This window comes from Argentina anserina, chromosome 4, assembly GCF_933775445.1.
Source record: "Argentina anserina chromosome 4, drPotAnse1.1, whole genome shotgun sequence".
NCBI lineage: Eukaryota > Viridiplantae > Streptophyta > Magnoliopsida > Rosales > Rosaceae > Argentina > Argentina anserina.
The window spans coordinates 18,388,149-18,615,829 of NC_065875.1; the positions used below are offsets into that span (position 1 = coordinate 18,388,149).

At 37.8% G+C, this 227,681-nt stretch overlaps 23 protein-coding genes, 2 long non-coding RNA genes and 2 other non-coding genes across 51 annotated transcripts; 16 read left to right on the plus strand and 11 right to left on the minus strand.

The window, feature by feature from the left end:
• Positions 1-3,281: 3,281 nt before the first annotated feature.
• Positions 3,282-30,819, minus strand: LOC126792594 (uncharacterized). Its single transcript, XM_050519001.1, has 47 exons — positions 30,540-30,819; positions 28,430-28,511; positions 28,095-28,198; positions 27,891-27,986; positions 27,706-27,750; positions 27,083-27,133; positions 25,659-25,762; positions 25,404-25,521; positions 25,091-25,192; positions 24,743-24,943; positions 24,486-24,643; positions 24,109-24,267; positions 23,509-23,601; positions 23,041-23,380; positions 22,598-22,711; positions 22,297-22,392; positions 22,136-22,203; positions 21,890-22,010; positions 21,579-21,794; positions 21,242-21,469; positions 21,042-21,151; positions 20,524-20,620; positions 19,888-19,986; positions 19,669-19,809; positions 19,447-19,515; positions 18,623-19,123; positions 18,216-18,533; positions 17,994-18,125; positions 17,736-17,849; positions 17,385-17,569; positions 17,039-17,147; positions 16,820-16,963; positions 16,024-16,299; positions 15,180-15,854; positions 14,446-14,661; positions 14,001-14,101; positions 12,986-13,281; positions 12,792-12,876; positions 11,366-12,067; positions 10,955-11,273; positions 10,265-10,423; positions 10,001-10,164; positions 9,726-9,906; positions 9,344-9,613; positions 9,052-9,258; positions 8,514-8,568; positions 3,282-3,375 (listed from the first exon to the last, which is right to left on the minus strand). Exons 1-47 carry the CDS (start codon positions 30,552-30,554, stop codon positions 3,365-3,367), a joined length of 8,247 nt encoding a protein of 2,748 aa, XP_050374958.1. The 5' UTR covers positions 30,555-30,819; the 3' UTR covers positions 3,282-3,364.
• Positions 30,820-38,690: 7,871 nt separating this feature from the next.
• Positions 38,691-42,121, plus strand: LOC126790968 (polygalacturonase At1g48100). Its single transcript, XM_050517357.1, has 6 exons — positions 38,691-39,229; positions 40,144-40,311; positions 40,424-40,468; positions 40,572-40,779; positions 40,853-40,934; positions 41,366-42,121. Exons 1-6 carry the CDS (start codon positions 38,765-38,767, stop codon positions 41,865-41,867), a joined length of 1,470 nt encoding a protein of 489 aa, XP_050373314.1. The 5' UTR covers positions 38,691-38,764; the 3' UTR covers positions 41,868-42,121.
• A 589-nt stretch (positions 42,122-42,710) lies between these two features.
• Positions 42,711-44,293, plus strand: LOC126791489 (uncharacterized). Its single transcript, XM_050517946.1, has 5 exons — positions 42,711-42,799; positions 42,947-43,018; positions 43,105-43,149; positions 43,730-43,827; positions 44,097-44,293. Exons 2-5 carry the CDS (start codon positions 42,965-42,967, stop codon positions 44,170-44,172), a joined length of 273 nt encoding a protein of 90 aa, XP_050373903.1. The 5' UTR covers positions 42,711-42,799; positions 42,947-42,964; the 3' UTR covers positions 44,173-44,293.
• A 2,586-nt stretch (positions 44,294-46,879) lies between these two features.
• Positions 46,880-51,457, minus strand: LOC126789821 (boron transporter 1-like). Its single transcript, XM_050515879.1, has 13 exons — positions 51,169-51,457; positions 50,818-50,967; positions 50,620-50,702; positions 50,271-50,463; positions 50,003-50,141; positions 49,681-49,846; positions 49,400-49,572; positions 49,143-49,316; positions 48,915-49,010; positions 48,499-48,636; positions 48,093-48,412; positions 47,735-48,002; positions 46,880-47,427 (listed from the first exon to the last, which is right to left on the minus strand). The coding sequence occupies exons 2-13, from the start codon at positions 50,919-50,921 to the stop codon at positions 47,134-47,136; spliced, it is 2,148 nt and encodes a 715-aa protein (XP_050371836.1). The 5' UTR covers positions 50,922-50,967; positions 51,169-51,457; the 3' UTR covers positions 46,880-47,133.
• A 5,091-nt stretch (positions 51,458-56,548) lies between these two features.
• Positions 56,549-60,608, minus strand: LOC126789978 (YTH domain-containing protein ECT3-like). Of its 2 annotated transcripts, none has more exons than XM_050516091.1 (8): positions 60,426-60,608; positions 59,896-59,959; positions 59,629-59,770; positions 59,464-59,537; positions 58,921-59,364; positions 58,231-58,773; positions 57,890-58,102; positions 56,549-57,599 (listed from the first exon to the last, which is right to left on the minus strand). In XM_050516091.1, the coding sequence occupies exons 2-8, from the start codon at positions 59,935-59,937 to the stop codon at positions 57,000-57,002; spliced, it is 2,058 nt and encodes a 685-aa protein (XP_050372048.1). In that variant the 5' UTR covers positions 59,938-59,959; positions 60,426-60,608; the 3' UTR covers positions 56,549-56,999. The 2 variants fall into 2 exon arrangements, with proteins under 2 accessions (XP_050372048.1, XP_050372049.1); XM_050516092.1 differs by having other exon boundaries at positions 60,365-60,608.
• A 13,411-nt stretch (positions 60,609-74,019) lies between these two features.
• Positions 74,020-79,847, plus strand: LOC126790111 (DEAD-box ATP-dependent RNA helicase 46). The gene is made up of 8 exons (XM_050516250.1): positions 74,020-74,182; positions 74,319-75,357; positions 75,455-75,649; positions 76,060-76,128; positions 76,663-76,932; positions 77,042-77,392; positions 77,933-78,210; positions 78,332-79,847. The coding sequence occupies exons 2-8, from the start codon at positions 74,332-74,334 to the stop codon at positions 79,422-79,424; spliced, it is 3,282 nt and encodes a 1,093-aa protein (XP_050372207.1). The 5' UTR covers positions 74,020-74,182; positions 74,319-74,331; the 3' UTR covers positions 79,425-79,847.
• Positions 79,848-81,720: 1,873 nt separating this feature from the next.
• Positions 81,721-117,151, plus strand: LOC126791869 (uncharacterized). Of its 15 annotated transcripts, XR_007671871.1 has the most exons (5): positions 81,721-83,107; positions 111,244-112,585; positions 112,933-112,998; positions 113,611-113,667; positions 113,761-116,214. It is a non-coding gene; the product is annotated as an uncharacterized LOC126791869 (long non-coding RNA). The 15 variants fall into 15 exon arrangements; XR_007671875.1 differs by adding an exon at positions 117,114-117,151 and having other exon boundaries at positions 111,244-115,370; positions 115,489-115,571; XR_007671874.1 differs by having other exon boundaries at positions 111,244-115,370; positions 115,489-115,571; positions 115,774-116,214.
• Positions 84,131-123,614, minus strand: LOC126791868 (uncharacterized). Of its 5 annotated transcripts, none has more exons than XM_050518365.1 (23): positions 123,441-123,614; positions 123,104-123,282; positions 122,849-123,016; positions 122,229-122,339; positions 122,057-122,134; positions 121,685-121,881; positions 121,536-121,596; positions 121,333-121,407; positions 121,158-121,235; positions 120,993-121,055; positions 120,830-120,913; positions 120,564-120,742; positions 120,320-120,359; positions 120,086-120,226; positions 119,784-119,903; positions 119,488-119,703; positions 118,940-119,116; positions 118,133-118,808; positions 117,752-117,942; positions 117,388-117,529; positions 117,140-117,299; positions 116,979-117,033; positions 114,270-116,870 (listed from the first exon to the last, which is right to left on the minus strand). In XM_050518365.1, the coding sequence occupies exons 1-22, from the start codon at positions 123,580-123,582 to the stop codon at positions 116,994-116,996; spliced, it is 3,318 nt and encodes a 1,105-aa protein (XP_050374322.1). In that variant the 5' UTR covers positions 123,583-123,614; the 3' UTR covers positions 114,270-116,870; positions 116,979-116,993. The 5 variants fall into 5 exon arrangements, 4 of the variants coding, with proteins under 4 accessions (XP_050374322.1, XP_050374321.1, XP_050374323.1 ...); XM_050518364.1 differs by having other exon boundaries at positions 114,270-116,880; XR_007671860.1 differs by lacking the exons at positions 114,270-116,870; positions 116,979-117,033 and adding an exon at positions 84,131-86,530 and having other exon boundaries at positions 117,064-117,299.
• Positions 123,615-123,734: 120 nt separating this feature from the next.
• TRNAA-UGC (transfer RNA alanine (anticodon UGC)) lies at positions 123,735-123,807 on the minus strand. Its single transcript has one exon. It is a non-coding gene; the product is annotated as a tRNA-Ala (tRNA).
• A 291-nt stretch (positions 123,808-124,098) lies between these two features.
• On the plus strand, positions 124,099-125,054 carry LOC126791137 (1-Cys peroxiredoxin). Its single transcript, XM_050517543.1, has 4 exons — positions 124,099-124,221; positions 124,307-124,455; positions 124,563-124,706; positions 124,800-125,054. Exons 1-4 carry the CDS (start codon positions 124,104-124,106, stop codon positions 125,043-125,045), a joined length of 657 nt encoding a protein of 218 aa, XP_050373500.1. The 5' UTR covers positions 124,099-124,103; the 3' UTR covers positions 125,046-125,054.
• A 475-nt stretch (positions 125,055-125,529) lies between these two features.
• TRNAF-GAA (transfer RNA phenylalanine (anticodon GAA)) lies at positions 125,530-125,602 on the plus strand. Its single transcript has one exon. It is a non-coding gene; the product is annotated as a tRNA-Phe (tRNA).
• A 3,990-nt stretch (positions 125,603-129,592) lies between these two features.
• On the plus strand, positions 129,593-131,332 carry LOC126792316 (uncharacterized). Its single transcript, XM_050518769.1, has 7 exons — positions 129,593-129,620; positions 129,779-129,828; positions 130,017-130,112; positions 130,157-130,184; positions 130,327-130,462; positions 130,791-130,957; positions 131,172-131,332. Exons 1-7 carry the CDS (start codon positions 129,593-129,595, stop codon positions 131,330-131,332), a joined length of 666 nt encoding a protein of 221 aa, XP_050374726.1.
• Positions 131,333-134,171: 2,839 nt separating this feature from the next.
• Positions 134,172-145,970, plus strand: LOC126790105 (kinesin-like protein KIN-12C). The gene is made up of 35 exons (XM_050516241.1): positions 134,172-134,812; positions 134,900-135,055; positions 135,268-135,351; positions 135,457-135,576; positions 135,699-135,812; positions 135,903-135,995; positions 136,073-136,233; positions 136,310-136,384; positions 136,873-136,960; positions 137,069-137,127; positions 137,218-137,281; positions 137,387-137,452; positions 137,540-137,707; positions 137,792-137,896; positions 138,032-138,267; positions 138,355-138,424; positions 138,505-138,558; positions 138,674-138,732; positions 139,110-139,176; positions 139,261-139,320; positions 139,694-140,936; positions 141,020-141,093; positions 141,239-142,552; positions 142,640-142,747; positions 142,918-143,081; positions 143,159-143,246; positions 143,378-143,452; positions 143,707-143,931; positions 144,182-144,280; positions 144,364-144,438; positions 144,538-144,596; positions 144,912-145,023; positions 145,131-145,417; positions 145,504-145,618; positions 145,707-145,970. Exons 1-34 carry the CDS (start codon positions 134,297-134,299, stop codon positions 145,535-145,537), a joined length of 6,372 nt encoding a protein of 2,123 aa, XP_050372198.1. The 5' UTR covers positions 134,172-134,296; the 3' UTR covers positions 145,538-145,618; positions 145,707-145,970.
• A 23-nt stretch (positions 145,971-145,993) lies between these two features.
• Positions 145,994-148,746, minus strand: LOC126790106 (uncharacterized). Its single transcript, XM_050516242.1, has 9 exons — positions 148,437-148,746; positions 148,227-148,340; positions 148,077-148,145; positions 147,622-147,641; positions 147,473-147,525; positions 147,334-147,364; positions 147,124-147,202; positions 146,447-146,586; positions 145,994-146,275 (listed from the first exon to the last, which is right to left on the minus strand). Exons 1-9 carry the CDS (start codon positions 148,630-148,632, stop codon positions 146,228-146,230), a joined length of 750 nt encoding a protein of 249 aa, XP_050372199.1. The 5' UTR covers positions 148,633-148,746; the 3' UTR covers positions 145,994-146,227.
• Positions 148,747-150,429: 1,683 nt separating this feature from the next.
• Positions 150,430-168,486, minus strand: LOC126790836 (uncharacterized). 3 transcript variants are annotated; one of them, XM_050517186.1, is made up of 7 exons: positions 168,454-168,486; positions 160,892-160,999; positions 160,554-160,692; positions 151,625-151,794; positions 151,245-151,431; positions 150,797-150,966; positions 150,430-150,697 (listed from the first exon to the last, which is right to left on the minus strand). In XM_050517186.1, the coding sequence occupies exons 2-7, from the start codon at positions 160,917-160,919 to the stop codon at positions 150,630-150,632; spliced, it is 762 nt and encodes a 253-aa protein (XP_050373143.1). In that variant the 5' UTR covers positions 160,920-160,999; positions 168,454-168,486; the 3' UTR covers positions 150,430-150,629. The 3 variants fall into 3 exon arrangements, with proteins under 3 accessions (XP_050373143.1, XP_050373144.1, XP_050373142.1); XM_050517187.1 differs by lacking the exon at positions 168,454-168,486 and adding an exon at positions 161,367-161,509 and having other exon boundaries at positions 150,430-150,692; XM_050517185.1 differs by lacking the exon at positions 168,454-168,486 and adding an exon at positions 161,367-161,509.
• LOC126790837 (uncharacterized) lies at positions 151,983-154,102 on the minus strand. Its single transcript, XR_007671768.1, has 5 exons — positions 153,979-154,102; positions 153,704-153,887; positions 152,548-153,243; positions 152,249-152,308; positions 151,983-152,115 (listed from the first exon to the last, which is right to left on the minus strand). It is a non-coding gene; the product is annotated as an uncharacterized LOC126790837 (long non-coding RNA).
• A 400-nt stretch (positions 168,487-168,886) lies between the features above and the next one.
• LOC126791627 (mediator of RNA polymerase II transcription subunit 21-like) lies at positions 168,887-169,933 on the plus strand. Its single transcript, XM_050518103.1, has 3 exons — positions 168,887-169,154; positions 169,237-169,366; positions 169,686-169,933. Exons 1-3 carry the CDS (start codon positions 168,912-168,914, stop codon positions 169,760-169,762), a joined length of 450 nt encoding a protein of 149 aa, XP_050374060.1. The 5' UTR covers positions 168,887-168,911; the 3' UTR covers positions 169,763-169,933.
• A 314-nt stretch (positions 169,934-170,247) lies between these two features.
• Positions 170,248-171,565, minus strand: LOC126791548 (signal recognition particle 19 kDa protein). The gene is made up of 4 exons (XM_050518009.1): positions 171,509-171,565; positions 170,970-171,169; positions 170,762-170,861; positions 170,248-170,599 (listed from the first exon to the last, which is right to left on the minus strand). The coding sequence occupies exons 2-4, from the start codon at positions 171,144-171,146 to the stop codon at positions 170,472-170,474; spliced, it is 405 nt and encodes a 134-aa protein (XP_050373966.1). The 5' UTR covers positions 171,147-171,169; positions 171,509-171,565; the 3' UTR covers positions 170,248-170,471.
• A 335-nt stretch (positions 171,566-171,900) lies between these two features.
• LOC126792841 (ATP-citrate synthase alpha chain protein 3) lies at positions 171,901-174,831 on the plus strand. The gene is made up of 11 exons (XM_050519319.1): positions 171,901-172,231; positions 172,338-172,499; positions 172,619-172,699; positions 172,921-172,972; positions 173,090-173,204; positions 173,294-173,375; positions 173,494-173,589; positions 173,732-173,833; positions 173,934-174,050; positions 174,147-174,263; positions 174,414-174,831. The coding sequence occupies exons 1-11, from the start codon at positions 171,956-171,958 to the stop codon at positions 174,483-174,485; spliced, it is 1,272 nt and encodes a 423-aa protein (XP_050375276.1). The 5' UTR covers positions 171,901-171,955; the 3' UTR covers positions 174,486-174,831.
• Positions 174,832-175,561: 730 nt separating this feature from the next.
• LOC126790535 (protein GFS12) lies at positions 175,562-182,896 on the plus strand. Of its 4 annotated transcripts, none has more exons than XM_050516812.1 (16): positions 175,562-175,794; positions 175,884-175,975; positions 176,172-178,238; positions 178,337-178,664; positions 178,744-178,959; positions 179,095-179,167; positions 179,253-179,458; positions 179,548-179,610; positions 179,734-179,936; positions 180,047-180,158; positions 180,642-181,148; positions 181,370-181,680; positions 181,782-182,022; positions 182,097-182,170; positions 182,289-182,364; positions 182,504-182,896. In XM_050516812.1, the coding sequence occupies exons 1-16, from the start codon at positions 175,669-175,671 to the stop codon at positions 182,651-182,653; spliced, it is 4,845 nt and encodes a 1,614-aa protein (XP_050372769.1). In that variant the 5' UTR covers positions 175,562-175,668; the 3' UTR covers positions 182,654-182,896. The 4 variants fall into 4 exon arrangements, with proteins under 4 accessions (XP_050372769.1, XP_050372767.1, XP_050372768.1 ...); XM_050516810.1 differs by having other exon boundaries at positions 175,564-175,794; positions 182,289-182,424; positions 182,513-182,896; XM_050516811.1 differs by having other exon boundaries at positions 175,564-175,794; positions 182,289-182,424; positions 182,516-182,896.
• Positions 182,897-184,850: 1,954 nt separating this feature from the next.
• On the plus strand, positions 184,851-186,084 carry LOC126791026 (uncharacterized). Its single transcript, XM_050517416.1, has 5 exons — positions 184,851-185,114; positions 185,266-185,334; positions 185,442-185,514; positions 185,617-185,681; positions 185,827-186,084. The coding sequence occupies exons 1-5, from the start codon at positions 184,923-184,925 to the stop codon at positions 185,899-185,901; spliced, it is 474 nt and encodes a 157-aa protein (XP_050373373.1). The 5' UTR covers positions 184,851-184,922; the 3' UTR covers positions 185,902-186,084.
• An 8,024-nt stretch (positions 186,085-194,108) lies between these two features.
• Positions 194,109-195,242, plus strand: LOC126791025 (ubiquitin C-terminal hydrolase 12-like). The gene is made up of 3 exons (XM_050517415.1): positions 194,109-194,398; positions 194,642-194,812; positions 194,933-195,242. Exons 1-3 carry the CDS (start codon positions 194,140-194,142, stop codon positions 195,091-195,093), a joined length of 591 nt encoding a protein of 196 aa, XP_050373372.1. The 5' UTR covers positions 194,109-194,139; the 3' UTR covers positions 195,094-195,242.
• A 2,793-nt stretch (positions 195,243-198,035) lies between these two features.
• On the plus strand, positions 198,036-199,816 carry LOC126792317 (uncharacterized). Its single transcript, XM_050518770.1, has 7 exons — positions 198,036-198,096; positions 198,313-198,442; positions 198,590-198,661; positions 198,744-198,816; positions 198,931-199,226; positions 199,405-199,498; positions 199,667-199,816. Exons 1-7 carry the CDS (start codon positions 198,036-198,038, stop codon positions 199,814-199,816), a joined length of 876 nt encoding a protein of 291 aa, XP_050374727.1.
• Positions 199,817-202,980: 3,164 nt separating this feature from the next.
• LOC126791661 (uncharacterized) lies at positions 202,981-204,433 on the plus strand. Its single transcript, XM_050518136.1, has 6 exons — positions 202,981-203,031; positions 203,103-203,232; positions 203,316-203,485; positions 203,585-203,870; positions 203,967-204,133; positions 204,236-204,433. Exons 1-6 carry the CDS (start codon positions 203,001-203,003, stop codon positions 204,388-204,390), a joined length of 939 nt encoding a protein of 312 aa, XP_050374093.1. The 5' UTR covers positions 202,981-203,000; the 3' UTR covers positions 204,391-204,433.
• A 499-nt stretch (positions 204,434-204,932) lies between these two features.
• LOC126790630 (autophagy-related protein 8i-like) lies at positions 204,933-206,925 on the minus strand. The gene is made up of 5 exons (XM_050516951.1): positions 206,778-206,925; positions 206,609-206,664; positions 205,934-205,986; positions 205,353-205,471; positions 204,933-205,265 (listed from the first exon to the last, which is right to left on the minus strand). Exons 1-5 carry the CDS (start codon positions 206,815-206,817, stop codon positions 205,177-205,179), a joined length of 357 nt encoding a protein of 118 aa, XP_050372908.1. The 5' UTR covers positions 206,818-206,925; the 3' UTR covers positions 204,933-205,176.
• A 3,963-nt stretch (positions 206,926-210,888) lies between these two features.
• On the plus strand, positions 210,889-212,740 carry LOC126790644 (S-adenosylmethionine synthase 2). The gene is made up of 2 exons (XM_050516968.1): positions 210,889-211,047; positions 211,321-212,740. Exon 2 carries the CDS (start codon positions 211,323-211,325, stop codon positions 212,505-212,507), a length of 1,185 nt encoding a protein of 394 aa, XP_050372925.1. The 5' UTR covers positions 210,889-211,047; positions 211,321-211,322; the 3' UTR covers positions 212,508-212,740.
• A 3,787-nt stretch (positions 212,741-216,527) lies between these two features.
• LOC126792318 (glutaredoxin-C5-like) lies at positions 216,528-216,974 on the minus strand. Its single transcript, XM_050518771.1, has one exon. The coding sequence runs from the start codon at positions 216,972-216,974 to the stop codon at positions 216,528-216,530; it is 447 nt and encodes a 148-aa protein (XP_050374728.1).
• Between the last annotated feature and the right edge of the window lie 10,707 nt (positions 216,975-227,681).

Genomic DNA, 227,681 nt, shown 5'->3' on the forward strand with positions numbered 1-227,681 from the left:
TTTTCCTTAACACCGAAGAGCAACATTTCTGATTATTTAACAAGCTAAACGAATGTGAAGTCTTCAATCAGCAATTAATGCAGAACGTGAAGTCTTCATCAACAATTAATGCTGAAATTAATGCCAAAGACCACTGAGCAATAACCACAACTCAACAATTAAATGTAGCTTGAATAATACGTTTCGTATTATTCACACTTTGCTCTCACACATTGCCTTGCATCATTGCAGCTCTACCTGCACAGCCATGTCTGCAACTTGCAACTCTGCCCAATGCTCCAATATGCTCATATGCTCCAATAAACTTGAGAGAAAGTTGGAAGCTTCCGATCACAAATCCAGGAATACCAGAATCAGATGAAAGCTAGCTAGGAAGACAAGAGAATAATGTTGTAGGTTGATATATGCATTATGTGGTTCAAAACTTTTGATGTTGTATTGTCACAGTCCCGAAATTTCGAATTATAAAAATTCGAATTCGAATTCATGAAAACTTTAAAATAATCTTAAATATATTGAAATCATCTTATAATCACAGTGTATCGAAACTGAGTTCAAAGTAAGACTCAATCGATTTGATTATTACAAACGAGTTTATAATTCAAGTATTATAACAAATGGAAATTGCAAATCCGCTCAATCCTTACCAATATAGAATAAATAACTTTGATGATCTTCAGAGAAACCCTCCAATTCTGCTAATCCCCACCTGTAGAACTATCCTCTACACCATCGAATAGGTGCACCAGAATTGTAAACACAAACCCAGTAAGCTTCACAGCTCGTATGAGTAAACCAACAGTATAATACACATCATATACAAAAGAAAATACATATGACATTTAAATATAAATGTACTCATAAGACACAGGACGACCCATCTGGATGTCCAATAATATCTGAAAATATGTGTACTCATGAGACATTGGACAATCCATCTGTTTACCCAAATTACATTTACAATACGGGTACTCATGAGACCATGGTACTCATCTCTTACCCCTCATACAGTACGCCATCAGATACTGGGAAACCCATCTGTTACCCAATATCACAAAAATATGGGTACTCATGAGACCCAGGCGACCCATCTGTTACCCCTCAAGCAGTACACCGGCAGACAGACTAGAGCTCTAACTGAATCGTAACTGTCACCTGGCCAAGGCTTGGTTCCGATTACTGCCAACATGTTCGAAGACAGAAAAAACGTCTTAACAAGACTCAAAGTTAAAACCACGTACAATAACAATCCACACATGTTATTGTACAACAACCAAGCGACTCTTGCTCAAATAAAATAAATATAGTTGTCACAGTAAAACTCATTTGGAAATAAGAACGTGACAGTATATAATATAACAACCCATATAATGTATCGTATTTACCATTTTATACACATACACAACCCACTATATCATATATATGTCAAAGTTCGATCTTTTAATAAAACGTAAATATGAGTCACCGCCAAGGGTAGACTCGTCATAGTTAGATTTACTCACCTTATTTTTCTGTGTGTAATTTCCACGACACCGAAAATAATTCCTTCACTCGTTTTGTCGGTCACCTATATTAGACCCTAGAACCTCCGGGAAGTCGCCGGAGAAGCTCGAGATGCCGACAACGGTCGAATTCGCGAAGGATGAGGTGGCGGCGCGATTTGAGCTCCAAATCGCTTGCAGGTCTAACCGAAGGTGAAGATCGGTGAAGGTAAGCTGGCCCGTGCTTTGGTGTAGCCGGAGATGGAGCTTGGACGGCGGCGGAATCTGCAAAATCTTTGAATCGCCGGTCGAACTTTGATGTGGCGAGCGGCGGTGTGTAGCGTCCAATGGTGGGAGTTGCAGACCGTGTGGTGCCTTTGGGACCGGCGGTGAGGGCTACGATGGCCGGAGACGGGAGATCGGCGGAGGCGATTTTGAGAGGGGAGGGTCGGGGTCGAGAGGGAAGGGAGAGAGGGCTACGGGGTGAGAGAGAGAGAGAGAGAGAGAGAGAGAGAGAGAGAGAGAGTTTCCTGTTTTGGAAACTAGAGTTTCCCAAAACCTCTTTTTATACATTTTCCAAATTCGGAAACCAACTTCCGTCGACAATAACTTCCACATACCGCATCCAATCAATGTGCGTGACATGTCCACGAACTCGTATCGACGAGCTCTACAACTTTCGTGAAGGAAGTTTTCAGATACGAGCGACGGAATAAATGTTGACCCTCGAGTCAAAGAAAACGTTACGTTTTCCAATTTAAATTTTCGAAGACGGTTTCGTTTCGTTTGACATCGTCGAGAAAGCGAAAATTCGGGGTATTACATGTATGCTCTGAAACATTAATACAAATTGCATTTGTTATGATGAAATTTAATTATTTTTGTACATATGAGGGATTCAAAACCTTAGTTTGACAAGAGTAGTATTGAACTCATGCAGTTAAACTTAAATCAAGCTATAGCTATTGGTAGCTCTTATTACTCTTGGATTTGAAATATTTTTCCCTTTTAACTTGTCAAGCTTTCAACTTTACCCTTCGACACCTCATCTATCCACACTAGCTCGCTAATGGGTGCAACGAGTGTAGCCTAACATAGTTGAAACTTATTGAAGGGACTTGGGAAAGCAAAAATACAACAATACGATCAAAACCCTTTACATTTGTTGCTAGCCATCACTCAATTGTGGTATTCACAGTGCATCTAAACTGAAACTTGCCAGCTTAGAGAAATATCACGCATTTGCTTCAAAATCAAATGTACGTCATGCTGTATGAATTCCTTTTTATTGGAAGTCAATATTAAACGTACGTCATTAGGTTCACAAAAGTAGGTCTATGCATTACACAAACTAGCTTGTATATTGGCAATTATTTTTTAATTATTTCCCACTGATTGGATTGGAGTGTTGCCGTTGCCATCATGTTATATTCTAAGTGATTAAACCACTAGCTAGGTCCGTCTATGAGGAAAGCAAAACTATAGGGATGTTTGGTACACAGGCTATGACTGCATAAGACATCCTTCAGTAGTCCAAAGTAATATAACCCATGTTTGACACCATTAGGGACTATCGTTGTCACGACCCCAAAATTTCAAGTATGAAATTCAAATTTTGAGTATGAAATTCAAATTTCAAAATCATGAAAAACTCTAAAACAATCTCAATAAATCGAAATCATTTTAATGTCTCAACGGATCATTTCTGAATTCAAAATACAACTCAGTCAAACCGATTATTACAAACCAAATTTATAATTCGACATTATAACAAATGGAAATATATAAATCCTTACACAATCCTCACAAAAATCCACACAAAATCCTCACCACAAGATGAAAATAAATAACTTCAAGTCCTCTGAGTGGTCCGTCAAGTTTCGCTAATCCTCACCTGCGGAATTATCCCATACACCATCGAATAGGTGCATCGGGATTGTAAACACAAACCTGGTAAGTTTTACAGCTCGTATGAGTAAAAACAACAAATACAACTCGTATAAAACATATACGAAAATCCACAAAACATCAATTATAAATGCACTCATGTCTCATTAGACGGTCCATCTAGTTGTCTAATAATGTGAAAATATACATGCTCAAGAGAAGTTGAGTAACCTCTCTGTTTACCCAAATGCATTTATAATACGGGTACTGATGAGCGATGGTACACCTCTGTTACCCCTCATGTATTACGCCGCCAACATTGGACAACCACATGTTATCCAATATCAAAAATATGGGTACTCATAAGCCGATAACCCATCTGTTACCTCTTATGCAATACCCCGGCAGACAGACTAGAGCTCTAACTGTATCGTAACTTTCGCCCGGCCAAAGGCTAGGTTCTGACATGCCAACACGTCTGAAGACTGGTCCGAAGACATAAACACGTCCGAAGACAAAAACAGGTTTTAACAAAACTCAATGTTAAAACCACGTACAATACTCATCACATTATATTGTACAATCAAATCAACAAGCTCAATATATTTATCTCATCATCAAAATGATCTTATTCGCAACGAAAACATGACAGTATATAATATAGCAAACTATATATATGTACCTATTTACCATATATACAAATACACATTCCACTATATTATATACATGTCATATTTCAATCTTTAAAATTCCGCATAATCTTGAATCTCCGCAAGGGTAGATTCGTAAATGTGAGATTTTACTCACTTTATAATCTCGAGCGTAATTTCCACGATTCCAAAAGTAAATCCTTTACTTAAAGTGTCAATCACCTTGAAAAGATAAGAAGTGGATTTAGAATCGTTACGTAAAACCATAAATGCCGAAACAGTAATAATATTTTACTGTCCGCGAAATTTCTGGTTTTTATGAAATTATTGTTCACGTAATTACTATTCACATATTTACTGTATAAATACATATTAATTACGTATTTCTGTACGAGTACATATTGTTTACGTATTTATGTACGTATGCATACTATTCAAATATAAATACTGTCTCAGTAAATAATAATTACTGATTTATCCTTCTGAAATTACTTTTACATTTATTGAATGTAATTTACATTTACATTTACCGCACGTAAAAATAAATTTTACAAATTTACTGTATCGAAAACACTATTCACGTGCTGCCGCACGTGGCGGCGCGTAGGGTACACGCGCCACCTCTGGCGACCACGCGTGGCGCTCACGCGCCACTCACTGTGGCAGCGCGTGGGGCCCACGCGCCGACCCTAAGCCCGGGGCGTAGCGCGCCACTGCCGCCCCAAAACTCCTCCATTTTCTCCTCTCTTCCTTCCTATGGCCTCACGCCGCCTCTAGGCCACCCACGCCCCCACACGTGCCGCCTAAGGCGGCGGTAACCTCGCCAACTCCCTCCTCCGCCGATCTCCTCCAATCCTCCACAAAATCATCCAGAAACATACCAATCAACATCACAACAACCAAAATAGGCTAACCTCACCTCGATTCGACCTTGGAGAAATCGGATTACCTCGGGTCGGAGTGCGAGGGCTCACGGCGGCGCGAGAAGGTACGTCGACCTCGGGGTCGACTGCGGAGGGCCGTGCGATGCTTCCTGGGCCAGCGGTGTGTGACACGGACGACCGGTGAAGGAGATCGCCGACGAGGACAGTGAGGGAGAGAGAGAGCTCGGGAGGAAGAGAGAGAAGAGAGAAAGGAGAAAGGGAGGCCCAGAAATGGAAACCCTAGCTCCATTAATTATCTTTTTATACCCGTTTCTAAAATCGGAAACTACCTCTATCGTTAATAATTTTTACGTACGACGTCCCATTAGAACGCGTGACATGTCTTCGAACTCCTATCGACGAGCTCTACAACTTTCCCGAAGGAAGTTTTCACAAATGAGCGACGGAGCAAAAGTCGATTCTCACGTCGCGGAAACGTAACGCTTTTCTAAATAAAAGTTCCGATAACGTTTCCGTTTTCATTTCACGACGTCACAAAGCAACCAAATGTCGTTTAATGAATTTCACAAACTTTATCAACTTAGAAACAATTCAATACATCGTTCCGAAAAGTCTGGTTATTACAATCGTAGCTGGGTGTGAGGAATCCAAAAAAACCCCAAAACACATTCTTCCACAAAAACACCAAATTTCATGGGACTATCGTAGCCTTGTTCTCACACTACCCCCAATTCGTTGACTTCAACCAGTCTTCGTCGTCGACTCATTGCCTTCAACCTTCTTTGCTGCCCTCAAACCCGTCGGCACCTTCAACCAATCATCATCATCACCACCACCTTCAACCTGTCCATGTCACCACTGCCCGCCATCCTCAAGCTTCTCGTTGTCGGAATACAACAACACCCTGTCCATCCATTGCATCCAACCTAATCCTTAAATCGAGCTTGTATAAATGTCAAGTTATGGGTTTTGGAATCTATTTGGTGATTGGATATTGATTTTTTGGAATTAGATAATGTTAATGATGACTCAGTTGATCGTGGTGTGTCATCCAATTGAACTTTCAGATTTTGAATCACTTGGTTCAAAATCTGGGTTTTAACATATAGTTCAAAAGCAAGGTTTAAAGGAGTGATTGAGTAGTGTTTTTAGGTTCAATTATGGCTAGTATTTGGTTCAAGGTGTTTGCTCCAATTGATTTTTCTTTTGATTCAATTATGTGTTTTCATCTTCATCAATCTTTTCTATCATATGAAGGAATGGAGATGAACATGGTGTTGGCATGAGTTTCCTGACAATCTTCTGCTTAATTTGGTTTGATCTATTTGAAAAACATGAAGTTGGGTTTGATGGGAGGAAGGTAAAGCTGCACAATTGATGCTTTTGGCGGCCAAATTTAGATGTTGAGAATGGGAAAAATCATGCTTGATTGGGTTCAATACATAATGTTAGCATGATTAGCAGAGGAAATCACGAGCGTGATTTCCTCCGTGATTTGTGGAGAGTAATCTAAGTTGTGTATATATAGAGATCGAATCAAGTGTAATAAATATCAAACAATCAATACAAATTTTCATTTCTCCTTTTCACTTGGCATTAGAGCCAATTTTTTTCCTTTTTTTTTTTCTGGGTTTGGGTTCGTGTTCTTACCTCTTGCAGGAGCTCACCGCCGCTTTCCTCGCATCCCCGTCAAGAGGAGTCGCTCGCCGCCGCCTTCCTTGAATCCCCGTCAGGAGAAGTCTTCCTCTTTATCACCCAGCGCCTCTCTCTGCCTCCGCCTCTAAGCGCCGCTTCGACCACCGCCAGCGCGCCGCATCGAGCTCTCCACCGCACCAAGGTCCGGCTCCACCGAGCCACCCGAGCTCTCCTATTTTAGCTTTTTTTTCAATCGGGAGAAGAAGAGACCGAGGAAAGAGGGGGTTTCAGCCCTAAATACCCAGTTAGATTTGACTCAGACCCAACCCGGCAGATCCGATCCGACCCGGCCCAAATTTGATAGGTTCATATCAGTTTTTTGGTGTTTCCGCTGCATAATCCCTTATCTTTGATTTGCTTTTTCAAATGGTTTTCGGAGACGAAGTTGAGAGTTTTAGGAACAATAATGTTATGAAATTTGAAGTATCTGTCAAAAGTTCTGACAATGGTTCATTTGGAGGAACTAAACTCAATGGACCAATTTCCGTAAATGGAAGAGAATTATGGTAGCTCATCTTCGAGGAATGCACAAGATGGGACATGTAACCGGAGTAACTAAAGCTCCTAGTGGAGATGATATTGTTGCCTACACTAAGTGGGACAACGATGATGGTCTTGTCATGTCAGTCTTGTGGAAAGCTATGAATGAAGAGATAGTTGATCTGGTGGAGTCATGTGACACTGCGCATGCAATATAGAGGACATTGGAAAGCTTATATACTAATGACTCAGATTTTATACAGGTTCATGAGTTAATGTGCACTGCTTTGGCGATGCAACAAGATAGGCAACCGGTGGCGCGATATTTACCAAACAAAAAAATATTTGGGTTGAGATTGATGTGAAACGTCCTTGCATGATCAAGAATCTAGAGGATATTATCTGGTACCAAAATCCAGACATTTCTTGAAAGGTCTTGATGCAAAGCATAACAGTGCGAAAAGGGAATTGCTCAGAAAGACCAAACCCCCTAGCCTGATTGCAGCTTTCACATATATCCGAAAGGATGAGTCTCAACAGGAGAATCTTCATCAGACACAAGTTGAAATTTCCAGCCTTATTGTTCGTGCTTGATCTCCAGCACCACACTTTCAGCAGGCAACTTCAGCTCCACTTCATCGGCAAGGACCACCACTCGGCTTCGAGAATCAGCTCCGCCCTCCTTGCTCTTATTGTCATGATACTAACCATGCTTGTGCGACCTGTTGGAAGTTGTATCCACACCTTAAGCCTAAGAAGCTCAATTCTCGTCCCACGGCGAAAGCATGTATTCAATTCATCCAGGAACCAGATATCTATGGTATGGTTGGACATGATCATCATACAACAGGAGGAGTAGTGCCTACCGCATCCATCGCTGGTCGTGGTAAAATTGGTATGGCTTTAAATATTTCTAACTTTGTTGGTTTTGATACATGGATTATTGATTCTGGTGCGTCTGATCATATGACTTATGACAAATCGTATTTTTCTATATTATCTCATCCACCAGTACCCTATGTTACTAATTCTAATGGTGAAGCCTTTCCCGTAATCGGAAAAGGATCAGTTCGTCTTACTCCCACAATAGAGCTTCATAATGTGCTATATGTCCCTGCTTTATCTCATCATTTGATATCTGTTCCCCAATTGACTAGTGTATATCCTTTTGCAATGTTTATTAGGTACGCACAATCAATAAAATTGACAAAAAATATAAGTCAGCAACCACAAAATAGATATAATTCTGCAACATGTTACAAGTTGAAAGAGGATTGGGAATATATATTCAGGAATCAGGATCATGGACTAGTATGGGGGAATCTAAGGATTACTTATTTCAGATAAGTATGTGAATCAACTATCCAGAGGTATGAATCAGCACGTGAACAGAAGCTCTCAATCCAAAACAAGAGAAGGATGCCAACAGCACTAACCTTTTCCCGCTTTTGCTGCAAGGTTTGTCACCTCCACTTCCAGTTTAGCTGGGCCCTGCAACACTTGCACACTCAACACTTCGAAGAAGAAACAGAAAATACGGCAGATTTCTTACATCTTAGTCAACAACAGTATTAACCACATGTAGCATATTACATTAAAATTCTTTTTCGCGCGTAATTACTAACCCCCTAATATATTAGAAACTTGTTTCAAATCTTTAAGTAAATGCATACTGATCTATTAACCAGGAATGTTCAGTAGGTAAATAACATGGTCACATAAGGCCAGAATCACCACATGGATCAAGGTTATAGAAGCTTAAAAGTCATCCAAATATTGACAAAAAAAAACAATTAAGTTGTGGCCACTTCTATGCTTGTATAGTGTGTTGGAAACTACAACTTTATGTATCTGCCAACATAACTATAGATACTGCCTTTATCTGCCTACACATTGGCTCTTAAAGAGATGTATCAGTGTGAAAAACTGATGGGATGAAAGAGTAAATTCCAATCGAATTGTTTAAAAAAGTACCTTCCGAGGAACTTCAAATATGAAAAGTTCATTCCACACAGCAGAGCCTTCATTCAGGGTACTATGTCTTGACACTGAAGGCTTAACACATTTTGTCCTTGCACTTTGAGGAAAAAGTTTTTGCTGATCTGCTGCCTGGCTATCAACAGCAAGTCTCAAAGCACATAAGAAGTTATGGCTATTGCCATCATCTATAATGGGTAAACACTGAAAGAAACAAAAACACCATAAATTTATTTCAATGTGGGAGTGAAAAGAATAGATTCTTGATTGTTTTAGACATATATACAACCTTAGCTTCATGAATTTGTATAGCAACATATAATCGAGCTTCCTTGGATTCATCTGCAACGTTTAACCTGTCTGAAAACCGTGGAGGTGGAACCCATACGGAGACACAATCACCATGATGTAACTGGTTCACCATATCTGAATTTTGTTCAACTTTTTTCAGATAGATATCGCAACCAAGTTTATTCTCTACCATCACAGTCTGAAAGTCATCATCATCCAAGGCAGACAAAGTCTGGTTCTCTTCTTGTTCATTTAGACCACAAGCTTCCTGCAGAAAGAGTAACAAATGGTAAATGAAAAATCATTTAATTCTACTAGAAGGAACAAACTATATATACATATATATATAGAGGACAGTTATGACCGCAACATTGTATTACCTCAGTTATCTTCTTTGCTTTCCGTTCAAGGTCTAATTGTCTTCTCCATGACAGAATGGTCCCTATACAAGTTTCAAGATTTGCAGCGCTGACATTTAAATTAACAATACTTGTGGCAGCAATACGCACTGTCTTCCCAAATTCCGATGGCGAGTGTAGATTAGTATCATATGTTTCAAGCCTTACAAAAAGTCCAATGATAAAAATGAAAAGAAAATTCAATTATTTTACGAAAAATAGAACAAAAAATTAGAAAGAATCAATATGTATAATACTTGAATATTCCATCGAAAGGTTCCACAAGTGGCTCCCATGCTTCTAACTGAGTGTTGAAGGTTGATGCAGCAATAGAGGAAATTAGCACTGCATTCATAGCTTCCATTCGACCATGTGTTGCAAGTTTGATATTGGTGATTGTCATGTCAAATAGTGGAGTCATCTGGAGGAGCCCATATTAACCATAAATAACAAGAAAAAAAAACAAAAAAAAAACTATCCTTAGATTGGAATCAGGGTAATTAATTGTTTACAGAGCATACCATTCCACACAAGCTGTCTAGTACCGTTACGGACAAGCATCTTAGCTTCACCTCAGCAGTTATGTTCTCCCTAGTCTTGGGCTTCATGGAGTCACCAATAGCATACGCCAATCTGCTAGACGGTTTTTTCAGATCGCCACGTGCAAGAAAAGTGCAGGCCTACAAAATTATAAACCAGTGCAAATTATGATGATTGTAGCGTGATAAAAAGCTAACAATTCTAACAACAGTAGGAAAATAAAACTTTGACATGGAAGTAATAAAAGTATAGTGTCCCATACAATTAAACCAAAAAGGTATATGCAACTAAACATTAACTTATATCTGTCTTCAACTGATTTTATATTTCAGGCTTGCTTGAATTTGAAAGAAGTAAGAAGATATTGAAGAAAAGGCAATACATATAGGATTTCTACTGAAAGAATCTGTTACATAGCTTCTTTATTAACATAATTGTCAGAGCAATCAGGGTAATTTTCTGTCATTCAACATGCTCTCAAAGGGTTTGTGGTAGTAAGGTTTTACATTAGGAAGGGCTTACTCTTTTACTATAGTAAGTCAGATGGCCTGTTATGTTTAGATATTGATCATGTCCATCTTTTCTTGTATTCTTTCTTTCTCCTTTTTGCAGATATATTAATCTACCCCCCCCCCCAAAAAAAATAAATAAAGAAATAAATAAATGCTGACCTGATTTTCAACTCTCCAGATGCTCCAGCACTGTGAACCCTTTGAAGCTGAAGATCTTGAAATGGGCACCTCAAGAATATTAGCTTGGCTAACAAGATCCATCCTAGGGCAACAAAATGAATTTATAGGTGGTGGTTCATCTATTCTGGAAACTATGCATCCTATAGAAGCATAACCTGGTGGAGCAATTGGGTACCAGAAGAAAGCTTCATCAAAACCTTTCCCTACCACATGGGCAACTTTAGTAAATTGCACAGGTTTTGCAGATATTTCAGGATCATCAGCTTTAAATATTATGCCAACAGCTGGTGGTTCTAAGCTGAAAGAAACAGAAAACAAAGCTGATTAATAAAATTGGCTCATGAAAAAATTTAAATAAAATGATTAAATGGTAGTACATAGAATTCTAACCCTTCAATAATGGAATCACCCAAGATGGCATAGCCTCGACGAGGAATCGGTCTCCATATTGAGACTGGTCGGCGAATGTCACTACCCTTGTCCCACCAGATTCTCTCAAAGTTAGGGGTAGAAATATAACATTTAGTTGCCTTTGAAATTGATCTGACAACATCCCATCCAGAAGTATGTGCGCTCTGGTTTTTACTTTCCTGACTTTCCCGGTTTTCAACAACAGCTAGATCTGAGGATCTTTCTTTAGCAGAAGATTGATGCCGACTTGTGTTCCAAAGAAGAAGATGATTAAGGTTACAACAATTGTCTTTGGAAGGGCATTCAGTAGAAGAATGGGCATAAAATGATCCAAGCGCATTCTCTACACGCCAGATACTAAATCCAGACGCAAATTGTGGATTTGATGGAGAGCAGAATAAGCATTCTATAAAGGTTGTTGATGTTACAAGATCTGAACGAATGCAATAAACAATATGGGTAGGTGGGGGTTCCTTCCCAATATTTGCCACAGAACCCATTGCAGTGTATCCTGGTGGTGCTATAGGCATCCAAAGAGAACAATCTGTAGTAATAGCAGAATCACCCTCCAAAAATCCTTGAATTGCAGAAAACAATCCTATGAGATTGAAACCGGTTGGTTTACACACACGCCCATATGTATTACTCACTGCCATCACTGCCTGTGAGGGAGGAATTGGCCTGTAGGCATATAAACAACACGAGAAAAACTTAATAGAGCAATTAAACATGCTATGATACAAATATGAACTGCAAAAGCCAAGAAAAAAATCTTCATATAAAGCAACCCCCATGAACATGAACTGAACACAACGAGCTCAATCCCAAATATCACTTCTCTATTAGTTGGGTCATATGATTCTTTTTTTCTTTTTTTTCAAATAGCTATATAATAGATAATATGCATAGTGCCTGTAGCTCAAATAACTGCTACTCCTCTATAGACAACAGTACTGGCAAGATTGCTTTATCAAATAGGCAGTTATAAGATAGGATTTGACTCTTGAGGCCTCTTCTAAGATTTCAAGATTTTAGGATTGGAGCATTTTGTGCCTTACACGATGGTACACTACTGTTTGAAATAGTATTTGGACTGTTCAGCGGCCTACTTATCTACAGTAATGTAATCACATATTCACTTGAATCAAAATTTGTTTAGAAGAAAAGAAATAAAGGAATTAAAACAAAACTGATGATAATGTAGCATCAACATATACGTTATATGATTCACCATAAAACTTTGGTCATATACAGCGCCTTCCTTCTTAACTTTACTAACTGAAGAACTTTGCATAATTGTACCATTAAAGGAGCAACGTTTGACTATAAAAGCTTATCTTTGTTTTAACCAAATATGGCCAAATCTTCTGACAGATAAATTGAATAAATTCCACAGAAGTCTTACTTTGATGTCACACAATCTCCCAAAATAACATAATTTGAAGGTGCTCGAGGCCTCCAAAATGTAAGACCGAAACACGACCCATTTTCTGCACATGTATATGAAACATACAACTCTATCATGTGTAACAAAAATGTACGAAACTAATACACAAAAATATCATCATTTTGAAATGTTCCTTGTAAGTGAAGAAAAACCTTTCGGGGATACCCAAATGCGATCGAAGTTGGTACAAGGAGCCAGGGGTGTTGAATTTCCATATTGCAATGCAGCTGTTGCCTGGCTTTGTAAATTACTTATAAGAGATATTGCACTTAGTGATAAATGGAAGCAGATATCAGTTGATAACAAGGACATGCTTGTTTTGTCCTTAACTGAAGTGTATCCCCCAGATATATCCACCGGATCGAGCACAACAAGCCCAGACCCAGCCTCAACAGTGAGATCCTTCACCAGAGCTCGAATCCAGGTGTCATTTTCTTTAGATGCATACCTACGAAAATTCCAAGGTTATGTACAGTCAACTACATGACAAAACATTTCTAACTCTGACATGATGCCTTATAAGGTAATTTCTCTGAATATTATAAATTGCAGGAATCCATCTATAGCTGAGATCTTGGTATATCACCCAATTCCAGGAAAATGCCAAACCAATCAATTAAGTATGCAATGGTAAAGACATATCAGCTTTCACGATTCAACAACATAGGAGAGAGAAAATATATGAAGCCATTGATCAAATGGATACACTGTTTAACAAGCCAAGTAAAGAATCAAAAGTATGAGATGGAAAAAAGGACTGTTTGGGTCATAACCTGTGTATGTTTTGAAACATTGATCAACATCAATTAATAACATATAAACAAGGATGATCGCACGTGACACTCAGGATCAAGTCAAGGATTTGGCTACTGTAGACGGTGATGACTTCAGATGTGGATAAAAGTTTACTGATTATACTAATAGTGATTGATAACATTTATCCAGAGTAAGAAATTTTTATGTGATTAATTATGCATCATTTCTATGCATTTTACAGATCTTGATAGCAATACTGTCCAAAACCTGCTCACCATATTTCAACTGGTATAGCTATCTACCTATATGTAGTAAACAAATCAGACTCACGCAATTAGATTCTTTGTATCGAGGAATTTTCAGGAGAAACAATGAAATAACACTATGAACAAATAATGTGAGAACTCTTACATGAAGCTAAAATCCAGCTTTGCACGGAGAAGCTTTTCACCATAGGAATCATCCAGAGACGACTTTGAACCATCATAAAAAGTGAACTCGGGAGAAACAACCTAAACATCAGAATATTAGTCCATAGAAAAGTTATCACTCTGAGAGTAAGCTTTACAAGAAAATAATGAAATGAAACAAACAAAAGCACATACAGTACAGTATCATAATTTGAAAGAACTCTGTCTTGATACAAATCTTGAATATACTAAGAAAGCATACAAAAGAATTGACGCATATCCTACCAAACCCATTCAATTTTCTGGACCATAAAAATTTTATTGTGTTGATCACTTCATCAGTTTCAGTTCAGCATTATACTTTCTAGAACTGTAGCCTGCCTTGTACATTTAATCCTTGGTAACTATGTGGTAACTTACATGCAGATTTATTATTACAGACTTGCCTGTGTTTCAAAACTGAAACTTTGGATCTTATTTGGATCACTTTCAGAATTTGAAAGATTTGAGGAGTCTGGTGATTCATGCAAGTATTCCAGACTCTTCTTATCACCATCGCATGAGGAACTTTCCAGCAACTCGATGTCCACACCATCCTCAAAAGATACCGAGTAGCTGCTATCATTATTTAAGTACGTGTACTTCCTCAAAAGGGACCCATTCTGTATGTATGTATATAAGAATGTATCAATCAATAGTTGCAAAATGCAGAGAGCTTACAAACATTATTTCCTGTAAGAAATGTGTGCAAGACAAAAGATAAACCACCAAAATTAACTAAATAAAATTCTAGATAAACAAGAAAGTTGTTAACAATTAATGTTCGTTTTGCCCAGCTGCTCTTTGTACCAGTATAGGCGTGTCCCCAGTTTCTGTTTCACTTTGTACTACTGTAGGAAGACATTCTCCCACATTGCGACCTTCTAAATGATAATAAGTCTAGGGGGTAGTTGATTCTGCCAATATACTACAAAACTGGAAACCTTAGTATGCACATGCTAAGGACAGTTATGGTAAAGAGAGACATGTGAGAAAGGTTAACTTACTTTCTTATTAATACTTGTTTTGGTTGTCTGACGTGGTTAATGTCTTAGGGTCATATGTTCATATCCAGTTTTAGGTAACAAAACATTCTTCTCTTATATATAGTACAAGCATAGATAAATGGAAGGCTAAGTACCTCAACTTTGACATTCATAAACCGCAACCTTTTTCCACGTCCAATAATAATTATTGGTCGAGGTCTAGTTGACTGGAGTTCTTTAGCATCCATTTCCTCACTCAAATGGATGGTCTTTCCGCAGCCATCATATGTATATTCATCAATGCTTAAAAGATCTGCTACTAACTGTCTAGTTGGAGACAAATGCACCACATCTTCTGTCTGCTTGTATGTCGGCTCTGTGAATACTATGCTACTGTATTTACCAATTGGATCATTATTGTGATCCATCACTTCCTCCCTACCAGTTATTGTCCCCAGTGCAGGAACAAAAAACTCGCCCACAGCCAAAAGGAAATCTGCTACGACTAGAACTCGAGGTTGCTGAATCCTAATTACAAACAACTGGGTTGACGTGCGGCATCTGTAGTCCATTAAGAGCATAGTTGATATTGGTGAATCCCCATAAAATCCAGCATCAGAGTCAGTTCTCCTAAAGCTTCCCCTATTTAAGAAGAAAGGCAGACTTCCAGAAGAAACTTGTTTGAAAGCATCAGTGGATGATCCCAGCATAAGGCGCATTTCAGGTTTTGTATCAGGACGAATGTCAACAACAGAAAATTTTGAGATTGTTATGTAAAGATCTGTTTCAGACAATGAGGTCATCCGATAAGACACCCAAAGACCTTCAAGCTGCAAATAAGAGAAACAGAGAATCATAAACTAATGTCAGTAACCAACAACGTACTTCGGCTATAATCACACCAAAATGATATACGAGTACACAGAACAGAAAATGAACGCACGCAGACCGAATGTTCAAGCAGAATGCTGGTGGGAAATAAACGATGTAAACACTCACAGCAATTTGAGCAAAAGGAGACTCCGCATGTATACAATTGTAGAGTTCCAACAGTGCATGATCAACCACAACTGCCACTATAGTAACAGTCCGTGATAGTAGGATTTGACTATTCATGTTGACCTTATCAACCAGCAGCCTAATTTTATCCTTTGAATCAGATTTTCCCCCACGGAAACTAGGGGGAAGCTTTGGTTCTTCACATAAATTTGTGTATGCGCAATCCAGAATAACTTTATATTCTTTGTCAGACATGACAGCATGCAATAAGCCAACCTGACAATAGGATCCAATTAGAGAATTATGACACTCTTCATGCATGACATGATAAAAAAAATCCAATCAACTAAATAAATACAAAGAATTAATTCTAAACCCAAATCAGTGCAAAAATTCAATTTTAAACCCAAATATGAGATCAGCAAGTCAAACTCATTCAACTAAACCGCAAAGTGAAAAAAGGATAATAAACAAAAGAAAACAACATAATAAGTGCATAGCATATGCTGTGGCACCAAGAATTCAAGTAAAGCGGACTAAGCAAATGCATAAAGTGTTTATATACAAAGTGGTGTGCGCACCCATGATACCTTAATATGTGCAGAATGAAATATTTAAATACAGGAAAATACTTGATATCAAAAGTCTATAAAAACTATCAGCCACCACATGAGATTCATCCCCCCTTCCTGCTATTAAACACAATTAAATAGACCCCATCATAATACCTAGTTAGAATGCATACAACCTGAGTGGTTGAGTGATTGCATGCTACAACTGAACATACAAACTTTACCTTCACTTCAAGAGAAAAGGTCGGGACTTTTTTGAAAACATCCCTCAAACTTCTCCGGACATAAACATCAAATCCTTTGCCTTCTCGTATCATTGATCTACCCATGTGACCCTCAATTCCTACAGACATGTTGATACCCAGAATCTGCAGATTTATATAAGTCAATAAACAGTGAGGACATTTGAATCATAATGTCCAAGGAAAATAATATATACATACCTCAGCATGAAGTACATCAATGTGGACTGCAGAAGGATCTTTCTCTGGAGAACCATGCCAGCTAAATTCATTTGTGACCTGTAGCTGGCCCAGATCAAGCTGAATGAAACTGCAATTATGAAACATTGTAAAAACAATGTCAACATGAATACTAAAATATCAAAACACTTTATTTACATCCATCATACAGAAATAGCATCATGAAGCTATGATTCTTTAACAAATTTATCCACTTTCACCACTCACCACCCAAAACTTGGTATCCAAACAAAAGTCCAACTTCAATAATAATATCAGATGAGCATCATATAGTATAAAGTTAGAACCAGCATTTAAATATACGCACTCATTGCTTGTTGAATTCTTGGGAACAATAATTATTGGAGTATCAAGCGATAGATCCAGCTTAAGTGCAGTAGCTCCATCAATTTCATACTTCTCAATTAGCCACTCAAAACCACCAACTTTATCAACAAGCTTAATTGCTTCTTCAGTATGAGGCGTAGCAAGTTCCATAAAGTATGCAGTTATCTGCATTAGCATTTCCACAAAATTATAAGAAGTTCAAAACAAGGTGACAAAAGTAATCTACAAGGATAGACCCCAACAAAGTATAAACTAAATATTGTGAAGATTCATAATAGCACATTGATACTGCATTAATGCTATGACCAAAGTGTTATTTTGCCAAACATACCTCCTGAATAAACCTATAAAGGAAGACGATACGAACAGCAGCAAAACGACCACACAAACTATAATCATATCCTTCATAGTCATCGTCTTCAGCACTGTAAGACTTAAAGTTGAACTGAGAAGCAGTTAAAAAGATGATATTAGCTCACAAACTGAGAAATATAAGAGAACGCGAGAGAGAGAGAGAGAGAGAGAGAGAGAGAGTGTGTGTGTGTGTGTGTGTTTGTGTGTCTGTGTGCAGCGACTCAGTCATCTCCACCTTGATAAGGGATTCCACATCTGGATTGCGAATATCACATAGCCAGGCCCAACAGTTATCTTCTCCAAGAGACATATCACGAAGTCTAAAATTTCCTAGGGTGCCTTCGATGGAAAGAGAACTCGGGTGGACCTTTATATGCAAACAACTCAAGTCAGTAATCACGTCACATAGATCAACCCTGAAACTAAACATCATCAATTATCAAATTATTCTCATCACCTTGAGATCAAGCACAAAACTTTCTTGTACAAACGTCGCAAGCAGAGAAGCATCCTCCTTGTTCAGAAACACAGTTACACTGTCCACATTCATGTTCAGATAAAATACTACACGACCTTTTCCATAACCCAGCAACCCTTTGACACGTCCAATTTCTTCGGTCTTTTCTTTGTTCGTCAAAGACTTATCGTCTGAGCCTTCAGTAATGTCAGTACTTTCCGCACTGTACACAGAGCTCAAGTCCAGGCCAAAATCAATTAAAGCAACCAAAGTAGGTCTGTTGCAGAAAAATTCCAGTTTTGACATACAGAGGCTCATCTGAAATCAGTTGATAGAGGTAGCAATGGAAGTTAGAATAACATGGAAAAAAAAGTAACTAACGAAAAGTTGACTGCCAGTGTCAGTACCTGTGTGTCAGTACCATCATAATCAGGTGAACTAGAACTCAGAGTTGAGAAGGTGACAGATACAAAATTGGAATAGTCACTACCCTCCGCCTCGTAAAATTCCTCAGCAGAAATGCATTTTGCCTTTAAAAGATTCTTTTCAAGAACTAAGCCTTCAGCAGATGCAGATGCAGACACAGATCCAGCAGCATCATGGATATCCTCAATTGATACACGTGAAACCGTATCTGAAACTGGTGAACCAAAGCCTACATCTGATACAGACATAAAATCTGGCAAAGCATCTGTATAAGTATCATCCTCCTCATGAAGTAAAACAGACATTTCTTTCCAATGTGGATCAACTATGCCAGGGGACGAAACTAGATTGTCACTCTTCAGCACAGAACAAGCCAAATACTGTGGGGTTGTAGACAGACGACCTTGAAGCTCATCTTTAATTTTTAAAGAGTGAAGCTTTGTATTAAGTGTCATGTCACCTTCCCAACGAATCATATGAACCTGTTACACAAAATGACCTAGTCCTTATTAGTCCTATCACTCGAACTTGGGTAAAGTTAGAAAGTGATAATAAAATTAACTTATAAATTAAATCAAAGTCATAAATTGTAAGGGATTTCACCTATGTCCATGCCCAGAAAATCTCTTCAACCACTACTTTAACTATGATAGGGTAATTTCATTAACTCAGAAACATAAAAACTTATACAAAGAGAAACAAATTCAACACTAACATTCTATATCTTTTCACACTATATATCCCATGTCGGTATGAGAAGGCATGCTGTCATAAATCATAATGGAGTAAATAAAGCGAGACAAACCTGCCCCCCACTGGCAAGAACCTCAAGCATCAGAGTCTCATCAAATTCTTCAGCATTTTTGTCACCCATCTACACAATATAGTAGAACAAGCCATGTGATAGCTAGTAAGCAAATTATAACAATGATGATTTAACAAAACGATGGCAGAAACTTTGACAAAATGATGGAACCTGTGGATATTTTGACAAACGGACCGAATGTATAAAAAAATCAGCACCAACCTTTCCATAAATAGATATCTTTGTCTCCACAAGTGCCCCATTAATGACGAGGTCAGCTGTTTTAGATTTGCTGGTCTGAGGCTCACCAAACTCAGCAGCATGATCACTTGTTTTCCCCAAGATATCAACTGAAGGGGGAGCCTATAAGCAGAATAATTAATAATTATTAGTAATAGTATCAGAAGAGAAATTTAACTGGGAAAGAGTTCTGTATCATACAGAAGCTTGATATGTTGCTTGTACAAGTCCCTTCAACCAAACGACCTTCTCCTCCTCCCCACGGAACTCAATAATCAAGCTACTAGAAGACTCCAGAGCCTGGAACAGATGGTCTAAATATTTTATATCGATGAAAAAGGATAATATCCCCAGCTCAACCACAAGGCTAGAATAAACCCAACTAGTATTTCAAAGTTCAAACCATACATGTCAGGTCTGAAGCACAGATATATACCAACCAATACTCATCAAAACCACTGATGCAAGAAGAGTGAAATGTTAAAGAGATGTTTGACATGTATTTCATAGAAAATTAAAGGCACAAGCAAAGACTCGAGGCATTTTCTCTGTTGTAAATCAAACCATAGTGAGATTCAGAAAGGGAAATGTCAATTAGATGGTCAGATATCAATTTATACAATTTTGGAAGTGAACAAGCACAAAAGATTATCTTATAGAAGTAATAATTACTGAAAGTAGATAACTCATCCTCACACTAACAGAAATATATCCAAGACTAGCAAGGAAACCTCTTAAAGACGTGAAAAAACAAGCCTCACCTCAACAGTAGTTCACATGGCATAACAAGATAAAAATGACAGCTAGAGGAATTGGTGAACCACCATTCTGACATACCTTTTGAGTATCCATCCCCCTGTGAATGACAGCAAGACAAAATGGTGAACCACCAATACTTGTTCGAGGAACCTCACATACTTGTCTACCAGCCATGCTGCAGCATCCAGACAATTGAAATTAGGAAACACGAAAAACCAAATTACAAGAGACAAAAGCAGATAACATCATAGTTCCCCACGAAAGAAACCCGACCAGACTATACAGGAAGGAAAAGGCGAGTTATATAAGCTAGTGTTACTTGTGTAGCTTACTGGGAAGCAAGCGGAGAAATGGCATCATATGGAATCGAAGTTTGAAGGAATTTAAGACGCGGTATTTATTTTACTTTTATCGTTTACGAGAAAATACATTTTAAACAGAAAAGGATGATAAAAAAGTGGATAAGATCTTCATGAAAAAATATAGGAAAAAATAAGACACCTCCAATGTTAATGCAGTAATGTCCATGATAGACATAGTTTTACTTTTGGCATACAAAATGGTCCAGACTAATGGATCTAGAACCAGATAGATACCTGGAGTACCGCTGATAACTCTGAGACTTCTCAGACTCCAAAACAAAAATATTGGTCCCCGACAACACAAGAAAACAAGGTTGCCATGTAGCCACAGAATTGCCAATTCCCTGGATTATGAAAAATATAGGTGTAATTAACACCAGATGCTTACAACAAGTAAACCAACTTGTTTTGCTTAGCGTAAGCACATCACATACCTTCCACACTAAAATTCTAGCATCTGTGTAAAGATCTGCAGGATTCCAAGGGGCGTTTTCTGCTTGAAAATCATCGACAGCTGGCTGACCAATATTTTCCAAATTACCATACAATATGTTTGATAATTTCATCAGTCTCTGAAATCTCAATGGGGAAAAGTGCACCCCTAGGTTTGGCACTTGAATTGATACACACATTGACGGGTAACTTGGGTGAGGTACTTTGATCTTCAGGGAAGGCATGAAACAGTTAGTATCAACTCCGATGACTAAAAAGAGCAAGACTAAAGCTATCCCTTCAAATCATTAAATGAGAAGGTTAGATATAAGCAATTACCTGATCAACAAGTAGAGCCATTCCACACCTATCTATGAGAGGATAGAAATTGTCAGCATTTTCGGGGCTAACCGGTGGGTGGTTATCAGAATCAGGTGATTCCAAAGTGCAAATTTGACGATCGACACCACAATCAGTAAAAAAGGCAGCAATATCTCTTCCAGTAATAAAAAAGCGAGAATACAGGTTCTTCTTCTGTTCATCATGCTGAGTATCCTGCACCGATTATTGATCATTCAGGCCATGACAATGCAGCAAGATGAATTTGAAAGAGCATAAGAGTGGAGAATAATTTAAATTGAAGAACATACTTTTGTCTGCAGCGTAAAATGGCCAAGATCCAACAGAAAATGGCTATCACATTTGGAAGACCCGTTGGTTCTGATAGGAACTCTTACTTTTGGAGCATCTAAATCAATATCAAGGGCAAATCTGAAACCAGAAGAAACAGAATAGGGCAATGTTAGAAAATTAAGTGCATTTCTGCCCAGAAAACATAGCAAAATATAGATAGGAAACGTATGTACAGGTTTCAACCAAGTACAACATGTCCTAACCTGCTTTGTTCTTCTAACACCATTTGAAATTGCTCTTGTGCTCTACGAGTCACTTTCTCAATTTGCATCTGCTCTTAGAAATAAATGATAGCCCATAAACATATGTTTAATGTCATGTCAAACAAGTATGACGAAAGCTAACAAAATTAAGAGACAATTACCTGCAAAGCTGTTGCTGTTTCCAATGTAACAGTAGGACTAACAGCATTACTCCTCTTCACAAAATCTAAAAAGCGATCACAGCTTTCCATCAAGACCTGCAAGTAAGGTAGGCTTCAGGAGGCTCCATCTATAGATGGACGAAACAGAGGGGTTGAAATTTAAAAAAAAAAACAAAACCAAAAAATTGATGAGGACCCTTAGGGATCCACACAAAATGTAAATGGAAAGCAATCACTTCCAAGACAAGAGTTCTTCGAAGAATATCCCATCCCTTCTGTACAATTCAAAATAGGAACATACCGTGACATGACACGGTGAAATGGTAGCTGAAAGCCTCCAGTCAACATTCTCTCCAACTGGAGAGTATACAAAGCTAGCAGTCAGAGCATTTGCCTTCCGCTTACTAGACACGCTCTGCCAGCAAACAAAAGCAATGAAAGAATCAAGTACTGGGCAACACAAAAGGCAATCTGGAAAGACAGTTATTTCTGAGCAATTTAAGTTGAGCAACATTGTGATAGTAAAACAAATCCACTAATATTTGATCAGATGGGGGATTATCATTTCGTATGGACTTTATAAAGTGAAAAAGAAAAAAACACCTATATAGCACCACTGCTGAAATGCTATGTTAGTTTAAGTTCACCAACTGGCTAATTGTCATGAAACCTATAAAATATACATTGAAAATTTTTACAGCACAAAAATTCCAAAAATGAAATATTCTCTCAGTAGAGAAATACCTGAGCAAGTGAGCCTTCAGGCGCATACAGACCATAGAATCTCAATGACACATCACAGTATGTACTTTGATGTTTAAACTTCGTTGACACTTGAAGTTGCTCAAATTTACAACACAGAATCTCAGTCTGATTTATATCAACAATCCTAGCAGCAGCCCGATTAACAGACACAGTTACCATAAACCGGATCATGTTCTGCATATCCAATTGAGATGCCAATGTTTCATCAGGCTGGTAACTCAGTAACTTATTAATTGCTTGCCACTCCTCTTTAGTCAGTCTTTCTTCTGGGGACTGTGATCCATCAGATATATCTTCAGCAGATTCATCAGGTGTACGCCTGAAGAAAAAGAAACATTAGCTACAATGATTGGGAGGTAACACAGTTTTACAAAATGAATATAGCATTATTTAGCACAGCATCCTCACCAAAAACAATCAGAGAATATTAAGAATTATGATGCTAACCATTTAAACGAAAACCAACTTTTTTTCTGGAGCATCCTCTGTTCAGCCGCTTCCTTCGATTTTACAGATTCCACCTTTGCATGAGCAAGTAACCTAACCGAAACATGCACCATACATTACTACAGCATCATATGTTTATTATTAAAACTATTAGAGAGGCTACAAGAAAAGGAAAAGCAGTCCTGCAGCAAAGTAGACCAAAAAGTTATCTAAACCCATTAAAAATTATCTTTATGAGCCACTTTGGTATGCCTGTAGAATTTGGTTGTTTAGATTTAAAAAGACTTACTTATTGTCATTAAATTTCAGTATCAAGTAATTCAGATACTACCTTCGATAAAAAAAGGTGGGCTTGATAAAATTCCTGAATACTTAAAGATGCCTGAACCAACATAACCTAGCCTGGGATTCCAGAAATAACTAAGGATTCAAAGACTTGCCCACTAATGAATTTGAATAAAAACTAACATCTAAATGTCAAGTGAACCATAATTAATAGTCTCGATACTTCCACATAATAAGCAAACTAATGTAGGGAAGGTAAGCTACTTGCATAGGCATGCAAATACCAATATACAGAACAGAAGCTATATTATTTACCTCCACAGAAGAATTACTTTAGAATCCAAATCTTTCTCGATTTCTCTAATTTCAGCATTATCAACATTTGTTGGGTGTTGTAAGAAACCAGCATATAACTGAATGTAACGGCGACGGAGCTGGCAAAGAACCCGAATGCGGTCCCAAGAAAACCGGTAGCTGATTCAGAAGATGGGCATGAAGTTAAAAATAGTTTTTGCAAACCCGCACCGAGAATGTCATTATAGATTTGCCCATTTTACCAAAAATTAAGCGGTATTGACTCAATTATAATATTTTTAGTTTATGATTGACAGATATATGTATGCAAAATCTTCATCAAGTATACAGTAACCCTTTCAATATAGAAACAAAGAACTTGGTAACATATATAATACCACATTTTCTTCTGCTGAAGTCCTGCTTGAGCAGCATAATGCCACCACATAGATGGACCCGCTGATACTGCTAGAGCTGGCCTTAGATGAGAAAATTCAACATATCTCTTGTATCTTGAAACAACTTCGAATAGTTTTATCCAATCACGATATTGAGCCTAACAAAACCAAGGGTCAACTGTAGCACTGAATAGTTCTAGTTACTAAAGCGAAAAATAAATCGCATCAAAACTTTCATAATGGAATATATATTACACCTCTGTTATTGTCAAGGAAACGTCACTTAAGACAAGAGAAGCATTCTCAAATGGAACATCTGGATCATTTCTTTCTTGGTTTCCTACACGATGATACTTTAAAACTCCATTTATAGGTGACACCAAATACTTGCGATTCATAGCCCACTTAGACACCATTACATGGTCATCAGCAGGTTCACGTATACCATCTTCAAAAATCTAGTAATATGTCAATGCCAAGAAATGTTAAAGCAGGATTCAGACAGTACAATACTTGCAATATTTGCATTGACTAGACACACTGAAAGTTAATGCATAAAATAGAAAGGTTACACTAGCTAGTACAATTAAAGCATTATAACAGACCTCAACCCATTCCTTTGGAGCGAGATCGCCCCAGTTTTTGTCTATCTTCCATGGTACACTATCAGAGTCATGATACATTGCAAGTCTCTCTAGTTGCAATGACTGAAATAAAAAAGGCACAGTTATATTCAGGTTAAAAGCACATGTATAAGCATAAAAATGAACGAGTACAACAACTAAAAAACAAGTTCCTCATAGGATAAGTACCAGATCTTAACAAAAAGAGATTTTTCCATCACAAAAGAGAGTTCCTTATAGGACTATAGCATTGTCAAACAAACGGAAAGCAGCAGGAAAAAGTAGCATGGCAAACCTTTCGCAACTTATCAAGGGCACCACTGGTATCAAATGTTTCCTTCCCTTCCTCATCCATTGTAACAGCAGCAAGCTTGGCTAAAGTGGCACCCGAACAAAAAGGATGTCCTGGATTACTAACAAAAATAAAATAAAATAAAAATTAAGAACTAGGTAGAGCAGAAGCAAACACAGTAAACTATAACTGATGTCCATTCATCTTGAGAAAAAGAGACTGGAAATAAACTTGATACAACAAACACACTTTACTAACCTGACCAAATCCTCATATCTTATATGTACATTGCTAATTGATATCTTCAGGTTCCCAATAATGGTAGCGATAAGGGAACCTAGCCATGAATTTCCACTAGATTGCTGCAAAAGATTCTTTTGTTAGACAAACTTCTATGTTTCCCCGAGCAGAATGTAAAAATCAAATGCCAATATGTATAAATGTATGTATATATAAATATATTACTAATATGAACGATTACGCATTAAAAAAACAGAGTTATGGTGACTATTTGACCTGCAATAAATGTCAATAAGACATGTAGTAACCTTACCACAAGGAGAATGCAAAAAATGTACTCAATTCTACAGCACTACCTCACCATTTGTGATGTTTTTATAACAACAATTTTACATAAGATAATTTTGAAGTAACACAGTAGATTATGTTATATTGTGTCTGACAGATCCCAACATATATACTAATAGAAAAGAAGGATCATGGATCCTTCATAACAACCTGAAACGATACCCACATACATTATCCAAATACAGTTGGAACAAGATATCCAAAAAAGTTGCAAATATCTTATGCATCACTCGACCTAAGTCTTGTAGTGAATCGGTCAACAAGTTAGTCAGAGAAACAGAACAAGCACAGCAAACCAAGAGAAACAACCACAAAGAAAAGAACACATGAACACAGATTTAAGGTGGTTCAGCAAATAGCTTTGCCTACATCCACCGGACAGGAACACACACTTCCACTATATTAATAATGGGTACACAAGAAAGACTAAGAAAACAAGAACTCTTCTCTTCCTATCTTTCTCCTCTCTGCCCTCTCTCACCCTCTAACCGAGAATGGAACACACTATGCTCTTTGTCTCTGTGATGCCTAAACCTAGAGCATAACCCCTCCTTATATAGCCATAAGGACAAACATGTTTCCTCACCAAATAGGAATCCTATTCCTAATAGTGGTAGGCTATAAAGCCTCCTCCTTCTACAAATAAACCATCATCAATAAGGATTCCATATCCTTACTGGAACACCATACTCTAAGAAACCATCTTAGGAAAAACACATGGGCTGGAAACCCAACACTAAGAACTTGAGCTTTTCAGGTGAGTACTTGTCTCTTACATACACATATGTAACCACGAAAGACTCACGGTAAAACCCTAATACGACCAGAAAATGATCATTAACAAAACAGATAATAAGACAAAAGAGCGGGAAATTCAGAATTTAGCATATAGAACCAACTGATTTTAGTCCTGGAGCATAATATATAGATAAAACACTTGGAAAAAAAAAAGTCTATCTGATAACATGTCAAGATAACCTGCAAAACAATTACTAATGTATGAACAGAGCTCCTGCAACTATGGTTTAGATGAATGAAAAATTTGACTAACAATAAACGCCAAAGTAAGATAGTACAAAAGTCAAGAACCATACACTTCCCATCTTTGACTTTGATATTGCTTCAAGAGTTGCCGACTCGGCTTCCTGCACACAACATGGAGGAACTCTTTATAAGTCTCCAGAGGCAATGAGAGTTGATAAAAGTTAATATTTAAAAAACACCCATGAGTAGCTTTACAAGCTCCACCTAAGAAAGAGACAAGACACAATCTTACAGTATTCCCTGGCTTGTACAGAAAACCAAGGCCAAAGTCTGAGTACAGATTTTTTTTTTTTTTTGTATAGAATGATGGGCCTGAAAGAGCGTGTTAGCTTGATAAAGTTTGTTAGCTAACTCCCTAACAGCATAAGCCTTTAGAGTACTTCGACAGTAAAAGCCTATGACTGCACACCTCAAAAGATAACTACCTTAATAAAACACTTTTGTGGACAAGCACAAGTTGACACTAGCCCATACCCACCCCGGAACTTTAACCCCTTTTATTCTTTGTACAAGTGTAGGGCCATTTCTTCCATCAGGTATACCTCCATTGCAGTGAAAAGGATGTTTTACAGTTTTAGTATGAAAGTAGAGTAGCAGATCATTAACAGATAACTTGAACCCTTTGATGTATAAATATAAGGTAAATGGAGAAGAGTGTATATGTAAACTTCACCTCAATCTCTTGAAGTTTAGCTTCAAATAGTTTGTCCCTGTCCTCCTACAAATCAAAATCAATAGAAAGTAATTAATGCTGATTTTAAGCAATGTCTCAGGAAATAAGAAGTCTCAGGAGATAAGAAAAGAGATATAACAAAATGCAGAAACACAAGTTCTTCACAAGAGAGAGGAGCATCCTGCCTTGAGAGTGCTGCCATCAGTAACAGGATGAGCAAGGATGAATACACGGTCAACGAGAACAATCACAGGTTCTTTGCCCAAACTTTTCCATGGAACCTATGATTAGTAAAGGAAAGAAAATTTGAGACCAGAAATCATATGAATGTAGGATAAGCAATAACAAAATATCAAAACCATTAAGTAACTTGAAATGAAAGCAGCTACCTTTAATGTAATGGTACCAATAAACCCAGCTTTTACAGTGACCGGAAGTTTTAGTGAGTTTAGGGCCTCTGCCTTTAATTTCAGATCTTTGAGAACAACATCGCCTGTTAAATTGAAAAACACATTAATATTTATTCATATGGGAAAACATCAACATATTATTGATACAAAGAGCCGTATCAGTAATTAATCTAAAGCGTTGTATGTTTCTGTATGTTCCATATGTGGAAAGCAAAGTGCTTATGAGTTCCACAAGCAATATTCCAACATGTACTAAACTTATAAGTTAGGTAGTATGGATAAAAAAATGGTATAACTGAAGTAATAATACAGACCTTGCCAGACACTGATTCTTAAAGCTTCAACCGAAAGTCCTTCGACATATTCCCCCAAATACCTTCTAAGCAGATGCAGGACCTGCCATAGAAAGGTATAAGAAACCATTTTGTCGAATGTATAATAGATATGATCAAATACGATAATTAGTGTTTAAACATAAATGTTATTGCATATTTACTATATTTTTTGCATATATATAGAACCGTTGTGAGCGTCAACGATCAATCCATTTAATTTTAAAAAAAAAAAATTAAGGTCAAATGCAATATATAATAGATTAAACAAAGAGAGTTATCTTAAAAATCCACTAATAAAGATATATATATACAGAAGCTAGCTAAAAGGATCTAATTTTGTCTCAAACAATGGCCATGCCATCCACTTAACCTAAAAAATATTTATATATTCCAGCTAAAAGTACACTGAGAAGTCAACTTCACACTACGCCAAGGGGTTATTGTCATTTGTTCACCCCAAACAAGATTGTTGATGACATATTAATTGTAGCTCGAATGAAGTGGATAAGTTTGGTAATATGGTCAAAATTACAATATACAATTAGCCTGGATTTTTCCTTTTTCCTCAAAAAAAAAAACTTTCCATTGACGAACAAAAGGTATAGTAGATTGGAGCAGACAAGATACTCACAGACAACACTAAGAAAGACAGCTAGAGTACTGACTTCAGAACAGCAAAAGCTAAAAATAAAAACCTAAACCATTACAGCTTGCCTATTTTGTGGACTGTTTAACCATTGAATTCCCTCGATATAGAGGCCTACAAAGAGGATGAGAACTTCACTCCCTCCCACATATTTTCCATCTCAGCTCCACCATGAGCTTCATAAATCCATTTATTTCTTTCCCTTTAAACCCCGCTGACCCAAATAACTTTGGCCTTTTCTCCTCTGCCAAAAGGATATGCTCTTTTCACTTAACAAATAAAACTCTCGAAGAACTTGTCCGATACACTGCTTGTTAAATCAATATAAACTGTTCGGTGCAAATCACTGTTTTGGAAAGAAAAATAGTGTCTTCTTATAAATGTGTGGGGTGATAGATAAGTGAGCAATGTTGCAAAGAGACCTCTTGGCTCGATCTTTTATAAACCTCTAGTCAGATATTCTGATAATCATTTTAATGCGCTATCGTCCTTACTTCTCAAATATTCGAGGAGAAAAACTGTGTCCAACACACTTCAGAAACAATACCCTCATCAAGCAATGTTGCAAAGAGACCTCTTGCCTCTATCTTTTATAAACCTCTACTCAGGTATTCTGATAACCATCTTGCTGCACAATCGTCCTTACTTCTCAAATATTCGAGGAAAAAAACTGTGTCCAACACCCTTCAGAAACAATACCCTCATCAACCCAGCACTCACAAGAACCTACTAGAAACATCATAAATATAAAGCAAGGCACAGTTCATAACTCACCACTCTAATATACTGATAATTCCTGCCCTGAATCTAAAACAGCATCAAACCAAAATAGTTCTAACAAAACGATTTCAAAATCTAAACCATAGGCGTTTCCAACCTCAACATTGCAGACCACTAACCAAATTTCCACTTGGGTTGTATAATAATTGATGTCTAGAAACCAAGCCGCAACAAAATCCCTAGAACCTGCACTCAGATTGGCTAACTCCTCCATCATCCAAAACTTGTTCCTGCATTCTAACCATACAGTTACTCCTACTCAAACTAATTACTCCATAACCAAATATCGGTAACCGAAACTGCTTAGCTGCTAGGGATCATAAGTTTACCGTACCGGATTAAACATCATTAATAGCTTCTAAAATACACATACTAATTCAACCAGCACCAATAAGTCAAGCTCTAAACATATGTAAAGCGATTATTCACTGTCACACTAAGCCTGCCTCTGATTCAGGTCAATCAAATACACAATTTCACAGTGCATACTCTAAATCCAATGATCCTAATTCTTCATATAATCACTAACACATGAAATAACAACAATCAAATCAACCTAAGGACCAGCGCCGAATAAATGTTCGTCAAATTTCAACAATCAAAGCACGAGAGATGGTCAAATTGATTAGAAATTGAGGGAGAAGAAATCAGAAAGCGGCTTACGTGTGCTTCGAACATGGCTGCGAATCGAACCGGCGACGATCGGGCCGGATTATAACCTCGGCAACGCGGAAAGGGAGGGTGATCGGCGGCGGATTGCCATTGACAAGAGGAACCTCCGGCGGGCGGCGAGAGAGAGTGTGGCGGAATGTGAAGTCGGTGGGATTTGGGATTTGCCGAAGCTAGAAACCCTTATGTGGCGCAGAGGGAGAGAGAGAGAGAAGGGGAGGACGGTTTAGAAATGAAAGACGAGTGTGGGGGTGTGTGTGTAACGTAGAAGAGAGAAGAGGGAGGGGCCGAATGGGGAAAATTTGTGGGTCTAGGAAAACCCAGCAGCGGTGACTGAGGCGTACGTGTGGGAAAGGCTTTTTTTTTATAGGCGCGACCCCCGTACATTGTGGTATTGTACTCTCTCCTTCAGGTGTCCTTGGATTTATTTTTGTTGTTTTTCTTCTTCTTTTTCCTTTATTTTCTTTCTGAGATTATAGTCTCTATTTCTTTCATTTATTGAAGTTTTTTCTTCTGATTTTCAATTAATATTACATAATTTGCTCCAATCTATAGTTTTTTTATGTTTAGTCTGCATTTAATAAATTATTGTAAACATTGAGTCACGAACAAACGGTTTAAGCATACATTTAGGTTGAATTATCACGCGTACATCTAAACTATCGGGTACTTGCATTAGATATTTATTTGGATATTCCCCTAATCTGTGTTATTTGGTTAGTTTTACTAAAATGATAAAATTGATGTTGAGCGGCATCATTAAGATTAAGATGAGTTGGCATTGTTTTAATCAGTCATTTGTGTCTCAGCCACTCAATTAATGAGACGATGTTGAAATTGATGTGAATTGTTGAATTGTTCTGTTTCAAATGGTCGACCTATTTTGCAATGGCGTAAGTTTCATTAGGGGACCCTTTCATTAAATAAACTAACAGAGGGAAACAAAGTCACAAATAAAATAGGAGCTTCTTGCTCTTCGGTTGGGGTATTCATCACATGGCTTCTTCCAACCATTTTGCCCCTTTGTTGTTTTAAGACTGATTGTTTGGACCTTGTGCGTGCTGTTCGATCAGGATGGTTTATTGGAAGCTCGCATTTGGGTTTTCTTACCATGGGTCTGAGATAACAAATGAAAATGGTCAGTGGCGGATTCAGGATTTACAATTCGATGGGACTTTAATTATTTTTCTCAATGACTGAAGTGATAGAAATTTATAACGCATAAAATATTTTAACTATAATGTATTAGATATATATCTTATTGATGTGAAATAACAATCCATTCATAATTACCATAAGTTTAGTCGATTGCAAAGAGAAATTTTTCTAATTGATTAAAGAGCGTAATCAAAATTAATGCCCAATGAAAATAAAATGGATTAATTATATACAAGTTAAAGAAGTCAAGGAAGTTGGAAGTAAATTGAAAAATAGACACAAAAATTTACATTTGTTAGGATTTGATCTTGAGTGGGCTTGATATTAACAAAATTTAAAAACCAAACATACAAAACTATACCATATAAATATATGTCATATACTTAGTTAGTTATTTCTTAAATTCTTGGAGGGACTTGAGTCCCCCCACAAAACCCCTAAATCCGCGCCTGGAAATGGTTCCATCTTTTTACAACATCTAATGCTGACGGGTAGCTGATGAGGACCATGAGGTTGAGCATATTCTTGCACAAAATGCTTGATTAGATTTATTTTCTATACAATTTGATGTTGTTCCTCCCTACTACACCTAGGGTTGATAACGAAAGAGTATAATAATGGCCCTTAAGTCAATGAAATTAATTCATTTTCTAAAAAAAAAACACACTTAGCTCACGACACGAAAATTCAACCTACAGTATGCAGAGATTAATGGTGGAAAATGAAAAAAATTCATAATTCTAAAATCTTGTAAATATGATAAGGCGGTAACCAAAAAAAAAAAATTAAGGCCTTCATGAAGATACAAGGTTTTCTCGAGGAATTATTCCATATGGCTAATATACTAATTCTTATCATTTTCAACGAGAGTTTCAAGATAAATCACTCCTAACACCTTGAATAAATACTCTTCCAAACGTCATTCTTTAAAACCAGCTTATACAAACCCTCTTATCAGTCTTATGATTGTAAGTTTGGGTGTCTTCACTCAACCGACTCCAAATGAAAGTTGTGTCGTTTTGTCTTCATATTCATTTGTGTGGATTACAGTTTTGATTTGTAGGTAGAACTCTTTCTTCAGTTTAGATATTGGATTTTTATACAAACAAGATTTACGAGGCCGCCGCCGTTTAAGTTTTTTTTTTTTAAACGGGTCTACAATAGGTTTACGAGGAGGAGTGAAAATCTCTTACTAATTCTTCCATTTTTGTTGGTTATAATTACCGTATGTATTTCGTGAAAAACATAGCTAATTAGTGGCATCTCAAATCCTTAAATCTCCGAGCCGGCATTAGCGGCTAAAATTGTTTAAGGACCATCGAAACTAAAAGGCAGGCCGTGCACGCACACCAACAACATTACAACAACTGCAGCCCAAAATGAACGTATGTTGTGGCATCTTGTCCTATTAATTGGCTTTGATCAATGTGGCATCTTGTCCTGAAATTGACCTGCAATTCAAGCTTCGAAAAGGATGCTAGAGGATGAAGAAGAACATCGATCATCTTGCTTCAAGAGACTGGAAACTAGAACTGATTGAGACTAAACTAAACGTACAGTTTCCTATAACCTTATCCTAAGGTAAATGGAACAGGCGAACATGGAATAAGCCAAGAACAACTTTTGACTCTTTGTTCACAATTCCCTAACATCCCTCGCACCAATTAAGTGCGCCCTCACAATCATTTTTAGAAAAAAAATTGTTTAAAATCTTGTTTTAGATAAAACACAAGGAGGCAAAAATCGATCGAGTGAACAAAAAAATTATCATATGAAGAGCAAGTCAAAAGTGAATATTCGCAAAAAAGTCGATCGATCGCAACCTCGGGTTTTGACTTACATTTTGAACATAGTTACTCTCATTTTAGTTTAAAGGGATCTCAAGATACTTTGAACTGAGATAATCTCTCAAATGAAGTCCTCCAAATCGATACCATCTCCTTCGTCGACTATCGCAACTCCTAGAAGATGTAACGTGGATTTGCCCTATATATTAGGGTTTCTTACGGTTTGACCGAGACTCTCTCAGCTTAAGTGAGAATGTGAGATGGCTAGGAGCATACATAATATCAGAAATAAACTTAATTAATTAGGGTTCAATTAATATGCAAATCGAATAGCTAGGGGAAAGTGAGACAACATGCATATATCCCACATTTCCATGAGTGCGGCAATTCAACATAAGGGTCATCATTTGCCCCGCTGACCTAAAATCCCGAGGGTGACCCAACCCGCCCTGGTGAAAATTTCATTGAAGCCCGGTCTTATGGGCATAAGGCTGGATAAAGGCCGAGGGTATAAAGACTAGGCCCGGCCCGATGGAGCCCATAAAATTAAAACCCGACCTGACCCTAATAAGCCATACTAAAAGCTCGCCAAAACTCATTCAGTTTTTAAATCAATAATTTTATAACTATATATTTTGTTAAATATGTCAATTAATTTAAATTATTAAGTTATATTTCTTATATGTTATACTATATTTAATTCAATAATTACCACATTTTTTAATAAATATATATTATAAATAAATATAATATATCTGGCCTGAGCCCAGCCCGAAAAAAACTCGTAAGGCCCGAGTACATGAGTAGTCAGTGAATCTTGATATTATTAGAAAACCCGGTCCATTGCTAGCCCTTAATTCAACATCGACGATAGCCAGGTAGTCTAACGCACATTGAAAACAATTAAGAACTTAATTAGTTACTGTATTGAGCTATACATGCACGAGCTAGCTTACAGTAAAGCGCTGATGGTATCATACTATGATTTGTCACTTTAATTTGTTGGCATGCATCTCGAGTTAATAATGAATTGCTCAACAACAACACTAAGAACGTACTGTACTGAACAATAGACGCGGATCATATTAGCATCAAACATTCTCAAATCTCAATTGCCAAAATGGCAAAAATTATAGCTAGCATCACAGGACAATCAATTTTTCAAGTCATCGTTTGTTCATTACATGCCATGTTGGTGTAGATTACTAGATTTGCCTCGATCCAAACTCGTGTACATCGTGAATGTTTTTCTTCAAAACTAATTAAGTGATCGAAATATGTCGAATGCCTTCAATTAATCAAACAATTGGGTCATCACCAACAACCATATAGTCTATAGACAACAATAGGTGTGAGATTGAATCAAATTAAGCTAAGCTGTGTACATTTGATGAACTAATTAGCTAGTACATATAGGTACGTACTGAGTCTCTTGACATGATTATCAATTATTTAACAAGTGTTGGTCTAGTGATATCAAACGTACATAAATTAATACGATCCATCCATTTTTTTTATTTTCAGTTCTAAGACATTTCATATGTGGGATCCGAAGGCAAATCGAACGGAGGACAACCTCTAATGCTCCACGGTACGTGGTACACCGTTGCATACCCAAACGGAGGGACCAGTCTAGAAACCGGGTGTCAGGGTATTCTCACGGCCGAAAATAAAACCTCCACTATGAGACTAATCTTTGACGGACCCATGTGAAATGACCATCAACTTTATAATTTGTAATAATTGCATGCAACATTATTGATGTGTTAATAGTTACCATCATTCTTAATTGCAAACACCAAGCTAGATCTCTGCTAAGATCGACCAACTATTTTGATACACGAAAGTCACACATTTGATCGCATATGATTAATAAAGCTTAATGACCTGGTAAACTAATCCAAATGAAGAAACACAAATCTATCTAGGTGATTAAGACAAAATACACCCAACTCCTGTCCTTTGCTCTTGATTCAACATCGTGGATTGGTGGGCAAAACAGCTCAACATATGTTTTATGCTTTGGATCCACCTTAAAACCAAAGCTAACCATTATACAAACCACAACTAAACTCTAAATTAACCTAACCACAAACCCTAACCCTTCACTCTCACCCGTGACTCGCAATAAACTCCACCCCGTGAATTCCTGCCCGCCACGTGGCTCTTTTCTTCTCGATCCTTCCTTCCATTCCCGCTGAAATAGCGTCGGCATGTGAAGGAACCCCTTCACAGACTCGACACGTGGCCGCGCGGTCATGTGCTCGTTAGCCCTAGCAACTAGCGCGTAAGGCGTTTGCGGGAACGTTGCTGCTACGTGTCGTTTCTTGGAACCACAAGATGACAGCAATCGCGCTTTTGTGTCAGGTTTTTCAATATTTGCGGCCCAGATTAACATGTTCGCGTCACGCATTCTGGGTCTTCTGTGTTGGAACGTCCGACCCGTGAGGAGGAGTCCCGCACGTGAAAGGCTCAGACAAACACATGCACTTGTTAATGCACGTACTCATATTTTTCCCATTTCTTCACCACGTACTTCATCCCCTCTATAAAAGCTTCTTCGTAACTTGCATTTTACCAAAAGCAAGTGATCGATCGATCACAACTGCATTTGCAAGCTTAGTTACTCCACATCAAGTTACGATCAAACTCGTTTTGTACGTGTTACATTGGTTGATTGGTATCGAAGATTATCCGAACGACAGAACACAGAAGTTGGTGCAACCGCGCGCAATTGATTCAGGTGAATTCTTATGCCGATAGTTTAAGAGTACTCATAGTTGAATGCTTGTAATTCGAACATGGTTTGTTACAACACACGCATATTTTGCTATAATACTGCATCTTATAGATTATCGCATTATGTGATAGAATTAGAAACAAATTTGTCGCTCACCCTTATCATGCACACCACCCTAAATAAATGCTAAGTATCTTTTATAATAATATAATACAAATTTCTTGAGAAAAATGACATTTGACATTTACTTAAGGTGGTGGGTATGTAATTGGCATAAATGAGGTATGCGACAAATTTACTTCCAATCGAGCTTGACGATGAAATTTAATTAAAGACAACATGTACAATAAGAACATTCCCCTAGCTTCTACAAAGGTGAGAGCTCATTGCCTCATTCATACCGGAACTGAACTCTTTGTATCTACATTAGTCATTACTAGTTGTACCTGTATTATTGCACATAATTAATAGAGTGATATTTGGTCGTATATATATAGTAATGGTTATCGTAGCACGTACTGCTATAGCTAACCGATTTGCAATGTAGATCGACGTCGATCGATAATTCGGATATAACTCATATTCTTGTGATGATTGATCACTAATTAATCATTGCATGCATAATGTAGTTTGATATTATTTAAGATATAGAAATACTGGTTTGGTCGACATTGAAGACATTCAATACCAATCAAGATTGTGCATGATAAAGAGTGAGGGCATAATTTTTTATGAATGCGTCGATGGACCAGAGAGAGCTGCCATATGAATAGGTAGGGTTTTTAACCGAACCCGTGATATTGATTAAATTTTGTTGTCGTCCACCTACTAGTATATGCTTCCTATTTTTATGGCCACAAAGAGCAACTCCTAGCAAAACAACAATCAAGAGTCACGAGAATATTTGCTTTTACATCCATCACCACATTCACCCTTTCTTATTTCTCTCTTCTCGTCCCTACATTCCAAAGCCCTAAAAGGATCTCTCTCTCGTAGAGTTCTGATATGACAGTATCACATGTATAATGTACTAAGAGATTTAAGTATGATTATGCGTATGTGGCTTAGTTTGTTCTATCTATTTCCCCAGTATTAGTTTACACAAAGTAGAATATACTTTGCCAGAGGGAATTAAATAGCACCCAAATTGGCATTTGATTCTATACCATCATGATCGAGGTTTAATATAACCAATTAAGTAGAGTAATTAGTGTATTAGTATGCATCTGTGACATGTCTGGACCTAACAGATTATATATGTACTACATATGTGTTTGAGCTAGGCAATGATTTATTTTCAATTACCCTCCTCTCGGGCAATGAAGGATGATATATAATGAAGCCCTAAATAAACGAATCCAATATCTGTAGGTCTTTTTCCATGTGTATTTTCCCAGACATAGAAAGTAAAGAGTACGTACGTCCCATGTTGAGTGGACATATATATACCACGTATGTATATTGATCTATCTTGGAGTTACATAGTTTGTCAAAAAGAATAGCTTTGATTGGAATGCAGTGAGCATTCATTATTCATATGCATCAATAATCTCTTGTAGGATAAGTTCCTTAGGGTGTCCAGGAAATCGTTACTAATCGACTAATCATTTCTTACCTGCTTACCGGCCAATTTCTTCTCATAGAGTGTGCTGAAATATAATAGTGTGCTGAAAATGCTTTAACATACCAACTCTCAAAAATCTATTTATCCTCAATTCCTGTACGTTTGACGTCAACTTTTTTCCGGCCGAGAGTAGGCTGGGGACTAACTCAGAATAAAGTGTGGTTTATATTGAATTAACCAAAGTACTAAACCCTAAACCTTCACCCAAGTTATCGGACTCAAGAAATCCAAGTAACTTTACTGCAAATAACAATAGCTCTTTTTTTTTTTCCGACAACAGAATTGCTAGTTTTTGGTATCACAGTCTTTAACACATATCTGATTTCAGCAGCACTCTGTTCTAGAATACTCCAGCCTCAAACTAGTTCACAAGCATTAACCAAAAAAAAAAAAAACTAGTTCACAAGCTCAGAACCACACCCTAGAGACTCAGATAATATTCGTCCCATGCAGTATTCACCTCAGAAATTAAAAACCAAGGAGGATGCACTAACTAATTAATCTCTCTATATTCACTACGATCAGCTGGACCACAACACAGCACTCCTAGAAAGAACACAAACCAAAATAGCTAGACATCATCACCAGAAAGAAACCCCTCCACTAAAGAACAACTGGTATTAACAGTCGACGGAAAAAATCGCCATAGAAAGCCAAACTCCACAATCGCCATAAAACCTCCCAAGCAGTCAGTTTCCCATACCCAATATGCTCTAGTATAATTCTATTATATTTTTGTCCTACAATAACCTGAAATCGACACGTGTACTTGTTTTCAGTATAAATGTGACTAGCTCTCTGCTAGCTTAGATTCAACTGGTCAGTGCTATCTGGTCCTCTCTCCCTTTTAGTTAACTCCTCCTTTCTTCTCTGTTTCAGAAACTTGGGAGTACCCCATTCATCTTCTTCCATGGAGCACCGTACTATATTAGTCTTCTGGATTACTGTCAGTCTTATTTTAGTCCAGAACCCAAGCAATGTACATGGTAGATATCACTACCATAAGAAGACCAGTAAAGGGTCACAAGTACCCCCTACTCCATCTCCGGAATCGCCTGAATCTTCAGAGCCAGTAGTATCTCCACCGCCAACTGAAGTTGCTCCTTCTACACCAAGCACTAGTCCCCCGAATGTTCCATCCGACCCTTACCCCGAGGATCCGGGAAATGACTCCAACGCCACGGATTGTACATTCAACGTCATGTCGTTCGGGGCCGTCGGAGACGGCGATGCTGATGACACCAAGGCGTTTAGAGATGCTTGGAAAGCGGCGTGTGCAGTTGAAGGCGCTGTCGTTTTGGCTCCTGCTGATTACTGCTTCAAGATCACTTCCACCATTTTTTCCGGTCCTTGCAAGCCTGGACTAGTATTCCAAGTAAGTTAGAAATTAAATTTTCCTGCTAATTTATTTCTTGTTCTTGATAGTGTTCATAAATAGACTGAATTATGGGAATTCAGCAAAGATGGGATGGAAATGCGACAAAATGTGTTTTGTATTTTTGAACAAGATTACAGTGGTAAATCTTTTATATAATCATCTTTAAAATGCACGTCTTTGAATTTTTGATACCATTTGTGGACATTTAGCTTCCCAAATAATGAGATGTATGATGATACTGTATATGGTTTGATTTCTACAATGAATAATGTTGGGATCAAAATAAATTATTATTTTAACGAAATTATTATATTATCAATAATTTATTCATTTATTGATAAGTTAATGAATTATTATTTTATAGAGAGTTTTATTGTTATTCTAACTGAATTGATGTTAATGGTTTAATATGACTACTATGTCTATTTTTAGCTAGGATTTATATTTACTTTATAAATTTAGTAAAATTTCATGTCTAAAAGTAACTTAAAATTATAAGTTTAAATTTACTTTCCTTAATTTGTATTATGAATTTTATTCACTATTTATTTTAAATATTTAATTAACTATTCATCATTTTAACTGTTTTTTTAATTTTATTAAATTAATTATTACTTTATATATTCGATGTGACCTAAAAGATTTCAAAAAATATATTATTTTATGTATTTAGCGAGGTTTCTAATAATATACATTAGTTCCGAATTGGGACTATAAAAAATTATTATTTAATCAAAGTTATTAATTTATCGAACACTCATTTATTGAGGTTCAATTGTATATCCAACACAATACCGTTTTGGATGTGGGATTACCCATCGACGCTTTTGTATAAATTTCGGTATATGTATTGATGTATATAAATAGTTTGATCTCGTACTAATTAAAATGCTTCAAATGTGTGATAACAGGTCGATGGGATTTTGATGGCACCCGACGGGCCAAAGGCTTGGCCTAAAGCAGACAGCAATAAACAATGGCTTGTGTTTTATCGACTAGACCAAATGACGTTCACTGGAAGTGGAACCATCGAAGGCAATGGCCAAAAATGGTGGGATCTGCCTTGCAAACCTCACAGGGTAATAGTTCTACATATTCATCATCTATACCAATTCAATAAGCTCTATTTTGTTTTGATGGGGGAAAAGCTCAGTCACTAAATGCCAAAATCAACTACTCTGTTCTTTTCAGGGTCCCGATGGATCCACAGCATCAGGACCATGTGATAGCCCTGCTGTAAGTACTCATATGTATTAGCAAATTCAAGCAGTAATTGATAATTGATTTATTGATGGAGTAGCTAGACTGCAAAATAACTGTGTTCGTTTGTCATTGACAGTTGATTCGATTCTTCATGAGCACCAACTTGATGGTGAAAGGGTTAAGAATCCAAAACAGTCCTATGTTCCACATGAAATTCGACGGCTGCGAAGGAGTTCAGATCGAAAAGCTGTCGATTTCTTCCCCGAAACTTAGCCCCAACACAGATGGAATCCACATAGAGAACACAAAATCTGTGGGAATTTATGACTCAATGATAAGCAACGGTAAGAGATCGATTTACATATTACTAGCTTATATTTATCTACATGCAGGATCTGATCAATTTGATCTGAACAGGGGATGACTGCATTTCCATAGGTCCAGGATGTGCCGACGTTGATATAATGGGAGTCACTTGCGGGCCAAGTCACGGAATTAGGTACAATAGAATTAATAGATTGTGTTCTTGGCTGCTAGACCTACCAATTGAGTCCAAAGCTTCATTTGCATTCAACTCGTTTTCTTTCCTCAACCTCCAAAAGGGTATATCCATCTTTAACAGTTGGTAGCTAGGGTATTAGTTCAGCTTTTCTTGTATCAAACGTGAACTACATGAGCACATCCCCATCGTTGAAATGGTACAAAAGCGCGATTTCAATGAATTGACCATATGACATTATTTATATTAGTTTACGAAATTGAAACAAAATAAATCTCAACTTATTCGAGGTATTTTATTGTGCATATTTTATTATAAGGAGAATTAAAATGAGCATGAGACAACGCTCTGGCCCTACACATTTCATTAATGAGTGAGAGAGATCGTTCATGACCTACACTAAGCAATGTCTGTTGATCTATTTCTTGCAGCATTGGGAGCCTTGGTGTCCACAACTCGCAGGCATGTGTTTCCAACATCACAGTCCGTGATGTTGTCATAAGAGAATCAGATAACGGGCTCCGTATCAAGACATGGCAAGGCGGAACGGGCTGCGTCTCAGGAATACTGTTCGAAAACATCAACATGGAGAATGTGCTGAACTGCTTGCTCGTCGATCAGTACTACTGCACCTCCAAGGGTTGCCTGAACCAAACCTCGGCCGTGCACGTCACCGACGTGGTGTATCGAACGATCAAGGGTACTTATGATGTGAGGAAGCCTCCAATTCACTTTGCTTGTAGTGACACTGTGGCTTGCACCAACATTACACTCTCAGAAGTTGAGCTTTACCCGTATGAAGGTCAGCTAATGGATGATCCATTTTGTTGGAATGCTTATGGGATTCAAGAGACTCCAACTATTCCCCCTATTGAGTGTTTACAAGATGGTCAGCCTGAGGCTTTGGCAGAGGTGCCTCAGTATACTTGCTAGGATATGAGTTAATTAGCTAGCTAGTAATAATATGATTTACTTTGGATTGGTTTGGTATAGTAGAAATATTATTACTGTATAGAGCCAATTAGCTAGAGCCATTGTGATCTGTTACATGGGTAATGGATCTTGATTATTACTTAGGCTCCATCCCTATTTGGGGCTTCCCCATATTGTGTGATGCGATTTACGAATTAAAAACAACCCTTTACAATATTGTAATGTTATGTAAGGAATAAAAGTCATATTCTCGTACAAAATAATTGATGGTGTCTCTGTTTATATCCAAGGGTGTCGCTATATGAACTGATATAGACCATGATCCAACAATGATAAAACAGACCAGTGATCAAAATTTACTTGTCTTTTGAATCTATTAGCTTCGATTCTAATCTCTATGCTTGATAATGAAATGCGCCTAATTCACTCGTTCTATCATTTTCCATTAGCTGACTGCTTCTTCATTTACATCTCTTCCATCCTCCAATATCTCCTCAAGTCGGATACAACAAAGTTCAATGTGCTCAATTGACACCAAAAATAAAAAAAACTACCAAACAAAACAAAGTTGGAAGGTGACTTTCAAGTACATATATGATACATCAATGCAAAGTTTTATGTAACATTCTACTGATTTTGTAACATCTTTATTGATAAATCAAATGGTGGCTTGAAGTAATATTAGTCACTAGTATCACACATTAGTGACATCACTCATTTATTACATGTGCACGATGTGTAAATACACGATCCACTATACGTCCCAAGAGTTTTTACAACAAAAAAGGAGAGGTGTATATCCTGACAGAACGACATGTCGTGTTGAGTTAGTTATGGCACAGTATTAAAGGCATTTCTGGAACCGAAAACATCAGACCGAACCAGATACCAAGTCACTCGCCAGCCGCCACCATTGACTTCGATTCGATTCGGTGACCTCACTTCCCTCTCACTCATTCAATTGTCTCTAAATTTCAATCCCCAATTCGTCTCCGTACCACTTCTTGTACCCTGAAGCTGTTCGACGAAATGCCTCTGTCAAAATCGCGCTAATTCTGATCGCCATTTTTGTGTTTCAGCAAACTACCCAAGCAAGTATGCCGTCTCTGCAAACCGCCCTGCCTCCTGAGCTTGCTAACAATGCCATCAGAGTCAGTTTTACTTCCCTCATCCTTCAAAGTAATATCAATCATTTGGAAGCTTCTGATTGAGTTTCATTGTCTTTGGTTGCTTGTAGCTTTACCGTGAGTGTATTCGAAGAGCCAAGTATGTCGGTCATCGGGTACCAATACTTTGTCCCCTCTCTCTTGAGCTCTTTTATTTGTTGTTGTGTTCGAATAGAGATTTAGCTGATTTAGAACTAGAAGAACATGATAGACTTGTTGCTGGTTTTTTGGTTAATCTTGGAACTGTATGACATATCTTCTATCATATGTTTGTGGGTAATTCGGCATTGTCGTGCTTCTACAGCAGTTCATGTTTTTATTACTCGAATAGTCGAATTACTAACCTAGATACTAGAACAAGAAATGTACTGCCTTATGTTGTGAGTTGTGAAAGTGTGAACCAAGACTAAAGCCCCAAAACACTATATCCTAGGCAACATTGTTATCCTTGAGTAGCTTGTTTATGAAGTAGGACTTGGTTGTTTGATAAGTATATTTGACAAGTAGGGAGAGATGGCACTGTCTACTTTCATTTGTTAGAGAGCTTTGTCTTGCTTGACTTTGTTTCGTGATGTCTCATGATAATAGGAAAACTGATCTAGTGAGTTTTGATGAAACAAATACGGAATAAGTTGACATATCATATGGTAACTTTTGGAGAAGGATATGATTTTGGGGTTTTGTTCTGTAATGCAGCAACACAATACAGAACTTGTTGTTGATATGGTGCGGCAGCAGTTCAAGAAAAATATGCATGAGACTGATCCCGATAAGATTCAAAAGTGCAAGGATGAGTAAGTATCTAGCGGTTCTGTGAGTTTAGTAGACAATGGTGTCATTGTGCTTTCTATTATGCCTCAATGCGTTAATATTTGATCGGTGTCTCTTGCCCTTTCTGCATTTCCTTAGGTCCAAACATCCTTCATGATTTATAACTTAACCTGAAAACTATTGGATGACTCTAGTTTATAAATACGCAAAATATTTGTATGCAGGCATACAGACCTCAATCTGCTTTCACGGAACCTGCATATTCTTTATACTAATATGCCTTGTTTTTCAGTGCTGCAAGGGGACTTATAAATCACATACTTTTCGAGTCAGAGAAGATGTCTGGCCGTAAATTCAGCAAGACCTAGAGCTGATTTCAATTCCTCTCTCTCTCTCTCTCTCTCTCTCTGAGATTTCAGTTTTGTTGTATTGGGATAAGACTGGCAGTAAAATAAATGATAAATTGATAACAATGTAAGCTTCAATGCTCTAAATCCCTCTAATCCTTCTTTATCATGAATGTTTAATTCCATGGAATTGTGAGGTTGTCAAATGAAGCAAACACCAAACCTTCGCATGTCGAACTTGAGGTGTTCTACATTGCTCTGGAGTACTGAAGCTCTGGAGTTGGAAGCTGTTTTTAGCTCGTTGTGTTGAACATAACTGCACATCAACAGCGACTAATGCAACAGCTCCCGCTATAGAACTTTCATTGAGGTTCCAAGCCAAATGCACCACTGCCATTTCCCTTCAATTTAAGACTTGGGACCCTTTACCTTTCTTGTTTCCAACTTCCAAGCATACCTATTCCCAACCACATTATCAAGCTCTAGGTCAGCAACAATCACCCTCCTATTGTGAGCTCCCAGTCTGCAGAAAATCCCATTAATGAGCTCCAGAACATTTTTTCTCCTCCCATCTCTCTTTGGTGCAGCTTCTGTTCTTTCTGTTACAGTGCGTGCAGAGACAATCTTCTGCTCCTTGGATTACATTGCGAAGAGTTGGTTTCTTGGGATGTTGCTGATCGACCCGTACTTTCACCAAATCATCAAATTGTTTACGTGTTGAGTCTCATACAACTTGCTTTCGGAAGGTGGCACCAAACTACGTGAATTGAAAGGCTCCTAGACTTCTATTATGAGGATGATTTTTGAACCACTTTCCCTATTTTGGCAATTTTTCAGATGAGCATTTCCACTCTCAATCTTGTTGTGAAATATTAAACTCGGCCAATGATTTGTTTGGATATCAATATGAGATTGAATAAGCCGTCGTTTGCTACTTTATATTTCACTGACGATACAATGCAGGGAAATAATGCAGGGATATATTCATATATATTGCTCAATCCATCATTAGTTAGGAAATCATTGGCATACTTGTAGGAAAAGAGGTACAGATTGATAAAAATAAAAGAATGCTGGTGAACGTTTCATTCATTGTCTCGATTACATAAGATATGCCAAAATTTGGATAATCTCATGGAAGTGATGGAACCATATATAGTGCTGATTAAAAGATCAATAATCTCATGATTCTACCCAGACTGACTGAATAAACATATATTCCATGGCTAGCGGCGCGTAGATATCATTGGCATAGAAAGTTCTCTAATAGTGATTTCGACCTCAATTATACAACTACCATCCTTTGAAAACCTTGCGATTTCTTCTCGTTTAATCATATTATCCTTGCCCCGATAAGACCGGAGATAGAGCCAGGCATCAGTATTACCATTAAAAGAACAATGGTTGCCATGGATTTGATCCACAATGCGTAGAGTATATTCCGCTCGTATTTTCGATCCAGGAGGAAGCTCATGTGGATTATCCAAACGAAGAAAAAGAAAATAATGACCATCTTTTCCAGCAGCGGGATATTTCTTGGAATAGAGCACCAGTCTCCACGCACAATATTTCTGATTGTCACAAGTGAATGGTGATGAAGTATAATGTTCAAACTTTGAAAACTTGGCAACCTTCCAAACATACTTGAACATAGCAGTACTGTTGAGATTCGTGAATAAACACTCTCCTTTGGTTTTTCTCGTCGTTTTAGCAGAAACCAAGACCTCTGCTCCAAACTCACAGGCGTCATCAAGGAGATAACCATTCGATGCATCACGAAAATCTTCAAGAGGGATGAATCGATCAAAACCAGCCAGACCACCAACAATGGTCCGATAAATACAGTAAGTTTTCTTCTTCTTATTGGAATGTTCTAGAACCATGTAGGTCTCTTTGCCCTTGAGCTGATTAAGAAGAAATAACTTGTAGTCAATTGTTACAATCTTGCGGGGTTTTATCGCTTTTTCTCCACCCATTTCCAAGTAGAGAGAGATGTGATCTTTCACATCACGGTTCTTGTTTCCGTTGGGGAAGAGCACTAGTTTCCACTTGTATCCCCCGGCCTCAAACTCGTTCGATTCATACTTTTCCTTTGATTTTAGACTTGAGAACGAGTTTATGCTCAGTTTGTAGTGTTTTTTCTTCCGAACTGATCTTTGGACTAAGCCATTGTGGTCAATGTCAAGAGCATCCATGACGTTAAGGTCGATTGATGATTGAATGAATGAATCAATGAAGTATGAAGAATGATGGATATATAGTGACCAACCTCAATATATTTCTACTATTCGGACTAGGAAACTAAAACTAAAGAGGAGTCAAATTGGTAACGGAGAGGTACGTACACTTTGCAAAAAAAAAAAATCCTAATCAAACAAAAAAACAGGATGCTAAGACTATCAAACAGTCGCAATATCACTCTAAATTTGTAGTGTACCTGCATTTCTATAAGCTCCTATAAGCTCCCATGTCCACAATAAGGACTCTTTTGCTGCAATTCTTGTCATCGAGCTCGTGACTGTTTCCTGAAAGAAGAGTCATGTAATCCTCTGGGTGCTGATTATCTAAGCTGCATCTAGATGTGTATCTCGTGATTCTGGGTGCATTTCAGTAGTGTGTGTCTGGATTAGACACCACTCTGGAACTTGACAATTGACATGCCAATTGCCAAACCCATGTACAAAACCATCAGTCGCAGATAGAATAAAAATAATGTGGGTAAAATTTCTTCATATTTGATATGTTATTGATAGAACTGAGGTTTATAGACTCGCAATTACAAACTCCTACCTTTAACATATATTACAAATGCAAATTAATTACGAAAAATAATGACCCACATCAAACTTAAGATATGTGAAGGCAGGGGAAAAGCCAATGCAGACTTCCTGCATGATCACAAAACTACCCCAACACTCCTTTAGTAATCTGACTATAAGTTGCAAACAACAGTTGCTATTTATATCTTCTGAGTTCTAAGGTTTACCCATGCTTCCCTAAATTAGATGGTTTTGTCTGTCCACTTCTTTGGCTAAACTCCACCTTTCCACCATTCCGAGGAATTTGCCCAACTCTCAGCTCACTTAGATTAGGACTGCATATCTTATCCGAGAACAATGGGCTCTGTATACATGTGAATTCCTTGGATGGTGTTGCAGTTGAGCTTGTAACTCTAGGACTACACACATGCCTGATCTCACCCCTACTTCTAGTCATTACCCCATCTAAGATTTCTCCATCGTCTTTGAATGATGCTGCCCTGCTCATCTCCCGTTCCTGAAGTGACAACGCAGTATACAAGATAACATGAGTTGCTAAGTAACCCTTTTATATGTTTATACCAAAAGCCACTGGCATTATGTTTTACACACAAAAAAATCTTTTGGTTGTTTTTAGAGAAAAGAAATGTAATCCAGAAATATCACAAGTCCTGGTTAAGTACATACTGTCTGAAAAGGCCTTTATTGATATTCTGATAAACCAAATTGTTTTCCTCAAAGCTAATATACAAACAGATTGCATTGCTAATATGTGAAGACCGGATAAGTAAGAGAAGTAAAAGCAAATCAGACTGGTAACTTACTGGTACAAGGTTGAATAGCACAGCAGGTGCCTCTTCATACTCTGAGGCATCTAAATCTTGAAGGAATGCCCCTTTGAAGAACTTTGGCAATATATACTGTCTAACAGGAACCAAGAGCATGATCATTAATGGGAAGAGAACCCCAGCAGTAGGAATCCAAGTAATTCCAAAGCACACAAGCAAGTACGCAGTTTGGAAAACTGTAAATGCTGCAATCGTCTTGAATGGTACTGTTTCCACAAAAGTGGCATGGTATTCCTCAAGGACTCTGAACAAGAATTGAATGTAATTTAGTTAAGTTTTGTTTATGAAGTAACAAAATGGAGAATATAATATCAATATAAAGTCAAAAGATTACTTGTATCTTCTACTTGGAGCCGTGAAGAGCAAAAGAATCCTCTCCCAAAACTGATTGCCCGGTAAGCTTTCAACCGCCATGAAGGCAAAATAACCCCAGAGTACTGAAGTTGGGATCTTTTTAAGAATAGGCATGGCTCCAACACATCCTCCTACAATTATAGCTTGAAGCAAGTTGCTGAGACGCTGCTCTTTCACCTCAACAGGTAATAAATCATCTATCTCTTTCTCGACATCAAATACTGTCTCATCAACTGGAGCATCCACGTTTCCCATGCTTGAAGCCATTTGAATAGTCGAATCCTTTAATTCCTTTAGCCCCTGTAGTCATTTAAGTAAAAGAAATGTTTGACAATGATACGAACAAATTATGAAGAAAGTAGTGATAGCATATCAAGTCATTATACCTGAGCTGAAGATTCCTGATTTATCAGTGGGGTTTGCATCTGTTGATATGCTTCTTGCATGCCTCCATATACTTGACCCAAGCTTGCATTATTTTTCATACATCTCTTTGCTGCTGCTACAAGTTGATTGCGAAGTAACTGCAGCAGAAGCAAATATTGCATTTAAAGTCAATATGAACGTCATAGCAAGAGCGAATGAGTTGGAATCTCTCAATATGTGCATCTCCATATTCTCAACACTTCTAAGATTTTAAACTGTTGTGATTGAAGAGAAACTGAGATGGTATTAAACTTATCATCTCTGATTACAACCCAGAGATCTGTTGGTTGACTCCTCAACCCATTTTAACAGAACTGATAGGAAAGCATAGGAAATTGAAGCAAAGAAGACTGTTAAATATATGTGATATACCTACCTGATGCTTCAATGTGGCCAAACTTCTAGTATGCATTGGAGATTGTGGTATGACACCATTTGCTGGAGGTACACCTATCAGACCACATATTATGACCTGTCATGTAGCGAAAACCTCTCAGTCTCAGACCAAATGGGATAACAAGTGCAATTTGTTTTGCGTCCAGAACTTCTAGAAAGGAGGAAAGAGTAACAGTTGGGAATGACATTGAGAAGGGGATTTGCTTACCATGAATCCCAAGAGAAGAAGATCATAATGGAAAGAAGGTGGCTTTCTCAAATTAAATTCTTTCTGCTGAGCCAGTTGAGAAGCTACACTGTGGTCAAAATAGTATAGCACCGCAATCATTGTTGCTGGAATGAACGCTCCAATTATATAAAGCACTGGCACATTTAGCATGTCCTGTAACGTTAATGAAAACCATTAGTACCTCATTTTTCAAGTTGAAACAACTAAAAGAAGACACAAAAGTCATGTAGCAATGCCTTGATGACAGTCCAATTCTCATAAGCTCCTGGTGACCATGGATTTGGACTGAAGAGACGCCTTGGAATTTCTCTTGGGACACTTCCACTTCCAGCTGGTATATAGGAAATGGCTGACCAGATCAATACCATGAGTGGCACACCATAATCTGCTATAAAACCTCGTAGTGACCCTGTGAGAAAGGAAAATTTAATTGGATTATGCCCTTGTAGCATATCGAAGCTGATACTTATACAATCATGTGGTATAAGTGTATAACTCTCAAGTTACACAGACTTACCAGAGCCATATAGCCAAGACCTTGCTTTTCTGCTTTTCAACGAAGTGAGTAGAAGACCAAAGGACAGGACCAAAGCAAACATCCCATTTGCAAATCTCCACGAAGGTTGAAACTGAATTGAATTTGGGTTTTCTCTTTTAGGTATGCGAAACTCCTCAACAAGTCCCTGTGAAACACAATGCAGAACTATAACCACAAGTCTAAAATAGATTTGGATATAAGCCATCAGTGATGGAACAACCAACTGTAAAGAACCGGCATACAAGCATGCAAATATCATTTATCCAGAAAATGCATGGATAGAAATCAAAGGATGCCTTACTTTGATAGCTTCCTGCATGAAGAGCATTGCAATAAGAAGGCCAAATAACTCTCCCGCAAGACGAGTGAATCTGTTTATAATGGAGCAAGCCCCTAATATAGCCAGCAGGAACAATAATATTGCCGTCCACATGCATACCCTGCACACATATAAATAGGCACAAGGTTGAAAAAGTTGACAAAAGAAGAATGATCATATAATCGAGAAATCTTAACAGCAGACATCACTGAATCAATCCATTTGTTAACATAAAGGGAGAAGATGATACCATGCAGTCCATGCTAAGAAGAGGTCTGATCCCAACTCCGGCCTATTCTTAGCAAAGTTAAACATGAATGTGTACATAATGACAGTTGGCTCTGCAACTCCAAGAATCAACAAAGGCTGACCCCCAAGTATTGAGTGTATAACTCCACATAAAGCCGTAGATGATAATGTTTGAACTGCTGTTAGAACCCCCTCTGTCAACAGAAGAAATATTGTTCAATCAAAAGTAGAAATGCTAATGCATAGTTTAAAACATAGACACTTGTCTTATAAGCCATTAAATAGCACCATATTCAAATCGAAATGATAGCCATAAGACTCTAAGCTATACTAAAGTACCAAAATATTACCCGTCTCTCTTTCTAATTGTTCTCCAAATGAAATAACTGGAATAGCAGAAGCGAAAAATATGTACGTAGTGGGAGCCAAAATCCTAAGACAATTAAAAGGAAGTTGCCAAGTTAGAGTAATGCTGAAACCAAAATCTAGCAACAGTCACAGTTATATACGATAAGCAGACTGTAATAAGCCACTAAGCAAACTATAACCTGAAGCCTGCCCGGAAACCACCAGTCCAGTCTTGCTTGTAACAGCTCAACCTCCCTTGAAGATCATTCCTGATTCCCCGGAATGGTACAAAAGTCTCTTCCATGCTTCAACTGCTTAAATACTCGGGAATCAATGCAGCAACATCTAATCTACATTTAAGTAGAAAACAATGCATCAATGCTGCAACACCAGAAATTGAACTAAAACCAAATAAATCTACTTATTCAAACAAGACTCAAACTTTAAAAATCGAAACTTTGGCTGTTTGAACACAACCCAGAATCAAAAAACTAAAAAGGCATTATACAATTATATATAAGAATCAAACAAAAGCTTAAAAGCGTGCTAACCTACAAAACCCAGAAAGAAACACTCAGAATGAGGCTGTCATTGGAAAGCTAAACTGCATAAAAGGAAAACCTTTAGGCTTGGTATTAGCTTCAAACTATGAAATAGCACGGAAAATGGAAGCAAGCAAAGGCCAAAATATATAAGCTTGAAAAGTGCAGAGAATGCAAATTGTATAGATTTGATGGTGATGGCTAGTAATGTGGGTCAAAAGGGATTGAAAACAACATCACTATCAGCGCACAACAGCAAATCTAAATGCCTCAAGTTAAAGAGGGTTCACATAAAGTTGAGAGAGCACAAGGTATAAGAAAATGTGAACAAATACATGGAAAGAAAGCAGATTCAAAGCAGATGCAATAGGAAATAAGACTGACCAAACTTGAAAAGTAGTGACAATGGAAATGTGGGCTCCTTGGAGTTTTACTGGGTTTTTAAAGGAGAGTGCTTTTTTCTAAGTGTTAATAGAGAAATGAGGATGAGGAGGAGGAGGAGGAGGAGCCAATCCAGGACAAGCTGGCCTGTTAAGAACAAGCCAAGCAGCTTCTCTCCAGTTCTTTGTTGTTGTACTGGCTACACTATTATATGTCGGAATTTAAATTTTTTAATATTTTTATATCTATTTATTTTTGATACAGAGAAGAATATGTCTGTATATTAGTAGTTTTGTACTGTATCATTATTGGGAGAATGGAGAACAAATGGGGATGTAGTGGTGCATTAATTCTCTCAGAACCAACATTTTGTTAGAGCCGTGAAGATCTCTCTTCCTCCTTATATTAATGGGTCTGTAATCACTGAGGATTATGTTGGGGCAAAGTTTTGATCTCTCAAAATATTACAAACAAAAATGATGATGAAAGTTTTATGACCGGTAAAATGACACGGGTGATTGATTTACTTCTTGCTATTTACTTCTCGTACATTTTCTTCAGACGCATATCAACTCTTATATAGACACTGATGAGTAAAGTTGAAGTTATTGTTACTACTGGACATTCGTCATTCAGAAAAAGTCTCATGCTCGAATGTGTTGAATCCTCGAGATTAATAACAGCTCAACTTAGATATTTTTATGTTATCGAAATTCAAAAGTGTCACTCGACCACTTCAGCTTGAAAATTAACAACTACTATTTTTGTCCTCTTTCGATTCATCCTTATAAGTTAGTAAGATTCGAATTCATCAAGTATGTGGTGTTGGCGGTGTATTAAGATGCACCGGCAACTATGATACACTAAGATGCAAGACTAAATAAATACATTTCGAATTCAATTTAGATATAGTTTGTGAATTTCATTGGACTGTAATTTTGACCATTCATAATGATGATTAATGAAAATACAAAGACATCGCACAAAAAGACTATGACTTCTTGTTTTTCATTTAGGTTGTATCTAACTATCTATATGACAATTGTTTCTTGCCAAAAGAATATGCATCCCCTAGTATTATTGGCTCGGCCATATAATGAGTTAATTTTGGCCAAAACAACAAAACAATATGTGATAAAGTGATATGGGGTTCACATTCAAAATCAATTCGCAATAGAGAGTGACTCAAACCCTTATAAACCCACATGTTATGTCATAATTCTCAATGTGAGATTTATATTCTCATCACGCCCCCACACGTGTGGCGAATTTTCAAGTCATACATATGGACAACATTTTGGGTGACGTGGAGTCCGTGTAGTCATTTGGGCTTCACATGTGGACGTGGGTAACCCGCTCTGATACCATGATAAAGTGATATGGGGTTCACATCTAAAACCAATTGGCAATAGATGAAGTGGCTCAAACTCTTATAAACTCACAGGCTAGGTCATAATTCTCAATGTGAGATTTATATTCTCAACAATATGATGAGTAAAGTTGACTCTGCGGGCCATCAGATTCACTTATGATCAAGCTGTAAAACCTTTTCTCAAGGAGTCAAGGGTCAAACAAAACAGTAAAACTTCAATCACACCAGTAAATATCAGCAGTGGCATTTTCCATTCATCTCAACTTACGAGCTGATTAAGCTTATTACTTATGTTGTTCATATCTCTGAAGATGGCGAAAATGTAACAAAAGAAAACAGATGTAAAAAATGTCTAACAGATTGTTCGAGCTGGGAAAACGGATCCTCCTCAGAGAACAATCAGCAAGCCCCGGTGTCGAACCCTAGATGGTTCGACCCTTCGTTCTCTGTTGTTGTTGGCGTGTCAGTACCTTTGAGTTAGGTACAACTGTTGCTTTGTTTGACAATGATCGCGCTCACGTACTGTTTTCTTCTCAAACGATTGCTCCGCAGTTGCTGATAAATCGCTGAAGTTCGAATGACCTATACACAACCGGAGTTGCTAGGTACCTTTCACTCCACCTCAAGTAGATGACCGATCTTACTTTTGACCGCTTGGGGAAAAGCAGAGCTTATATTGTGTCGTTAATAGCAAGACTCTCTCGCGAATAGGATTTGCTGACTAGTGCAGACTTCTGTGTTCGCTAGAAGCTAAGCTAGCGACTCGATGGATTTGACTCGAATTCCCGAAGTTAACCAGACTTATTGCTACATGCAGCGCGAGGCGTGCATCTGGGTAGCTCTGCTCCGATAGGAGACTTGGTTGCCGAAGCGAATCAGACTTTTACTCCGTGGGGAGATTTTGACTATGCGGTTGCGCGATAGTTTGTTTGACGTTGCGTGTGTTATTCTGTGTCAACCCCCTTATATAGAGAACACAACTTGTTCTTTCTTGCTAATCAAGTCTTGAGAACCTCCTAGTTGATTTAGATTTACCTTCCTTAATCAACTCAGATTCTATATGGCGATAGTCCCCTAAATCTATTCCAATACGGCAGGTAATCTTGCTTTGTAATATACTTTCCCCAAATAACAGGTCCACGAGCCTAAATAGTCCAGATAATACCAGAGTATTATTTTAGGCCCAAACACAGATGCAAAAGAGAGTTCAAAACTTTGATTGTATAGTTGATGGACTTGTGCATCAAATTTATGGACCCCCCCCATGGGACGTAATCTATACTCCTAAGTTTGTTTTCTTCCCAAAAATTATTCCCCATTGTTTCAAATCTGCATTAATGAAGATAAAATGCTTAGAAACAGCGAGGTTTTCTATTTGGATACTCTTTCACAAGTGAAGGTGATCATGACTTTATATATATATATATATAGGAGAATTTTCAGGTACGGATTCGCCGATTCCGGCGAATGCAGGCTGGAACGGCGGGGCGGACTACGACAGCCGCACTCCCCACCTCCCGGCGGTCCCGTCGGTGCCGGTCGGAGCTCCATCGGCGACCTACGGTGGCCGGAATCGCGAAATTGCCGGAATCTGCCCAGAAACTTGATTTTTGCAGTTTTCAGCCGCCGTGGGCCACCGATGGAGCTCCGGCCGGCACAGACGGGATCGTCGGGAGGTGGGTAGTGCGGCTGTGCTGGTCCGCCGCGCCGTTGCGGCCTGCCATCGCCGGAATCGGCGAATCCGCACGGTGCAGACACCTGAAGTGGCCTATATATATATATATATATATATATATATAAGGTTAAGATTTTGATCATCAATCTTTTCGTTTTTAAGAACAGAATAGTCATGATTGACAATCATTTTCTCTATGTGGCTACTAATTTTATGCACTGATCATAAAGCCACAGCAAGTAAATAAACGAGTAGGTCTTTATTGTCATTCCAGGACCCTCATTGGAAATGAGTACAGCAGAATTCTGGACCTATATAATTCCAATCTTCTGCACCATTCAACTGTCTGCAGGGAAGTTCAATTATTGCCTATAAATGTCGGTTCTTTGTTTATTCATTACATATTTATTTTAAAAGACAACTCATGGTCTCATGTCACTGTGAAGTCAACCGTTCATAATGCAAATGTGTTAATTAGATTGTAACTTCCATGTTATAGAGTACTGAAATTACGAAACTAGATGACTGTTGACACATTTGCTCATAACTTTACAGACGCAAACACAACTGGCTTTGTTCTAAATTAATGTGTTTAAGTGTGTTGCCAAATCTGTAGCGCCATTTGATACTGTTGTTTGCAAGTAAGATTCACCATTGGCATCCATTCTTGGCTTTTGATTTACCAGATGACTTCTTACTCTTCCAGTTGTAGCCCCAACAGAATGAGCTAGGCAGCTAGCCTAATTGTTCCTACAAGCACGAGATGTCTGAAGAAGACTTCAATTAGGCATTGCAATCTTAATGATTTTGTCTCTCGCACAAGAACTGTAGCCAAACTCTCTTTAGACCTGAGCCATAGACACTTGAGGCAAAAGACAAACTATACCCACCAGTATGCCACCAAAAGCAGTTCTGCTATTTTTTTCACAATGTTCATCATTGACTGATTCCATACCAGCTGCTAAATTCATAATGCATGTTTGGAGATTGAGTTCATGTGCTTTCATCCAGTCTAGTTTCTGTGGCTCGAACTGTGACTCGTGTCGATGTGACAAACAAAGTCAACTTCGCCCTTTAACAGATTACAGAAATCCCATGCCTACATTCATGTCATCACATACAAAGGAGAAGAGTTTAAAGAGCTGTTTTGAATTCCCTAAGCTAGGAGCATAGAAACAAGAGAGGTATAGAAGAAAACTCCGTCTCTAATGTCTTACATGTAGCACGCTTCCTGAAATATTAGAATCACATCATGATCTGCAAGTCATCACTAATCACCTCCTGTTTGTTCTCTGTGCTAAATTAATCTCAGATACAATGGCACAACATTTCTCAAGGGACACGAACTCATTCAAGAAACGATGTTGATAAAATCTTTTGCTTGTTTTACAGAAGCAGGGATGGGAAATTATATCAGCTCTTTCTATTTATCAACATAGCAAACACATAAAACAATAAGAACTCAGAACCTGGATCACTGCAATTGTGCAGGACTTTATCCGCGCTTAAGCCTTTGGGTCCCTAAAATTTGATAATATCCTTTCTAGCAAGGAAAAATCACATAGGCTTCAAAACAGAAGGATGATAGAAGGATGATAGGCCATTGGGTTGACACTAATGAGTTCTGAGTTTTAAATTTCCAGATTTGCAAATCTTAAAGTCTACTAGTTTTTCCTTCCATCCATGTAAAGGAACTCGTCAACAGATGACATATGTAATTCCTATGACAGGATCCCTTGATTCAGAAGCAGTATCTGATAAAATCCTCAGTTCCAACTTAGTGAACCCATATACTGTATGCTGTACCCAAAAGAATTTGGAAACACTGCTTGAATTATTCAAATATGATAAGGAGCAGTGTACCAAATATTTAGTTATGAGGATCTAAGTAGAGAATATGAAGGGTAAGCATGTTATGATCACAACCTAAAACTGAGGTTGAATATCTCTGCTTTAACAAGGACTATGACACAATCTGGTAAGAATATATGAGGCCATTGAATTCGGAAATTGATAAATTTTTGGTTGCAGATAGGAAACATATGTGCAGTTTGTGGCAACGAGATAGCCTAGCAAACTGCTCATATCTAGAAAACAAAAAGTGCAAACCAAAGAAGAGTTGGCTAGTAATAGCATTTTTCTTTCTCTATCTTGAATGTAAATCTGTATTTCTCTTTCCAGTAAGAACATAACCCCCAAACAGTAAAAGGGTGGACAAGAAACAACCACGGCAAAAGTGAACTAAAGGGGGGGAAAATAAAGACTACCAAAGCGAGTCCCCGCTATCATTAACTATAACCATGACCGAGTATATCAAAAACTCAGGATCCGATAAAAACTTTGACCACGCAAAACAGCACTAAGAAAATGAAACTGTGAATAGCTTCCGACTCATTCTCATAGCTCCTCAATTTAGTTAAGGAAACTGCCCTTCTCGAGTTTTAGTGCTCTAGGATCCAGAGGGATTGTTCCAACTGTTAAAGTACCCAAAGATTCAGCAAATCCATTAACTCTGACAGGAATCGAGCCTACAGTGACAACATCAGCGTTTTTTGAGTTATCAGTAGCAGCACCAGCTGAAGAATCAAGCTCTACCTGCTTCGGATCAATAGTGAGTGAACCAATTTTCAAGGTAGATACAGCATCACATTCTGCTTCAATTGCTCTTTTCTCTGAGTTTTCACTCCTGATACTTGAACCATTAGCTTTTAAGTCTGAGGAAATCTGGTCAGATGCAGAAACCGGAGACTTTGCTGAGTTGATTGCATCACTAAATTTGGTGTCTTTCTCCTCTTTGTTGCGAGGGAGCTCACGAACAGGGTTCACCCTGCGTGGGGGACCTAATGCTGTTGCTACAAACGGAGTCTCAAAATTTCTAACATGATATCTGCCTCTCTCATCCTGCATGATTTTCTGACGGTCTTCATAGTACATAAAGTCATCAAGCAAAGAGGTCTTCATTGTGTGATTCTTAAAAACTTTCAACATCTCCAAGCCTTTCTTATACATGATCTGCAGAACAAAATTAAATAGTTAGGAATTCAGAAATCCATTGAGGGGTATACAGACAACAATATAAGTCATACTTAAATGGTTCGGGCAAACCCTCTGTACTAAGTCCGTGGAACATATTCATAACAAACAGTAACAATATCACCAAAAAGCTTTTGACTTGTACATATCTAGGTTCTACCAAAAATCACACATCTCTGGCTAAATATGACTAAGAAACATTATCACACATGTGATAACAACAACAAAAGATAATCAAGGCAATGCATCCAGAAAGAATGTAAATATACCTCCTGAGTATCCCTGCTATTCGTCACAGGCTTGTTCTCATTGTTCTCCAAAACAATGTGCCTGGCACTGGTGTTTGGCACATCTTTGACGATGTGCCATTTAACAGGGAAGCTTCCACTCCATTTATCTTGCTGCCAAAAGTCCATATCCTTGTTGAAGTCAACCGGGCCAACCATCTCTGCAACGCCACAGAATTGACCACTTGCATTTACCTATAAAATATGAAATTCCAATTTAGCATAACCAAATATCATTAAAGTGACGCTTCAATATTACTTCACACAAACTTGCAAGAAAAGCTTGACATGAGATCTGACAAGTAAGACACTGTATAACTCACCGAAAAGAAGAGAAAGATGGGACAGCCTCCAGGGTTCCCTGCAGCTCTTCGTTGGGCATCTTCATAAGCACTGCTCAATTTCTTGTTGCCATGGGGTGTGGATGACCAGACATTGTATTTAACACTCTTATGCACGTCATCCTCGCTGTATGATTTTATTACAAAAAACTTTGCATGCACATAATCAACTGGGAGATTATCCTTGTTATACTGATCCATGCAAATAATGATATTTCCGTGTGCATTACAATCTCCAGCCTGCGTCGTATATGCTTTAACAGCTAACTGATTTTTTGGCCTACTGATTCTAGGACCACAATTCTGCTCACTCAACTGCTCAACATTTTGTATATCATTCCAGGCCCTGCCAACATGGAACTTTGGCCTAAGCTTAGCCACAGCATCTCGTCCTTGTGCACCAGATCCAAAGTCAGACAAGCCATTGCCTACTGGGATTGCTACCTTCAATTGATTATGATGAGGCAATACTTTCCCATTTGACAGGTTATCCATGGATGAAACTGAGCCAGATGCACTTTTACTCTGAACATATGGAAAGAAGTGAAATCACCATTAAAATCCTCCTCAATAATGTATTAGAAACTCCAAAGCTATGTGTCTATGGTGTGGTGTGTGGCATGTGGTGTGTGGTGTGTGGTGTGCCGACTTTAACAAGAAAAAGAGTATTACCTGGTAAGCAGGGTTTGGAAAACGTCCAGAAGAAATACTACCATGAGTTGCAGCTTGCTTGTTTGGTCCAACATTGTCTCTTGGCCTTTCTAGTAACCTAGTCAAGGGACTAATCTGATTTGAAGATGTCTTAGGAGTGTTAGGGAAGGCTCCCGAAGCGGAATTCAAATTATATTTAAGGCCTCTTCCACCAGTTCTATTAATAGATGTTCCAGTATCGTAAAAAGAGTCGGGTGAATTGTTGGGAATGACATCTGGCTGAACAAAAGGGACATAAGAAGGTGAAGAGACAGAATTCTGATAACTAGGGATGGTATAATACTGTTGGCCATCAACACCTATCATAGCACCAGGTATGTAAGGGTTGTAAGGGTTGTATGAAGTCTGTGCATATCCATAGCCAGGTGGATAATATACATAAGGAAAACTTTCATTTTGCACACCCTGAAACAGAGAAAAATTTGAGAATAACCAAGAAAATAAGCCGCAAAATAAATAATGTAATTCTACACATATTGAAGAGAGAAATCACAAGTCACATACCATGTACTGGAGATCCGGACCATCTGCACCAAAAATCCTACATTGGTCCTCCCATTCACCGGGTGATTCAAATCCTGACCGCATTAAATTTAAACAACATCAATGAGAGTACAACACACATTAGTCATCTTCGAATCTACCAGAATGAAAAGACGCTATATATACCTGTACAGTAGTACCCATAATTGTTGGCAGTAGGATAATACATGCCCTGATCAACTACATACTCGGGGGCTCCTTCGTTGTACATGGCATCAACTTGTTCATAGGGAGTCGTATAATGCATATTTGGTTCCATGCCTTGAATCTGCGCAAGACAAGTCCCGAACACTCAACAACCCAGCAATAGTGCAATATCCCCGATAACTAATCAAAGCAAACCGAAACTAACAATGCTCTAGTAAGACAGTCAAGATAATACCATATACATACCATGTAAACCTCGTTATCCACGTGTTCAGGGACATTATACATTTCGATAGAAGGACTGGCACCCCTACACAACACAACCATAAAAAAATTCAGCGACAAGTAATTATATAAACATGGGCAGATAAACCTTAAACCAAATTTAACAAGAAACCGAGCACGAATCAAACTAGGACAATCATATCGAACCATTCAAGTAATAGCAGACAGAAATTAGATCTGAACTGAAAAAAAAACTCAGCAAGTCATATAGACAACACCGACAACAATAATCCAACTCATTCAGCCCCTAAATCCCTAAACCTAACCTATGCAATCCCCAAATAACTCTATTAACAATATAGCTAAAACTATTTAACAATATATTAAAATTAAAATCATAGTTGCAGTTAGGGATTAAGTTCGGTGAGCTCATAAATCCAAAGTAATTAGGTTCTAATTACAGAGAGAGCGAGCGAGAGAGACGAGCTACCTGAATTGTAGAAGAGACGAAAGAGAAGAGGAAACAAGGTAGGGGAGTGAGGGCTAATTACCAAGAGAGACAGAGACGAATCAATCAATCCATGGTTGACCTAGAAAGCTTGAAGACGCGGGACTCGAGGAGGAGAGAATTAGGGTTTTGCCGCAACATTGCCTTTTGGAATAATCGAATCACGCGAACGCGACGCGCTTAAGAAACCCTAACCATTTTAGAGAGAGAGAGAGAGAGAGAGAGAGGGGGACCAAGGCGGTTCTGGTGTGGGTGGGAAGGTGTGGGACTGTATATAGAGAAGGCCAGAGGGGGGATTCGAGCAAAAACGGTGCGTTTTTGGGGAGGGAATTTTGGTGGATTGTGAAAAGTCGAGAGCGCCCCCGTTGGAGGACCACGAGAGCGCCATGGGGAAAGAGGAGTAGCGGGAAAGTGTGGAATTTGTCAACATTTACCAAACTACGTCATTTTTGTGGGATTAGTCGGTAACGCCAATAAACACAATATATCTGTCATATTGAAGGGTAGGGATCGAGTGTATTTAACGTACATACGATTTATGCCATGTCATATCTACAGTAATTTTCTATGTTCGTAATTAGAGTGAATTGATCGAGTACGTGTGAATCTATGTCGAATTTTAGTACAAGAGGAAGCTAGCTAGATTAGAGAAACGAAGAAGAACAATTGGACAAGTGAACCGTGTGTGCCAAAACTGAGTTTGTAACGTGAATATATCATAGCAATGCAAGGAGATATAAAAATCGCTTCCGAGTTTGAAGACTACCAAGAACTCGAAAAACTATGCTTATTGGCTTGAATAGGCTTTGAGCAATTGTTCGAAGTTTTTACTCTATATGTAGGATTCAAAACCCCTAGCTACTAGTTGTCATTTTAATCGGGGGTCTGATTTTTCTGAGGTCAAGTTTCCCAATTTCATATGAGCTAGGTCATACTGTATCTCTTAGATTTCGTTCCCCTTAAGGACTCCTTTTAAGTTACGTAACTAAAGAGTATGATTCCATTAAATTTCTTAGAAAACTCGTTTGGTCGATCAGTAGAAGACTCCATTGTTGTTTGTCTTGTTAAAATTTGTCAAACTTATGAGAGTAAATTTGGATGTACGAAACTTGCAAGAATAGGTAACTAATTACATTTTTAATTAGGTTTTGTGGCATGAAAAGGAATACTAGGCATGGTATGATACTATTTTTTGGAGAAATTATTATATATACCCGCTACATATTCCACGTGACGTACCCCTTAATGTTATTGGTCCATTTTTTACTGTGATTATTTCTGATTTGTTCTTATATGTAAATAATTTTTGTCATTTTTACCGCGTGTATTTTAATTATACCATAGCGTAATATGATTGACTTGGCACTCCGGGTACACATATTAATTACTCATATTTCTTGTTCGCACTACAACTCTACAATACCTAATTGATTTAGGTGTAATTACTTGCCTATTCTTATGATTTGGTTATAGTCTATTTAAACAGCAAGAGCAAGATAATTGGTAGCCACAAAATTCTTCTTTTGTCAATCTACACGCTCCAATTTATCTCTCTTCCAGATCGAATGGGTTTTTGGGGAAAATTAAATAAGTTCTTCAACGAAGACGAGAAAAACAAGTACAATGAACCGCAAGCAAGATTATGTATTGCGAAGTAGAAGTTGTATAGCCGAAGCAGATCGGTGTAGACATGGTAATCAAATGGGCCAGATTTGGACACGGCCCGGACACGCGGACACGTACCAACTCATAATAAAAGTGAGTGCTTATGGTGAGAATCGAACCTTGGTCACCAAGGCACTCAACAACTCCTCAACCATTCCAACAGATTCAGTTTTTGTTATATTTATGCACACTTTAATATATATATATATAAGGAGAGAAACTCATGATAAAAATAAGAATGCTTATGGTGGGATTCGAACCTTGGTTATCCAAGATACTTATCAAGTCCTTAGCCATTCTAACAAGTTATGTTTTCATCATTTTATTGCACACTTTGACATATATATACATCTAAAATTCTAAATACTTTCAAATTTATAAAATATTTTTTAAATAAATATATATATATATTAAAAATAATATTTAATTAACGTGTCCACCACGTGTCCGTGTCCAAAAAAATTTCTATATGTCGTGTCTACGTATCGAATCGTGTCCAATACAGACACTCGTGTCTGTGTCCGTGTCCGTGCTACTTAGGGAAGAAGGCTTGATCTCAAGTGCACTAATTGTGAGAAGATTGGGAGATAAGGTATTGGTCACCTTAAAGAGACTTGCTAGATTCTTCATCCTGAGCTAAAAAATAAGTTTCATGATGCAAGGAGACAGTCTAAACATGTCTTCACTCCAAAGGCAAATCAAGCTTGCCTCTTAACTACAGAAGGGATGCCTAACTATACTGCAAACTCAATTACTCTCATTAATGAGTTTGCAGTATTTGTTTAGCAGAGGCAGTGGAATGTATAAGGTGGAGACACCACTGCAATGTTAGGAAAGTTTGCAAGCTACCTTGTTGAGAGTGATCTGGTTCAACAAGAAGAAATTTCAGGTATCATTTGTGTTATCTCAACTACTTTGGATGTGTGCAAAGATAATGACTTTTGGATTGTAGATTTAGGTGCCTCTGATCACATAATTAATAATGCTACCAACTTGAGTGACTTTCATGTTTTTGAAACACCTTCTCATGTCTCTGTTGCAAATGGTAAAAAAGTTTCAATTTTGGAGAAAGGGAAGCTTAAGTTATTCTCGAGTCACATTCATTCTAATATTATGTTTGTTACATCTTTTCCATTCAAACTCCTCTTTGTTGAAACAATTACTCACTCATTAGATTGTCTTGCAATCTCCTCAACAACTAATATTGTCTTTCAGGATAGAGTATCAGGGAAGAAGATTGGTGAATGATTCTATCTTAATGGCCTTTACTACATTTCGTCTTCTTCGAGTCTTTCTCAAGGTCTTGTTGTAGAATTATTCTCTCAACATCTATGACATTTACGTCTAGCTCATCCTTCAAGCAATATTTTAAAAAACTCGCCTCAAGGCTCACGTGAGACTTAAAAAGCTTAAAGCTACTTACATAACGTAACTGTTTTTCGGTTTGGACACCGAGGCTCGCCTTTTACACCTTATGTTATGTTTTTTACGCATTTTACTAATTTACTACGCCTTAGAAAATAATCTTTTTAAGTATATTTTTATATTTATTTATATAATGTGTTTAATTTGATGAAAACTATCTAAAACGTTTGGATTATGAATTTCATTATATCTAAATGCAATAAATTAGTAAGTTCTTATGTATATTTGTTCTTTTTGTATGTGTATAATTATATATTTACACATTTAACTACTAATTTTTTATAACATAAGGCTTACGCGTTATGCGCCTCAAGTTCTAAGGCTCAAGGCTCTCAAGAAAACGTCTTAGGGTATGCTTTCGCTTTTTAAAACATTGCCTTCAAGTCATGTTATGTCTTTTCTTTTTCCGAGTTTAATAATCAATCTTATGAATGTGAAACATGTCATAAGTCTAAGTCTACAAGATTGCCATTTTCCAATTGTATGTCCAAGGCATCTTAGTTTTTTGAATTAATACACTCGTATGTTTGGGGTTCTACAAGAGTTGATTCCTTTGATTGTTATAGATTCTATATAACTTTCATTGATGATTTCACAAGAACAACTTTTGTTTATCTAATGAAGCATAAGAATGAAGTACAAAAATGTTTCCAAGATTTTCACAACCTTGTTAAAAATCACTTTGCTTCTTCTATTTGCATTTTAAGATCAGATAATGGCACTGATTATACATCCAAAGTTATGCAAAATTACTTAAGTGATCAAAGAATTTTGCATCAAACAAGTTGTGTGGGAACACCACAACAAAATGGTGTTTCCGAAAGGAAAACATAGATTTGTTGGAGAAGACAAAAGCTCTCATGTTGCAGGCAAATGTTCCAAAATGTTTTTGGTCTCAAGCAATCCAAATTGCTGCTTATATCATCAACAAATTACCTAGTAGGGTCTTGAAATTCAAGTCACCATTTGAGGTTCTTAAAGGAAGAAAACTCAACATTGATCATTTGAGAATTTTTGGTTGTGTTTGTTATGTTCATATACTAGCACACAATCGTGACAAACTAGATCCGAGAGCATCTAAATGTGTTTTTCTTGGTTACTCATCATCCCAAAAGGGGTATATGTGTTATGATCATTTATCTAGAAAGTTGATTGTTTCTCGAGATGTAAGATTTGATGAGTCTCACTCCTTTTTTCAGTCCAAGGAAAATGATCATAAGGGGGTGATTATGTTTGATATTGCTACACCAAGTTCTATTATCAGTGAAGAGCAGCACAATGTTGATCACCAGATGAGCAAAATGGAGAGGTTTATGATGAACAAAGTTGTCAGTCTCATCAAGTTCTTCTTCTAATCACAGAACTCCCTCTAATCCCTCTCTTAGCCATCATGATGTTGACAATACTGATCATAATGCAGACGAAAATACTGGTGAAAGTAACAATGTAAGAGATCAAGAGCAATCTCAAAGAAGGTATGCTAGTTGGACTAGGAAACCTAATGTTAGACTTGAGGGTTTGGAAACGTATACTCCAAAGCATCTACTTGGGAATATTACAACCTATGTTGCACGGATACGGACACGTGTGTCCGTATTCGACACGATACGATATGCGGACACGTCAAAATCTCAAGTGTCCGACTTGAACACGTGGTGGACACGTTAATTAAATTTTATATTAAAAATATAATTTCTAAAATTAAAACTTCGTCAATCCACATTCAAACAAAATTTCATAATCAAAACACATGATAAATAAAAAGAAGAGAACTAAATTTCACTCATCTCCATCAATACCATCTTCTTCAATGACTCCCACTTCAATATCATCATCATCACCAAACAAAACCGCCTCCAATTGTGGTTCATCAAGTGAAAGTTCGACAATCTCAAGTCTTCCAACATTAGTGTCCTCCAATGAATCAAACTCATCACCTCCAACATCCCACATTTTAGTGCTACCTTGATTGTGAAATAGCTGAACGATTAGCTCAACTTCACTAATGAATGGCCAAAAGTACTAAAGTCTGTTTACAGTGTTCACCAGAACTTTATGGCATTACAAAATACTCATATCTAGAAATAATGCATTCTATTTTGAACTTATATATCATGACAGTGAAGAGGAAACACGTACTCTATAATTTTCCGCTTCCCCCTGGCTGGCTTAAAAGATGATCCACTTGGGATGGGATAAGACTTGCTTGAAACAGAAAGGTCACTCGTAGAAGGTGCAGGTCATGATGGAAATTGCATAGGGGTAGTCCCTGACTTTGCAGGCTGTGGTGTTGGTATGTCACTTTGCAAACAAATTGATAAGACAACATCCACATCTGGGGTTGGACCTGAAAATTTCCAATCAAGAACATGATAAATGACTAAACAGGTTGATATAGCAATAAAAATCCATCACCATTGACTTTCCATGAAATTAAGAAAATAGATATTCAATGCAGAAGCAAACCAGTACTAGAAAATAAGATGTGTTGCCTAAGCACATCCCATTTTTGTCTAAAATTAGGGACTAGAAAAAAAAGTTCATAAATGCATATTCTCACTTTTATAAACCTGACACAGAAACACTTGAGGGAGAAAAGAACAAGAACCATCTCGGCTGCTGCACAAAGAAGATGCATATGACTGGGAAACTTAACATGCCATTACACCACCACTGCATTCCCATCCAATAAAAGGGAGGAAACAAAATGCTCCTTAGGGGGAAGGAAACACCAATAATATTTCATCAAGTAGACACTCAACTACCTCTCCCTTTACATCATCAAAGACCCTCATGTTTCTCAAATATTAAAAGATTGTTATCATAGCACATCACCCTAGCACCACCCTCGTATTATACACCCAAGATGCTCACCAGAACTAGACCTCTCAAGAATAACACCCCCTGCAACATTAGACAAAGATGCCTCTCTAAATGAACTAAGCTACGAAGTTTTTAAGATACATTACACTTGTATGCAGCAACTCATATTTATCCACCTCCAGACCCTCCAGTACTATAATCGGCATTAGCAGACCCGACATTAGCAGACCCGACATTAACAGACCCGGCGCTGGAACTAATAGGAGTTGATCTTCCACTCATGATCTTGAGGATCAAACAACACAATATGCTTAACAAACACCCAAAAGGAAACATAATAGAGAAGAAGAGAAAAGGAACATACCCAACAGAAGAAGAAGACTAGATGAAGATCGTGGAAAACGGGAAGTAATTCGGCGTATCCTTGATGAAGATCGTGGAAAATGGGGAAGCAACTCGGCTCAGAAAAGAGGTGAGCACCTCGGCGATGACGACCCCGCCCCCTTTCCTCTGCGTCTTTGATGAAGATCGAGGAAAACGAATGCGTCTGTGAAGGATGGATGACCTAATGTTTATGTTTTTTTTTCTGTTAAATCTCAATTATACCCTGTGTGTCCTTGTTATTTTCGTGTCCAACTCGGACACTCACGTGTCCACCGCGTGTCCAAAATCAGACACGCGTGTCCGAGCGTATTTGCGCATGTCCACGTGTCCAATACGCGTGTCCGTGTCTGACACGCGATACGCGATCATTTTCGCGTGTCCGTGCAACATAGATTACAACTCTTAACAAGGTAACTCACTCTCACTATGTGTTTCTAAATCAATTTTGTGCTTTTAGAGAACCTAAATCCTCTCAAGAAGCAAATCAGTCACAAGTATGGAGAGATGCTATGCAAGAAGAGTTGAAAGCTTTAAATGATAATCAAACTTGGAGTCTTATTCAACTTTCAATGGGTCACAAAGTTGTTGGAGCTCGATGGATATACAAGATCAAGTTTCACTCATATGGCACTATTGAACGCTACAAGGCCATATTGGTGGCGCGTGGATTCACTCAAACATTTGGAGTGGATTACAATTAGACTTTTGCACCTGTGACAAAGATGAATACTGTAAGAGTCTTACTTTCTGTAGCTATCAATAGTGGTTGGTCTCTTCATCAAATGGATGTCAAAAATGCTTTCTTACATGGAAATTTAGAGGAGGATGTTTACACGAGATTACCTCCAGGACATGATAAAGAGAATGAACCTGGTATTGTGTGCAAATTGCATAAAACTATTTATGGCTTGAAACAATCCCCAAGAGATTGGTATTCCAAGCTTAATTATGTTCTTCTCAAGTTTGGTTTTAAGAGAAGCCATGCTGACTCATCTATGTTCATAAGAAATAGAAGTGCTAGTAGGTTGATTGTTTTGGTGTATGTTAATGATTAGATCATTACTGGAGACAATCAGGATGAGATTGTGTCTCTTAAATCAACTATGGATTCCACATTTCCATTAAAGATCTTGGTTCTCTAAGGTATTTTCTTGGAATAGAGATGGATCATTCATCTTCTGGACTGTTTCTAAACTAAAGAAAGTATGTTGTGGATCTTTTGGAAGAAACTAATATGCAAGACAATAGCATTCCTCAGTCTCCACTTCCTAGAAACTAGAAACTTGATGATTTAGGAGAAGCTTTAATTGACATTTCTATGTATCAAAGCTTATTTATCTTACCATTACTCGTCTTGATATTTCTTATGATGTTAATTTGGTCAGCCAGTTCATGCATGCTCCCACATCCACTCACTTGCAGCTTGTTAAATGAATTTTGAGATATTTGAAAGGAAATGTCACTAACGGTATTTATATACAAAAGAATGGTCATTTCACTCTTGAGGGGGTTATTCAAATTCTGATTGGGCTGGAAATACATTGGATCGCAAGTCTACAACTGGTTATTGCACTTTTGTTGGTGGGAACTTAGTGACTTGGAAGAGTAAAAAGCAGTATGTGGTTGCAAGATCAAGTGTTGAAGCTGAATATAGAGCCATGACATCTGCAGCATGTGAGCTGATTTGGTTAAAAATCTTACTTCAAGATTTGAGGATTGTTTGTTCTTCTGCTATTACATTGCATTGTGATAACCAAGCAGTTATGCACATTGCTGCAAATCCAGTGTTACATGAACGTACCAAGCACATAGAGGTGGATTGTCATTTTATTCGACATCAAGTGCAGTCCAAGGTGTTTCAAACTACGTACATTCGATCTTGTGATCAATTGACAGATATTTTCACAAAATTTTTGTCTACAACCCAATTTAATCGTATGCTTGCCAAGCTTGGATCAAGAGACTCCCTCGATCCAGCTTGAGTAAGAGTATTAGAGGAGAACGTGCAGGGAGAACGTGCAACTTGGAGGAGAACATACAACAACATGCAGCTTGGATGAGAACATGTAACAACATGCAGTCATGTGAGGCACAACAATGATGAACATGACAGTAACATGTCTACACATAATCATCACAAAGAACATGGCCATGGCTGTGTGAGGCACAAAAATTTGATCGATCATCTGCTATATATATATGAGCCACTGGCTTAATTAGCTAAAGTGAACATAGACATTGTCCTAATTCTTTCTTCACGTCTATCTTAATGAAAAGATCAATGAAGTTTATATGCCAAAAACTTGTTGGTTGTTTATCTAGCAATCAAAAGATAGCTAATTACAACAAATTAAACCCTGCAAGTGTACAGATTCAAGCATAATATAGCAAATAAGCAGGGGTCGAATCCACAGAGACTTCGTATCAATTGTGCTAATCAATTTTAATAACTAACCAAGCGACTAACTTAACGCACTCACACACACACAATCTGGGGGTTTTGGTTTGAGTTCTTGAAAAAAAAATCAAATGAAAAAATAGATGAACGAATTCAACTGTGAGTCAAACTTGGCAAACAATGAAGTGAACTAGCTAGGACTCCTATCCACCACCAGACTTGTAATTAGTCACAATAAGAGTGAAAATCAGAACATATCTTTATGGTGAAAACATTCACAACCAAGTCATGACATCTAACTATAGTTGTTTTATTCTCTCTTGCTTCATACATTCCGTGTATGACATCTACAGCAGATTTTAGATCTTCAAATGCAACTTAGCATGGCATTTACTCAAGCTAGCAAATGAAAACTCATTAAGCTCTAAGAGAATCTGAATGTCACAAGAACCCCAATACATGGTATTTGTAATTGAATTTCAAGAATTGATTTCCCAATGAATGCTACAAACAATCCAATTGCTGCGGAATAAAGCATAATAACATGAATATTTAATTATACTCTTCGACATATTAATCTAATTAAAGCTTCTAAGATGCGTCCATACATAGAAACATAAACAAGATTGCAATTTAATCTAGAGAAATCAAAATCACCAACTAAATATAAAACTGAAATTCATCTTAATTATGAACTGAAAACATGTCTGGGGCTTCAAGTAAAGCCCTAACTACAAAAGAGTTTAGCTACTCATGACTAAATGGAATTCAAATTCATGAATCAAAAATGAAGAAATTGAAAGATGAGCAGAATATAAGAACCCGGAATCCTTGAAGCTTTTCTTTCTTCTTCCCGTCTGTTTTTCTCCTCCTCTTTGCCTCCCAAAACTCTGATTATATAGAAGTGATGCACACATGGAGTAAAGAAGTGGAGTAATTTGCAATTAAACTTCTGCCCATGCATTCACTATGAAAGTTTCAGTTTTCCTCTTTAATTTTCGTCAGTTTCAACTTCTTGTAACTCTTGTCTTCAATTCCTCATCAATTGTTTGAGTTGGAAACCCACTCAATTGCCCCACTCTCTCTAACTGATCAAACTTTAAGTGAAAAGACTGATTGGTGTGGCTGTTTCTGAGAAGAGAAGCATCAGTGGTATGGTTTGATGGTTGCAGAGGAGATGAACGGAAGAGAAGGGAAAATGTTTCTCTCCTCTTTTTGTTAAATAATTACCAATGAGTTGGCTGCACCACTTGGACTTAAAAGTTAAACTTAATAACCCAACTCCATCTTCAATCAGCCCATGATTATCTAATTTTGTAACTCTTTTCGCAGCTGACTTTCTAGTGATTAAAATACCATAACTTCCTCTACGAAGCTCTAAATCACGAACCGTAAAATGCTCTGGAAAGCTAACAGCCATATATTTCCAACGGTAAAAGGCTCATTCACTAATTCCATCTTGACTGCTCCCAGTAATTCGGCAAAGTTGACTGTTCAGAATGGGCAGATTCTCACAAATGCTTTGTTTTTGCTCTTTTTCATTCTATGACTACACAAACACTAAATAATATTAGACACAATAACTTGCTTAAGAACATGCACAAGCCCAAGAGTTAGAGCATCTAAATGTGTCAAATAATGAACACATCAGTTTTAGTTATTGAAATTTGTATTTCTCAAGTTCTTGTTCATTTCAGTTCCTTTGATTCCATATTTCTTCAGGGAATTTCGGTCTGATTATGTCTTTGGTTGTAAATCTATTAGGGTTTTGTCTCTGAACAAAATGTTTACGGTTATCAGACCACCCTCCATTGATTGTTCTTCGAATCTCGAAGTCTCGAAGTTGTATCATGTCGAAATACCGGACGATGGATTTTTCAAGTGGATTTCATCACATTAAGGAATGCATCAAAAAATTAAACCTTATTGAAGTTCATGGATTTCGGAATTGTTCCATCAAAAGCTCTTCGAATTCCTTGAAATCGTTGAGTATTTTTTGTGGTCCGATTATTTACCATCTTGATATCTCTTATGCGAAACTTGAATCCATCAATCTCAACTCAGGGTTAGGTTGTTCGTTGGGACCAAATAAATAGAGGGTAAGCATAACTGCTCCAAACCTGAAGTCACTGACGTGGTTGAGAACTCTGTGGCATTGCCAAAATCTGGGAGAGTTCTTGAGCTTAGAAAAAGCTACTATTATGTGGTTGTGGTCGAAACTTGATGAAGCGAATGCTCTTGAAATTGACCATGTTTGTAAGCTTCTCGGGAGTATGAGCAGGGTCAAGTTTCTGGACTTAAGTAAGGAGGTGATTATGTTTCTATTCAAGGTAGAGTTTACACCAGCACGATGGGCCTGTCATTTGAGAATTTCTCGTATGATTTTAAGGGATGACACAGTCCCAGCTATGGTCTCTCTTCTTAAAGCAATGCCACACTTGCGTGCTGTGCACATAGGGGCCGACAAGAGTGAACCATGCTCCGATTCTAATTCATCTGCATTTCACATGCAATATTGGATATTGCAGAAGCTGGAGTTTATAAACCACCTGAAGGAGGTAAGCATAGAGATCTCCGGCGGGTCAAACGGAATCACATTCGTAAGGTATATGCTCGAAAATGCTCGACATTTGGAGAAGATTGCCATACATCATTTGGTAGAGCATCCAATGCCGTAAGGGAATTGAAAAGTAGGATGGTTTCCGATGCTGAAGTCGTCTTTCATGAAAGGATGGACTACAATGAGCACAATGACAACATAGAGGACGTGCCTATTTCCAGACCCAAGAAGAAGCAGTCTAATGTTAGAAGGGAGATGACAAGAAGGAGGGTTAGGGTTTCAGATGATGAAGTTATCTTTCAAGAAAGGATGGACTACAATGAGTACAATGACAGCATAGAGGACGTGTCTAGCCATTTCCAGACCCAAGAAAAAGCAGTCTAATGTTAGAAGGGAGATGACAAGGAGGGTTAGGGTTTCCGATGATGAAGATGTCTTTCAAGAAAGGATGGACAACAATCACAAGATTCACTACACAGGGGAGAGGCCTATTTACATCCCCGAATTTGTTCCTGGGCAAAAGTGTGGATCAGACCCAGTTTTCAAGATTCACCCCCATGCCCACATTATCATTATTCACCCACATACCCAAATCTTCATCATAGGTATGGGTATCTACCGTATTTATAGATTTCGCCATGAAGAAAAATCACTTAGGCATACTCTATATGATCTTTAGTCTCTTAATTGTGGTTCACTTCTCTTGGCAATACCAATTGTAATTCTACCGAGTGATACACGATTCTTTTCTTAACAAATTCTGATATTGCTTTCCTAATGCATTTCAGACGGAAAAAGGGTTGGAATCACACTTGTGTGTTATTCAAGCCCCCTCCTTAATTTCTTCACTAATTTAATTACTTTAAGCCTATCCATGGTTAATATCCTAGAGACATGGATTTTTGTAGATATATCGTGCATGATATTGATGCCCTCATATTCATAGTACAAATGCTCGTGTACATACTTTGATCGATCTTATTATTGCCATTCGTCTTCAGCTCATGTTCTTACTAACATAAAGGGAAGTGGCGATCGGGTGGATGTTCATGTTTCTCTTAGAACCGAAAAACCACTATGTTGTCCGGTAATCGGAGACGATGAATTGAAGGACCAAGAACGTACAGTGAACTAAAACGTATGTGAAAACATGAATATAGGAATAGACTTCAGCGAAGTTCGTCGTCCTTTATATAAGCTTGACGAGTTTATCGATTCATCACTCCAAAATGTAGTGTCTTTCATTGTACGAAACATGGGCAACGAGTCTAAGCAAGCTGAAATTTTCAAAGGATGAAATGCTTTTCCATAATCAATACTTCAATAGTACAACGTAACTAACGTACCCGGCCTCTTTCAGAATTGACCAATTTATGGATATATACATGATTTTCCTTCAATTCCGGTGCAAAGATTACAAACTAATACCGATAAAGAGGGAGACCAACAAGACATTGCTACTTTCTCTGATAGTATTAGCATTTTGTATCTGTATCTATAGAATACTTGAAATCATCCCTAGCAAGCAAAAAGAGAAAATAACCAATTTTGACATACTCATGGATGTATGTACAAATTCATATATACTTCATCTGATAGATGTATGTCACACTTCGTTGAAAGCTCTCTCAGGGAAGTACTCAAGTACAAATGTACAATTATCAATTATGTACATTCGCCATATATGTAACCCTTTGCCAGATTCAGCTTTTCACAAATTTCATGCACTGCTAAAGCTTATTTCACATCCGGCCAAAGCTTGTATCAAGGTATGATTAACTTGGTGAAAGAGCGCCGAGGGACAAAAATATCCAACTCCGATCCACACCACAGGCTCGGCTTACTCACTCGTCCTCTCTAATGGACTTTGTGACCCCTATTTATTTTTGATGTTCATATACAAGTACATAAAAGACTTCTAAAATGCACGTTATGCACACAAAATCTTGCAAATGTTAATCGACTCATTGGATGTGAGTAAGGTCAGATAAACAATATTAATTGTGAATCATAACATTTCATGCTGCATAACATGCATTGGAGCACCTTAGACAAACCCTCTAAAGTGACATATTCATTCAACAATGTCACAAGGGTAGAACAAGAATGATGGCTAGAATGTAAAAAATTGAACAGGTAAAAGTAAGATTTAGCCAAAAGTAAATACTATCCGACATTAGATATTTACGAATTTTCGTTTCTTCTCAAAACAAAAAAAAAAACAAAAAACATTAGATATTTACGAGAGTTCACACTTAATTAAACCTGGACCATCGATGCAGCAGATAACAACCCGCCATAACCTACACATCTACAAAACCCGATCGTATATAAGGTCTGTTTCCATCAGAACCCTCGGCTTTTGGGTATACTTCTCTTATTTCCACTCGGAGCCACACACAGAGAGGCCACACAGTCCACCATAAAACCACCTTCGCGCCGCGCCCAGATTTAGGGTTTGTCAAATCCCGCTCTCATTGATTATCACCCAACAAATTCATCACATACAGAACCCTCTGCCCTCAACCGGGGTATCTTCCACCAGGTATGTATTGCTTTCTAGGGTTTTTCTGTTTTCAAATCTACAAGTTTTATACGAATTAAATTGTTCGTGGTACGTTGTGAATTACCCAAGTACATAAACAGAACTAGTTGAATGTTCGGTTTTGATGGGATTGTAGATAAGCAGTGGGCATGGCAACAGCGGAGGCAGCCTCCGGGCCACGGTATGCCCCGGATGATCCGACTCTGCCGAAACCTTGGAAGGGCTTAATTGATGGCAGCACCGGCGTGTTGTACTATTGGAATCCGGAAACCAACATTACTCAGTACGAGAAGCCGGCTTTGGCTGCGCTCGCCACCACTCCCAAGATGGCTGCGATTCCGAATGGGGCTGTGCCTCAACAGCACGGGCATTTGATGGGGCAACAGGTGTATACCCAACAGCAGAGTTTGCAGGCTGTGCAACAGATTGGACAAGTGGCGCAGCAGCATATGATGCAGCATCCGAGTCAGCAGATGATGCAGCATCCGGGTCAGCAGGTGAACCCGGCATCAGCGCAGCAGGGAGGACAGCAAGCTCCCCACCCACTGGGTCAACAAGTGCCACAAAGTCAGAACTCACAAGTGCCTCAAGCGCAAGTGCAGCAATATTCACATCAGCAGCAACTGCAGTATATGGCTTATCAGCACAGCAGTCTTCCCCAGGGGCAGCAACAGACTCCGTATAGTGCACAAGGGCAAGCATCTGCAAATCAACAACCTGCATACGCACCTAGAGAGGAGCATGATTATCAGCACAGAAATCAAAGTGGTTTTTCTCCTTCTCAGTTTCAACAAGTGGGGGCCTCATCTGTGCAGAATCCCCCTACCGGGAATTCTTTAGTACAAATGCCACCGAGAGCTGTTCATCCCACTCAACCCCAGAAATTCGGTTTGGGAAATATGCAACAGCCTTCTTCTTTTGGCCACCAGCAACAATCAGGAACTGACCTGGTGCACCATCAACATGGTTCTAGGTTTCAAAATCAAATGGACCCAGCAATGATTCATGGTCAGCAGTCTAATATGCCTCCTCTTGGTTCAAGGAGGAGTGTTGAAAATAATTTACAGGGTAGAGTTGGAAATGAATATTACTCAAATGGTAACTATGAAGGGCCAACGGTCACTCAGCAGGCAAAGCTTGCAGCTATGCCAGTGACAACTGCAAGAAGTCAGCAGGTATATTTAAATTACTCGGCTGTTCATTTGTGCATCCTGATTGTATTGTACTTCTATGTCCACCTTTGATAAATGATGTTGTTCCTACTTCTTTCAGGATATGGGAATCAGTGGTGTCCCATTTCAAAACCCTGCACCTAGTCAGGGCATGCATAACATGTACAGTCATGCAACAGGTGGTCCTCCATTCTCAAACAATGCTCTGGTGAAGCCTTCATACGTCGGACCAACAAATGTTCCTGGCCTCTCACCCGTTCAAGCTTATCTTCAACAATATGAAGTTTCTGCAACGGTTTGTATTTGTTTCTCAGCTGTTATCAGTTTGTATGAATTTTGAAATGCTCATCTTATTCTAAAGAGACAAATGCGGAAAAGGGTTTTCCCTGAGCCTGTTGACTATTAGCTAAAAAGATTGGTAATGTTTATAGGAAAATGAAAGAATTGGGTTGTGCTGAACATAAATCGGTAACACTGTGTTTATGGTCTGTTTTTTTTATGAAGTTCATGTGAAGTTTGTGCATTGATAACATTCATTACTGCTCAAGAAAGTTCATATGAAGTTCTGGCAAAATAATCGTCTGGCATTGCAAATTGGACCCACTTGTCATGCTGGTCCTTTACAGTTTGTGGTTCTTCAAAATATAATAGCATGTTAACCATTATTGACGCTAATGACCTCAGTGATGAATTTTAATTTTATAGGGTGACAATGTTCCTGCACCATTCATGACTTTTGAAGATACTGGCTTTCCGCCGGAGATACTGAGAGATGTAAGTTGTACATGTCAGAATTTGTTCCACCCTTCCTCTGCTTTGAGAACCGTTTTTTTTCTAGGATAGTAAATCAGTTATGACATCTGTGCCATTCCAATCTTTTATAATTATTTAGTTTACTACTTTTGAACTCATGAGTTCTCACTTGTCGCAGGTGCGATATCTGCTCCGGAGGTGGAGCATATGTCGTACGCTGCATTGCTATTGGCACATTTACACATGCAACAACTGTTCTCATTTTGGGAGGCTGCAAAATGAACTGTTGGAGCCTTTCTTGTGCATCTTCTAAAGGGTGGTTGGCCCTTCATCCAAATCACACCTGATGTGACTGGGATTTATTCATTAAATGGCTCCACATCTTATGTCTTTATGCCTTCTTTTGTTGCCTCCAGTTGCTTCTGTAAGCAACCACATACCCATGGGCTTTTATGTTATCTTTTTGTATGATAATATCTAATGTTGCTGGATGTCATCCTGTATCATGAAGTATTACCCAACTTTTTTATGATCAGACCTATTTTATTATTTCAGATATATTCTGCTGGCTTTGCATCTCCGACACCAATTCAAGCACAAACGTGGCCTATTGCTCTTCAAAGTAGAGATATAGTAGCTATTGCAAAGACAGGCTCTGGAAAAACATTGGGCTATTTGATGCCTGCCTTCATGCTTCTTAGACAACGCCGTAACAATTCTCAGGATGGGCCGACAGTGTTGGTTTTGGCTCCAACAAGGGAGCTTGCAACACAAATTCAAGAGGAGGTTTTGAAATTTGGCCGAGCTTCCAGGATATCCTGCACGGTGGGTGCTCTTTACTTGATGTTCTTGCACAATACTTCCATTTCTTATAAATTTAATTTGGTGTTATACTTATATTTTTTCTTTTACTCTGATTGAATTCCATATCTAGTGCTTGTATGGTGGAGCTCCAAAGGGTCCTCAGCTAAAAGAATTAGATCGTGGAGCAGATATAGTTGTTGCAACTCCTGGTCGACTCAATGACATACTGGAAATGAGGAAAATCAATCTGGGCCAAGTATCCCTTCTTATACTTGATGAGGCAGATCGGATGCTTGACATGGGATTTGAACCTCAAATTCGTAAAGTTGTGAATGAAATACCTTCACGCAGACAGACTCTAATGTTCACAGCAACCTGGCCTAAAGAAGTAAAAAAAATAGCAAGTGATCTTCTTGTTAATCCGGTCCAGGTGAATATTGGCAACGTTGATGAGCTTGCTGCAAATAAGTCTATCACTCAGGTAAGTTCTTATATACTGTGTCTTTTATAGGTCTTCAATAATTTAGAGAACCTTTCTGATACCCTAAATATGATTTTAAGCTTCGAGTTATCTCATCTTTTGTACAATAGTGAATGTGTTTAGAATGTTGGGTTCTGATGTGGTTCAGCAAATTTCCAAGTGAAAATTTGCTATATAGCCTTGTCAGCGGTTCTTATACTTTAGTACATGGAGGGTGAAAAAGTATTAGTATTATGGCCAGACATTTTAAAGCTATGATGAGATAGATTATGATTATTGTTATTAAAATAAGGTATGAACAGTTTTTGCCAAGAATTGAAACAATAATGAACAGACATCTGATTTTTTTATGATCTGCGTTGACTGTAATAGATCAGATACAACTCCTGGCCGTTCTTACTTTGAACTCCTTTTTTTGTATATGATGCGTATAATTTTAAAGAGCTTGCATGTGATATGGTATCTCTATTGGAAGAAATTCTTGTTTGGGACCCTTGCGATTTCAGAAGAAGATTAATCTTTATGTTTTGAAAAATTCAGTATGTTGAAGTTGTCCCTCAAATGGAGAAAGAGAGGCGCTTGGAGCAGATCCTTAGAACACAGGAACGAGGTTCTAAAGTTATTGTGTTTTGTTCCACGAAGAGGTTGTGTGATCAGCTTACACGTAATATTGGTCGTACCTTTGGGGCTGCTGCCATTCATGGTGACAAATCTCAAGGTGAGAGAGACTATGTCTTGAATCAGTTCCGTAGTGGAAAGTGCCCAATCTTAGTTGCAACAGACGTCGCCGCCCGTGGGCTTGACATCAAAGATATAAGGTTAGTTGATCATATTTTTGCATTTCTTGCTGATTTATAGTTAGCCTATAAGTGCGTGGCTATGTAACCTTGTTATTATCTGAAATTATTGTGCTTACCTTTCGAGTGTCTCATGTTACAGGGTGGTGGTTAACTATGATTTTCCTAATGGGGTTGAAGATTATGTTCACCGTATTGGACGTACTGGGAGGGCTGGGGCAACTGGGATCTCGTACACCTTTTTCTCTGAGCAGGACTGGAAATATGCAGCTGATTTAATAAAAGTTCTTGAAGGAGCTAACCAGCAAGTGCCCCCAGAGGTACGAGATATTGCTCTGCGTGGTGGGCCTGGTTTTGGCAAGGACAGGGGTGCAATGAACCGTTTTGACTCTGGTAGCGGTGGCGGAATGAGGGATGGGGGCTTTGGCGGTCGTGGTGGCATGAGGGACGGGGGTTATGGTGGTCGTGGTGGCATGAGGGACGGGGGTTATGGTGGTCGTGGTGGCATGAGGGAAGTGGATGGCAACTTTGGTGGACGTGGTGGCATGAGGGATGGCAACTTTGGTGGTCCTAGGGATGGGGCTGTTAACAACCGCGGTGGAAGAAATGATTTCTTTGGCGGGCGTGGAAACAGGGGCCGGGGATTCAGGGGTCCTGGTGGTGGTCAAGCTGGTTTTGGTAGAAATGACCGTGGCTCAAATGATCGGTACGACAATATGGATACCCGTGGAAGGGGAGGTGGTCATGGAAGATTTGATAATAGAATTGATCATGCTGATAGGGGCAGAGGCAGAATTCGGAGCCCTGAAACAGTTCGAACATGGGGAGGTTATAGCAGTAGTCGGAGTCGGAGCCGAAGCCGTAGTAGAAGCCGTAGCCGAAGCCGAAGTCGCAGTTATCGTCAAAAGAGCCGGAGTTGGACAAGGAGTCGTAGTAGGAGTCGTAGTCGGAGCTATAGCCGTGGTCGTGGACGTAGCTATAGCGCTAGCCCTAGTCGTCGTCGGAACCGTAGTCGCAGTCCTAGTTATGAAAGATATGACAGACCCCGTGATCAGAACATTGATAAGGAGGAACCTGCAATTCCAAAAACTGAGGTTCCATCTCAACCAGGAATGTCTCCCATGTCCCCTGGCACACTAGTTGAAGCATCTCCAAGTACCAAGATTCAGGGGGAATTTCCAGTGGTTAAGGAAGAAATTAAACAGGAGCTGGAAGATGCCCATATCACTCAGTGACTGTTCAGTCAATTTGTGACCATTTCATTCTGTGGTAACTAGTGTGGTTGGTTGATGTTCGTTTTGCTTCATTAAGTGGCTTGTTGATCGCCATATATGCATCTGGTTTCGTAGGAAGATCTTTGCAGCAAATTGGAGTTGAAGATGCCTGGATTTCATTGTGACAAATTGGAGTTGGAGCTGCTGGACTATTACTGGGGACGTGAGTGAGGTCTTGTAGGACACATCAAATAGCTCTAGGGAAAGCTCTTTTGCCTGCTATTATGATCATACTACAGTTAAATTCAGTCATTGCTGGGACAGCGAATTAATATTATTTGTGCCTACAAAATTGTGTTAGACAAGTAGTGCACCTACCTACATACTGTCAAAGCGATTCAGATGTTCTTATTTTACTAGAGATTGTCACCAGATTTTATTTTTCTCAGAGATGCTTTGATTATTTTTATCATACAGAACTTTCTGTTTCTATTTTACCTCGTATTGAAGTTCAAACATTGATTAACCAAAAAAAAAAGCATCGAGGGTTTATTGACACAGTTCTCATATATTAATAATATTATCAAAATCACATTTTCTTGACCAAAATGGGAGCACCTGTATACGATGTGCAGCAAGGTATTGATTTCAACCTCCTATTTATTATAAATTTTTGGATTTCACTCGCCTCATAATGACATTATTATTGGCCAATAAACGAGCCAATATTGTAATATAAGTTCACATTTAAAACGAAACCTTTCAGGTAGGCTATAAATGGCGCGAGGGACGAAGTGATCGAGACTTGGAGAGCCTCTTCGGAACCCCAAATCTGAATCTGCATTTAGTTCTGTAATGACCGTATGGCCACCATAACACTCACACCACACCTTTATCTCTCTACCGTAAGTTTCTCAGTATTTTTCCCTTTTGCATTTTACATTTCCCTGTGGCATTCAAGGTTCTTGGCCAATTTCTCCATAAACGAATACGGACGTCACAGGCCTGCATATCAATTTTACGTTACGGTAATTCCTCATCTTTCACAGCAATGATGAGTCTTTGATGCTTGCTTGCTAATGAAGATCACTATGCTGTAACGGTCTGTGATCAATTTTTGAATTTGTTGTGATCAATCTCATAGTGCCTGGATTGTTTCATCTCTTTTGCTTGTTATGGAAATTAGTCTTCTATGGATATGCAGTATTTGTCTGTGATTAGTGATCTACAAAATGTCTGTTAACAATGTTGGAGAAAATGTGTTTTCTGACTTCAATCGGGCTATTTTGGATTATATCAGACACAAGATGGGGCTGTCTTTCACCAAACTTCTCAGCAGACTTTTTGCTAAGAAAGAGATGCGTATTCTCATGGTGGGTCTTGATGCGGCTGGGAAAACCACCATTCTGTATAAGCTCAAGTTAGGCGAAATCGTGACCACCATTCCAACCATTGGTATATGTCTTGCACATTTCTAATCCAAATGAATCAAATTTCTATTTTCTTAATTAACTTGCTTCTGATTGAGGTATCCAAGGGCACATATGAATGGTTTTGTACACTTTTCATGACCTTGAACGGATGTTGTAATCATCTATGGATATGAGTGTTGCTTATTACATTTGGGCAGGATTTAATTTGTTCATAAGTTATTAATCATTATTATATGTAAATATATTCTTAGGAGAGATAATAATGTAACTTGATAAAAAATAATTTTTTTCAGTAAAAATAACTTAATAAAGAATAAACTTTAAAAAATATATATATATATATATATATTTTTTACAGTTGTTGATTTACTCCCTCACAATCTCTATAATTAAAAGAAACTATTAGATCATAATCTCAACACATATGAAAAATATTAGGCTACTATCATTCTTACACACACCCCTTGGATCAGTCGGAAAAATTACATGATTTGCATCGCTTGTTTCGTTTCAGTTACTGAATTTTTTTTACCCTCATGTATTTGCAGCTTTGCGCTGAAGATTCGAGACACATCGCAATGTTTATCTTAAAATTCAGCTAATATGCTGACTTGGTCAACAACCGACATAAAGAGTGTCGGTGCGTGTAGGTCACGAAAATAATGTTATCTTTTTAGGAAAAGGAGAAACAAAACGTTGCGTTGGGTTCACGTCGTAACAAACCGCCTCAAAAATACCGCGTTTTCCAGCAACCTTTCTTGACTTCAAATCCGACCGTCCATCTGTCCACCACCGCTTTAATCCTATCCCTCCATGTTGTCCCCCACTCCCTATAAATGAGCCCAATTGGCTCCTCCCATTCTTCATTCATACGCGCGCAACCAGGTTCTGAACTTTTTCATCCTCCTTCAGATTCCTTCCTTTGGTTTTTAGATATCTGTTTCGTTTCTGGTTTATGATTCTGTGCTCTTAGGGTTTCGTCTTTTAATTCAGCGATGGCTGCCGATGTTGTAGAGCCACGGTGTATTGGTTTTGACGGTTAATTCGTTCCTTCATTCTCTTATGGATTCGTTTGCATGAATCGATATCTTAATCGAGATCGATTGTGGTTTTGTGTTGCTGTGATTTAAGATTGGACTGGTTTTGACGGCGATGGCTGTTTAGGTCCATATATAACCAAAGATCGGCTGTTTGGTTTGCAAAGATCGAATTATTGCTTCATTAGTTTGTTTATTTCTTCCGAGAATCTGCCTGATTCAATAGAGTTGCGATGCATCACGGTTTTATTGATGTGTTATTAGGATTTGGCCAGTGGAGGGTGCAGACCGTACACATAACCAAGACACAGCATCGGCTTTGATCGGATTAACCAGGATTAATTATCTAAATTTTACATATATTTTAAACTTTTGAACCTCTTTAAAAACTTGATGATTGGATTTTGATGGAGATCGGCTGTGGCTTTTGGTTGTGTGGTGTAGGATTTGGTTGGTTTGGTGAAGGCTGTCTGAAGTCAAAGATTGGTTTGTTAATCGGCTTATTGGTTTCAGAGATTCTCTTTGGTTTCTTTCAATTTCTGCCTGATTCGATATGAATTGTGATGGGTCACGGTTCTGTTGATGTTGTGTTGTTTTAGGATATGGCTGGACAAGTCTGCAATCCGTACAATTATGAGCAGCAGAGGATCGGCTTTGGGTGATCGGTTTAACTAATCCCAAATTGGCTAATATTACGTACTTTTTAAAATTTAAAACTACTTTGAAACTATTATATGAAGATCGGCTGTGGTTTTGTTGGTGTGGTGTGATTTAGGATACGGCTGGTTGGATGATGGTTACCAAGGGTCTAACATGGATTTGTAAATCGGGTTAATTGGTTACAGTATTTTGAGTTGTGGTTTGATTTCATTACTCTGTTTCTGCGTGATTCGATATGGATTGTGATTCATCACGGTTCTATTGATGTGTGTTTAGGATTTAAACGGTGAAGGCTATGGGCAGATCTTCAGCGCTTATCGGTTTACATGGATTTGAATCTTGCTAATTCTACCTTCCTCAATAGTTATTTGCTCTTTTGTCTGCCAACAGATATTGACTTATGGATGTATTGTGTTCTATTTGGCTTAGGATACTGGCTCTGTTGTGGCAGCGAGGAATTGTTGTTCCCACCTTATTTCGGTTTCAGTGATCAACTCATGTCTTCTCTATATTTTTCGGAACCTTTGTATTTGCTATATCCGAGTGGATCAAGTATCTCCTTGTTCTGTTTTAGGTTGTGCTGGTATTGGCCGGTGATGGCTAGTGAGCAGATGTCGCATCTCCTGTGTTTCAGCTCTGTTATTGTTTCTGAACCTAAATAATTCCATCATTTCATTCTTGCCCAATCCCTATTATGATTCTGATGTAAGGATTTGATTGGTCTCTTGGTAGGTGCATATGATGCTGGGCAGAGCTTTGTTCGTCAAATATAATTGGTTTGAAGTTTAACTTGTTTCTTTCAAAATATCTCCTTTGAATCAGTTTAGATAGATGTGTTTTTTTTATTGGTGTTATGTAGGACAACTTCAGAATTTTGGCTGCGGTGTTCGCATTGGCAATAATAGCAAAGAGTCCGGTTTTTATTTGGTTCCATTGGTCAAACCATACCTTATTGTCTTATCTTCTTTCGTTTTGTAGAATTTCTTTAACTTGAATTTAATTGTAATTTAGATGTATTGTGGTTTTTGTTGTCTAACATGGGAGTGGATTGTGTTGGTGGTTCTGCAGGAGTATATAAATCAGTTTGTGTTGGTGCTCTTGATGGTGGTTTGTGCTATTCATTTTGTTGATGTGTCCCAGGACAGGTTTACGCCAAGTTAGAGTTGTGCTGATCTTATTGATTACTGGTTTCTATTTGTTCTTTTCTTTATCCCTCCAGACCTTGGTTGTTTTTACTTTCTCCGGGCTCATTCTATACTCGATTTCCTCTTTTGTGGAACTTTCCTGCCTGGGCTCATTAACACTCTTCTGTCCTTATAAGTGTTCTTCAATCTTCTGTTATTCTCTTTCCCATTTGGAATTTTTGCAAAACCTTCTGAATTGATTCCTGATTCAATGCTTTTTAGCATATTTCTTGCCAATTTTTTTTATAACCCATAAGTTTTGAGTTCATAATGGTTCGACATTACCGACTTTGAATTAATTTTAGGACACTTTGTGACTATGCACAGAAACCAAAATTGAATTGTTGGTTAAATTCCTTGAAAGGTTTGATGCTTCTTGGCTTGCAGCCCAATTTTTGAAAACTTTCTTTGAATTATCTGTTACCAAGTCATTATATACAATATGATACTTTTACGCTCTGCATGTGTGTTTCAGGGTGGTTTGGGAGAGGTTGTTAGGAGTAGGCCCCTCTTTATAAGGAGTGTTGGTGCCTATTGGTTAACTGTTTAAGCAAAGATCAAATTGGAGTAATCTTGTCTTCTTGCTATTGTGTTATCTTGTTTTTTTAATCAATCTTGTTTATAGATGGTTTTGATTGGGTATTTGGGTACGTAGGATGTGGCTGCAGTGTTGCTGGTTTACTACCAAGGTTTTCTGTTTTATCAGTGACGCCTATGCCAGGGGCAGCCGGTTTGGTTTCTTTGGTTTATCTCATTCCCTGTCTAATCTGTCCCCTCATTGTTTGGATGTCTACATAGAAAATCGCCATTTACGGTCTTAAATTTCACGACTTGTATTCTGTTGCAGGATTTTTTTTTTGAAATCATCATTCAGTTTACAGTGGTGCATTATGGTTTTTTTAAGCAGTCTAGAATGTATCATTTTTTTGTGGTTCAGGAGGATATTAGTTGGTGGTGGCCTACAGAAATATGTTCAGAGGATTCATAGGTTGTCTTTTCTTCCCCCAAAGGTTTTAGTATACTTTCTCTTTTCTGGTAATGACTACATACTTTGCTACATTTTGAGAGGATGCCAATATTGTGAAGGCTAAGATGCTGTGGATATAGTTTGGTACTTCCTTCATTCCTGTGCTTATTCTTTCAATGTTGAGCATTTGAGTGTGGAATTGGTTAAGGTGGTGAAATCTCTTTTCAACTTTTAAAATGACTTGTGCAGAGTGGAACCTATACAGTTATGATTAAGGTTTATAGTTGCTATTGAGGAGGAGGATTTTTGCTGTTTTTCGGCGTCCAGTTACTGTCTAAGCTGCATAAAAATGAATCCTTTGGTTTGGTTATTTCTATCATGAGTATTTTAGGGTTACTATGTCTACTTCTTTGCCATACACATGTTTGATTCCCCTGGTTCATTGGCGCGGTGATTTAAAGATCTTGTGCTCCACAGTTACCCCTTCTATCGTCGTGGCTGGATCTCGCCCAAAGATAATGAGGTTTGGTGAGTTGATCATGTTATAGAGATGAGTACTGAATTGCCTTATGCAGATATATATCCCTTCGAGTTGTAGTCTATTTATGATAATTTCAATAGTGGTGAGTTGTTTTGTCTATGTCAGGTTTGGCAGACAAGTCTCTTCTCAAAGTGGGTTTTGATTTTAGGTGGTCTTTTGGTAAAGTGAGCAGTTCTGTAATCCAGTGGTAATGTCTCATCTTTTATCTTTTATTTCCTGTGATCCATTAGTTGTTGACGGTAATATCTGCCAGTATCTTCTTGGCTGCCTTCTGAGTTGGTTGTGATATATAGTAGTCAACCAGATAGCCGTGGTTCTTTAGTGCCCTGTTCTCTGATTCATTTCGTAATGGTTGATGACTTGTTGGATATGCTGGTTGATTTGTGAAGGACTTTGTGGAAGATGGCTGGTTTGTGTTATTTTATTGTTGGATGGGCTTCGTTTTCAGTTGTGGTGAGAACAATGGGATGCTGCTTGTATAATTGCTGGTGTGTGCATGGCCAGTTGTTGTGTGATTATCCATCTGTTGTTATCGTCTTCAAATTATCTACACATTCTCTGCTGGTGGTTTTGTATAGTTGGAGTTTGGTTTCTTTCGCTTGTTATGTCATGGAGGTCAGTTTGCTGCATTGGTTCTGGTTTTTAGCAACGTGATGGTTGAATGCTGTTTGCTTGATGGAATGTATGTCCGAGTTGTGTTATGCTGTTACAATGTGCATTTGGTTAGGTTTGTAGGATCTGCATCTCTATTTCAATGTGGGTTACTTTGTATGTGTACACTAGGAACTAGGCATTTAGGTTAGGTTAATGGGATGTAGCTCAAATGGTAGAGCTCTTGGGCTTGTAACTTGCACCTGTGAGTCTCAAGATCCCGAGAAGATCAAGGTTCAAATCCTTGTGTCCCACAATTCAGTTCTCCGTTCGTTTCATCTGAAAGCATGGTTGGTACATAAAAGATAATGAAACTTGTGATCGCAGATGACAAACCAACTAATATTAATCTACTGTTGAATCTCAAAACCCGTTATTATCATAGATATCTTTGATCACAATTGCGATATCTAAAGTTCCCAACTTTATTTCACATTGAGCTTGAAGCTGGAGAAACTGATTCTGCGATCCTCTTGAACATAACAGACTAGGCATAGAGCCGTCGAGTAATTTACTTTGTAATTGCAAGCAGATCACATTCTATTTAGAACAATTATTTATGCTAATTACCGTGCTTTCTTTTCTTCACTTTTTGTTGCCTCGCTTTTGCACTCGAATAAAAACACTGAAAAGTAGACAATCTCTTCAAACAACCTCAAATCCAAATATGGCTAAAAAATAATACCACATAGCGAGCACACAGGCATGCTCATTAGAAGAATCGCTCACCTAGGACAATGCTGGAAGAAAATTTCACACTGCGGGAATGACACTAAGAACCTTGAGATGAGCTCTGGTGGATATGCCTCCTGTCTTCCTATGACAATGGGATGATACTTATGTAGAAGTGACGTGACAACTTCTTCCAGATCAATTCCTTCTAGGCAGCCTGCAAGACAGCAGACAACCAAAAACTTAGGCAACAAAATGCGTATAGAAGGTAATGAACAGCCATGTTTTCATTGACAATTTTTCACCTTTCCCAAAATCCATCTCCTGGTCTTCATCTTCGATATCCCCCTCTTCAATAACTAAACCATTTTCCAGGGCAAGAGCTGCTTCAGCATATCGATTCAAGAACTCTTCTTCCGTTTCTTCATGTTCATCATCCTCCGAATCCTAAATAGCATAAGACCATTAACTTTCCTAATCTCTGAGACCAACTTGCTAAAGTAGACTGCAGCATATCAGCTCCCACTATTGGTAGGCAGTATAGTGAGTATATACTATGTAGATACTAGATAACATGTTAGGAACTAATGAGAAGAGACTGATACAATAACTTGCTTCGTCATCATCATCGTCTTCAGTTTCACCATTATCGTCTTCATCTTCATCGTCATTTTCCTCAACTTCATTGAATCGGGCAGATGCTTCCATCAGAGAAGTAAAGCAGTCACGCAACAGAGCACCGGACTTTCCGAGTATCAGTAGTCTTTCAACCACCTTCGCCAGTGCCACCGCTGAGGTTTTCAGAACAATTAGTGATGTTATCAAATGTCAAATAAATCAACAACCATCTATCTGTTAACTTTTGTGGATAGATGTTAGTGATGTTAACAAATGACCTTCTACTCATAGGAGAACCTAAGAACCTTAAGTCCTTAACACAAGGAAGTCATGTCCTAAAGATTTAGGAACCAAAATACTTACCAATTAACTTTATCTCCGACTCTCTTGATAACCCAGGTTTGAAAGAGTTAGTGGAAACTAATCCGACGGCTGTTACCCAGGTCTCAAAGTCTCCATCTCCATCCTTCTCCAATGTACTCTCTACAACTTCAGGGCAGCATAAAAAGCACGATGATATAGCAAGCAACAAAGGCTTCCACAGAGATCCGGGCTTGCTTTTAACTTCTCTGAAATGGGAAAATGTTGCCTGACAAAATGCTGCTGCTAATGAATGCTTAACGCTTTCTGTCTCAGACGAATAACTTGTGACATGTAGCAGCAAATGGATGCAAGAGCAAGCTCTCCATGTTGCAGATGCATATTGTAAAGTGGCCTCACTTATAAAAGCACCGATACCGTCTATTACAGAATGCTTGGGAACAGGTGGAGCTGGAGGAGAAGGCAGCTGTCCTACAATAAAATTCTGCAGCCCATACTTACTGTGTAGACTGACAGCTTCCTTAATGCACTCAAAGACTGACATGTCCTATGATTCTTCCCAAGCATGCCAGTCCGCAATCAGATCGGCCCAAACCAGTAGTAGCTCAGCCACTTTGAGCTCTAGAATTATATTACTTCCAGTAACCGACAGCATAATGGATCGTAGCAATGTTGATGCAGAATCTAAGCAAGATGGAGGGGGCAAAGCGTTATCTTCCTGATACAGGTCAAGCAACAGAAATCAACAAATGTAACTAACTAAAACCCAGATGCCTACAACCAATCTGATTGAAGTAGAAATGTAGTTCTGTGAAAAAAAAAATCTAACAATAGAATATGGGTCAAATGCTACATATGTCAATTGTGGTAGATCTTAGGTATCACTTCCTCAATTAAGATATATAATGATTATAAACTTTGAAAATCATAAAAGCAAGTTCTAGTGATCTCTAGAGTCTATTAACTTAATATGCGGTAAACAATTGACACATAACAAAGAAAGCATGTATAATCACATTTAAGCTTAATCGCTCACAGATTAATGAATCTCAACTATGTTTAAGCATGCTGATGAATCTGTACCATGTTAACTCGTTTCTACATCTATTATATATTAACACATGCACCATATGTCAAGATTAACCAAAGAAACTCAGCTAACATAGGCACATGTTTCACTCTTAGTGACAATTTCAGAAGATATAAGCACATCATAGACTAATTAAGGGCCTAAGATTCAAACAAGACTATAAACATTTTTTTTGTTTGTTTTTATTTTATTTTTGTTTTTAACTCAAAAAACATACCTAAAAGACTCAAAATCTAAAATCTAAACACATACGCCAAAGATATCATATAAATCCCATCCCACACTTGAAATTGGCTTTGTCCTCAATGTAAAACAAAACTAAAACATGCAACACATTAAACAAGTATGAAATAGAAGACCTATGACATCACAAAACACACAAAACATGAAAAATAACAAAGGAGAAAGAATGAAGAATGCAAATCTGGAATCCAAGCTTCTCCATCAATATGTTTTATCTCCCAAGTAGCACTAAGTTTAACGTCAGCAGCTAGACGGTACTTATAATCATTGCTCCACTGGCACGAGATCGCAAATATGTACTTCTTCCACATCTTTCACCGCTACAGGCTCATAAAACGGTTTGAGTCTATGTCCGTTTACTTTGAAAGTGTTTACATTCTTTGGATTTTTGACCTCTACTGCTCCATGAACAAACACATTAAGTATAACAAAAGGCCCACTCCACCTAGAACGAAGTTTACATGGGAATAAACATAGACGCGAATTGAAAAACAAGACTTTTTGCCCAACAACAAAAGATTTTCTTTTAATCATCTTATCATGAAACATCTTGGTTTTCTCCTTATAGATTCGATTGGAATCATAAGCATTGTTTCAAATCTCATCTAGCTCATTCAGTTGTAACTTCCTATGAACACCTGCATCATCAATATCAAAGTTAAACTGCTTAATAGCCCAATATGCCTTGTGTTCAAGCTCTACCGAAAGATGACAGCCTTTCCCATAGACCATTCGATAAGGAGGCATCCCAATCAGTGTCTTGTATGTTGTCCTGTATGCCCACAACGCCTCATCTAAGTGTTGACTCTAGTCTTTCCGGGTTGGTCCAACAGTCTTCTCCAAAATTTGTTTGATCTCTTTGTTAGATACTTCTACCTGCCCGCTCGTCTGATGGTGATAAGGTGTTGCCACTTTATGATGAACATTGAATTTTCTGAGCAAAACTGCAAAAGACTTGATACAAAAATGGGAACCTCCATCACTGATGATGTACATGGGAGTACCAAATCTAACAAACAGTGATTTCAAAAATCTCAGAACAACAACAACATCGTTAGTACGTGTGGCCACTGGCTCCACCCACTTTGAAACCTAATCGACTACAAGTAGAATATAAATATTTTGCTGAGAGATAGGAAAATGACCCATAAAGTCAATACTCCACATATAAAAAATCTCAACAACAAAAATTGGGTGTTGGGGCATCTGATCTCTAGGACCTAAGTTACATGTGAGCTGACATCTGTCACATGATTCATAGAACTCATGGGCATCTTTGAACAAAGTTGGCCAAAAGAAGCCAATTTCAAGAACCTTCATTGAAGTCTTCTTTCCAGCAAAGTGACTTCCCTTTACATGTGAGTGACAAAAAGTGAGAAAAGATTGAAATTCAGTTTCAGGAACGCACATTCTTATCAACAAATCTGGACAATATTTCAATAAATAAGGCTCATCCCACACATAATGTTTAGTTGTCTTCACCAACTTGTCCTTCTGAGCTCTACTGTAGTCGCTTGGTACTCTGCCTGACACAAGATAGTTAACAATACATACCAAGGCTCAGAAACGTTGTAATATCCTAAACTACTTTGTTTGTTTTATTAAGTTATTTTTAGTTTTATTGAGATTTTAGGTATTTTTACTATTGTCAAAATTTTTTTTTACTTATGCGTTCAGTAAGAACACATCAATCATTTCCTTTTTGTCGTGCTCTCTCTCAGCACGCATGAAAAATGAGAGATGGCATACATAGGAGAACCTAGAGAGTTGGGCTAGTAGATTAGGATGGATTGGGAAAAGAGGAGGGTAGATTTCGATCAAAAACAGATAGGAAGAGCAAAGAGAGAGTTTTGGAAAACAGATAGAAACTTAGTGGGTGTGAGAGGGAAACTCAGTTTGGTCTTGTCTCTGTGTAAGGTAGGATTCTCATCCCCTTGGGTATTTTCGAATTCAGTTCTTGAGATGGGATGAGGATTACTTGCTATTACCTTGATCCTTGATTCTTAGTTTTGTTCAATTATATGTTTCCTATGATTAATTATACAGTAGTATTTGGACTTCGAATTCACAGACCTGGTTAGACACCAGAGTTAGTTAGAATTTCATTATGTTTTGATTAGAAGTCGTAGTGATTGCAGCTCTAAAAGAATGGTGTTCTTGAGATGTTCTTGAGTTGGGTGTCCAAATCAAATTTTGGATCTTTTTGATTCATTGTTGGTTGTGTTTAGGATCATCTTAGAGCTCTGGACTTGCTGTCAAACTGTTTCGAAGCTTTATAATCTCTTATACTACCCCATAAATGGAATCAAAGTCTGCAAATTCGAATTCTATGTTGCTGGAAATTTTTCCAGAAAGGTGCAGAAAACCATGGTTTCGGACCAACTTTTCAACATCATAACTTTTAGCTCAGTTCTTGTTTTTGATTCCAAAAGTGGTATTGTAAACTTGATATATCCCTCTATATGCATACCAAATTTCATTAGGTTTGGTGTACTTTTGGTATGTGAAAATCCTTCCTAAAATCTATCAGTTACACAACTATATCTGTTTTTACTGGTGCATATCAGTAGACTTTCGAAATTCATAACTATTTCTAGAAAAATCATTTTCAGGTGATTCAACTTCTAAGATTTTTATTAGGATGCTTAGTTTTCCTCAGAAGACTACAAAGTTAAATTCTTTATGGTTTTACCCAGATTTCATTGTGAAAGGGACTGGGTCAGAAAATTGTTTTAGTATTGGTTGTGTTAAGTTAGATTTCTTGTGGTTTACTTCAAATCATTTGTTTGTTAAAGTGTCCAGACAATAAATTGCTTAAGTTTATGACATCAATTTATGTCTTTTTGGAAATTGAAAGTTCCTTGTGTTGAGTTACTTGTAAGGTAGTATACTAACTTTGTATGTACTTGACCATTTGGTAAGGTTCCGGAGAAGTTGTTGGTGATCCACAAGAGTAGGCAACAAAGCTAGAGCTCAGGTTTGCACTACGAAATTCGAGGTAGGGTTTGATGGGGTGTTTGTTTCATGTTGTGTTTATGCATGATTTGTTTGGCTATTGTTGGAATTGTTTGACATTGATGTGTGTGATATTGTTGGCGTTGCTTGATATTGAACTGTTTATATGACTTAGACATATGATTATTGGAGATTAAGCTTATTGATTTGATTATGATATGCTCATTTATGAAAGCATGTTGTACTTGATTTATTATTACACGACATTGTGGGAAAAGTGAGTAGTGTGTTAGAAGTTAAAAAGAGGAATGAGTTTTGGGATTATATGTGATATTGTTATTAGGAAATCATTTGTGTAGTTGAGTTTCCTCATGGGGCATCCAAGATCTAGGTTAGCCCACACGTGCACAAGTTTGGGGAAAGTAAGCCCCTTTGACGTCTGGAGTCGATGAAATTATCTTATCGGGTTTCGGGTTTGGAGACCATGAGTATAAGAAGATGACTAACAAATGAGAAGAGTTTTATGAGGGTGATGTGAGGTGTGGGAAGAGTTAAGTTGATCATCGCATGCTTGCATTCTTAATATGCCTATTTGTTTCGTTGTCATTATTGTCATGTGCCATATCTATTTATCTAGTTTTACTGATAGCTCACCCCATTCAAACCCATTTTAGGTGTTTCTTGAAGTGTTTGGGAATCTTATAATGTAAATTAGAACCTTCTTACTTTTGTTTGTAAATAGAGCTTGAATAAAGAATATTATGAGGAGTAACGCTATTCTTGTTTTGGTTTGTTTGTTGTTTGTTTGTAAACACTTTAAACTTGTGTGCTTTTAGCACCCTTTTTAAAGGTTTGTAATATAAATAAAGGTGCGATCGTTTCTTGTCTTACGTTATGTAATGATATTAGTCTCATTTTAATTATGGATATTAAACTGTCTGTAATTAGAGTGTGATTCACATCTTAACTCGAGATTATACCGTTACTTGAGTTGGGGTGTGACAAACGTTGATGCTATCACGCAGATGCAGTGAGTCGTCCTCTGCGTTAGATCCATGCGTGATCCTGCTCAGGTGGTATGCCACCACATGCTCAGTGTCTTTCTTATCTTTGATCTCAATATCAGACTCCTGAAGTAACAACCTTCATCTAATCAACCTGGGTTTTGCATCATGTTTAGTCATCAAGTATCACAAAGCAGCATGGTTAGAGAAAATAATGACTTTAGTTCCTAACAAGTAAGACCTAAACTTTGCTAAAGCAAAGACCACAACTAAGAATTTATTTTCTGTAATTGAGTAATTTAACTGTGCATCATTTAAAGTCCTGAAAGCATAATAAATAACATTGGGCAACTTAACTGGACATTGACCCAACACAGCACCAACCGCATAATAAGAAGCATCACATATTAATTCAAAAGGTAAGTTCCAATCAGGTGCATGTATGATGGGTGCGGTCGTTAAAAGCTCCTTGAACTTGTTGAATACCTTCAAGCACACATGTTTATGGAGCATTGCACATACTGGTCGGGCTATCTTAGAAAAGTCCTTGATAAACCTGCGATAAAATCATGCATGTCCAAAAAAATATCTCACCTCCTTCACAGTTGACGGAGGAGGTACGCACAATATCAACCTTAGTTTTATCAACCTCAATCCCCCTAGCAGATATTACGTGTCCCAAAATTATACCTTGTTCTACCATAAAATGACACTTTTCCCAATTCAAAATAAGGTTAGTCTCGATACAACGTTTCAAAACCATGGATAAATGATGCAGACACATGTCAAAAGAATCACCAAATACCAAAAAATCATCCATAAATACCTCAATGAGTTTTTCAACCATGTTCGAAAAAATACTCATCATGCATCGTTGAAATGTTGCTGGCGCGTTGCATATGCCAAAGGGCATTTGCCGGTAAGCAAAAGTGTCATAGAGGCATGTAAATATAGTCATCTCCTGGTCATCCTTGTGTATGGATATTTGGTTGTACCCTGAATAACCATCTAAAAACAATAATATGCATGACCTGCCAACCTTTCTAACATCTGATCAATGAACGGTAGGGGAAAGTGATATTTGCGTGTGGTGGCATTGAGATTGTGGTAGTCAATACACACTCTCCATCCCGTTTGCACACGTTGAGGTACCAACACGTTCACATCATTCTTTACCATTGTAATTCTTGAACGTTTGGGAACTACCTGCACATGACTAACCCACTTGTTGTCAAAAATAGCATAAATTATACTTGCATCGCGGAGTTTAATCATTTCTTTCTTGACAACTTCCAACATGGGGGGGGGGGGGTTGAGTTGACGTTGAGATTCTCTTGTTGGCTTAACTCCCTCCTCCAAATGTATCTTGTGAGTATACAGAGTGGGACATATTCCCTTGATATATGCTACTGTCCATCCAACTGCTTGCTTGTACTCCCTGAGAACAGTCAATAACTTCTCCTCTTGCAACTGTGAGAGCTTTGAAGAAATTATGACTTGTAAAGTTTCACCATCTCTGAGAAAAACATACTTCAAATGCTCAAGTAGATGTTTGAGCTCTAACACGGGCGCTTTCTGAATAGATGGAGCAAACACGTTAGTTGAAATCGGAAGAGGAATGAGTTTACGAGACATACCTATCATGTATGGAAAAAATTCAAATGCCTCCTCCATTGCATAATACTCCTCCATCTCAAGGTTTTCAGCTGATGCAATCTCAAATATAGGCTCAAATTCCACAGGTTGAGGAATTTCCTCAATAGATTGAACCGGTTGTGCTGAAACTTTCTTTTTACCAGCCATTTCGATGACTTTTCGCATGTGATCTTCCTCCAATAAGTACTGAATGAACTCATACACAAAACTCTCAAAAACATCAATAGAACAACAAGAGTACATATCATTAGTATTTGAGTACTTGAGGGATTCAAAGATGTTGAATTTGATATTTTCTCCAACTAGTTCCATGCTAAGTGAACCTTCATAACAATCAATTTTAGTGTGAGTTGTTCTCAAGAATGGTTTACCAAGCATCAATGGTATCTCAGAGTGTACTTGTTCACCTTCCATCTCTAATATAAAGAAATCCGCTGAAAAAATTAAATCACCAACCTGCACTAACACATCTTCTATAATACCTATAATACCTTTAGGGTAACAGTTAAATCAATCCGCAAGTTTAATGGTTATCCCAGTAGGTAAAAATTATCCCATATTCATTCTATCATACACAACATATGGCTTTAAATTTATGGAAGCACCTAAATCAAGAAGAACACCAGCAAACTTGTGATCACCAATATTGCATGGAATAGTGAAATGTCCCGGATCACCTAACTTTGGTGGTAACTTTTTTGCAGCACAGCGGACACCCTCTCACTCAAGACAACTATTTCGGTTCCTTTTAATATTTTTTTTGAAGTGCACAAGTCCTTGAGGAATTTTGCTTACTGTGAAATTTGCTTGATCACATCCAACAACAGAATATTCACCCAAACCTTCTTAAAGACGTCTAGGATCTCCTTGTCTCTTTCCTCCTTCACCTGTTTTTGTAACCGGCTAGGAAAAGGCACATTAGTGATAATCAAAGGTGAGGTTAAGGGACATACCAGGGCTAGTTTCGGTCTTGACTCAATGTTTGTTCAAAGTGCATTATTAACATGTTGAGAGAATTCCTTAACGGATTGAGTTGGGGTGCCTAGACTGACTTTTGATGGTTCCTCAGGCACAATTTGCTCTAATATAGGCTCTTCCCACTTTCTTCTTGGCTTCTTGACCACTGGAGCTGCATCCACCACCTTCCCACTTTTCAAAACTATTGCATTGACTTCATGATGGCCCTTAGGATTAGGAAGAGTGTTGCTGGGAAGACGTCCTTGGTTAACTTGAGCAAGAGTTTGTTGGATTTGGCTCACTTAGCGCTCTAACATGTCAATTGTTTTCCCTTATTGCTGAGTGGTGGACTTAATCTCTTGGCGAAAGACACTGCTTTCCTCTATTTCCTTTTTGCTATCAAATATCATTTGTTGCATTATAGCTTCCAAAGTTAAAGTTCATGTTGATGTCTGACCTGGAGCCTGTTGTTGTTGAGACACACGTCTTTGGCCAAATTGCTGCACATCCTCTATAAGTTGTCTTTGTTGAAATCCAGGTGGAGTAGTTGGAGGATTGAGCACATTATTGCTTCAATAGCTAAGGAAGGGATGATCTCTATTCCCATTATATGTGTTGGGTTGCCTATAAAAAATTCACATCCTCTTCTTGGGTGTCTTCCTTAACTGCTCGGCACATAGAATAATCTTCTGCAAGGTGGTTCTTAGCTGAAAAAAATAGTACACACCACTTGAGATGCGTCAATGGTTGCTTTCTTATTCACCTTCATAGCATTAGCAATTAAGGCAATGTCATTCTCCATAGAACTCAATCTCTTCTCTATGGCTCCATCTATGGTAATAGCATTCAAGAATCTTCTACTGGCACTCATAGATCGGTCTCTAGACTGAAATTGTCTTGAATTATATGGTTGATTCTCCACAATTTCCTTAACTTCAGCTCCAGTCTGATTCCACCAATTTCCTCCACAAGCCGAATCCAGTTTTTGCCTGTTGAGGGAATCAAGTCCTTCATATAAGTACTCCATTTGAGTGTTGAGATCAAACTTGTGATGGGGGCATTGACGTAGTAGACCTTGGAATTAACTATACGCTTCATGTAATTCATCTCCATCTCTCTGCCTGAATGTACTGATCTGCTTCTTTAAATTCTTGGTGCGAGAGGTTGAATAGAATTCCTTCAGGAATGCAGCACACATATTGTCCCATGAGTCAATAGATTGGGAAGCCAATGAATTATACCATGCATTTGCTTGCTCTTTCAAGAAAAAAGAATAAGTTTCACAACATTCTCATCCATCGTTGTTGACTTATGTATTTTGTATAGTGCTGCAAACTCATTAAGATGGTCTTGTGGATCTCCAGAATGAGTGCCTCCAAAATGTGGTAGATTCGAAATCAGAGATGGGGGAATTGAGTAAGCCCCCAAATTTTGTGGTAGCACAACTGGTGAATCTGTTGCACATGTGCCCGGAATAAATGACTCCTTACGTTTCGCAGCCATTGGTCGTGGTGATGGTGGAGGCGTTAGAACACGTTGCTCTTCCTCAAACTCTGTCTCTGAATTAGAATGGTGTTTAGACTCAGAATCCTCACCAACACTGTTACTCGAACACATGTAGTCTCTGTTGTTCATGTTTAACTTTGTTGCTTTCTCAATCTCTGAATCAAATAACAGTGGTTCCGAGTTTGTAAAATGACGAGTATGCATACAAAAAACTCATGCACACAGTAAATAATGTAAGACTCAAAAGAAAAATAAAATAAATAAAGCAAAACTAAAAACAAAAGACACTTTTAAAACTTAGAATAAACAATCCCCGGCGACACGACGCCAAAATTTGATAAGCGCAAAAGCACCTACAAAGATACTCTATTATAAAATCAACTATATCTATTTAGTAAATGGTAAATATGAGTCATTACCCACAAATGATTAGTAAAACTAAGACTTAAAAACACAAACAGACGCGTAAACCAAAAATCTGGCAGACTCGACCTAGGAGCGGAAACCTAATTAATTAGCTAATCTAGAATCAAGAAAAAATTACGAAATTAAATAAAAACTAACTAGACACAGTGGTGGACTACCATACAAATTTTGAGGGTATTTGGAATTGGTTTGATTGGTGAACAATAATAAACAATATAGAAGTACTACTAAAAACAGAATATTAAAAAGTGAATATGAATGTAAATATGAGAGAAACAATAGTTAGAAACTTCTCTCCACCACTAGATATGCTTCAATCACCCCAAAACATTGTCAATAATTAATGATGAATGCACTCACAATTAAGCCAATGTCATTAGGTCATTAACCGTATTAAGTTCTCTTACTTGTTATGTTAAGCGAAATGTCGGTATCAACTTAGCTATATTCTCAATTAATTGATATATGAAATGTCGGTATCTAGACCAAAATAATTAAAATCACGAAGTTCTAAGAACGTTTGAGTAATAACAAAGAATCTAAGGTTAATGTCGGTAGCCTTAGATTACTAAGGAATCACTTCACACAAGTACCTACAAAGAACTTGTTATCTCTCACAGAATATGCAACGATATGTCAATCATATACACATTCGAGATATAAAACCATAAAACATGCATCAAAGTGTCGACCCAATGAGACATGCAATAGAATTATCAATGAACAATTAGTGAAGAAGTTCTCGTCTAAAATTATATAAATCAATTAGGGTTTGAAATCAAAGACATATCTAGGGCTTTGATTAGCCCCTAACTATTAAGAAATTTAGTTACACATAAGCTTGAATAAAAACATCATAAAATACATGGAAGATGAATTAAAAGTGGAGAGACCAAACTCCATTTTTCTTATGGAGGCTTGATGATGCTTTAACACCTTGAGGAGATGTGGGTTGTAGATTGAGGAGATTGAAGGTTGAGCTTGAAGAGATTGAAAGTGAGTTTGAGGAGATTTTTTTTCTTCTCTTGTGCCTCCCTCCTCTTTTGTCTCTCTCTCTCTCTCTCTCTCTCTCTCTCTTCTCTCTCTCTCTCTCTCTCTCTCTCTCTCTCTCTCCTTGTCCCTCTTCTCTCTTTTCTCCTATGTTCCTCTTCTCCCTTTTTTCTTATGTGCGGCTTCCCTTTGTCCTTCTTCCTCGCGTTCCCAAATCCAACATACTAGGGCTTAACTGTTTAATCCATTTGCTCTCCAAAAATTAAAAGACCATATTGCAATAATTAATCTCATTTTCTTTATTTCACTTTAAAATACCTAAAAATAAATAAATTTAATTAAAAATATAAAAACATAACATAACATAATAGCTAAGTAAAAGGAATAATTAATACAATAAAAGTCACACAAAAATCAAATTTTGGCTCGGCTCGAGCTCGATCGAATGAAAACAAGACAAACATAAATAACCTAGTAGGGGTGGACATGGGTCACTATGGTTCGGTTTTGGACAAAACCCATAGCCCAACCCAAATTTTAATTTCAGTTCGGTTTGGTTTTTCCATTTTAGAGACTGTGACCCACAACCCGCACAGTTCGGTTTTTTCGATTTTATCCATATGTAAAATACGTAATATTAGACATTAATTTCAAAGTACAAAATTTAAAATAAAGATGAAAAAACAAAGGGTCTAATTGATTATTCCATACCTAATTGACATTAACATCTTCACAGTCCATATTTAACTCTAGTACAAAAAACCTTTATTGCATTAAAATTGGAGAGAAACAAAAATGTTTGCGCTCCCTGTGGGTTTAGGTAATTGAACCTCGCTAAGTCTGTCGTGTAGGTCGTCTGGTTTGTCCAAACCGTCTTTCACGTCTCATATGAGCCGTTATTGATACTTATTTGCTAATGATATGAAACATTATTAGAATCATTGATTAGAGAATTCAATATTTAGACTCACGGTACAAAGAGAGGCAACATGCAATGGAGATTGAGGAAGGAGGGAGGAAGGAGGAGTTATGTAGACTGGTATTGCGGAATGAAGTGAACTTTTAATATAGTATTAAATTAGGAGTGATGATTTAGAAAGAGAGAGAGGGCCATAAGTTTTTCTTTTCTGAGAGAGGCCACAAAATTGATTAAACCCATTAGGTTTATGATGACTTTAGTTTTATTTTTATTAAAATAATAATAATAAAAGTAAAAATATACCAAAATGATGACGTTGACTGTTGACTTCAGGTTATTTGGGTCGGTTCGGTTTGATTCGGTTTATAATGGAGTAAACTCAGAACACAACTCAAACATAATCGGTTCGGTTTTCTTATTTTCGATTATGTTTTTTTTCGGTTTTCGACTTTTTTTTTTGTTTGGGTTCAGATATGGTTTTTTTTTTCGGTTTTCAGGTCTACGTGCACCGCTACAACCTAATACTCGCTCGATTCGGCTCATTTACACCACTACCACTTCCGGTGAAGGCTTGTACGAGGGACTGGACTGGCTTTCAAACAACATTGCTAAAAAGGCATGTTAAACTTTTCATCTAGAGTTCTTGTCCACAACTATATTTGAATGAACTAATTATGGGTTTGCTTCTCTGTGTTTTGTTTGTTAGTTATTGTTTTCATGTTTCTTTGTTTTTAGGCTTAGAGGACTACGCATGTTACTTTTTCTTTTTTCTTTTTTTTTTGCATCAGAGATTCAGAGTACGTACTATGTACAAACCCATGCATTGTATACCTGCAATTAATTAGGATAGAAATTATAATATGCTGTAACCCTCGATTGGGTTCTAGTTGTAATTGATGATTCACTTGTAGCTTAATGAGAATGTACGTAATAAGTCAGTAATGCAAAGGAGTGATGCTTTCCAATAGTTTGCATGCTCAAGTCTTTTTGATCCATATGTATCCTAGATATTAATGGAAGGGAATTGAACTTGCCGCAAGACAGAGAGATTAGAGAGTGAGGATTAGCTCAGTTTTAAATTTAATTGAGAAGAGAAGGTGACCAGTTGTTCACTCGTTCTTCAAACAAAGAAAGCCCTTAAACTTGTTATACAATCTTTTTTCTTTCTATATACAAATTTACAATGGTAGTCATTTATACCAAGGCTACAACTTTACGAGGAGCATACACTACGGTTACTCACGGCTTCATAACGTAGATATTGATGACTCAATGGTGGCAGTCGCTGTTATGGGAAAATCTTCGGCGTCGTTAGTTTTGTATTATTGAGAAAGTTTACACCGGTTGTGCTTCGTCATGTGCAAATTAGCTCACTTGGCTCATGCATATATTCTATTAATAAAGTCAGAAGAAAAGTTTAAAAAATAAAATAGTTGTTGGAGGATGAACGAAACGAGTATAATAACAATGTAATGGAACATAACGTAATAGTTTATTGATTGATAATGAGGCCCAATATATATATATTACATAACCACAATCTAGTAGGATTCAGAGAGTTACAGAGATGTGAATCTATCTCTAACAGGAAACCTAATAAGGCTAAGACACACACACACAAGGGTAGAATAGTAATTCTCCTTAAACACTCCCTCTTATGTCGCATGCCTAGGTTGCATGGTGCACACGTTGTGGCCTCGGTAAAAACTTTGTCAAGCAAAATAAAAACGTCTTGAGTAAAAACAAAAGCTTGATTGAAGGGAAAAAGAGCACAACACACCGCATACATTTGATAGCATCATGTGAGGTAGACTCCCCCTTAAGTCTACGAAACAACTCTCCCTAATTAGTGTCATAATCATGGAGTACAAAGAACAACGTATACAACGTTCATTACATGATTCTCAAAAGTAGTCTTGGGCTAATGATTAATCATTAATCTAGCCACACATCCTTATATCATTCATGCTATACATAGCCAAATTTAGATCTTAGGAAACAAGATTGCATAACAACTCAAAACAAGAGTTTGTAATGAAAATCAGATTCTCGGGTAGAGTGACCTTCACTCACTTAAACGGCCATAACCTCTTCGCCACAATAGGTATCAGAAAACTGTAAAATGTTCTGGAAAGTAGACACCCGTAGATTTCCAATGACATAAAGTTCACAACCTAGTTCGATCAGAGCAATTCACAGTGCTCTGTCGAAGTTGACTGACTTACAAATTCCCGAACATAATTGTCCTACTTTTCTTAAACGGCCATAACTCACTCAATACGATAGCTATGAACAAATGGTTGGTATCTTTGGAAAGTAGACACATAGACCTTTCCAACGGTACTAATTTCACAATGATTCATTGAGTGAGTTGTCATATAGGTCTCGTTCTTGACTTACAAAACTGGACAGATTCCGATTTGTCACATTTAATGTGTCTTTCACAAAGAAATTGGGGAATACCAATGAAGGACTGATTTTGGTCTGAGACAAAACTGTATGCATCTTCTACGCTACTAGTGTCGACTGCTACACCAAGGCGTACGTTGATGTTGTTGGAGCTGCTGGCGGCGTTGGTGTGGATAGAATTTGTGTTGGTTCACTAAGTGTAGAACTAAACACATGTCAAAGGAGCAATGCAAGTCCAATGACGATGCACAAGCGCATAGTTGATCACATCATAATGAAAGTAATAGTGCCCTAACAATACTTACATATATGAATCCATAGTTCATTGAGTCTCTTCATCATTTTTACTTAGAAGGAATCGAGAATCAAGAATTGGCTTTCATATGAACACATATGGGTATGAGTTCTTACAACCGATTGTACTACGTTCTCTCGAACGTGGCAATCTGATTACATAAGCTCTTCGTGGTCTGGAGGCATTTAATCAAGCAATTAAGGTTCCTCGGGCACTTTCATATCTGTGTCAAGATCCATTTACAAATATTTTATAACCACTATCATATGCTGCAAATCAGTTTACATGGACACTACCACTGATCAAGTAGGGGAAAGCAATTATGTCCATAACGAGAGAATATAACTCATCGTAGTCAATACTAGGATAATAAGACAATCTCTGTGTCATAGTCTTGCAATTATCGCATGACTTCATCATTCTCATTACACTTAAGAACAATGACTAACATAACAAGTATAGTTCAGCATGTATTGATTCTTTCCACTTCGGTCAAGTTGCTCACCATTGGTACTTTACAACGTAATAAGAGCATACACGAATACATCATCAATCATGGGAGATCAATCCATTAAACACACGTGCACTCTTTATATGATCAATTTGAGATATTTCTATTCTTCTCTAACATCAACAAAAAGGAGTCTGTATCGTCCCACAAAAACTTAGTTGATACACATGTTTAGAGAATATCTATTGATGATGAGCGAAATACTTGTGCCTATGCACCTCGCTTCTTTCTGTTTTTTTATTTCAAAGAATAATGGACTCTCCCTCATCTAGGTAGGAGCCAAGACCGAAGTTATGACTCTTACTAGTCCATCTTTATTTTTGCCGTCCTTGTTTTGTGGTGCAATACCACGGGCGCTGACAACACTACAACGTACGATGGTGCCATCGCCGGCTTCCTTCCCACTGTCAGGGATGGTGCCAACAGTGCTAGGACCAGATCATATAAAATTCTCCCATATACTGAGAGTTCCAACCCTACCGGCACATCACATCATTTATGTGTGATCTCGTCATTTTTGCAATATGAGTAAAGTCATTGAGCATCAAATCTTTGAATTTCTGGAGGTCGATAATGCGTTGCACTTTTGCACACTTTGAGTAGTGCGGGACCTGAATGAGACATATTGCCACACCACGTCAATTCCTGGCGTTAAAACCGGAATGGGAGCATTCCATATCTCCCCCTAACGACATGAAGTATGTCTCATCAAAGTGACCGTCTGCGGATATCGCAGGATAGAGATTCACTGTTGTAGATTGGAAATAGCAGACAAGTGTTGGTGATTCATAAATCATAACCAACTAAAAAAAATACTTAATCGTTTCATGTAAACTCATTGAGATTACTACAAGATAGGCACATAAGCAACTCAACCAAATAGGAATTAGTGAAAAGAATGTTGAGATCATATCTAGTGACCATCTGATACGCACTAAACACTTGGTGAGTTATGGGTCTGAGACGAATAAGTGTCACTGCATGCAACATCATTACATATCCCCATGCAAAAATCGGCAGGTTAGTACCCATAACCAAATCCGAGCTCTGCTAGATCATACAGTAAATGAACATGAGGAATAATATGTTCAACGATGATCCCAATAGGCATGCAAAACGAAATCATCAAAGGTCTTGGAGGTGAACTCTCCAATGGTATCCAATCGAATAGATTTGAAATGATGGGAAGGGTGGTGAGCCCTTAGTATGATGATCATAACTAAAAACTTAGCAAATGCAGCATTCCTTGTGGATAGCAAAGGGACATATGACCAACGCGTCGATGCTCATAACCTATACCATAAAAATACCGAAAAATGTCCGCATTCGGTTGGATATGGTCCATTAATGTCACCTTAAATACTTTATAAGAATGGAATGTTCTTGGTTGAAGCCTTAGCAAATGAAAGACTTCCTTAAAAGTTAGCAAGAGAACAAGCTTTGCAAAATGAGCGATGGGCATCAGAGATTGCCATTGATACATTAGAAAACATAGGAGGCATCACAATTTCCTATGAATGAGGGAATGCCATGGAGCCGCCGAGAGGGGCAGACTCGGCCTCACCGTGCATGGCACGGACATACACGGCCTCACCGTGTGGAGCACGGGTGAGGTGGTCCTCCAATCACTTCGTGAACATGAAAAATAGATGATCATGTGAATTTCAAAGAACTCAAATCATCATATCTCGTTCAAAATGACAAAAATGATCATGCCAAAACCGAGAAGACAGCAAAACCGAACTCATGATTCAAAGAATCTTGAGTTACATAAAGCTACTATTGCAGGCAAGCAAAATTATGTCTGCATGCTAACAAAGCTACTGCCGAAGCTTAAAAAAACTATTGTCAATGAAATCTGACAGATTTATTCCTCTCCATTCTCAACACAAATATCAAGATTAAAATTCATCATTGGCATGTATGGCCTTTTAAAACTTAACAAGGCACGAAGATATAAAACACAATCTCCGCACAAGATCCGTAAAACAACTAACTGCACCGTAGAATAGTGTGGGTGGTTACGCAATTAGCAAGACACTAGATTTCACTGTGGGTCATGCTTAAAATAAAATTAAGAGAGTCAATGACACAATGAACTTCTCTAGACAAAATACCGTAGAATATTGTAAGAGGGGGGATTGAAACAAAGTGCAATCCCATCAAGAGTATCACATGATAATAGAACTATGTTCTTTAACTTAAGAGTTGGAAAAACATGGTATTGGAGCAGTTGAATACTAAAAAATTAGGGTGGTAAAAACCATCTAATTGGTGCGGATGGTTACCAATAATAATAAAATCGTTGGGCTATGAAACGACTTGGAGAAAAACCGGAAAATTAACCGGAAAACCATGTCAAAATAACTCAAAACCGGGTGAAATTTGAACTGGAAAAACGTGGTAGTAAAAACTACTGTAAATATGGCAAAAAAATGACGAGAAAATCATCGGAAAACTCACCGGAAACCGGCGGCGGAGGGAGCTGCAGGTCTGACAACGGACTCCGGCAGGAACCGAATGGTGGCGCCGGAAACGCCAGCAAGTGGCCGGAAGGCGGCCAAAACGCCGAAAAAACGTTCTGGAAACGCTTGAATAGTAATTGAAAAAAACGACATGAATTTTTGACTTCCCGAGATCCATTGTTTCCAAATTTTTAAGATCCAAATTCACAATGTAGTGTTATTGGGGTCCCATGTAACAAAAAAAACGGCCAATTTAAAAACCACGTGAGTTGCAAACGTTGACAATTCATCCTAGGTTTATGGCAATAAAATTCTCAGGAGTTCATCTTGTAAACAAGGAATACGAGAAAATTTTATTGAATATGTCAATCTTTAATGCAACACAAACAAGCTTCCAATTCCAATAAACGACTTAAACTAAAGTCGAGCAAGAAACATGGCAATGCCAACGTCATACTTGAAAAATAGTAAGCAGAAAACATAGTCAAAAGAGATTTACTAATCAAAAGTTCATAGCAATAAAATCTTGCATTTCGGATCAGGCGGAGCCTTAGCCTGAAGCTCAAAAAAATTGCTTATTGGAGAATGGAAAAATATTACATTTCCATCGCAATTTTTTCCTCAATAGATATAGATATAGGTGTCCAAAATGACATGTGTTTCTTGGATGTGGAGCATGCATCAAGGTCAACTCTGGTAATACAACATCATATACGATTATTGAATCACTTTAAGTGTGTCTCATAGAATTTGTTATTTTTGTGATCTTTTGTCAGCAAATAGTGCTGCTTCAGAGTAATGGATTTCAAGTTAAATAAATGAGTACGTAGACCTTGGGATTATTGTTTATAGACATGAGTTTAAGAAAACTCAAACATTCAAATAACAGTCGCGATGACGACGCATCCATAAGAAACGAGGGTTGTATAGGTTTCGAGTAATCGAAACTATTCAAGTAATCGGAATTAGAAGGGGTGTGATGTATATGGTCACAAAATAATTGATGCATATCGGCGATTCTAATGATCGCACACAAAACAACGGTGTACTCAGACAACCACACGAAATCGATTTCTTCCTAGTAAATAATAACGTGACTCTCCTAGGACCGTCACATGAAAAACGTCGACCAAGAGAGGAATCATATCCCTCTTTGGTCTCATCGACGTTATAAGAAAGGCTGGAAAGGAGACATGATGAAGGCTAATAGCGCCCGATAATTTATATATATATGTTCAAAAGCAGCAATTTTAAGAAAAACATAATTGTTGGTCTGCCAAATAGACCGCATATAAATAAATTACTCTGCAAATCGATCCTCGTGCAGAAAAGTTGCTTGATGAATGCATTTTCGATCTTCGTCCGATGTCATAAATATCTTGTGAGGATACGATCGAAATTGCATTGATAGGAGCACTTTGTGCTACGTTCTTAATATGTTTTTACCTCCATTTGTACTTTGCTTAACCCTTATTGTTGTAATATCGAGTCATTGAGTCACAATAGGAGTCTAGGACGGTATTGGATGTATATTTGTACTTAAACGAGCTAAAAACGAAGAATTGGTCTAGAGTCCTAGTTTGAGTAGGAATCCTTATAGGACTAGGAAACCTAGTTGGATTAGGAGTCTTCATCTATCTACGTTTTGGTCGCATTGGTGATATGTTGAGAGTCCTGTTGGCATTAGGAATCCTTGTTAGACTAGGAAACGTACCATTTTGGAAAGTCCTACTTGAACTCAAACTCTTATTACGAAACTTTCCTAAATGAACTTCCTTGTTCTAGTAACTTACTTATTCTAGTAAGTTTCCTTTTTGCAAATTAGAAACTTTCCTAATCTAGTTGAGTTCATCTATTACATGTGTCTTTTTAAGAAAACAAATATCTAGATTAGGACATGATTTTCGAAATGTATTATCTCTTACTATTGATTTTCTTTTCTTATTTTCAGATTTGAAGAGATAATTCAAGGAGAAGAAGTTCTTGCCATGCTATCCAATTCAGCCAAGGAGAAGGAGCCCAACCCATGCCATGCTAACCCTATAGAAACAAGGAGATAAGAGCTTGTTCTACAAGGAAAAGAAGGGCAGCCATTAGACTCTAATTAAAAAGAAGAAATCCCAGCCGTGCATACATGGATCAGCCCATTTAAAACCCTAGCAGCCCCTCCTCTCCTCCTTCCTCTATAAAAGGCACAGCCTCCCTCACAATTCATCATCTCCATTCTCTCACAAACAAAGCCGAATTGCTGCCCAAGAACATCCAGAAAATTCAAGCCAAAAACCTTCATCCATCATCACGGCTTGGTGCTCATCTTCCTCCTCCACCAATTCGAATTCATCCTTGCTTCATCCTAGAAGGTTTCTAATGTGTGATTCATCCATGACTTGTAATCTTTCTTTTTATTTTCTGCAAATTTCGAATTCATTGTATGAATCATTGGATGTTATTTTCGGTTTCATATATGAAGAACATAAATTCAGACTTCTTTGGTTTTATGTTTTGATTGCATGAACTCATGAAATATGTGTGTGTGCCGTGTGTAGCATCTATGGGCAGTAGGTTTTCGATTTCTATTTAGGTTTTATTTTAATTTATTCCTTGAATTTGTGCATCTAAATCAATGCTTGAGGAAGCCAAGGCCATGGTTCTCCTAGGGTTGCGATTTAATTCACCAAAGTGTTCATTGATTGAATATGCGCTTCGTGTTTCAATTATGGATACTTATATAGGGCTGTGATAGTTCTAAGAATTTGCATGTTTAATTAAGATGAGTGACGCCATGCTTGTGTAACATGTCTCCAATTCGACTTAATGTGCTACTTTGTTGTTTAACTAGATGTTTCGTTATGTTGAACTCTCTTTAGCATATGTTTAGGATTGAACGCTTCGTTGATTATAAATAATTAAGAAGTCTTAACGATTAGATGAAACGCTTCGGACTCTAATTAGAATTGAAATTGAAATGGACTTAAGAAGAATCGAAAATACTTGCTGCCTATATGTTATTCTATGCATGTCATACATGTTTCTTGAGTAGAATTCGTGTTTTGGTTATGTGATGAATGGTTGATCAATTGTATATAAGTAATTTAGGATTTATTTTAAGTAGTAGTTTTAGAATCCAACTCAAAACCCCCAATAACATGATAAGTGTTGAGGCCCTTTTGATTCCCCGGACTGAACGATCCCTGCTTATTCTATACTAACGATGATGTTTTTCAGGGTATTTTATAGACGTTCTAACCGAACGATCTATCATGCATGTAGATGACAAAAGTATCGTCCATCTCGGCATGAATGTCATCACCATAGTATGACGAGTGATCACTTTTCCTATGCAAGCACGTGGAACATAGTTAGAAAACCAAAACGTGCAAATAAATGATTTAATAAATCAATAGGAAAAATGAAAAGGAAAAATAGAGTTGAAGGGTTATTGGGCTCGGCAGGCCAGAGACCCAAATTCAAGGTGGGTCGGGCAGTTGTTGAAACCGGGCAAAACCGGTTCGGATCCGGGTCGGCATCTCCTGGAGGTCGAACGCTCATCAGAGTGCATACAATGTCGGGCCGAGCTGTGTTGGTCAGTCGCGATCTCAGGACGTTGGCATCGATGCTGAACGGTGCCAAGCAAAGGCGGCGCTGGTTAGTTGGGCACGTCGCACTCAGGGGCAGCGCGCAAGACTAGGAGGATGAGGAGGAGGGGACCTCCATGGGTCACCAGACATAGAAGCGCAATTTCGTCTGGGCGAGGTGGAGAAGTCGCAGTCATAGCCAGAGTTACCAGGAGAGGCGCGAGAGGTTGGCCGAAGAAGAAAAATGGTGGGTGCCCAGAGCAAATTACTAGGTGCCCTAAGCAATTGCGATTTTAAGATTTTCTAATGAGTTTTTTTTTATTTTCCGAAAACTATTTGTCAGCATTTGGTCTGATTTGCTGACGATACAAGGAAAATAGGTCGTCAGGGGACAAGATCTTAGGGCTAGGGTTAATTTTTTTCTAGTGGTGGCATCGTCGCTCAGACACTTTAGAACAAAATACTGATAGCGTGTTGGAGGAGGAACGAAACGAGAATAATAATAACATAATGGAACACAATATAACCGTTTATTGATTGATAATGGGGCATATATATATGCATTACATAACCACAATTCCGTAGGATTCAGAGTCCTAATCTATTACAGATATGCGAATTTATCTCTAATAGGAAATCTAATAACGCTAAAACACACAGAATGATAGAATAATAATTATTCCGGAACAATAATTAAATTTTTGAATTGTTTAATTTGTCCATAATTTATTAATCATCACTATATGTAAATATATTCTCATGAGAGATAATAGTGTAACTTAACAAATAATAAATTTAAAAATAAATTTTTTTTATAGTTATTGACTTACTCACCCACAATCTCTATAATTAAAAAGAACTAGTAGACCATGATCTCTATAATTAAAAAGAACTAGTAGACCATGATCTTAACACATATGACAAATATTAGACTAGTATCATTCTTACACACCCCCCTCGGATCAGTCGGAAAAATTACATGATTTACATCGCGAAAAGTTTCAGTGACTGAACAAAATTTTACCCTCATGTATTTGCAGCTTTGCGCTGAAGATTCGAGAAACACATCGCAATGTTTATCTTAAAATTCAGCTAATATGCTGACTTGGTCAACTACCGATATAAAGAGTCAGTCGGTGCGTGTAGGTCACGAAAATAATGTTATCTTTTAGAAAAAGGAAAAACAAAACGTTGCGTTGGATTCAAGTCGTAACAAACCGCCTCAAAAATACCGCGTTTTCCAGCAACCTTTCTTGACTTCAAATCCGACCGTCCATATGTCCAACACCGCTTTAATCCTATCCCTCCATATTGTCCCCCACTCCCTATAAATAAACCCAGCTGGCTCCTCGCCTTCTTCATTCATACGCGCAAACAGGTTCAGAACTTCTTCCTCCTTCAGAATCCTTCCTTTGGTTTTTAGATATCTGTTTCGTTTCTGCTTTATGCTTCTGTGCTCTTAGGGTTTCGTCTTTTAATTCAGCGATGGCTGCCGATGTTGTAGAGCCACGGTGTATTGGTTTTGGCGATTAATTCGTTCCTTTCTTCTCTTACGGATTCGTTTGCATGAATCGATATCTTAATCGAGATCGATTGTGGTTTTGTGTTGCTGTGATTTTAGGATTGAACTGGTTTTGACGGCGATGGCTGTTTAGGTCCATATATAACCAAAGATCGGCTGTTTGGTTTGCAAAGATCGAATTATTGCTTCATTAGTTTGTTTATTTCTTCCGAGAATCTGCCTGATTCGTTAGAGTTGCGATGCATCACGGTTTTATTGATGTGTTATTAGGATTTGGCCAGTGGAGGGTGCAGACCGTACATATGTAACCAAGACCAGAGCATCGGCTTTGATCGGTTTAACCAGGATTAATTATCTAAATTTTACATATATTTTAAACTTTTGAACCTATTTAAAAACTTAATGATTGGATTTTGATGGAGATCGGCTGTGGCTTTTGTTGGTGTGGTGTAGGATTTGGTTGGTTTGATGAAGGCTGTCTGAAGTCAAGATTGGTTTGTTAATCGGCTTATTGGTTTCAGAGATTCTCTTTGGTTTCTTACAATTTCTGCCTGATTCGATATGAATTGTGATGGGTCACGGTTCTGTTGATGTTGTGTTGTTTTAGGATATGGCTGGACAAGTCTGCAATCCGTACAATTATGAGCAGCAGAGGATCGGCTTTGATCGGTTTAACTAATCCCAAATTGGCTAATTTTACCTACTTGTTATAATTTAAAACTACTTTGAAACTATTATATGAAGATCGGCTGTGGTTTTCTTGGTGTGTTGTGATTTAGGATACGGCTGGTTGGATGATGGTTGCCGAGGTCTAACATGGATTTGTAAATCGGGTTAATTGGTTACAGTATTTTGAGTTGTGGTTTGATTTCATTACTCTGTTTCTGCGAGATTCGATATGGATTGTGATTCATCACGGTTCCATTGATGTGTGTTTAGGATTTCAACGGTGAAGGCTATGGGCAGATCTTCCGCGCTTATCGGTTTACATGGATTTGAATCTTGCTAATTCTACCTTAATAGTTATTTACTCTTTTGTCTGCCAAAAGATATTGACTTATGGATGCATTGTGTTCTATTTGGCTTAGGATACTGGCTCTGTTGTGGCAGCGAGGAATTGTTGTTCCCACCTTATTACGGTTTCAGTGATCAACTCATGTCTTCTCTATATTTTTCGCAGCCTTTGTTTTTGCTATATCCGAGTGGATCTAGTATCTCCTTGTTCTGTTTTAGGTTGTGCTGGTGTTGGCTGGTGGCTAGTAAGCAGATGTGGCGTCTCCTGTGTTTCAGCTCTGATATTGTTTCTGAATCTCAATAATTCCATCATTTCATTCTTGCCCAATCCCTATTATGATTCTGATGTAAGGATTTGATTGGTCTCTTGGTAGGTGCATATGCTGGGCAGAGCTTTGTTCGTCAAATATAATTGGTTTGAAGTTTAACTTGTTTCTTTAAATGTTTTCTCTGGTTTAGATAAGGTGTTGTTTTTATTGGTGTTATGTAGGACAGTTTCAGAATTTTGGCTGCGGTGTTCGCTTTGGCAATAATAGCAAAGAGTCCGGTTTTTCATTTGGTTCCATTGGTCAAACCATACCTTCTTGTCTTACCTTCTTTCGTTTTGAAGAATTTCTTTAACTTGAATTTAATTGTAATTTTGATATATTGTGGTTTTTGTTGTCTGACTTGGGAGTGGATTGTGTTGGTGGTTCTGCAGGAGTCTATGTAAATCAGTTTGTGGATCTGTTCATTGGTTTTGCAGAAAGTGGATTACTTATTGTGCTGTATCATGGTTTTAGTAACATGCTTTAGGGTTTGGCCGGTGAAGGCTGCAGTTTGTACGTGTAAAAATGGGCAGTGTCGGCTTGGGTGGGTTTAACACAGATCAAATTTTCTAATTTCTACCTACTGTTTAAACTTCAAAATTATTAGAACTTGGTTATTGGTTTTGATGAAGATTGATTGTGGTTTCTATTGTTTGATATCGGATTTGGCTCTATTTTTTATGGCTGCCTAGGTCAAACACGGTTCTATTTTATTTGCTCGCATAGATTAAAATATTCTTTTAGCTTATCACTACTGCCTGATGCAATAATGTTTGTGATGTGTAATGATTATATTCATAATGTTGGCATGGAACTTTCCTCTTTCATCGGGTTTTACATGGATCAAGTTTGATAATTCTACCTTCCCCTTAAAAAAATGTTTGTCTGCCATGAATAATGTGAGTTATGGATGGGTTTTGCTCCATATTGGGTTAGGGTTTTGCTCCTTCTCTCAGGTGTTTCTTTCGATGTCTGCTCTGGCTGATTGAATTGTTATTGTTATTCTTTAGGGAAATTGGCTGCAATGGTTATAGAAGCAGGAAATCGAGTATTTGTTCTGGGTTTCTTGGTTCCGTTGGTCAAAGCTTTCATTCTAAATTTACTCTTTACATTCCTGAAGATAATGCTTATAAAGAATTCAGTTGTTATGGAAATGAATTGCGTTTTTGTTGTGATTTAGGATTTGGCTGTCTTTGTGGGCCTGAGGAGTTCTATCAATTGGTAAATCAGTTTCCGAGGTTCAGTTAACAGTAGTATGTCATTTTTCTCAGTGTGCCTGATTCAACATTTAGTTATGTGTTTTAGGTTGTGATGCCTCGTGCTTTTTTTTTTGTTCATTTGTATTTTAGGATCCGGCTGGTGTGGGCTACATTCCATATAATGGGAACAGGGCTTTTAACTGTTTTCATGTTCAAATTCTCATTCTTTCGTCATCATTATTTTTTTTCATCATTATTTTTGTTGTATTTTTATAACATGCTTGTGAATGTTTTATGTTGGTATGTTATTCTTGAGTGGGGCCTGATGCTTTTAGAGTAATTTTTTATTGTCTTTTAACTCATTTGTCATTTATCCAAGATTTTGCATTCTGTATTGTCAGGGTTCAGACTGTTGGATTTTGCTTTGCTGGGTATATGTGAAGCTATATTGCGAGTTATGTGATCAGGTTTGGTTTAGAGTGCAACTTAATACTCCATGTTTATAGGAAAACAATCGACCTTTTTTCTGCTCTGCTTAGATTAAACAATACAGGATTTGGGATTTTCGTCTTTAGTTGGTTTTGTTATTTGTCTTGATTCTTTTAGCTCCTGATGGGGGTTTGTGCTATTCATTTTGTTGATGTGTCACAGGACAGGTTTACAACAAGTTAGAGTTGTGCTGTTTGTATTGATTACTGGTTTCTATTTGTTCTTTATCCCTCTTGACCTTGTTTTTTTTTACTTTCTCCGGGCTCATGCTATACTTTATTTCCTCGTTTGTGGATCTTTCCTTCCTGGGCTCATTAACACACTTGACAGTATATTAATGTCTCAGGGACTGTTCCTCCAAGTCAGAGTGCTGTTCTGTCTAATTGGTTTTCTGGTTTCTATGTCCTTATAACTATAGTGTTCCTTTAGCTTCTTTTATTCTCTTTCCCATTTGGATTTTTTGCAAAACCTTCTGAATTGAATCCTGATTCAATGCTTTTTTAGCATATCTCTTGCCAATGTTTTTTATAACCCATAAGTTTTGAGTTCAAAATGGTTCGACATTACTGACATCTTTGAATTAATTTTAGGACACTGACTTTATGCACAGAAACCAAACTTGAATTGTTGGTTAAATTCCTTGAAAGGTTTGATGCTAATTTTTGAAAACTTTCTTTGAATTATCTGTTACCAAGTCATTTTATACAATATGATAATTATGCTCTGCATGTGTGTTCCAGGGTGGTTTGGGAGAGGTTGGTAGGAGTAGGCCCCTCTTTGTAAGGAGTGTTGGTGCCTATTGGTTTAATGGCTTAAGCAAAGATCAAATCAGAGTAATCCTGTCTTCTTGCTATTCTGTTATCTTGGTTTAGTAGCCCCTCTTTATAAGGAGTGTTGGTGCCTATTGGTTTAACTGCTTAAGGAAAGATCAAATCGGAGTAATCCTGTCTTGCTATTCTGTTATCTTGGTTTTTTTTAATCAATCTTGTTTATAGATGGATTTGATAGGATATTTGGGTACGTAGGATGTGGCTGCAGTGGTGATACTTGCTGGCTTACTTCTAAGGTTTTCTGTTTTATCAGTGACGCCTATGCCAGGGGCTGCTGGTTTGGTTTCTTTGGTTTATCTCATTTCCTGTCTAATTTGTCCCCTCATTGCTTGGATGTCTACTTATGTTGTTAGTTTTTTGTTTGGATGATAGGATTTCACTGGGCTGATGATGATTGGGGTCTACATAGAAAATCGCCATTTACGGTCTTAAATTTCGTTAGTATTCTTTTGCATAATTTTTTTTTTTTGAAATCATCACTCAGTTTAGACTGGTGCATTATGGTTTTTTTTATTTATGTGCTCCAGAATTTGGCTGGCGAAGGCTTCAGTCCATATGGTTATCCAGATTTGATTGGTTACCCTTTCTTTCTCATTTTAATTTTAACATCTCCTTATGGGTGATATATATAAACCTAGAGTTGTGACAGTGATTAATTATATCCTTTTCAACTTGTATTCTGATTCCTTGTGTTCATCTTTTGGCTAGAAATCCAAGAGGAATCTGCGATAGTTTCATGTCAAGGTTGAAATTGGTTTGGCACTTTCTACATCAGTTTTTTTTTCTTACTATATATGTGTGCAAATAGCCTTTGTACACATATTTAACTGGATAGGTTAACAATTTGTCTAGTTTAACCAGTCTAGATAGTATCTTTTCATTTCTGGTTCAGGAGGCTGTTAGTTGGTCGCCTACAGAAATATGTTCAGAGGATTCATAGGTTATCTTTTCTTCCCCCAAAGGTTTTAGTATACTTTCTCTTTTCTGGTAATGACTACAGACTTTGCTAAATTTGGAGAGGATGCCAATATTGTGAAGGCTAATTATTGGAAACTGCTTTCCTGTCTGCCTTCTGAGTTGGTTGTGAAGTTTTGAGGTCGGATTATTGGAAACTGCTTTCCTGTGCATATTCTTTCAATGTTGAGCATTTGAGTGTGGAATTGGTTAAGGTGGTGAAATCTCTTTTCAACTTTTAAAATGACTTGTGCAGAGTGGAACCTATTTACAGTACAGGTGTGATTCTGCTGCTGTTATGATTAAGGTTTATAGTTGCTATTGAGGAGGATGATTTTTGCTGTTCTTCGGCGTCCAGTTACTGTCTAAGCTGCATAAAAATGAATCCTTTGGTTTGGTTATTTCTATCATCAGGAGTATTGTAGGGTTACCATGTCTTCTTTGCCATACACATGTTTGATGGTTGATTCCCCTGGTTCATTGGCGCAGTGATTTAAAGATCTTGTGCTCCACAGTTATTCCTTCTATCTTCGTGGCTAGATCTCGCCCAAAGATAATGAGGTTTGGTGAGTTGATCATGTTATAGAGATGTGTACTGAATTGCCTTATGCAGATATATATCCCTTCGAGTTGTAGTCTATTTATGATAATTTCAATAGTGGTGAGTTGTTTTGTCTATGTCAGGTTTGGCAGACAAGGTCTCTTCTCAAAGTGGGTTTTGAGTTTAGGTGGTCTTTTGGTAAAGTGAGCAGTTCTGTGATCCAGTGGTAATGTCTCATCTTTTATCTTTTATTTCCTGTGATCCATTAGTTGTTGACGATAATATCTGGGAGTATCTTCTTGGCTGCCTTCTGAGTTGGTTGTGATATATAGTAGTCAACCAGATAGCCGTGGTTCTTTAGTGCCCTGTTCTCTGATTAATTTCGTAATGGTTGATGACTTGTTGGATATGCTGGTTGATTTGTGAAGGACTTTGTGGAAGATGGCTGGTTTGTGTTATTTTATTGTTGGATGGGCTTCGTTTTCAGTTGTGGTGAGAACAATGGGATGCTGCTTGTATAATTGCTGGTGTGTGCATGGCCATTTGTTGTGTGATTATCCATCAGTTGTTATCGTCTTCAAATTATCTACACATTTTGGATCCCTTCTATACTCTCTCTGCTGGTGGTTTTGTATAGTTGGGAGTTTGGTTTCTTTCGCTTGTTATGTCATGGAGTTCGGTTTGTTGCATTGGTTCTGGTTTTTAGAAACGTGATGGTTGAATGCTATTTGCTTGATGGAATTGTATGTCCGAGTTATGTTATGCTGTTACAATGTGCATTTGGTTAGGTTTGTAGGATCTGCATCTCTATTTCAATGTGGGTTACTTTGTATGCGTGCACTAGGAACTAGGCATTTAGGTTAGGTTAATGGGATGTAGCTCAAATGGTAGAGCTCTTGGGCTTGTAACTTGCACCTGAGTCTCAAGATCCCGAGAAGATCAAGGTTCAAATCCTTGTGTCCCACACAATTCAGTTCTCCGTTCATTTAATCTGAAAGCATGGTTGGTACATAAAAGATAATGAAACTTGTGATCGCAGATGACAACAACCAACTAATATTAATCTACTTGTTGAATCTCATAACCCGTTATTATCAGAGATCTTTAACAGAAATGCGATTTTTATGTCAGAGAGAAGTGGGTTGCTAACGTTTCAAGTTTAGTTCACATTTATATCAGAATTACTATAAAATGTTTTGATCATTCCATATCAGGAACGCCAACTATGAGGATTGACAAACATCGTGTTCTCTCGTCCAAATTTTTCCGATCGCCCTCAAACTCTAGACCAATATATCTCTTTATTTAATTTGTGTCTCCTACAGTTGTTAGTATCGCATAACTTCCATGTCTCAATCTATTTGACATGTTCTGCTGGCAAAACCTTATCGCAAATTAAAACCAAAGTGGATGGATCTTGAATAGTTGGTGCCAGGAACTCAACCCTAAACCTTAAGGATTGACAGTTTCTTCAAGTGAAGATGGAGGGGCTTGTCATTTGAGCTTGAAGCTGGAGAAACTGATTCTGCGATCCTCTTGAACATAACAGACAAGTCAGAGAGCCCTCGAGTAATCTACTTTGTAATTGCAAGTATATCACATTCTATTTAGCACAATTATTTAGGCTAACTACCATGCTTTCTTTTCTTCACTTTTTGTTGCCTCGCTTTTGCACTCGAATAAAAACACTGAAAGTAGACAAAATCTCTTCAAACAACCTCAATCCAAATGTGGCTAAAAAATAACACCCGGCAATCATTTTACACAGGCATGCTCACTAGAAGAATCGCTCACCTAGGACAATGCTGGAAGAAAATTTCACACTGCGGGAATGACACTAAGAACCTTGAGATGAGCTCTGGTGGATATGCCTCCTGTCTTCCTATGACAATGGGATGATACTTATGTAGAAGTGACGTGACAACTTCTTCCAGATCAATTCCTTCTAGGCAGCCTGCAAGACAGCAGACAACCAAAAACTTAGGCAACAAAATGCGTATAGAAGGTAATGAACAGCCATGTTTTCATTGACAATTTTTCACCTTTCCCAAAATCCATCTCCTGGTCTTCATCTTCGATATCCCCCTCTTCAATAACTGAACCATTTTCCAGGGCAAGAGCTGCTTCAGCATATCGATTCAGGAACTCTTCTTCCGTTTCTTCATGTTCATCATCCTCCGAATCCTAAATAGCATAAGACCATTAACTTTCCTAATCTCTGAGACCAACTTAAATGTTCAAAGTCTAGCATAAATGGTATTGGGGTATGACGTAGTCCAAATTATTAAAGTTAATTAAAGTTGCACTGCAGCATATCAGCTCCCACTATTGGTAGGCAGTATAGTGAGTATACTATGTAGATAACATGTTAGGAACTAGTGAGAAGAGACTGATAAAATAACTTACTTCGTCATCATCATCGTCTTCAGTTTCACCATTATCGTCTTCATCATCCATATCTTCATCTTCATCGTCATTTTCCTCAACTTCATTGAATCGGGCAGATGCTTCCATCAGAGAAGTAAAGCAGTCACGCAACAGAGCACCAGACTTTCCGAGTATCAGTAGTCTTTCAACCACTTTCGCCAGTGCCACCGCTGAGGTTTTCAGAACAATTAGTGATGTTATCAAATGTCAAATAAATCAACAACCATCTATCTGTTAACTTTTGCGGATAGATGTTAGTGATGTTAATAAATGACCTTCTACTCATAGGAGAACCTAAGAACCTTAAGTCCTTAACACAAGGAAGTCATCTCCTAAAGATTTAGCAACCAAAATACTTACCAATTAACTTTATCTCCGACTCTCTTGATAACCCAGGTTTGAAAGAGTTAGTGGAAACTAATCCGACGGCTGTTACCCAGGTCTCAAAGTCTCCATCTCCATCCTTCTCCAATGTACTCTCTACAACTTCAGGACAGCATAAATAGCACGATGATATAGCAAGCAACAAAGGCTTCCACAGAGATCCGGGCTTGCTTTTAACTTCTCTGAAATGGGAAAATGTTGCCTGACAAAATGCTGCTGCTAATGAATGCTTAACGCTTTCTGTCTCAGACGAATAACTTGGGACATGTAGCAGCAAATGGATGCAAGAGCAAGCTCTCCATGTTGCAGATGCATATTGTAAAGTGGCCTCACTTATAAAAGCACCGATACCTTCTATTACAGAATGCTTGGGAACAGGTGGAGCTGGAGGAGAAGGCAGCTGTCCTACAATAAAATTCTGCAGCCCATACTTACTGTGTAGACTGACAGCTTCCTTAATGCACTCAAAGACTGACATGTCCTCTGATTCTTCCCAAGCATGCCAGTCCGCAATCAGATCAGCCCAAACCAGTAATAGCTCAGCCACTTTGAGCTCTAGAATTACATTACTTCCAGTAACAGACAGCATAATGGATCGTAGCAATGTTGATGCAGAATCTAAGCAAGATGGAGGGGGCAAAGCGTTATCTTCCTGATACAGGTCAAGCAACAGAAATCAACAAATGTAACTAACTAAAACCCAGATGCCTACAACCAAACTGATTGAAGTAGAAATGTAGTTCTGTGAAAAAAAATATCTAACAGCAGAAATCATGAACTAACCAATTGATGCATTGGTGCAAGCCAAGCCTTTTGCAAGAGATCAGAGAAAGCTGTACCAATAGTTGCCTGACCTGATAAAAACTTATGACTTGATTCATTTTCTTCTACATCCTCAGACATATCACTTTCCCAAATTTGAGCCATCACTGCTAATGCCGCAAAACCATTTTCAACCATCTGATTAAAACGGCATCACTTCATCAGTATCATTGATGAAATCGGTAAAGAAAAGATTACAATAACTTAGTGATTGAAATTGTGATGCAGGCAATAATTCAAAGAAAAAGGTATAGTGAGTACTATACAAAATGAAGCATGAATGTAACAAAAACAAAATCAAATTTATGCAAGGACAACCTAATTACAATATTACATTGAGCATAATTGATCAAGCACAGAGTATTCAATATTCCTGTCATGATTCTGTATTCTATAGCACAGTTTTCTTTCTTTTGATCCATCAGGTGCATTAACCAATAGATAGTTGGTGTGTATATAAAAATAGAAGCAAAACACCAGGCAACAGACTAATACGGATCTCCACATACTTGAGGCCATGGCTCCAGATCAGGGGGAATGCACTTTGAGATTTCCACAACCAATGACGAAATAATATATGGGATATGGACAGCAACATTTTCATTTCCTGCCTGCACCACAGAACTAAGAAGCTGGAACAAAATAGAGTTCTCTTCCTCATTACGGCCAATTCCACCAATTACAACTTGAAGCAGAGGAAGCCACTCAGGTGGTGGGTAGTCATTCTAAAGAAAGAATATAAGATCAGTCAAAGCCACAATGCTGCTGTTTAAGCCACAAGTACAGGATATATTGTGTGACTTACATCAAGAAGCGCTACTATGGCTGCAGCAGCTGATACCCGCACTGGATAACAAGAAGTATCCGTGCTATTGGGCATAGCCAATGCCTTCAGCAACGAGGAATACACATCTGCACTCATGTCCTGAAAAGGAGACAGAATCAGAGTGGTTATCACAAAGAATGCAGCTCTCAAGGAATTATATCTTAATATTAGTTAACTAAATACATAAATGTCTGTGATGTATTGACAAAAAATACATAGATCGATATTCAATCTAGATAAAGCACAGGCAAAGCAGACTGCAAGGTATTAAACAGTCTCACCTCAGGTAGGCACGATGCCAGTTCTCCCAGCACCCAGTTTGCAGTGGCAACCAACTGTGGGAACACTGTTAAATTATACAATGGTAGTAGCCGAGATTGAACCAGAGTTGCTGCATATGTGGGCTCTCGCTCCCTCAGAAACTGTATAACAATAAAAAGAGTGCAGATCTTCAGTAGACTCTTTTAATAACTCAGTTAACATATTTATAAAGTAACAGGAGGAGCAATTCTTACATCTAACAAGCCAGCATATGCCATCAAAACACCAAAGTAGCTGTCATGATCATAACAAAAGAACAAAAAAAAAAGTGTCCACAGATTAATATGAGAAAAGTGTGTAACATAGTAAAGGAAGAAATGAAGATGAAAAATTATAATGGAAGAAACCAATTACTTGAAAATAACAAATTCGTAAGTACATGCAACATATAGTTCCTACAACAACAAATTATCTATGTGAGGATGTGTTAAGACTCACTCATTCATAATTCTAGTTTGGGATGGATTAGCATCAGAAGGAATCGGAAACTTTGACAGAAATGGAAGCACCAACAGTTCTCCAATTGAACAAGTTTGATTGTTTTTCTTCTTCCTGTCACCCTTTTTGCGTTTTGATGAAGCTGACGAGGCATTAGCAGAAGTTCCCATTTGAGGTCCCTGTAGACATTCAAAGACAACTTTAAGCACACGCTGACTAAAATACATGCCCATACATATATTCATTTAAGAGCACACACGACTAACTTTTGAAACTGAGATAACACCGAGTAAATTTATAGCACTTTTTCTGGCTGTAAATAGGTCCTCTCTCCAGCCAGAAATTTCTTCCTGTCCAAGAACGAAGTATGAGAAAGATCAAAATGGTATATGAATCACATAGATCATAAAAACTATAAGCTTCCCATACAAGGTCAGATGGAAGATTCTTTCGTATGTACTCTTCTGCATCTTCTTCCCACTCTGAAATATCCTACTTGAATCCATTGCCAAAATAAATAGGGATTAGAAAATCGTTTACTTGAAGCATTATTCAAGCTGATATTATACACACCTACACATAACTAACACTTACCTTTTCATTCATTACCAATGCTGGAAAGATTGCGAAATCCAACAAATATGAAAAATGTGGAGAAACTAATCTCCATCCCTGAAATTTGAAGCAAGTTGATTTAAAGAAAGACTACGTGCTTCATAAATTTGACAAAATTTCAAAGAGTTACAACATCCAGGAGTAAGAAACTCACAGGCCCTGTTTCAAGAACGTGTGATATCACATCAAAAGACAATGAAAGGATCCTCTCTGATAAAAAATCAATCTTCTGCACATGGAACAGTACATGTTAAGAAATCCTAAAGTTCACAGAAAACATTTTGTTCAGAATGCAACATAATCAAACTAAACATCAAGATCAAACATAATTATTAACAATTTCAATACAAAACTTACGCTGATATTTTTGCTGAACTTGACTATGTTCATAGCACACTTTATCATGTCTGGCATCAACCTAACAATGTAAACAAGTACAAAACATGAATGCCAATCCCAACAATCCCATTAGTATAAAAGAACTACATACATCACCGTTTTATTACTTATCAGAATACTTTCGGTGTCGAGTAACGAGAGCACAGAAAATGCGCAGACTTCTCTTTCCAGTCTTCAACCTCATATGGTTCCCATTTTCTGGGGTTACCACGCAGTCAAAACTCAAAGAATCAAGAATGCCAATTAGATCATGACAAAACAAAGGTAGAAGAGGCACTAAGGCAGATGGCATATGTGACCTCACCTATCAACAACATAACACTATGTCAATAATTAAGCACGTAAAACAACCTAAATTATATATACATATATATATATATAAGTAAACACATAATCACGTGTGTGGGGATAAAAAAAAAATATTGAACAAGTTAAACTTGTAAACAGGTTGTATAGTCATTAACAAGAGCTTTACTTACAGTGAAATACATGCATTTGCAGACAATCAGGAGCAAATTTTCTGTTTCCATGTCTGTCAAACCAGGAGTGCCCAATGCCTATTTTACATAGAATCCATCATTGTAAAGTCTTGCAGAAGATCAGAAAGGGCAAGGGAAAATTAGAGTAAAGAAGTGTAAAAAAGACAACAACCTTTTGAACAATTTGATGGAATAATGTTAACAAAGGCACAAGAATATCCTTTGTAATTAGCTCTAGCTGTGGCGGTACTGGCTCCTTGGAAACCGTAGCCTCCAAAAAATACTGCCAGAAAAGATGTGGTGTATATGTCAGTTTACCATGTAATAGGCCCTCAGTGATATTATAACAAACATATATAAAGAAAGAAAATACTATGCTTTGCAATAAACACACTGGTATTCCCGCAAAACCAAAAAAAAAATAGAAATGGAAACTAATATGTAGACAACAATTCACATGCAAGTACAGGATAAACTGGAATTTCAAAATTAAAGCTGATATCATGTCTCTGTACATAGACCACATAAATTATATAGACAGTGCAATCAAACCAGTAAATATTATGAAGAGAAGGATATAAGGAAATTCAACCTTTTGGTATCATAGCATCAAAGATTTATGCTTGCATTACATAAATTCTTATCTGATATCTAAGGTTTACCAACCATAACTTCCGAAACCAAATCTGAACAACATAAGGACATATTCCCCACTCAGTTTCCCTACATTCTTCTCTTAATGTAATTCACTAACCGCCTCTCGCATCGATTTGAATTTTAAGTAGCAATCACCTGGAAAGGTCTAACAAGTGCGTGAAGAACTCTAAGGGCATTAATGGTGTTCCACTGAGCATTCGCGCCACTAATAAGGTTACTATTTTCAAGGGCGGCTCGCAGATCAGGAACAAGCTCAGGCCACCAATTCTGCTTAACAAATTCCGCAACAATAATAACCCGAAACTGCCACCAAAACATCAAAACAAATTTCACACATCAAAATCTCACAGCAGTAAATTTCAGCTAACTGCAAAGAGGCAAATTGCATACCACTTCAACCAGGACTTTGACAACGGCGGGTTCGGATTGCAGCAGAGCTCGCAAGAGCTGGTCCTTGAACTCCTTACTGACTTTGGGCTTCGAATTCGACACATCTCCTTCAACATTTTTCCTAGTGAAGTTTTTCAAGTAGGTCGCCGCAGCGATTTTCTGGCCTTGATTTTCACCTCCTAGTAATTTGATATCAAATTCACCAACTCACATCAATCTTCCAAGAAATTAACCATTCAATAACATTTCCCAATGATACTATAACAAACCGAGCAGCAATTCTAGTCTAGTTAACCCTAATTGGAGTAGAAATTAGAGTTGAGATTCAAAAAATTACCGGCGGAGATGGAGATGAGGTAGTAAGGGAAATCCGGGAGCTGAGAGAGACGATCTAGGGCTTCGGTGGCCGTACGGACGGCGGCGCAATCGGGGCTGACGGTGTCGTTTAGCAGCTGACCGATTTGAGCTGCGACCTCCATAGCTTTCGCTTTAGCAAAAACCCTAATTTCGTTTTGAGGTTAAAGAGTGAGAGATGAGGTTAAAGTCATTGCGCGGGAAATAAATCACATTGCCGCGACGACTGTAGTAAAAGGGTAAAAAGTAACTACTGGGTCTACTGCAAAAGACAAAATGGAGATGCGGGGTATCGAACCCCGTACCTCTCGCATGCAAAGCGAGCGCTCTACCATGTGAGCTACATCCCCGTCTTTTAATTTGGCGATTAGTAAAATATATTTAATTAGCTAACAACCTGATCATCTGAAGAAGGAAAAACGATGGTGGAACACTTGGAAGAAGAAGCTCAATTAATGACGTGTAGCCACTAGCCAGCACTGCTTCAACTCCTTAGCCACGTTCTCTTCATGCAGCAGCCCACAACTCTATATAACTCCTCTCCTTCTACCCTCCTCCCTTCACCACAAGAAGAGCACAGAAAAATACACATCGAATTTGCAGCCACCTACTGTTGTTATTTTACTCTGTTCATCTCTCTGTGAAGATGCCTGGGCTAACTATTGGAGACACTGTCCCCAACCTCGAAGCTGATAGTACCATAGGAAAGATCAAGCTCCATGACTACATCGGCAACAGCTGGGCCATCATTTTCTCTCACCCCGGTTTCTGGCCTATTTGATATATATCATTCATGTTTCTATTGTTTGATCGGCGACGTGAATTAAACCTTCGTGTTTTGGGATGTAGGTGATTTCACGCCGGTATGCACCACGGAGCTTGCGAAGATGGCCGAGTACTCCAAGGTGTTCAAGGAGAAAGGAGTGAAGCTGCTGGGTTTGTCCTGCGACGACGTGTCGTCTCATCTCGAGTGGATCAAGGACATTGAAGCCTACAGTGTAAGATTCACTACTTGGCCTTGACCTAATTTGTGCTTCGATGTTCTACCACCTCGTGTAAGGGTTTTCATATAAATTGTTTGTGATGCATATGCATGCATGTTTAGGCCGGTTGCAAGGTGGACTATCCGATCCTCGCGGATCCGGAGCGAGAGATCATCAAGCAACTCAACATGGTCGATCCCGAGGAGAAAGACTCCTCCGGTAACCTACCTTCCCGCGCTCTGCATATTGTTGGCCCTGACAAGAAGGTAGCAGAAACTAGCTAGCTAGTTCTGTTTAACTATGTACGTGCTTGTTTGTTTCGATTTGGGTGCTCAATTTTGTGATTATGCATGTTATAGGTGGTTTTGAGCTTTCTGTATCCGTCTACCACTGGCCGGAACATGGATGAGGTGGTGAGGGTGTTGGACTCGCTGCAGAAGGCGAAGGTGCACAAGATTGCTACTCCAGCGAACTGGAAGCCCGGAGATGATGTTGTTATATCTCCGAGTGTGTCGGAGGAGGAGGCCAAAAAGATGTTCCCTCAGGGCTACAAGACCAAGGACCTTCCTTCCAAGAAACAGTACCTGCGCTTTACAAATGCTTGAACATGGATCGAACAATATCTACTTGTCTAATTGCGAATTATCTGTGTAGCTTATGTATGGATGTCCATTACTATTTAGTAACTAGGATGTCTTTCATGGTCCTTGTGGTAACCGGTAGCTTATCTACTTGTCTATATATTATAATGGGGCAATGTCTAGTACGTGATCTGATCTATAGATCCCTCTAAATGTATTTATCCATGGTGCCTTTTAATCGTGTAACTGATCAACTCTGTATCAGCATTTTTAATGTTTTATGTAGTGATGTTGCAATATATATATATAGTGATCTATTATGGCATTGATGGTGACCAATTTGAGCGCATGAAATAATTTGTGATGCGAGAACGAACAAGATCAGATAGAGTAGCTATCTGGGCAACGGGCAATTATGACAGAATTTGTCCAGTTTGTTAAGATTTGGGTTTCGCTGTCGAATTGAGCACAATGTTATATACGTATTTCTCTAAGATAGACATTAAATGCGGGGATAGCTCAGTTGGGAGAGCGTCAGACTGAAGATCTGAAGGTCAGGTGTTCGATCCACCTTCACCGCATTGCAAATTATTTTTATTAATTAAAATAATACGCAACATGTCTTATCAGCTAATTTTTTTTCTATCTTTTATTTTTACTGTCAACCGACTCAATAGTTCATCGTAAGTTCAAGAAGGCTCGTCACAGCTAATTCATAGTTGATGAGCTTGTACAAGCCTTATAGCCGGTAAATTATTACACAACACTTGAGATAGCTGGGTTATGAATCTTAGTTACAGACTTGCTAACTAGCATATAAACAGGGGACAAAAAATGGCATGAGGAAGCTTTTTTTTCTGTTTGATCGATGAGATTTGTTTCGGGAGTTTCTATTCATACTTTCAAAAACAGCATTTAGACCTACTTACTCAGTAGATCTTTATTTTACTTTTATAGATGCCTAAAATATTATTCATAGTTGATGAGTTTGTACAAGCCTTATAGCCGCGGTAAATTATTAGACAAAACTTGAGATAGCTAGGTTATGAATCTTAGTTACAGACTTATAGGCTAACTAGCATATAAACAGGGGACAAAAAAGGCATGAGAAAGCTCATTTTTCTGTTTGATCCATGAGATTTGTTTTTGGAGATTCTATTCATACTTTCAAAAACAGTATTTAGACCTTCTTACGGACCTTACTCTGTGAATCTCCATTTTACTTTTATAGATATCTAAAATGTTATTTAGACCTCCATATTTTTCTTAAAATGTCCAATATCTAATTTGGTATATTAAATCACACTACTATCAATTAATTTATTTCATATTTTATTTCAAATTCATTTATTATATACAACTCGGAAAATGTATAATAATCACACAAACTATATTCTCGAATTAATTCAATCTTCCACTCGTTTCTAAATTCATAATAAAATTGGTAGACTAAATTTTTCATTCACTGATACACATACATATAAACTCACCGAGAATTAACATCAACGTATATATAATATTATAACCTCTAATGAACGGATTTTGTTCTTTGACTCAAATCAAAGTTTATGACCCATATAGTTTATACATTAAATCGTTTACATTCAATTTGATGTTAAGCATCTAGATTTAATTTTTGATTTATGATGTTTATTAAAAAAGAAGGTAATCGATTAAATCTTTTTATGCAATTTGATATCCCATTTTGAGATTTTCTAGCAATAAATATAAAAAATAATTATATACATTTGTAATTTAGAATAGATATGTTAAGAATTATTTTTTGGTAATTTCATATGCATTGACTAAGTCAAAACTATATAGGAAAAAAATGTCTAAATACCATTTTGGGAGGTATGAATAGTTTTGATATCCAAATTTTCACGTTTCTTTGCGCTTGTGAATCATGCTTAGAGTAATACACTGGGCTTTATTCGGCCCAAAAGAAGGAGACTCATCCAATTCGTTATCTATTCATGTTTCGCAACATGAAGGATGTGAATCGTGTGCAACAAGGGAGCCCCTAGGGTTTCCAGCGAGCTATGATCTTCTTGAACCATTATGATGGTATTTCCATGATCATGATTGTTCCACTCAACTTCGTGTGGATTTGGGTGGATGTGAAGAACTTGTCGATGGTCCTACATACCCCGACGACGGTTCAGAGGGTGGGAGAGACTATTTGGGTTTGTGTTGAAGATTGACATTCTTTGAACAACCCTGTGTGAGTGGAGAGCCGCCTACACATCACACCGGAGGAAGGAGATGTGATCACAGTGATCTTTCGATATGAAAGGTTGCTAGGTCGTTGCCGTACTTGTATGATGATCAATCATGGCGGCATGGAGTGTCCTTTGGAGGCTGAGGTTGAGGAGGTTGAGGAGGAAGAGCCCGACGTGGAACCAGTGGCTCCTCTTGAGCTGATAGTGGAGTTTAGGGCTTCAAGCTCTCAAACCCTAGCTCTGCCGGCAGTGCAGCATGCTGACAGGCCGAGCCAGCACTCCCCAACAGCTAGACGTCCAATTTTGGTGCGTGAGATTCAATCACTATCAAGATTGAGTCTGATCTCAGGAAGCAAGCGTCGGCGTGAGGATAAAGGTGGTTTGTCGGAGAAGTGTGGTTGCCATGGATTGAAGGTTAGCTCGACTAATCTATCACCAACCACACTAGGGCTCACTACCATGACTACATAGGTGCTAGGTATACGTCGATCTCCGACAAAGCTTGGTCAATCTCGTGGTAGCTACAACAAGAAAGACTATGCACGCCAGCAACTAGAGTTGGAAGATTTGACGGAGCTGGAAATGACATTAGCAACTTTCATTAGGACTACTAAGCCAAAAGGAGGGGAGAAAGAGGCTACTGAGGTCGAGGAAAATATGGAGCCGGCAGAGGACATGGAGATGGGCTCGGAGGATGCATGTTGATGCTGCTAGCCTCCAATAGGAGGCGGAGGGCAAGTGATATCCTAGCAACACCAAGAAATATCCTTTCTATTTTATTTACGTTTTTTTATCATTCTTTCAATGAAGTACTCCATTAATGCCCTTAGCTCGATTTGTTAGCATAATCTTACGTTTAGATTAGAGATAATTACATGCTTTAGCTTTGCTTTAGTGTTTTTTCATTTTATTTTGGGACTTTTTTCAAACTTTTGGTTTGTATAATAAGCGTGTTTTTGCGCAGTTTCATTAGCTTCTTATGTTTTAGCTTGTATGAGAGGTGACATGTCACCTCTTATATTTAGTATTTGTGACCGTGCATGGCGTTGTCACCAAATGAAGAAAATTCATTCCCCTAAAAAAATCTCACCATGTGGCTTATGAGTTCGTACAAAACTTGTATATACTAGTGTTACCTAGAAATTTAGATCGTCATGGTAATCCATACCAGTTCAATTACGAAATCCATCATCTCTTATATTTCCAGGTCCCATAACCGCTCCACTTTCTTTCTTTTTTTAATCATCCACCTTGTGCAATTATCAATATGCAAGGGTTTAATGAAGAATTTTCGGAAGTAAATTTGCCGACCACCTAAATTTTGTCCACCTCCTAAATCTACGCCATGCGTTCTCTTGTTTAACCATAATTTAACTATAGTTATCAATATAAATTTATGATAGTAAATTATAATTTCTTTTCATTTGTACTTTAAAAAATTCTTTTTATGACTTTAAATTTAGATCATATTAAATAATTGATTACCCAATTATTTATCTAAGTGCATGCGTGAGCATCTTGCAACATAGGTAAAAACCCAGGTTTTTTTAGGAGAATGAAGTAAAAACCCAGGTTTAGGTTTAGGTATTATGAGACTATTAGGAGTCTTGAAGACACATATTTATAAAAAAAAGGTTCCAATTATGCAATACAAAAATTAAAAGAATTAATTAATCTAAAAAAATAGTGTCAAGTTTTAAATATAAAAAAATTATTGTAATAGATTATTATCACTAACTATGGTTAAGTCTTGTTAAACAAGAGGACACATGTTGTATATTTAGGAGGTGGACATAGGGTGGATAAAATTTGGGTGGTCGGCAAATTTGCTTCCAATTTAGGCTAGGGCACTGTACATGCTGGATTTAATGAAGGAAAATGCATGCATATAGCTAGCAACCAATCTTTATTTCCTTAATGCAGGGCCGGCCCTGAGGGAGGGCAAGCTGTGCACCTGCACTGGGCCCATGAAAATCAATTAAAATGTTTGGTGTAAAAATGCCCATTTTTATAAGGATTTAGCGTAAAAGAGCCTATTTTTTTCAGAATCTGGACAATTTGCAAGCCAATTTTTTTTCCCGCACAGGGCCTTGAATCTCTCAGGGCCGGCCCTGCCTTAATGGTTCTTTATTTTCATCGACCTTGTTCTCTGCACGGTTTTAATGGAGAAGATCAAAAGACATGCTTTGTACGGTGTGCAGAAAAATATTAAGTCTAATTCACTTGTACTCAAATCACATATAAAAGCTGGCTGAGCTTGTATAGCATCTGCGCCATCTCCTGTTATCCTCTTCAAGCAAGAAGATAATAACCGCTTTTCCTTTTAAGTTGGAGATCAATTTCATTTACATGGCTAGTGTTAACGTTGAGAATGATGGTAACTAACACTTTCCCTCTGTATGCGATTCTGTTTTAAACTGAATAGTTCAAATTTTGTGAAAATAAATTATATAAGGAACTTTTAGGCACTAATATATACATAGAACTATGATCGACGCTTAACTCGGTGCCTAATATACTGCTTGATGGTTGCAGGAATTTTGAAATCATTTTCAGGCTCACCGCCTATTCATTACACTGTAAAGGTATAGTTATTCACCATGGTAACTGAAATTTTTACAAGGAATGGATATGAATCGTCAGAGTTTGAAGCTGGAGGATAGAAATGGTAACATCTATCTGTTTAACCATTTCTACTTCTTTCTCTCTATCCTATCTCTTTTCACATGTACTAGTGATATATTTTAAAACAATGCATTTGTTTTGATCACAGGAAACTGGTTTTTACCCAAATGGAAACAAGAGGAGGAATGTGGGAGGTCACATATCTCTCTACTTGGTAATAGCTGGAAAAGATTCGCTTCCCCAGGTTGGGTGGTATATGTTGATTTTAGATTGTTCTTGCTCGATCAGAATAAGAGAGTATACTCGGTTTTTGAAGGTATAATGTCATTTATATGATGTTCCCTAGTGCTGTGGACTTGCTTATGTGTGTGTATGCATGCTAAGTTGCTAACTGCAATGCATATTGCTTAATTTCAGAGTACTTATAATTGTTATTGATTGTTTTAATTTGCACTTAGATGCTTCTACAAAGCGAAAGTGCTTTAATGGTGTTATGCTTGATGTGGCTGGATTTGATAAACTCATCCCCATTAAAAAAATTAAGGACGTCTCCAATGGGTATCTTGTTGACGCACATGCGTGTATGGAGCCGAGGTTTATGTTTGCAAAGCAAGGAGGATATGGAAAGGAGAGTGTCTAAGAAAGATAAGAAATGCCTCTGCGAGAAAGCATCTCTGGAAGCTTGAAAACTTCTCAGAATTAGATGCAGAATCTTATAAATCAGATCCCTTTAATGCTGGAGGCTATAAATGGTATCTCTGATAAGCCTTATGAGTTATATATGCAATTTGGACTCAAATTTCAGGAACTGATTGATGCCAATTGCCGATTTAATTGTGCAATAGTTGCAGAACTTGTTACACTATTTTTTCCAAGGCATCATATTCTTAATTTTCTTCTACTGGCATGGTTTTATTTGCAGGACAATACTACTCTATCCGAAGGGGAATTCTGATGCAACTGATAGCCATCTCTCATTGTTCGTAGGCTTGGCTGATTCTAAGACCCTTCCTTCTGGGTCTCTTATATTTGCAGATTATACATTGCGCATCCTAGATCAAATTCATGGCAGGCATTGCAGTAAAATTGGTAAAGAATGACTAATTGACATTTCTATGCAGATGTACTCGCTACTCCATTTGATATCATGCACTTAATTTATACAGCATTACATAGTAACCAGAGAAAAATATTAAGGGGCTACTAGTATCTTTTGTATATATATATATATATTATACGCTATTTTTATATTTTGGCTGCAACATTTGGCTAGCTAGTTTTTTAATGTTCACTCTACTTGTAGGTGAAATTGGCCGCATCTTCGGTACCTTGAATAAGGATTGGGGTTACAATAAATTCATCGCGCTGGAGATGTTCAAACAGGCAGGCGAGGGCTTTTTACTGAATGACGCTTGCATTATTGATGCAGAAGTCACTGTTCGTGGTATTACTAGAGCTCTGTAGTAATAACTTGCTGAGGACTATTTCTACACCGTGCCGAGACATGAAGGGGCTGCGTACGTAGTGCATTCACAGAGCCAACGATACGAGTTATAGTTTTTCTGACCAAGTGAAGATCAAACACATTGGAGCATGTTTATCTGTCATTACCTAAAAAGTAAAATATTTGATCCTGAGTTCACTAGAATAGTAATGTAGATTTGATGTTTGAGTTCATAGATCATGTTGCACACAGCAAATTTCTCAATTTTCACAGTGCTTAAGTTCATATTGCCTTCTGAGTTTGTACAAAGCTGATCGAACCTAGCTGTATAAGGACCCTACGTACAATGGAGCATTGAACAATTACACTTGCATACTAGCGATATCTAAATATAGTTCTTGGTAGTCAAATCTGATGAAGTTGTAATGAAACAAGCCGCTCCATTTTCACTCTTTATTGATTACTTCATGCAGTTATCATCTATCAATGTTGGGAACTTGGGATTCGAATATTTACCAAGAATCTAGACAAGCTGCTTTCTCATCATGGTGTTCCTTTTGTGCTCAAATTAGGACTATCAATTGATCGAGCATCCAATCCTTCAATTCTTTCGACTAATAATGTTACCTCTTGCTCATGATATCGATGCTTGTTTCATAAAAAAAAACCTCTATATGATGTTTGAGTTCGTAAGTTCATATTGGCTTCTGAGTTTGTACAAAGCTAAATTGAACCTAGCTATAACCCTACAATGGAGCATTGAACAATCAAACTTATATACTGGCCATAGGGTGAGACATCTAAAAACACCTACCAAGAATTTAGAATCCATTGTAGTTGTAATGAAATAACCCGCTCCACTTTCACTTTTTTATTACCTCATGCAATTAGCAGTGTTCGGATTCAAATTTCTCACCTCAAATGCTTGATTACAGACTTACAGTCTAGGCATGGCTGCTTTCTCATCATGGTGTTCCTTTTGTGCTTATTAGGGCCATCAATCGAGCATCCACTTCCGAACTTCTCATCATGCGCGCTATTATTTCGTCTATTAATGTTGCCTCTTGGCTCTTGCTCATGGTGCTTGTTTCATGAAAGAGCCTCTATTCAAATATTGAGTAAACTTATGATGGATAAGTAGTGGTTAATTTGAAGTTGTCAGATGACCCTTTTAACTATAAGGATAGATGTGAAATAAATGTGGTTATAGTCATCTTGTTTAGATAAGTTACTTTTGACGGTCCGTTGGTTGTAAAGCATTATTATACTATTATAACTAAAATAGAGTTTGTCAATCAAAAGACATGTGAAAATACGTATAAATCCCTACATCATATACTAATTTAAAATCAATTGAAATAATTTAGGGATAAAAAGATAAAAGTAAAAATAGAAAAAATAAAATTATTTTCTTTTGCTGATAACTTTCACATGCTCTAACTGCCCACTATTTCTCACTATTTTGCAATAAATCTCTAATTATTTTGAACAAAAAATATTATCTCACCCATCAGGTGTGTGCTGTTCTTGTTATTAATAACTCAAACAAGCTTTGTCAACCAAAACGCCTGTGAAATTACATTAACACTTTTTCATCATATGTTATTTAAAAAAAATTATATAATTCATAGACAAGAAGGTTAAAACTAAAATCATAATCATAAATTAATTAAAAAAATTTATCTGCAGATAATTTCCCTCTATAACTCCTTATTTCATTTGCCCACACACTTAGTGGGTGATGGTTGCTAGTTTTAATAAATTAAATTTTAATTTTACTTATTATATAGATGTTTGTTATATATATTTGGATTGGTCTTTGCAAAATGCACTCGCTAAATAAAACACGAGAATGAAAATGTTTGTATGTGAAAATAAGAGAGTTGTTTTTCTTACCGAAAGTGGTTGCTTTAGAGGTCTTTTCTTGCAAAAGAACAATATTATTAATTATTAATTTACGAGTGAAAGATAGAATTAATTTGAGAAGATGAATTATGTAATCTTAAAGAATTTTTTGATTCCCCTTAAAAAAAGAATTTTTCGAATTTGTTATAATAATTGAATATAAAAGTAGATTAAAAAAGATATTAATGAATAGTAGATTGATTTGATATCTAATAATGATATATTGATATCCTCAAAAATAATAAGGATATATTAATTATGAGCATTTTCGAAAAATATAGAGATTTAAATAGTATTTTAAGTATTTTTAAATATAAAAGGAGGTCTACTAAGTGAGGAGACCTAAATATCGTTTTTAGAGGTATGAATAAAAACTTCATTTCTTGTAAATTTTTTGTCGCTTAAAAAAAAAGAACAAAATACTAGTCAATTCTCAAACTATCACAAGCTCGACAGTTTACTTATTCAAGTTTCAATTTCAATTGATCACTCCTTATACTTTTCAAATTCGAGAAATCTGGTCATTCCGTCATCTTTTCATCTAATTTGAGTGTTAAATTGTTTTTTGGACAAACATAAATTAGATGGACTTAACACCCAAATTGGATGTAAATATGATAGAAGAACTAGATTGCTCGAATTTGAAAAGTATAAGGAGTGATCAATTAAATTGAAACTTGAAAAAATAAATTATCGAGTTTGTAAAACTGTGAGTAAGTGACCAGTATTTTTATATAAAAAAATGAGAGTCCCAAACCCTAAATGGGCAGTTCTCTTAATAACCAATAACTTTCAGGGGTGTCGATTTAGTAAATTGACTCTTCTTCGGGACGATCACGGCAAACAATTCAAGTGTGCAAAAGGGGCGGGGCCTATTATCACTCAGCTTTACAATTTCAAACTCCAACGGCCTGACACTCTCTCTTCCCACTCCAAATCTCAAAGCTCCTCTCTCTCTCATTTCTCCCAAATCCCAACCCAAAACGCCGTCGTTTTCTTCCACTCATGGACTCAAAACCCAGCTTCTAATTCCTTCACCATAACCAATTCATCTCCCACCGAACCTTCTGAGCTCAGCAATGTCCAAAGAGAGCTCTATCGCCCGACGGAGGCCGCAGCCGGAGCCGAACGAGAACGACTTCGAAGCTCCGGCGAATCCAGTCCAATTCCCGCCGCCGAGGACTCCGCTGAACAGCATAGCAGATCCAGCGCAATTGCCGAAGGAGTTTCACGAGCTCGATTCGGATTCGCAGCAGCCGAAGCTCGAAGCGGTTAGATCCGGTAGGTTTTCGCTATCGGAGAGAAGGCTTGAAGGTTTGGATAAGGTAGGAAATGTAGGCCTCGGATTTGGAACTCCTAGGGTTTCAGGCAGAGGAGGAAAGGCGCACTCGGAGCCTAACTCGGCGCAGAGCACTCCGGCGAGGAATCGAGCTTCATTTGGAGGCTGTGGAGTGAGTAGAGCTCCGCTGTACAGTGGGCATAGAGCAGGGAGTTCTTCTAGAATCATTCCGGTGGCGAATTCGGAGATTTTGACTCAAGTGCAGCATTTTGAGCTTGTTGAGGACTCTTCGTTTTGGACTGATCACAATGTGCAGGTTTGTGGAGTAGTTTTGGGGTTTGTGATTGTATTTAGATGTTGAGTTTTCGGTAAATTTTGATTTGTGTTTTGAGTTTTGTTTCAGGTACTGATTCGAATTCGGCCATTGAGTAGTATGGAGAGGGCTTTGCAAGGGTGTGGTAGGTGTTTGAAGCAGGAGAGCTCGCAGAGTCTGGTGTTGCTTGGTCATCCTGAAGCTCGATTCACATTTGATCATATTGCATGCGAAACGATATCACAGGTTTTCTTATCTTAATCTTTAGTTAGGGATTAACTGCAATGATTATCTCCTTTATATGGAATATTGTAGTTTCCAAATGGAATATATTAACAGTTATGAATCTTTATCTTTTAATTTTCCTATAATAGGCTTTATTTATTGGTTTTGTATGAAGCAATACTTGATCATATGTAAGTGGGCACTCATTTTGTGTCTGATTGAATTTGCTGTAGGAAAAGTTGTTCAAGGTTTCTGGGTTGCCAATGGTGGAGAATTGCTTGTCTGGTTATAACAGCTGTATGTTCGCATATGGTCAGGTAATTTTTTCCGCTACTTAAGAATTTGGTGATTGTTTATAATGCTTTGTGGTGCATAGGTTGAAGCATTGGTTGCTTTTATATTATTATTTTCTTATTCTGCAGACAGGTAGTGGCAAAACGTACACCATGATGGGTGAGATAAATGAGAGTGAGGGACAACTCAATGAGGATTGCGGGATTACTCCACGCATTTTTGAATATTTGTTCAAGAGGATTAGACTGGTGCGTTGTCACATTATTGATATATTCCATGACTACTATTCCTAGTTCATTCATTATTGGCTTCTGGACTGGTTTTCGTACTTGCTTTTAGGTAGATGTCTTAGTGTAATTTATATGCGCAGGAAGAGGAGAGCAGGCGAGAGGAACAGCTGAAGTACAGCTGCAAATGTTCCTTTCTCGAGATTTACAATGAGCAGATAACAGATCTCTTGGAGCCTTCATCAACTAATCTACAAGTAAGTAATACCTATTCATATGGTTCATGCTTCATGTTACACCTAGAGTTGTTCATTTTGAGCTCTAAGTAACGTACTTCCCTATTACAGCTCAGGGAGGACATGAAGAAAGGGGTTTACGTTGAAAACCTTACAGAATACAATGTGACTAATGTTGATGATGTTGTCAAGCTTCTGCTACATGTGAGTACATACTATATATTATGCTCTGCACTGCTTCCACTGTAGGATGTAAACCTGATAGCTACATACTTTTTTAGGGTGCTTCAAACAGAAAAATGGCAGCTACACACATGAACAGTGAGAGCAGCCGCTCACATAGTGTTTTCACATGTATTATTGAAAGTCATTGGGAAAACGATTCCATGACCCATTTTAGATTTGCAAGGTTGAATTTAGTAGATCTGGCTGGATCAGAGAGGTATGCAAGTTTCTTCCCTTGTTCTTCTTCTTCTTTGTAGATGCTTACATGCTAGATAACATGCTTGTTAGTTCAGGCAGAAAGGCTCTGGCGCAGAGGGAGATCGTTTGAAAGAAGCAGCAAATATAAACAAATCTTTATCAACTCTTGGGTACTATTTTCTGTTAAATTACATTTATACAGAAGAATATCTTCCATATTTCTCTTTTCTCAAAAAATCTTCCATATTTCTCATTCACCATTCTGCTTGATGTTCCTTTATTTTTTTTCACATGCATGATGCTCATTCAGCCTCCCCTAACATGAGGTCCTATTCCTAGTAGAAATATACCTATCAACATATTGAAAATCAAATGATATTAAACTAAATTTAGAGTATGGGAAGATAAAGTTGTTCATGCCTTTGCGATGTCAAGGGCACAGTTCTCTCATCATATTCTGTAATTCAATTGTCATACATTTCATAAAGTCAAATTCACATGCCAATGAATTCATTAATAGTTGCTTCCAAATCCATTTTTTATGGGGTCTATTTGATGCCAACCACAAACAGCTAAACTTCTGTTATACTAATGGTGTTCCAGTCAAACCCGAGATTGGTTTTTTAGTAGGTTAACTGGTATTATTCTGTTGTTTTAGGTTGGTGATAATGTCTCTGGTTGATTTAGCGCATGGGAAGCACAGGCATGTTCCTTATAGAGATTCGAGGCTTACTTTTCTGCTTCAGGTTAGAATCAGAAGCTTTGGTACTCAATATGCCATCTTATTATGAAATGCATACTTTGACATTTTATCTTCAAAGAATACTTAAATGGTGCACATCTTTTGGGTGCAGGATTCTCTTGGTGGAAACTCTAAAACAACTATAATTGCAAATGTCAGCCCATCTAGTTGGTTTGTGATATTTGCCTAAATTCCATGATAAATTTATGTTTTTTTTCTATTTCCTTTGTTTCCTTTAAGTGACTCTTGCTTTCTTTTCAGTTCTGCAAATGAGACACTGAGCACTTTGAAGTTTGCCCAGCGTGCTAAACTTATACAGAACAATGTACTTTATATACTTTTCATTTTTTGAGAAAATACTTTGTATACTAATAGATGAACTTGGTAATTATCTCTTATTGTTGACATCATTTTCTATATTCTTTTCCAGGCTAAAGTGAATGAAGATGCTTCAGGTGACATAACCGCTCTCCAGCGACACATCCAACATCTAAAGGCATGATTGTATTGGCTTCTTTATTTATAAGTTTTACCTTGGACATCTATTAGATGTTAGACTGAAGCAATTATTGTACCATAACAGGGCCAGTTGTCCTTCCTGATGAAGCATCATAACCTCTCATTATCTTCATCTAGTGGTGTGCCAAGTATTGAAGAACCTAGAGGCAGTGGTTTGCCTGATGAAGACAACTCTATTAAAGAGAAAACGGATACTGATAGTCAAAAGACATCAAGTTTCCAAAGCAAGAAGGTAATGTGAACTCCTATATGAGACAAACTTAGTTGCCAATTTAGAAGCTGTATGCAGTTAGCATCTGACACCCAACTTTAACAGCTAAATTCCATGGAGACCATTTTGGTTGGTGCCTTAAGAAGGGAAAAGGTGGCAGATGATGCACTACAGAATTTGGTGGCTGAAATTGAACACATGAATTGTTTGGTGCGTCTTGTTACACTTTTTTTTTTCCTGCAATTTATTACTTTGTCTATATATGCAGGTTTTTTTTTCTTACTATGCTTTACTTCAAAAATACCAGAAATTCCTGTGTTTCTTATTGGTGTGACATGACTGCAGGCTTGTGAAAGAGAGGAGGATAGTAGGCATACAAAACTAATGCTAAGAACTCGTGATGAGAAAATCAAAAGACTTGAGTTGTTGGTGGATGGAATGTTGTCTGCTGAAAAGTATCTCATGAAAGAGAACAAAGCTTTGCAAGAAGAGATTCAGATGCTTCAAGCACGACCTGATGAAAATCCAGAATTGACCCATTATGCTGTGGAGAACAGTAGACTTCTGGAGCAACTTCAATTGTAATATTCACAAGGATCAAAAAGTTGCAGATGCTTGTCCACAATTTTGGAAACCAGGGACTCATTTTGCATTATTCTTCTTGCTAGGTATCAAAAATTTTACGAAGAAGGAGAGCGGGAAACATTGCTAAATGAAGTATCAGACTTGCGCAATCAGGTCAGTATAAGTCTCTGTTCTTCCAGAAAATTGTCATGCACTCTGTCTTGGCTTTCTAAAGTATCATGTCTTATGTGCAGCTTCTGGATACACTTCAAAGAAAGCTTCCATTTTCAAGTGAAAATGAAAATCAGGTTGGAAAACGATTGTTTTACTATTTGCATTTAGGTTAAGTGCCACCTCTTTCCCATATAATTCTCACCTTCTAGGAACTCCCAATTCTTAATAAGAATGTTTTCAACTGTGCAGAATAGTGATATCAGAAAGGAATTGGAAGATTGCAAGAACATGAACTCTAAACTGATCAGGTATTACTTTTTATCCACGTAAATTCGTACGAGTCCTTGAATAATAACTACAACAGATAACCCAATTTTGGAGTGGTTGAACTGGCGAATTCTCTGAGTTTCTATTTAGCCGTATTGCCTTGGAAACAGCCTAGGGTAGAAGGGAATATCTCATTCTTACTTTTCAACATGATAAATCATGTGTGTTGCCTGTATTTTACAGCCAGATCAAAAAATTCTGTTGCATCTCCTTTCTCCCTTATGAGCTCTTGCAAACTCCATCATGTTCATCTAATTATTCAAGATGCAATGATACAGTTTGAATTTTGACACTAAGCCTCATATTAAACGTAGGAATTTTTGTTTTTTCCCAGCTTCTTATGTTTGATTTTCTGCAGGGAAGTAGATGAACTGCAATTGGAAATGAGAAAGTACATGAGCTCCAGTCAGGCTGCATCCGACTCTGTAAGATGGCTAACAAACTACTTCACTCGAAACTGTTGTTTAAACCTTTGCCTCAGGCAATTAGCAATCTATGTATATGTGCAGGTCAGAGATTCTTTCTCCAAGGATGCTGAGGAGTTCAGGCAATCAGTTAAAAATTCAACGGTAAGCAACATATCAATTTTTTAGCCTCCTAATGTGCAAATAGTTTAATAAGGTGAACATCATTAAGAAACTGGATTTGTTTGTAAAAGTACATGTTTTCTTTTTTCTCCGTATCACACCTCACTTCATTTTCTGTGCATTTAATTCAAGACTGATCTATATGATGATCTCTGCCATGATATTCTATGTTGAATTTTTGAATAAATTGTAATATTTCTTCATCCATCTTCATTTTACTTGACAATTAACAAGAGTGGTGCATGAAATTTTATTCAGATTTGAACTTCTGACGAGCTTGAAAGCAACTTATTCTAATAACATCCAACCTTACATGATATATATTTACCAATCCTTTGCTTTGATTAATTTAAAGGTGGAAACTTTGTCTCTGCGAAGTGACTGTGGATATGAAATGGCATCTTACACTGAGGCAGATGATGAGGCTTTACAGAATCATGACCAAAATGGTGATGATGATACACGAAAGAAGTTGATCGATGCTAAAATGTTGATTGAGGAAAAGGAGCCTGAGCAGGAAATCATGGGTTCGCTGATGGACATGAGTAAAGACGTTGAGAGGAAATCTCTACAGGCCAAGTTGGAGAAAATGGCTGAGGACCTGGAGAAGGTCAAATTACTTAATAGCCACTTTCAAGAGGATCAGCTATTACAGTTGTCCTGCCAGAAACAAACTGAAATGGTTTGTGAACAGGTTGAGATGGAGACAGCAAGAACAATTCTTCATTTACAGGAAGAGGTTGCTGCCCTTCAGTTTGAACTTGATGAAAAGTTACAATGCATGATTAATGAAAATACGACATTGAAAAGTACCATAGCATCTAAAGAGGGTGAAATAAGGACACTGAGAATGGATTGGGAAAAGGCAACATTAGAACTAACTAGATTCCTTCTGGATGGTTCTAGATCCCTAAAAAATGCCTCCAGCCAAATAGAAAGTATTACTTGCTCATTTCCTCAAGCTAATGTTTGTATTAGTGAAAATGTTCAGAGGGCTGCCAAAGTTTGCTTGGAAAAGGAAGAAACAATTGAACTACTACAAAAGAGCTTGGAAGATGCACAAAAGATGGTAACAGAAATGGGAGAGAAGTTAAGTTCCTTGAAGGGAGCAACAATGGCTTTAAGTGAACTCCAGCATTTGAATAGTGATGAAAAGATGAAGTATAATGATATTCATTACATGATTCATGGAATGAGAAATGAGCTCACTGTAGCAAATGGTAGATTGAAAAATATTGAAGATTTTGTTTGCACTTACCCTTCACGAAAAACAGTTTTAGGAGATGAAGATGAGTGGAGTACTGATAGTTCCACGTCAAGCTACGATTCTTCATCTGAAAGCATTTCTTCTGGACATGTATTGTGGACAATGGAAGGGCAATTACAGGACTCAAACGTTGAAGAAGTCTCAGTACTTCAGTCTGCTCATGGAGATCCAGAAAAGTCAAAGCTGTTATCAAGTTTCAGTCCACCTGAAGGAGAAATATTCTGCCTGAAAAAAGAACTGGAGATAACAATTGATGCTTTTAACAATCTATATGTTCAGTTAGCCTCACTTGCTGGTGAAACTGTTGCTGAAAATCATTCTCCGCAAGGAGGTACATTATTTTCCAAGGAACTAATTATATTTTAAAGAATACCAGAAAGATAAAATGACTGATTCAGTTCATATTGAATGCAGATGTAAAACAGCTTGTTCAACCGTTTAAGCTGAAGACTGCTAGTGCTTATGCAGGTTGTCATACAACAGTAAAGGTACATACTTTTCTCTAACCTAATCCTACAGAAAAGTATAGCATCAACTACAGATTAGGATCAAAATTATAATGGAGCTTTTATTGTAAGATAAAATAATAAGATGACCATCCTTATCTTGTGTGCGACAATTTGTGATGTGCAGTTAGTTGGCAGTGAGAAGAATGATTTCGCTAGTAGCTTCTTAGTCAATTTTGAAGAAGCGAATGCAACCATAAAGGAGGCTGATCTCATGTTAAATGCCTTGTTGGAAGCCAATGAAAATTCAAAACAATTGACTGGGCTGTGGAAGCAAACTGGTGAGGAACTAATGTTAGAAAGAGCAAGATTTATTGAAGAAGTGGAACATCTCAAATGTTCTCTACTTTCAAAAGAAAGAGAGAACTTACTGCTGCAAAATCAATCATGTTTTGATTTGGCAGAGATAGGAAAATCAGTGTCTCTGCTTGAAGAGTGTTTCATGCAATTAAAAAGTGATGTCGAGGACAGGTTTAATACAATATATGCTGATGTTTTCTCAATGGGGAGCAACATACGCAGCTTTATTAGCAGTTCAAGATCATTACTAGAAGAAATATACTCTGAGACATTAAAGAAAGAATTTGCCATGTTTGTGCTTCATCAGTGTCTAAGAGGAGAGCTTGTCCCCAACATGTCATGTGTAAATTTAGAAATAGATTACCACCAATTTAGGAGCCAAGAAGGATGTTCAGAAATGAATAAAATGCATAAGGTCTACTCAAGTGGTGAGGAGAGCACCATGCTCAGTACATTGTGCATAGATGATGGGGATCAATGTGAAGCAGTCACCAACTTGAAAGAGCGTGAGTGCAGTCTCTCTCGTGATACTTTGATACACGAGAACTTAGTACTGAAGGAAGAGTTACAAAGGAGGGAAGCTCTACTAGAAGGCTTGCATTTTGATTTCAGAACGCTGCAGGAATCAACATCCAACACAAAGGATATGAAGGATGAAACTCAAAAGCTGATACAATCTTTGAGACAAATCCAGCTTGAACTAGAATTGAAAACATGCCACCTTGATGACATGTTGGTTGAACAAAGAAAACTTCAGGATCATTTGAATGATACTGAAGAGGCTTTGCTTATATCTAATTCCAATCTCCAGGAGGCCAATGAAACAGTTGAAACCCTTTCAGAGCAGAATATTGAGTTAAAAGTGCTTCTAAAAGATCTCTATCTCCACAAAGTTGAAGCTGAAGAACAACTGGAAGAGCAGAAGGAGGTGGTGAAAGGTTTGGAAAAAGAGATTTTGCATTTGAATTCTTCAATGGAAGAAAAAATAGTGTTTTCGGTTGAAGGTATTCATGGTGATTTGAGAATGGCTATCAGTGAAAGAGATCGACTCCTTGATGAAGTCCAGTCCTTGAATGATAAACTTGAAATGGCATGCGCAATAGCTGATGAAAACGAAGCTATATCTGTTGAAGCTCGCCAGGTATGCCCTTCATCCTTTTATTTGTTCATTTGATATTGAACTTATGATTGAAGGTGAACTTCTCTTATATGGAGTTACAATGTTTAGGATGCTGAGACAAGTAAAATGTATGCTGAACAAAAGGAAGAGGAAGTGAAGATTTTAGAACACTCTGTGGAAGAACTTGAATGCACCATCAATGTACTGGAAAAAAAGGTTAGCCCCCAGTCATTTTTGTTTCAAGATGTCACTTACTGTCCATCAATGTGTTAAAGTTTCAACTAGAATTAGGTTTTGTACTTAAAAATAATGCCAAGTATCTAGTTCAATTTGCCATTTATATATAATTTCATTCCAAAAATTTGTTGCGCGTGCTCCTCGTTTAGGTGTATGAGATGGATGATGAGGTAGAAAGGCATCGGTTGATCAGAGATGCACTAGAACTGGAACTCCAAGCTTTAAGACAGAGATTGTCAACGGTCAAAAGTTTCACTGAAAACGCGGATTCAGAAAACACAAAAACTGAAGAAGATGAAGACCTGATATCTAGGTATAGCTTATTTTCCTAAATAAGTACTTATGCAACTTTTACTTTACATTATAAATAAAAGAATTGATTCTGGTCAGGCAACTTAAGAGTAAGCTACTGGAACTTCATGAGGCTCATAATAGGATAAAGATTCTTGAAGAGGAAAGAGCAGAACGGGATAAAGAGGTGAGATCCGCCTGTCTTTCTGGTTGTTGTTAATCTTAGTAGTTATCATTTTGCTCATTGTACTTCCATAATTTGTCTTGTATTGACGTTCTGTAAGAAACTAATTCTGACAAACTGTACATATCTTGCAGATCAAACAATGCAAGGAATACATCTCTGAACTTGTTTTGCATGCCGAAGCTCAGGCTGCACAGTACCAACAGAAGGTACACTTGCTATATTTCTGTTTTTAACCAGAATCTAGTTTGAGCTTGGCAAGGGATTTCCCATTATTCTAAAAATGGTCTCACAAATGTTTACAATGCCGACCAGCTAAACTATATGGTGAATCTGGCTTTTCGTAATTTTTATAAGTGAGCCTAACACTTGAAGGTTCTTAACAGTCAGGGTTAGACTTTGAATATGTATATATAACTGCTAAAGGTCTAAAATTTATGCTGTGGCACTACTTTTTGCACAGTATAAGACTCTTGAGGCCATGGTCTGTGAAGTAAAAGCAGATAAGACATATTCGGCAACAAACAAAACTGAGAGGAGCTCAATTAGAACAAGGGGCTCTGGTTCACCCTTCAGGTGTATATCATCTTTGGTTCAGCAAATGAACACGGAGAAGGATCAGGAGTTGTCTACAGCCAGGCTTCGGATTGAGGAACTAGAGGCACTGGCTGCCAGTCAGCAAAAGGAGGTGAAGCTGCTTTTCTTGCTTGATTATTACTATTGATTGCTCATACTCATAATCTCCCTGTCTCTCTTATACGTGCACTGTGCACACACATGTAATATCACCAGCTTCTAATATGCACAAGACACTCAAAAATATTTTGCTCATTGTACTTCTGATCTGAAAAATATTGTACACCCATATGCTTCAGTTCTATATTCGACCTATTATTAACGATCATTAACCATGAAATTTTATTAATTCTTGATCTCAGGTATGTTTGCTGAATACTAGGCTGGCAGCAACAGAAAGCATGACACATGATGTTATTCGAGATTTACTTGGTGTGAAATTGGACATGACTAACTATGCAGTAAGTTTCAGCCTGTGAGTTTTCTTTTAAACATTTCATAGCTACACTTCTAATGTGCTTCATTTTCTTTCGGTGTCATCTAGGACTTGATAGACCAATACCAGGTTCAAAAACTAGTAGAAGAGGCTCATCATCAGACAGAAGACTTCCTGGCCAAGGTGCTTATCTCTAAAACTATTCTGATCTCTCTCTCTCTCTCTCTCTCTCTCATATTATCACAACAGCATTCTAAATTATTTCATTTGGTACCATTGTAGGAGAAAGAAATTCTCAACTTGAGAAAGCAGGTCACTGATCTAATGGAAGAAAGACAAAGGTCAGATCTCTTGCTACAAGTTCTTGTAATCACGACTACATTTGTTTGAAAAAAGAAAAGGAGAGAGAAGGAACAAGTACAACAAATGATTCTTCTGATCTGAAAATGGTACCTAAAGAGAAACAAGACTTAACTAAATATTGTGAGAAAGGGTTGGCTTAGGGAAAAGCCAGTCTCCAAATCATAATCGTCACGTTACAAAAAATACTTTACATTTGGTACTTTCTACAGTTAATTGGGTACTTGAGTGAGTGTCATGACTACAAACTAATACACACTAGCTTCTACTTTCTCTCCCAAATATTGTCGATGCAGTTGCATAACCGAAATAGAAAAAAAAGAAGGGGATATACTAGCTGCTCAGATGTCCATGCAAGAACTCGAAGAGAGGGATCAAATGCTTTCTGCGCAGAATGAGATGTTGAAGGTAAATCTTTAAGAAACTGTTTACTCTGCATAACCTTGTATAAAATGGTGAATGTTTTCATTCAAGGAAGTTTTTTTTTACAAGTTTTCTGCTACCTTTATATGTAGACCGACAAGACCAAACTAAAGAGAAGAGTATCAGAACTGGATGACATGGTAAAAACAATTCTTGGAAAACCAAGTACCCGGCATCCAAGTCAACAAACATCCACAAGCAAGGTGAACTTGATCAAGCAGAACAGCGCATTCAGATTACATGATGGTGATTTCACCAGAAGAGTGGAACAGTCTGAGAAGGAACTCTCTCGTGTCAATGGTGAACTTGCTCAATATATCAAATCAGGTGGTGGTCAGGCGCGAGACAGACAAAGTCATGGATCAGAATTAGATTATAGGTAAGTTGCAATAGTTGTTTGCTTTACAGGTGCATGAACTACATACCACATTAATCAGCTTTTGTAATTCCACTGTTTGTCAACAGGAAGCTGAAGAACTTGAGTATGGATAAAGTATAAGATGCTGTAGACCTCCTTTGTTTGTCGACATTGTATTGTCTACAGACGAGACAATTCAAAGGTGTTATGAGGAGATTGAAGGTAACCATCATCTTATGTTCAACGGTAGTTTTATGTTGAGCTAATATGTACCTACAGATTTAATCAAATGGTTCTTTCCACTTTGCAGATTATTACTCCTCAGCTATGGAAATAGTCCCACATTGGCCCCTTCATAAAAGAATTCTTCTACGTGAGTTTGTATTTAAGCAAAGAATGTGAAGCTGTTTGTGTGATATATTTTTCCTTTTCTGGAAAACTGGGCTAGACGTTTGCACATCGCCCATATATGAACTTGGTTGTAAAGAAAAACCCTTCCATGTATAGTAATCCACTCGATTGGTCTTCAACTTTATCCCTGATAGGTAGGGCTGTAGGAGTTTTAAATAATTTGCCTACTACAGGAAAAAATGAAACTAACAAAAGATCAGAAGAGATTTGATACCATTTCCAATATTGTGAAAGCCTTATTGGTTCCATGTTACAATAACAACAGCATATAAACGAAAGAATTACAAATCTTATGAGAATTACAAATCTTATGTTCAAGCATTATACGGACAACATAAGTAATGCTGACAAATTATTAGTTCAACACAAGCAATAATGCAGGCACGGCTAGAAATTGCAAAAGATTGAAGATTATCCTCCTTAGTCGACTGACACTTCACGCTTAAAGCCTGCCTTTGAAGAATTATCCTTACCAATGAAAGGGAAAAATCAAAATTAAACATAATAATAAGACACCTCAAACATTTGAATAACTAAATGTACGAGTGACTAAGGATTGTGGCATGCAATATCATGCAACTAAAATGTAGGCATCTAAAAGCATAATCTAGGTAAGATAGGAAACTTGTAATTACCAACCTTTGTACAAATGTAAATAAAATGGACATCAGGGTTGTTTCCTAGCAATGCCTCTGCCGAACTTCCATCATCATTCAAGGGAACAGGATTCGTCAGCTCCCATATTGGATGTTCTGATTTATCGTTGGAAACGAGTTTATCTGCACCCATAATGACATGCAGAAAATGAAGAGGTATATATTACTTAACCAAAATCTTGTGAGGCCTAGATTGTCAGACAGTGACATGGATGAAGATCTCAATAGCAAATGAGCTGAAAGGAGGGACTAATTCTAACCCGAGTATGAATAGAATGAGTTGGGTGCAAGCTGATTTTGTTAGTTGCAGATTGTATGTCACAAACACCAAAATGTAGGAAAGCTATGTGATAATGTCATTTACTCATTTACAAATTCAAATACCAAACTGTAGAGAAGTATGTGATAGTGTCATCTATAAATTAAGAGAAATAATAATATCAAAACCCAAATTCCCAATGTGATCTAAGAGATACTAGAAACAAAAACAGTGTACAATATCTGCATTGAGGGAAAAGAAGTATCAAAATCATAAAAGGCCAAAGCATAATAGTTGGAGTTGAACTCTTGATTATGAATTCTTGAACAGAAAGGTGCAACAAGGAATTGATTGCCAAAATTATTTATAATCATAATAAATCAAAGAAGACATGAACCAACCTATCACATGGAGTTTTATACCCCACGAGCTTGATTCTGTCAGTAACCGTAAACGATATAATGGGGCTCCATATGTCACCTGCATCAGCATATTGTCAGAATAGTTATCGCCACATAGGAAATTCCAGATGGAATAGGAAAGGCATGAGGAAGGAGCATTGGGGGAAAGTATATTGTATGCAAAAAAATATATGAACAAGTATCACTTACCAGAATATAGACTCCTTTATCCTTGAGGACCCTATATTTGTTATTAACTGCTTCAATATATGATGAAAAAATCAAGAAAATAAACATAGCAAAGGGGCTTAGAACAAAATACATTAAACTGTTGATAGTTCCAATCTACCTCCAGACTTCATTGAGCATCCGAGCAGCATTTTGTTGTGAATTACTTCCACACTGAGCAAAAAAAAAACTTTGCATGTTAAAAACAGCCTTTGACACGTTATACAAACAGTAATGCACTGCAGAGAATAATAGATAAGCATTACTTACCAACAGAGAATCTAGAGTTCCTGAAAAAAATTATCATATATGAAAATGAATCAGCAACGAAAACCACAAGATTCAATAATGTGTGCAATCAAAATTAAAGAAGATTGTAAATACAATAGGAGTATCATCCTCCAAATTATAATCTGCAAATAGTAGTAGCAACTAACAACCACTGTTGTTCATAACTTCATATATAGTTAGTTAAATTATAACCCATCATGCATGTCTATTGTCTAACAAAGTTCATCAAATATTCATCGATCACTAGAGACTTTTGGGGAATACTTCTCTATTGGTGTGGTTTAACTTCATCACTATGTTTGTAGCTGTAAGAACACCTATCTGAGATTATAGCTCAATTCAAAGAAGCTAGATCCTAAGTTCTAACATTCATCTTTCTGTACTTCAGTTACTTGAGCCATCGTAGTAAGCGAAAAAGAGGAATAACCAAGTACCTTTGTCAATGACAGCATCAAAGGAAGCGGTTTCGAAAGCATTCATATCCCTCACATCCATTTCCAAATCTAACAACAACCAAAAACAACCCCCCACATTAAACCAAACAAACACAGTTCAACCAAACTCTCAACAACAAAAGTACCTACATTTGAGGTCGTGACGATTCGAGTGCTTGTCCTGCATAGCCTGGATCACCACAGACGAAATGTCGATACTAACCACGTCCTCGTACCCATCGTCCGCCATTCCTTCGCTAAACGCTGATCAAACAACACAAAAACAAACGAAATGATCATATCGTTGATGATATGATAAGGATATGAAATGGGTAGGGATCGGGTGAGTGGATGGTGTACCGGAGTTGCCGCAGCCGACGACGAGGACGCAGCGAAGGTGGCGGGGGACGTAGAGATTGATGATGGGAGCTAGAGACTGGTACTTCTGGTACCAATCGAAGGGTCCCGATTCGTTGGCGTAGCGGTTGTCCCAGTACCATGGCTCGCCGTAGGCTTGTTGCTGCTGCTGCGTCGTCGTTGCTCCTCCCATCGTCATCCAACACAACACAGACACTGCTTCACTGGATTCCGTTTGGTTCTGTCGGTTCAACTGAATCTGTGTTCGCTCCGTGTTTCACACTTTCACGACTTATGGTCTGGGCCGTACCGTCATTTCACTTTGGGTTAATTCCTCGTCTGGCACTACTCAGACAATTAATTTGGTACATAATGAATGAAAACAAACAATTTGATACATAAGCTCTCATTTGTAATTCATTTTGCTACATCTATCAATTTTGATCATATTTTTAGGATTATTTTCGTCATTCAAGCCCTAAACTCATGAAATTCATATTTTTCTTCATTTCTTACTATAATTGTCTCTCTAGAGAGATAATTAAATTGATATATTTACTTCACTTAACATTTATTCCTCATATATCAAAAATATTTTTTTTCTTAATATACTTATTGAATTCTAATTATTTTCTGCAAAAGAAATAAATTGCCGTATGCAATTTAAATTTTTTATTCAAAAAATTAAAAAAATATTTTTAAAATTACTTATAACTAAAATTAATTTAAATTGATAGCTACATTATGAAAACTTATATATGTAAATCATTACAGATGCTAAGTGGATAAGTTATCAAAATTTTGGTGATAATTTAGAGGCAATTTGGAGGTAATATGAAAAAATAAAGTAAAGTAGAATTAGGGTGATGGAAATAACCTTAAAAATATGGTCAAAATTGACATGAGTATCAAAATGACCTAAATTTGAGAACTTCATGTACCAAATTGTCTAAGTAGCCAAACATCAGGTATCATAGTATATTTTTACCCTTACACCTTTCTCTCTAGCCAAGTTACCAACAAACACTAGGAAAATTCGATTGTACATTAATGTATGACATGTAATTTACATGATGTAAATACACAATGTAATCTTAATCATTTAAAATCGTGACTATGGTGCAAGTTATGAGTGTTTCATATAATTAGGGTGCTGCTAAATGTATCCAACAAACTTCTTAGTGTACCCAACTAATTATTTGAATAATAATATAAATTTAAAGAAATACTCATTTTCCGATTACACCCTCATCCTCACCAGTTACCTAGATTTTTTTTATTTTTCTGACGATCAGTGTCAGAAATCAAAACATATCATAGCATGGATGATGATGGTCGAAAGTCGAAATCCGATTGTTGTACATTTTCTCTAGTTGAGAATGATAATGATGGTTAAGAGTGTGTGGTTATAATTGCAAAAGAATTGGAAACATGAGTCGACACCATACCCAATTGTTAGGGAATACAAAAACAGATGAATTGCAAATTTATCGAAGAACAATATCAATTATGAGATTTGAGATCAAAATACTGCAATTCAAAGTTCAAGCAAACTTCAATTAATGTTCTTGGATCTCAGGGAACATTGGAATGATCGAACACTCTTTGCAAAAGATTAATCTCAATCTTAATGTATAGACACAATTTCCTCAAATAAACTATTCCAAGAGGAACGAACCTACTTATTTGTGGGATGATTTCGATCATAATTACATGATCCCGCTCCTCTTCTAGATCCGGCATTCGAAACAAAGACAAGAATGGGGAATGAGCAGTTAGTTTTGTTTGGCTGGGTATTGTGAAAAAAGATTGAATGAGCAATTGTTTTATTAAAAATAATGAGTAAATTTAATTGATTTATTTTTATTAAAAATAATCAGTTGGGTACATTAGAAATTTGCTGGGTACCATTTAACAACACCCTATAATTATAACTATCTACAATGTGTAGACACAAAATGTGGTGTGTATAACCATCTATAATTATCGTCATGGCTTTAATAATAATAACGGGAAGATCACGGAATTTGTAGACATGAAGACAAGTTTAACATAGACCAGTGAACTAGCAGTGAGCAGTCCTTTGATTGAGGATCAAGGACTAGTGTGCTATAGTGCTTTACAAATTCCATGGACGGTCACTTCTGCTTCCACTATGCAAGTATCATCCTTCAAGAAACCCTTGTCTACCTGCCTTCAATTTTCTAGTTCAATGAATTTATCAGAACCCCAGCCAGGCCAATCTGCCCAGAACCAGTGCTTAGCTACCAAAGGGAAAAATAAAATATTGTTAGTATTCAATTAGGAGTATAACCAAATTAACCATCACACTTGAGTATACAAAGAGCTTGAAAAATCTCTACCACCACGAGAAGAATGATGCTGCTGATGAATTTGATCCAGGATATGAAACTTTAACTCCACAAATAATTTAGAGCCAGGGGGGATGGTCATGGGTCTAGCCGCTACCAGAAACAGAGAAAGATGACTACCCTTGCCGTTGCCATTTCCCTTAGGATGAAGCTGTATTTTCCTGCAAAACATCCAACAAACACAAAGGAAAATACTAAGAACAGTACCAGATTACCTGCAGTTGAAGTCTTGAACAGATTTCTTGCATTCAAGCAACACTTAAAACAATTTCTAAAAAAAGACGTCATCAGAAATTTCAACAAAAACTCATTTAAATTGAATAATAAGGTTCTAAATTTAATACAATCCTTCTTTTGTTATTCTGAGGACACTCAAAACTCACATTACAAGCATTTGTTATCTGTGAATGCATGTACAAATAGGAGAGAAGGGGGGTACCAATTATAGTCCCCGCTAGCAAACGGTTCAGACTGATAAGCTTGAGCACCTAAAGATGAAAATTTCTCAACCTTCCAGACATGTTTGCATACAGAAGCATTCTTCATCCTCGTTAGGCACTCGCCTTTGCCTGTTCGTCTTTCTTTACAAACAAAGACCTCGGCTCCAAACACACATGTGTCGTCTACTAGAAATCCATTGGAAACATCAGTAAAATCTTCAAGAGGGATAAGTTTATCAAACCCCACACTATGCATTGCCCCATGGAAGCATTTCTTCTTTGTAAAAGCCTAATGAGAATTATACACAAAAAAAAGAAAAGATCAGAATATGAGCAAAGCGATTTGCATATTTAAAGTACATGCACAATTAATATATACCTTCAAAAACCAAGTAGTTTCCCTTATTCTGATCCAGCAGAAACAATCTGAAATCAATATATACTTCCCAACTACTATCTAGTGAATCTACTCCATCCATTACCAAGTAGTGAGAGATGTGGTCTTTTACATTCCTCTTTTTGTTTCCATTTGGGTGAAACACCAGTTTCCTGATAGCAATATCAATAATCCTTGGATATTAGCAGAAAACCAATTCTCTGATGTAAAAATAATATTAGAATTAACATGATTCCCGAGTTCCCGGTATCAACTGTGAACAAAAAAAATATGAAAAAAAAAGATGGAAAAGGAACACATTATCTGTCTAGACTTTCAAATATAAGAATCATACCATTTGTATCATCCTGCTTCAAACTTCTTTGATTCATATCCATCCTCTGAATACTTTTCAGCCAGCAATGAAAAGAATTGTATTTCAACAGAGTAATGAGTTGGTGGTGAATCTGAATATGACCTCAAAACCCCTGAACCTATATAAATGCATGCAATACAAGAAAGCAATCAAGCTAGCATTATTTGACTACGTACAGGAATATCCTTTTTTATTTTGTACCACTTAAAACACAAGCTTAGAAACAGATGAAGGATATTTTGGTATGTTACCATCTTTTTCCAAGTTAAGGTTGGCCATGGGAGCTTCAGCTCAATCCTAACTTAATATATCTGGAAATAAACCGAGAACCAAAGGAAAATCAGTATATAGTTTAGATTTTCCCATGAACTCGAGATGACTCAAATATGATAACAGGTTACAAAAGCTAGGTCGTAATCTAACATTCACAAATTCCAGAAGACTCAGCTGGTAGTAAAAATCACCACAATAAACCAAGTAATTAAACCGAGATCCACCGCAGTAAACGTTATAACGATGATCAAGCAGTAGAATATGAATTAGGTCGCACCTTATACTTAGAGAGGGAAAAGAAGAGGGACGTGGATCCTCTCCTGAGCAAGGTTTTCTCCTGACCTTACTGACCTGAACAAGATGAGACTACCCACTCTCAGTTGTCGTCGCTGCGAAAGTAATCACCTAATTTTTTTTCTCGTCTAAAGGAAAATCCTGAGCGGGAGAATGTGAGAAGTTGAAACTCGTAAAAGAATTCACTGTTTATTCCACTTATCCTATCAAGTTTATGGAACTAATAGGTTTCCTATTACATATAGAGATATGATTCCTAATAGGTATCAAGTCCCCTGCTCTTATATAATACTATTCTTTTTATTTTTACTGTCCTTCGATCAAATTGGGATAGTTTTTAGGTTGGAATACTAGTTGCTTGCATAAAGAAAGGTTTAAACATTACACGCTCCAAATTTCGGCAAAAAGGCATGATACGAATATAGTATTTGCAACCGTGACAAGTTTCGACGAAAGTAAGCATTTAGTACACATTCACATTTAAGCTAACGATTACCAAGCAATAGTTGAAATACTGAATCCCATGATTCAGAAATATGATATAGGGCCAGTAACCAGTTGGGCTAAACTGAAAATGACCCAACGTACAGGGAGCAGAGTGTAATTCAGCCACTCGAGGCTGCTCCCCAAAACGACGTCGCAGGACCGGGTTTTCTTCAAAACTTCTTGGCTGTGGGAGCTTCAGTAAACAAAGCAAAGTTAGATGCAATCAGTCAATTACAAGAACAGGTTAACAAAATTGCGTTCTAGGCTATATATCACCAAGAATGCTCACAAAGGATATGTCAAGCCTATCAAAGAATAGATTGTCAGGCTTATCAAGAATATTCTAGCTCATTGTCTAAGCTTTCGATGGCTGCTGCCTAGTGCGAACACATCTGCTCGTAGTTAAAAGTGTACGAAATTCAAGAGTTGGATCAAAGCTGTTGCTACTTTGTTCAGCTTAACTTATCTGCGCAATGTTTTTGCCTCTACTAGAGAGTACTAGTGTGATCTGTAATAGACAGTGTTTTGCAGAGAAGAAATCGATTGCCAATAGAATTACTGTGGCATGAAGTTTGCGTCACAAGGACATAGTTAAGTGCCAAGAAGAATGATAATATATAAGTATATAGTTACCCATAACCACAAGAACTAACCTTATTTCAATACATTAGTTGGGAGAAGTTTACTATAGTGCTTTAGAAATTCCACAGACGGTCACCTCTGCTTGCACTATGCAAGCATCATCCTTCAAAAACCCCTTGTCTACCTGCCTGAAAGTTTCTTGGTCTATGAATTTACGCCAACCCCAACTCGTACTTCCTTTGAACCAGGTCTTACCTACCAGAAGGAAAAAAATTATTGTGAGTTTAATACTTACGGTGTTGCACCAAATTAACTGTTATTTGGTACCAATTAGGTAAAGCCTTACCGCTTAAAGAGTAATTCTCATCATGAATTTGATCCAAGATGCAAAATTTATATTCCACAAATAGTTCAGAGCCCTCAGGGAGGGGGCTGGCCAAATGCAAAAATAGAGATACATGACTACCCTTACTTGAATATAGAGGTTTGTATATTGATATTTTCTCTTATGAATTGATACAAGACTAACCTATCTATTTATAGGAAGATGAGAGAATATTGTACTGTTGTTTAACACTAATTCTAATAATTAAGCAAAGCTGTTAACTCCACCATGAGTAACATGCTCATGCTCCTAACACAGTTTCTTTCTAGCTCACTCCAACACTCCCTCTCAAGTTGGCGCATACATATCAACCATGCCCAACTTGCTAAGTGAGTCATAAAAGACATTCTTAGACACTCCTTTTGTGAGTATATCCGCAAGCTGCTCTTCTGTAGGAACAAACGGAAAACAAATGATCTTAGCGTCTAGCTTCTCCTTTATAAAGTGACGATCAACCTCTACATGTTTTGTACGATCATGTTGCACAGGATTTTGTGAAATATCAATAGCTGCCTTGTTGTCACAGTACAACTGTATAGCACATTTGGGCTTAACACCCAAATCTTGTAGCAAATTCCTAAGCCATAACAACTCGCACACTCCCTGAGTCATTCCTCTGTATTCTGCTTCAGCACTAGATCGAGCTACCACATTTTGTTTCTTACTCCTCCACGTAACAAGGTTGCCTCCAACAAAGGTAAAGTACCCTGACGTGGACCTCCGATCCGTAATATTTCCAGCACAGTCTGCATCTGTGAAGCCACAAATCTCAAGGATATTGTTGTGGTTAGAAAACATTACTCCTCTCCCTGGAGCTGACTTCAAGTACCTCAAAATTCTCACAACAACATCCATGTGATCCACACTGGGATTATGCATGAACTGACTCACTACACTTACTGCATATGCAACATCTGGTCTGATATGTGACAAATAAATCAGGCGTCCAACTAGCCTCTGTAACGAGTTTTGTCAGTGAGCACTTGATCTGGGTATTCTGCTAACCGATGGTTCTGCTCAATAGGAGTATCAATTAGAGTGCAATCTAACATACATGTCTCTGTTAGTAGATCAAGGATATACTTCCTCTGACACAAATAGATACCATCACTTCCCCGGGCTACCTCAATGCCCAAGAAGTACTTGAGTGTACCTAGGTCCTTCATCTCAAACTCTGTGGCCAGCTGCTTCTGTAATCTATCCACCTCAATAGTATCATTGCCAGTCACTATCATATCGTCAACATATATAATTAAGGCTGTTACCTTCCCTTGTTGGTGTTTGAGAAATAATGTGTGGTCTGAATTACTCTGTCTGTAGCCAATTTTCCTCATGAATTGTGAAAATCTTCCAAATCAAGCACGAGGAGACTGTTTAAGACCAGACAAAGACTTCCTCAATCTGCATACAAAGTTATCAGGAGAAGCTACCACATATCCAGGAGGAAGATCCATATACACTTCCTCTGTAAGTTCTCCATGAAGGAATGCATTCTTAACATCAAACTGTCTAAGTGGCTAGTTTAAGGTAGCAGCAAAAGAGAGCAATACCCGAATAATGTTCATCTTTGCAACATGTGCAAATGTCTCATCATAGTCTATGCCATATGTCTGGGTGAACCCTTTTGCTACTAGGCGTGCTTTATACCGGCTCACTGACCCATCTGGATTATGCTTCACTGTAAACACCCAACGACATCCCACTGTCTTCTTGCCATGTGGTGGAGAAACAAGCTCCCAAGTATTGTTCTTCTGTAATGCTTCCATCTCTTCCTCCATCGCTTTCCTCCATTTTGGATCTCCCAATGCATCCTGCACTTTGTTAGGTATTGATACAGCAGAAATTTGATTCACAAATGATTCATATGACTTAGACAATCTTTTGGTAGACATAAAATTGGCCACATGATACTTAGCTTTAGCATGAAGGGTAGGTTCATATTTTTTTGTTGGCTGACCTCGAGTAGACCTATTTGGCAAGACATATTGTCTACTATTAGTTTCACCAGTATTAGCCCCAATAGAATGACTAACCTCAAGTGAGTGATCTTCTGTACCAGGGAAACGTTGGTCACGGGAGGCAGGAGGGGTAGTTGTGTTGTCAGCTTCTGGTACCTGAATCTCTAGAGTGACTATACCAGAATCATCTGGTGGTGCATGTGTAGCTGATACATCAGTAATCTCAATCAAACCTGTCACCATATCTTCTGGCTGACTTGTCTCCCCCTTTCCATGATACAACTCTTCAAAATAGGAATTCTCCCCCTGAAGAGCAGTATCGGAAGAGGAAAAATAACTCATGTCCTCAAAGAAAGTAACATCCATAGTGACATAGTACTTCTTGGTAGGCGGATGATAGCATTGGTAGCCTTTCTGATGTCCGCCATACCCAACAAACACACATTTAATGGCCCGGACATCCAACTTAGACCTCTGGTGTTTTGGAAGGTGGAAAAAAGCAACACAACCAAAAACACGGGCATGAAGAGTATGAAAAGAGGGTAAGGAGACATGGGATGCAAGTACCTCGTATGGGACCTTTCCCTGAAAGACACGAGAGGGAAGGCGATTAATGAGGTGGGCGGCAGTGATGACAGCATCACCCCAAAGGTACTGAGGCATATGGGCACTAAAAAGAATACACCGAGCCATATCAAGTAAATGACGATTTTTCATTTCAGACACTCCATTTTGCTCAGGTGTGTAAGGACACGTCGTTTGATGAACAATTCCGTGTTTGGTAAAGAACTCCTGAAAGACATGGTTCACATATTCCCCCTATTATCAGAACGAAGAATTCTAATAGTGGCATTATATTGTGTTTGGACAATGTTATAGAAGACTTGAAAAGCTGGAAAAACCTCATTTTTAGTTTTGAGGAGAACAATCCATGAAAGACGGGTACAATCATCTATGAAGGACACATAATACCGCATCCCTGACACAGTAGGCTCTTTAGAGGGTCCCCAAACATCAGAGTGAATTAATTCGAAAGGAAGAATATGTTTATTAGAAGTACTAGGGGAATAAGTAGACTGATGACTCTTGCCTAAAACACATGTCTCACACCGTAAAAGTGACTCATCCACACTAATAAACAAAGTAGGCATAGATTTTTTCATAATACTAAAGGATAGATGCCCTAGGCGACAATGCCATAACCAAACTTCACTTAGCTTGTCAGAAGTGGAGATTAAAGCGGTCCGAGACTGTGCCCCTGGTTTTTCCCCAGCATATGTCGGATCCAGATGAAACAACCGGCCCCTCAGATACCCCCGACCAATTAACTCCCCGGTGAGAAGATCCTGAAATATCACATACATAGGAAAAAATGTTACAGAGCACTTAGCATCAGCGTTCAATTGGGGAACAGATATCAAATGATGAGATAAAGCAGGTACATAGAGCACATTGTGAAGCTCTATTGTGGGAGTAATACAAACTGACCCTTTCCCTAAGACTGGAAAGGCCTCACCATTAGCATTAGTCACATAGGGTACTGGTGGAGGAGACAATATGGTAAAATAAGATTTGTCATAAGTCATATGATCAGATGCACCCGAATCAATAATCCAAGTATCAAAACCAACAAAGTTAGAAATATTTAAAGCCATACCAATTTTGCCACGGCCGGCGATGGATGCGGAAGGTATTGCGCCGCCGGCTGTATGATGATCATGTCTCACCACACCATAGATATCAGGTTCCTGGACGAGCTGAATAGCTGCCTTCGCCTGAGAACGAGAATGAGGCCTTTTAGGCCGAAGGTGAGGATACAACTTCCAACAGGTCGCACGAGCATGGTTAGTATCATAAGAGCAAGGAGGGCGGGCTGATTCCCGAAGCCTGGTGGTGGTCCTCGTTAATGAGGTGGAGCTGAAATGGCCTGTTGAAGGGGTGGTGCGGAAGATCTAGCGCGAATAGTAAGACTGGAAACGTCAATTTGTGTCTGATGAAGGCTTTCCTGGTGAGATTCATCCTTACAGATATATGTGAAAGCTGCAATGAGACTAGGGGGTTCGGTCTGCCAGAGCAATTCCCCTTTCACACTGTTATGTTTTGCATCAAGACCTTTCAGGAAATGGTGAACTCGTTCAAGCTCCTTCTCACGTTGGTACCAAACAATATCCTCTTGATGTTTGATCATGCATGGACGTTTCATATCAATCTCAGCCCAAATATTTTTAATTTTGGTGAAATATTGTGCCACCGGTTGCCCATCTTGTTGCATTGCTAAAGCAGTGCACATTAACTCATGAACCTGTATGAAATCAGAGTCATTAGTATATAAACCTTCAAGTGTCAGCCATATTGCCTGCGCAGTGTCGCATGCTTCTACCAGATCAATGATCTCGTCATTCATAGCTTTCCACAAGATGGACATGACCAGGCCATCATCGTCATCCCACTTAGTGTACGCAATAATATCATCGGGACTAGGAGCTTTAGTTACGCCGGTTACATGCCCCATCTTGTGCATGCCTCGAAGATGAGTCGTCATAAGTCGTTTCCATTTACGGAAATTAGTCTCATTGAGTTTAGTTCCTCCAAATAACCCACTGTCAGAACTCTTGACAGATACTTCAAATTTCGGAATATCAGCTTCGTCTCCAGAACCCATTGAAAAGAAATGAAAAATCAGGAATTATACAGCGGAAACACAAAAAAAAAACTGAAATGAACCTATCTCAGGTGCACAGGCACCGTCGGTGCACCAGCGCTGACAGAGGTGGCCGGGTCGGATTTGACCGGGTCAGATCGGGTCGGGCCGGGGCGGATCTGGTCGGGTTGGATCTAGATTGGGCCGGGCCGGACGGGTTGAATGTAAGCTGGGCCGGGCGGGTCGAATCCGGGTCGTTTTGGATTTGCAGCGAGATGCAGCGGCGATCCACGATTTTGCAGCGGCGATCCACGACTTGCAGCGGCGATGTGAAGTCCCTTTCAAGACCGGTGGAAGCGGCGAAAGCGGTGGAGGTCTTCTCAGCAGTGGTAGACCAAGGAAATCGCCGGGGTATTCTCGGACCGGGAGGAGACGGCCGTTGAGGAGAGGAAGATGACGCCGACGACGTCGTTTAGGAAGTCTGCAACAAGGCAGAGGAGGACCAGGCAAAGGTGAATCAGTGATACCGGCGGGGGTGATACCGGCGCGAGTGATGCAGTGATACCGGCGCGGGACCGTGGAGGGTTATGTGACGGTGTCGGGATGCAAACGTGGAGGTTTTTTTGAGTGAACACAGTGCGGTTCTACAAGACTGCACGCTGAGGGCACACAATGCAAGAATCTTCTCGGAAATAAGAAAATTGGCTACCAACTGAGGATACCAGCCCAGTTCACACCCAAACAGAAAAAACTAAAAATCCCAGGTAAAAAACAGAGCAATGCTCTGATACCAACTTGAATATAGAGGTTTGTATATTGATATTTTCTCTTATGAATTGATACAAGACTAACCTATCTATTTATAGGAAGATGAGAGAATATTGTACTGCTGTTTAACACTAATTCTAATAATTAAGCATAGCTGTTAACTCCACCATGAGTAACATGCTCATGCTCCTAACACAGCTTCTTTCCAGCTCACTCCAACACCCTTGCCTTCGCAGAGTCCCTTGGGATAAAGCTTTAACTGCCTGCAAGCATCAAATGAACATATAGCTAAAGACTAAGACACAAATTAATCCCAGTGACTGTTTTCTGTAATTGCATATCAAAATAGAGAAGAGGGGACAGAGAATTCAGTCAAATTCAGAATACATGTAAACAAAGCCTAAAAGAGAAGGACATTCAGTAGAAGGAAAATCAGAGATACCAATTATAGTCCTCTGCAGTGAACTGTTCAGATTCATAAAATTCAGCACCTAAAGATGAAACATTCTCAACCTTCCAAACATGTTTGCATACTGAGGGGTCATTCATCCTTGTTAGGCATTGGCCTTTGCCTGTTCTCCTTTCTTTACAAACAAATACCTCAGCTCCAAACACACACGTGTCGTTGACTAGAAATCCATTGGAAACATCAGTAAATTCTTCAAGAGGAATGAGTTTATCAAATCCCGCACTACGCCTCGCCCCATGCAAGCATTTCTTCTTTGTAAAAGCATCTATTCAAAATATACAGAAACAAAAAAGATCAGTAAATGAGCAAAGTGCAATGCATATACAAATAAATTAATACTGAAGTACATAATTATTTAAAACCTTCAAAAACCAAGTAATTTCCTTCATTCTGATCGAGCAGAAACACTCTGAAATCAACACAACTTCCCAACTACTATCTAGTGAATCTATTCCAGCCCTTACTAAGTAGAGGGAGATGTGGTCTTGTACACTCCTCTTTTTGTTTCCATTTGGGTGAAACACCAGTTTCCTGTAAGAAATCATGTTTATTAAGTAACAGCAAACTAAAATGCATGTACAAAAATTATTTAAAAAAATTACCGTGAACCCCTAGTTCCCGGTATCCACTGTGAACAGAAAATAAGACGGAAAAAGGAACACAAAAACAGTCTAGATTCTGAAAATATGATTATCAATACCATTTGTACCCTCCAGCTTCAAACTCATTTGATTCATATCCATCCTCTGAATACTTTTCCGCTATCAATGAGAAAAACTGTATTTCTAGGGAGAAATGAGTTGGCGGTGAATCTGTAATTGATCTCAAAACTCCTGAAACTAAGTAATTGCAATACAAAATGGTAATCAAGCATTAGGCACAGTTTACTGAGGAAATACCTTTTCATTCAATATAATTAAAAACACAAATCAACTTAAGTGGCTTTTGAATGAGGCTTCGAAACAGATAAAGAATATCTTAGATTCTTAGTATATATGTGTAAATCATGTGAAATTGAACGATATGTTAGTATGTTACCATCCTTTTCCAATTTAAGGTTGGCCATGGAAAACACCAGCTCGATTCAAACTTAATGTGGGTTGCATTAAGAGGACCGCCACTGTTGACTATGTGGGTGCTGGGTACCTAGAAGAGAATTAAGCCAAATTACATCGAGAATAATATAGTGGAGGATGAACAAGAGTCAGGCTAACATATATACACATACGACACACAAAAATCGAAAGAAAATCAGTGTAGTTTATATCTGAATTAACAACTATTCACAACAACTCGAGTTACTCGACGATTCAAATATGATTACAACAAATATTCACATATTTCAGACGACCCAGGTGGTAAATCATAACTTAGGACTGATGAGCTAGCTTCTTCTTTTTAGTTATGGACCAATATATACCAAATATTACCAATCACTAAACACGGTAAATGAAACGATGATCAAACAGTAAGAATTAGGGTTAGGGATTTGATAATGTAATTGGAGTGCAACCTTAACTTCGGAGAGTGAGAAGAAGATTGAAGTGCATTGTGTCGTGGTGGTGATGCTGCGAAAGCAATCACAGACGGACTGATGAGCTTCTGTAATTTCTCTGTCTTCGGGTATGGAGAGGGAGACTTTTATAAAGTTAAAACCCTTTTAGGTGAGAGTTTCACTTTTTATTTTTTTGTTCCTGATTTTTCAGAAGGGTTCTAAAATGATATTTATCCCTCATTTTTTTATCTAGATATTTTTAATTTGGTCAATACATATGAAATTACTAAAAAATAATTCTTAACTGATCTATTCAAAATGACAAATATAGATAATTATCCTATATATCATAAGTTAAAAATTGAATGTAGACGATTTAATGTATAAACTATATGACTATTTAAAATTTTCTCATAAATTTTGATTAAGTCAAAGAACAAAATTCATTCATTAGGTTAGAATATTTTATATACGTTGATGCTTGGTGAGTTGCATATATATATATATATATATATATTAGTGAATAAAAAAATTAGTCTACCAATTTTTTTATGAATTTAGAAAACGAGTGGAATAGTGAATTAATTCGATAAGATAGTTTGTGTGATTGTAGAACGGGAATCTGAAAACAAATGAGAATGCAGACACGTGTACAAATAAAATGTAATTTATTGATAATCAAGCGCGATGTTACATTTTTGTGAACTCCTCTGATTCTATCTCCGTATATAACTTAGCTCAAGGGTGACATGCACTTAATCTTGAGAATTTGAGTTTGGATTTGGATTTGGATTTGATGAAGAACGAGCGATTTGGTAGCTTGATGATTCTTCGTGGACTTAAGTTTGGATTTGGATTTGATGAAGAACGAGCGATTTGATAGCTTGATGATTCTTTGTGGACTTGAGTTTGGATTTGGATTTGATGAAGAACGAGCGATTTAATAGCTTGATGATTCTTCGTGGACTTATGAGACTTTGAGATTTCTCGAGAGTGATCTTGCTCAAGTGATTTTCTCTCTTCTTCTCAAGTCTCATTCTCTTCATGTTGGAAGAGGTATTTATAGTGTCGAAGCTTCTATTTTATAGAATATTTTAATGACACTAAAATAAAAATATTTCTTTAATTGTATAATTAAATCAATATGTATTTTATGATTAATTTAAAATTAGTTATTCTCATAACTAAATTAATCAGAAAATAATTGATTTAATTATAACCGTTAAATAATTTATTAATTTAATCAAATGTCCGATTACCATTTCGAATCGTCAATGACATTCAATTTCCGATTTAAATCGGAATCACGTAATTTCGATTACGATCATCCATTTATGTGCTGGCACGAGTTTTATTCGGATCCGCACTAATTTTGTTGATTTTTTGGGCCACGTATGCAATTTTGTCGGGCTCTTGGTCGATTTAATCATTTAATGAAGATGATTTACTTTATTAAATTTCATGTGTCTATAGTGATTATTATACATTTTCCGAGCTGTATATAATAAATGAATTTGAAATAGAGTAAGAAATAAATTAATTAACACTAGTCTGATTTAATATACCAAATTAGATATTGGACATTTTAGGAAAACTATAGAGGTCTAAATAACATTTTAGGTATCTATAAAAGCAAAATGTAGGTCAACTGAATAAGGAGGTCTAAATATATTTTTGGAGGTATGAATAGAAGCTCACTTTTCAGAATAGCTAATTGAAAATCAAATATCATTTTTTATGCCATTAGATGCATAAGATTTTGGACTTCTTACAAAAAAAAGTCACATTTGATATATGTATTTATAAAAAAGTCAAGTAAGATTTGAAAATTAAAAAAAAAATATCACTCATATTAATTTGTTATACCGGTGCCCATCAACTTCACTCGATTTACGAAATCTACCACTGAAAACTAATAACCAGCTTTGCATTTATTGAGCCAAATCTCGTCGTTCTCGACTCCGAGACCTCGTCGGATCTTCACCGTCGTCAACTCCAAGACCTCACCTCTTAACTGATCAAGCTCGCGACCCGTTCCTTCTCGTCCTAGCTCTTCACATACCTTACCAACTCCTCCCAATTCCCGGAAACCCAAGTTTCATAACCAGATCGACGGGAGAGGTCTGATGCCGGAGGTGCTAGAAGCGTCTCCCCTGCAGCGCCAAAACTTCACCAGATCACGCCCCCACGACGTCGCCATCCCCGCCAGCTACTCTTGGACGAAGAACTAGTCACTTTGACGAAAATCGAGAAAAACAGACGTCGATTGCTGATGCACTTGCCGGGAGGAACTTAGATCCAATTTGGATGTGGTAACGACTACGACGGCGAATTAAAGATATGACGTCGACGTTGAGAAGAGACTGATGGTGGAACAACAGGAGTAGCCCAAGTAGGGTGGTCGGAAAATGCCTAGATTGGAAAATATGTGATGATGGGTGGCCAGTGGTGGATCCAGGATAACTAAATTAGGGATGCTTGAAATTTTAAACCAAAGAAGAAGAAAATAGTGAAAATATCGATAGTGCCAAATAATTTTATTAATTGAAATAAAAATAGATACGACAAAAAAGTTAAATTATCTAAATTTAACTCTACGGGTCGATAGTTCCTCAAACTCTCTTATCACCTCATCATTACCTATAGACTCAGCATACTCTTTCTCAATATGAAGGACCATACAATCACCAAGAAACTCATCTCCCATCTTATTTCTAAGTTTATTTTTGATGATATTCATAGCTGAAAAAGCCCTTTCAGTTATTGTCGTAGAAACATGAATAGTCAAAACTAAACAAATCAATCTATAAAGCATAGGAAAAAATTCAGACTTCCTTGTTAGAATCAAAGTGTGGCACAAATCAGCAATGGATTCTAATTTCTGGAACTTTGGATCACGTCGCATATCTTTCTCATAATATGCACACTCTGATTGAAGAGTAAACATTTCACCATCATCAAAATCTTCAGGATAAAACTTCTTGGCAAATCTTCATCAGTAAACATTACTTTAAGAAGAAAACATCAATAAAATTTCTTACCTGCTTTGTTGCTCAGTTTGTTAGAATGTTGGATGATGAATTGATGATTCTCTATATTTTGGTCTCTGGAACTGGAAGTAAATTCTGTTAGGAAAATGAAGTAAATCAAGTAATGAATTACTAGATTCCCTATCTTGAATCACCATAAAATTAAAAAATCAGAACAATTCAATATTTTTACAAACTAAAAGTTGGATTTAGTGAGCTTACGAAGTTACGAGGAGGGACTAGACGAGAGGGAGTGAGAGACGATCTTAATGAGGCCCTGAAACTTCTGGAAGAAGACTTAGAATGATGCAGGAACAACACCCTTGCAAAATCACCACTCACCATCACCAGTCAGTCAGTCACCAAATCAAATTGTTGATGAAGGCCGGCGCCATGCTCCTACAGTGATGGTCTGGTGGAGGACTAGAAGACCATGTAGGTGGAGATAAGTCAGATTACTGGTTAAATTTGTGTTTGGGGATTTTTGGGATTTAAGATTTGGGGTCGGAGACTCGGGGTCCTTCAGGAAGAAGAATAATTGAAGAGGGGAATTGGGTGATTTCACTTATTTGTGTCTATTCTATTTTAATTATTCAGTATAATACTGAGGGTAATTTGGGGATGCTAAGTCTACACACATCTAAAAAAAATTAGTATCGGGTGTTTTTTTCCCCTATTGGCTGGGGATGCTTGAGTCACCCCCTAACACATGAGATCTGCCTCTGTGGGTGCCTATATCAGTTTCTGGGTGTCCATAGTAGTTTCTTCTTCTTCTCAAAACATAGTTACAAAAAACAATGTGATAGGTAGTATGATAGTGGGTGTGATAGGTAGCGTGACATGGGTTGTGACAGTGGTTGTGACATGTAATGTAATAGCGAGTGCGATAGGTATTGTAATAGCGGTGTGATAGGTAGTGTGACAGTAGTTGTGATAGCATGTGTGACAAGTAGTGTGATAGTTATTGTGCCATGTAGTGTGATAGTAGGTGTGACAGTAGGTGTGATAGCGACTGTGATAGGTAGTGTGACAGCGGGAGTGTGACAGCGGGAGTGACATGCCAAGAGAAAATGTCTAAATATGCGAAATTATGTTAAAATTCAAAGGATATTGGTATGAGTATGCTCAGAATAAAGATAATAACTAGAATGAGGAAACCTTGAGCTCTGGTTTCATCGAAATTGCTTGAAGGACCGCCATCGACGGTGGCAACCATTTGTGAGGGTTGTTGCGTCTTGTACGATTGTTAGTTCGGAGTGGTTAGGGTATCAAATGAAAGAGATGTGAGAGCTATTTCCAACGGTACCAATCACTCTCAAATCCATCGCTGGACAACAAAGTTATGGCTGGAATTAGAAGAAGAATGAAAAAGAATAATAGGAAGAAAAATGGTAAAATTGTCCGAAAAATATTTTAAAAGTGACTATTTTTCTAATTTTGTTTCAAACTTGTGGACTATTTTCTAATTTCTAAATAATTGAGATAACCTTTTTATAATTGAGAAATAAGTGGTGATTGTTTTTCTAATTTATGATGGAAAATTGTACTATTTTATAATTTGCCCTAAGATTTTATCTCACTGATGTAATAAATATAAGAATTAATTTCAGTTTATCCTCTTAAACTTTACACCTAACATCAGTTCACCCCTTAACTTTTATTTTAATCAGTTCACTCCCTATACTTTCACATAATATCAAAGAAGGATAAAATTCAGATTTTCTTATTTAAAATCCGATCAAAAACTATCAAAAAAGGCTTTAAATTATATATGCAAGACCAAAACAAAATTTCTAATAATTTTACAGCAACACTAAAGCTTTAAATTAGGTCTCGTATGATAATTATCGATATAATCCATATAAAATCTGAATTGTGTCACTGTTTGATGTCATTTGAAAGTATAGGGGGATGAACTGATTAAAATAAAAGTTTAAGGGGTGAATTGATTTTGGGCGTAAAGTTTATAGGGGAAAACTGAAATTAATTCTAAAAATAATTTCACAGTAACAATAATAAAATCCGTGATATGACACTATATGACTATAAGACCTAATCTTATATTGGAGAAGGGTGAACACCGCCACCGGTCCTCCTTAAACGAATGTATGGCCAGTCCGATGGCACACCCCTGAGACGGCGTCGTCGAACGGGCTAGATAAAACCTTGAGTCCGGTTGATGGCGGGTCAAATCTAGAGGCTGGCAAAAGGGTGGAGATGTTGCATTTTCGGGTGCCAATGGTGGTGGTTCTAGATGCGAGCAGTAACTTGAGGTTGGGTTAGAGTTGATCTACCTTTGGGAGGAACGAGGTTGGTCTTGGGAGCTATTTGTGGTGGTGGCATGATGTCGGAGATTGCCAGAGGGTGACGATGGTGTGGCTACATCACTGTGAGCCCCTAGAACTATATCTGATTGGGTTTGCCCGACTTGGTTTGGGCAATTTTGTTCTGACCTGTGAAGGGTAGAGGGGTGGTTGGATGGGTAGGTGGTGGATCTATCGGTATTAGATTGGCGTCGGCAACATCGATGGGAGAGGTGCATCGACACTGCTGCAATCAGCTGAGTAGATTTGGGCCTATGGTAATATGGCCTGGAACTGGGCTTGGGGTTGTACTTGGTTCGGGCTCTGGTCATAAATATTTTATATTTTATTTTAGTTATGTTTTTATTGTATGGTTATTAGCTCATGGTTATTATTGGCAGGAGTGTATCTCTAGTCCACAGTTATTGGGTGTTTCGTGAATTGTTTCATTGCGCACCGCTTTATTTTCGAATTAGGATTTATTTTATTATTGTTACTAAGGAGATTGAATTTTTAGAATGAGTATACATATGTTATGTATCATGTGAGTATGCTCACAACCGCTTGTCTTTCTGGAGATGATAGCTGAGGGATATGTAGTGGTTATTTTGACATTAATTCTTTTTTTTATAAATCAAGTGGTTTCGTTAAAAAAAAATCAAATGGTTTCTTTCAAAAGAAAAATCAAGTGGTTTCTTAAAAAAAGAAAAAAGAAGATAATTTCACAGTGCACAAAATTTAACAAAAATAGATAGTTCAGAGTTCTAATCTAATGTTAGATAATGACTTGTTAGGTTTGTGGAGTTGAGATTTTATTTGAAGTGTTGAAATGTTATAGTTTTTGAGAAAATGAATCAGTTGAATTGACTTATCATGAAATTAGACGTAATAACTTATTTTTGGTGGAGTTGACACCAAAGTCATTATCTAAGCAATTCATCAATTTTTAAAGACATAAATGAAGATAAAAGGGGCACTAAGTCAGTGAAGCTCTGGATACTTTGTGATCTCACAACTTTTATAAACCACGATCAAAACAAATCTCAAACAACAAGACTTATTGAAAAAAAGAAAAGAAAAAAAGAGAGAAATCTTAAGCAACACACAGCTAAAGCAAATTCATAGATCTATAACTAGTTGGGCAGTTATTGTAAGACAAATTTTTAAGAACGGTTCATGAAGTTAGGCTCACTATGAATTTATATACATTAAGTTTTAAATCATCAACATTAGTACACCAAGTTACTAGCCTAACTCAAAAGTCGTACATGCCATTCATGACGCCGTTGACTTGAGTGCCTCATGTCATAATTTGAGGGGTAATTTCGTCTGTTCAGTCTTTCACTCTAAATCGGTGTTCTTCAAGCTTCCAGCCAAAATATTTACTATTGAACGAAATCACATAATGCTAAATCACACAAGAACAAATTAATAAGTAGAATGTTTAAAATCTAGAATCCGAACAAAGGGAATAGAAAAAAAAAACCAGGGTGGATGCAAAGAGTGCGATTTTCTGCAAACAAAATTGGTACCCGAAAATCGGTAGATCATCTAAACCCAGAAACCAATAGATCATCAAGTTTCGAATTAATACAGTACCATCTAATCCCAATTGTCATACCTAGAATTCAACAGTGATTCAAGTGTCAAGCTTAGTATCAGATCAAACAACAAAAAGGAAAAACTTGGGTCTTTAGAGATACATGGGTTGAAACACAAAATCATGGAGCAAACCAAACATGGGAAGCAAAAAGCAAGTCATAAGAGACATACCCGATTGAGCCCCCTCTTACAGACATTATCGTTAGAAATGAAAAAAATATGAATTTAACGAGTTTAGGACTAGAATGACGAAAATAATCCTAAAATATGATCAAAATTGATAGAGGTACTAAAATGGCTTACAAATGAGAACTTCAGGTACCAAATTGTCCATTTTCTTACGTCTAGTACCAAATTGTCCAAATAGTCATACTTTAAATACTATATGAGAAATTAACCCTTTAGTGGACATAAATTAACGTTGTAACCTCGCGTACAAAAATTCAGTTAATGAATTTTCCCTTATCGTAAAAAGAGAAAGCAGCTGGGCTAAATTGAAAGAAAGCAGTCCTAGAGGGAGCAGAACGTAATTAAGCCCCTCAAGTCAAAGCAGCTCCCCAAAAACGACGTCGCAGCTTCAGCTCTTGTTCAAGTTGCAGTTCCCTCGAGCGTGAGCAAACAAAGCAAAGATGGACGCAATCAGCCAATTACAAGAACAAGTGAACAAAATCGCGACGATTGCCTTCACCACCATCGGTACTCTCCAGAGAGACGCCCCTCCTGTCCGAATCTCCCCCAATTACCCCGAATCCGAGTCCGCACCACCACCGAAACCGAACCCGAACCCAAATCCAACCCCGACTGACGATGCTACCGATTTCGCGATGCAGCCCAAGCTCATGAGCGCCGATCTGGTCAAAGCAGCCAAGCAGGTCGTCTCAACCATTCATTAATTGGATTGATGTTTCTGTTTCAGTTGGTGTGATTGATTTGATGGTTGAATTGGTGGTGCAGTTTGATGCGTTGGTTTCGGCACTGCCGCTGTCCGAGGGAGGCGAGGAAGCTCAGCTCAAGAGGATTGCGGAGCTTCAGGCCGAAAACAGCCTCATTGGCCTACAACTTGAGAAGCAACTGGAAGCTGCGGGTCAGTTGTTCTAGCCTTTTCATCCAAGGCAAATATGCAAATGTAGCACATTTTGATCTTACACTGCAGTATTAGCACCCCTTTTGAGTCATAATTTACTTTAATTTTGGAGGGCTTACGCGGAAATTCATTTCTTAAGGATTCATGTGATGCCATTTGTGATTCATAGGGGTGCTACTTCTGAATGTTAAATCGGAGAGAAGCTACTAGCTTATGTCGGTTTGTTTGTTCAATTGGTGTGGTCACTAGATAGAGTATTTTAGCCAAATGCTATTTCTAGAGCTGACTGTGTGAGTGATTTTTGACTTGATGATGGCAGAGAGAGAACTGGAAGAGGTCAGAGAGTTGTTTGGACAAGCAGCAGATCACTGTTTGAACTTGAAGAAGCCAGAATGAAGAAAATTAGTAGCTAGCATATTCCTAGTGAACTGAGGAGACTGTAACTCGTACAACTGATCACTATCCGGTGCAAGTAGTAGTTAGTTTTAACATACATCTTGTGTAATGTTGTGACTTGTATCCTATCATTTTGCGGAGGAAGATATCAAGATATGGACCGCTTTTTTTTTTTTTACTAAAGCATTGTTAATCCTAGTTTTCCAAAACATATGCTTGCGATCCTGTCGCTTCTTGATCCTGTTCAAATCAAATGTTTTCTCTCAAAGATTACAGGTGAAACACGTAAACATCACTTGCAATCAGCTCTGTGGAATAATGGGTGATCTATTTGCTTTCTGGTCAGGGTACTGTACTTTACATCCTATTCAACACTGTAGCACATTGGTAAACCTTGAACAATCGGATACTTAAACATCAGTACCACACAAGAAACAATTTCACCAGGTTGACATTAACAATATCATTCAACAAAGCCGAGAGTGTACGTTAATTCACCCCTCTACTCTTCTTTTGGTGAACACAAAAAATGAACAAAGCAGTATCAGTAACTTCCCAGTCCAAGGGAATGCTCTACCCAAATCAAATAAAACATCCTCAACAAATACCACATCTTTGTCCACGTATTTCCAACATAAACTAGCCGTACCATCTGAATGTCTATGCGGACAAAAGTGAACACATGAAAACAGGGATTTTACAATGGCTTCTATCTCTTTTTCCTCCCATGCTTCCCAGGTTTGGAAGACGCATTAGATGTGGATGCTGGCTCCTGCTTCTTGGTCCTACCAGGATGTCTAGGAACCAACTCAGCAACTCGAAGCATCAGCTGCTTCCCTGTAATACAGTCACAAAGAACCAATTGTCAATAAATGAGGCAAAAAGAACACGATGCTTTTACTAAAACATATGAACATCCAAGTCCAAAACTGTGGCAATATGCTTCCCAGGATTAATGAGACAGACGATAACAAACAGTTTTTATGCAGTAACACTTACTAGTAGCAATGGCAGGATTAAATGGAGTTCCATCATCCTTTTTGAGCAATACCCTCACTCTCCCTCTTTGAAAGAAATCACGTGGATAAGCCTTATCTATCTACAACACCCAAACACAAACCAATACATCAGCACAACACACCCCACTATAATACTCAATTTGCACAAAGCATGATGAAAAACTCGCAGAATTGTTACACTAACAAACCTCAATTGCAAAAGGAATTTTGAAATGGGTGCAGCAATCCCCAATCTCAGCACAAGTCGGATTCTCACACGCCTTCTCAATAGCTATTCTCCTCCCTTCAGCCACAGTTTTCTTCGAATTGATATAAACCGGATACATCACAACCCATTTCTTTATACTTGGCAGGCTCTTGTCCATCTCTCAAATAAACAAATAAAACCCTACAAAACATAATTCAACACACCAAAACCGACACATTACATTCCTAATAATATCACGAACATCAGAATCCCAACCAAATTTCAATACCCATAATTAACAAACTTTAAACACTACATACTCTGTTCTATGCCCACAATCTCAATCAAGTTAGCCTACAATGTATAATGTTCTACCCCTATTAATTCTGCTCGATCCTATCAGATTATATGAATCATGGAAACCCTAAAAGCATTCGAATAAATAGACCAAACCTATAAAATACAGATTCGGAAATACGAAATTGAAGATAGATACATATCAAAGCTGTAAAAATTCAATCTCTGATCTGAAAATTTTACCAGGGGATTAAGAAACTGACTGGCCGGAGCTTCAGAGAGTCTGCAAATCGAGCTATTGAGTTTTGACGACGAAGACGGAGTTCCAACATTTAAAGCCTTCAACTCGGGTCAGGTAAAGGCCCAGAAGATCTTTAACAGTTTGGGCTTGGATGAAGGCCCAAGTATAACCACCACAATCATCCTTGTAGTTCCCGCCAGGAACCACTCACCTACCACAATAATGATTGATTCCGGCCAATCAGAAGGCGCGTGTGGGTCCTCTAATTGCTAATGCGCGTGCGGTTGGCCGCCGATCTAATCCAAAACACAGTAGGCGAGGTAAGTGCCACTTCGCCAGCTCAGCTCATGTCAACAACTATATAAATCGCCGTGGAAGTTTGATCCCAATCGACTTCATCGCCACCAGGCTAGACCCGACCCGACTTGACCTGACCCGACCGGAAAAAAATGGCGCGGAAGAAGATCAGAGAGTACGATTCGAAGAGGCTGCTGAAGCAGCACCTGAAGCGAGTCGCCGGTATTGATCTGCAGATCAACTCGGCTCAGGTGACGGAGGCGACGGACTTCACCGAGCTGGCGAACAAGGAGACGTGGCTGTCGTCGACGAGGCTCGTCGTCAAGCCGGACATGCTGTTCGGAAAGCGCGGGAAGAGCGGGCTCGTCGCGCTCAATCTGGACATGGCTCAGGTCGCCGACTTCGTCAAGCAGCGTCTCGGCAAGGAGGTAAAATTTCCGTGACTTTTCCGGTTGGATTTTTTACTTGGCAGTAAATTTGAACTGTGAGATCGGAATTGAATTGAGTGTTTGCTTTTGGTGGAAATAAATTAAGGTTGAGATGGGAGGATGTAAGGCGCCGATAACGACGTTTATAGTGGAGCCGTTTATGCCTCATGATCAGGAGTTTTACCTCTCGATTGTATCCGAAAGGCTAGGCAGCTCGATCAGCTTTTCGGAGTGTGGAGGCATCGAAATTGAAGAGAATTGGGACAAGGTATTGGAATTGTGTTTGCTCACTTAGTTTTATTTGTGTGTTGGATTGTGTTCTCTGGTTTGGATGTAGTATGTAGGTGTTAATTTGCTATTTTTCTGTTTATTTTCGATGTTGAGTAGGTCAAGACTATTTTTCTTCCAACCGAGAAGTCTCTGACGAGTGAGGCTTGCGCTCCGCTGATTGCTACTCTTCCATTGGAGGTGTGTGCCTCATCGTTGTGAAATGAGTTAGTGATCATACTGGAATGTGGACTGTTTGATTGTCAAGGCCGAACAAAATTATCGGACTACTTCAAATCATACTTTTTGCACTGACATTTTAAGTTATATTTTATCATGTTAGTGTATTTCCCCCATACATTATTGGAATCAAGCTTTTGATTGTAATGGAGACATCTGCCTAACACATACTGCGGTCACAGGTGAAGGACAAAATTGGAGATTTCATAAAAGGCGTCTTTGCTGTATTTCAGGGTATGCGATGTCTACAATGAGAAAGTTAATTGCTTGGATTCATTGTGATAGTATGATTATTTCATGATCGTCTGCCGGGACTCTCAATGTTCTGATATTTTGTTTTCCCCCCTGCAGATTTGGATTTTACCTTCCTGGAAATGAACCCCTTTACCTTGGTTAATGGTGAACCTTTTCCATTAGATATGAGGGGGGAGCTAGATGACACTGCAGCTTTCAAGAACTTCAACAAGTATGCTACTGTAGATGATATTGAAATCATTTAATTCTACCTTCTCATTTTCGACATTTCTTCTTACGGTTATGTGTAATGTTGCTCAGATGGGGTAACGTGGAGTTTCCTCTGCCTTTTGGCAGAGTTTTGAGTCCAACAGAATCATTTATTCATACTTTGGATGAAAAGGTGAATCTTTTCGTCTTTGAATGAGAAGTTTTGATGTATGAGATATTTATGGCCCGTTTTAATTTTAGTGTAAGCACTATATGTGTTAATAATGCTAGGGCACACCTATGTATTGCAGACAAGTTCCTCATTAAAATTCACAGTGCTGAACCCAAAGGGACGCATCTGGACCATGGTAGCTGGAGGTGGTGCAAGCGTTATTTATGCTGATACTGTGAGTAGCTTGTTCTGCTTTAGAATGTCATTTTTAAATGATGTGAAACCATGGTTCTTTGTTACCTCTGTTATTCGAATATTGGGCCATTGTGGCTATCTTGTGGTCCTAACATAATTTTCTGATATTATATTTAAATTAGGTCGGAGATTTGGGTTATGCTTCAGAACTTGGAAACTATGCAGAGTATAGTGGAGCTCCAAATGAGGAAGAGGTGTTGCAATATGCAAGAGTTGTGCTTGATGTAAGAAGCTCTTGATGAGTCTTTCAAATTGATGAGTTGCAGCCATTAGATGAAATATGTCGCATATTAGCTAACTGGCAATTTGATTATCATATATCAGTGTGCAACAGTGAATCCAGATGGTCGGAAAAGAGCACTTCTGATTGGAGGTGGTATAGCTAATTTTACAGACGTTGCTGCTACATTTAATGGAATTATCAGAGCATTGAGAGAGAAGGTAATGCCACCATTATATATTAGAGATTCGTTTTGTTGGTTTTGTTCTTTTCAGTATGCTTAGTGCTCATTTTTATCTCTATTTATGATGTCAAAGGAATCCAAGCTCAAAGCTTCAAGAATGCATATTTATGTTAGAAGGGGTGGTCCAAACTATCAAACTGGTTTGGCAAAGATGCGTGCATTGGGAGATGAACTTGGAGTTCCTCTTGAGGTATGTGATGGATTTCTTGTTTCAGCATATAATATGTACTTCAAAAAATCATTTGGTGAAGTGATGATAATTTACAAGCTCTGAGCTTCAATCTGATATTGTTTCTGAATGAGCAGCTTAACGGGCGTTTCCTTTTTCTTAATGATGCAGGTTTATGGTCCTGAGGCAACTATGACAGGAATTTGTAAGGAAGCAATTGATTGCATCATGAGTGAATCATAAGCAGTATCTTTTGTGAATCTTTGTAAGAAAATTGTCTATTGTGATTTGAGAAAAATAAAAGGTGTGTATTCTGAGTTTGTCCTGGGAAGATGGGGCTGGAAGTGAATCTCAACTTTCCAAGACATGATTCATTTCACAGGTTTCCTTCTGCTACTGTCAACTATTTGAGGAGCAAGATTCGGAAAATTGCATAGTCCATTACCATGTTATAAATCTCTTTCTTTGAATCAGTGGTAGCCTTCCCTCTCCCTTTAGTAAATCATGAAATGCGAATAACTACTGCTAGTTGTATCGGCTATAGCGATAGTTCAGGTTCCAATATGCTGGCAGCTGCTTGGTTGAGTTCCACTGCGTCTTATCATAATTTCGACTTTGTTGCTTTGGAAGCTTTTGTGTTATTGTTTCGTTATTAGCTCTCGTCTAATCAATCAATCTTTCTTCTTCGGATTAATATTGAAAGCATTTTTCATAATGATTGGAAGCTGCATTTGATGTATGTCACAAGCAACGTGGCCAGGATCATTAGATTTCAAGCATTATTATCGTAAAATAAAATTAGAGAATAAACAGTTAAAGGAGTTAAAAATGAGACTAACGCTGATATGTGGATCATCGTCTATAAATATAATCTGACTTCGGGTGCTTCTTCTCTCTCTCATGTTTTCATTGGGTCACCCTGTTTTGTAATTTCATTGCTATGAGTTGTTGACTGAAAATAAAAGAATGTTTAAAAATGACAAATTCACATCGAAATGACCCAATAGCTGCAAGTGAGGCGGACGCATGTATTACTGTATTAGGGTTGGACCGTGTTAGCTGCAAGTGAGGCGGACGCATGTATTACTGTATTAGGGTTGGACCGTGTTAGCTGCGAGTGAGGCAAACGTGGTTCTTCTCTTGCTAATAGGATATTAGGAGGTCTTTTATTGGAACCTAACTTGAGAAAAACATTAGTTGGTGAGAAGGTTTGTACCTGTTATTCGCCAAACTGGTAAGAGAAAAAGTTGGAAGGCAAGTGTAGAACAATCTTGACAACAAGGTGAATGCATTGGTAAAACTGTAAAAAGTGTTGTTATTAAGTGTTTGGTAAAACTCGGTCTCACACCTATCGAGAGACTTGCCAACAGCGAAAGGCTCGAAATCAATGTACCCAGAATTGAAGAAATCCTGAAACAAGCTCAACATGGCGCACCAAATGTGCTTCGACTGCCTCCACCGTCGGATTGACTCCGACTTCTCCGGCAAACTCGTCTTCATCCACGGCCTCTCCGATTCTGCTTTCCCCTTCGGCTCAAACGCCGTCGTTCAGGTCCAAGTTCCATTGTTTCTCCCTCCCTCTCTCCAAAGTTGAATCCTTTATATGATTTTGAATACTCAAATTCACTTGGGTCTTTGCAGTTGTTGAGTTCAAGTTCAGAAGCTGCTTCAGCTCCTCAGTTCCTACTCAAGTATCTACCTAGTCATCACCAGGATTGCTTGACCCAATTTGTGTAAGACCCTCTTCTAATTTTCAGCTTTAATCTCATTTTAACTGTTTAATTTAGAATAATTATGTTTAAGATGATAAGAATGAGTAGTATAGTATCACATTGTATGTGGAATAGTTGTGAATGCAAATCCTTGTCTAGTATTTATATATTTAAGGTTGAGAGAACCTATTCGGTTTTTTTTTTGTCTTCTTTTCAGTAATGAGTATAGCCTGGGTGATGATGGTGGTGTAAGTCGAGATGAAGAAGAAGTCAGTTCTGAAATTTGTACTGATGAAAAGCCGGAATTGGGTTCTTTAAAGAGTTCAAAGTGTAACCATTCGAGTAGGTTTTCTTGCTCGAGGGTGATCAGTGCGTTGGCACCGCTTGCTGAAGTTGGCTATTCTTCAGGTTCCATTGAAGAGCTTGCTTCCAGCTTTTTGTCTGGGTCTATGGAAGAACATGTGCTGGACTCGCTTAGTCTCTTGATTGAATGGAAAGCTTCAGGAAGAGATAGTGTTAACTTTCTTAATTTACTTGGGGTACCATCATTTGATGAGAACCCGTTTCCTGGCTCCTTGAGGCATCCAAATATTGCTCCTATAATCGGGATGGTTAAGACACCTGGTTATGTTGATGTAGTTCATCCCAAAGCTCCGTATACTTTGGAAAACATTCTTCATTATAGCCCCGATGCGCTGAAGTCTGATTGGCATATAAGGTTTCTAGTATATCAGATTCTCTCGGCTCTAGCTTATATTCATGGTTTAGGAGTTGCTCATGGAAATATATGTCCGTCCAGTGTAATGCTTACTGAGTCATGCTGGTCATGGTTGTGTGTATGCGATAATCCTGGGGTAGGGATTAATTCAAGTTCAAGAGGTAATGGACATATGATTACTGTGCCAGAAAAAGTAGGTTGCTGTGTACCGGGTTGTCCTTCTCAAGGTCTTTATGCTGATTTGAAGCTTTCCCCATCTATAGACTGGCATCGGGACTTCAATCAATGGTGGAGGGGAGAGATTAGTAACTTCGAATATCTGCTCATCTTGAATAGATTAGCTGGGAGGAGGTGGGGTGATCACACATTTCATACAGTGATGCCATGGGTAATAGATTTTAGTACATTACCTGATGTGAATTCTGACACAGGGTGGCGGGATTTGAGCAAGAGTAAATGGAGGTTGGCGAAAGGCGATGAACAGTTGGACTTCACCTATTCAACATCAGAATTCCCACATCATGTTTCTGACGAATGTCTTTCTGAATTGGCTGTCTGCAGCTATAAAGCAAGGAGGTTGCCTTTGAGTGTTCTACGTATGGCTGTTCGCTCAGTCTATGAACCTAATGAATATCCTTCTACAATGCAAAGACTATATCAATGGACCCCTGATGAGTGCATTCCAGAGTTTTTCTGCGATCCCCAAGTATTCAGTTCAATACATGCTGGTATGATTGACTTGGCCGTACCTTCATGGGCAGATGGTCCTGAAGAATTTATCAGATTGCATTTTGAAGCGTTAGAAAGCGATAGGGTCTCTTGCCAACTTCATCACTGGATTGATATCACCTTTGGTTACAAGATGTCAGGCCAGGCAGCTGTTGCGGCGAAAAATGTAATGCTTCCTTTATCAGAGTCCACGATGCCAAGGTCCGTGGGACGCCGTCAGCTTTTTACTGAACCGCATCCTATGCGTCGAGGTGCAATACAGAAGCCGTGTAACAGCACCTATGAGTCAGCTTCTGGTCAAGGAAATATGAATGAATCAAGGAGCGAAAGTTCCGTCCTATCTGACACGGCTTATTTGCAAGTATTAGAAGATGCATCCGCCTTTTGCGAACATGCAATAGAATTGAGTGCCCTCTATGGTTACCATCTAGAATCTGGCGAGGACATTACTCCTGTAGAAGAACAATCAGGCGAGAATGTTAAGAAAAGCATACCTGGATCTTCTGACACTAAAAAACACCAGAATTTTCCATTACAAATTAATACAAATTTTCTTCTTGAGCATATTAAGGTGGAGGATGAAGTTTCCTCTGGATATCAAGAGCTATTGCTTTGGAGGCAGAAATCATCTTGTTTGGAGACATTTACTGAAGATGTTGCTCAGGACATATTTTCTATTGGTTGTCTCTTAGCAGAACTTCATTTGAGGAGGCCACTTTTCAATGCAGCCTCATTGCCCATGTACTTGGACAGCGGTCTCTTACCTGGACCAATGCATGAACTTCCTCCTCACACCAAATTACTCGTTGAAGCATGCATTCAAAAGGATTGCATGAGGTATTAGTTCTCATTTTCAAATATGGTACAATTTATTACTCGGAATTGTGAATAAAAACATGTCGATCTCAAACTCTATTTGTCTGTGGTTATATTAGGAGGCCATCAGCCAAGTCACTTTTGGAATCACCTTACTTTCCTTCTACGGTCAAGGCATCCTACTTGTTTCTTGCCCCACTCCATCTTCGGGCTAAAGATGGATCCTGCCTTCATTATGCTGCCAACTTCGCAAAGCAAGGAGTCCTCAAAGCAATGGGAACATTTGCAGCTGAAATGTGTGCTCCTTTCTGCTTGTCGCTTGTGGTGACTCCTCTGTCAGATACTGAAGCTGAATGGGCTTATACACTATTGAAAGAGTTTATTAAAAGTTTGACACCTAATGCAGTAAAGACAATAGTCTTGCCTGCAATCCAGAAGATTTTACAGGCTAGTTTTGGAGATTTATTTTGTTCACTTTTATGTGACTTTCCTTTGAACTTGTTGCTTATAGAGATCTTTGTTTCAGACTACAGGTTATTCACATTTAAAGGTTTCCATTCTGCAAGACTCATTTGTTCAAGAGATATGGAATCGGGTTGGTAAACAAGCATTTCTCGAAACCGTACATCCTCTTGTAATATTGAACTTGTCTGCTGCTGCTCATAAGAGTTCAGCAGCTGCTGCTTCTGTGCTGCTGCTTGGCTCATGTGAAGAGCTTGGTATACCTATTACCATTCATCAGGTTAAACTTCATCCCAAAATTTGTCTGTTATGACTTAATGGAATAAATGTTAAAATCGTCCATGTATCTTTCATAACACAGAGAAATGCACTTTTAACTGTGGGGTAATCATGCTAACCATCAGTCTTTCCGCAGACAATCTTGCCACTGATCCAGTGCTTTGGGAAAGGTCTTAGTACCGATGGCCTTGATGTGATGGTTCGAATTGGTATGCTTATTTTTAATAGCATACGATATGACCTTTGCTGGAATTCATGCTCTTTTTGTAAGCCTTTAAAATTTTCAAAATCCAGGTGGTCTATTGGGGGAAAGCTTCATTGTCAGACAAATGCTACCATTGCTAAAACATGTAGTTCGTTCGTGCATTGACATTTCACTAATGAATAAGCCTGAGCCTGTCCACAGCTGGAGTGCTTACGCCCTTATTGATTCTTTAACGACAATAGATGGTCTGGTTGCATTCTTACCAAGGGAAATGGTTGTAAAGGAGCTAATTGAAGTATGAATCTGATTCTCATTTAAATGAAATTTTAAAACATTGGACTGATAGGAGTGTAATCCAAAGTAATCTAATCTCGTATTATGCAGGATAGAAGTTGCCTGCACATTCCTGTTCTTATGCAGACAAGTTTGGAATATAGAGTGGTTCAGGTGATGCTTGTGTATGCAACACAGTTTTTCAAAACATAACCCGCTACGAATTTACCCTCCATGCATCACATATTTGCCAGTTTGTTTTATTTTCAGTCACGCTGAAATATCTCTGTTTTTTAGGTTGCCGCAACAACCCTAATGGCTATTTGTCAGCGGATAGGACCAGATTTGACATCATTGCATGTTTTGCCACAACTGAAGGAGCTATTCGACAACCTTGCATTTTCACCAGAAACTGCTAATGCATCTACTTCCCCTGGCAGAAAGTCGAAGATTCTAAAGCTAAAAGATGGAGCTGTGATTGAAAGTCGTATGGACCTTACGTGAGTGCTCTTGATTGTTCATGTCGCCTTGTTAATAACAAACACCAGAATTCAAAGCGCACAATTTCGTTTTCCTCTAATATATACTGAACTTGCTATGATGTTGACAGGTTGCTTCTGTATCCTCCTTTTGCATCCCTTCTTGGGATAGAGAAGCTTCGCCAGGGTTGTGCAACATGGTTATTACTTGAGCGATATCTTCTACGATTTCATAATTGGAAGGTACTCTAGGATTATGCTCTTCACCATAGTGTTCTGTATTGACAATTTTTCTTTCACATGTATTCCCCTTCTTCCTTGTCTCTCAATTCCCTACTAACAGACACAGATACTGATGATCGTAATCCATCAAGGAATTGAAACAAGGAAATTAAAGGAACATAGAAGGAATTGAAAGAGGAAATTAAAGGAAATTGAAAGTAAATAAATTAGACAAGTTTGATATTCATTGGATAAGATCTTACAGTGGAGGCAAGAAGATTTATTTAGCTCCCTATGTGCTACAACCCTAGATACCAATAAGTAGATAACCCGACCCGAGCCCATTAACTACATAATCATAGGGTCCAAAAGTATAAGCCCAAGATAACATAAGGGTATAGCATATTAGTCCTAACAGATACACACAGAAAATTAGACAGTAATATGAAACCTGACAGTACCCACACCTTTTGCATTTCATATTCTGAACCTGTCATGATTCAGTGGGAACACACAGGAGAATTGTCGCGAAGTGGCTCAGACACTATACTCAATAAAAGAGCATACATAAAGGGGTCGACTCCTGAATACAGTCCTGCTAAGCTGTTGCTTAATGGAGTTGGATGGTCAATTCCGCAATCTCAAGGAACTAGAAGTGCCAAAAACTTGATGCCTCAGAAACAGTTTGATGCAGTGCATCAGGGTCCAACTGAAAGCCATGCAGCAGCGTTGAATTATAAATATGAGCCATGGTTTTGGTTCCCTAGTCCAGCTGCTAGCTGGGATGGACCTGATTTTCTTGGGCGTGCGAAAGATGAACATCCATGGAAGATCAGGGCATCTGTTATACACTCCGTCCGTGCACATCCTGGAGCCTTAAGATATTTAGCCGTCTGCCCAGATGAATTCACGGTTTTTACTGCCGGGATTGGTGCAGGCTTCAGAGGAACAGTTCAGAAATGGGAGCTGAGTAGAATTAATTGTGTATCTGGATACTATGGCCATGAGGAGGTTTGATTATCCTATAATTTGACTTTATTATCTTATTTCTTTTTATTTTTGTTGTTGCATTTGCACTGTACTGTATGATTACTAAAATTCAGATTGAAAATTGTGTCTCTTCCAAGGAACTATCAGGTTCTGAAGTACATGATTTAGATAGGAGTTTTGTTAAGGCTTTGGATAATCAGGGTCATTCTCATGTGTATTATTTATCTTCTTGTGACTATTAGGTTGTGAACGATATTTGTGTCTTGTCATCCAGTGGAAGAGTTGCTTCCTGTGATGGAACAATTCATGTCTGGAATAGCCGAACAGGGAAATTAATTTCTGTATTTTCCGAACCATCAGTGGATTCTGCACATAATGCAAGCCCCCCATCTTCTTCCTCTAGGGCTAATGCTGACCAGAGTAATATGCTCAGTTCCAATACAATGTCCAGTGGAATATTGACTGGTGCATTTGATGGGAGCCTGTATACTTCTATGCATCAGACTGAATTTGGTGACACGCTTGTTGCTGGCACTGGAAACGGTTCTCTGAGGTAGATCATAGTTTTTCTCAATTATTTTTTTACAAGCTGATGATGTAGATGAGAAATTTTTCGATGCAGTTTGGCTTTCTGATGTTTTTTGAATTATATAGGTTCATTGATGTTGTCCGAGGACAAAAGCTGCATCTCTGGAGGGGAGATTATTTGGAGTTGGGGTTTCCTTCTATTGTTTCTACCATATGCTCTTGTGGGTCTGACAAAATGCAACCAGATGGAGTTTCTTCACCATCTTGGATTGCAGCTGGAATGAGTTCTGGTCATTGTAGGTTATTCGATGCGAGGAGTGGAAATGTTATCGTGTCTTGGCGGGCCCATGATGGATATATTACAAAGGTGATTCCAAAACGCTAGAGAAAATCTTAGTATTCGCTAAGTACTTGATACTGAAATACCATATAATTGTGCAGTTGGCTGCACCGGAAGACCATTTGCTTGTGTCCAGCTCTCTTGACAAGACTTTAAGGATTTGGGACTTAAGGAGGTATTTTGCCAACATTTGATACAACATTTTTTTATATAATATACCACCCTGTTATCTAGCATCCCATAAATGCTATTGCATTAGTGAAGCTCTATAAACTTATGAATGCCTTGTGCAGGAATGTGCCATCACAGCCCACAATTCTTAGAGGTCACACAGATGGTGTATCCTCTTTCTCTGTCTGGGGTCAAGATGTAATTTCAATTGCTAGAAACAAAATTGGACTTTCTTCTCTATCTGCATCCCTTGATGATGTAAATATCAGCGTACTCATCATCATTTCTGTTCAAACTTCATTATTTTTTCACTTGCTCATACTAACATTTTCGACAGCATGGACAGCAGGCCGTCACATCTCAGAAGCTCTACATGGGAGATCACGGAGCAAGAAACTTTTCAGTGTTATCAAGCATAAGCATTCTACCCTTCTCGAGATTATTCCTTGTTGGGACCGAAGATGGTTACTTGAGAATATGTTGTTAATCCCACTTTGCCACATAGGATCTTAATTGTTATTAGAAACTATACCGTAAATTACTGTGTTCATTGTATTGATTCATTGTGATTTTCTAGGTGTGACTGAAGGGGTGAGGGAGAGTCTAGAACACTGAATACACATTGTAAATTTGTAATTCATCAATTGTAGTTAGAAGCTAGAAGGGATTCCTTGTGTAAAACTTCCAGCAAATCAAGTTTTATAAATCTAATTGAGACTCAGTTCCTTGGTGTTTCTCTATCAATCCTGTTTTAGAGTCTGTTTGAGATTGCTACTAAGAGTCTGTTTGAGATTGCTCTTAAATTCATTCATAAACAAAAACTAGCAAAGAAATAGAGCAAGAGTTCTCGTGAACCATCAAATGTAAATAACTACCGGTCACCACATGTGGTCGAATTAGTAAAAATTTAGGTGTGAAATCTCAATCCCTCGAAACTCACTGGGTTATAGTTTAAATCCTAATCTATTGGTCTAAACCGGATTTTCTCAAATGCGGAGGTCCGCACCAATGATTTTGGTGCGGATTTCCATTTTTTACCACTTTTTGATCGAATTTTCTCATCTTCACTGTCTAGTATCTAGATAATATTGTGTAGATCATCTCTGCAAAATTTCAGCCAATTTGGTAATCGTTAAGGCCCTCAAAATCGAATAACAAATGGACGGACCGAATTTTGTCGAACATGAACCGTTCATATTTTTAACAGAAAAACGCAATTTTGAGGGCCTTAACGATTACTAAATTGGTTGAAATTTTGCAGAGATGATCTACACAATATTATCTAGATAATAGACGGTGGAGATGAGAAAATTTGATCAAAAAGTGGTAAAAATATGGAAATCCACACCAAAATCTTGGTACGGACCTCCGCAGCCAAGAAAGGCTGTGGTCTAAACAATCTTTGATGATACTGTGTTCATCAAATTAAAAATGGCATAAATGCCAATTTACACCCTAAACTTGGCTGAAATTGTCAATTTGCATCCCGAATTTGCATTTGAGTCAATTTACCTCATAAACTTGGTAAAAATTGCCGATTTACACCCCGAACTTATATTTGAGTCAATTTACCTCCTAAACTTGGTAAAAATTGCCGATTTTCATCCCATCCGTTAAATTTAACTGTTTCTATCCAATTTTGCGTCACATGTCATGCATTTAAGGGGTAGTATTGTCATTATATATTTATTCATATTGAATAATGAAATAACTTAATAAAATTACGTAAGAGGAACACTTGCTACAATGTTTGTTTTTTCGAAACATGTTATTGATTTATATATTTATTATTTTATGTGATATGGTATGTTAAAAGATATTAGAAAAAATATAAATAAATAAATACATTGAAAATTAAAAATAAATGTGTGTTCCGAGAGAATTACTATTCTACCATTGTGTGTGTCTTAGCCTTATTAGGTTTTCTGTTAGACATAGATTCGCATCTCTGTAATAGATTAAGACTCCGAATCCTACGGGATTGTGGTTATGTAATGCCTATATATTGGCATCATTATCAATCAATAAACGGTTACGTTCTGTTCTATTATGTCGTTATTGTTCTCGTTTTGTTCATCCTCCAACAATGTGTACATATAAAAATATATTTATACACAACACACTATATTTGAATAGGTGGGTATATTGAATATATAATTCAAAGTAGGGTTAAGTAGGTAGAAAAAAAGATGTAAATAAATAATTTGATTAACAAAATAATCCTCATTTTAAAGAATATTTTTATTTATTTTTAAGAAAAATATAAATATATAATGACAATACTACCCTTTAAATGCATGACATGTGACGCAAAATTGGATAGAAACAGTTAAATTTAATGGATATGGTGCAAATTGGCAATTTTTACCAAGTTTAGGAGGTAAATTGACTCAAATACAAGTTCGGGGTGTAAATCGGCAATTTTTACCAAATGTAGGAGGTAAATTGACTCAAATGCAAATTCGGAGTCCAAATTAACAATTTCAGCCAAATTTAAAGTGTAAATCGGTATTTATGCCTATTAAAAATACGTAGTGATTGTAAATATGGGGAGTACAAACACTTGGCTCAAGGAACCAACAAAATTAGTCACCCGGCGGGTTGAGGGTTTATAAATAAATGAAAAAAAAAACTTAAAATCCAAAATGATGCAAAACGACGTCGTTGCAAAAGACTCGGATTGAAGAACAAGAAAGAACCTTTAAACCCCGTTCTTCCCCAAATTCAAACTCTGACCCAGTTCGTCGCTGTTACTAATGGCTCGCGCAGATTCGGACCTGGGTCCTCTTACCCAAGCCTTAAGCTCTTCTCAACTCTCCACAGAGAAACAACCCAGCTACACCGATGGAGACGACGCCGCCGCTGGTGGCGTGCAAGTCACGTGCTTCACTGAGGTCGTCCAAGATTCCATTACCCTCCACTTCCAAATCATCCGCCTTCAGAAACAGGTTGGGTTCTTCTCTTTCACTTCGAAACTTGACAGCCCAAGTCAAATTTTGACAGTTTTGATGATCAAGTTGTTGACTTTATTGACTAACAATTGGGTATCAAGTTTTGGGTTTGTAAATTACTTAGGAAATGGTCGAATTTATGATGTAGATATATGCATGGATTGGTTGCAACTCTGGAAAACTGGGGCACTTGTATGCTGCAGCACCCACTAGACCTGTAAGTTGGTCATGTTGTTACATTTTTCTTTTACTGTTTGAGACTGAAATTTTTTACTGTGAGTAATTAGTGATCATTGTCTTGGTGATTGGTGACCTGCACAACAGAATACAGTGAGTGTTACGTCCATAGTTGGCGGGAGTTCTGATAATACAGGATCCGGCATTGCTCGGAGATTGGGTGAGTTATTGATGTTAGATAAAGTTGGGTTTGATTTTGTAAATTTTTTGTCACTGGCTCCCTGCTACTAGGGCCTGACATTTTGAGTTGTTTTGATCGCAGTGTCGAGGACTGGAGTAAACATAATTCTGGCTTGTAACATTCCTAAAAATAATCCCATGGTTGAGGTTTGTGCCCTTTGAATCTTACACATTCAGAAACTCATTTGGGCATGAGACTATCGGATGTGTGCATATGTAAGACTGGACTATATGACACGCTTTGCTGTATTTGTTTCACTGATCAGATTACCCCTTCTTTTTGGAATTTCAGTTGGATGCTGAGAAATTGTTGGTTCAGAAGCTACTCAGTCTTGGGTACATCAGGCCAAAATCACAAGGATTGTAAACCTGCACGGATGCTATTGTAACCCCACTATTTGGAGACTAATGTTTGTCCTTGAACAAGGACTGGTTAGGGTCTGAGACTGATGATCAAGTTTTTGTTGCTAATTGAAAAGTATTTTAGCCAAATAGTATGGCATTGTGAATTTGTGAAATCTGAAAGGAATGCAATCTTGCTTGTTCTGAAGTTCTTGATTCCTATTTTGAATCTTTGATTACAAGGTTCGATTGTGACATGTTTACCCCTAGCTGGGTCGGTAAGATACTTGGCAATCAAGAAATCTTAGGAACTGTCTTCAAAAAAAAAAAAATCTTAGGAACCCGAGTTCTTCCAAGATTTCTGGAACCCTATTCCTACAATCCTACTACGAATGTACTCGCTAAGCTACCTTTATAAATTCAAATTCCAATAGCCTCCTATTTAAAATAGGTTGAAACCCTTCATCGATTGCTCCAACCTCGAGAAGAAAACTAAATATTGTTGCCACCATCGGTGTTACTGCTGAAACTAGTATAGGGTTCTATCAGCAAACCCACCCTGAATTCAGCCGTATACAAAAAGGTCTGAGTGGTCAACTCTATTGCTATGTCTATTATTAATTCCAACGAAGATGGTAAGAGTTATATGATATTCTAGCTACCCGCATATTGATGGAAGCCTGTATTGCTTACCTATATGCCTTCTTGTGTTGTCAATAATTAGTTGCAGGGGTTTTGAGATCATTCTCAGATTCACGGCCAACTCATTTCATAAAACCATTACATTCATTCTCAAGACTAACGGAAGATACACTTGCGAACACAGCTGGTAAGGTCGAGTTTGAGGACTTCGAAGCTGGAGGATACCAATGGTAATATCATAGATTCTCATACCAAATTGTCAGACTTGATTCTGAATAATTCATCACTTATTTAGGATTCAGATTGGCCTTAGCAACATCAATAAGATATTATTTGTATTTGCAAATGGTGTATCGTTTATCAACTATTATATTATCTATATGCTTATGCACAGGAAACTGGTTCTCTACCCAAGTGGAAACAAGCAGAATGTGGAACATCACATCTCTCCTTACTTGGCAATGGCTGGAGATGATTCAGTCCGGCCTGGTTGGGATATACATGTGAATTTCAGGTTGTTTTTGCTTGATCAGGAAAAGAGCAAAAGGTAGCAGTTTTATCTACATATCATCTTTACGCAGAACTATATATATTTTGAAATTTTTTATCCCTCTTACACTACATGCAAAACGCATAAGCTGACATTCATATATAATCTTCTCGTGTCGCATTAATGCTTAGATGCTTTTACAAAGAACTTTTGCTTTCGCCATGAGATGCTTGGCGCTGCCGGTTTTGATAATCTTATCTCTCTTGATGATTTCACTGATGCCTCCAATGGATATCTTGCATGTTGATGATACTTGTGTTTTTGGAGCTGAAGTCTTTGTATGTAAAGAAACAAGACCACTGAAAGTGTGTCACTCAATCATAAAGCCTACCTCTGAAACATACAAGCATGTTTGCAAGATTTCGAACTTTTCTAACATTGTTGATGATGATTACTTTGCAGAGTTATTCACCGCTGGAGGGCGTAAGTGGTATTCTTTCTGATAAACATGACATATATTAGTTACTAGTCAGTGATCGATACGTTTTAAGCCAGCCCTAACAGACAGAACAACATGGTTTTATATGCAGTTCTAAATATAGATGCCAACAACACTGTTAAGATTGCAATAATTGTGACATATCTAAGATTTTGATTGCAATCTAAGATATTGCTCTAAGTAATTGAGAAGTATAGTTAGTAAAAAGTTGTTATTCATCTGTTGGTTTCTTGCAGGATAATACAGCTCCATCCTGGGGGATTCAACACTGGAATTGGTACTCATACTTGTATCTATTTGCAATATTCTGAACCTCTTCCTGATGGTATAACTATCGACTATACCGTGCGCATTGTAGATCAAACTCATTCAAGACATCATTCGAAAACAATAAGTAAATATCGGTTACTTCTGTAACCGCCTAATAAGCATATACGATGAATAATTATGCGTTTATCATAGTTAATAAACATGAAATCTAATTTGTTTCACCATTACTATTATTTATCGGCTGGTGTACGTAGATCATCATTGCTTCACCGCCTTCGCATCTTGGGGTTGGGATGATTTCATTACACTGGAAAATTTCAGAGCAGCAGACAAAAGGTTTCTAAGGAAGGATACTTGCATAATAGAGATAGAGATCAGTCACCATCAATGGAATAGCTATAGTTCCATGCGGCATAGGTGGAGAAAACACTATCAAGCAGGAAGACGTTATTGTTCTATGAACAGTTCTTCAGGCATCTTTACGCACTATGGTGAAGTCCATTTTCAATAACTGTCTCCTGCATAGATTTTTATGGTGTCACCAGTTGTCTTAGTAATTGCCCTCATACTGAAACATTTGAATACAAACTAATAAATTTCATTGACCAATTATACCATACTGTTCTCTACCAATGCAATGATAGAGGTCTCTGCAAGCGAACGGTCTTACATTATTTTTTTTCCTCATATTTAACGTTGTCTTGATTGCCAAGTACTGTATTTATGAAAGGAGAAAGCAAGCAAAGCAACTCGAGCCTTTTTTTTGTGTGTTAGAATTTCAGACATATATACAATTGTTCTATAGTTACACTTCAGTGAAGGGATCGACTCACAGTCATGCATATTGATATTGGTAAGGTTTTTCTGTTATGACTCACCAATGCATGGATATGCGTATCCGTACACAATCAGTGAGTCATATCAATCCCATGCGTATCCATACACAATCATGCGTATCCCTACGCCCACTTGAAAGGGCTCAATGGCAAACCCCGATCCCGTCGACCACTTGACGTACTCTGACAATCTGAGATTGTTTGTGATTTTCCTCCATAAAAGTACATACCTCCAGACCGCAATTATTTTCAGGGTTTGTTCTTTCTTTCACTATTCCAAGAACAATTGGTCGGCACCGCCATTATTTCAGACCTTTGACTGTTCGAGTTCTTGATCGTTTTCTGTCATGGCTATCGTGGAAGATGCAGGTAAGATATACCCTCTCTAACCTAAACGAATTATCATAACTATGTATGACTAATTATACATACCTTCCTGGCTTCCTACTTAGATGCAGGCGTTCTTAGATCGTTTTCAGAGTCCACACCATGAACTTAATTCTTAAGATAGAGTCATTTTCATTGCTCGCGGATGAGTCAATTAAGGAGACAAATTTTATATGTGAATCGGGGGTCTTCGGGGCCGGAGGATACAATTGGTAAGTCTTCAAATTGTAGTACTATTCTCTCTCTCTCAAGGCCTTATATGAAGAACAACATATACAGTACATAGGAAGTTAGCCAGGTACTTAACGGATGATCAAGTGATCAACCGTTGAATCAAATGCCTGATCGGTGTTTGGAAATCGTGCAGGATAAGCCTAAAAAAGAAACATGCATCGACATGAGTAGTGTAGATGACCACATCCAATACTTTGATGGTGTTTACTAAATTGACTATTTCCTTTTTTTATATGCTTGTGGCACACAGGAAACTAGTATATATTGTACCCAAATGGAAACAAGAAGAAGAATGTAACAGACCACATCTCTCTCTAGTCTCTACTTGGTAAAGGCGGGGGAGAACTCACTCCAGCCAGCTGGTGAGGAAATATATGTCTATGTTGAATTATGAAATTTGTTAGTGCTGCTACTGTGTTGTTAGTGCTGTTACTGTGTAAAGATAGTGTTGCTACTGTGTTGTTAGTGCTGTTACTGTGTAAAATCCCTTAAAACATAGTAGTCATATATATTGCAGATTTAGTGGGATTAGGTCTCGTTTTAACTCATTTTTGTTGTCTATATACATTGTAATCTCTTTTGTTCTATACACTGAAACATAATCATTAAAAAATGTTTTCTCTTCATCTGTTTTTCTTCATGGTATCATAGCAGGTTCTAATCTAGGCCTGTCTCTTTCAGTTATTTTTTGTTCTTATTCTTGAAAACTTTGTTTGAAAGTTCTTTTCATCATGGCTGGTCTTGGTGAAAATATGTTTTCCGAAGGAAACATCGGTGGTAGCAGTGGTGGTGACCTTGTGCCTACTTCAGGCAGGTCCAGCTCTTCTGGTGGTGATGATCCTAACACCAGTTTTCGATAGTGCTCAGTTTTGCTAAATGAGTTCAATTACTTGCGATGGTCTAATGTTGTCTCTCTTGCTTTGGGTGGAAGGAAGGTGATTGTCTTTATTAATGGAAAATCAATTGCTCCTGCGGATAAATGATCCTAATTATACTGATTGGTTGAGTATAGATCAACTAGTTAGAACTTGGATTCTTAACTCTATGGAAGCTCATCTTCAAAAGGTATTTCAATACTCTTTAACTGCTCTAGAGCTTTGGGAGTCTTTGAGAGCTTTTTATGGGAATTAGAATAATACTACTCATATTTATCAACCTATGCAAGAGATTTCTGAAGTTCAACAAGGAGAAACCTCTTTTATTCAATATTTAGGTTGTCTCTCAGCTAAATGGAATAAGCTTAACCTTCATCGTCCTCACACTACTAATTCTACTATCCTGCTCAAAAGAGCTGATGAGAACAAATTGTTTAAGCTTCTTGGCAGTCTAAGTGATGACTATGAAGATTTGAGGTCACACATGCTGATGAATTCTGAGTTCCCTACCTTTGCAAATGCTTGCATAATCATTCAACGAGAAGAAACACGCAGAAAGGTGATGAGTTGTGAAAAGTGAAAAGTCAGGTATCCTTAAAGCATTTTCTACTGCTCTGAAAGTTAGTTTTAATGATGATGTGTGGATCATAGACTCAGGGGCTTCCAATCATATGACTAGATTTTCAGAAACATACTGATCATTCTCATGTGTCTATTGCAAATGGCCAAAGCATCCATGTTTCTGGTTCAGGAAAAATTAATTTTATGTCAAAAGCCATTAAATCCAATGTGCTTTTTGTTCCCAGTTTTCCCTTTCAGCTTTTATCTGTTAGTCAGCTAACAAAATCTCTAAAATGTCTAGCTATTTTTTCTGAAAAAGATGTTGTGTTTCATGATCAAGTTTCCCGGAGGAGGATTGGTGAGGGTTTTTGTCTAGATGATTTGTACTTTCTGTCAAAGTCCAGTTTTGCCAAAAATCAAGCCCTCAGTGCTTATCCAGTTTCAAATGCAAACCAAAAGTTATGGTATCAACGTCTGGCTCATCCCTCAAATAAAGTCTTATCTACTATATTTTCTAGTTTCAACAGTAGTGATCATCTATGTGAAATTTGTGTAACTTCAAAGTTTTCTAGATTGCCTTTTGGCCTTTCTCAGTCTAGAACTTCAAAGTGTTTTGAATTGGTCTACTCTGATATATGGGGACCTGCTCCTGTTTTATCTATCAATGGATATAAGTATTTTGTTTTGTTCATTGATGACTTCTCTCGTGTCACTTGGTTATATCTAATGAAATTCAAGAGTGAACTAATGTATGTTTTCAAAGATTTTCACAATATTGTACAAAATCAATTTTCTTCAAAAATTTATGTTCTAAGATCTAACAATGACTCTGAGTATACTTCTAATGCCATGCAAAATTACTTAAGCTCTCATGGCATTATTCATGAAAAAAATTGTGTAGCAACACCACATCAAAATGGTGTTGCTGAGAAGAAAAATCGAGATATGCTGGAGAAAACTCGATCTGTGATGTTTCAGATGAGCATTCCAAAAATCTACTAGTCTCATGCAGTTCTTGTTGCAGCATACATTGTCAATCGTTTACCAAGCAGGATCTTAAATGGTTAATCACCTTGGGAAATTTTGAAGGGCAGAAAAATTAAATTACATCACTTGAGGGTGTTTGGTTGTACATGCTATGTGAAAGTTCAAGCTAATCATCGAGATAAACTTGATCATAAGGCTGAGAGATGTATGTTTTTGGGTTATTCTTCCACTCAAAAAGGATACAGATGTTACAATCCAAAAACCAGAAAAATAGTGGTGTCCAGGGATGTGAAATTTGATGAGGGCACCTCATTTTTCCATATTCCTCTAAACAAGGCTGATCTACAAGATTTTAATGCAGGCAAGTTCCCTATGCCTATCCCATGGTTAATTATGTGAGAACTATAATCAGATGTCTACTTCTCATCAAGCTTTTTTAACCAAAATTTCTAGCATTCATGATCCCTGCAATTTTGCTGAAGCTATTCAAGATCCCAAGTGGAGAGCTGTCATGGATGAGGAGATCAAGGCTTTAGATGAGAACCAAACTTGGACTATTGTTCCATTGCCACAGGGAAAGAAAGCAATGGGGAGTAAATGGATTTACAAAACCAAGTTTTTGTCAGATGGTTCAGTTGAAAGATGCAAGGCTAGATTGGTGGCTCAAGGGTTCACTCAAACTTATGGAGTGGATTACAAAGAGACATTTGCTCTTGTGGCTAAAATGAATACAATAAGAGTCTTGTTGTCTATTGTAGTCAATCATTCTTGGTATTTATTTCAAATGGATGTTAAGAATGCTTTTTTACATGGAAATCTTGAAGAAGAGGTATACATGAAGCTTCCTACAGGACACTCTCAAGCCTCTGATCCAAACGTAGTGTGTAAATTGCATAAAGCTATTTATGGCTTAAAGCAATCACCTCGTGTTTGGTACTCAAAATTGAGTTCAGTACTTGTCAGTACAGGTTTCAAACGCAGCTACTCTGATTGCTCACTGTTTGTGAGGCAAGGCAGTGAAGGTATATTAGTTGTGTTGATTTATGTTGATGATCTCATTGTCACTAGAACCAACCTAGACGAAATTGATGCTCTTAAATTATCTTTAAGAGATCGGTTTGCCATTAAAGATCTTATTGTGCTCAAATATTTTCTTGGCATTGAAGTTGCTACTTCCAGTAAGGGACTGTTCTTAAATCAGAGAAAGTATAATCTCGATCTCTTGGAAGATGCAAGCATGATTGATTGCAAGCCTTCCATAACTCCTTTGAGTCAAAAACATAAACTCACTGAAAATGGTGACAATGTCAGTAATATTACTTCCTATTAGCGTCTTGTTGGGAAACTCATTTATCTTACCATCATTAGGCCAGACATATCTTTTGTAGTGAGTTTAATCAGTCAACATATGCATTCTCCTACTTCTGAGCATGTTAAGATGGTTAATCGTGTGCTAAGATATTTGAAAGGGTCCGTTGGACAAGGGATTATAATGAAAAATCATGGTCATTGTGATGTTGTTGGGTACACTGATGCAGACTGGGCTGGTAATGCCTTAGATTGCAAGTCAACCACTGGTTACGGTACTTTTGTTGGAGGAAATGCAGTAACATGGAGGAGCAAGAAGCAAGTAGTTGTGGCTCGTTCCATTGCAGAGGCTCAGTATCGAGCTATGACATCTTTATCTTGTGAATTAATTTGGTTGCATGCAGTTATTGATGAATTAGGGTTCAAGTGTTCTAGTCCTATACTTATGTTCTGTGACAACCAATCTGCTATGCACATTGCAGAAAATTCAGTGTTCCATCACTTCCATGAAATAACGAAGAATATAGAAATTGACTGTCACTTTGTGCGTGATCAAGTGCAAACCAAAGTAATTCAAACTATATACACTTGCAGTGAAGACCAAATTGCAAATATGTACACCAAAGTTGTTCCTTCTGCACAGTTTCAAAGATTTTTGTCCAAGCTTGGATCAGTTAACCCTCTTGATCCAGCTTGAGGGGGCGTGCTGAATTATGAAGTTTGTTAGTGCTGCTAGTGTGTAAAGTTAGTGCTGCTATTGTGTTGTTAGTGTTGCTATTGTGTAAAATCCCTTAAAACATGACTACAACTACCATGTAGTCATGTTTATTGCAGATTTAGTGGGATTAGGTCTCTCTTTAATTCATTCTTATTGGCTATATACGTTGTAATCTCTTTTGTTCTATACACTGAAACATAATCATTAGAGAATGTTTTCTCTTCATCTGTTTTTCTTCAGTCTATCTCAGATTACTTGTGCTTGATCAGATAAAGAACAAGTACTTGGTTGTTCAAGGTATGATTAAATATTTAATGATCGATATATATACTTTGGTTGCATACCTGTATGCTAAATTTCACGATGCGAACAGCAACTTATGTTGAATTTATTTATTATCTTTTTGCGTCGCAATCTTCAGATGCCTTTAATAAGAACTTTTGCTTTCGAGGGGAGATGTCTGGTGAAGTCGGTTTTGATAAACTTGTCTCTCTAACGGACTTCACCGATGCCTCCAACGGTTGTCTGATGGATGATAAATGTGTGTTTGGAGCTGAGGTCTATGTTTGTAATGGAAGACGCGTACCCCGAGCAGATTGTCTATCAATAAGGAAGACTACCTCAAAGAAGTACAAGCATACTTGGAAGATTAATTTTTTTTCAAACTTGACCGATAATTACTATACAAAACAATTCACTGCTGGAGGCCGTGACTGGTATATATACGTCTCTCTCCTAAATTGTTTATTTTGCTGCCCTCAAGTCTTGATTGGCGCCGCGTGGACGTTGCATTTTACTTCTCTTTTTTATTTAGTTAGTGAAGCTTATGAAACGAAAAGAAATGTAGGTGTCCTTAAGTTTTGATTTCTCCGATCCACGAGCTCAACATAATTTTGAAAGTTAATTAACTTCTTAAAACTTTTCTTCATATGCTCTTGTTCTTGAATTGGTCGTTGCGGGAAGATACTCCTCTATCATGAGGGAACTGGTAATGGAAATGGTACTCATATCAGTCTTTATTTTGGATTAGCTGATCCAAAAAGTTTTCCTGATGGCACCAAACTATCAACCAACTTCAGCCTACGCATTCTGGATCAAGTACATGGAAGACATTATACTTCTTCTTGGCGTAAGCTTTGGTCGTTCTTGTTGTTGTTGATTTAAGTAGAGGGGGATCATTATAAGACAGTGACCGCCCCAGTTAACAAATCCATGAAAGTTTGCTTATAAAAATAAAATCTGCTTGCAGAGAAAACTCTTCTCAGTAGTAGTCGTAGTGCTTTGGGTTGGCCTCGTTTAATTGGACTGGACGATTTCAGAAGGGAAGACAAATGGTGTTTGAAGTCAGATACTTGCTTTCTGGAGGCGGAGCTCACGATTGATGGAACTGCTATGGTGCTAAACACCTAAGGCGAAAATGACACTGACATTCGGGAGCATGTCAGTGTCGAAAGATTTGCAAAACCATTACACACTTGTACTATTTTGTGATGGTTTGTTTTGTTGTTGCATCTTAATTTGTCCCTTGTACTAGTTTCAATTTATAAAGTCTTTCTCGGCGGTGGTGGTGGTGGTGGCGGTTGCTCGTCATCAGACATATTTAAAAAGTGATTAGGAACAATAGACTCTGCTTCTTGTTGCGCAGCTAGTGCCTCCCTTTTTTTTCTTTTTCCTGTTCTCACGGACTAGCTTCTCTAACTCGTTATTCAGAGGCACCAAATCTCCTCTTGGGTTCTTCCTTGTATGCATGCACGAGTAAAGTGGCCTCTATGACAATTAAGAGAAGAAGAACTCGTTAATTGCACTAGTTGAAAAGAACCAAATCGAGTTATAGATAGAGTCAGGCTTCCTCGTCAGTTTACTTCTCTAGTCCTAATCAACATGACTTGGGAATTCCAAATCACAATTAGATGATCCAAAACACCGTAAGCAAATCCTATTAGGATAATCTGACAACAAAAATAAAATAGAAAGAAAAAAAATCCTAAAAGAAAAACGTGCAAAATTAAAATTTACACTCCCCGGCAACGGCACCAAAATTGGTATAGCTAAAATAGCTTCACAATTAACCCTGCAAAAAATTGTCAATCGTAGTATATAATAAGTAAAGATCGTTCGATGCCAGAGACTAACGGTATTTAATTTCACACACAAAAGAAGAAAAAAAAACAAACTAATAAAAGAGGTGAAAGATGATGAGGAACATGAGATGATGATGAGAATGTAACAATTAAGGGATGGGAGTTTTGGTGTTTCACGAACAGAAGAAGAAAAATAAGAAACAAAAATAAACAAATCAAGTTGAATTGAGAAGAGATAATATGGAGAAGATGTTAGAGACTCATTTGTCCACCACCGAATACGTTCAAAACATATGTACACTTCCAATTATTAAGTCGAGAAATCGGTTTCCATCAAGAACAAACCGTGAACGCACTACATAAGTTTTTATTACTTCCCACAATTACTAGAGCAAGATGACGTGTCGTTACTTATCATTTAAAATAATCAATTCAGGTATAGACGCTATATTTTTAATGAATTACTCTAAGAAATAAACACAATGGAAGTTTGATCGAAACAAGTATGCAAAACTAGTGTGAAAACGCTTACCTAACATGCAATTCTCTTTATTTGGTTTCACCTATTGTCTTATAGGTTTCACTATTTTGAAACAAGTCTTCTAACCGTTTAAGAAATCAGTCAACCTATTCATAGCCCCACTCACAAGTTCATAATGTTCTATGCATGCATTCATGAACGTAAACAAGCAAAAGTTTTCTGTAAAACAAAACTAAATGAACAGCTTTAACAACTTAATAATAATGAAACCATAAATTAAACCATGTCTTTCAAATATTCGGGACTTCTAACCTTACCCCTAATTAAGAAAAACTAGCCACACATAGTTGAGACAATCACACAAGTAAAAGCAAAAATTACAAAAGAAGAGCAACGGTAGAAGATAGAGATATGGATGGTGATGATGGTGGGTTCCTTTGCAATTGTTTGAACCAACTTGTGGAGGCCTTGATGAGATTTTGTAGCACTTTGAGGAGATATGGGTGTAACTTGAGGAGATTGGATGATGAGCTCGAGGGGTTGTGGCGAATCTGAGAGGATGTTGTGATGATTGATGAATGAATGTCTCGGTCTCCCTCTCCTTTCGTATCTCTCCCTCGATCTCTTAATTAACCTTATATATGAATCCTTCTCAGATATGATTTGAACTCTTCTCTCTCTACTTCTTTGCCGGCAATACCTTCTAAGTCATTCTCTAGGTCTCCTTCAATCTTTATTTGGTAAGAAGTAAAGAGAAAAATTATTTAAGATACTCCAATAAAATCTGCCAAGATCTCCACTCCGTCGCAAGCTTCAATTGCATCACTTAAGTGCCCATTAGTATTATGTTACTCGCAAAATACCTTAAAACAATAAAGAAGTTAATATGACATTTTAAAGGACATTAACAAATATGAATGTAAGGATTTACACTATAATATCATCGCATAAAATGTTCCTATCAATACATAGATATATACTATATATAACTATAAGATAACAGTTATTGATTAGGAAAATTTGCTAAAGGGTGAAGGAAACTAGGAAAATTTGACCAAATGAGATAATAATTTTCATTTTTTAGACCAGAGAAATGAGACACTAATCGAAGAAGCAAATCTTAATTGCTTGAGAATAAAAATACAGAAAAAAGATGAGATATGGGAGAAGATGAGTTAACTCTTATCTCCAAATCAATAATAGTAAATTTCATAATTAATCTCCGTTGTTGTTAGAGGGGTCAATTCCACTGATATAATTACTTCCACTAACCAATCATGTCTCTGTATGGCATAGTTTGAAAATCTCAGATGGCATCTGGCCCTAGTGTGGCTACGCCCATGAGTATACTATATACAAATTCTGGATCAGATCTGTGGCAAGCATCGTTCTGGTAAAGGTAAATATTTACTGGGATGTAGCGCATAATAACTACTTAGTAAGTCTAAAAACGAATTTGCAGGTAAAAAGTGGCCGGTTCAGTGCCCCGTTTTGAAGTTGGGGTCACCATGCATCAGTTCATTACAGAAAAAGCCAACGCATCCTGTCTTAAGAATGATACCAATTTCCCTTTCAAAAAAAAATGAGTCTTCAAATAAAAAAGAAAAAGAATGATACCAATTGTAGAGTCTTAATTGGTTAAGGACTCACATGAATCAGATAGGTACGTATTCCGTAATATATTAGAACCCGCATATTATGGTTACCGATCACTATATATACAAGAGGTGTTGATCCAATGATCACTGCTCTCTCCACAACTTGGTGTCGAGATCGATCTAGAGTTCAAGATGACCAATATTGAGGAGTTGACAAACCAGCTTTCTGCAATGGCCACCGATCAACAAGAAGGTAACAAGCTCAACTCTATATGTTAGTTCCTGTAGTTAATAGATTATTATGTTGTACATGTTTATGTGCTAGTGATTGATTCTGGATTGTTGCTCATGTATTATAATTCTTGTGAAAGTATTTCTTTGTGGTCCGGCTTCTTAGCTTTGTAACAAAGTATCATATTTTGACTTGGGCCTCAGAAGCTTCATTGGATATAATTATTTTGGTTTCCAGGGGTTCTGAGATCATATTCAGATTCACCGCCAAGTCATTACTGCCTGAGAGTTGAAGCCTTTTCACTTCTGACTGAACAGTCCGTGGACGGATATGAAACGGAGGTGTTTGGAGCTGGAGGTTACAATTGGTAAATATTTCCAATGTCATCCTGTATAATTACTAAACTATCTGATTCCGATCCTCACATGAAGTAATGAACATATAAAGTCCTGAAATTTCAATTTTTGAAGTTATTCTTTTGAACCTTAATTCCTGTATGTTTTAACTTGATTAGCCATTACAATATGTATAACTTTGCTCACAGGAAGCTGGTGTTCTACCCCAAATGGAAACAAGAAAAGAGATGGTGACAGACCACATCTCCCTCTACTTGGAATTGGCTGGAGAAAATTCACTTAAGAGTGATTCGAAATATATGTTGATTTCAGGTTCTTTTTACTTGATCAGAAAAAGTGCAAGTATTTAGTTGTTGAAGGTATTATACATGATCTATTTAAACCAGTTCGGTTAAAATAAATATTAATGAACAGTGATACTTGGACTCTTGGTCAGTTGGTCACTATCTCAGATTCTCATTGTTCTCTTTTTTCCTTTTCCAAATTTTGCATTACTTAGATGCTTTTTGCAAAGGAAATTTGCTTTCATCGGGTGATGCTTCGCTCGCCACGCTTTGATAAGCTTATGCCTCTAAAAGAATTTACAGATGCCTCGAATGGATTTCTCATTGAAGACACATGCGTGATTGGAGCTGAGGTTTTTGTGTGTAAAGAAAAAGCTTTAGGCAAAAGAGAGCATTTATCAAAGATAAATAATGCCTTTATGTCCAAGCATGTTTGGAACGTGGATAAATTTTCAAAGTTGACTGGTAAATGTCATGGGTCAAAACCAATCAGTGCTGGAGACCAGAAATGGTATGTCTCTATATATATTTTCCTTCTTTTCACAAAAAACAGAGGAATTGCTACTTGGTAGAGCTATAATATGAATTATTCACACACATGTTCATGTTTTGAACAATCTAAATATCAATTGCAAATTAATGGCATAACTTCTGTACTTAAACTTTCAATTTACATGTGTTGGTTGTAGGCAGATCAGTATCTATCCCAAGGGAATTTCATATGGAAAAGGCACTCATTGTTCTATTTACTTAAAGTTGGTTGATCGGAAACCAATTCCTCCAGTATCCAAACTATTTGTATCGTTTACCCTGCGCATCGTAGATCAAAAACATGTCAAAGATAAATCTGTGACAGGTATATTATATATACTTCGACCCTTTTCTTTCTGTGCAACTCCACATAATGCCCTATAATAGTGATCTCGTAACACTAGTTTTTTCTGCTTCCAGCAAAACGCTGTTTCAGTGTCGAGTCACCCTCATGGGGTTGGAGAGTTCATCAGTCTAAAAATTTTGGAGGAGGAGAAAGGGCTTTTGAAGAACGATACTTGCATTCTGGAGGCAGAGGTCATCGTCCATGGAGTTTCTAAAGTACTGTAGATCGTAATTGAAGTACTTTGCTCTGAATCCTGTCTTGAGGGTGTGATTCGATCTGTTTAACTTCAAATTTGTTTGAAGAGACATCGACCTAATATGAACTCTTTACATTTATGCTAGTAGGTAGCTAGGTTTCTTGATCAATACACATCAACAATCAAACGAACTAGTGTTATATGTTGTTGTTGTAGGCTTGTATAAACTAGGTTGCATGCGTGATCGACTTTATTTTCAATGCATGAATTCTTACAGACAAAGAATGGTTGCTTGGTTAAGGACACTGCCTTAAAGAAAGCTTAAGGGATTATGTTATTTTATGGGGAGCTTTTATTCATACTCCTAAAACGGGCACTTTGATAAGAAAAAACAACATCTTACATGTTCTAAGTATCCTTACTTCGACATCTTTGCAACATGAATACCGTTAGCTGTTAACAATCTAATGATCGAAATTGATGTCAACATTAGAAACAAAAATTATTGAGTTATTGTGAAAGTTAGGGCCATAGTTCATGATACTTGGGCTATGTGCTGCCGGCCAATATGATAGCTTTCTGGAATACATCAGGGTCGCTCCTAAATCCCAAAAGGGCCAAAACCCAAAGAAGCAAGGACCAGGGTTCTTCCCCTTCTCTCTCTCAGGTCGTATCTGGTCTTCAACTCTCAGGCTCAAGAACTCATTTTCAGGGCAGTTATCCTGAAACCAAATTCACCGCCGGCTAATTATGGGTAGCCATGAATGTGACCAAAATGGTAAGCTACATTTTGCTCTTACATATTATGTGTCTCAAACCATTAAAATAGGGTTGTTTGATTCTGAGAGAATTCGACAAGCATTGGCGTGCGGTGACATTAATTTATTACATGGTTTCTGTTAGGGGTTCTGAGATCCTATTCGGGTTCACCACCAAGCCATTACAGTCTCAAAGTACTCATTTTCATTCATGACCGAAAATTCAGTTGATGGTTATGAAACAGAGGTGTTTGAAGCTGGAGGAGTGGAGGACACAAATGGTAACATCCTCAAATTTCATCCGATACTTCTAGTCTTAACCCGTGTCTTCAATCTGCATTATGCCTTTCTTTTATCTGTAAATTAGTAGTACCCTTTGGACGGATTGTTGAAAGGTGTAGTACCCTATTCGGCCTAGTGTAATATGTTTATGTGTTTTGCTCATAGGACATTGGTGATATACCCAAATGGAAACAAGAAAAGAAATGTGGAAGGCCACATCTCTCTCTACTTGGAAATGGCTGGAGAATATTCACTTTCAGGGTGATTGGGAGATGTATGTTGATTTCAGGTTGTTTTTACTTGATCAGAAAAGGGGTACTTGGTTTTTTATTTTTGAAGGTACTAATCATGTACATTAGTTCAATAAATCAAAAAGGTTTGATCCATAGATAAAGATATGTGGGCAGGTTACAATTCTTTTTCTTTTGGTGTGGTGCCATGACTTAGATGCTTTGCAAAGGAGTATTGTTTTCATCAGGAAATGCGGCGCTCGCCTGGTTTAGATAGGCTTGTGCCTTGTGCCTCTTGAAGAGTTTACTAATGCCTCTAATGGATATGTTGTTGATGACTCCTGCGTGTTTGGTGCTGAGGTCTTTGTTTGTAAAGAAAGAACAAAAGGCAAAAGAGAGCATTTATTAAAGATAAACAATCCAATTATGTACAAGCATGTTTGGAAGGTTGAGAACTTTTCAAAGCTGGATGGTACATGCTATAAGTCAGAACCATTGAAAACAGAAATGGTATCTCTGTAACTTTCTCATCAAAATCCTTTCCTTCCTTTCAGTTTCAGTTATAGCAAATTAGATGCATAAGTTTTGAACTATATGTGTCGAATCTGGAGTGTTATGTTGCATTGAATGCCAGCAACACATGCACTTATGTTTCCCATGGAAAAATAAGAGCTCTTGTAATTGAACTTCTGAATGCGGGCAATTTGAAGTTGATTATTCTTTGTGTTTTTGAATGCAGGGAGATAGAGTTCCATCACAAGGGAAACAACCAAGGAATAGGGACACATATTTCTCTTTACTTGGCACTATTTGATGACAAACCAATTCCTCCTGTGTCGAAAGTATTTGCTGAGTTTAGCCTGCGCATTGTAGATCAAAAGCATGCCAATCACCAGACTTTTGCAGGTAAATATTGACCTCTCTCTGTGTGCAACTCTATAGAATGCCCTATAATGGTAACAATATAATTGCCGCAGTGTCTTTCAGTTCTTCTCTTTTACTTCTCTTTTTAAATACTGTAAGCAGGAAGTGACCATTTTCTTTCTGCTTGCAGCTAAACACTGTTTCATTGCGATGTCTTCCTCTTGGGGTTGGTCTAAATTCATTAGTCTAAGCTCTTTCCATGAACCAAGCAAGGGGTTTTTGATCAAGGATACTTGCATTGTGGAGGCTGAGGTCACTGTCAATGGAACTGCTAGAGTACAATAGCCTTAAATTTGTCCCGACTCCTAATGTCATGGTGTTATTGTCATACTGCGTTAGAAGATGGCTCGTGAATTTAAGATATTGTCATCAATGAAAGTAGTTTGAAAGTGTTCCACTCATCAAGAATCGACGGATATATTTTTGTATATACTGGCTGGTGTACACCTCCAGGCTCCAACAATGTAGTAGTTTCACAAGGGTATATGGTGAATGACTGGATGTTGATTGCTGACTAACATATGTTTTACCTTCTCCAACACTAAGGGTATCTGTGGACTAATGAAAATTTCTCATAATTTCTTCTAGAAGGTGTATATCCAAGTCATGGTGATCGATTTCTGTTATGGTGTTGAAACGAGTTCAAAGACTATGCCACTTCTATATGCTGGAGAGAAATGGGATTATATGTATGAGGTAAATCATCAGAAATAAATTGGTGAATGTGATCCAATTGTTGTTCCTCAGAAATATTTTAGTAGTTTCAGTTTGCATAGCTCGTATGTAAATAAGAATATGCCTCAGGTCACCCGCTAGCCAGCAGGTTATGGATACCTTCTCCTCCAAATAAAGACAATCCTTTGAGGCAAAGTATATTGGTTCTATACTGAGGTTTCAAGTTTGGAACAACACCTTTAGTCTCCCCTTTATAAACAGAAAATCAACTTCGATTCTAACACAACACACCCACCCTAATTCTTGTAACCTGTAATCAAAGTTGGTGGCCCAGCTTATAATCATGACTAGTCTCAACTTCGATGATCAAGATAGTAAGAAGCTCTCTCTGCCTAAGTGCCCGTTTGTGCTGTGTGTTTTAAGCAGTAGCTAATGTTACTTGCAGGTGTTCTGAGATCGATTACAGATGCACCGCCAACTCATTACACACTCAAAATAGAGTCACTTTCGATACTGACCAAAGTTTCATTGGAGAAATATGAATCAGGGGAATTCGAAGCTGGAGGATACAAATGGTACAATTGTGTCTCTCAGTAGCTAAACAGTAAACACTACTAACATCTGTGTATATTTTATAAACTTTAGTGTTTTGCTACAGGAAACTTGTTTTCTATCCAAATGGGAACAAAAACAAGAATGTTAAAGACCACATTTCTCTCTACCTGGTAATGGCTGGAGCAAACACTTCCCAGAATCACTGGGGTGTACATGCTGTTTTCAGGTTGTTTTTGCTTGATCAGAATACCGGAAATTACTTGGTTTGTCAGGGTACGATTTCTATCATTTTAGTCTTTACATGCCCAGCAGGGGATACACAGGTGCAGTTCTTTTTTCTTTTTCTTACTGATGGTCGTGTGCATTGCTCAGAAGAAAAGGAAAGGCACTTTCATGCAATGAAGCTTGATCAGGGTTTTGATCAGTTTCTCTCCGTCAAAGCTTTCAATGAAGCTTCCAATGGATTTCTGGTGGATGATACCTGTGTGTTTGGAGCAGAGGTCTTTGTTTCTAAAGAAAGAAGCATGGGGAAAGGAGAGTGTCTGTCTATGGTGAAGGATGCTGTTATGTACAAGCATGTTTGGAAGATCAACAACTTCTCAAGTATAAAGACAGACTGCCACGAGTCCAAAACATTCAGTCATGGAAATCAGCAATGGTATATCATTGCATACGCTTTCTTATCAAATATTACACACTTCATATTCAGAGGTGATTTGTAAGTTATCCTAATCTAAATATTTCGTTTTAATAGGAAGATACAACTCTATCCCAAGGGCAAAGGCAGTTTTATGGGTACTCATGTTTCCTTATTTTTGGCATTGGCTGATCCTACCTCTCTACCTCCTGGTACTAAAATTTATACAGAATTTACTATACGCATCCTTGATCAACTGCATCAAAGGCATAACTATAGTAAAGGTAATATTTCGCCACTTTCTTTGGGGCCGTGCCTGGTCGAAACAGTTCAATTGTCTACTATGCAGTCTAACTGATAACCTTTTTTTTTTCTTTCACTTGCAGCAAATTTCTGGTTTAGTGCCTCAAAACCAGAATGGGGTTGGTATAAGTTCATGACACTAGGCTTTTTCAATCACGCAAGCATGGGGTTTCTGTTTAATAATACTTGTAGTGTGGAGGCAGAGGTCACTGTCCATGGAGTTTCTGATTCCCTATAGTAAAAGTCGGACTGAACAAAGGCGTAATGGTTTCAAAACATGTTGTGAATAAGAAAAGAGTGCTGAATGAATATTCCCTTTCATGTATCAGTAGACATTTCCATTTCAATATCTCGCACAGTCGGTTGTAGTACGAAATAACGTTTACCATCTTGTTGAATACTGATTGAGGACCAAAGACTTAATTGTTAATTAGATATATATTTTTATTATATTATTTCATCTCAACCGTTTAGATTTGAGATTTATCAAAGTAGATTAAATTAGTGAATGGACCAAAATTGTCAAACATGAACCATTCAAGTTCTTCATGAATAAATCACATTTATAAATGTCTTAACGATTTTCAATTTGAACAAAAAATTACAATGATGATTTACTCATATATATCTACAAACTAAACGGTTGAGATTTGAATATAAGATAAAAAAAGGGTGAATCTCTTTGGTTCTCAATTAGTCTTCAACAAGATGGTCCTCATTAAAAAAACTCCTTGTAGTATGAATATATTCCAATCTCAAAAAGACAGCACACAGGGAAAAGCACAAAAAAATCACTATAAGTTTCCTTGTGAAACCCACCAATGTGATGGATGTATTAATTGATTAATGGAAGGTAATATTGCATTATTATTACAGGTTATGAACTTTACATGAAAGAGGAACAATTAAAATGTACAGGGAACATGAAATTACAAGGGATGCGAAGCACACAAGGCGTCTGTGTTCAGTACAAGTGAGATTGATAAATACTTACATGTATGAACTATTATATACTTGGACATAATTAGCCAAAGGTTTTCTCGCTGCTGTAGCACATATACAGAAATCCATCATCTTCCTTGTAACTTTCATAAACAGAATCCATTCGACTTGCTATACAGGAAACCAAAAAAGAATGTGTTAGCATCATGAGATTTTATCTATTTAAGTAGCTTGAATAGATGGTAAAGGCTCTTTTACCTGTTTGAGGTAATGTGTTCTTGACAAATACAAAAAGCGCTTTCCCAGGAGTTAGTTCAAGCCGGCCGCTTAATACATGGATAAACTGGCCAACAGACATATCTCTAGGCACCAAATATCTAGAAGAAACAAACACAGCACAAACTGAGAATGCAGAAAAATTTAAAACTGAAATTATGAAAAAGATTCCATCTTTGCAACTAATTTTTGAATCTTCAATACACTGCTAATATAAAGATTCAAACATCTGTTTATTTAAAGCACGTACGTCCAAGTGAAGGATCTTCAAGACAGCGAGCAAATAATGTGTTCAAAGATCTTTATTTTAAAGTTTGTTATGTATATATGACAGAGGCTAAATGAAATGTTGTTGTATTCACAAAACAAGGTACGGTAAAGAAATCAAGAAAGAGCTGAAAGATGGAAACTTTACGGACGGATAAGGAAATAGATAAACAGTGTGGATCCTCAAGTTGTTATTAACACATTCTAAATACAGCACACTCTGATTTACTATGGCAACTAAGTTTGTCCAAAACAGAAGAACCGTTAAAAACAAAATTGTACCAACTACAACATACTTTTTCTTTTCCAATTCAGGCAGGTCTGTCCTGGAGTATCTTTCAATGATAACCTGCAGGAGTACATTAAACACAAATCAGCTGTGGATGTTTATGCACTCTGACACCGATGCTTCCATTAGAGTTGCATTGTTCTAGTACAGTGTAGCCTTATAATAGTGTATGTGTGATAAAAATAAAAGAGCTCAGTCATCAATTCCTCCTTACTTTTGCCAGATCTCTAAAACGAAACGCAATGACATAAAAGCATGTGTAATCACACACAACTCTCTAAGGTGCCAATGTTAATCACATGAATAATGTGATTCCTTGGTATGAAAGTTGAAAGTTGAAACTGCCTGATGAAAGTGAATTTAAAAACGAACCGTAAGATCTTCTGAAAAGCTAGAGTTTCATCACTAATCAACAGCAATGGCAATCAAAAAATTTTGGACAAAAACATACCAAAAAATTGATCATGTCAAAGTCAACCCCCTTATAAGGGGCTCGAGCCACAAAAACATTAACACCTCTTCATCAATCCAAACATTGTAATAATCTAAACCTTATCTCAAATCTTCCTATTTACAATTGCCCAGAAAACACAATCCTCAGGTAAAGTAATAAACTTCATACAAATTCTAAAGCTTTAAGTCAAGAATATGAGTTTTCAATCAGAATAAAACCAAAACCCACCGGAACTCGATCTGGGTATTTTGCAATGATGTTCTTTGACTCTTCAAGACGCTCATCTGAATCAACAACCACCAATAACAAGCAAAACCAATAAGCACCACATAAATAACAAAACTTTAATTGATATGAATGATCATATGCAAAACAAAACAACTGGGTGAGAACCAACCGAAAGAAAACTCCTGCTTGAAAGACTTGATCTTGCCCATAAAGTCGTTTGTTCTTTGGCTTGTGTGAGAGAGAAAGAGAAGGAGAGTTCCAAGAAGAAATCAATGAAGGAAAAGATGAGAGGGTTATTGGTTACGACTATTTAACGGGGGAGCCCAAAAGACGTGTCGAGATTCTTCGTGTTACGTATACTAGTCACAATAGGGGTGGCAATGGTATAGAAAACCATTCCAACCAATTCGTATACCAACCGTACCAAATATGTTGGTATACCAAATACTTGATACATGATATATGGTACAGTATACCGTACCAATATTAAAAATATGGTAGGTAGGTGGTATAAATTTTCCATATACCATGGTATATCGTACCTACCAACTTATATTATATTAAATTATTTAATTCAATATATATATATATATCTTTAAATTTCAATTGTAGATTTATTGAAAAATAAATTCAAACCATATATATCTACTAACCTTAATCTAATCTCTCTGAGTTTCTTTCTCAAGTACACTATTTTTCTCGTCTTCAATTTCTTTATTTAATTATGAATGAATCGATTCAATCGAATTCCCAAGTACAAATGCTTAGACCTATCAGTAGCACCATCATTGCTTACAACATGTCAACATATATCGCATTTAAACCTATCATTTATTTTTTCAATTGTTTTGAGAATTCATAAGTACTTTAACAATTTGACTATTTGGACTTTGACTTTCTATTTATGACTTTGTATTTGGTAATTTAGTTGAGGTTATATAAGACTTTAGAATTCTATTGTTATTTCACTTATTTATTATTATTTATTTGGGTTTGGCCTTAAAATTTTTGGGCCTTAAATATGTTGGTACAAGCCCATTACCAACCGTACCAACCGAGTACCAACCGTACCACTTAATTGGTATACCAACGTTATTGGTTGGTATAAATTGTGGATTTTTCATACCAAATATATATTGGTTGGTATATGGTATTGGAAAATTAAGACTGGTATACCAACCAATCCAGCCCTAAGTCACAAACAACATCTCACAAGTCGTTTTCTGTTGCTTGAAGCTTGTACTCATCCCACCGACACGTTAGGCTGACTTCTCATTTTGGGCCTCTTATTCTGGCCGGGCGCGAACTTGTGGCTTTTTTGGCGGGCTTTGCCTCAACGATTCGCGGCAAGCCGGCCGACGGGCGGGTCGGGTTTGACTAGTAATGACAAAAAACAAACACATAACATTATGAGTACGAAGAATGTGTTCGGTGTATGAATGATAACGTACGTCAAGTTGCCTTTGAGTATGTGCTACACTGTGTCAAGTAATTGCCTTTAAAACACATTCTTTATGCCGATCCTGAATTTATAAACCATTCGAGCATTTTTCGTGATTATATATATATAGTCCCTATCCAGAGTGAAGCTTCACTATGAAATTTCAGAGTGAAGTTCCAATTTTGACACACTTTTCGGTCAAATTTTTTCACCATAAGTGATTTAATATTTAGGTATGCTATTCAAGATCATCTTTACAAAATTTCATCTAATTCGGACATCGTTAAAGGTATCGAAATTAGATTAAATCAATGAATGAATTAAACTGTTCAACGTGAACCGTTCGTGTAAATCTCAATTTTGAAAGCTCAAACCATTGTCAAATTGGATGAAACTTTGTAGAGATGATCTTGAATAACATACCTAAATATTGAATCGCTTATGGTGAAAAAAATTGACCGAAAAATGTGTCAAAATTGGAACTTCACTCTGAAATTCAAGAGTGAAGCTTCACTCTGAAATTCCAGAATGAAGCTTCACTCTGGATAGTGACTATATATATATATATATATATATATATATATATATATTCAAAAAAATGAGTCCGGCTCACATACGTGGCGAACCAAGCATGTATACCGGACGTGGTAGCAAACCAAGCATGTATACCGGACGTGGTAGCAATTAGAAGGAAACATTTGGTACCATAAGTCATTCTCTAGCAAGATCGACCATTTTCTCCATGTCAATATTAACATACAAACAATTAACAACTCGAGAATGACAAGAAATGACCACGTCTCCCTTTTGATTATTGTCCACTATGACAGTTGATATTTAGTAGGGAGGAGTGTGACATTTATGTTCACCGCTATGATCTTCCTCAATTTGAATTCACTCTTGAATTTACTTTACAACTCAAGGAACGACAAGAAATGTCCCCGGTATCAATAGTGTGAACAAAATTACAGAGACGTCTAAATGTCCAGATGTGTTGTCGGTGTGGGGGAACTTTCAAAATGTAATATGTATATAATGAAGCTGGAATGCTTGATTGACGATGCATCAGATATATTATATCCTAGTAATCAGCCAAAACAAAAACTAATTATTGAGACAATACAATATGGTGTAGCACGTACCATCATGTCCGATCTGCATTAAACGAGTTCACTGGTCAGCACCAAACACGTCGAAGTGACTCTCACGTTAGAGCTTCCATTGCCAAAAATCATTTCTCCATTTAATTAAGCATGTTCCATTTAGTTAAACAATAGTGCTTCAATATACAGTAATCGTTTCTGCCGGAATGATCGGGGCTCTTGTGGTCCTGGCCCGACGAGTTAACGGATGAACATAACTTCATGAAAAATATGGCAAACTAAGAACAAGCACATCATGAAATGAGTTTAGGTCAAATTCCAGCTTTTAGTTAAACAGCTTCAAATTTGGGTAGTTTGTGTTTGGTTTTTACAGAAATTTCTTCTTTGGTAAGCTGATTTTGACTGATTTTTATAGGTAGGTCGCTGGTAATGGTACCTTGTAGAGATCGGAGAAGATGATGTAAGACCGAATCACCAACTCACCAACCCATTCATAGGATTTGAGTTAGGGATAGACCAACTGAAAATCTTCCATCATAATTCTTACCAAACTCTTCATAAGTCAGATTAAGGTTGCATGTTATGTTTTTTATATTTTAAGGAATTTTTTTTGTATGTGTGTATACATGAAGGGTGATACATATTACAAGTTTTCACCTTTGGAATGATTTAGGAGCACAATGAGCTGCTGCCCATGGTGGAGGTTATAAGTTAAGGATGCATTGATTACCTGTCTGTGCTATCTCTTTCAATCTTATTGTGAATCTAAAACTAGAAAATATCTCAGACTCAATTATGTAGATGTTGATGATTGATGTGATTAAATGCACCAAGAAAAAATTGGCATATACAGTAGAATGATATGGACAATTGTAGTATTAAAGAGCAGTAGAATGAAAATTTTGGCACATAGTAATTTTTTTTTTGTCTCTGGTTTTGGATACTGCTATGATAAGCTAGTGGATAAAGTGGATAAAGTGGATAAACTATGTTACTCTCCAACTCCCATAGGTCATTGGTTTAGTAACTGATCACCATGTGCAAATGACTAAACGTAACTTTTCAAACATTGATAACAAATGTTTAAAACGAAGTTGCATGAACTAAACAAATACGATGTTAGTTCTTAAATTTCAATTATAAAACTACAAAAATGTCATATGACAAATATTATATCAAAAGTAATTGATGACATTTACGGAGTCTTTGAAATACAAAAGTGAATCCCTCTCGGTTATAGCCACGATAACACGTCAACCAACCCAGATACGTGGATAATTAACGGATACGTGATCCTAAATATGAAAATACAAAAGTGCGTTGACGAGGTCAAAGTTGAGCGGGGTTTTCATTTTTCTTCACCGTTTACTCTGACCTATTTTTTGGTATACCAACCACAATACCATAACCCTATTAAGAACAAGATGAAACATTGCAACCGCACTTTAAACCAAACAGAGAGTTAATCACTCCGTTAAATAAGAGGGTCCAAGTTGGCGGTAATCAGTTAACGTCATGTCTGCCGGGAAAAGAAATCAGACAGCCTGGGGTTGGTGAGTTGTTTACAACCCAACTTATTCACCGACGCGCGGTAAAACGCGTCTCTCCCACATCTCAGATCACCTCCCCTCTCTCACCCACCACCGAATCACCCACCGACGGCCGAGATTTACCCCCCCCCCCACCTCCGCCCCCAGATTTAACTGCCACGTGATCATGAATCTACCCCTACTCTGGAATCTCATCCCCCTTCTCCTTATAAATTGGGGCCTCAAGCTCCTTTCTTCCTCGAACCGCTTGAGTTGGAGAACTCAGAACTGACCCATTTCTTCCTAAGGTCCCCTTGTTCTTCTCCTCCCAAGCTTATCCCAACTCTCTTTCTCGCTACCTCTTAGGTGCGCTTCTACTTCTCCCTTGCTGGTGTTTTCAGTTTTGCTTGATTTGACTTCATGGAACATAATAACATTATGACAAAGAAATGATTAAAAATCGGATATTGGATCTGTGTTTTGTTAACTAAGACTAGATCTGCTATTGGGTAGTTTCGTTTTTGATAAAAGTTTCAATCTTTAGACTGTCACTCCGGATCTGATAGATGCACAATTGAACTGTGAGACGTGTGTTTTTGAGTTGAACTAGTTAATGAGATTTGTGTTGTGTTGTTGCAGAAATGGCTCTTGAAACTTTCTTGTTCACATCTGAATCCGTCAATGAGGGACACCCAGACAAGCTCTGCGACCAGATCTCCGACGCCGTGCTCGACGCCTGCCTAGCTCAGGACGCCGACAGCAAGGTGGCCTGCGAGACCTGCACCAAGACCAACATGGTCATGGTGTTCGGTGAGATCACCACCAAGGCTAATGTCGACTACGAGAAGATCGTCCGTGATACTTGCCGTGAAATCGGGTTTGTTTCAGCTGATGTGGGTCTTGATGCCGACAACTGCAAGGTGCTAGTTAACATTGAGCAGCAGAGCCCTGACATTGCTCAAGGTGTTCACGGTCATTTGACCAAGAGGCCCGAGGAGATCGGAGCTGGTGACCAAGGTCACATGTTTGGCTATGCCACTGATGAGACCGAGGAGTTGATGCCTCTCAGCCATGTCCTCGCAACCAAGCTCGGTGCTAAGCTCACTGAAGTTCGCAAGAATGGTACTTGCGCATGGTTGAGGCCTGATGGCAAGACCCAAGTGACTGTTGAGTACTTCAATGACAACGGTGCCATGGTTCCAATCCGTGTCCACACTGTGCTCATTTCTACCCAGCACGATGAAACCGTGACCAACGATGAGATCGCTGCTGATCTGAAGGAGCATGTGATCAAGCCTGTGATCCCAGAGAAGTACCTTGATGAGAAGACCATCTTCCACTTGAACCCGTCTGGCCGATTTGTCATTGGAGGGCCTCATGGTGATGCTGGTCTCACTGGCCGCAAGATCATCATTGACACCTACGGAGGCTGGGGCGCTCACGGAGGCGGTGCCTTCTCTGGCAAGGACCCAACCAAGGTCGACAGGAGTGGAGCATACATCGTGAGGCAGGCAGCCAAGTCCATTGTTGCCTGTGGACTTGCAAGGAGGTGCATTGTGCAAGTTTCTTACGCCATTGGTGTGGCTGAGCCATTGTCTGTGTTTGTCGACTCTTACGGCACCGGAAAGATCCCGGACAAGGAGATCCTCAAGATTGTGAAGGAGACCTTTGATTTCAGGCCTGGTATGATTGCCATCAACCTTGATCTCAAGAGGGGCAATGGAAGGTTTTTGAAGACCGCTGCTTATGGGCATTTTGGAAGGGATGATGCTGACTTCACCTGGGAGGTGGTGAAGCCACTCAAGTGGGATAAGGTTCAAGCTTGAATCCCAACATCGAATTAATTTGAAGCATGTGCTGCCGATGCTCTCTATACTGGCATATTTTGCCATTCTATTTTTTTTCTTATTGATTTTTACTTCTATTTTTGTGTTCTTTCAAGAATGTGTTAGTATGTAATCCACAGAGGCTGTAATTGTATGCTATTGCTGCTCCCAAAGTTTAATAAAAGAAAAAATTGGTAAGAGTGGTTTTGCTATGGAGTAGCAACAGTGTTAAATTGTTGTTGCACTTGGCAAGTGGCATTTTTATGACAAAGTGTTTCTGCCTCATCTCTAAATCTCGTGTGGGTATTTTTTGTTTTCATCAGTATTGCCATTACTGCTATTTCTGTGAAATACACTAAAAATTTGAGACTTATTGGGTGTAAAGAGAAAAGAGCAAAGAGGAAAGTTGTTGACAGGCTGGTGATCTGCCTTGAATACTACTGGTTTATTTGATCTACATGAAGCTTGTTTGCCAACATAGTGAGTGGCATTATGTACCAAAGTGCTGAATAGTGGTGAGGAGGCTTTCTACAAAGAGAATCAAGCCAGATTTGAGGGACAAGCAGCTCATTGATCAGCAGTATGAGTGTATGACTATCCACCTGGTTTCTGCATAGAGCACATGCACTGAAATATAGGATTTGTACTGCCACATCCCACACTTACAGGTCAAATGCTTCATTGTCCTACTCAAATGTAGGACAAGTATTGTTGATTTCAAAGGCTGCAATATTTCCCACATTGTCTAAAATTTAATGAAAGTGATACTAAGAAAAGAAACACACACGACAGATGTGATACACAAGGATAGCACAAAATGGTGAAAGTTCTTATTCCAAAGTGGTGTTTATATTTTACTGTAACCTGGGCTCTATTTTATTCTCATCAGGAACCAAAGACACTCTCTTTTCCATATGCCTCAGTTTTAGATGAAGTCCCTTTCCTGCCCCATGGGAGTTGGCAAGGAGCAAGATGTGCATCTATAATTCTATATGTTCATTTACATATGCACTAATAATTCATCAGTAATGGACCCAAACAGGCACAAAGTATCATAGCCAATTTTTTATTTCATTTTTTCATCCACTACTAATTAGAAAGTCACCCATTAGATCAGAGTATCTTGTAGATCTTAGGGCAATAAACTATTTATTCACCTGGAAAAGTACAAAGTACTTGCTAGCTAATAAGTACTTCATCTCATATCAGATCAGACCCTTATTCAGTTGTATGATGATAGCATGTTCTCTATGATGGAGGGTAGACGCAGCTTCCTACAGCTGCAAACAAAGACAAAAACTTGCATCAGAAAAACTCTTCCAAGCTAATTGTTACATTATTAGAAGAGCATTAATTCTATTTAGGTGGGTACTACTCACTAGGATTTTCATAAATAACCATTCCACTGCTATAGAAATTGCAAGCATTGGCCGACTGTCCATCTGCTTGAAAATAGAGGTTCATGACCATGGCTGCAGATGAGACCTTGTTAGAAGGGTTGTAACAGGGACCTCCCGATCTGGTAACGGAGCAGTCAATCGGGTAATACTTTGGCTTTCACAGACATACTTGATATTCATATCAAGGTCAGTATCAGCACTAGAAGGCTTAGCAATGCCCCACTTCCTGTCGTTTACCTGCCATCAAAACACAACATGCATCATTTGTAATCATCGATCAAAACTTACATGACGACTGTCATTTTAACTTAAAGCAATGAATTGCATATCTATAAAGCACTGTCAAAACTGACTATTTTTACCCGCCCTTTTTCATTTTGGACTTCCCTTGCTTCTGCAAAAAGTTACCATAGAAAAAATTTACATAGTGCACGAGTAAAGCCTTACAGGAATGTGACTTAATGATGTAACAGAAGTTATACCAGTGCTCATAGTGAAACATATGAAAAGAGCAGCAGTCAGAACAGAGCATACAAATGACAATTTCAGCATTGCAGACAGTTATAGATCCAAATGCCAAAGCAATTCAAAGAACAAAAAGAGAGAGGGAATGGGCCGAGGGAATGATGTACGATATGAATTGCTATGAGATCGATATGAATTGTATTGTTAATCTCTTCCTGTGCTTATATAGAGATTGAGGGTTCGTAATGTCTACTATGCAACCTAGCTTTTTATCTATCGTGACACTATTGATATTGATGGACAAATACGTTTGACGAATTAATGATGTGATGAAAACACCCCTTTCCGTTTAAGCTGAGATTTCTCTTGGCAAGGTGGTGGGATTCAATCATATTTGGCAATTAGCAAGTATAAATAGGCTTTCAACTTTTACAGTTCATGGTTTTTTTTATTAAATTAGCTTATTTAGACTTGAATACAGAAAACATATCCTTTTTTAGTTTTTATGTTACAAGTTTATGAGTTGCTAAGAGATGAAATTCTGGATTTAAGGGATAAAGTTTCATTGTGATCCTACAAAAACTGAAAAAAAAAAAAAGGCTCTTTTTCAGAGATCTAATTATTCTTAGCTGTAATCTAATGCTTTTTTGACAGCCATGCCAGGAGACACATTTAATGAATTAAGGAATGAAATTCTTAGAAATGAGAAAGCTTGGTTTGAGGTTCTCCATCTTCTCTTCCATGTCACTTCAAGTTGCCTGGCTAAGTGGTAAGTATCATTTCTTGCATTATCATGACATGGTATATCAATTTCGCATCTACATTACGTAAAACAAATAAATCCGGGAAACTATTTGTTATATACAATGGTCTAAATATTGTTTTCGGCATCGTATCGGTCGAGAGGTAAAACGATATATCGGGGGATATATCGGTTTTATCGGGCATATATCGGTTTTATCGGATTTGCTTATTTTCAATAAAATTTAGAAAATTATACTTCAATATGTACCAAATAAACTAAAAAAACGGTATTAAGTAAACTAAAGAAAATAAATACTTGATTTAATGACAATTAAAGTACACAAACGACATCTAATAATAAAAATAGGTATTTAAGAATGATTATTTAGACTTGAAATTCATCATATATATTTAAAATTTATATAAATTAAAAATATATATGAAAAAATGAAAAATATATATGTTTTTTTTTAAAAAGAGAAAATAAATATTAAAAAATTAAACAAAAATTGAAAAAATAATTAAAAATCAAAGTTTGACCGATATTTGACTGTTGACCATCATTTTTGCGTTGACCGATAAATTTTGACCGATATGCTCTTATCGTATCGGATTCGAAATATCAGCGATATATTGGGGATATATCGGCGATATCGGCGATATTTCAAACATATGTTATATATATCCTATGTAAATAAGCCAATTATCCTATGAATGACAACATACAAAATAACCATGATAGAAAACGTAAAAGTTGTGAATCAATTTCATACGCGTGATAAGAAAATGAATGCTGCATTGATCAAATCGATCATGACCCAGCTTTTCAATAATATTAAGCAGTTAACCAACATTCTTAACCTTTACATAGATATGAGTCATATGACCCGAACTTGTGATTGAGCTTTTACCCAACTCATGGCAATTAGCACTGTAGACAAAGTGGAAGTTGCAGAAAGCAATCCAAAGTTAACTTGAAAAATTTAGTGTTGAGGAACTGTGAGAGTATAAATTCAGAGATAGAGACAACACTAAAGATTAATTAAATGTAAGAAACACTAACCCTTTTATTTTTTTGGAACTTCTTTTGTTGAGGGAGAAGTTACATGAATTCACTCAACTAACGCCGATGGTAAAACGATTAAAAAAAAGATCACAGAGTACTCAAATGGCACCCCCAACACCCCATTTCCATAATCTAAACTCTAGAGAGAGATCCAGGAAAAGCTAGAAAACTGAAAATGAATTTCAGATATAGAAACTTATTCTGACGAGTACGTACTAGCTAAACTAATGAGACATTGATTGATTAGTTATTAGTGTTTCGGAAGATAAGGAGTGCATGGTAGCTAGTGCAAGCCCTAAACCCTAAACCCTTCCTCGATCTGCATTCCCTGCTTACTCTGCTATGTTATAAGTGGTCATGATCATTTCGTTTTTGTTGATGAAAAGAGTTGGTAGGAGTGGTAGCCCTCTCAATCAGAGCCAGAGAGCCCCCAGCCTCTTTGAGAAGAGGTACGAGCGTGCCATTAATGAGCGAGACCAGGACTCTGTCCATGGTTCCGACAAGCTTCCCACCGATGAAGACCACCGGCACAGCGTCGGAGGTCCCCATTAGCCTCATCAGAGCCCTCTCCAAGTCCTTGCCTCCTCTGGGATCCTCGTCGAGCTCGTTCACCGTTGGATTGACACCCATGCCGCAGAAGAGCCTCTTGATGGCGTGAGACATGCAACAACTGCTTATGCTGAATATCACCATCGCGTGTTCCGACGCCATCCTCTCAATGAGCTCCAGTGGATCACCGTAACTGCTCCGTGTAGCCATATAAGAACCCCACGACTCAGTCTGGTAGTGCATTAATTGTGATAATCAATAAGCTAGGAAAGAAGAACAGAGGTACGTAGTTCTCTTGGTTAAAAGCTCAAAGAAAGTAGCTGGTAAGCAAGCTAGAAACAGAGCTTGGTGGTAATGAGATTAATGGTGAGGAATGGAAATATGGAAGGGTTGGTATTTATAGAAGCGAGTTTGGACATGGACGTACATTTAAGTGGAATAAGTCTTGTGGCTAAGTTTTGATGAAATGGAAACATCTCTTTTCCATTTCTATTTATCTAGTTCATCTTTGTTTCGTGTGTTTCCGGGAGGAAGTAGATCTTTTCAATCTCGGGAAGGCTAGCTAGTTTATCTTAAAAAGGTTTTTAGTACTGGGCAACATATATGTTGTGAGTTGATTAAAGATGAAAAGTGAGCTTATCAAGAACAAGATTAACGGTCAGTTGATTTAGGACTTGACAATGAGCATATCTTTGTTACAAAATGCCATCTGATCGATCAACACCGGCCTCAGCTCAATCATATGACTAGCTACTTTGACCAGTGTGACGTTTGAGAAAGCAGACCTCAGTTGCTGCCACCTTAAGCCTAACAAACAGTAGAAAATAAGAATATGATATGAGTTTAAGGCTTCCACGTATTATTCTCCAATGTAGTGGTATATATAGAAGTACAAATATAATTATAAGAGAAAATTTATACGTACAAAGGAAAGTAAACATTTACATAATATTCTACACTCTCCCTCAAGTTGGTGCTTAAATATCAATTATGTCAAACTTGTCAATTGAATCATCAAACACTTTTTTTGATACTCCTTTTATAAGTACATCTATCAATTGATCTTCAACATACATGAAAGGAAATCTGATGACTTTTCTGTCTAAGTTTTTTTTGATAAAGAATCGATCTACCTCCACATATTTAGTTCAATCATGCTGAACTAGATTATGAGAAATTTCAATTGTTGATATGTTATCACAATGTAGGTCCATAGGTTTCTTGAGTTTGATACTTAAATCCTTCAATACATTTCGTATCCATAACAATTCACACACTTCATGAGCCATATATCGAAATTCAACTTCAGCACTTGACCGAGCAACAACCTTTTGTTTCTTACTACGCCATGTAACTAGATTTGCTCCAACAAAAGAGAAATATCCGGATGTAGACCGTCAGTCAGTCTTATCACCTGCCCAATCATCATATGTGTACCCCCACAACTTCTAATTCGCTCTTCTTTTCAAACAACAAACCTTTCACATGTGCCTTCTTGAGATACTTCAATATACGATACACTGCATCCATATGTTCTTCATTAGGACAATGCATAAATTGACTAACCACATTCACAACATAAGCAATATTGGGTCTAGTATGAGAAAGATAAATAAGTTTCCCTACAAGACGTTGGTGCCTTCCTTTATCTATTGGAGTTTGATCAGGATAGATGGCAAGGTTATGATTCATCTCAATCAGTGTCTCAGCAGGCCTACAATCAAGCATCTCAGTCTCAACTAACAAATCAAGTACATACTTACGTTGAGACAAAAAAATTTCATTATTCGATCTTGCTACTTCAATTTCAAGAAAGTACTTTAATTGCCCAAGTTCCTTCATCTCTAATTCCTTTGAGAGATAATCTTGTAAAGCCTCCATCTCTTTCAGATTATCTCCTGCGACAACCATATAATCCACATACACTATCAAAGCGGTGATCTTACCTTGATTACGCTTAATGAACAAAATATGATCTGAGTTGCTATGTTTGTACCCAAACGCCTTCATTGCTTTGGAAAATCTCCCAAACCATGCTCTAGAAGACTGCTTCAGGCCATATAAAGACTTCTTCAATTTACAAACCTTGCCTGCATCACAAGGTTTATGTTTGACTCCTGGTGGCATGTCCATATATACTTCTTCTTCTAAGTTTCCATTGAGAAATGCATTCTTCACATCAAATTGGCGAAGTGGCCAATCTCTAGCTACTGTAAGAGAGATCAGAATTTTGACAGTATTAATTTTTGCTATATGAGCAAATGTCTCTTCATAGTCAACTCCATAACGCTGGGTGTATCCTTTGGCAACTAATTTTACTTTGTACCTATCAATGCTTCCATCAGCTTTTCAGTTTTACTATAAACACCCAACGACATCCGATAAAGTTCTTTCCAATTGGCTTAGTCACAACATCTCATGTTGAGTTTTTCTGTAGTGCTTCAAGTTCTTCATTCATCGCTTGTTTCCACTTACGGTCTACTAATGCATCATTTACAATACTAGGAATAGATATAGTGGATAATTAATCAACAACAAGAGCATGTGCTCTGACAAACTGTGGTTAGACATATAATTGGCTATTGGATATTTTGCTCTAGCTTTAATATATGCTTCATAGTGCTTTTTAGGAATACCTTTAGTAACCCTTTGTGATTTTTCTAATTTCAATATTATCTGCCCCAGATAATTCACTTGAATGTAAAGGCACTTGAGGAGAAACATTCACGACAAATTCTTTAATTGTTGATGATGTAAATTGCGAAAAAGCACTTTGTGTCACGAGTTAGTAGTTTCTGAATGAGTGGGGGGATTATGCTCCATAGTTGACGTAGGCTCCACTGGTCCATTTGTGTCATGGATACAGTAGTTTCTGAATGAGCAGGGGGATTATGCTCCATAGTTGACGTAGACTCCACTGGTCCATTCTCAGTGATCATGTGGTTCGGCTCCAATGGCTCGGTAATACGGCTTGGCTCAATGTGGCTCGACTCCTTATCAGACGGTGACACATGAAATTGAGGTTCAGATGGAATGGTTTGAGCTCGCCCACCCCTATTTTCTTCCATTGATATTGACGGATGTGAAGGGAGAGACAACTCTAGCCCATGTTTCTTATTTCAGACAAGCTATTTTGTGTCCCAATTTTTACCAGATTCTATTCCAACTCCAACCTCTTTACTTTTTCCAACTCCAAAATTTTATTCTAATGCTTATAATTCTTCTAATTCTTCAAAAATACATATATTTTTAGGATTTCCTTCATTGACTCTCTCCCCTTGAAGCGAAGACTCAAAACCCCATTTGAGAAATATAGCTCAGATTCACGAAAAGAAACATCAAGAGGTATGTATGGTATCAGTGAGCGGGTCATAACATCTGTATCCATTCTAAAACTCTGCATAACCCACAAAAATACACTTTCTTACACGAGGATCGAGCTTACCTTGTTGGGGCTTGGGAATATAAATACATACATTATGCATCCAAACACTCGAGGCTTCGAATTGGGCATAGAGGGAGCTGAAAGGAGTTGGTGAAGTTGATGTTGAGGATTCTGAAATTCAATTACCCGAGAAGGAGTACGATTGATGAGATACGCATCAGACTTTATAACTTCTCCCCAATATTCACGAGGTACATTCATTCCAAACAAGGAGGCACGAACAACCTTAAGCAATTGTCGATTCTTTCGTTATGCCAATCCATTTTCTTGAGGAGTATAATAATTCAAAGTTTAATGTCAAATTCCATGAGCTCGGGTGAACTCATGCATTGGACCATTAACATATTCACCACCATTGTCAGATTGGAAAACACGAATCTCCTGTTGATATTGTATAGACACTATCTTGTGAAAGTGTTTGAACCTGGAACTTACGTCGCTCTTGTTCTTCAATAAAGATACCCAAGTCATCCGTGTGCAATCATCAATAAAAGTGACAAAATACCGAGCACCACATAGTGCAGGAATTTTTGTAGGACCCCAAACATAAAAGGAATCTTCATAAAAGAAATAAGACTTATGTGTAGACTTGATGAATATGATATGCTATGGCTCTTTGCTAATTCACATATGTCACACCGAAAATCTGAAGCGTTGACACCTAAAAACAACAACGGTTGGAGCTTTTTAAGATAGTGAAAATTCAGATGTCCCAAGCGGCGATGACATAGCCATACAATTTCCTTAGCACTCTTGACACTATGAGCCTGGTTAGCTTGTCCCAAAAGATGTTTATGATTTTCTCCTGTCTCTGTAAGGTTTAAGTAGTACAATTTCCCTCTTTTTACACCATAACCAAGAATTCTCCAAGTCAGAATGTCCTAAAACACACATAATGACATATAATAGGTGAAAATACATGCAAGAACTTGAATAATCTAACCAATTGACAGAAGATTATAGGCCAATGATGGAACAACCAAAATAGATTCAAAGGCTATGGTATTGGATAAGACAATGGAACCTTCTCCAATAACTAGAGTAGAGTTACTATCAGCAGTAGACATAATTTTGTAAGGAATGTTTAATTGTTGTCAAGAGATTGGGGTCATTTGTCATGTATCTGATGTACTTGTGTCAATTATCCAAATATCATTCAAACTATATTTACTCGACTGTGCTACATTGGCGGAGACATTATATGAATACTCTCTATGTAGTAGCCGTGATAGCACTTCTCGTCTTACGTGGTTTTAAGGTGAAATCCCACCAATCAGAATATTAAATTACTTCAAAACATCGTTGCGCGTTATGACCAAAATATCCACATAATGGACATTTTGTATGTGCATATGAATTTGGTTTGTTCTGTGAACAACATGGTGCTACCGTCGCACGATGGATGTTCAATTCGTCTTCCATGATAAAATATCGGAACTTTGATCACTTAAACTGTGCTTGTATGGCTTCGGGTAGGCCCCGCATAAAGAAAAATATTATGGTGGTGGAAGGTTGTGACAATATCACGTGGGTTTTGCTTTGATGATGGTGTACTATGCTATGGTAGATAATGATGATGTGATGATGAATGGTATGATGATGGCTTTTGGTATGTTGAAAGGTTGTACAGGTGGTTGGGTTACGGGGACCACGTCTGCTGCAACAGAAAAAAAATTATTTTGCGGCTGGAGCTTTGGCGCGGCTTGAAGACGGCTTGGAGAGAGAAAACTTAGAATCTGTCTCCGAACTGCTGCTCTTCTTTGTGGGGCCGCGGCAAGGCTACTGTCGGCTGGACTGTGCGACTGTTGAATATATAATTTTTTTTTTGTGCTTACTAGCTGAATTTGGGTTTTTGTGAATTTTGGGATTCAGGGATTCAAGTATAGTATGCTTTTGATAGTGGTGTTGTGATCTACGATGCTACGAAGTTTTACTGGAGATCAGATTCCTATTTCAAAATCGGAATTGGAAGCGAAAACATCTGGAAGCGCTCGGAAGTGCGCTCTAAAAAAGTAGGTTTTGGAAGCACAGTAAAAGAGCAAACTTCCGGATCGGAAGCGTCACAGAAGCGCAAGCTTCCAAATCGGAATCACCGTGGAAACACGAGAGTTGTTGGGTTTTTATAATTTTCTTATCTCTTTTCCGGCTCTAATATAAATCTATTCTAAAATCTCCATATTTTAAAGACTCGATAATTCATGAAGATAAATAAAAATCTAGAATTGAATGACAACCAAGAAAACATACAGTTGAAGCCTCGTTCAAGCATGTTGAATGAGATTTGAGGATTTGTTTGAGTTTTTAGTTTTGTGTGAGACAACAAAGGCATATAGGATTATAGATGAGTTTGATTTGGAGCAAGATACTGATTGAAACTAAATAAGTATAATTTGACTGAACATGTATAAGTATAATCCTAATAGGAAATTTATACGTACAAGGAAATGAAACATTTACATAATATTCTACACAAACAAATTTGACTGAAGATTCTTGTTTTGAATAAGAAATCTTCATCGCTTTCAGTTTAATCATCAAGCTCCAGTTCATCTTTACCATTATATAATCTCCATCTTCACACTGTTCGTTTCTTATCCTCCTCAGAACTTCTTTGTCTTCAATTGCTTACAACAGGAACTCTTTGTCTTGCTAATCAATTATTATTTATGCTTGATAAAAAGCTCAATGTTAATGCTTCAATTTGCCCCATCAGCTTGATTAATTGTATGTGTTCTTGTAAATACTTCTCCTTGTCTTCCAGCAATGCACCATTTCATATTTGGAAATCCTTGACGTGTTAGAGCCCATTGTTATTAAGGAAGGAGCACAAGTTATGAAAGAGGTTGCTGTTCTAGCAGATATGGCTGCAAGGTTGAAGAACCACAAGAAAACAAATTAGGTTGCAACTGACCACCAACATCCGTTCTTCAAAGAATGCGCGAGCTAAGGTACCAGCAGGGGGAGAAACTCGTCGAAGGAGCGAAAGTAAGTGTGTTGGGGATCAGAGTTAAACCATGGCACCATCTTGAAGCGTAGCAGCTGCACCTTTTTGTCTAGTAATTGTTGAATAGTTCTTGTTTTTGGAGCATATAACTAATAACAAATTACTAATAAGTACAGACAATAATTTAGTTTACAAAAAAACTCACTTTCTAATTTGATATGACAAATTAGGACACAAAATTACAAATAAGGACCACATAATGATAAATTGTCACATATCTGATATTTTATTTCCCCCCCCCCTCTTTAGCTTATCACATTTAAGAGAATTCAAATACTACCACATATCACATCTACATATGTACCAGCTACTGTCAACTAATAAATTATCTGTTACTGTCAATTGAAAAACTACTTTCTACTGTCAATTATGAAACTAACAGCTACTATCTAATTAAGCAACATGCTACTGTCAAGTATGAAACTAGTTGCTATTGCCGACTTGAAAGGTGCTATTGCCGGCTGAGAATGTACCTATTATTGTCGGCTGAGAAGATATTTGCTACTGTCGACTATGAATCTAGCTGCTACTGTCGATTGAAAAACTAACTGTTACTGTGGTTTTTTATGAGAAAAATTTGAATTTCAAAATTTCTAAAAAAACATGCAATATGACACTTAAATGAAAGTCCATGACGTGAATAACAACTTTATATATTAGCTCACTTCTAAATTACCAGTGGTTTGGCCGAAAAACTTAAATTAACGGAAAAAAAATAAAAAATGAGGAAAGAGAAATTTGTTATATTTGAGAGTGACAACTAATTTTTACAAAAATAGTGGTAGTTTGGACATTTCAGCATTAATTTATTAATCAGGTTTGTATCTACTCATTTTTTAGCTTGGACGTATGTCTTAATTTGTATAAAAAATATGGAAAGTGAGCTTTTAGTTAATTTCAAATGTTGTTTAATACTATTAAGTAATTTTATATTAAACTAATTTATGAGTTGAAGATAACAGGGCCAGCCAGCCAGCTCTGTGCTTAAGAAGGTCCTAGGCGGAAAATAAAAAAATTATTAATGACAAATATCAAATTAAATTTATAAAAATGAAAAAAGAATATATTTAATTATGATTTAAGCCCACAAAATTTGATAATTAGAATACCTATTAAATTCTTCAATAAATAATTGAAAATATGTAAAGCGAGTTAATTTTGTACCTCATAATTAATAACATGTTAATTTATATTAATTTTTATATTCACATGTTAAAAAAAACCCCTTTTTTTCGGACCCTAGTGACTCTTGGCCCAGGGCCGGCACCGGAATATAATCAACTTTCATAGAACCACTTATTTCATCAGGCTACTATTTCATCTTGCCCCTCATTGACATTTTACCAGTACTGTACACTTTGATTGGGGTGATGATGAAATCCCTCCTCTATTTTCGTTTTAATGTAAGGAAACTAAAGATTTCACATAACTATAGACACCTCTATGCATGTGAGACTAGTGCTTGAACATGTCAATGGTAAGGACTTTTTGAACATATGATAGAAGTGCTTTCCAATCAATTGAAGTTAATTAGGTTGTGATAATTGTCATTGTATAATTAGATATCAGTGTAGATTATGTACGACAAGTAATAAGCAAGAAACTAGGAACTGTAACAGTATACCAATTTAAATTGCAATCGTCCCACCTCGGAACCAATTCCTCATTTATCTCTCTTTATATCTTATATAGCCAATGGATTCGAACCAATGTTACATGAGAGAAACCAAAAAGCAATACGAATGATGGAAAATTGGGGCTTTTTTAGGAGAGTGTTAAGACTGATAAACATCGACAAGCGTGGTCCGTGGACCAACTGTATCGATATTGTCCAAACTTAGCCACCTTACAGGTGTTGGGTTTTAATCACAAAAGGTTTCGGTACAATTGGTTATTATCCACCCACTTATAATCTTTATTTTCTTTGTCACTTCTTAGATGTGAGATATCTCCTCTCCAACACGCCTCTCACGTGCAACCTAATTTTTAGGTCTGCACGTGACATATTAACATCCCACATACTGGGACGAAATAAACTAAGGTCCAGTAACCAACGACATTTGGTGACCATCTAATCGGAAACTCTCCGATGGCATGATAATGACACCCATCTCGGGCCCATGACAAAGTGGCACCCAACTCGGGTCCACGACAGATTGAAAGCGCGACTGGAGAGAGACCCGCTCTGATACCATGTTAAACAGTGACAAGCGTGGCCCGTTGACCAACTGTACCGATATTGTCCTAACTTAGACACCTCACAGATGTTGGGTTTTAATCACAAAAGGCCTCTGTACAATTGGTTATTATCCACCCACTTATAAGCTTTATTTTCTTTGTCACTTCTTAGATGTGAGATCTCTCATCTCCAACAAAGACAACAATTAGTTCCATGCAAAATAACATAGCTATTAGTGTTTAGAAGCGCACATTGTAGAATCTTCTAGTGGTTGTATTACTAAGAAATCAACAAAAGAGAAATATGCTTTATTCAGTAAATCTTATTTTCACTGTATCTATAGGTTTTATCTTTGAATGTTGAGAATTGAATATGATAAAATCTGTTTCAGCATCTTTTTTTGTCTTTTTTTTAATACCAAAACTGCATGCCTGAACCTTCTACTACTTTTAATAGCTTGTGTGACATTTGTGAAAGCATAGCCAGCTACTCCTCTTAAGTAGTGACGAGATCAGAGGTAAAGAGCAACAGTAAAGCAAACAACCATTTCAGGTTTTTATTTTAGGTACGAAGTCATGTAAAATTTTATTCAATAAGTAGCAAAAAAATAACACGTCTTAATCGGACCGACAATAAGAGCTATCTCTATGACATTCCAAACCTAAAAACCTAGACTTATAGGGGAAAAAATGCACCCACCTTTTCGGTACAATTTATAACACAAAGATTCAATATTTAGTAAGACGTAGAAGAAAATTAAAGAGTACAACCACGTCCCTTAAGTGTTGTGACTGGTTCCTCAAAAGAAAAACCAAAACATCCATTCTCCTTACGGCAATAAGAGAAGAAGGGATAGAACTGAGAACAACTGAGCCATCATGTCACTCCCGTAAAATCTGGAAACCCGAAAGCGAGCCCGTCGCCAATGATTCCAACAGCTCTTAGCACAAGCTATCCGAAAATAGCTTGTAATCCTTCCAAACCCAAACTTGTCTAAAGCCAAAATTGGAGCCCAGCTGGCCTAATCTAAACTTGGATCAGTGTCATCGGCCACCAACTAGCCCAAATTCACCAAATCAGCTACACCGCCACGTAAAGGACGCGCTGCAACCGCCGCCGTGACAAACACCACAAACATCATTGACGTTACAAGCCGCACCGCCTTGACATGCACCAACACAAAACTAAACTGCCCGCCATCGAACAAGTCTGCGAATTTGACACCAGAGGGGAAGCCAGATCGAGTCGATACCACCTCCTTCTGAGAGGTACAATCACCTATAGGGTGAATAGAATTATTCAACCCCCACCACAAGCACGAACCTTTGAAAGAATCCATGAGCAATCACCAGATCTGATCCCAGATCAAGAAGATGTCCATGTCAATAACACCATAGCCGAGAACAGTAGAGAAGAGGATTAGCAACGTAAGACATACTGGTAATGCCAAGAACTATAGTAGATTAGGATGATCAAGGGCAAAACAAAAGAGTCGAAGGAAGACTTTGAATTCAAAGAACCCAGCCATCTAAAGAGACAATCGGGAACCAATGACAGATTAAGGAAAAGAGAAGTGTTGATCCACCTTTGGAGGTTTGGACAAATCTTCAACCCTAGCGACGCTAGGGAGAGAGAGTTGCTAGGTTTAGAATATTCAGTTTGACTATTATATATATAGTTATACGCACTTAAGATTGATAATTTCTTTTATAATCATACCATTACCATTTCAGCATCATAGGGAGAGGATTCAAAATTTGTTGTAGGAAATGTGCAAGAAAGCAATTTTAGGAGGCTACATTGTGACGGATTTCCATGATAGAGAACGAAGAGTTACAAGAGTTATATAGATGGGTTGAGTAAGCAATAAGGACCTGAAACAAAGAGAGGCGGCAAATACTTTTATTTTCACCCATGCCCGCCCCTTCTTTACTTTTCCTATTCCATTCTTTGGTCAAACCTGCAGCACCTGGTTTTTACTTTTTACCAGGGTGAGACGTACAGGGCAGAGTTTCTGTTATCGTCCGACTCAGACCAACAACTATGCCATTCTCTTTGACTGATAATTTTATTAGCTTAGCTTCGAATTCAAGAACTCCGATCCCTCCTTATATTACACCATTTCTCTTTCATCAAGGTTTCATCTTTACCATTGCTCAAAGCAACCAATGCATCCCTCTCTAGCTCCTCCTGTATGTATTCCATTCGATATCTAACCTTCTCATTTCTTCCAGTATTTGTAGTGTTTCCACCACCACACCACCCATGTCGTCTTCATCTTCAAAAGTTAATTACGATTCTTCTTAAGCTTGCAACAGTTGA

Excerpts from the sequence above, each read along its gene's own strand:
- LOC126792594 (XM_050519001.1), bottom strand. Across the intron at positions 19,810-19,887 it reads AAGCAACATATCAAGCTTCT|GCTCCCCCTTCAGTTGATAT; the intron begins GTATGATACAGA and ends TTCTGCTTATAG. Across the intron at positions 16,964-17,038 it reads TTGATGTACTTCATGCTGAG|ATTCTGGGTATCAACATGTC; the intron begins GTATGTATATAT and ends ATAAATCTGCAG.
- LOC126790968 (XM_050517357.1), top strand. The coding sequence starts at position 38,765 with ATGGAGCACCGTACTATATTAGTCTTCTGGATTACTGTCAGTCTTATT. Across the intron at positions 40,312-40,423 it reads TGCCTTGCAAACCTCACAGG|GGTCCCGATGGATCCACAGC; the intron begins GTAATAGTTCTA and ends TGTTCTTTTCAG. Across the intron at positions 40,469-40,571 it reads GACCATGTGATAGCCCTGCT|TTGATTCGATTCTTCATGAG; the intron begins GTAAGTACTCAT and ends TGTCATTGACAG.
- LOC126791489 (XM_050517946.1), top strand. The coding sequence starts at position 42,965 with ATGCCGTCTCTGCAAACCGCCCTGCCTCCTGAGCTTGCTAACAATGCC. Across the intron at positions 43,019-43,104 it reads TTGCTAACAATGCCATCAGA|CTTTACCGTGAGTGTATTCG; the intron begins GTCAGTTTTACT and ends GGTTGCTTGTAG. Across the intron at positions 43,150-43,729 it reads CCAAGTATGTCGGTCATCGG|CAACACAATACAGAACTTGT; the intron begins GTACCAATACTT and ends TCTGTAATGCAG.
- LOC126789821 (XM_050515879.1), bottom strand. The coding sequence starts at position 50,921 with ATGGAAGAGACTTTTGTACCATTCCGGGGAATCAGGAATGATCTTCAA. Across the intron at positions 50,703-50,817 it reads GGTTTCCGGGCAGGCTTCAG|GATTTTGGCTCCCACTACGT; the intron begins GTTATAGTTTGC and ends TAATTGTCTTAG. Across the intron at positions 48,413-48,498 it reads ATCAGGAATCTTCAGCTCAG|GGGCTAAAGGAATTAAAGGA; the intron begins GTATAATGACTT and ends AAATGACTACAG.
- LOC126789978 (XM_050516091.1), bottom strand. The coding sequence starts at position 59,937 with ATGTATAATGTCCCTGAACACGTGGATAACGAGGTTTACATG. Across the intron at positions 59,771-59,895 it reads TGGATAACGAGGTTTACATG|ATTCAAGGCATGGAACCAAA; the intron begins GTATGTATATGG and ends TGTCTTGCGCAG. Across the intron at positions 57,600-57,889 it reads ATAGCAGGGATACTCAGGAG|ATCATGTATAAGAAAGGCTT; the intron begins GTATATTTACAT and ends TTTGTTCTGCAG.
- LOC126790111 (XM_050516250.1), top strand. The coding sequence starts at position 74,332 with ATGGCAACAGCGGAGGCAGCCTCCGGGCCACGGTATGCCCCGGATGAT. Across the intron at positions 75,650-76,059 it reads AATATGAAGTTTCTGCAACG|GGTGACAATGTTCCTGCACC; the intron begins GTTTGTATTTGT and ends TTAATTTTATAG. Across the intron at positions 78,211-78,331 it reads CTTGACATCAAAGATATAAG|GGTGGTGGTTAACTATGATT; the intron begins GTTAGTTGATCA and ends CTCATGTTACAG.
- LOC126791868 (XM_050518365.1), bottom strand. The coding sequence starts at position 123,582 with ATGGAGGTCGCAGCTCAAATCGGTCAGCTGCTAAACGACACCGTCAGC. Across the intron at positions 121,056-121,157 it reads CATTGGTAATGAATGAAAAG|GATATTTCAGAGTGGGAAGA; the intron begins GTAAGTGTTAGT and ends GGATTCAAGTAG. Across the intron at positions 117,530-117,751 it reads AAGACGATGATGATGACGAA|GATTCGGAGGATGATGAACA; the intron begins GTAAGTTATTTT and ends TATGCTATTTAG.
- LOC126791137 (XM_050517543.1), top strand. The coding sequence starts at position 124,104 with ATGCCTGGGCTAACTATTGGAGACACTGTCCCCAACCTCGAAGCTGAT. Across the intron at positions 124,222-124,306 it reads CATCATTTTCTCTCACCCCG|GTGATTTCACGCCGGTATGC; the intron begins GTTTCTGGCCTA and ends TTTGGGATGTAG. Across the intron at positions 124,456-124,562 it reads AGGACATTGAAGCCTACAGT|GCCGGTTGCAAGGTGGACTA; the intron begins GTAAGATTCACT and ends ATGCATGTTTAG.
- LOC126792316 (XM_050518769.1), top strand. The coding sequence starts at position 129,593 with ATGGCTAGTGTTAACGTTGAGAATGATG. Across the intron at positions 130,463-130,790 it reads CATGCGTGTATGGAGCCGAG|GACAATACTACTCTATCCGA; the intron begins GTTTATGTTTGC and ends TTTTATTTGCAG. Across the intron at positions 130,958-131,171 it reads CAGGCATTGCAGTAAAATTG|GTGAAATTGGCCGCATCTTC; the intron begins GTAAAGAATGAC and ends CTCTACTTGTAG.
- LOC126790105 (XM_050516241.1), top strand. The coding sequence starts at position 134,297 with ATGTCCAAAGAGAGCTCTATCGCCCGACGGAGGCCGCAGCCGGAGCCG. Across the intron at positions 137,708-137,791 it reads CAAGTTTCCAAAGCAAGAAG|CTAAATTCCATGGAGACCAT; the intron begins GTAATGTGAACT and ends CAACTTTAACAG. Across the intron at positions 144,597-144,911 it reads CTAATGGAAGAAAGACAAAG|TTGCATAACCGAAATAGAAA; the intron begins GTCAGATCTCTT and ends TTGTCGATGCAG.
- LOC126790106 (XM_050516242.1), bottom strand. The coding sequence starts at position 148,632 with ATGACGATGGGAGGAGCAACGACGACGCAGCAGCAGCAACAAGCCTAC. Across the intron at positions 147,642-148,076 it reads TGATGCTGTCATTGACAAAG|GAACTCTAGATTCTCTGTTG; the intron begins GTACTTGGTTAT and ends AATTTTTTTCAG. Across the intron at positions 147,526-147,621 it reads GAACTCTAGATTCTCTGTTG|TGTGGAAGTAATTCACAACA; the intron begins GTAAGTAATGCT and ends TTTTTTGCTCAG.
- LOC126790836 (XM_050517186.1), bottom strand. The coding sequence starts at position 160,919 with ATGGCCAACCTTAAATTGGAAAAGGATG. Across the intron at positions 160,693-160,891 it reads CCTTAAATTGGAAAAGGATG|TTTCAGGAGTTTTGAGATCA; the intron begins GTAACATACTAA and ends GCAATTACTTAG. Across the intron at positions 151,795-160,553 it reads GAAGCTGGAGGGTACAAATG|GAAACTGGTGTTTCACCCAA; the intron begins GTATTGATAATC and ends TATTGCTATCAG.
- LOC126791627 (XM_050518103.1), top strand. The coding sequence starts at position 168,912 with ATGGACGCAATCAGCCAATTACAAGAACAAGTGAACAAAATCGCGACG. Across the intron at positions 169,155-169,236 it reads TGGTCAAAGCAGCCAAGCAG|TTTGATGCGTTGGTTTCGGC; the intron begins GTCGTCTCAACC and ends TTGGTGGTGCAG. Across the intron at positions 169,367-169,685 it reads GAAGCAACTGGAAGCTGCGG|AGAGAGAACTGGAAGAGGTC; the intron begins GTCAGTTGTTCT and ends TGATGATGGCAG.
- LOC126791548 (XM_050518009.1), bottom strand. The coding sequence starts at position 171,146 with ATGGACAAGAGCCTGCCAAGTATAAAGAAATGGGTTGTGATGTATCCG. Across the intron at positions 170,862-170,969 it reads AAATTCCTTTTGCAATTGAG|ATAGATAAGGCTTATCCACG; the intron begins GTTTGTTAGTGT and ends TGGGTGTTGTAG. Across the intron at positions 170,600-170,761 it reads TAATCCTGCCATTGCTACTA|GGAAGCAGCTGATGCTTCGA; the intron begins GTAAGTGTTACT and ends ACTGTATTACAG.
- LOC126792841 (XM_050519319.1), top strand. The coding sequence starts at position 171,956 with ATGGCGCGGAAGAAGATCAGAGAGTACGATTCGAAGAGGCTGCTGAAG. Across the intron at positions 172,500-172,618 it reads TTGAAGAGAATTGGGACAAG|GTCAAGACTATTTTTCTTCC; the intron begins GTATTGGAATTG and ends GATGTTGAGTAG. Across the intron at positions 173,205-173,293 it reads GCTTTCAAGAACTTCAACAA|ATGGGGTAACGTGGAGTTTC; the intron begins GTATGCTACTGT and ends AATGTTGCTCAG.
- LOC126790535 (XM_050516809.1), top strand. The coding sequence starts at position 175,669 with ATGGCGCACCAAATGTGCTTCGACTGCCTCCACCGTCGGATTGACTCC. Across the intron at positions 181,149-181,369 it reads GATACTATGGCCATGAGGAG|GTTGTGAACGATATTTGTGT; the intron begins GTTTGATTATCC and ends TGTGACTATTAG. Across the intron at positions 181,681-181,781 it reads ACTGGAAACGGTTCTCTGAG|GTTCATTGATGTTGTCCGAG; the intron begins GTAGATCATAGT and ends TGAATTATATAG.
- LOC126791026 (XM_050517416.1), top strand. The coding sequence starts at position 184,923 with ATGGCTCGCGCAGATTCGGACCTGGGTCCTCTTACCCAAGCCTTAAGC. Across the intron at positions 185,115-185,265 it reads TCATCCGCCTTCAGAAACAG|ATATATGCATGGATTGGTTG; the intron begins GTTGGGTTCTTC and ends TTTATGATGTAG. Across the intron at positions 185,682-185,826 it reads AAAATAATCCCATGGTTGAG|TTGGATGCTGAGAAATTGTT; the intron begins GTTTGTGCCCTT and ends TTGGAATTTCAG.
- LOC126791025 (XM_050517415.1), top strand. The coding sequence starts at position 194,140 with ATGTCTGGTGAAGTCGGTTTTGATAAACTTGTCTCTCTAACGGACTTC. Across the intron at positions 194,399-194,641 it reads CACTGCTGGAGGCCGTGACT|GGAAGATACTCCTCTATCAT; the intron begins GGTATATATACG and ends TTGGTCGTTGCG. Across the intron at positions 194,813-194,932 it reads ACATTATACTTCTTCTTGGC|AGAAAACTCTTCTCAGTAGT; the intron begins GTAAGCTTTGGT and ends ATCTGCTTGCAG.
- LOC126792317 (XM_050518770.1), top strand. The coding sequence starts at position 198,036 with ATGACCAATATTGAGGAGTTGACAAACCAGCTTTCTGCAATGGCCACC. Across the intron at positions 199,227-199,404 it reads AGTGCTGGAGACCAGAAATG|GCAGATCAGTATCTATCCCA; the intron begins GTATGTCTCTAT and ends TGTTGGTTGTAG. Across the intron at positions 199,499-199,666 it reads ATCGGAAACCAATTCCTCCA|CAAAACGCTGTTTCAGTGTC; the intron begins GTATCCAAACTA and ends TTCTGCTTCCAG.
- LOC126791661 (XM_050518136.1), top strand. The coding sequence starts at position 203,001 with ATGACTAGTCTCAACTTCGATGATCAAGATA. Across the intron at positions 203,032-203,102 it reads CAACTTCGATGATCAAGATA|GTGTTCTGAGATCGATTACA; the intron begins GTAAGAAGCTCT and ends TGTTACTTGCAG. Across the intron at positions 204,134-204,235 it reads AAGGCATAACTATAGTAAAG|CAAATTTCTGGTTTAGTGCC; the intron begins GTAATATTTCGC and ends TTTCACTTGCAG.
- LOC126790630 (XM_050516951.1), bottom strand. The coding sequence starts at position 206,817 with ATGGGCAAGATCAAGTCTTTCAAGCAGGAGTTTTCTTTCG. Across the intron at positions 206,665-206,777 it reads CAAGCAGGAGTTTTCTTTCG|ATGAGCGTCTTGAAGAGTCA; the intron begins GTTGGTTCTCAC and ends TTGTTGATTCAG. Across the intron at positions 205,987-206,608 it reads AATACCCAGATCGAGTTCCG|GTTATCATTGAAAGATACTC; the intron begins GTGGGTTTTGGT and ends GTACTCCTGCAG.
- LOC126790644 (XM_050516968.1), top strand. The coding sequence starts at position 211,323 with ATGGCTCTTGAAACTTTCTTGTTCACATCTGAATCCGTCAATGAGGGA.
- LOC126792318 (XM_050518771.1), bottom strand. The coding sequence starts at position 216,974 with ATGCACTACCAGACTGAGTCGTGGGGTTCTTATATGGCTACACGGAGC.